Here is a 288,358-nt window from a genome sequence, read left to right as displayed (position 1 = left end):
TTAACAAGGCTGGCGAAAAACATGCATACAAAGCTGACTTATTTACCCCTCAGATATCGGAAATGAAAGTTTAAATGGAGCCCCGATCAATACCTATTTAATTCGTTACGATTGCTGTAAATCTCATGAGTCAGAAGCCTGTTGTCTTTCTCCTTCTCGCTGACTTGTTTCTGCAACCTTTCATTTTCTTTCTTCACACATTCATAATCCCTGTGAAGGTGCTCAATGATCACATCCTTCTTGGAGAGCGATTCTCGTAATTTTTCATTTTCCTTTTGTTTATCTGAAAACAGGAGCAATGCTGTTTGTAATGGGAACCATTTGTTCTTAAACCATCTTACCCAAATACAGCTCTTCAAATTAAGTACTGGGAGAGTAAAAATAGAAAAAAGATTTAATCTGGCTTTTATGATTTTAGTATTCCAATTATCTTGTGCATTTCGGGCAGATAGATCTGTCAGAATCCAGAATACAGATTAAACTTCACCGGAATGAATTGGTCTTTTTAATTCTCTATTAAATAATGAGCCGTGCAAATCTAGTTACTTTGCCTTCTCAAAGCAAATGATGGGGAGAAACTTAGAAGGAACGTAATGTGTGATAAAGCTGAGTTAATAGGAACCGGTATGGCATGTGGGGTTTTGAGAGGCTCTATCCTTCCCTCATCCACGTTTATACTGGGAAATGTCACACGTGCCTTTTGCTGAGGCCTCTAGTCTCTCAGCCTGTAGGACCCTCATCTCTGATAAGGCACAGGCTATAAAAATGGAAATGTATAGTAAAAGCTAAAAATTTACAGTAGGAGCAGTATAGAAAGAGCATGGCCCTGGGAGTCAGAGGACCTGGGTTCTAATCCTGGTTCTGCCACATACTTGCTGTGTGAGTTTGGACAAGTCAGCTTCTCTCAGCCTCAGTTACCTCATGTGCAAAATAGGGATTCTTGGTTTTTTTAATAGTATTTGTTAAGTTCTTACTGTGTGTCAAGCACTGTACTAAATGCTGGGGTAAATACAAGCTAATCAGTATGGACACCGCAGTCTTAATTCCCATTTTACAGGTGAGGTAACTAAGGCAACAGAGAGGTTATGTGGCAGGCCCAAGGTCATACACAGCAGACGAAGGGCGGAGCTGAAATTAGAACCCAGGTCCTGCCAACTCCCAGACGTGTGCTCTATCCACTAGGCACACTGATTCTTGATTCAATACCAGTTCTCCCTCCTACTTAGATTGTCAGCCCTGTGTGGGACTGGGGCTGTGTCTGACCTGAATATCTTGTCTCTATCCCAACGCTTGGTGTAATGCTCAACACAAGGTAAGCGCTTAACAAATGCCACAGTTATTATGAAAGCTCCCTACCTGGATTTCCTCGATTCCCATTTTGAGAGGGCCTTCACCCTTCCTGGGGCTGATCCTTCCAACAAGAAAAATAAACTGCTCCTGGTTGGATGGGCAGGAGCTCTTTCAGACCGGGAGAGAATTCCTCTATCCCCTAGCAAATTCCTATCTCTAGTTAATTGGCCCTCTGAAATCATCATCATCATCAATAGCATTTATTGAGCACTTACTATGTGCAGAGCACTGTACTAAGCGCTTGGGAAGTACAAATTGGCAACATATAGAGACAGTCCCTATCCAACAGTGGGCTCACAGTCTAAAAAAATCCATGCTCACTAGGTCCACTGCTATTATTACTACAGACTTTCAGCTTAACAGTCCACCCACTCCAAAGGTTGGGCAACATAACACTATTTCCTCAAGTTTATATCACTGATTAACAATAATAATAATTGTGGTACTTGTTAGGTACACAGTTCAAGATAGTCCTTGTCTCACTTGGGGCTCACAGTCCAAGTAGGAGAGAGAACAGGTATTTCATCCCCAATTTTAAAGATGAGAAAACTGAAGCCCAGAGAGCAAGGCGACTTGCCCGAGATCACAGGCTGGGAAGCAGCATGGCCTAGTGGAAAGATCTCAGACCTGGGAGTAAGAAGGATCTGGGTTCTAATCCAGGCCCAGGTGGGACACAGACTGTGTGCTGCCTGATAAGCTTGCATCTACCCCAATGCTTGACACATAGTAAGCGCTTAACCAATACCATTAAAAAAAAATTATGGGTTTGTACTGGATCTTTGCTGGCGCCTTGGACTGACTTAACAATTGCCCCAACAGTGGTGAGACTAGACAGACATGAAATGTAATGATGTCAAGGTGAGGCAACAAATTAACCTATTAATGTGAACAAGACTAAAAATCTTCCAGTTTAGGGAAAATCTCAGTGGTCTGGCGTACCACTCTTTCATAGATATATCCTCCCCTGTGGAATATATCTATCTGGGGGCTCAGCCTTAATTTAGCTAGGAGTGGGTGGCGCAAAGGATCAGGAAGCAAATCCAGTTTAGGAAGGTATATACAGGCAAGTTTTCTAAAAAAAAACCACTTGCTAGCACATTTGCACTTTCTGACTTCAAATAAACAACCTAGGGAGTTTGAGACTTTCTGACCTGAGATTTCAAACTGCTCCTTCAAAACAAAACTTCATTTTACCTCGAGATCCTTTTGCAAGCATTACATTGAGGGCTTGGTTCTGCTTCCTCAGGAAATGAATTTCAGAAGTCAGGGAATTATGTTGCTCAGAGCCATGGATAAAAATGTTTGCAGATCCTATAAATATATACATAACTGTGATTTATGAATCATCTCTAGGTCAGTAAAGATTAAACTTTCTAGACAAGAACAATTTGAACAATGCAGGAAAACATGTTATGAAAGATATTTATCCTCTATGTTCTCTGAAGGTTATCATCACTGCAGAGTGAAGAGCAAGTCAGGTAAACCTCAACCAGACTAATGATACAAGCTCTACCATTTTTTTGTGCTGACACTGCTGAGTTGTCTGAGGTAGCTAGGAAGGTTTAAGTGGCTACATGGCCATCCACACAGCTACAATCTTGCCGGACAAACTCCAATTATTGGGGCACTTGGAATACTATTGATTGGATATTCTGTCCCCCTGATTATCACTTACTAAACTCCAGTCAAGCTTGCTTGCTTAAGATGGTCTGCACACTAAGTCAACCTCGGCACTGACTGAATCGCATATATTAAGTTAGGTTTGGCCAGCTTCCTATATGGGTGAATACATTGCTAAACAGCATCTTCTACCTGGGCCTAATGCAATGTCAGTCTAACCTGGAGGTTCGTTTCAGTTTCCAAAGTGCCCTAAGTTTCCTATGGGTTAGAACACAAGACAGTAGTGTGGCTGTCAATGTCAGCAGCTCAAATAAGCTCCACTGGATCTCTAATTAGTACGAAAATGGTTTACTGTAAACTCATTCACTAGGGACAGGAACCACTGTGTTTTCAGAATAACGCTTCTACACAGCTAAGTGTTCAGTTAGATACCTCCTCTCTAAATACTCCCATCCTTCCAAATCCTACATGAAGCAGACCTTTTCAATCCACACTGGACACCACCTGAGCTAATCTGCCAACTATTTTCAGCCTGGCCTAAATAATCAATGGCATTTTTTGAGCATTTAGTATGTGCAGAGCAATGTACTAAACACTTGGGAGACTACAACAGAATTAGCAGATTCCCTGGCCGAAATGAATTTAACACCTATGTATTAAGAGCCCAAATATGTGAATTAACTGAGATTTCAGAATCTAAGATGATGCCAAGGGGCTAGGCTTGGAGCTTTCTTCCTTTCCTCCCATCCCACCCATCAAATATACTGCCTGCCCTCCAGGTCAAGAGGCAGTGGCTAAGGGTTTTTGACTATACTTAGAATTACTTGACTGTAACTCAGTCAGTGTGCCTTTCAGAGGCAGAACCTAGTCTCAAATGTAAAAGGATGAATTTCTAGCGACATCTAATCCTGAAGGCAGTATCAAAGCTGAGTCATTAATTTAAATTAAAAATGCACTGACATTTCTAGTGCATTATATTCTTGATGGATGTGTTATTTTTAAACCCACATTAGTGATTTCTTTGGTGTGAAAGGTGTATGTGGCACAAAGGACTGTCTTTAGGTGTGTGCACTATGGAAAGGACTGTCAGTTGTGCCTCAGTCTTCTCAGGCTCACTCACACTCTGATAAAATCTCCCAATCAGTCGAGTCTTTCTTGAATACAAATTACAGTCTGCATAATGTGAGCTAGACAAACTCACATTCATAAACTCTGTCGCCACCATTTTAAGTCTAGCTGGGGAGGATTATCCTACAGCCATATTTTAAGCTCACTGGTAAGCATGCAAATGCTCTCACTAAAAGAGGAATCACTGGGTAACACAAAGAAAACAAAAAAATTCCAGTGAGAATCCAAGAAGGCTGAAACAGTCATCTCCAGGGAACTTTTGCCTATTATACCAAAGAGCTTCATACAATTCAATCTGACCCATAGCTACAGCTATATAACTGACATTCAAGGTCAGGGAATTTTCATAGACATCAAACACCTCTTTGGTTCAACCCTTCCCCCAAACTTCATCACTAATGGTGATAAATCAAATGAAGGAAAATGAACATAAGCAGTGAAAGACTATACCAACAAGTATTTACTACTCTGCCTTTACAAAGCTAGAACTGATCTTCAACAATGCTCTCTGTGGAGCCTGAGACCCACTGAACATTGATTCCCGATGTGGGAATATCCACATTTACTTCTTACTCTTTCCTGCACAGCCAAACTCTACAAAGAGAACAGAATGTGTTTGCACCGGTGTAAATACTTCATGAATGCCTTTTGTAAACCTTCCCGGCAAGGTACACTATTCTCAAAAGGAGCTGTCTATTCAGTCGAAGCTTGTGGCCATTTAATAGAAAGGAGAAAAAAAACCCATTAATTGGAGCATAAGGGATGATGTAAAGCGTAATGAATCTAATTTTGGTAAGACTGAAAATGAATGAGGGGATCATACATGTACTTATTTTTCAGGATTGATATGACTAATGGCACAAATTAATCACCCAAAGGGGAAAATGTAGAAAGGAAAAACAGAATTTTGCACAAAGAGGGAGAGTATGTGCTGGAAATGTACAGTTCTCTGAACAACTCTAAGGCAGCTTGGGTGAAGATCTTCTTTATCTTCATTGAAAATTTTGAAAAGAAGTCTATTGAGATCATTCTTTCTGCCTTAAATGTATAATCCCAATTTGTACTGGGAGCTAGAATCAGCCTTAAAATATGCATCTGATCAAGCAGTGGTACTTATTGATTACTGGGTGTAGAGCACTGTACCAAGAGCTTGAGAGAGTATAAAACAATAGAATTAGCAGTTACGTTGCCTGCCGATATGTTGCTAATACACTGCAAACCTCAATCTACTGATATGAAGATAACTAAAGAATGGCTTAGGTTTATTTTTTCCAACAGAATCCATCTGGTTCAATGGAGCTTCATATACCAAAATTGAGGGCCAGCTACCTCTAAACTTTCTGTTCTCAAGCAACTTTGTCCAGTGACTGAAACAAACAGGAAAGAGAAATTCAAAATACTACATATGGTGGGACACCTTCATTGTCTCTGTAAAAACGTTCTTCCTTTCTTACCTGTCTCCAGCTCAGTTCCTTGCCGTTCAAGCTGCTTCCGTAGTCTATCATTTGTTTTAATGGATTCTTCTAAACGTTTTCGCAAAGTTCGAACTTCTTGCAGATGCTCCATTAGTAAGTCTAAAAGCAGGAGAGACATTTTTTATTTAAAGACTGAGTCCCCAAACAAATTGAATAATTTATGGACTACGCATCAAGTGCTACAAGAACTTGAAAATCCAAACAATATCCCTATAATTTTAGACAATCAGCCACTGGCGTTCAGACTGTTTATGTCCGATAAGTCGAGTGCTTAGTTTGACGTATTTACATTGACTCACTTCTCTAATGGTAGTCTTTATTCTGGTGCATTCTACTTCCAAGGTACTTAAAAGCATATGGAAAATTATATCGACACATTTTTAACGCAAATTTTAACAGTTTCCTTCTACCCACATATCAAATATTAATTCTAATTCTTCCTTATAGCCAGAGAAGAGAATACATTTAAAGCTGCAAATGCTAGATATCAGTTGATCATAGAGGGTTACTATTGATCTAGTAATTTTCAAAGGTAGGAAGCAAGTGTGTTCGCTCTATAAGTATCATTTTAGAGTGACTTTTCAAAGCATGGGGATCCAGAAGCACAGCTAATGAATTCAATATATCAATTAGGATACATTAAGAATGTCCTCCTAATGTTTGTTTTAAAGCATTGTACTAATATTAAGACCTAGTTTTAATTCCTCCAAAATTACTTTCATTTAAGAGCAGCGCAATGCTACACATTTTTCCTAATTAAATACTGATTTTGCTACGTTTCTGAATGTTCAAGAAATGACTTAATTCCCGGACCTTCAACCCATCTTCATTTTAACAATTCTACTATAAGGGGTAGTTTGGCTCAAAATAGAAGGGTGAGGTTTGCATGACATATAAGAACCTCGGCCTGCAATCAAGGACAGCTCTCAGTACCATACCTTTGTTTTCTTGCTTTGCTGCTCTATAATTTTCTTTCCATCTGCTCTGCAGTTCAGCCTGAGTCGGGAACTTATCAGCACTCATCACCGTTACCCTATTTGCCGATTTATCCTTGTCATACATCACTGGTTTTGCGGGTGATAGATTTTTAGTAGATGTTATGTGCAATTTCAGATGTTAACCTGACTCTTCCCCTAGGAGTTATCATCACCACTTGCTTTAGCTTAGGGGAAAGATCCTGGTTGAATTAGACACCACTTATTAATTATGCAACCTTAAAAAGACTCGAAGAAATCCTACACCAGCCTTTATACGGTGAGGAAAAAACTTTCTTGCTTTAATAATCTTCTGACAAATGTGAACCTTCCCTCCATAACTTGCTTCTGTAATCTATAAACTGAAATGCTGATGGTGTAATTTAAAATGAAGATGCAACATTGATGCCATTTACATATAATCATCAGCTTGGAAATACGGTTTGGAAAACTGTCAATAGTAAACACACATTTTATTTGGACACGTCAGTGGCAAAACATTTTAATCATTCTGACTGAAATAAATGTTTTAGGGACTGCTAAGCCAGCACAAAATGGTTTCCCCCTTGATAGCATGGGCTAAGTTTTAACATCCACTTGGCAGGTGAGGACAAGGACAACTAAAGGATTTATTTGTAGTTAAAAGATGTTCAAGAACAAAGAACTAGGAAGAGGTCTCCATCTTTCCATAGTGAGCACCTACCAGATGAGAAAGCAAGTTACAACGTGGGTAATTTCCACCACTGCTTCAAGAGAGAAAAAAGATCTGGCATGACCTAGGTATTTAGGAAAATAAATGGAATGGGTTCTCCATAGGCCCCAGTTGAATTTCTGGTCCTCCAGAAATTGAGGAGAGCCCCCTTGCCTGCTTTAAACATGGTTTCCAGAATCTTGCTCTTTCATCTTAACTAGGGGCACTGATTTTTAAGAATTCATTTCAGCTATTAGCATGACTTTCACCGAACAAAGTTACCTTGAGAAAAATTGCTGGCCAGAACTGAAAGCTTTTCCATCTCCACACCACCTGGCTTGTGTTCTGGTGATCCGACGGACGACTTTTCTGATATCTCGCAATCCGAGGGCATTGGTGACTGATCTGGGCGCACTGAAGCAGTGTTCTCAGCCCTTGTTGGTTAAAAATATAAAAATAAGCATTAGAAAATCAAGAACTCTCCTTCAGGAAAATTACAATGTAGTTATTTCCCCAAAGTCACAATCAAATAAAAAAATTCTAGGCAGCATTCTATATTGGAATGATAGGTAATTCATTTTTTAAATACCATACAATATTGTTAGTTCCTCCTCCCTGCTCCCCAAAGAATAAATCACACTTTACATTTGCGTTGGAATCTGGACAGCATTCAATATCTGAAACATAGCCAAGCTGTAGGTTGTTCTGAAAACTGTATCGTTACTATCAATTCATCTTTCAGTATTGATGAACATCTCAGGAAAAAGCCTCATGAGAACTGAGTCACACTCTCATGGATATGATGCTTACAAGTTCCTCACTTCTAAAGAAAATGTGCATTCCAAACCATAATCCTCTACAGGCAGCATGATCAAATAAGGACAAAAGTCTTTTTTTAAGGAATTTGTTATTGCTATTATTATTAATAATAATAGTAAAAATAATAATAATAATGGCATTTGTTAAGTGCTTACTATGTTTCAGAAACTGTACAAAGCACTGGGATAGAAACAAGCTGATCATGTTGGACACAGCTCCTGCCCCACGTGGGGCTCACAGTCTTAATCCCCATTTTGCAGATGAGGGAACTGAAGCACAGAGAAGAGAAGAGATTGCTCAAGGTCACACAACAGACATGTAGTAGAGCCAGGATTAGAACCCAAGTCCTTCTGACTCCAGGCCCATGCTCTATTCACTAGGCCACAGAACCTCTATTTAAAAGGCTAGAGGACCTAATCAAGGTTAGTTCACATTAAACATGGAGGAAAAGGCTGGAAGGCTCAAAGTATGAAATGAATGTCTAGTTTTGCTTCATCTTTCCAAAAGGACAGGGCAGGAGGAATTTCACAACATAGAAATGGAACTGGAATAGATGGGATAAATTATGTAGTAATCAAAGCCACAATCTCCTCATAAAAATACCGAGGAAATAATTTGGGGATTCAGAATTAAAAAAAAAAAAAATCATTAGTTTAAATCTGCCAAACGGGCAATCTGAATAAATGCATAATTGGCCAAAAATTACCCATCATATTCTTGTAAGGCGATGCCAGAAGTGATGGGAGGCCCCAGATTCCATTACTGAAATTTCAGTTTTACTCCTAACCTCTCTGTTAGAAAAGCAGCATGGTCTAGGGGAAAGAGCATGTGCCCGGGAGTCAGAGGACCTGGGTTCTAATCACAGTTTTACCAATTGCCTGCAGGTGATCTTGGGCAAATCACTTAACTTCTCTGTTCCTCAGTTTCCTCAACTGTAAAATGGGGATTAAATAACTGTCCTCCCTCCTTCTTAGACTGTGAGCCCCATGCAGGACAGGGACTGTGTCCAACCTGATTAACTTGTATCTACCCTAATGCTTAGAAGAGTTTTTAATCAGTAAATGGTATTTACTTAGCACTTGCTCTGTGCTGAGCCCTGGACTAAGTGCTTGGGAATGCCGACACATTCGTCAGAGTAAACGCTTAACAAATACCATTAAAAAAAAAAAAGTTCCCAAACTTGTACTTGTAAGTTTCTACTTTGTCTAATGTGAAGAATGGATTTTATCAACCAATAGTATTTATTGTTATTTATAATAATAATAACAATAATTGTGGTATTTGTGAAGCGCTTACTAAGTGCCAAGCACTGTACTAAGAGCTGGGGTAGATACAAGCAGCAAAGCAGTTACAAGCAGCTGCTTGAGAAGCAATCAATCGTATTTATTGAGCGCTTACTGTGTGCAGAGCACTTACTAAGCGCTTGGGAAGTACAAGTTGGCAACATATAGAGACAGTCCCTACCCAACAGTGGGCTCACAGTCAGCGTGGCTTAGTGGTAAGAGCCCTCTGCCACTTGTCTGCTGTGTGACTTTGGGCAAGTCACTTCACTTCTCTGTGCCTCAGTTCCCTCATCTTGGGGATGAAGCCTGTGAGCCCCACATGGGACAATCTGATAACTTTGTACCTACCCCAGCGCTTAGAACAGTGCTTGGCACATAGTAAGCACTTAACAAGTGCTATTATTATTATTATTATTGTAAGCAAATCGGGTTGGACACAGTCCCTGTCCCATGTGGGGCTCACAGACTCAATCCCCATTTTACAGATGCGGTAACTGAGGCACAGAGAAATAAGGTGACCCTATGTGCAGAGCACTGTACTAAGTGCTTACATAATGATTGATAGTGGTGGCTCACAGAGAGGTGAAAAACAAGGAGTCAATCTTTTTCTAGCAATGAGATTCCTAGGGAAACATTCCTTACCCCTGTGTTAATTCACTTTGTTTGTTGACTTGCGTGCCAGATGATTCTCCTGAAAAATAAAAATGTCATTTAGAAAAGAAAAATGCTTTACCTTCAAAGCATACTGGTTCCCTAATCGTCTCCAATGCATATATTTTAGGGTGAGCTAAACTATTTAAAGATCTGGGACCTTATTCAGAGTGCCCTTGTCTAAGAGGAGTTGATGGAAAGAGTTACCAAGAATACAAAATAAGCACTAAAGGAGACCTGAGTCTCCTAGATTTGTGCTTTCCTTATAGGGGCTGATGACACTGCTAAACCTATAAAGCAGAAAGAAATGTAGCTGTAGGAACAGTTTGAGAGTTTATGATACCACTGGCTTCAACCTGAGAGGCAGAAAATCTAAATTCAGAATATGGTTGATAAATGATTTGGGTTCCTTTAACATTTCCTGCTTTGTTTGTCATTTTTAATTCCACACATCTGACTCGATCTCAAGGACTTACTGGCTTTTCATTTCAAATACTGCTGAACTCCTGCAAAAACTGCAGACTGTCAAAACATAGGGAAGTAAGACTAATTCTACCATAGCCACATTCACACAGTTCTTAAACAGTGAATCCTAACAAAGCATCACATATAGTAGACTCTGTCTGATCGGATTATCATGTACCTAACCCAGTTTACAGTTCTTGGCACAGAGTAAGCACCTAAACACCATTATTAATAGGGACTGCCAAACTGGAACCTATGATGTTGATCAAAACGATTGGGCCTGGTCCTTATGAAGGTGGCCCTAGTGCCTTAATTGGGTTCCTCTCCTTTACCCTCCACCGGCCCCAAATCACCTCAATCTACCCTTGGAAGAAAACAGCGGAACCCTTCTCTCCAACATCCTAATCTGAGAGGAGGAGAGAGTTTTTGAAAGAGCATAAAGAAGGGGAAGTTTGGCCTGTGTTCTGTCCTCTAGGCCACGCTGCTTATCATTATGGACAACTCGTCCTTGAGGAAGACATGGGTTGAAAGGAGTGTCCTTCCTCCTAAGTGGTGACTGATAGACTCTCCCAGCACACAATAAACACAACTGTTTGAGAAACAAAAATTCTGCTCCTCACTCCATCCTGAGAAGAAGATGCAGGGAGAGGATGTTTTCTGGGGAAGGAGTGAGAAGATGAAAAATGAGCGGAGCCAATTGGCACCCAGTAAGTGCTCAGTAAGTGTCATAATTATTACTATTTTTGTAGATACTAATTTGCTCTCATTGGTTTGGCCTCGATATTCCTCTGCCCTGATGGTAAACCACAGCAAAGTCAAAGGGAGATAAAGAAAAATAGTTTTATCAACACCAAGGCACATACAGGAAGGTGGCACGACAAGAAAAATCTGATCATTTGAATGGCTGATTGTTTAAAATGGACTTCAGTTTAAACCTGAAATCCTCATTATTGAGCTAAAGGCACAAAGCCTCTCAGGAGCACGCAATTGGCTTAATTTGGTTATTATTCACTCTTGGCTGGTTCAAAAGTCACAACCAGAGTTTCTCCCAGAAGCAAATGTATTTGCCCCAGAACAGGTTCACCTCCCACAGTTCCTGATATAAGACCCTTTGAAGAGCCTGTAATAATTTCACGGGAATTCTTTCTTATTCAGCTTTCCTACGGCCACCCGTGTTCCTTAAAACAAAATGACAAACTGCTCCTTGGTGTTTACAAGAGTAAATTCCCCAACCCTTATGCTGAAATCCTGGCAGAAACTGCTTGCAACAGGAGGCTGGGACCCATCAGTCGGACTGCCCGGAAGGGTCACAATGCAGAACCAGCAAGGATTTGCTCAAGCACTCAGGCTTTTGCTCTTCAGCCATTCGGCCTCCGCTATCTGTTTCTAAAAGCTGCTCTTGAATAATGATGATCTGATTCCCTTAGCTTCCTTTGGAGTGAATTGCATTTTCCACTTTTGTAAAATAAAACAAAATTCCAGGCTTACCCTCTGTGCTATACCAACAGGGTTTAGGTCTCTAAGAGCCTCTGTCAGCTTAGGGACAGAACCTCCACAGACTTGGCTTGGGGAAGATGCAGGTCCAGGACATTGCATACACAAAGGAAGCAGAGCAGAAATGCAGAGGTGTGAGAGGAAGGGAAGACAGTGCAGTAGGGCCAGAAGCGAGACAACTGACTGGGCCACAGGCACTTTCTCCTCAGGCTCACACAGCTCCTGTGAAAGGCAGAAGAGAATCCCCCGAGGCACCTCCAAACAGAACTTAGAAGAACCACCCCTGAGGGCAGAGTTACTCTACTTCTAAAATGAAAACGGCTTCACTTTTAAACCCCGCTCTGACCAAACGGGTATTTGGAGCCACGCCTCGGAGAAGACTGCGGCTCTGTGAAAGAATGTGACGCCCTCCACTACAGGCAGACATCTTTCAAAACAGGAATGAGATGGATTCCTGTTTGGGTTGTGCCGCACTTGAAAGACCCAGTTTGCAAGAACCTTCACCAACAGCCAGGAAATGTTATTGCTTTTTCCTCACTTTTCTGTGGAGAAAATGGAATCCAAAAGGATTTGGTGTCCTCGTGGCAGCTAGGAAATGAATGCTGCCCTGATCACCTGAATATCTATCACCTCACAGGAGTTACCATTCAAAGGTTCAGGAAAAACTCGAGTCCCTCGCACCCTTGCCCTCAAAGGAACACTCAAGCCTGTGAGCCCTGCCGGAACTGAAATAGCAGTTAGGGCTGCTTGTCTCGAAGCTCTGTGGAAGAACAGAAAGGCCCAAAAGACAAAGCCATAGCGAGCGGCTGCTGGGGGAAGCTAATGCGCTTCGAGCAGTCAAATGCAGTCTGCCATAAAACAGATGTGGCCTGCCCTCTGGTTGAAAAACTACATTGAGTCCCGTTGTGAGCTACAGCCAGGCAGAAAAGAGGGGAAAAAGCAATTGTCAATACATCCTTCCCATTTCCCAGGGAATGAGTCCCTGCTCCTCGGAAAATCCTGAATGAAATTTTCATTCATTTTATATGGAAAACAATGTAAATATTGCCACTTACCATTGAGAAACATCTTTTCCAATTTCTCGAGCAGTTGAACACTTCGATTCAGCTGCTCCCAGATGCCGTCAGCAACATGGTAATCGACATCGCTGGCCTGCAGCAGCTCCTCCAAAGCTTTAATCAGGGCGGTCATATGTTGGCGGCAACTGACACAGATGCTGAGGCTGTCTTTAATCTGCTGGCGCTGAGAAGAGAGCTCCCTGGCTTGCGACTGAACTAATGAATCGTATCTGATAAAGGGAAGCGAGGGGAAAGAAAAACGTTGTTCCATCTGAAAAAGGAATTTGGGGGCCTAAACACCAATTGGAACCAGAACAAAGTCCACGTCTTAAGGCCCTGAAAAGCTGGGTGCAGGTGTTTACGTACATAAACACACCAAACCCATTCTGGGCTTAGACAAAGTGGCTTTTCGCCACCCCAAAATACAGGCACCACCCCTCCTATTCCGCAGTCTAATTCACTCTGGAAAACAAGATTAGCAGCTCCTACAGGGAATGGCCCTCCTGAACACCAGTCCCAGGGACTGCCACCCTGAAGGTCAGGGTGTATGCCAAGATATTAGAGTGAGATGGATGGAAACTGGCAAATTTAAAACAGCAGTACCCTAGGAAGGTGGTGATACATAGTGGACTGCCGTGTTTCATATCCCATCGGTTTGAGCCATTGTGGCATATTCATTCAATCGTATTTATTGAGCACTTACTGTGTGCAGAGCACTGTACTAAACGCTGGGGAGAATACCGTATAACAATAAACAGACACATTCCCTGCCCAAGACAAATTTACAGTCTAGAGGATGAGCTAACAGACTCCTTCAATTTCACAAATTACATTGCTACAAATGCCCAGGAATGCTCTATATACCATCCTTCAAGACATCAATGGCGGAGAAACTCACTTGTGGTAGTGAGTGTGACTGAAAAGGCCAATGTGGGATCTCCGAGGCCCAAAAAATTACAAATAGTGTTGCCATTGGCATCTATACAACCTGAATCGCTTTCCCATTTGAACAGCACCACGGTCTCAGAAACAATGCAAATGTTTCTGAAGATGAGAAAGATGGGGAGACTTAAAATTTATCTAACATCACAACCACAATGTTCTGCATGATGGCACATGATGCTCTTATGGATATCTTGCTTTTAATTTGTCTGGGTAGTCAGATAAATTTCACTTGCGCCTCTGACAACAGTCGAGTGATTTGGATGCCTCATAAGAGTGACAAATAAAAGTTATGATCTCGAATTCATTCATTCAATTGTATTTACTGAGAGCTTACTGTGTGCAAAGCACTGTACTAAGCGCTTTGGAGAGTACACTATAAGAAAAAACACATTCCCTGCCCACAACGAGCTTACAGTTTAGAGGGATGAATCCTTTCTTTCTTCATTTATTACATACAACACGATGGTATGGATCCATACCCACGAAACATATGCTCATGCCCTAAAAATCTCGTCTCCAGGCAGAAGGATATTTTTCTATGATGACCTTGAAGGTTAGAGATACAGAAACCATCGACACTCTGCCCTTGCCTGCCACTTGAAATTCACAGAAATGCTACAGCAAATAACTGAGCCTGGAGTAAACAAACTGCTTTCCAAAGGAGATGCAATTCCGTGTGAGTAAGGCATATACCCTTTGTCACCAAAATGGGACTTTCAAGAGCTGCAAAACTTCAACAGCCCCCAATAAAAGTGGAAGGAATAGGAGTCATTGTTTATTCTGACTCTGTGAGGCTAAACAGAGAAAGCAATTCTCACCTTGAAGGGGACATCTCCCGAAGTTTGGTCTGCAAGGAACACAGTTCACCCAGCAGGGTCATCTTTGCCGCTTGCTCCTTTTCCAACGCGGTTTCTCGGTCCTCTAGCTGTTGCTTCAGGTTTTCTACTATTATTTCACCAGACACTTCTGAATCAGGTAGATTGGGGATTTCTGTCCACTTTTCATAAGGAGGCTGATGGAACCTAGGAGATATTTTCATTTCTTTCTCCTCGGTGCGGTCCCTTGGTGTGTCTTGCCCTCTTGGGGCCTCCTCGCTCCCTCCCGAAACGGTGTCAACGGTCTCCCGGCACTGAGACTGCTTTGCAAGTTGCAACTGAAACACAACCTTCTGGTACTTTTCAAGTTCACTCTTCAACCCCTTAATTCTCTGTTGCAAATAGTCTAGGTCATCCATGTTTTCAACACCTTCAGAGATGGCTGTACCATTTACACTTCCTTTGAGGGAAAACAGACTCTTGGAACTTGTGTAAGACACAGTTGAAGCTTCATCTGGAAAGTCCTCTGTATGGCAGTCTTTGCTTGGTGGCATGATGTCTGACTCATTACCCTGATGAGGTCTGGATTCTGAAAAGCAGAAGCGTCCAGGTGAATAGTGCTTGCACTAACCCTTGGGGCAGGGCTAAATCTACACATCCCAAACTGATGAGGATCTAATTCTTCAAGACTTCCATAGAGAAGCAGTATAGTCTAGATGAGAGATGGCAAGCCTGGGAGGTAGGAGACCTGGGTTCTTATCCCAGCTCTGTCACTTGCCTGCTGTGTGACACTGGGCAAGTCACTCAACTTCTCTGTGCCTCAGTTTCCTCACTGCAAAATAGGGATTCAATGCCTGTTCTCCCTCCAACTTAGACTGTAAGCCTCATGTGGCTTATCTTGTATCTATCCCAAAGGTTAGATCAGTGGTTGGCATAGCAAGCTTTAAACATATACCACAATTATTATTAAGGAGCTTCCCATTTAGCATCCCATTCTGATGTCACACAACCCTTGCTCTGGAAATTCTTCCTTTGATCCTACATCTCTCAGGCTATATCTAAGCCCATTTCCCATCTTCCCGTTCTCACCCATGAAAGGTTCAGCTGGGTAAAAGTACATAATAAGTGCTTTCTGTGTGCCAAGCACAATGCTAAGCACTGGGGTAAACAAGAGATAATCAAATTAGGCTGGGTCTGTTTCAGGACTTCCTAAATCCCCAGTGATGGAGTTCTACTTATTGCCATCACACATTTCCAAGTCTTTAGCACTTCATCAAACATCTCCAATAGTCCTAACCCTCAACCTTCCACAAAGCTAATAAATTTAAACTAAAGCAGTGTGGTCAACTGGATAGAGCACAGGCCTGGTACGGGACTGGAGTTCTAATCCTGGCTCTGCCACTTGTCTGCTGTGTGACCTTGGGCAAGTTGCTGAACTTCTCTGTGCCCCCGTTACTTCATCTGTGAAATGGGGATTAAGACTGTGAGCCCCATGGGGGACTGGGGCCAACCCAATTACCTCATATCTACCCCAGTGCTTAGTACAGTGCCTGGCACATAGTAAGTGCTTAAATACCATTAAAAAAAAAAAGTTCCTAGGGAGGTAAGAAACTAAGACATTGTGCTCAAATGGTCTGTGGCACAGGCCCTTACCTACTTAATCTTTCTCGAATAGTAGTCCCCAAGTGTTCCTGGCCAAAAATACAGCATTTTCACCAGCTTTATGGGATGATTATTTAGGCCTAAGCAACAAGGAAAATAGTCATAGTGATCCTAAGCCCACATTATGAAATAGAAGGAGTAGTAGTAAAGAAGATATTTACTGAGTACCCACTAGGTGCAATGCATTGTACTAAGCACTTGGGAAATCCCAACAGAAGTGTTGGGTAATGAGGAGAAGCAGCATGGCCCAGTGGCTAGAGCAAGGGCCTGGGAGTTGAACGGACACGGCTTCTAATCCCGGCTCCGCCACTTGTCTGCTGGGTGGCCTTGGACAAATCACTTCACTTCTCTGAGTCTCCGTTCCCTCATCTGTACTGTGAGCCCCATGTAGTAACAATAATAATAATAATAATTATTATGGCATTTGTTAAGCACTTACTATGTGCCAAGCACTGTTCTAAGTGCTGGGGTAGATACAAGGTAATCAGGTTGTCCCACGAGGGGCTCACAGTCTTAATCCCCATTTTACAGATGAGGTAACTGAGACACAGAGAAGTTAAATGACTTGCCCAAAGTCACACAGCTAAGTGGCAGAGCCAGGATTAGAACCCACAACCTCTGACTCCCAAACCCGTGCTCTTTCCGCTGAGCCATGCTGCTTTCCTAGTACAGGGACTGTGTCCAACCTGATGATCTTGTACCTCCCCCAGTGCTTAGTATAGTGCCTGGCACATAGTAAGTGCTTAACAAATGCCATAAAAAAAAGTATGAGATACACTTCCTGACTACAAGGGGCTTCCCTTCCCCACAGCACCTGTATATATGTTTGTACATATTTATTACTCTATTTATTTATTTATTTTACTTGTACATATCTATTCTATTTATTTTACTTTGTTAGTATGTTTGGTTTTGTTCTCTGTCTCCCCCTTTTAGACTGTGAGCCCACTGTTGGGTAGGGACTGTCTCTATATGTTGCCAACTTGTACTTCCCAAGCGCTTAGTACAGTGCTCTGCACACAGTAAGCGCTCAATAAATAAGATTGATGATGATGATGATTACATGGGGGACAGTCAGCAAAATATTTACAGATGTGATCATCACACTACATAAACTGACTGTATAATCCAGCATTCCTTTATAAATACGTGACAAGGGAGGGCATGAATAAACGTCAGTCGGGTGAATAAACCCAAACATACTGTTAAGGTCTGAATGTGTGGTTTTGACTGTACATGCCACCGTCTATATAGAAAATACCAACCCACCCAATACAGTAAGCACAAACTTAGTATTCTATATGCGAGTGAGTAAAAACCGTTAAACCGTCTTGAAAATAACAATAAAGGGAACAGGGCCACATACTACATGCTATCAATATCATTTATATTCTGAGGAATGCTTCCCTCCTATTTCAACCAAGTGCCTTCCAACAATGCAGATAAGAGGTCTGTTATCATTCTTTGGCTTCCTCCTCGCAGTCCATAACTCTACAGAAGCACATAATAATGAACATATTTAATTTACCGAATTGATCGGAGGCACTGAATAAGTTTTCAGCATAGGAAAGAAGGCACACAACTCATTATTTTTATAGGGAGCCAGGCTCACAAATCCTGGTGACCCGCCTGAAAATGCACTTGTTTTACAGACTAACTTGGGATTCTTGGGGACAATTACTTCTTACTAATTGAAGTAAAGCCTAGTTATGAGCTGTAAATAATGGCTGAAAAGGAGAATTATCCTCAAAAGTCTCAGCTACGTTTATAGTGTTGTCTTGTTGCTAGGTGATTGGAGGCACCTGCTGCCTCATTAACATTCCCTGCCAGCCGACTACCTTGTCTATTTTTCAGATCCTTATCCAGTTCGCTTTCATCCTTGCCACAGGTATCACCTCCAGGCCCCTTCAACTCCAGCTGGCCCTCCTGGCAGTCTGGCTTCAACCATGGCCCAGCTAGAGGAAGCCACAAAAATAAAAAAATAAAAAAATAATTATTATATATATATACACAAAAAAAATAAAGTCACAAACCTGAAACTTACCCAAGCACCAGGAAAGAACGCAAGATACCATGGGGAAAATGAAAACACTAGGGATAATGCAAGGGGCAATTTATGAGACAAAATTAATCTACAGAACTATGAGAAGCAGCCTGGTTTATGAGAAGCAGCCTGGCTCAGTGGAAAGAGCCCGGGCTTTGGAGTCAGAGGTCATGGGTTCAAATCCCAGCTCTGCCAATTGTCAGCTGTGTGATCTTGGGCAAGTCACTGAACTTCTCTGTGCCTGTTACATCATCTGTAAAATGGGGATTAAAAACTGTGAGCCCCCCGTGGGACAACCTGATCACCTTGTACCCTCTCCAGCGCTTAGAACAGTGCTTTGCACATAGTAAGCGCTTAATAAATGCTATCAAAAAAACCCTGCCATGTCAAAACAGTAGAAGCGTAAGTATATGGTGGCTTGTCTAAAATGGTTGAAGTGCCCATTTTAAAAGAACCAGATAAGAGTGAGAAAAGGCTTCGGCTAGATTTGAGAGCAGCAGCTGCTTTATCCTAGGAGAGAAATCTTCCTCGTGGATTCCCAGGGGAGTAAAGCTTCACAACCCAAGTTTGCTTTGAGATATTACGAGACTTGGAAGAGTATCCCTGGAGTCACAGAGGGTCATATCAGGGCACACCTAGTGCGAGGTACCTCCAGCACCAGGGCACCCCCACTCCACCATCCTGGTGACTCCAGGATTCCCGTCTGTGCTGGCCAGCCTGGCAGCCCCGACTGAATTCAGACACGGCCTGTGTCACCCATGGCCAAGTGACTACAGCAAGGGCCTGAAAGTCAGAAGGATCAGGATTCTAATCTCACTTCCGTTACTTGTCTGCTGTGTGACCTTGGGTGATTCACTTCATTTCTCTGTGCCTCAGTTACCTCCTCTGTAAAATGGGGATTAAGACTGTGAGCCCAATGTGGGACAAGAGACTGTGTCCAACCTGATTAAACTGTATCTACTCAAGCACACAGTACAGTACCTGACACATGGTAAATACTTAACGAACACCACAATTATTATTATTACCTCAAAACTACCCAAAGCTGGCAAGCCCCGGACCGGAAAGCCCCAGAGCAGAAGGGTCTTCTGGCTCAGTCCCACAGAAGGGTACTTGCTCAGATGACATATCACCTCACAAATACCCGCAAATGAAAACAGTAGCTTAATCCCTTGAACAATGCACCCAATTTAGAAGTGAACTTTCTCCAATTCTCAAAAACAAGACTGACATTTGAAATAGTCTGAACAATTTATTTGCCGAGTTTGCCAAGTAGGTTCTGAATTGTTATTTGTATTTTGTTTTCTTTTACCATTTAAGAGAAGTCTGTCCTGCATTGGACCCTCTTGCAGTTTTTCAATCATCGCTTCAGTGGCAGATAACTCTGGGCGAAGTTGTTTGTTTCGGGTTTTATATTCCTTCAGATCTCCATGTGGCTCACCTATCTGGTTCCGCAGATAAGGTGCTGTCTCCTGGGTAGCTGAGGTTAAGTTTACACTTCCTAATGATCTAGATGGTTTTAATGGAACGGGTAAACGGGATTTCTTATCACTCTGAAAAATACACATAATAAAGTTTTATATTCCTTTCCTTCCATAGCTTGGAAAATAGAATCAAAAGATCTGAGGCACTAGGAGAAACAAAAACCCAGCCCCCTCCCCACCCCACGCTTCTCAGTTTTCATAATTATCCACCAATAAATGCTTTCCTAAACTCAGGTTATAAAGCAACAAAAAGTAGATTTACAGGCATAATGCCAAAGGCTATTTAGATTTAGAAAACTGTTATTGGCTGCCTGCTATTTGCCTTAAAACAGTACATACACAGATCAACCTCAATAATTATTGAGCCAAAAATGAACAGTAAACAGTGGATATTCAAACAACTTTGTCTACCCACTAACTGCTTTGCCGAAGGTTTTATAAAAATAGTCAGCTAACAGAATACCCTTTCTGATAGCTTCCCTTTTCAGTCCCTCGGGCTATGACTTTTTCAGTCCGGAAGAGATGGAGCAGAGCCCATACACCCATAAACCCAATCAAGACAGTGCAGGATAGGTGCTGTTGTTCCCATAAACCCAGTCAATCAACCAATTGTATTTCCTGAGCACTGACTGTGTGCAGAGCATGGTACTAAGTGCTTAGGACAGTACAATACAACAGAGTTGATAGAAACGATCGTGGCACTCTAGGAGCTTTCAGTTTAGTGGGAGAGACAGATGTGAAAATAAATTATAGATAGGGGAAGCTGCAGAGTATAACGATATGGACCTAAGTGCTGTGGACATGAGGATAGGGTGAGTACCAAAGTGCCTAGGGGCTCTGGATCGCCCCTTAGTCCTGCTCTTTTTCTGAGTATAAAGGAATAAGACACTTCTCCCTCCCCAGTGGATCAGAGGAAATTTACGTTCCTAATCAGGGCTCCTGACCCGGACTTCATAGGGTTTTGTCACCAAGACTAGGCTGTTTTTACTCACGAAAGTAATGATTTGGAGTTCAGAAAATAAGCTTAATTCTCCAATCTGATATATTGATACATTTGAATTTTCAAACAGAAAAAAAAAACTGGAAAGCAGGCATCCTTATGGCACCAACTACAGGGTAGAGATTTCTTTGAGGGATTTCCTGCTTTTTAGTCTTTCATAGGCCTTTGAAAACCAAGCAAATGGTAATGATGGTTACTGTTAAGCACTTACTATGTGTCAAGCACTGTTCTAAGCTGCTGGGGTAGGCGCTGGACACAGTCCCTGTCCCACATTGGACTCACAGTCTAAGGTGGTAATGATTCAAGCAATTCTGATGTTACCGCATTTTTAAGGACTAAAACATCAGGAGTGGCAGTGTCCCAATAAAGGTGATGGGAAAAAGAGAATGGCAAAGTGGAAAGAGCATGGGCCTGAAAGTAAGAGGACCTGGGTTCTAACCCTTACTCCGCCACTTGCCTCCAGTGTGATCCTGGGCAAGTCTCTTAACTTCTCTGCACATTAAATGGGAATTAAGACTGAGCCTTACTTGGGACATGGACTGCATCCAACCTGATCTGTTGGATCTACCCCAGCACTTAGTACAGTGCCTCAAAGATATGTTCTTAACAGATGCTATTTACAAAAAAGAAAAAAAAAGAAAAGGTGTCTCGTTGACTAAAATCAACATAGAGAATTGAACACAGTGCTCCAAATTGCAGGGTGCGGTTCATTACTTGGGGTTAACACTACATTCAGTTTTAAATGCAGCTTGGTGGCAGTCTTCAAAAGAAAAGAAAAATCTTAATGGGGTGAGGAAAGGGACATATTTACCAACAACAGAGGGTAGATTAGAAAAAATAATCCCTTTTTAAGAATATTTTATCCACAGGGCGAATACACAAACACCACACAAAGAGAAATCCACTGACTTACTTTTTGTGCTGTGGTTGAAAGAGTTTTTTTCTGGTGCTCTGACACCCTAGATAGAGCTTCTTGGTCAAGCTCTGCATTTGATTCAGAACATTTTCTGGCTTCCTCGGAAATATCTGTTTTTCCTCCATATCCGAATCCATGACCCCCAAGGTCCACAGTTTGTACAGCTGCATCTTTCAGGCCCATCTTCGACAGCTTCATTTCCTCATTCATCGATGCCACCGCACCTAAATAAAATCCTCCCTTTCCATCCAAAGTTGACTGCAGTTCTACAGGTTCCTTTAGGAATGTACCAACCTGCTTAAGATGCCTAAGTTCATCTCTCAGTTGAACCACTGATTGCTTGAGATTCTTTTCATTCTTTTCTTCTGAATCTTCTCCAGAAACATTCTGCTGGCTCACAGCCCAAGGACCCAAGAGCAGTTCACGTAATGCTTTCATAAGTTCTGGTCTGTTTGACCCCCAAGGGAAGAAAAATTGTGAGCTCACTTCTTAACAGCACATTTTATACGACAAACCTGTCCAGAACCTTAACCTACTGGATTCTTACACTCAAAGGTTTGCCAAGAAATAAAACTGTAAAATTAAGGGATCATAATAAAGTTAAAAACAGTAAAACTCAGCAATATCATCCCTACTTTCAATATGGAACTATTTGGTCTCATTAATTTTTTTGAAATATTGAAAGAATATTTCTGGAATCATAAAGAAAGGCTGCTAAACTGTACCCTCTTTCCTCTCTCCAGGGCTTAAAACTAAATTAAAATAATATTTAATATTATCCAATTCTAGAGTTATGGCTCTGGTTTGTTATAATCATAGTAGACTTGGGAGATTTTCTCTACCTCCATTTCCTTATCTGGAAAATTAACCCCACAAACAATTCATTTTTACACATATAGATTGCTTCCTGTTTAACAGCTACCACAACAACAACAACAAAAAATCATTTTTATCGGTAATATTTCCTCTCGAAAAGAGATAATCCCTACCAGCACTCTTAATGGGAAGGGATTTACAGTTAAATCTCTGTGATACCCACCACTGAGTCACGGCTACTGCCTATTAAAAGATGTTTCAGAAACTGCTAGAGATTTTAGTATCATTGATTCATCTCTCTCAAAGTGAGACGTCTCTCAGTGGGGAACTCAGAAGCAATACTTTGAGAGAAACTTTTTTCCCTATATAGGATTTTTGTGAGTTTTTTTTAAATCATTACTACTGATAGTATGCAGCCTAATTACTTAATTGCACGATATATTGAAATGGCTCTGAAGGAGCCGTGCCAATCTCTCAGGCAAATTAGACAGTGCTATTATCAAAATTCACTTCACCAAAATGACTTTTTTCTCCTTCTTACAGAAATACTGTCAAATGTGATCTGCAGTTTGCTTGCATACCTAGATTCAAGTACTGGGTTTTCATTTTCACTTAGCAGAGATGAGTATAGGTTCATCGGCTCGCCTTCATGTGGGCTCTGCTCCTTTTGGATAACTGGTTCTCCAGCTACTTCCTGCATTACACGAGCACTCTTTTGATTTTGATTCTTCTCCTTTCTGTTGTTGCAAATTCCATCAAAGTAGTCCACTGTAGCCTGGAGAGGAAAATTATTTCATAGAAATGGAGCCGAGCGGGCATGAAACAAAGAGATGTGGGTTCTAGGCCCTCATTGTATGATCCCTACGATCCCCACCCTTCCCTGGGTCTCAATTTGTTCATTTGTAGAATGGACCTACAGTAGCTGCCCAACAATGCTGGGAAAAATCATTCTCTGCACATTTCAAAGTCTTCAGAATAAAGAGGCTCCACAAATGCACAGTACTTTACTTAGACTTCCGTTAGTTTTTGTAATATATCCTAGCTTACCAGATTTATAAAGTGTGCCCCACTCACTATTTAATAACACAAAGAATAATTAGCATAACATTGCTTTGCTTAATTTGGAAGGTGGTTCATTTATAATTTGTTGAAGATGTTGTTTATGACGCTACCTTCCTGGAGTACTTATCATATACTCTGGTCTAGTTAAGGACTGCATCAGACACACCATAACTTGAGTAGAAAATTAACATTCCTGTTAGGAAGTTGGAAAATTTCCCATACTAGTCTATAAATAAATTGTTCTACTTCATTACTTCTGGTGAAAAAACTTACAGATTAATCCGTGCAAGGGCGTAAAGACATTTTAAGTTATTAAGATTTCTGAAATGATGCACAAGCTCCATTACATTCACAGAATGACTACAGAGCAGCATGGCAGAATGGGCAGAGCACAGGCCCAGGAGTCAGAAGGACCTGGGTTCTAATCTCATCTCTGCCACTTGTCTGCTGTGTGGCCTTGAGCAAGTCACCTCAATTCTCTGTGCCTCAGTTACCTCATCTGTAAAATGGGGATTAAGACTGTGAGACCTGTGTTGGGACTTGGACTGTGTCCAACTTGATTGTCTTGCATCTATCCCAGCACTTAGAACAGTGCCTGGCACATAGTAAGCACTTAATAAATACCATAAGAAGATGGATTTTTATTACGTACCATTTGCTTCAATGCAGATCAATCAATCATATTTATTGAGAGTTTACCGCGGGCAGAGCACTATACTAAGCCCTTGGGAGAGTACAATCTAACAGACACATTCCCAGCCCACAGTGAGCTTACAGTTTAGAGGGGGAGACACATTGATATAGATAAATAAATTGCAGATATGTACAGAAGTGCTATGGGGCTAAGGGGGATTAGTGAGTAAAGGAAGCAAATCAGGGTGATGCAGAAGGAAGTGGGAGTAAAGAAAATGAGGGCTTAGTCAGGGAAGGTCTGTTGGAGGAGATGTGCCTTCAATAAGGCTTTGAAGGTGGGGAGACTGATTGTCAGATACGAATAGGGAGAGCATTTCAGGCCAGAAGCAGGATGTGGACGAGAGGTCGGTGGCGAAATAGACCAGATCGTGGTACAGTGAGTAGGTTGGCTTTAGAGGAGTGAAGTGTGCAGGCTGGTTTGTAGTAGGAGAGCAGCAAGGTGAGGTAGGAGAAGCAAGGTGATTGAGTGCTTTAAAGCCGACGGTAGGAGTTTCTGTTTGATCTTAAATCTACCTAAAAAGGTATCTTCAAACCAGTAAGAATATTTGGGATGTGGCTTTGAAGGGACTCCAAAATGTTAATGGTCTAGTCCTTTCATTCTTTTAATGATAAAATGTCTCGATTTGCACAAAACCTGAAACGTCAAAGCTGAGGAATCTGGGGGAGCGGGAAAAGGAAGGAAAAAATATACCATGTTGATAACAAGTGTACACAATAAGTCACAAGGTAAATAAAGCGGCCTAGGAAACTGACAAAATGTCGGCATGAAATGTAGAGCTCTCCACTGGCCGACACAAAGGCGGGACTCCCGACAGTACAGGAGGTACTGCATTCAGTGCCACAGGTCTTTGCAGTCCGTAGCACGGAGTGAAGACTGATGTCCCAGTAATGCCAGCAGTACACACTCCTCTTCTGTGCCCAGAAACCTCAGCTAAAGGTCAGGGAACAAGCAGGAAAGGGAGGACTTGAAAAAAGGGGCTTCATCAATGCTGGGAGGTATTTATGATACTTAGTGAGCCCTTATTGACTGGATCCAGGGGTCCAGCTGGCCTGCCCTCCCGCCCTACGAGGCCAAGGGGCTTGCCAAAGTGGCTCTATCACCCCGCTGGGGGCAGGGAGTCGTGTGGAACAGACTTGGGCTCTGGCTGCCCTGAGCCAGGGGCTACATCCTCTTGTCATGTGGGCAGAAGAGCTGGCTGGGGCCTGGGAATTGGAGCTGGGGCTTCCAGGTGAGGCATCCCTGTGTGACCCCTCCTCTGCCCGTAGCCCAGAGTGGCTGTTGGGGGCCCCACAGGATGATAACCACCGACTGAAGCCCTCCCTGACCAATCCTCATTTCCCCTAATCCCTCTCCCTGCTGTATCACCGAGACACAAGGATTTTTACCCTGTAGAGCGCTTGATATTCACTGCGCCCTCAGCTCCATAGCACAAATTTTTTTTAATGTTCACCTTCCCCCCTATCGACTGTGAGCGTCTTGTGGACAGGAAACAGGTCTACCACATCTGCTGTATTGTACTCAATAATTCCATTCATTGATTGACTGATTGTCTGCAGACCACTATATTAAATGAACAGGAGAGTACAATACAGAAGAGTACTATTCTGAGCACCGCTGCTGGAGGGCCAGTGCTGCAGTCCAGGGAACAGTCAGGTATTTGAAATGTGCCTCTCCAGCCTGAGCCTGGGCCTAGCTGGTTTGTATATAAGCTCCCCCATTCCTCTTCTCCCACTCCCTTCTGTGTCGCCTGACTTGCTCCTTTTGTTCTTTCTCCCTCCCAGCCCCACAGCACTTATGTACACATCTCTAATTTATTTATTTACATTAATGTCAGTCTCCCCCACCCTAGACCGTAAGCTCATTGTGGGCAGGGAATGTGTCTGTCTATTGTTGTACTGTACTCTCCTAAGCGCTAAGTACAGTGCTCTGTACACAGTAAGCACTCAATAAATACTACTGAAAAAATGAATGAATACCAGTGGCCTCCAATGTCCTCCAAGCACTGGGAATTTTTCTCTTGTCCTCTGGGCTGCCTTTACAGCCCTTAATCAATTAATGGTATTTTTAATGGTATTTATTAAACGCTACTTAATGGTATTTTTTAAGGTATTTGTTAAATGCTTACTATGTGACAGGCACTGTACTAAGCACAGGGGTAGATACTAGCTAATCATGTTGGACACAGTCCCTGTTCCACATGGGGCTCAGTATTAATCCCAGTTTTACAGATGAGGTAACAGGCATGGAGAAGTTAAGTGACCTGCCCAAGGTCACAAAACAGACAAGTCATGGATCTGGGATTAGAACCCAGGTCCTTCTGACCCCCAGCCTTGCTCTCTATCCACTAGGTTATGCTGCTTCTTTGTCCAAAGCACTGTTCTGAGTCCTTGAGAGAGTACAACATAACTGATTTGGTAGACACAATCCCTGTTCACAAGGAATTTACAGTCTCCAGGGGGAAAAGCAGGACTGAAACACAACACGCCTCCCAACACCCCTCTGCCCAATTTATGCTTCCCCAAGCCCTGAGCATGGAGCTCTACACACAAGGAACAGTTTACTAAAGTAATCTGCACACAGAAACCCTCAATAAATACCAATGATTGACTGAGAAAAACTTCAGGGCAAGCAGAACCTGGGGGTAGGGAAGGATTATTAAAATGCTGATGCATAACAAAGCACAAAAACATGGAGGAGTTTTGGGATGGATGGCTTCAATTCATAGTTTATGGCCTTTGTACCATAATTTATTAATTTTACAGTAATTTATTAAAATTATTCCTGATTTTACACCATGTTTTGGTCTTGCTAGAGTTAAGCTTAATTTTGGTTCATTTTAAATGTTCCTTGACCTGCAATCAATGTGTGTGTGTGTGTGTGTGTGTGTGTGTGTGTGTGTGTGTACACAAACATACAGACATATGTTTTTCACTGAAAGTCACCTCGAGAAAGTCATACGCTCCTACCTCAGTCGCCCTTCCTGTATGCTGCTCCCTCAGGAAATCATTCTTCTCCCCATCACCTTCCGCTGCCATAACGGCCTCATCTTCTTTATTATGCAGACACTATACAGAGTTAAGAGGGTGGGAAAAAGTAACTTGAATAAACCGAGGGGCAGAAAATAGGAATCATCTTTGAAAATGAAGATGAGAAATGAAGCGAGATATGTCTATATATATATATATATATAGACATATATATACACACACACACACACGCACATACACATCCATCATAAGTCAATGAACATTTAAAACGAACCAAAATTAAGCTAAACTCTAGCAAGACCGATACATGGTCTAAAATCAGAAATAATTTATTCCTGTACAAAGGCCCTAAACTATGAATTGAAGCCATGTGACCCCAAACTCCTTCTACATGTTTTGTGCTTTTTTATGCAGCGGATTTTTTCCCCTTCACTGAATGCATGCTAACTCAATCAATTCATTGATGGCATTTACTAAGCTTACTTTATGCAGAGCCTATATTAAAGTGCTTGGGAGAGTACAATATAACAGAAGTGGTAGAAACAACCCTTGCCTTCAAGAAGCTTACAATCTAATGGGGAAGATGGATATTAAAAGAAATTCCAGATAGGGGAAGCACGAGAATATAGGAATATGTGCGTAAGTGTTTTGGGGGCTGGGGGTGCTAAAGGGATACAGATAGACCCACATGCACAGATGGTGCAGAAGGAAGAATAGGGTGGAGAGATGAGAAGTTCGTCAGAAAAGGCTGCTAAGAGAAGATATGATTTTAGTAGGACTCTGAAGATGGGGAGAGTGGTACTCTGTCAGATGAGGGGGAGAGAGTTTGAGGCAGAAGGGAGGACTGTGAGCAAGGTGAGAGAGACCGAAAAACATCAAATAGGCTGGTGTTAGAAGAGCGAAGTATGTGGGCTGGAGATGAGTGGGAGATGAGAGGTCAGGTAGGTGGAAGAGAGGTGACCAAGTGCCACAAAGACGACAGTGAGAAGTTTTTGTTTAACGTGGAGGTGGATGAGCAAACATTGGAGATTTCTGAAGAGTGGGAGGCTTGAGCAGAAGGAATTTTTATAAAAATGATACGGGTAGCAGAGTGAAGTGTAGACTGGAGGAAGGAGAAGCCAGAGACAGGGAAGCCAAGGAGGAGGCTGATGCAGTTGAGGTGGGGAAACTGAGAGACATCTCACTTTGAGAGAGATGAATCAATGGTACTAAAATCTCTAGCAGTTTCTGAAATATATTTTAATAGGCAATAGCCATGACAGTGGTGGGTATCACAGAAATTTAACTGTAAATCCCTTACCATTAGGAGTGCTGGTATGGATTATCTCTTTTCTGGAGGAAATATGACAAAAAAAATGATATTTTTGTAAGTGGGCTGAACTGTAGTGGGAGAGGAGAGGTCAGGTGGGTGTAAGAGAGGTGACCAAGTGCAGTAAAGATGATGGTGAGGAGTTTTTGGTTAACGTAAAGATGGACGAGCAAGCACTGGAGACTTTTGAAGAATGGGAAGATTTGAGCAGAAGGAATTTTTAGAAAAATGATGTGGGTAGCAGAGTGAAGTGCAGATTGGAAGTAGAGACTGGAGACAGGGAAGCCATCGAGGAGGGTGATGCAGGTGAGGTGGGAAAACTGGGTAAAATTCCAGTCAAGGAAATTGAAAACATAAAGCCAAAGGAAATCTGAAGGATGCTCAAGATGGGTGTCACTTCTATTTCTTAAACCAAGAAGGGCAAGGTATTTCCTTGACCGCCTCCCTCCCAGAGGGAATAATCTACCTTGTTATTTGACAGAGTTTTAATCCTTAATAAATATCTCCTGATGCCTAAGGAATGCTTGGAAGCAGTGTTAATGGAGTTGATATCAGTACTAGAAAAATAGCTTAATTTATGAAGTTTCTGCCCCAACTTTACAAGTTTGTTAAAGGGGTTTTTAAAAAGGACTGGGAAAAACTTTTGACACCATTCAGTAATTCATCTGTGTATTAACCCAACTTTGTTCAAAGACTATTAGGTGATCCTAATGAACATTAAACTCTAATAGCTAATTCCACAGGAAATGAACCACAATATCACTCTTCTGTGTATTTAAGTGCTTGCCGTGTGCCAGGCTCTTTATTTTGCACTGGGATAGATACAAGCTCATAGGTTGGACACAGTCCATGTCCCACATGGAGCTCACGGTATTGATCCCCATTTTATAGATGTGATAACGAAGGCATGAAGAAGTCAAAAATCATACGATCCACTAATCTTTGGCCATAAATAAAAAGAATTGATTATGCAGTATCTAGATGCTTGGCGGGGGTGAGAGATCAACTATGCTCCAAAACAAAATGTAGCTCTAATCAGTAGAGTCAACAAGTTTCTATTTTACTTCAACTGTCTCTGCTCGACTGTTTTTACAAGGCTTCCACTCGGCACCCTACTTAAAAATAAGTCTTCCCATTAACTGCCAGCAACAGCTTCCTCCCTATCAACCCCACCACAATGACACAGGTCAAATCCCTGGAATTCCTTTTAATGGGTCATCCTTTCCAAGTTGTCGTTGCAATTTTTAAACACAGATTTTACGTGATGCTACGAACAACAGGGCTATGAATGCCAAATGTAGTTCCCCTCAGCAAATAACCCCAAATTTGAATGTTAGGTTTGAGAGTTCAGAGGAAGACGAGAAAGTAATGCTGTAAAGGAAATAATGTACCATTTCACTATGCTTTTAAAAGGGTAAAAGACCAAACCAAAACCCACCACTTCTGGCTTAATGAACTCTATGGAAAATAGGCTGCTTACTAAAAATATTTCCTATTTTTCCTTAAGTGAACTACTGAAATGCTTGGTTCTTCAAATTGCGTGGAGCCCTATGGACTGAAACGCTCCCTCCCTCAAAGACAGCACATGGCCACAGAGTAGTGGAAACTACCTTTTATTTTCTCCCATTTTGGAACCAAGATATAGACTGCTTATGGATACCAGATCATGGATCCAAAGTCTACATTTATCTAGTTTCTGGCCTGGGCTTGTTTCAAAGCAAATATATATCAGAAGCACCTGAGGGGATCAGAGAAGAAACTGCTCTATGTCCCCTGACACACTTCTTACGAAGGACGTATCTCGTCATCTGTGACACTGCTCACTAATAAACTCCTGGGAGAGCTTTTATTTTCAATGGTCTTCTTTTAAGGGCTGGGTCAGGTTAGGGATTAATGGGAGGAAATGATGGTCTTCAGCACTGCTTTGCCTCCTGGGTCTTCAAATCGTTCATCACGAACCAGTGGAGAGAAACCAAAGAGAAACAAAGTCACCGGCAATAGCACTTAACCCAACTATGACTAATGAGGATGAGCCTTGGAGCCATGGAGGTGTGTCCTAGCCATCCATTCACTATCTGGAAGTGAAGTGAAAGAAAAGGGCTCATGCCATGAAGGTCAGAGTGAAACACTGATGAACCTCATGCAGTTATGGGCTGGGGGAACTCTTGGCTCAAGGGAGCCCTGAAAGATGCAGTATGGTCTTAACGACAAAACAGAAATCAACCAATTCCTTAAAGCTGCATTTACACTGACTTGGCCCGGCTATTTTGCCAGTTCTCCAGCTACCCTGGCAGGGACCGCACCAGTCCCTGGATATTCCATTTGCACACCGTTCACTGGAAATGGATCCAAGAGCTTCCCGACATCTCACATGGATCTGTATCCAGCCCGGAAAGAGTGCTGAGCTTTATTCTAATCGCTTTGGTTTGAGGGTATCAGATAAGCTAGCTCAACCTTGGCACTTCAACGGCAAAGAATCTCCACTTGAAAAGTGAAAATGCTGCTGCAATAGAACTGTTCCATTTAAATGCTTCTGCCCCAATCCCTAGTGTAGCTGCAGCTTTAGCGTTATGGAAACCAAAGTTCAAAAAACGCTTGTCATCTTCAACTCACATATGCTTGTAAGAGTCAAGATTATTCTTCCTACCTGGTTTTGGTTGACGGCTTTGGGTGTTTCTGTTTCCTGAGGAGCCAAGCTGGAGAGCTCCAAAAGGGACTTCTTCAGATTTTGGTTATCTGCATGCAGGTCCTTCACTAGGAGCACAAGTTCAATGACCTAAGTTGCAAAGGAAACAAAAAAGAATAAGAGATACAGGTTTCCCCTTTATAGGCAGAAAAGAGAAAAGTCTTTATTTGAGCGCTCAGTATTGGAAGAACCAACCATTCGAGCACAGTCACTAAAAAACACTTTGCCCTAGTGATGGGTTTTTCACCACGTTATTACAGAAATTGTCCAGACAATTCTGCAATTCTCTGATTTATTTGGTCTCATCTTTACCCTCCAAGTAGCAAATGAAACTACTCCCAAAGGAAAAGCTTCTGAAATCTCCCCAGAGAATGAGTTGTATCTTTCATGACCTTTCCACTCCATATTAGCATTAAGCAGAGAAGGCTGAACCAACCAAAGGACAGCAGAAACACGATGCCCTGTACAATGACCCTGCTTTCCTAATGCTCAGGGCTCTCCAGGCGCAATCAATAGATTCAACTGTAAAGCTAGTGGAGTATGTCTCCATTCCTGGAAGTGGACTGGAATCCAGGAGCTTTTCCCTGCTCTACCTGGCAGCAGATAGGCCTTAGATGAGACCCTGCCCGTTGAAAATACTTTTATTTTGAGGGGAAGGTGAAATAAATCTGGAACATGAATCCAGATGTAGCTTGCAGGGCCAAAAAACAGGAGATAAAAAGATAGCCAATACCAGGCTAACCACAAAAGGGTGAGTAAGCAGAGAGGTGCAATTTTAACCCATTTACCAGATGGCAAAACAGTGTCCTAAACCAATTTCCAGAGGAAGTCAGTTTTAGAATTAGAATGTTCTAACTCCTAACTTGCAATTGTAGGTCTCAAAGTCCTTTAACAAAGAATGAATCCCACCAAGCTTCTCCACTATTAAGTAGTTCAACACTATCGTCAACAATCCGAGACTTGGACTATGGCAAGCCTCTAGCCTCTCCCCAGTCAATGGAAAACCTTAGGCTCCCTGGACATCAGGCCCAGCTTCAGACCAGGGCTTTCTGAGGCTATTTCTACAGGCTACAAGTCAATTGCTTGGCCAAATACCTAGAAAATAAGAAAACAGGTCAATACCCTCTTTTTAAGTTCCTCGAGGGACAAATGTTCTGTTTGAAAACGATCGTGCTCTCCAAGGCAAATACTGAGATAAGATGTCTGGTCACCACAAAATGAAAATGTTTCTTCTGTCAAAGAAAGAAAACCTATGTCAGAAATATCACTCTGCATGAGAACTCCAAATCCAAAACATCTGAAAATTCAAAAATAAATCTAGATTTTTCTTGAGCGTCGGCTACCAAAGGGAAGTTTCCTAGAGTTAAATATGCTGCATGTTAACTTGGAGAAATTTTCCATTTCCTTTGATCCTGACATCATGATGATGATCATGATATGACATTCTTCTTGGGCTTTCTCAGTTACTCATTCTGAATTATAATTTGCACATTAAGTGTTATGTTTAGAAATAATTTGTTCATGAACAGTAAGGAATGAATCATTTTGTCGGTTTAGCCAGGGGTAAAAAGAAAATGAACTCTGAAGCCCGAGAAGAAATCAAGCTCCTCGAATGCATTTGTTTTGGGCCTTTCATGTTTCCAGCCAACATCAGTGAATGTCTCCCCAAGTAAAGGAACTGGAATATGTGCCCAAACCTCTTCCGTGTGTTTCAGCCTCAGTTTCTTTCTACACAGATGCCACTGTGTGAGAAACTACTCACAGACAGCCAGTCCCATTGTGAGAGTAGGTGGCTGAAGATGGGGATAGTTGAAGCATAATTCAAACACTTAGTACAGTGCACACAGTAAGTGCTCAATAAATATGATTGAATCAATGAATAATTCTCAGGGTCAACTCTGCACCTGCTTTCCCATATGAAGAATTTTCTAAAATGCCCTGACCCTAGAAATTTAAAAAGCCAGGATGCCTCTATTATGTTTCTTTTAAAGCTCTGGAAGACCAATCTCACGGATCCTTCTTCTACTGTTGCTCTGTCTGTCATGGTCCCCAGAGCCTATCAGTTTCCCTAGCATACTGGTTGTTTATCAAAGCACATTGAAGAAATTACATTCCTCAGCCAGTGAAGTGATCCCTTGGCCGTGAGATTATATAAAACCAGGGATCCTTGACTTATGCAGAAAACAGTAAATTCTGTAGATATGAACGGTAGGCGGTTTGAAATCATCACTGCAGCAGAATCACCACAGAATTACTAAAATTTGCTGCAGGGGAAAAAAAAAAAGCAATCCCTCTATCTGTACACCCTGTATACTGACATCAGGCAGGCTCAATTTCCAAATCAAAAGCCAATGGGGGTACAAGAAATGTGAACATTAATCAAATCTGCCTAGATATTACCTGGCCTGAGTTTCCTGAACATCTCACAGTTTATTAAAAGCAGTATCCCCCCTGTGAGAGGGAGAACAGACGGAAAGACCCTACTTCTCCCCACATATTTAGGGCACCATACCTTCTCTCCTTCCAATTTCCCTAATTTGCTCTTCCAAAACCTTCCGTAAATTCCGATAAGCCAGGACATCATCTTCCAGTTGTTTTCGAAGGGCAAAAATGTTGCTTAGCTCAGCTTGGAGGCTGTTAATACTTTACAAAAGCAAGACACCAGAAATTAAAAAAAAAATCATTTTGTTACCTACTTATACTGACCCAGGATGGAAAATGAGAAGTACAGTAAGAGAGATAGCAAGAACGTAACCTTCTTTTTAAACACTGGAAATCATTTTCCTTTGTGCCTTAGCACCTTATCTGGCAGCAAAGCTTCTCTAAAGAATGTATTCCTCTGAAGCAATTGCTGCTCTTCCTTCAGATGCTTCTCTCATCTCTATCTGCAGAGTTACACACATAAATCAACATATATCGAGATGAAAATAAACCATTATGTCTAATCTTCTCTGCTCCCTGCTTTGAGAACTGTTCATTGTGAGGTAGTCTTGCCTGGAAGGGAAGAGGCTTCAATTGCAACTTTTCTCTGGTTCCATTTCAAGACAATCATAATGATCAATTTAAAAGACTGATAGAAAATCGTACAATCGTGTCACAGCACAGACCTCGCACGGTTGCAGTTGTACTGCAAAGAAATTTATCCAAAAGGTTGTTTTAGCTAAACTCCTGCTATTAAGGGCTTCTTGGTTCTCTTTACCTCTTTATGACAGGGTGAAAAGTGGGCTGCTGTTAGTGCACCTGCCACTCCTGTGCCTATTGATGATAATCTTCCCTCAAAGATCTCTTCAAAATGCAAAGGGTTACTAAAGATTTAACCAAGAATCAACACCCCAAAAAATGCTAAGCAAAGACTCCTAGTCTCTTTCCCTCTGCAGGCAGTGTCACTTTCCAAGCAAATGCACTGAGCTGATGATTTGGGGGAAGGAGCTCATCAAGCCCTGGAAGTGTAGCGTTTTCCTGAAGTGGTCTTCAATTTCTTTGGTAAAAGGCCTCTACTGAAAAACTGTCTTTCTTTTCTTCAGATCCAGTTTTCTGGGAATGATGATTGCAAGACCTGAGATATTTCTCCCCTCCTTGCTCCCACTACACCCACCTCTTTTATAAAGCTCAGGTTAGTGGTACGAAAAGCTGAAGTGGGGACTGCCTTGGTACATGGATAGTGTTGATCAACAGCAAAATATGCATGCTTCAATGAGAAAGACGCACTGGCTGAATATTAAGTTTCTCTTGTCTGTCCAGTGGCCAGTTAACATCATAAATGTTTTCATTTATGGTCTAAGAAATAACCCCAACATGTAACTTCAAACACCCTTTCTCTTTCCATTAAACAGCAGATAGAGCTCGAAGAGATAGAAGCAAGTACAACAGCTATCACAGTCTCCTATAGAGTCACTTGGATCTCCGATTCCAATCCAGTTCACCCTTGGAGACGCTGTAAGATTAAAACTCAATTCTCGCATTTCCTCAAACTTCCCCAAGGTTTCTTAATCCATGATGTGATAACCCCATAGCATTCAGAACCTCTCAAATCACCGCAATGCCAAAATGTATGTAGGAAACAAAGTTAATAAAGGGCCACGTACTTAGACAAAAACCTTAATTTCTGTTCAATTATCTGAATATTTCCATTTGTCCTAAAGATTTTAAAATTGTATTAGTAAATAAGATATAACATTGATATAAAACACAATTGAGGAAAGAAAAATAGCTCCTCAATGTGGGGAGGTGGGGGGGAGGAGAGACCCTTCATTTCTCTTTAACTGAAAATTGCAGCAAAACTTTCTTCTCAAAATGCAGGGATTCTCAGTGAAATCCAAGTAAATCAGATTTCTAAATCAAGGGGTAATTGCTGAAGCACGTCCATCATTGTCTCGTGTCATTCCTCTAAGAACGCCGGCATGGATTTGCTTTCATTATCGATGCAGGAAACACTCCCTGCATTCTGTAAGTAGTACTTTGGTGACTGAGATTTTGCAAAGACGAAATAACACATACCTGTCTGAGTCTTTCAGAGCTTTCACTAGGCTGGAATAAATGTGTTTTTCTTTTCTTAAAGCGTGAATCAGCTCTTCATACTCAGATTCCTTATTTTCCTGGGAACAGAAAGAAACAGTGGATATTGGGAGACAATATCTAAAAGAATGGGTGTCAGGTTTATCTGTATACGCACCCAGACAAACACTAAAGAATGTGTCTATTTAAAACATATCTATTGAGGGGATCAAATATGGTTTTCTTTGACTCACGAGACAGTCAGAGACTACCACCTGCAGGAGTGGAGAGGAATGGATGGCTGTCACTAAACATAGGCTTGAAACTGGAAAGCTATTCATCCAACATATAAACAGCTGTTATTATAGAAGACTAACAGTTCTGTTATTTGCCTGTCACGAAACATTCACCTGCCTGAACAGTTCATCATTTTTACAACAGAACAAAACGTGCTTTTGTTCAACCCCCTCACTCTCTAAGATGTGGAAATTAACAGTCCAACAGAAATGACATGGCAAGCTAGTAATTTTTTTTTTGGGGGGGGGGGGGGTCTTATGCTGAAATTTAGGTTGCTCAAGAAAAATGCCCTGAAAATACTCCCCCTAGTTTGGGTACAAAAGTTGATGTCTTCCAAAAACAGTATACTGTTTTAGGAAATGCGGCTCCAGTTATAGTTTAGAAGCTGATTATATAATTAAATAAGGGCACATTCTCTGCCAATTTTGAGTTCAGAATGCCAAACTAGCATCTCAGTCACGAAAAGTGAGTTACCCTATTAGAAATGTCATAGTCTTATGTAAATCATACTAAATAGGATTTATTTCCCGATTGACATTCAGAGCTCTTAAGCCCTAGGTCACTAACTCAATGTTATAACTCAACTGCATCACTGGATGCCAAACAAAGCAAGTTAAGTACGTTCTGATTCTGCCTTCTAGGAGGCTATACTCTAAATCTTGGGCACCATGAAGATACGCACGCTAACAAAGAGGGCAAATAAACGGATAAGCTCATTGTGGGCAGAAAACATATCTACCAATGCTGTTGTATTGTACTCCCCCAAGCACTTCCTACAATGCTCTGCACACAGTTATGTACTCTATATATACCACAGATTGACTGATAAGCAAATACACCCTTACCTTATATACTAACTCTAGAAAGTCATTTTCTCTGTTACACCAAATGCAAAATGGGAATTAAAAATCCTGACTCCCTACACTAGTCTCTGATGCTACGAAAGTTACCTATACACACATATATATTCATAAACACATATATACATACACACATACATATATATGCATATAATAATAATAATGGTATTTGTTAAGCGCTTACTATGTGCCAAGAACTGTTCTAAGCCCTGGGATAAATACAAGGTTATCAGGTTTTCCTACATGGGGCTCAAGTCTTAATCCCCATTTTACAGGTGAGGTAACTGAGGCACAGAGAAGTTAAGGCACAGCTGACAAGTGGCAGAGCAAAGATTAGAACCCACGACCTCTAACTCCCAAGTCTGTACTCTACACATATGTACATACACATATATATGCACATATAAATACACACACACGCACACACATATATATGCTATACCCATACACACACATACATATATATATTTTAAATCTGAATATATTTAGAGCTCTTCTGCCAGAGATACTGAGACAGGTCATTCCATTCTACTTTTTATCTCAATACATATGAATTTATCTGTTTATTCAACTGTGTCCATCAGTTATCTCTGTTCTCTTATTCTTTTGCTATATTCTTTAATCCATCTTTTTCTCATTAGATTGTAAACTTGATGGCAAGAAATGTGCCTTTTATATCTTTCCCAAGTTCCCCAACGACATACTTCAACACTGCACATAGCTGGGGCTCAATAAATACTACTGATAGTGAAGACAGCGAGCTTAGCTCTCTGCTCAAATAGCAGCAAAGATGTCTAGGAACCAACTGGACCACAAAAATTCCTTTGGCTCCACCATGTTAATTCCCTATTCTCATCCCCTTAATTCACCTGCATCCCCCCTCCCACCATTCCCTAGGCCACTAACCCACCACGATTTGGGAGCAAAATCACCACAAGATCACTCTCCTCCTCTATAACTGTCAGATCACAGCTCTCACCATTTTCAAAGTCCACCTAAAATCACATCTTCAACAACCCGGTTCTGCCACTTGTCTGCTGTGTGACCTTGGGCAAGTCACTTAACTTCTCTGTGCTTCAGTTACCTCATTGTAAAATGGTGATTAAGACTGTAAACCCCATGTAGGACATGGACTGTGTCCAACCTGATTAGCTTGAGCGCTTAGGACAATGTCTGGCACACAGAAAGTGCTTAGGACAGTGCTTCGCACATAGTAGGCGCTTAACAAATGCCATCATTATTATAGAAAGCACTTAATACATTCCATTAGAAAAAAAGAGAGAAAGAAACCCCTCAGGTCATATCTCACCAACGAAAACTTTAGCATTTCAGCACTAACTATTCCCTTGTGTAGTTACAACCACCGATACGACTTCTGACATACCAACTTCAATCAATGGTACTTGATTTAAGGGCTCAATAAACGCCCTTGATTGAAACTTCAATACTCGCCTATTTTTCAGCACAAACTCATAAACATATTCATTTCTCCCTCATATCCGTAAATTATTTCAGTGTCTATTTCCTGCTAGATAAAGTCCTTGTGGGCAGGGAAAATGCCTATTAGCTCTATTGTATTCTCAAACGTTTAATTAAACAAGAGTATTTATTAAGCACTTTCTCTGTCCAGGGCAAGGTACTGCGCCCTTGAGAGAGTACAATAGTGACCTGTGGATCACAATAGATTAAATAAGAAATGTGAGGAGCAGCATTGCCTAGTGGAAAGAGCACAAGCCTTGGAGTCAGAGGACCTGGGTTCTAATCCCAGTTCTGCCACATGCCTGCTAGGGGACCCTGGGCAAGTCATTTTGCTTCTCTGTGTCTCAGTTCCCTCATCTGTAAAATGGGGATTAAATACCTGTTCTCCTTCTTACTAAGATTGTGAGCCCTGTGTGGGACAGGGTCCGTTTCTGATCTAATTTTCCTGTATCATCCCCAGCACTTAAAACAGTGCTTGATGCAAAGTAAGTGTTTAACCAATACCACGATTATTACTACTATTACACGCACTTGTGAGGTATTCAAAGTTGACCTAAGTAGCATATGCTTGATATAGTGCCATGTCTGTTCAAATTTTAAGATATGTTGTGTGTTACACTGACATAGGATGGAGTCAAACTCCTGCTGGTCCAGTGGTCTCAGGGAGAGTAAGCCATGGGTACCAGATACAAAGTGAGGCATATGTACACTGATGAAGAAAGGAGCCAAATCAATCAATCAATGTCATTTATTGTGTGCAGAGCACTGCACTAAGCACTTGGGAGAGTACACTTTCAAAGCACTATTCGGGTTGCATCTCCTCTAGGAGGCCTTCCCTGATTAAGCTCACTTTTCCTTTCTTCTGTGTCTTCTATACTTGGATCTGCGATCTTTGGGTAACTGATAATAGCTCCACCCTCATCCTCACAGCATTTAGGTACATATCTTTAAATTATATATTATAAATTATTTATCTCAATGTTTGTCTCCCCCACTAGACTGTAAGCTCCTTTGTGGGTGGGAATGTTTCTAACTCATGTCATACTGTACTCTCCCAAGTGCTTAGCATGGTGCTCTGCACATACTAAGCACTCAATACGTACCACTGATGATGACGATACAGTATAACAGTTGGTGGACAACGTTCCCCGCCCACAAGGAGCTTACATTCTAGAGGGCCTGAGAGACAAGCGCTTCGTACAGTGCTCTGCACACAGTAAGCGCTCAATATGACTGAATAAATGAATGAATTGGCCACTTGGGGCCCGGGTGCCTTGACGTCGACTTTAACAATTTGATGTACTTTAGGAGTTGGTGAGAGGCGACGGGATGGGTTGCAGGAAGGTATGTGTGTGTGCCAGTAGGATCTTTTACGTTTTATCTGAGTCAGAGGCGGTACCGCTTGTCTGCCTGAGTCACAAACTGTGAGCTCCTAGAAGGCAGGGGATTGGGTCTGCTTGTTTGCTTGGAGCAGCGGTAAGGCAGAGAGGTTGGAGTCTCTCATGGAGGCAGCCTTGGGAATCACTAAAGACTGTGAGGCGACCCAACCTCTCCTTTAAGAGGAAAACACCAGAAAGCCCCGGTGGGGGAAGCGGGTAGGGAGGGAGGTCCGCCAAGACCAACGCTAAACCCGGCCCTTTTAGCAAACTGTTTGGGAGGCCGTGTTGGACCTTGCAGTGCAGTACAAGCTAAAGTTGAACTGGCTATACCGGGCTACTTGGAGATCTTCTCTCTTCCTCCAGAAGGACTCAACCCAAGCCACTCCCCTCAGTACCCCACAGTAAGAAGGTGCTCATGAGCTAATGACCCCTGTGCGCCTGGGGCAGGGGAATGGATTTCCCCTCTTCACCCCTGTCCCCTGCCAGATCTCTCCAGCACTTCCCAACCTGAAACGACTTTCCTCAGCAAGATCTTTAGAAGAGCTAAGGGGCCCTCTGAGATTTCTCAGTCCTGCAAAGCACCTCTGCTCCTGCCACTGAAAGCGACCCACTGACCAAGACCAAGAGTCGCCTCTACCACCAGCCTGAACTGTGGCCACTCTTGGCACTGGCCGGGATGGGGTGAACCTCTGAGGCAGCCGTTGCTGCAGCCTGCCGGCCCAAACCTTGAGGCCCGGGCCCTCTCGGCTCCCAGTGGACAGCCTGGAAAAGGTGGTCCTTTTCCAGGCCTCAGGTTATGCTCCCAACTAGGCCTTGGCAGCCCAAACCTCACATGGCAGAAACCCTGCTTTATGCCGGCACATCCAAATCCCGCTGGGCCCCAAATCCCTGATAATCCTTCACTTTCTAAGCATCCTTAATCCTGTTTCCACTGTCCCTTCTCCCTCAACCTCCCCATCATCCCTCCCTTCCCAAATGTTAACTCTTTCTCTATTTTCCCCACAAAAAAGCAGTCTGGCTCTGGTGACTTTACGGAATTCTCTCCTTTCCTTTGAAGTTGGGAGGGAGTTGGGGGAGGTGAAGGTTGGAGGAAGGCAGAAGAGGATGGAGTTTGGAGTGGAGGGGAGGGGAGGAGGGAAAGTACAGAGATGAAGAGGTTGAAAAGAAGTAGAGAAGCCCTGGTAAAAGTTTATGACAAGGGAGCAAAGCAAGCAGATGCAGCCTTTCACTGATCTCCCCAAGGCCACTTCTAAAGCCAATAGGAAGTGATGGTCTGGGGATGTTTAACTGAAGTCACGCTTGTGATGGTGGGGCAAAGGCCAGCTTGGTCACCCAGATGGTTCAATGATCCCAGCCCAGGGTGGTTCTGTCCCTTCATCCTGAACGAGGCCACATCTCGATGATGGTACCATGCCCCCTTCCCATCTGAGCACTGTCCATCTCCCAGAAGGGTCTAGGGGCCACAGCTTCCTAATTTTGACCAGCTGGGAGAAAAGAATCCAGGCTCTAAGGGTCAACCTTGCCTCTGCTGTAGAAAGCGACGTGGAAACTTGTTCAGTCCAACCTCTGGGACTAGTTCATGGTGACTTCACTCCCTGCCCGTTCCTGACTCGGAACCAGTGATATCAGTCTGGGCTGATACTCTCCTGGCCAATGAAGCCTCACAATATTTGTTATCCACAGGAGCTGCCCACCCCTTGCCCCTATCTTCTAGGGTAGATTCTCCACAAACAGCTGCAAGTCCTGGGGAAGGTCACCAATCAATGGTAATTGTTGAGCACTTGTGTGCAGAGCACTATGCTAAGCACTTAGTCAGTCGAGCATGAGAGAAACTTGAACTGCACCAGGGCAGGCACACACCTTCTTTCCACCCAGCACTTATATGCATATCTTTAAATTACACATATTAAATTATTTATATTAATGTCAGTCTCCCCCCTCTAGACTGTAAGCTTGTTATGGGTACAGAACATGTCCGCCAACTCTGTTGTAGTGTACTTTCCCAAGCGCTAGTATAGTGCTCTGCACACAGTAAGTGCTCAAAAATAATAACAATAATGTTGGTACTTGTTCAGTGCTTACTATGTGCCGGGCACTGTTCTAAGCACTGGGGTAGATACAAGGGAATCAGGTTGTCCCACGTGGGGCTCACAGTCTTCATCCCCATTTTACAGATGAGGTTACTGAGGCCCAGAGAAGTTAAGTGACTTGCCCAAGGTCACACAGCTGGCAAGTGGCAGAGCCGGGATTCGAACCCATGACGTCTGACTCCCAAGCCCGGGCTCTTTCCACTAAGCTATGCTGTTCTCTTATTGCTCTCAATAAATATGATTGAATGCTCTGCACACAGTAAACGTTCAATAAATACCACTAATGATGATGATGCGCCTTTGAAATACACTTGCTTATGAGATCATAACCTGTAGAATCAGTTTCTACCCTACATATAATTCACACGTCAAGGTGTTTGAACAACAGTAATCAAAAATGGATTTTCATCAGAAGCCTCACCTCAAACCTCAATAAATGAACCACACAATCCAGCTGTTCACGTGTCACTAACATGAACTTCAAAAGCTAGACTGAGTCAGTGCAATGGGCTTACCACAGTTTCCAGAGACAGAGTATAGGAATAAAGGGAAATGTCAACCGGGTCACTTCCCAGGAGTCAAGGCAATTTGGCAATGAAGCACAAGCCATGTTACTGTCAATGCAGTCCTGCAACAGCTGCATCAATTCCTAATCTTAGGATAAATCAACTGCAATTCTATGAACCACATCAATAATGTCACTACACTGACTATAATTCTTTCACTGCAGAAAATTAAATATCACAATTTTGCACACCTCGTGTTATTGAATTTCCTGGTCACCAAGAATTAACTCTAACAGTTCTAGGGGAATTTCAGTCAAGGCAAACAATAAAGCAACATTCACAAAGTGACCCAAATTCTGGGAGGATTGTGAGTTGCTCCACATTTCCCAGATGCAGAATCAGGAATAGTTGGAAGTTTATTACCCTTAGAAACAACATTTGTTAAACACTTACTTTGGGCCAGGCACTGTATTAAGCACTGGGGTAGATATGAGCTAATCAGGTTGGACACAGTCCATGTTCCACAAGAGGCTGACAATCTTAATCCTCGTTTAAAAATAAGGTAACTGAGGCCCAGAAAAGTTAAATGACTTGCCCATGATCACACTGCTGATAAGTGGAGGAGTCGGAATTAGAACCCAGGCCCTTCTGACTTACAGGCGCATGCTCTATCCACTAAGCCACGCTGCCTCAAACCCTGAAAACTAAACTGTAAGAAGGGTGGTGGCATTATGATTGAGTGAGTTCAGAACTGAAATTTTTAGGTTCCACGCCTATACTATGAATGCCAATCACATGAAATGACATTAAATATAATATACATGGGATCGATTTATGAACTAACCCATTATGACCAAGCAGAGGGTTTAGCATTCTGAACACATGCCAAAGTGAGACCAGCATAATCCAAAAGTGAACTGCTGACCTTATTCTACAACTTTCTCTTGGTGATATTCCTTCCCATCTATCGAGCAGCCACCATCTCACTGAGAAATTGAAAAACTTATTGGAAGAACTTGCTAATGAACATTTAGGATTACACGTATCTGGGAACTTGAGCCTCAGGCACATAGGCAATATCTGGATTCTTTAAAACAGCAACTATTACTAAATAACAGCCCAGGTTTAAAGTTATTAATCAATACAAAGGATAGAAAAATTACTTTGTTGGCATTTTGGGACACTTAATTAACAGTATGAATGCATTCAAACACTTCCTTGAATCAAAGTGCCTGTGAAATAAATATTTTTTGCACAAGAACATCAGTGGTACATACTGAATGCTTACTCTGTGCAAAGCACTGTCCTGAGCACTTGGGAGAGTACAGCAGAGTTAGTGGACATGTTCCCTGCCCATAGTGAGCTGATAGCCAAAGCCAAAAGTAAAACTGTTGCCAAGCTCACCTCTGAATGTGGGTCTTTGGCTGCTGACTGTTGAGAAGTACATTTTTCGGTTATTAAGCCTTGATTCCTCAACTCAAGATCCTCTTTAGCTTTCAGAAGATGGTTCAGCCTATTCAAAAGCTGCTGATGTTCGGCGTCTTTTTCTTTCACTATGCCATCGAGTCTCTAAAAAAAAAAAAAAGAGTACAGTGATAATCAGTCACTCAGTCAATTGTATTTATTGAATACTTAATATGTGCAGAGTACTGTAGTCAGGGCTTGGGAGAGCACAATGTAACAATAAACGAACACATTCCCTGCCCACAATGAGCTTACAGTCTTGGGGCAGGGGATCGGGGGGCGGGGGGGAAGCAGACACTAATATAAACAAATAAATTACAGATATCATCACCATCAATCGTATTTATTGAGCACTTACTGTGTGCAAAGCACCGTACTAAGCGCTTGGGAAGTACAAATTGGCAACATATAGAGACAGTCCCTACCCAACAGTGGGCTCACAGTCTAAAAGATATGTACATAAGTTCCGTGGGGCTTGGTAAATATGAAGATATTTACCAAAAAACACCTGACAAATGTCTTCGGCAGAACAGCTTTTAAATTTTAATATGAAATGAGAAGCAATATGGCCTAGTGGAAAGAGCACGGGCCTGGGAGTAAGAAGGACTTAGGTTCTAATCCTGGCTCTGCCGCTTGTCTCTTGTGTGACTTTGGGCAAGGCACTTAATTTCTCTGTGCATCAGTTACCTCATCTGTAAAATGGGAATGAGGCTGTGGGCACCATGTGGGACGGGGACTGTGTCCAACCTGATTCGCTGGTATCTACCCCAGCGCTACCCCAGTGCTTGAAACATAGCAAGCGCTTAAGACATATCAGTATTATTATCATTATTATTATTATTATTTTAATACCACACAACCTGTCTGAACAACTCCATTCTGCCAAACTCTAGGTACTGCCGTGTGGCCGAAAAGCCGGACAGAGGTCAGAGCAGGGACGGTCACTGTAAACTTTCCTTACACAGTACAGTTCTAACAGTGTGGTTCTAACATTTCTCAGAATCCCATTCCAAGTCAGAGTTGCCTTCAAATAAGATTCAGATCTCTGATTTACTCTCGGAATGGTACGAGTCCAAATCTCTCTCCAGGGAGACTTCTACTTTGGATTTGAATCCAAAAGATCTTTTTTCAATATTACAACGTTCTTGAATTCTGTGGAGAGGAGTTTCGCTTTGACAGGGCATATCTAAGGTTGCATGTACCCCCTTTAAGGTTTTCACAACAGGAAACCTTGCTCACCCCCAGCACTCTTCTGTTTCTCCCACAATCGCTACTCAGTGAAACAGACCTTAAAAATAAGAAGGTATGCAAATGGATTCTGGAAACACTCTCTAGCTCTTTGACTGAGAGAAATTACAGCACATACATATTCCAAAAAAAATGTATTTTTACTACAAATCATGCAAAACGCAGTGACTAAATAAAGTACAAAAGAAAAGCAAATAATAGTACCTGAAGTAATAGATCTTTTTGACTGACACTGTCTGTTAGGTGTTTGATAGCTAGTTCTTGGCTGTGCAATTTCTGATTACTTTCACTCAGAAGAATATTGTAATGATGCTCCACTGCTTTCTCTTTCTCAATCATTTCACCATGCAATTTTTCGACTTGATTTCTAAGGTCCTACAAAAAAAAAAAAGAAGAAATGGGATGAGCATCACTAAAATGTCTAAATGACATTCTGTCATTAGTTTAACTTTTCAGAGCTTGAAATGACTCCTCTCACTGAGTGGTCTAAATCATCTATTTAGCAAATGCGGTCCTTTTTGTCACTTAAAAGATCAAGGGGCAACTCTCAGAAAAAGAGTGGCAATACTTTCCTGGGAATCCAGAGTGAAGATTTTGTTTAAATATGTTTAGTCCATGAAAAGTTATTCTGAATAGCTTCCTGGATTATAATTCTTTATCATGTACAAACCCTGCACAAGTTTGCTTGGATCAAGTACATTTTGGTAAGATAATTTTTTGGCCAAAAATACTTTTAACCGAAACCAATATATTAGCTAGAACAACTCAATATAATAATAACAGTGAGTGTGATATTTGTTTAAACCCTTACTATGCACCAACACTGTACTATGCACTGGGGCAGATACAAGTCCCTCATGGAGCACATAGACAAGTAGGAGGGAGAACAGGTATTAAGTCCCCATTTTGCAGCTGAGGGAACTGAGGCATAGAGAGGTTAAGAGCCTTACCCCAAATCACACAGCAGGTACATGGCAGAGACAAGATTAGAACTCAGATCCTCAGACTCAGAGGTCTAAGCTCTTTCCCCTAGGCCATGCAGCTTCTCTAAAATCAGCAGGGCAGTTAAGGAAATAGGCTTAAGGTTGTGAGAGACACAACTTTCTGTACCAAACAACATAAAGTTAAGCATCTTCTCTAAGTTTCCCAGCAGAACAACATCCTGCACCCTTAGGTCTTAAATCTCCAGTCCAGTGCTCAGAACACTGAACCAGTTGGCTACTAAGTTCCCCTTTTATTTTTCCAAAGAACAGATCTACACAAACCGAAGACCAACCACCATCACCACCCACCATCTGGCTGCCTTGATAAATATGTTTGCCCCTTAGTCTGGAAACAGAGCTAGTTTTCCAAGTTTCCTATTTCCCCACTAGATGTGCATACTGTTTCACTTATGTAACATATCCAAATTTATTTACATTAATGTCTGTCTCACCCTCTAGCCTGTAAGTTTGTTGTGGGCAGGGAATGTGTCTGTGACATTGTTGTGTCATACTCTTCCAAGACCTTAGTACAGTGCCCGGCATGCAGTAAGCACTCAATAAATACAACTGACTGACTGATCAAGTAAACTCACTTTCTGTTCAACTTGGTTGATCCAGGTTTCATCAATCAATCAATGGCATTTACTGAGCATTGTACTAGGCACTGTAGACATGATCCCTGCCCACTAGGAGTTTCATGTCACAGTGCCCTGGACCACTAGAGAGAACAACATCCTTCTCTCCAGCCCAACAAAGGCTACTTAGAAAGATGTTCATCACATCAGGGGCTCCCACAGCTTTTCAAGAAACTTTATGCATCAATCTATAGCATTTATTGAGCACTTACTATGAACAGAGCACTGTACTATGCGCTTGGGAGCATACAATATAATGGAGTTGGTAGACACACTCCCTCTCCATTCCCTACATGTTGAACTTCAAACCTTTGTTTGAACATAGAGAACTTGATAGCACACAAACCTTTTACTATCCAGACTTCACATTAAGAAAGGCAACAAGAAGAAATCACTCTTTCCCATGGACTAAAATCAAGAGCACTTCATAAACAACTGTACTCTGGTTGCATAACTTTCCTGGCCATTAATTAGACTGAGCACACCTACACTGAGAAGCTGGAAATTCTGAAAATTCCCTAATGACCAAAATCACAAACTCACTTCACTACAACCAAAAATTACATTAGAGTAGGCACTGCTTTGACTGAAAATCAAAATACAGAACATCTCTTCGAAAGAAACTTTTAACAAAACCATTAGATAGCCAAGTTTAATTTTGATCAATCAATCAAAGGCATCTATTGAGAGCTTACTATAAGCAGAGCACTGTAGTAAGCACTTGGGAGAGTACGATACAAACAGTGAACCCCAGCAACCTATGTAATTTTCAGTATTTTTTAAAAAGTGTCAAACATGTCAAAAAGTGACCTCTCAAAGAACATTTTCGAAAACTGCTTCCTTCTATTTTGTCATGGGTGGTTTGACTGCAGATTGATTTGAAAAAGATGCTAAGACTCAAAACACTAAAGGTTCAAATCTCAGCCTTGACATTGACCCTTAGCAGGCTGTGGCAGGGAGAGGGTGATCAGTTTATCTAGAAAACAGGGACTCTTCTAATGCATTTATTTGTATCTCTACAGAAAACGCTAAGAATGTAAAATATTTTATTATGTAATGTACGTAGCTCCTTATGTCTGCAGTAAAATTGGACTGCCAGCTTTGTAAAAGCATCCCATTTTTACCTTTCAATTAAATGAAAAGCTTACATGTTAAATTGAATGTTTTCTGTTCACGATATCAAATTATAAATTCTGAAATAATTTTCTGAATTCCTTACTTTATGCAAACTTACAATTAGGCCCTTTTTCACATGAATAGTTCAACTTCTATTGTGTGGGCATTCAATTCTAATTTGTTTCCTTCTCTTTTTAAATTTCAGTTTAACTACCTGGTTTAAAGAACCTCTTATCCATTTTGGTCTTACAATGCCATAATATGTTATTACAGCTTTCTCATTAACCACCACAGTGTTCACAGAGCACTGATTTCCAGAGGGCTGCAAATCCGACGTTTCCCTCTCTGGTTATCAGTCCAGGAAAAACATTTTCAGGCTCAGACCAGATGAAGGGAGCTACAGCTCCACTGAATTTAAATCTGCCAGGCTGAAAACACAGGTATTTGGATCTGCATCCCCTGGGCACAGGGTATTCACCCCACGGCACTTATGTACATATCCATAATTTATTTATTTACATTAATATCTGTCTCCCCTTCTAGACTGTAAGCGCCTTTTGGGCAGGGAAGATTCCTACCGACTCCAATACAGTACATATAGTGCTCTGCCTACAGTAAGCGCTCAATAAATACCATTAATTGATTGACTGGATCCCAATATCCAGTCAGATGTTATCCTTTCTTTTAAGGGTGGTTTTTTCGTTTGTGCTTTCTGTAACGGTGTGTCGACTTCTCCTGTGTCTGGGACCTGCCCTCTTGAAGAAGGCAGGGGTAATAATAATAATAATGTTATTTGTTAAGCACTTACAATGTGCCAAGCATTGTTCTAAGAGCTGGGGCACATACAAAGTGCTCACGTTGTCCCACGTGGAGCTCACAGTCAATCCCCATTTTACAGATGAGAAAACTGAGGCACAGAAGTTAAGTGGCTTGCCCAAGGTCACACAGCAGACAAGTGGCGGAGCCAGGATTAGAACCCATGTCCTCTGACTCCCAAGCCCGCGCTCTTCCCAATAAGCTGTGCTGCTTCTCGTAGGATAGGGGAAGGTTTGGCATCAAGAAGAAAAATTAAAACTCATTTTTGAGCTTGAGCCCTTCCCCACAAATCTCTCCGGGCGTAGGGCACCACAAAGTCGAGAGAATTCAGAACGAGCTTAATGGAAAGACATTTAAGTGGGTGGGAATGCAGCGAGAGATGTCTCCGAAAAGGAGGAAGGCTGCCATGGAAACGTTCATACTATACTCCTTTCCTTTCCGCTTCCCCATTCCACAGGTGGAGTTATAATAAGCAACTCGTGTAAGAGGAAGGCACGCACCCTTCAGCCCTCACTTGGACAGAGGAAACAGAACTTCAAATTGCTAACCTGAAGTCAATTCTAAATACTGTCTAAGAGGTTGCCTGGTAGATTTTTTTTTAAGATTCTTGCTTTTCTAATGGAATGTTTTGTTTTGTTGTCTGTCTTCCCCTTCTAGACTGTGAGCCCGTTGTTGGGTAGGGACCGTCTCTATATGTTGCCGATTTGTACTTCCCAAGCTTAGTACAGTGCTCTGCACACAGTAAGCGCTCAATAAATACAAATGAATGAATGAATGAATCCCTGCTAATTCCAAGAAGGAAACATTCTTGGAAAAAAGGAATTTTGTAGACCCTGTTGGAGCCTTACTAAGTGGGTGAACGGGAGGGGCCTGCCCGTAGCCATAGTAAGTTAAGCATCGCTCTCCTTGCATCTTCATTTAAATCAATAAGACATGAATGTCTGTAAAATGAGCCATATTGAAAAGTTAGGATATGCCAGCTTTCATCTCAAGCAATTTTCCACAATTAGTGGATATTAAACTTGAAAATCCATTTACGACTAACTGGGGTAGTAAATAGCAAAATAAAATAGAGCAATCTGGCAAGAAAAAGAGTCTGAGAAGAGGCTCGACTGAAGTCCACAAAAATCACACAGAACAGTTGGTTATCAAATCTTTTAGCACCAGAATTGGGGGACAACCCAGGTTTGAAGTTCTGGAAAAACAACAGGAAATATATCTTAACCCAGGAAATGGGTTAAGAATGTACTGATCAACAACAGAGAGGTGCAAGTAGATAATACCAAAGGGGAAGTGTTTGGATCAATTGAGAAGTGGGTTAAGGGCTAAGATGAGGAACTGTTTACAGATATCAAAGAATGTTCTGATAGATTCCTAGATAACAGGACCATATTGAGAAACGGTTGGGAAAATTAGGGCAGCCATCGCACTATTCTTCCAAGTATCCTGTGGTGTCTGTCAGTGATGGAATATCAATCAATGGCACTTATTGAGTGCTTACTCTGGGCAGAGTACTGGACTAACAGCTGGGAGAACATAATACAATGTGGGCTTTTTTAAAATCAATCAATCAATCGTATTTATTGAGCACCTACTGTGTGCAGAACACTGTACTAAGTGCTTGGGAAGTCTAAGTTGGCAACATATAGAGATGGTCCCTACCCAACAGTGGGCTCACAGTCTAGAAGGGGGAGACAGAGAACAAAACCAAACATATTAACAAAATAAATAGAATAGATATATACAAGTAAAATAAATCAATAGAGTAATAAATATGTACAATCATATATACATATATACAGGTGCTGTGGGGAAGGGAAGGAGGCAAGATGGGGGGAATGGAGAGGGGGACAAGGGGGAGAGGAAGGAGGGGGTAATAATGGTATTTATTGTTTACTATGTGTCAAGCACTGTTCTAAGCATTGGGGTGGCTAAAAGATAATCAAGTTGGACACGGTCCCTGTCCCCAATAGGGCTCACAATCTTAATCCCCATTTTACAGATGAGGTAAGTAACCTGAGGCAAAGAGAAGCGAAGTGACTTGCTCTAAATCCAACAGCTGACAAGTGGCAGAGCTGGGATTAGAACCCAGGCCCTCTGGTTCCCAGGCCCAAGCTCTTTCCACTGGGCCATGCTTCTTCTCTACTTGAAGCTCTATGAGCTCGTAGGCCTGACCTGAAAAAAACATTTCTTATGACTTTATGACAGATTAAAATTCCTCCACTCACTGGAAATTTTCTTCTCAGGTTAATAAATTCTGGATGAATTATGGCCCCAAAGGGGAAGTTTGGTTTATTAATCTACACCACAGCCAGAATAGAAGCTGCTAAACAATACAGAATTAAAGAGAGAATATTTAATCTTCAAGTTTGATATTTACAAAAGAAATGAGATTCTGTACTCTAGGTTTTTGTTTTTTTTCCCTCCAACATCAAATTTGTTCATTTTTATTTCTGGCCAGCTGCAGGATAAGAGGTACGTCATCAAATCTGAAGCTTACCAGGTTTCACTGACAGGAACTAGGTTAATCTTCTCAGGCTTCGCTGAGAGACTATTCCTTTTAATGTATACAAATAATTTCACCCAGTAATTTGAATAAGGAACTGAAGAAAAACTCATTGATATTATTAGAAGATCTGTGGTTTTAACCCCTTTTAGTACAGCAGCCTGGTCTAGTGGATAGAGCACATATCTGGGAGTCAAAAGGACCTGGGTTCTATTCTAGTCCTGGCTCAGCCACTTGTCTGCTGTGTGACCTCAGGCAAATCACTTCACTTCTCTGGGCCTAAATTCCTTCATCTGTAAAATGGGGATTAAGATCGAGAGCTCCATGTAACACAAGGACTGTGTCCATCCTGATTAGCCTGTATCTACTCCAGCACTTTAAGCACTTACTATAATAATGACGGCATTTATTAAGCGCTTACTATGTGCAAAGCACTGTTCTAAGCGCTGGGGAGGTTACAAGGTGATCAGGTTGTCCCACGGGGGGTTCACAGTCTTAATCCCCATTTTACAGATGAGGTAACTGAGGCACAGAGAAGTGAAGTGACCTGCCCAAAGTCACCCAGCTGACAAGTGGCGGAGCCGGGATTTGAACCCACGACCTCTGACTCCAAAGCCCGTGCTCTTTCCACCGAGCCACGCTGCTTCTCACGCTACTATGTGCTGGGCACTGTTCAAATACCATAAAAAGGAAAAAATAACACTGAAGTCCAAAGAGGAACAGTGGCTTATGTGAAAATATTCAGTGGCTACATGATATAAGCCAGAGAGATGTCTTCCTTTTTCTGCTAAAACAAAAATCAAAAAAGATTGTACCATCTCAGATTGGGCCTGGATGAGGGAGAATTAATCAATGGTATTTACCGAGTGCTTACTATGTGCTGAGCGCTGTTCCAAACACTTGGGAAAGTACAATATAGTAGAGTTTGCCGACCCATTCCCTGCCCACAGAGAGCTTCCAGTCCAAAGGAAGCAAGGCAGAGGGGGAAACCGTTAGTGCCCGAGGGGGGAGAAGGTTTGAATTGGTTGCCATAGGCTGGAGATGGGGCAGCCACAGCTTGTCTGCCCCGACCAGGGCCCCAGGCGAGTGTGGCGTTGGCCAGCAGCATGGCATAGAAGCAGCATGGCATAGTGGATTGGCACAGGGCTGGGAGTCAGAAGGTCATCTGCTGTAATCCTGATTCCTCCATTTGTCTGCTGTGTGAGCCTGGGCAGGTCGCTTCTCTTCTCTGTGTTTCGGTTACCTCATCTATAAAATGGGGATCGAGACTGTGAGCCACACGTGGGATAGGTACTGTGTCCAATCTGTTTTGCTTGTATCCACCTCAGTGCTTAGTACAGGACCTGGACTATAGTAAGTGCTTAACAAATACCATAATTATTATTATTGCCCAGCAGCATCAGGGGCAGGATGATTTCTCTTCTACCCCCTCAATCAATCAATCAATCGTATTTATTGAGCGCTTACTGTGTGCAGAGCACTGTACTAAGCACTTGGGAAGTACAAGTTGGCAACATATAGAGACAGTCCCTACCCAACAGTGGGCTCGCAGTCTAGAAGGGGGAGACAGAGAACAAAACCAAACATATTAACAAAATAAAATAGAATAGATATGTACAAGTAAAATAGAGTAATAAATATGTACAAACATATATCCATATATACAGGTGCTGTGGGGAAGGGAAGGAGGTAAGATGGGGGGGGATGGAGAGGGGGGCGAGGGGGAGAGGAAGGAAGGGGCTCAGTCTGGGAAGGCCTCCTGGAGGAGGTGAGCTCTCAGTAGGGCCTTGAAGGGAGGAAGAGAGCTAGCTTGGCGGATGGGCAGAGGGAGGGATGGGAAAACCCTCGAGGTATGGGGAGGGTCATACCTTCCTGGTACCCCAGAGACCCTGAAAATGCACTCATATATCTACAGCTGAATTACCATCCCGCCTCTTTTCAAAGTCCATGAGATGTTTTGAAATCAAAAAGAAAAAAGGTGTTATTGATTAGCTTAGTTCAAAGATCAATCAGCTTGCAAAGAAGCAGACACGGTGTTTTAAGGACAGAGGTTCATGATGCTCCTACAGAAGAAATGTACTGCTCTGTTGACCAGTGACCAGATTAACCAGATGGTCTCCCCCTTCTAGACTGTGAGCCCACTGTTGGGTAGGGACCGTCTCTATATGTTGCCAACTTGGACTTCCCAAGCGCTTAGTACAGTGCTCTGCACACAGTAAGCGCTCAATAAATACGACTGATTGATTGATTAACCATAGCAACCTTCATTTACTACTCTATTGGGTCAATTAAAGTACAATACGATGGCTTGTTACTTGGAGTCCTAGGTGAGAACTTAATACACTTTAATAATAAAAAAGCAAAACCCAGACCAAAAACTAGAAGCTGGGATAAGACCTTTAAGAGCTAGAACATCCAGGACACCTACCAAAACATAAATTCCTATGAAAAATTACTGAAAACATACTCTACTCAAATGATACTGCAGGCTATACCTTTAATATCAATCAGTCAGTCAATCAATGGTGTTTACTGAACACAACTTTGTGCAGAGCAGTGTACCAAGCGCTTGGGAGAGTACAAAACAACAACAGTTAGTAGGCACATTCCCTGCCCACACGAGCGTACAGTCCAGAGGACTAAAATCTACAGTCACCAACAATAGTTCTAATATTGTCACAAATTCATTTCTAAATATCCATTCATCAGCTTGAAGGTGAAAAATTGGGCAGAAGACCCTCAAATCCATCTAACCTAAAATTAAAACTGCACGTCAAGAACACTAAATTTCCCAGTTGGGTGAGGGCATACTTTTTATCAGAGAACTGGTTTTTGGTTCGGGAATTTTGTCTTCTAAAGTGAAATACCCCACCATCAAAGGACATGGTTATAATGCAAGCTGAAGAAGAATCCCATAACGGATGAGGATGTTAAGACAACCAAGGGAATGGCAGCTGAACTTAGTACTTCTCTGTAGTGGAGTATATGTTATTTAAAAGGAGAAGATAAATACTATGACTGGCTCCTACACAAGACTAGAATACTGACGGCTGTAATTAAAGATAAGGTATTGGAGAAATCAGATTATCTCCACCCCACCCCGCCCCATCTCAGTGGAATTGATATGAATTGTCCTTGCTCTCCTGGTCGAAGCATCTGATCAAGGAAGCAAGTGCAGTCCATCAATCAATCGTATTTATTGAGCGCTTACTGTGTGCAGAGCACTGTACTAAGCGCTTGGGAAGTACAAGTTGGCAACATATAGAGACGGTCCCTACCCAACAGTGGGCTCGCAGTCTAGAATGGGGAGACAGAGAACAAAACCAAACATATTAACAAAATAAAATAAATAGAATAGATATGTACAAGTAAAATAAATAGAGTAATATTAGACTCCATATTATTAGAAATTATTAGAAATATTCTCCAGGAAAGGATGCCTAACTTTTAAGAGTTCGATTCTTCTACTTCTGTCTTTAAGGCTGCTTACTGAATGATAATGGCAGTGATCACTGTGATATTTGTTAAGTGCTTCCTATGTGCCAAACACCGCGCCAAACACGTTGGGGTGGATACAAGATCATCAGGTCCCACTTGGGGCTCACACTCTAAATAGGAAGGAGAACAGGTATTTGGGTAGGGACTGTCTCTATATGTTGCCAACTTGTACTTCCCAAGCGCTTAGTAAAGTGCTCTGCACACAGTAAGCGCTCAATAAATACGATTGATGATGATGATGGATGCCCAATTTTGCAGATAAGGGGACTGAGGCACTGAGAAGTTAAGTGACTAGCCCAAGATGACACAGCAGACCGATGAGGGAGCCGGGATTAGAACCCAGGCCCTCTGACTCTCAGGGCCGCGCCCTTCCCAGTAAGCCCCTGCTTCTGTCAGTCACAGCAATCAGTATCACTGCAAAGTCCTCCTGGCTTTCTCTCAATAGCCTGCTGACAAGCTGTTCTATTCTAACTCTTTGCGTGCTCTATGTTTTCTGGGGTTGTCACCCCAAGAGTTCACTTACTGCCCTAGTGACTTTGGCCCAGCTACATTTACACCAGTTTAAGTCTCTGAGGGGGGCTGAGGTTGTGTGATTTGAGGCTGCTCATCATCATCAATCGCATTTATTGAGCGCTTACTGTGGGCAGAGCACTGTACTAGGCGCTTGGGAAGTACAAGTTGGCAACATATAGAGACAGTCCCGACCCAACAGTGGGCTCACAGTCTAAAAGGGGGAGACAGAGGACAAAACCCAACTTACTAACAAAATAAAATAAATAGAATAGATATAAAATAAATAGAATAGATCCATCCCATCCAGAGAATGTTGTGACGTTTAAATAACGACCTTGAAATAGGCCTGAAAAATGGTTATTAGAAAGAACCGGCCAGTTGGCTTGTGGTGATGGCGCGCCCTCTGGTGGCCTATACAGATATTACAACAGATATTCCAGCTATTACAACTTCTCTCAGAATTATTTGCAAAAGGGCATCATCATCATCAATCATCAATCGCATTTATTGAGCGCTTACTGTGTGCAGAGCACTGTACTAAGCGCTTGGGAAGTCCAAATTGGCAACATATAGAGACAGTCCCTACTCAACAGTGGGCTCACAGTCTAAAAGGGGGAGACAAAACCAAACATACTAACAAAATAAAATAAATAGAATAGATATGTACAAGTAAAATAAACAAATAGAGTAATAAATATGTACATACATATATACAGGTGCTGTGGGGAAGGGAAGGAGGTGGGATGGGGAGGGGGACTAGGGGGAGAGGAAGGAAGGGGCTTAGTCTGGGAAGGCCTCCTGGAGGAGGTGAGCTCTCAGTAGGGCCTTGAAGGGAGGAAGAGCTAGCTTGGCGGATGGGCAGAGGGAGGCCATTCCAGGCCCGGGGGAGGACGTGGGCCGGGGGTCGATGGCGGGACAGGCGAGAACGACACACGGTGAGGAGATTAGCGGCGGAGGAGCGGAGGGTGCGGGCTGGGCTGGAGAAGGAGAGAAGGGAGGTGAGGTAGGAGGGGGCGAGGTGATGGAGAGTCTTGAAGCCCAGGGTGAGGAGTTTCTGCCTGTGAGGAGGCAGAAGGGCATCATTTCAAGTGGAAAGCTGGCTCCACCTTTTCAGGCCCTTGGCCAAAGAAGGTCTACCAAAGATACCGAGAAGACATCCTGCGTTAGAGCTTCACTCCCCTGGGAGTTTTGAAGCTTAGTACTGAGGTGGCTCCACCCCACAACTTTAGGTAACTTTAGACTGAAGGCTCATCACGAGCAGGGAATGTTAACCGTTTAATGTTGAATGGTACTTTCCCAAGCACTTAGTAATAATAATAATAATGATGATGGCATTTATTAAGCGCTTACTATGTGCAAAGCACTGTTCTAAGCACTGGGGAGTTTACAAGGTGATCAGATTGTCCCATGTGGGGCTCACGGGCCTAATCCCCATTTTCCAGATGAGGTGACTGAGGCATGGAGAAGTGAAGTGACTTGCCCAAAGGCACACAGCTGACAATTGCCAGAGGCAGGATTTGAACCCATGACCTTTGACTCCAAAGCCCGCGCTCTTTCCACTGAGCCACGCTGCTTAGTACAGTGCTCTGCACAAAGTGCTCAATTAAGTACGACTGAATCAATACTATATTGCACTCTCCCACAGTGCTCTGCACACAGTCAGCACTCCATAAGTATATTAATTGATTTAAGCCAATAAGAACCAATACAGTTTCCTGATTACTTCCTAGGGTTGGGAAGGGTGGCATCACGGACAGCAACACAGAAAGACTCTAACAGCTACTTCAAGTTTAAATTAAAAACTGTCTTCAGACAGTATGGACAAAGATGTCACTGAAAGGTCTTCCCCGCTATTTTATCCAGAAACTGCAGCTGGTGAGTAGGTGGCTCCAGGTAATTAAAGTGCCTAGTTAAAAGTGAAAGAAGTGGAAGATGTGCAACTCTAAAGACCTGGGTTTTGCAGTCTTTCCAGAATTGCACGTGAAGTGAAAACTGTGCCTGAATGCTAAGGCAACATCACCCAACAGCACTTACGAACAAATCTGTAATTTATTTATTTATATTACATTATTATTATATTATTATTATTATATTACATTAGTCTGTCTCCTCCTCTAGAACTGAAAGCTTGTTGTGGACAGGGAATGAGTCTTTTATATTGGTACACTGTACTCTCCCAGGTGCTTAATATAGTGCTCTGTTCGCAGTAAGCGCCCCCACTTCCCACCCCACAGCACTTATGCATACATCCACAATTTATTTATTTATACTAATTTCTGTCTCATCAGCATCAATCGTATTTATTGAGCGCTTACTGTGTGCAGAGCACTGTACAAAGCGCTTGGGAAGTACAAGTTTGCAACATATAGAGACAGTCCTTACCCAACAGTGGGCTCACAGTCTCCCCTACTCTACACTGTAAGCTAATTGTGGGCACGGAGTGTGTGTTTATTGTTGATTATACTCTCCCAAGTGTTTAATACAGTGTTCTGCACACAGTAAGTGCTCAATAAATAAGGCTGAATGAATATGACTGACGTTCGCTTAATGTCCCTGAACTCCAAAAGACTGAAATTCCAAGATTCATCCCTCGCAACTTGATTTTAGTGCAAAATTTAAGAAAGCCTATGCTATCCCAGGCACTGCAGAACTCATAGGTGACATGAATTTCAAGCAAGACATAAATGCTGACCTATACTGCTAGAATCCCTGAGTCAAAAGGAAGGAGACAAAAAGCGCCTTAATTACACCTCCTGCCAAGTTACCGTATGTTACCATGCAAGATATGGGGGCTGGAAATCACTAGGCATATCTGGATGCCCTGAAAACTTCATTAAGGCTCTAAGACTGCTTCATGATGGCATAGCTGGGCGGGACAGAGCCAGAGATGCCCAGTCCAAGCTGTTCCCCAATGCCAATGGAGTAAAGTGGAGATGTGCGGTGATCCCAGCCCTTTCAACTTGTTCTATGCAGCCATGCTGCAGGATATACCAGGAAACCTGGATGCAATTGCTAGAAAATACTATGGTACCTCTCAGAAACCCTTCTAAGTCACCGGAGAAGAGAAGCAGCGTGGCCTACTGGATAAAGCCTGGTCCTAGGAGTCAGAAGGGTTTGGTAATCCCAGCTCCGCCATTTATCTATGTGGCTTTTGACAAGTCACTTCACTTCTCTGTGCTTCAGTTCCCTCATCTGTAAAATGGGAATTAAGACTGTGAGCCCCAAGTGGGACACGGACTGTATCTTCCCCAGTGCTTAGTACAGTGCCTGACACAAAGTGAGCACTTAACAAATACCATAAAAAGGGACAGATCATCATCCAAAGTCCTAAGCACAGTCATTCAACGATTACTGCATGCAAATGACTATGCCTTAGAGAGGCACACACACCCAAGAAGAGATGTAGCTTAAACCGATCTACCAAATCACGCAGGAGGCATGGGCTGACGTAAATCCAAAGAAACCGAGGCAATGTATAAGCCTGACACACACTCAAACCAAAACATAAAGTGGCAACACAGAGAAAAATGCTGTCAGGATTCTGTTACTTATGCAGCACACTGGCTAACACCACAAAGAAGTGAAAATTGAATCAAGAAGGCTGGAACAAACTACCCAAGTGTAGTGACAGCACAGCATCTGACTCCAAATGAAATGTAAAGGTCAACAGTGCTGTCGTGTTGTCCAGCCTACCAATACAACTGTGAAGCTCAGACCACAACGCAGGTGCCGCATCTGACTCCTTAAGCAGTTCCTTCAGTGTCATTGCCGGGCCAGAGTCATATCAAACGGCAAAGCAAGTTCCTGGACAACCAAGCTCTGGAAGGTACTCAGCCTCCCAGCCTCGAAGTTATGCTCACCTTAACCAAAGCTATGAGGGTAGAACACCTAGAGAGAATGAGCAACTACAGGACGGCCAGACACCCGCTGTAGGGAGAGATGAAATTGGGAAATGGAAAGCGAGGATGGCAGAGGAAACTTTCAAAGGACGCAGAAAAACAAAGCTTCAGACAATGCTGCATCCCCACTGAAAGCTGAGACTCAGTTGCTGAGGGTAGACCAACACAGCATCCTGCTATCAAGAAAGGAGTGTCTCTTTTCAAGCAAAATCTTCCAATGGAAACCAGAGACAGGGATACAGAAGAAAAAAAAGTGACAGGCACTGCAGAAATTAGGCATAACAAAATAAACAAGAGATAGTCATTTTGTGTGCACAATGGGGCTGGGGCAGTAGGCCTTGTATTGGCTTTTTCACCACACACAAATACACGTGCACATGGGTGTGTACGTCTGGGTGCTTCCAAACGAGAAGTCACACCTTGATGTCTACCAGGAGCTAGCACTTTAAAGTGCAGCCTACTAAGTATGGACTATCCTAATATGTTTGTTATCTATGTAGGATTTTTTAATAGTGCACACGGGTGCTACATGGAAGACACTGTGAAATTACTCAAACAGGGCTGTAAAACTGTCTGTGCAATCACTAAAATTTAACTGCCCAAACCAGATGATTTGACAGAGCAATTTTTGGTTATCTATGTTGCACCACTTTTCTGTCTTTATTCTCCCTCCTGAGGACACGTCTTGCAGAGTATTAAAATTGCCAGGAGAGAAGAAGTCTCTGATTCTGAAACCAGTTGAAAATTTAAGAATCAGAGACTTCTGAAGCCAGTTGGAAATGTAAGAGAAACCACCAGGCCCTTGCAGTAACTACTTCATAAGCACTAGAAAAAGCAGAGAAAAAGTGATAATAACATTAATGGTTTTGTCTCCTCTGCTCTTCTGCAGTTGCGCCTCATCCAGTTCCTTCTCCATTTTCTCTCTTTCCTGGCGCAAATCACTCAGTTCTTCATCAAGCCATTTCATCCTCCTGACCAGCTTACGGTTCTCGGTATCTTTCGTCAGGTTGTCCGATTGTAGCTCTGCTAAAACAGTTTCTTTTTCCATCAAAGTGACCTGATAATCTTCGGCCCCCTAGAAGAGACAGACACATTAGGACTTATAAGGAAACTTAGAGAAGCAGTGTGGCCTTGTGGATAGAGCACAAGCCTGAGGGTCAGGAGGACCTGGGCTCTAACCTCGCTCTGCCACTTGCCTACTGGGTGACCCTGGGCAAGTCACTCAACTTTTCTGGGCCTCATCTACCTCATCTGTAAAATAAGGATTACAACCATGAGCCCCATACGGGACAGGGACTCTGCCCAACCTGATTTGCTTTTATCCCCCCAGCACTTAGCACAATGCCTGGCACACAATGCTTAACAAATACCACAATTATTATTATTATTATTATTATTATTATTGTCTGCTATGTGACCTTGGATGAATCACTTCACTTCTCTGGGCCTGTTACTTGATCTGTAAAATGGGGATTAAGATTGTGAGTCCCACGTGGGACATGGACTGTGTCTAACCTGATTAGCTCAAACCCGATTAGCCTGTATCTACCCCAGCGCTTAGAACAGATGCGCTTAAACTATGACACAAAAAAACAAAAAGCTGAGAAGCCCTCCATCCCCTTACCATTTGGCAACAGATCTAAAAAAGCAAAACAGAGAGTTTGGGAACCTAAAGGGAATATTTCAAAGCCGGTCATCTGAGGGCTGAGATTAGAGGGTGCCAGTGAGGCCATTTGACTTCTACTTCTAGCAGAAGTCCAAAGGATCAAACCCAAATTGGCTCAGGAGAAAGTTGTCGGCATCAGACGGTAACGGAGTGGCCTCAATGGAATGAGCTGGGAACAGTTTCGGCCGAAAGGACAGAGCACCGGACTACAATAGCGCCTTTCTTGGAGTGACACTTGAGACTGCTCCCGGAGATGGGTCACGGTGAAAAACGACTGGCAAGCCAGCCTCGTCAGGGGGACAGACCTTAGACTGCATTTCTATTACGCTGCTGTTTTTCATTGGAACAAGATCGACTTACCGTAGCTGGAAGTCAATAAAGGAAGTTCTGCTGCTTCAGGGGCACAAAAAGATCTCAGTAACTGGCCCATATTGGAACACTTTTTATTTAGAGTGAGCTCCTGAACAGCAAGGTCTTGCAATGACGTGGAGCTGCCAAGCATGGAGGCAATGGGGATCAGAGCTCAGCTGTGATGGTGCGGGTACCTGGTCTGGATAACTGATTAAGAAAATGCCTGAGACTCTCTTTTCTGGAGAGCTTAGGCCTGGAGCATGCTCCAAGGCTGCCACAGAAAAAGATACAGAGATTTCCTGCAAGCCAAACTCAAGCCACGCTGTGGGCAGGGAATGTGTCTGTTATTATATTGTGCTCTCCCAAGCGCTTAGTGCAGTGCTTTGCGTACAGTAAGCGCTAAATGAATGATACTGGCACTTGGGTACTTGAGGCACGAGACAGGCCCTCCTGCTCTTTGGGCTTTTGAAGAAGGAGGCACTGCCGCTACCAAGGAAAAATGTGGTAGGCAAAAGGTAGCTTTAAGGACCAAACAATGACCAGTGCTAACCTGCAAGTGCACAGTGTGGACTGGCCACCCGCCTCACACTTAAGCCTCTACATACACACTCACCGTACAAGCCGAAATTGACAGGACTATCTGTTTTCAGCAGGACCTTTCACTGTCATATAGAGGTGGGGAATTTACCCCCTCTAAATCCTAACTTTTCTAAGGCATGGTAGCCATTTTCTTATAATTTAAGAGCAAAGGACCACACGCTTGGCACTGTCTCAGAAGCAGCGTGGCTCAGTGAAAAGAGCACGGGCTGCGAAGTCAGAGGTCATGGGTTCAAATTCCAGCTCCGCCAATTGTCAGCTGTGTGACTTTGGGCAAGTCACTTAACTTCTCTGTGCCTCAGTTATCTCATCTGTAAAATGGGGATTAAGTCTTGTGAGCCCCCCATGGGACAACTTGATCACCTTGGAACCTCCCCAGCGCTTAGAACAGTGCTTTGCACATAGTAAGCGCTTAATAAATGTTGTCATTATTATAATCATAGTAAAATACTTTCCTCCTTTCTTGAAGTCCCATTTTTTTTTGTTTTGTTTTATTTTATGCTGTCGAGTTGTTTCCAACCCATAGCAACTCCATGGATACATCTCTCCTAGAACGCCCCTCCTCCATCTGCGTGTATCCAAAGAGTTTTCTTGGTAAAAATATGGAAGTGGTTTACCAATGCCTCCTTCCACGTAGTAAACCTGAATCTCTGCCCTTGACTTTCTCCCATACTGCTGCTGCCCAGCATAAGTGAGTTTTGACTTGTAGCAGATTGCCTTTCACTTGCTAGCCACTGCCCAAACTAGGAATGGAATAAATATGCCTCTGTTTGACTCTCCCTCCCACAGCTGAGACTGGTAGAATCCTGGAAACTCTCCAGGTGCAATCCTGAAAGGGTAGAAGTCCCCACAGGCTATCCCAATGAAGACAGAGGGAGAAAGAGAGAGAGAGGGAGGGAGGGAGTGTGTGTATGTGTGTGTTGGGGGGGCGGTGGCAGGGGGGCAAGACCTGCGTTCTTATCCTGCCTCCGCCACTTTTCTGCTGTGTGACCAAGGAGAACTCACTTAACTCATTTACCTCCTCTGTAAAATGGTGATTAAGACTGTGAGACCCATGTGGGAAATGGACCAGAAAGGCTGGTCACCAGGGTTAGCCCATAGGCTGGGCACCCCAAAGGAAGAAGGAAGGCTGGGAGGTGGTGAAGAGAGGGCACTTAGGCAAGAGGGAGAGGAAGAGGCAAGGTAGAGTAGGAGCTGCAGCTATTAAGGATAAAGGTAAGAACAATTCTCTACCCCTTTGTAGTCCAAACCTCCTAAGCCCCCACCAACATCCTCCATTCCTCCTCTCTCCCTTCCCCCCATCCCATCCTTGACCAAGGTAGCCCTGCCAGAACAGCCCTCAAGGTCCACGGTCCAGACTTCAGCTTGGCTCTGCCAGCAGCAGTTGTGCAGGAAAAGGGAGGGAGCTTTCCAGGGACTTTCCAGGGGCTGCAAGAATGGCAACAGCTCCAGGAAAGGGAGACGGAGGTGGGGAGGAGGGAGCAAAACCTTGCCCTCCAGGCCTAAGGCTGAAACAGATGGCAACAGTCCCCACCCAACCCACCCAATGCAACATCCACTTTTTTTCTTTCCTCCACATGATCCCCCAGCAAGGAAAAAAATTGCAACACTAATGAAAACTTCCATTAAAGCTAATTTACCACATTTCCCCTATATTTCAATCAGTCAATAAATCACATTTATGAGTGCATACTGTATGCAGAGCAGTGTACTAAGAGCTTGGGAGACAATAACAATATAACAGAGTTGGTACATGTTAACGTTTCCAACCAGGGAAAAAAATGAATCATTCTGATTATGAACCTAGCAATGTCTTAAATAGATTTAATGTCTACTTGAAATATATCTTTACCCTGTGGGGGTTGGAGAGATTATTTGGCAAATTGTTCTGGTAGACAAATATACATTCATTTCTAATTATTCATAACAGGAACATACTGAGCAGGAGATAGTTTTTGTTGGGTTTTTTCTCAATTTACCTTGAATTTCAGGAGCTGTGCTTTATGGGCAGCTTCTCTTTGTTTAGCTAAGGAAGAAATCAGGTCTTCGATTTCAGATGAAAGTTCTTCAGTCTTTTGGAAAAATAAAAAGGAATTCTGAGAATATAATTACTTTCTTGCCCCCAAAATCTTCTCATATTGAATAATCCCTTGGGATTGTACTGAGTGGGAGTATAAGTAATCCGATTTGGCACATTTTCATAGAAGTACCACAAATCTGAGAATTACTAGGGTGCTGGGACTATGCTTTCTTTCAGAGTCCACCATATCTTTTTCTACCCCAAGGGTGTCAGAGGTAGGGAGAGGCACCCTTAAAACCAGAGGACACATGCAATAAGGATGAAAAAGAGAGCTAATTCCCAATCACAAGGAAAAATCAAACACCATCATCTCAGATTCCAAGGATAAGCAACCAATCAATCGTATTTACTGAATGCTTACTGTGTGCACTGTAGTAAGCGCTTGGAAGAATACAATATAACAGCTGGTAGACCCATTCCTGGTCCACAATGAGCTCACAGTCTAGAGAGGGGGACATTGATATAAATAAATTACAGGTGTGGACCTAAGTGCTGTGGGGCTGAAGGTAGGGTGAATATAGGGAGCACATCAGAGTGACACAGACAGGAGAGCGATAAGAGGAAATGGGGGCTTAGTCAGTCCTCTTGGAGGAGATGTGTCTTCAATAATGTTTTGAAGGTGGAGAGAGTAATTGTTTGTTGGAAATGAAGAAGGAGGTTGTTCCAGGCCAGAGGGAGGATGTGGGTGAGAGGTCGGAAGAGAGACAGATGAGCTCCATGTACAGTGAGTAGGATGGCCTTAGAGGAGCGAAGTGTGTGGGCTGCGTTGTAATAGCAGAGCAGGGAGGTAAGGTAGGAGGGGGTAAAGTGATTGAGTGCTTTAAAATCGATGGTAAGGAGTTTCTGTTTGGTGCAGAGGTGGATAGGCAACCACTGGAGATTCCTGAGGAGTGGGGAAACATGGACTGACTGTTTTTGTAGAAAAATGATCTCGGCAGCAGAATAAAGTATGAACTGAAGTGGGGACAGACAGGAGGCAGGGAGGGCAGCAAGGAGGCCGATACTGTAATCAAGGTGGATTAGAATAAGTGCTTGGATTAATGTAGTAGTAGTTTGGATGGAGAGGAAAGGGCGGATTTGAGCACTGTTGTGAAGGTTGAACAGACAGGATTTGGTGATAGATTGAATATATACGTTGAATGAGAGAGAAGAGTCTAGGATAACGACAAGGTTATGGGCTTGAGAGACAGGAAGGATGGTGGTGCTGTCTATAGTGATGGGAAAATCATAGGGAGGACAGGGTTGGGTGGGAAGATAAGAAGTTCTGTTTTGGATATGTTAAGTTTGAGGTGTCAGATAGGAGATCTATGAGACAACAGTGTCAGTGAAACTGAGGTTGGATAATGTTTCCAGGAGGGAATGGTCAGCAGTGTCAAATGGCATGCTGTTTCTTATTAACTTTCTCAGAATGAAATTGCAACCAACATCCTCTCTATCCCTATGGTCACAGAATGACTGATGTGGGATCTCCCGCCATGAATGACAGACAAGTCTTGGTCCAGTCATAAAGACCAAGTACCTGGGTGAAGGAATTGATTCTGGTGCTCTCAGGTTTGCACCAGACCACTAGCCTTCCATGACCTGGACTGATTATGCTACCATTGCGGTAGCAGGTGACCAAGGATGCCAGGTGGACGCAACAATTCAATGTTCAAAACATATCTGCTGCCCAAGTTGCTACCTGCAGCCCAGTGTCACTGCTCTACCAGAGAACCAGCTGGGGGTTTAACGAGTTTGACAGCTTCGGCCTCCCTGCCCTACCTCCACTTACTCTACATCAACCGGGAATCCATTCTCTTATCTAGTGAGGCCTGTCACCATTCACTTTTCCACACACTTCGCTCCTCTAATGCTAACTTTCTCACAGTACCTCGATCTCATCTCTCTCACTGCCAAGCCCTTGCCCATGTCCTCCTTCTGGCCTGAAACACCTTTTCTCCTCAATTCCAATGGACAATGACTCTCCCCCCCTCAAAGCCTTACTGAAGGCACATCTCCTCCAAGAGGCCTTCCCTGACTCAGTCCCCCTTCCCTCTTCTCCCACTCCCTTCTGCTGCACCCTGACTTGCTCCCTTTATTCATCCCCCATCCCAGTTCCACAGCACTTGTGTAAATATCTGCAATTTATTTATTTACATCAATGTCTGTCTCCCCCTTTAGACTGTAAGCTCATTGTGAACAGGGAATCTGTCTGTTTACTGTTATATTGTAGTCTTTCAAGCACTTAGAACAGTGCTTTGCGATCAGTAAGTGATCAATACATATGATTAAATGAATAAATGAATGAATCCACTGACAATGCTGATGGAAGTACTCCCTATCAAGCCTCTACCTCAAACACTTCGACCACATCAGTCAGTCAACTGTATTTGAGTGCTTACTGTGTCAGAGCACAATACTAAGAGCTTGGATATGATTCTCTGCATACTGCTCTGGAAAATTAGAGCTAGGGTGAAGCCGTATGAATTCACATTCATCAGCCTAGATACATTCAAAGTAATGGAGTATCGCAAAACATACCTCTTTCTCTTTTGCTTTTAGTGCTATAGTTAGACCTTGAATCGTTTTATCCCTTTTCAACCCGTTTTTCTTTTCAAGAGCAATTTCACATTCTTTCTCTTGCAGATCCTCTTGAAGAGACTAAATTAGATTAGAAGAAAGATTCACTAAGTCGACAAGTTCTACCCAAAATGCACTGTAAATATATATCTTTAAGAACACACTCAAATGCAGTTTTCCTATCTTATTCATGTCAAGCTATGATTAATGTTTCCAAGGAAAGCGGAACGTAAGGAGGCAGCTCCAAGTTACCGCATTACTGCTGGCGGTGAAAGGAATATGGGGAAGGAAAAGTACAGCTGAAAAGGCAGCTATCCCCAGGAGAAGATCTCAAATACCTCTTTGAATCTGAATACATTCACATGAGAGCACTCTCTGGTGAACACCAAGGTTATTTGAGGAAAATGTAAACTATTAACTTTATCCCTGAATGTCTGCAAAGAATTTAACTCGATCAAGTTTGAACAACGGTATTTTTACGCAGAGAATAAAAGTACAGAGAATGGTGCTATAAATCTCATATTAATTAAACTATGATTTAAACATACCTGCATTCTCTTTTCAAAGCAATTTCTCTCATTTCTAAATTCCGTTTTAACAGCCTAAGAGAACAAAATAATTGTTAATTCCAAAAGAAAATGCACTAAAAACATTTCCCCCATAAGCACTCACATTAAGCATTATCAATTAGCATGAGAGCTTCATTTACTTAATTTACAACTCTTCATTTGGATCTCATTAAAACAAAAGTCCCTCCAAATCAAGTTTGGGATGCTAAAAATGATACAGGAAAGCAGTGCGTTGTCACCAGGAACAAAGCATGACAGGAAATGATCAATGAGTCTTGGTTATACAACCCAAAAGGCAGTAAATGAAAGGGAACTGGAATCATGACTCGGAGAGTTGGGGAATGGAAAGAGCGAAGATGGAGGATAGAAAGGACAGTCCAGGAAAGGAACTTAAAAATAGATAACCTAGGATGATATTCAGTTCATTTACAATCCTACTGCAAATCTAGACTGTAAGCTCGTCACGGGCAGGGACTGTGTCTACCAACTCTGTTATACTGTTATAATGTAGTCTCCCAAGTGCTTAGTATAGTGCTCTGCAACACACAATAAGAATGATTGATTGATCTGAATAAGCAATTTACCATTTTGGTCAGGTTAAAGTTATTATCCCAGCCATAGAACTCCACACAGAGAGAGTAACCTGAAAATGTCCCTGTTTCACAGTTCAAAATGCATCAAGACTCAAATAGGTGATAGCCAAAGGGCTCCTCCAAAACTCCAAAATCAATCAATGGTATTTAGAGAAGCAATATGGCCTAATGGATAGAGCATGGATTTGAGACTCAAAAGGACCCAGGTTCTAATCCCAGGTCTGTCACCTGTCTGTGCTGTAAACTGGACAAATTCACTTAAATTATCTGTGTTTCAGTTACCTCCTCTATAAAATGGGGACTGAGACTGTGATCCCGATGCGAGAGAGGGACTGTGTCCAACCAGATTAACTTGTATCTGCCCCAGAGCTTAGTAGTGTTGGACATAGCACTTAAATACCATAAATATATATAAATATATTTACTGAGTGCTTACTATGTGCAGTGCACTAAAGTAAATGCTTGAGTACAATCCAACAGAATTAACAGACACATTCCCTGACCAAAATGATCTTACAAAATGACTGTTTTTATTAAACACTTTTCTAGCGCTTTTTGGGGATGCTTGAAAATAACTGAAACTTGATCATACTAATAGTAAGGATGAGATGGATAATGGACCAAATATTCATTCTATGAGCAAATGACGCAACCTAGGTAAATAAGGTAAATTTATTTATTTAAAAAGCTCTTTTTAATACACTGGCTTCCGAAAGTGTCCCATAGCTTCCCGTGGGTTTTAATTCTGGTTTATCCACTTGTCTACTGTGTGACCTGGGGCAAATCACTTCACTTCTCTATACCTCAATTACCTCATCTCTAAAATGGGGAATTAAGACTGTGAGCCCCGTGCGAGACAGGGATTGTGTCCAACCTGATTTGCACGTAACTACCCCGGAGCTTAACAAATACTGTAATTATTATTATTACCACTATTACAATGCAGAGGCAAAATGCAGAGGCAAAACCCATCCAAGAAACCACTCCCGAATTCAGTTCTCTTGGCACCCCATCACTTCACCTCTAGCTCACAATCCTTCTCTTGCTTCAGAGCAGCAGTGAGTTCTCGGAGTTTTTCAGAGGACAAGCTCCCATCAGGAGATTCCATTCGAGACTTTTCCTCTTGGAGGTGCTGAATTAAAGCTTCTTTACTCTTCAAAGACAGTGTCAGCTCTTCTATCAGTCTAAAAAGCACAAGATTGAGAAAATTAATCTGAAAGTATTCACTGAACCCTCTGTGGCAACAAAAGCAAGGAAATGCCACATCTTTTCAAAAAAGGAGATGCTGATAAATCAGCATAAATGGAACCTAGTGATGATGACGAAGGTATTTGTGAACCACTTACTAAGTCAAGCAAAGTCTTAAGCGCTGGGGTAGAAGCTAATCAGGTTGGACACAGTCCCTGTGCCCTGTGGGGCTCATAGTCTTCATCCCCATTTTACTGATGAAGTAACTGAGACACAGAGAAGTTAAGTGACTTGCCCAAGGTCACACAGCAGCAGACAAGTGGCAGAGCTGGGATTAGAACCCAGGTCCTTCTGACTCCTAGGCCTACACTCAAGCCCCTAGGCTACGCTGATTCATCATCATCATCATCATCAATCGTATTTATTGAGTGCTTACTATGTGCAGAGCACTGTACTAAGCGCTTGGGAAGTACAAATTGGCAACATATAGAGACAGTCCCTACCCAACAGTGGGCTCACAGTCTAAAAGCTGCTTCCATATGGTTTTCATCCTGAAGTTTTCAGGATGACCCACGCTATTCCCAGCAATCACAGAAGGACGGAAGCACAAAATCCTACTTACATGTTGACATAACATCAAACTGGAAGGACACCTTTGGATTTAATTCTTTAGCGTTTGGCCCCAATCTTGAACTATTTGGAGTGCAAAATGACAGTGCTAGCATTTCAGCTGGCAGCTAACTCTCAAATCAAGTGTCCCTAATAAAACAAACCTTAACGCTTTCGTTTTCTCCCTTGGGATGACCGAGACCATTTAACTCTCTGGGGCCAAGATCTTGTTCAGTACCGTTTATCGACTTTAGAGGCCACCTGCAAATTTACTGCACTTTATAGATGATAGCAGAACCCAAGCTGATCCTACCCAATTGTAGCAGTCTAAAGTTCATCCTTAAATGGCTCCAGATGGCACATTAGGGCCTTCAAACCCATGGTAATAGTTTGATAGAACAGCCTAACCATTCTTTCTGAACTGCAATAAAATCAACTTGCTAAGCAATTCAATAGATGTCCGATACGCAAGGTTCACTGCCAATAAGCAGGTGAGTCATTCCGGACCCCATCAAATGGAGGGAAATTGGCAATTATTCAAAGGATGATCAACTGAACAATTAATGGTATTTACTGAGCGCTTATGGCATGTAGGGCACTCATATCACTAACCCACAACCCTGGATAATCTCCACAAGTACATTTCCTAAGATCCTGTTCTCGAGCTACGGAGCTCTGTTGGTGGAATTCCAGATATCTGTCTGACCTCATTCTTACCTGCTTCAATCTGTCCCTCTCCCCTGCCCAACAATAGTTGTTCTTCTTTATTCACTCCCAAACCCACTGTCCCCCACCAGCTGTTCCAGACAGACACCTCCTCAAATCTTCTGCCCCTCCACCCCCGCAATCTCTTACCCCTAATGACCTGACCACATAATTCATCAACAGAATTGAAACCATCAGTCATGATCTCCCTAAATTCTCCCCTGCTCCTCTCCAATCCCCCCTCCTCCTCTGCCCTCTTTTGACTCTCCTTGTATTTCCTGCAGTATCTCGAGATCTCTTGCCTCCTCTCAAAATCTACCCCCTCCACCTGTGCTTCTGACCCCATCCCTTCACACCGTATTAAAACTCGACCCCTCCCTTCTTCCCTCTTTGACGGCTATCTTCAACCGTTCACTTCATTTATTCATTCAGTCATATTTATTAAGCACTTACTGTTAGCAGAGCACTGTACTAAGTGCTGGGGAGAGCACCGTAAACAGACATTCCCTGCCCACAACAAACTTACAGTCCAGATGGGGAGACAGAGATTAATATGAATAAATTACACTTTCAAATAGCATCCACCCCACTGCTTTTCTAATATGCTTACATACCCCATACCCTAAAAAAAAAAAAAACCAACTCCCTTGAACCCATGGCTCCCTTCTTCCATTCCTATCCAAACTTCTTGAGAGAGTTATTTACCCCCTACCCACCGTGGTCTCCACTTCCTCTCCTCCAATTCTCTCCTTGATACTCTCCATTTGGTTTCCACCCCTTCACTCCATAGAAACAGCCATCTCTAAAGTAACCATTGACTTTCTTCTCAGAGAATCTGACGGCCTCTACTTTCTCCTAATCATCCCAGACATCTGAACTGCCTTCGACATTGTAGACCACCTCCTTCTCCTTGAAACTTGATCCAAGTTTGGTTTCAATGACACTGTCCTCTCTTGGTTCTCCTCTTATCCCTCCGACCACTCCTTCTCAGTCTCTTTTGTAGGCTCCTCCACTGCTTCCCACCCTCTGACAGTAGGGGTTCCGCAAGGCTCAGTACTGGGTCTCTTTCTATTCTCCATCGACACCCACTCCCTTGGAGAACTCTTTAGCTCCTATGGCTTCAACTACCATCTCCATGTGGATTATTCCAAAACCTACATTTCCAGCCCCAACCTCCCTCCTTCTCTGCAGTTTCACATTTCCTCCTGCTGAGACCTCCAACATAACATGCCCAAAACAGAACTCCTTATCTACCCACCCAAACCCTGCCCTCCCCACAGTCTTTCCTATTGCTGTAGACAATACCACTATCCTCCCTATCGCACAAGCCCATAACCTTGGTGTTGTTCTCAACTCATCTCCCATTCAACTTGTATATTCAATCTGTCACCAAATCCTGTCGGTTCTACCTTCGCAACATTGCTATAATCCGCCCTTTCCTTTCCATCCAAATGGCAATCATACTGATTCAAGTATTTATCCTATCCTTCCTTGACAACTGCCCCTGCCTCCTCACTGACCTTCCTCCCTCCTGTCTCTCTCCTCTTCAGTCTATACTTCACTCTGCTGGAAGGATCATTTTTCCTCAAAAAAGTTCAGTCCACGTCCCCCACTCCTCAAGAACTTCCAGAGATCACCCACTCACCTCTGCAGCAAACAGAAATTCCTTACCTTTGGCTTAAAAGCACCCATTCAGCTTGCCTCAACCTATCAATCAATCAATCATATTTACTGAGGCCTTACTGTGTGCTGAGCACTGTACTAATGGCTTGGGAAAGTACAAAGTACAATAAGGCTGGTAGACATGTTCCCTGCCCACAAGTCTACAGTCCTACCTCACCTCACTTATCTCTTACCACAACCCAGCCCATACACTTCACTCCTCTACCACCACTTACTCACGGTGCCCTGATCTCGTCTATCTGGACGCCAGCCCCTTTCCCACATCCTACCCATGGTCTGAAACTCCTTCCCACTCCATATACACCAGACCACCACTCTCCACACCTTCAAAGCCTTATTAAGGTCACACCTCATCCAAGAGGCCTTCTCCAATTAAATCCTTCCCTCTGCTCCCTCTCCTTTCTGTGTCATCTACGAACTTGGATCTGGGACCTTTGGGCATTTGATATTCACCCCACCCTCAAACCCAAAGCACTTATGTACATATTTGTAAATTATATAATGTAAGTCATTAATTTATATTGTGTCCCTCTAGACTGCAAATTCATTGTACTGTACTCTCCCAAGTGCTTAGTACAGTGCTCTGCACATTGCAAGTGCCCAATAAATACCAGTGATGATGATAATTGGTGATGCAATACAATACACTTGGCAAACATGCTTCCTGCCCACAAGGAGCTAACAGAATAAAGGATAATCCAGTTGATGGTTACCCTAAGTGCTCGCTACTTCTCTCCCTACTGATGCCCAGATTTGGGGCATTTCTTGGGTCGTTATCTACTCCTCCAGTGGGTGGGAAAGGAAAAAAAAGAAGGGGAAGAAATATGAAATCAGTCTCTTTTAGACGCTCTAGCAAAAGGTTTAATGAGAGGAGGGTGAGATGAATGTTCAAAATGAAAATTCAGGATTATATCCGATTTATTTTATCCAGGCTTTTACTGTATTCCATTTTCTTGGATAACATAGTTGGATTAGGTTCTGCTTTAAGTACTGTGACAAGAAGAAACAGATTATCCTTGGAAAAGAAATCTCTCCAAGATAAAGGTGCTCTTTAGCACACTGAAACTGCATTTAGAAAGCAGGAGGAGAATAAAAATTCTGCCTTTAAGGGCAGGACGCAGGACCAGATGGCCTTCTTCAACTTTAAGCCATCCAGTTATTCGTCTTGCTTCTTAGGCCCCTCAAATATTAACTCGAATATGAGAAGATTCTCAAAGAATGGTGGTAAGGCAGGACTGATCACCGCACAAGGAGCCTACAGGAAACAGAATACATGTGATGTCTTCCTTCTGGAGCCCTCCTGGAAGGTTTATATGGGTCTGTCTCTAGGAAAGGCAAGTGCTCAGAGATTTTAATCTGGTGATACAGAGGGCATCAAGGAAGGGTTGGAGAGAAGACAGTGAAAAATGGGTGAAGAGCTAGGAGAATTGTGTGCACGTGTGGGGAGGGTGTTGATTTGGATTTCTAAGGTCAAGAGAATTGTCTTAAGCAAAAGATTTTTAAAAACTACCTTTAGAGTCTGGGCATTAACCAGAGAAGCAGTGGAGTTTTTTTTTTTCCTTTTTAAACTGCATTACACTAACAGACTGCATGATGAAAGGCAACATGCTTCACTGGCCCTCTAACAGGAAACTGGCTTCTGAGTTTTAATTCCAGAGTTTGCTACCAATTGACCGTGGACTCCTGGGTAAGGACTCTCTGAACATTTGTGAAGCCAAGGTAATATTGTCATCCTCTTCACAAGCACATAATGAGGAAAAGGAAAATGACTATGGGGCATTTTTCTCTTAAAATACTCTACGGAAAATAAAAAGAATGCCAAGTTCTTAGGCACTGCTACTGATTTACTGTAATGAATTTTTAAAATCAAATTATGAGAATCATTTTTTGAACGAGATAAAGGTCAGACCTGTCTTTTTCTTCCAGGGCTGGGACTATGTCCAGATCTCTCTGATGAGGATTTTTCGCAAATGAAAGCTTCTCTTCCACACTCATTCTCAGAACCTTCTCCTTCTCTGCAATCGCAAATGCCTTTTCCGCTTCAGCTTGGGCAGCTTTAACGTCCTAGAGTAAAATTAAATGCATATGATGCAATTTTTCAATACAATTGGGAACATTTTGAAAGGAAATTGGATTAAAATATAAATATTTATGAGTTTCTCTAGCACATTTCCCCTCTCAGAATTGTCCTGTACATGGTAAGAATTGGTAATAAATACATTTGCCAGCTATATTTTCCTATAACTCTTGTATCCAGAACTATAATAAACATTTTCGAACAAAAAGTCTCAATTAATTCTCAAAAAGACCTTTCTTTTGCCGAGGAAAAAAAAAACCCGTCGATATTTACAGCTTCAATGAGTACATGAAAGGTGTTGCCCATAACCCTCAAAACCATCAAAAATCCAGAAACAAATTTATTTCTTTCCCTCCTCACCCCTAAATGCATTAGGTAATAACAATGGAATTTTAAACAATGCTACATCTTCGCAATGATTTAGATCATGATAAATCATACACAGTCCCAGAGGTCTTAGGGAAGCTAGTAGAAAAATAGCCCAAATCTCCCTTGAAGGAAAAAAAATCAAAGATTGGGCCATTAATAGGAAAAAAAAAATCATGTGCTAATCAAAGTAACTTGGAAGTGACTTTAATATTGCCTGCCTCTAACAGAGGTCTGCAAGGAATGCCGTTCATAACCAGGAACCCATACAAGAGAGACACACGGAGATCAGTAAAAGTGCCGGGGTTATTATCCACAATATATCACTCGCTTTTCTCCCCAAAGGGAGCTTCATATCACAAACCCTGAGTCACGGATGCCCGACCAAATTGTACTAAGATGTTTACTTCTGGCTATGAATGAAATTAATCTGAACTCCCAAAATTCCTAAATTGATTAACCCATGCTTCGATGCTGTTATTTGGAATTATTTTTTCCTTACCACTTACTGAGAAAAAAAATTCCCTTGGCTGTGTAGACCATTCATTCATTCAATCGTATTTATTGAGCGCTGACTGTGTGCAGAGCACTGTACTAAGCGCTTGGGAAGTACAAGTTGGCAACATATAGAGACAGTCCCTACCCAACAACGGGCTCACAGTCTAGAAGGGGGAGACAGACAACAAAACAAAACATGTGGACAGGTGTCAAGTAAGGGACAGGAATGAATTACCAACCCAGGGGAGACCCAGCTTGAAACAAAGGAAAATACAGAAAACTATAGACAATATTGTACGTGGTAAGAATTGGTAATAAATACATTTGCCAGCTATATTATCCTATAACTCTTGTACCCAGAAGTGTAATAAACATTTTTGAACAAAAAGTCTCAGTTAATTCTCAAAAAGACCTTTCTTTTGCCGAGGAAAACAAATTGCCTATATAGACAATATAGACAACAGCAGGCATTGCTGAAGCTTCACTACTCTATGAAGTTTTTACACTTGCCTCTTCCAAAAGACGTATTCTTCCTGTCAGAAGGTCTTCTACCTGCTGCAACTTTTTCCGAGCCTCTTCTTTCACACACTGAATTTCTGAGCCGCCACTTTCGGTCAAGCTCTCCACTGCTTTGCTGCAAAGAGACAGTAAAGGCACCAAACATTAAGAGGCGATACTATGATTATGATCATAATTAACACTTATGAACTACAGAATATCTACTGAGTCACAAAATGCCTGTCACAAATATCAAAGGGGCTGCAGAGCAGCACAGAGTTAATAAAAAATAACAGAAACAAGGACAATTGGGCCAAAAGCAAAGAAAATAAATCTGGAGAGATTAAGGGAGTGTTTAACGCTATCTCTTCTGCCAACTGTTGCCTAGAAAATACTTGGTATGGCACAATGCACAATTAATCCATCTGAGTGCTATCTAGCATGGAAAGAATGAAGTCTCCTGATTACAAGCAAATACTGGGTTTCAATCAGCAGGTTTTACAGCTATGAGTCACTCTATACATAAAACGCCAAAGTTTTTTGTTTCTATACCAGTGGGAATAAGCTCTCGGTTCGAGGAATTAGGCCTAAAATCTATGCCCCTGTGACATGAAGCTACCCATCCTGTTGTTTCTTTAATGAGAAAATGATGATCTTGAATATGAATAACTGAGAGGCATGTTCCCTGGACATTTCTTATCTGATCAAAAAGAGTGGTCTCAGGTCTTTGGCAGAGTTACACTCCCTGGACAGAAAATTAACAAAAGGAAGCGCTCAAACCAAAGCCTAATAAATAAGACTTAATATCAGAATCCTTCTCTCCGCCTGACCTACAAACCCTTAGAGGGTAAGATTATTTAGAGCAGGGATTGCATCTTTTATTTCTTTTGTAAACCCCATGTGGAACCTGATGATCTTATATCTAATCCAGACCTTCACACAGTTCTTGGCACAAAGTAGATGCTTAACAAATACCAGACTTATTCTTATCATCATTATTTTGTACATTTTTTTTTACATTCCCCAAGGGCCTGACACAATGCTCTGGCACACTGAGACACTCAATAAATACTATTTATACTAATACTACCTTCCATGCCCTCATTGCTGAAAGCATTTAGAACAGTGCTCAATAAATACCAATGATTAACTGAATTTTCTTGACCTTCTTCTGTAAAGACTGCCCTTCACTTGCTCTTTCCATCCTGAACATTTCTCATCAACTCTTTCCAAGCTAATTAAACTTTTTTTAAGGCCCAAACTTCTGGGAGTCAGAAGGTCATGGGTTCTAATCCCAGCTCTGCCACTTTCCGCTGCACAAGCTGGGGAAAGTCACTTCACTTCTCTGGCCTCAGTTACCTCATCCAGAAAATGGGAATTAAGACTGTGAGCCCCATGTGGGACAGGGACTGTGTCCAACCTGATTAGGTTGTATCTATCCCTGTGCTTAGAACATTGCTTGACACATAGTAAGCACTTAACAAATACCATCATTATTATTATTATTTATCCTCACCTCCATGGCTTAAGGACCAAGCTGCTCTCATTCATTCAACGGCACTTTTTGGTAGTTGCTGTTTGCTTTCCTGACATTTATAAAGTGCTTACTATGTGCTGAGCACTGTTCTAAGCACTGGGGTAAATACAAGCTAATCAGGTTGGACACAGTCCGTGTCCCACCTGGGGCTCAGTCTTAATCCCCATTTTACAAATGAGGTAACTGAGGCACAGAGAAGTGAAGTTGACTTGTCCAAGGTCACACAGCAGACTAGTGGAGGAAACTAGTTTCTGCTATATTTTGATAGTTTACAAATTACGACCGACAGAGCAGAAAACGCAGGCTTCAATTGTACTACGTCATTCATATTCAGGCTTCTTAATGCCAAGATGTGAAGCGGTCAATATTATAGCCGACATCAGGCTATAATATTGTTCAAGTTGTTCAATATTGAAACAAGTTGTTTCTCTGAAACAAGTTGTGCTTGTTTCAGAGGAGAGTAGTGTCATGGGCCCCACTCTTCCACAACAACTGACCAGGTTCAAAATAACCTACTTGAGGAGAGACGTGGCGCAATCAATCAGTCAATCAATGGTACTTATTGAGCACGTACTGCATGTAGAGCACCGGACTAAGCACTTGGAAGAGTACAATACAATAAAGTTGGCAGACGTGTTCCCTGCCCTCAAGGAGCTTACAGCCTAGATGGGGGGATGGAGAAATGCTTACAGCGTCAACCACAAGGTGCTAAACAAATACAATTTTTGGAAGCACTTACTCTCATCAAAGCTCATCACCAGAAATTCCATATGTTCTCTGTTCTTTCCTACAGTGTTATGGCCTAGGTCCAATTTGAGTAATTGTGCTTTCCTAGTCCAAGTCCCACCAGCCTTAGTTAGACCGGATAGTCTTTACTTTCCATTCTCTTCTGGGTGCCACTATGCTCTACTGGTTGCCATATTTTCCTCTTGAGGAGGCTACACTGCAAAAGTAAATGAAGCTTTTACTTTCTCTTTCTCTCTCTCTCTCTCTCTCCCCCGACTCCCGCCCTTTTTTGCTCACTCTTCCTCTCTCTCTCACACACGCTCCAAGGGTCTCCTGCTGCATAAAAGGCATTACATAAACATAAGTGTTCATTCTACAGCCTGGCCAAGCCTCCACTATCTAAGCCCCCAAAAAACTGCTTGGATTTTCGGGGTGGGGGTTGTCAAGCTTTTTTTGTTTGCTTTTAATAAACTCAGGAAGCGGCACTTACGAGGCTTTGATGAGGAGATGCTCCCTCTTCTGTAACTCACGTTTCAGGCTTTCCAGCTCCACCTTTAGCTCAATGTTCTTCATGGCAAGATTAGAAAAGAAAAGATACAATGTAGAAACACAATGAGGTGCACAAAACTCAATTGCAGAGAAATGCCTCAAGTACATATTGACTATGCATTGTCTGTAATACACAGCGGGTAGCTGCAAAACCTAATTAGCCTCAGGGTAGATTGGAAAGGGAATTTATTAAAGAGTCTGGTTTCCTCTACAGAAAGCCCTGCACTGCTCAAGTCTCAAAATAATCATGTAAATTTCCCAAGCTTCTAAAACTAAAGCATTCAAATACCACCATATAAATAAATGTCAAACAAGTGAGGTTGATTTAAAAATTGCTTGCCCTTTGCCAACCAAATTAAAGGCAATCCTGCAGTTTGTTTTTACCATTCCAAAGCAATTACTTCTGGTTGTTTACATTCCCGCATACAGTTGTCACAGCCATGGGAACATGTTTAATAAAAAAAAAAAAAAAAACAAACCAAAAAACATCTGGATAAATAGGAGACTCTGGCCTCTTGGCCTGTCAATCTTAAAAATCACATATATAACAAACACATTCAACCCAAAGAAAGAGCAGCACAACGTGATTTGTCTGTATGGAATAGCCAGAGCCTTTCTACTCATTTTTCTTCCTACTGCGAATGACCCGGCTATCAGGTTGTGGTAACAACCTGAAGGAAAAAAGAAATGAAGGATCCTTTGGGACAAATGAACATGCTCACAAAGGAGGGTAAAAGGAACTGACAGCCTAATCTCCAATCCCTTCCCCTGAAAGGTTCTGAAGCCACTGCCCTAGTTTCTGGATGCACTGTAGATGGTGAGCAGCTCATGGAACATTATCGCTCTCTTGACACCTGATCAGCAAGAAGACAACTTAAGTAATCAGTAAATCAATCACTGGCATTTATTGAACACTTACTGTCTAGAGCATTTGGGAGAGTACAAGAGAGCAATCAATCATCCAATGGTGTTTATTGAGCACCTACTGTGTACACAGCATGGTACTAAATCCTTGGGAAAGTACAATGTAACAGAGTTGATGGACATAATCCCTGCTCCAAAAGAGTAAGAGTCTTTGGGGCAAAGACAGATGTTAAAATCAACTACGGATAGGGGAAATAGCAGAGTGTAAGGATATATATGTAGATGCTGAGGATGGAATAGATATCAAGTGCTCAAGGGATGCAGATCTGAGTGTGTAAGTGGTGTAGGGGATAAAATGACTTAGGAAGGCCTTTTGGAGGAGATGTGATTTTAGGATGGTTTTGAAGGTGGGGAGAGTGGTGGTCTGTTGGATAAGAATGGGAAGGGAGTTCCAAATCAGGGGAAAGAAGTGGGTAGGAGGTCAGCAGTGCGATAGATGAGATCAAAGCACAGACAGTAGATTGGCATTACAGGAGCAAAGTGTGGGGGTTGGTTTGTAGTATGAGATCAGTGAGGTAAGATAGAGGGAGAGAGCTGATTGAGTGCCTTTAAGCCAATGGTATGGGATTCTTGTTTGCTGCGGAGGTAGAGAGGAGAGAAATAGGCTGAACTTCTTTTTCTAAGAAAAATGATCCAGACTGCAGAGTGAAATAGGGGCTCGAGAGGGGATTGACAGGAGGCAGGGAGGACAGCGAAGTAGCTGATGCAGTAATCAAGGCAGATAGGATAAGAGCCTGGATCAGCATGATAGCTGTTGGATATATGTTGCCAACTTGTACTTCCCAAGCACTTAGTACAGTGCTCTGCACACAGTAAGCGCTCAATAAATACGATTGACTGATTGATTGAAGAGTTAAGGAATTCTAGAGGAACCGTGAAGGTATGTCCAACTTAGTTAACTTGTATCTACCCCAACACTTAGACCTGTGTTTGACACATAAGGGCAGGGAACATGTCTCCTCATTCTGCTGTATTGTGCACATAGTACAGTGCTCTGCACATAGTAAGCACTCCTATGTGTATATGGGATGCTATACGTTACTCTACAACTGTGAGATGGTGGTAACAACTAGTATCATTACTCCCTGTACTATTACTCTATTCTTACCATATAATGCTGTATTATTAGTGTATTAAATGCTTGATAGGTACCAAATACCAATCTAACAATAGTAATAATTGTGGTATTTTAGTGCTTACTATGTGCAAAGGCCACACTAAGCACTGGGGTAGCTACGATATAAGTACAAGGGACATGGTATCTGTCCCACATGGAGCTTAGAGTGTAAGAAGGAGGAAGAACAAGTATTGCTTCTCCATTTTACAGATGACGAAACCGAGGCACAGAGAATGTAAGTGACTTACCCAAGGTTACACAGTAGGCAAGTGGTGGAGCCAGGATTAGAACTCAGGACTGTGCTTTTTCCACCAGGCCACACTGCTTTTCAGTGTCTTATTTCTGAGCAGTGAACTAATAATAATAATGATGGCATTTATTAAGCACTTCCTATGTGCAAAGCACTGTTCTAAACACTGGGGAGGTTACAAGGTGATCAGGTTGTCCCACGTGGAGCTCAGTCTTAATCCCCATTTTACAGATGAGGTAACAGGCACAGAGAAGTTAAGTGACTTGCCCAAAGTCACACAGCTGGCAACTGGTAGAGCCGGAATTCGAACCCATGACCTCTGACTCCAAAGCCCGTGCTCTTTCCACTGAGCCACGCTGCTTCCATACAAGATAATCAGATGAGCATTTTTAGCAAAGAAGAAAGTTTTGAATCAACTAAGCTTCGGCCTTTATAGCTAGGAGGGTATAGTTTTGTACCCCACTGAGGACTTTGGAATGAGGGGAAAGCAGATAAAGGGGGCATAAGGAAAGAAAGTGGGGCGAAGAAGCAAAGGAAGAAAGGGATAGGTGGAGGAAGCAAGATAAGAGACCTTGAGGGTGGATACAAAGTGGGATTTAGAGTGGAGGAGATCAGGAAGAGGTGAGGGTTGTTCGAGATTGAGGATTATTAGATAGTGAGCTTCTCTCTGAAAGTGGGATTGCCAAGGGGTCAGTGGGGTGTCAGTGAGGTTTTGAGAAATGGAAGTAGCAGATCTTCTGGAGAGTGATAATCCATAAAAGATTGGTAGTCTGGAAGAGAGACTGGTATCAGAGTTGTAGGACAATCAGTCAGTCAGTGGTATTTGTTGAGTGCTCACTGTATGCAGAGCACTGTTTTTTGATGCTTGGAAGAGTTCCATACAACAGAGTTGGTAGATGCATGCCTTGCATACAAGGAGTTAACTGTCTAGAGGGAACAAATCAGCAGTTGGATGAGGGTCACCTAGGAACTTTAGAATCAGAGGCAGGAAGGGGACAGAGGGAGCTGAGGCTTGATTTGAATTTGATGTCTCACAGATGTGCAAAAAACCCAGAACTCAGACAGAGAAATTTAGGGCAGAAAAAAGATATTTAACATATTTGTGAGGGATAAGTAAATTATTAGTTAATTCAGCAAATAACTGAGAATGACCGTCAAGGTAATTAATTTCCACTTTTACAGAAGTCAGAGATGAATTAGGTCCAGGAATTTCAAGAAGCATCTTCACAACGTCCGCAGAATATAATAATAATAATAATGGCATTTATTAAGCGCTTACTATGTGCAAAGCACTGTTCTAAGCGCTGGGAATACGCCATTTCCTCTCTGTCCAAACTGCCGCCGCACTGGTCCAAACACTTGTCATATCCCATTTCAACTGACTACTGCATCAGCCCTTTTGCTGAGTTCCTTGCGTCCAGCCTCTCCCCTCTCCAGTTCATATTTTACTCTTATTCCTCTATGACTCTCTTTTGTTCATTTTTCCTCAGCATCTTGCAGTGATTGCCCGTTTGTCAAAGCATCAAGCAGAAACTCTTGAGTCCAGTGGCATTAAGGCACTCAGGTGCCTCTACCCCTGCTTACCTTTGTTCCTCCCCCATTACAGCCCAGCCCACACAGTTTGTGCTTTTAAAGTGAGCCCGCTGTCGGGTAGGGACCGTCTCTATATGTTGCCAACTTGTACTTCCCAAGCACTTAGTACAGTGCTCTGCACACAGTAAGCGCTCAATAAATACGATTGAATGAATGAATGATTAACAAATACCATTGAAAAAAGCGTAACCAATAGGATTTGGTAACACATTGAATATGCAGGCTGAATGAGAGAGATGAGTCGAGGATAATGCTACAGGTGTGAGAGAGGGGGAGGATGGCGATGTTCACAGTCAAGGGAAAGTGTGGGGGAGGACAGGGTTTGGGTGGGAAGGTGAGGAGTTCTGTTTTAGACATGTTAAGTTTGCGGTGCTAGATGACCTGAAGGTAGGACTCTGGCAGAGTCTTCAGTTTATGTCTCCACTCGCCCTTATTAGACTGAAAACTCTTTGAGGGCAGGGAGGATGTTTTTCCCTTCTTGTGTATGTCCTCCAAGTGTCCAACCCAGTGTTTTGCCCACAGCAGGTGTTTAATGAATATTGTTGAAGCTGGAACTGATACACATTTTTTAATTCTATCCATTTCCTTAAAATATTGAGCCCATTTCTCCCAGTGCCTGAGCTTATTAGGATATTAGGTACACTGGAGGGTCATTACCATAGCATAGCAGATAGTGCTGTGAACACAGTAAGCGCTCAATAAATACGATTGAATGAATAGAGCACGGGCCTGCGAGTCAGAAGGTCATGGGTTCTAATCCCGGGTCTGCCATTCATCTGCTGTGTGACCTTGGGGAAGTCATTTCACTTCTCTGGGCCTTCTCTTTGGGCAAGGGATGTCACAATGTTTATTGTTGTATTGTACTTTCCCAAGCGCTTAGTACAGTGCTCTGCACACAGTAAGCACTTAGTATGACTGAATGAATCATTTAGCCCATATATTCAGCCCGTCACCAGAGTTGTTGCTTCTACCTTGGCAACAGGAGCAACTATCTGTCTTTCCCTCTCCATCCAAACTGTTCACCTGTTGATCCTGCATCAGTCTCCCCACTCTGGTCCATTCTTCATTCTGTCTGGATTATCTTTCTTAAGAAATGTTTATTTCGTGTCTCTCCCCACTTCTGAAAAGTCTCCAATGGCTGGCCAGCCATCTCCACAAAAAACAGAATGTTTTATGTCTGAAGCCTGATGTTTTGATGTTTGACTCCCCAATTCTAGACTGTAAGCCGGGATTGTCTCTCTTTTTCTGAACTGTACTTTCCAAGCACTTAGTACAGTGCTCTGAACATAGTAAGCGCTCAATATATACAACTGAATGAATGAATGAACAGAAACCCCTTATCACTGGCTTTAAGGCATTCAATCAGTTTTCCTCATCCTAACCTGACCTTGTTAATCTCAGTACCTTGATCTCATCAGTCTTACCACCTCCCTTTTATATCTGACAGACCACCACCAAAGCACTACCTAAATCCTATCTCCCCAAAGAGACCTTCCTTGTTAACTCTTCATTTCCCCACTCTATGTGCTCTCCCTTCCACGTCCTCTCTGCACTTGGACCTGTACTCCTTAAGCACTTTGACACTCATTCTACTCCCACCCCATGGCACATCCAGTGCTTAGAACAGTGCTCGGCACATAGTAAGCGCCTGACAAATACCATCATTATTATTCTGAACATAAGAGAAGCACTGTGGCTTGGTGGCAAGAGCACAGGCTGTGTGATCTTGGGTAAGCCACATAACGCCTCTGTGCCTCAGTTACTTAATCTGGAAAATGTGGATTAAGACTGCGAGCCTCACATGGGACAATCTGATTACCTTGTATCTACCCCAGCGTTTAGAACAGTGCTTTGGCACATAGTAAACGCTTAACAAATACCATAGTTATTTAACATTATTATTTATACCCTTATCCTCTAGACTATGAGCTCACTGTGGACAAGCAATGTGTCTGTTTATTGTTATATTGTACTCTTCTAAGCACTTAATACAGTGCTTTGCACACAGTAAGCACTCAATAAATAGGACTGAATGAGTGAATACTCTGGTGCTTCCTTATCTATAATTTATTTTAATGTCGGCCTCCCCCATTTGACTGTCAACTCCTGGAGGGCAGGAATTCAGTTCATTCATTCATTCAATCGTATTTACCAACTCTACTGTACCCTCTCAAGGAGTGTGGCCTAATGGGTAGAGCACAGGCCTGAGAGTCAGAAGAACCTCAGTTTTAATCCCAGTTCTGCCACTTGCCTGTTGTGTGACTTTGGGCAAGTCATTTCCCTTCTCTGTGCCTCGGTTCCCACATCTGTAAAATGGGGATTAAGACTGTGAGCCTCACATGGGAAAGGGATTATGTCCAACCTCATTCACTTGTGTCCACTCCAGCACTGGTACAGTGCCTGGCACGTAGTAAAACTTAACAAATACCATGATTATTATTATGATTACGACTACAGTACTCTGCCCACAGTAAGCCCTTAATAAATACCACTGATTGATAAATGCATTGATCAGAAATGGGCAACTGTGGCTGGAGCCGCTCTCTGACTTTTGAGGCGTGCCAAGGTCCACGGGCCAAATCCACCCTCCCAACCTCTGTCAGAAGAACTGGGGGGCAGGGGTGGGGACAGAAGAAGGAAGGGAGGGAGGGAAAGAGGAGTGGGGCAAAGAGAATGCCCAAGGGCAAACACCATCACCTGCTGTCCCTCCTACCTTCCTCCAAACCAGTGTGGGACTATGTGACTATTTACAATGCTTAATAATAATAATAATGGCATTTATTAAGTACTTTGTGAAAAGCACTGTTCTAAGCGCTGGGGAGGTTACAAGGTGACCAGGTTGTCCCACGGGGGGCTCACAGTCTTAATCCCCATTTTACAGATGAGGGAACTGAGGCCCAGAGAAGTTAAATGACGTGCCCAAAGTCACACAGCTGACAATTGGCAGGGCCAGGATTTGAACCCATGACCTCTGAGTCCAAAGCCCGGGCTCTTTCCACTGAGCCACGCTGCTTCTCTAAGATCCCTTTCTAGACTGTGAGCCCGTTGTTGGGTAGGGACCATCTCTATGTTGCCAACTTGTACTTCCCAGGCGCTTAGTACAGTACTCTGCACACAGTAAGCGCTCAATAAATACGACTGAATGAATGAATCACACTCAAGAAGGCGCTGCGAATGGGGAAGCAGTGGGGGCTAGTGGATAGACTATGAGCCAGGGGAGTCAGGAGGACCTGGGTTCTAATCCTAACTCCGCTTGCCTGCTGTGTGACCTTGGGCAAGTCACTTCTCTGTGCTTCAGTTACCTCATCTGTAAAATGCAGGTTGAGACTGGGAGCCCTACGTGGGACAGGGACTGTACCAAACCCAATTATCTCGTATCTACCAAGTGCGTAGTACAGTGCCTGGCATATAGTAAGCGCTTAACAAATATCACAATTATGATTATTCATTCATTCAATCGTATTTACTTCCCAAGCGCTTAGTACAGTGCTCTGCACACAGTAAGCGCTCAATAAATGTGATTGAATGAATGAATGAATTTACTGAGCGCTTACTATGTGCAGAGCACTGTACTACGCACTTGGGAAGTACAAGTTGGCAACATATAGAGACGGTCCCTACCCAACAGTGGGCTCACAGTCTATTGTATTTATTATTATCCTCTAGACTGGAAGCTCTCTGTGGACAGGGAACCTGTCTGCCTACTTCATCATCAATCGTATTTATTGGGCGCTTACTATGTGCAGAGCACTACTTCATTGTATTATACCCTCCCAAGCATTCAGTATAGTGGTCTGCACATAGTCAGTGCTCAATAAATAAGATTGATGCTGATGATGATAAGGATGATGATTTGCAGCTGGCTCAGATAGCCATAAATCACTCTGATGGCCCACATTACATCGCTTGGGGGTCAGACTGGGCTTGCCTCTGTCCTAAATTATTTCCGAGCAGCCTGAGGATTTCTTATTCCTCCAAAATCCCCTAATTTTCTTCCAAGGAATAAACCTGGACCCTGTTGAAATTGGCCTCTACTTAGGCCCAACGACATTCTCATCTGTAAAGGCATCGCACCCACTGTCTCCCCAGATCCCTCTGTGAAATGGCATTGAAAAGGCAAAGATGTTTTTCGTTCTTCAAGAAGTTTTAGCCTCCTGCATCTTTTCTCCTCAATATTCATCAACTTATTTCCCCTTTTTCAAAAGTGTTTACAGATCTTCCCTCCTGAAGAGAGAATGAGGAATAATCCCCAGGCCCAAAACGAATCTGACTGAAGAACAGGACAATGCTCCCAAACAGTGTTTGGTATTCATTCTTGCAGATTTCGAATTGAAAATGTGCTCTTGGGCAGAGGCCTCCGGGTCAAACTTCAGACAAGAGCAAATTTCTATGACAGATTGAAGCACATGAGGAACAAAGAAGAGTTATATAATGGAAAAACTGACACAGCAGTCCTCAAAAAAATCTAAGAAATAATTACCCGGAGAGAGATAATTTAGGCAGAGATTGTGGATCCAAAGACATTTCTGTGATTTATCCCTCTACTAATTTGTTTTATTTCACAGTGTACTAAAAAGGAATTTTGTTAATTAAAATTAATCTCTAACACTTCTATTTAATATCAAGGGCCATTCTAATCTCTATAACAACCCATAATCAATTGAAATATAAAAGTAGCTGCACTGATTTGTGCTATTTCAGAGCCAAATATTAATCAAAGACAGCATTTCTCTGGCTGAAATAATTCTGAGGAAAGATACAATAATGATCAGCTGTGATATAAGCTTGTTGTGGGCAGGGAAAATGTCTACCAACTCTGCTACACTGCACTTTCCCAAGAACTTACTACAGTGCACAGTGCACACTCCATAAACACCATTGATTGACTGATTTTTAAATACCCACAATTTTATAGATGTCTTCAGTGGGACCATCAAACTTCTGCTGCATCCGTTCTTCAAGGAAATAAATACGGAGCTTGAGGTTGAAGTTTTCTTTCTTCAGGTCGGTGATTTGCTGGAACAGAAGGATATTTGCTTTCTTAGGTGGGAAATAAGAGTGCTATTTATCAACGCCTGTTTAGCATCAACAGGTATCGAGAGTACAACTCTAATATCCAATATCCAATTGCTTAAAGGGTATTTGGTAAATTCAGAACAAAGTTACACTTGTTCTATGTGGTTCAGTTCAGTTGGACATACATATGCACAGATCCACACAGAGCTATCTTTTGTTTTCACAGATGATGCTTTTATGGTAAGATCATCTCCAAGCTTGCAGCTGTGGACCAAACCCTCTGACTGGCACTCGAGTTAACAAATGGCAACTGCATCTGCACTTTGCTAAGGACACTTCCACCTCTCAGCTCCAAAGCGTCTCTGTTTGAAAGCAGATTTCTAATTTGACCACACTCGGAAAAGCTGAAAATATCATTGTTTAATCTGTCAAACACCGAGGACAAAAACTGTCAGTCGTAGGATCTGCTTTTGCCTCTCCTTTCAGCTTTGGCAGGACCAAAAACATCCAACTTTTTGTTGTCTCCACATCTTTAACACTTTAGCACAGGAAGAAAAGGCATGAAAGTCACCCATACTCCAGCCAGTTTCACATGGTTCCTTGGAAACTCCCTTCTTGACCACCTCCCCCAGCAGAAGCCGAGAGACACATTGGCAAGTCTTTTTTTAAAAATGGTATTTGATAAGCGCCTACTATGTGTCAGCTACTGTACTAAGCGCTGGGGTAGATACAAGCTGACAAGCTTGTACACAGTCCACATCCCACACGGGGCTCACAGTCAACCTCCATTTTACAGATGAGTTACCTGAGGCCCAGAGAGGTAAAGTGACTTGCCCAAAGTCACACAGCAGGCAAGTGACAGCAGAGATAGCATTACAACACAGGTCCTTCTGATTCCCAAACCTGTGCTCTATTCCATTTATTTTATTTTGTTAATATGTTTTGTTGTCTGTCTCCCCCTTCTAGACTGTGAGCCTGTTGCTGGGTAGGGACCGTCTCTATAGGTTGCCAACTTGTACTTCCCAAGCACTTAGTACAGTGTTCTGCACACAGTAAGCACTCAGTAAATACGACTGAATGAATGAATATCCACTAGCCCACACTGCTTCTCATTCTTTGCTCAGAAAAGCTTTCCTTACTTTTAAAGAAACGGCAATGTCACCACTTAATAATAATAATAATGGCACTTGTTAAGTGCTTACTATGTGCAAGGCACTGTCCTAAGCGCTGAGGAGGATACAAGCTGATCAGGTTGTCCCACGTGGGGCTCACAGTCTTAATCCCCATTTTACAGATGACGCGAGGCACAGAGAAGCTAAGTGACTTACCCAAGTCACACAGCTGACAAGCAGCGGAGCCGGAATTAGAACCCATGATCTCTGACTCCCAAGCTCGGGCTCTTTCCACCGAGCCACACTCCTTCCTCATTACTTGACTGACTGAATAATTTTACAATCTTTTTGCAAAAGGAATTGGGTGGAGACAGAAGCATGCTCACGGCCCAAAGGCATATCGCTTCCAGGGTCTGGAAGCTTGGGAAGACAAGGATCCCGAGCCGCTGACCTCGCTGCTTACAACTTTAATGAACAGATCCATTATCTCCTACGGTTTAGAATGGACAGAATGAATCGGAGCACAAAGAAGACATTACAGAGGCAGCGGCCCAAGTCCTCAGGTAACTGACTAATTTTTGAAAGGAAAAGGAGGTCAAGTGGAAGATCAAATCTAATCCAGCAACGGAGAACTGAGCCACCAAGAGGAGCAGTGTGGCTCAGTGGATAGAGCGTGGCCTGGGAGTAAGAAGGACCTGGATTCTAAACCCAGCTCTGCCACTTGACTGCTGTGGGACCTTGGGTAAATCACTTCATTTCCCTAGTGGAAAGACCACAGGCTAGGGAGTCAGAGGTCATGGGTTCTAATCCCAGCTCTGCCACTTATCAGCTGTGTGACTTTGAGCAAGTCACTTCACTTCTCTGGACCTCAGTTACCCCATCTGTGAAATGGGGATTAAGACTGTGAGCCCCATGTGGGACAACCTGATTACCTTGTATCTCCCCCAGGGCTTAGAACAGTGCTTGGCACATAAGTGCTTACAAATACCAAAATTATTATTATTATTATAATGGGGATTAATGTTGTGAGCCCCATGTGGACATGGACTGTGTCCAACTTGACTAGCTTGTATAGTACAGTGCCTGGCACATAGTAAGCACTTATATACAATTTTAAAAAACCAAACACAAAACAATGAAGCGATAAAAGTAAGGGAAATTAGGCTTTCTTTAAACTGAAGTTCTGATCTCTGGAGCATTACTCACACGGCGAAAGCACTGTTTGACTTCATAGTAAATCTAAGATGGTGATGTTTAGTCTGTTTCCTCATAAAAGTAAGGGAAACCAGGCTTTCTTTAAACTGAAGCTGCTTGATCCCCGAGGCATAACTCACAGGGTGACAAACACCATTTGACTACACTGAAAATCTAAGATGGAGATGCCTAGTCGTTTCCTCAACAAGCTCGAATCTGTAGGCACACCTCTATGCCACAGGGCTTTTGATGCCTGTCATAGTATTTATTTTATTTTGTTAGTATGTTTGGTTTTGTTCTCTGTCTCCCCCTTTTAGACTGTGAGCCCACTGTTGGGTAGGGACTGTCTCTATATGTTGCCAATTTGTACTTCCCAAGCGCTTAGTACAGTGCTCTGCACATAGTAAGCGCTCAATAAATACGATTGATGATGATGATAATACTGAGGCTGATTTGTTTACAGTTCTGTTAGAAAGACATGAAGTTCCTGTTCAGTTCCTTCCAAAGACTTCACTTGCAAATGGAGTTGTACTTCTACATTTCTCTTCTAGTACTTGTACATATCTATTCTATTTATTTTATTTTGTTAGTATGTTTGGTTTTGTTCTCTGTCTCCCCCTTCTAGACTGTGAGCCCGTTGTTGGGTAGGGACTGTCTCTATGTGTTGCCGACTTATACTTCCCAAGCGCTTAGTACAGTGCTCTGCACACAGTAAGCGCTCAATAAATATGATTGATTGATTGATTCTAGACTGTAAGCTCGTCCTCTAGACCATAAATTCACTGAGGGGAGGGATGGTAGGTTAGACTGTTATACTGCAGTCTTCCAAGAGCTGAGTACAGTGTTCTGCCCATGGTAAGCGCTCAATAAATATAATTGACTGTCAATGATCTTCTTCCTGTACACTGCTCTATTGCTTCTTGTTCCATTTCAAAGTTTTCAGAGTATTTAACGATCAACATTGGATGTTGGGAAGAGGGAGAGAACCTTTTCTATACCAAGCGTATTTCTAAACTAAGCTCTGGGCTCTATAAGATTTTAAGGGGTCTCCCTTCAAAGCCCTACTGAGAGCTCACCTTCTCCAGGAGGCCTTCCCAGACTGAGCCCCCTCCTTCCTCTCCCCTCTTCCTCCTCCCCATCCCTCTGGCCTTACCTCCTTCCCCTCCCCACAGCACCTGTATATATGTATGTTTGTACATATTTATTATTCTATTTATTTATTTATTTTATTTATACATATTTATTCTATTTATTTTATTTTGTTAATATGTTTTGTTTCATTGTCTGTCTCCCCCTTCTAGACTGTGAGCCCGCTGTTGGGTAGGGACCGTCTCTATACGTTGCCAACTTGTACTTCCCAAGCGCTTAGTGCAGTGCTCTGCACACAGTAAGCGCTCAATAAATACGATTGAATGAATGAATAACACCTTCGGCTTAAATGCTCTGCCTAACAAGAACAGCACACCGCCAAAGTGATGGCTTCGTTCAATCAAATGTATTTTCAACTTTTGAAAAAAGTCAAAGCATTCAAATAAAAGTATTCCCCTACCAGATGATAGCTGAAAAAAGACACCCTGGTCTGTTCCCTAGCTACCACTAAAATATTTATGTAGGTTTGGCCTAGAATGCCCCTATTGTGCATTGTGTTAAAAGTCTTAGCAGCATTTAAAAAGACCATTTGGCCTATTTGAAGTTATGGAAGTAAAGGGTTCCCACAGTTTGCAGCTCCTGCTGCAGGAAAGATTGGAAATGGTAATAAGTGAAATGTGAGATACACAAGAGAAAATGCAAATGTGTTTCAGTTCATTCTGAAATGCCAGGCAAGCAAAATGACCACGGAGGGAGAGCTGGAAATACTGACACCAGCTTTTTCATATTAACTGACAGCCTCACTCTCAACCTCCAGTGATTCCTTTCAAATAAAATAAAAAGACCAAATAAATCTGAATTATAAAAGACGTGGAGTAAGCGGATTAAAATAAGCCGACACAGCCCGCTACAGTAAGTTTGGGAACCCAATCCAAAAAGGAGAGGCAAAGTCAGAGTAGAACTTCTTCAAGCAAGCTAACTTGGGCCACGTCACTGTCCTTGGATCATCTGGGCTATTTTTAAATGCCAGACGGCTTCTGAAAGGGGAAACCCTGAAACCACATACCGGGTAATTTCATGTAGCGTGCAGAGGTGAAAACATTCCATCTACATGACATTTCTAAAAGTTAATCAATCTCCTTGAACCACATCCACAAACACGGACAATCAGACATGTGCCTTGGTCCCATTAAACCAAAACAAATGAATATCAGGACAACTCTAGCTGATCCCATCAAAGGACTTAACTACACAGCCATACATTCAGCCGCTTCCCAGTCTGTAATTTATTTTAATGTCTGTGTCCCACACTAAATTTTAAGCTCTTTGAGGGTGTGGATCATGTCTAGCAACTCTACTGCACTACACTCTACTAAATACTTAGTACGATGCTCTGCAAAAACTACTGATGGATTGTCTGATCCACAATCTCGTGGCCTAGGAAAAATCCGATGCCAATCATTAATGCCAACCTGATCAAAGGGAATGGGAGTTTTGTGGGTCAGGAATTGGGCCCATATTACCACAACACCTAGTCCAGAATAGAGCGGGGGTTAAAACAATGCTGGGAAGGGTGTGAGGCAAAAGTCAAAATAAAAATATCATCACTGCCCTTGAGACTATCTGCACCAAGTTTATTAGCAGCTTGTTAAGTGCTATTAATTTGTGTGGAAGTAACAAAGAGCTCTTCAAAGAAAAAATGAGATGGAATTTCCCGGTGATAATGATAGACAAGCCTGGATCCTGAGACTGTAAGCTCCTCTTGGACAGGGATCATGTCTACCAATACTAGTGGACTGGACTCTCCCAGGTACAGTACAGTGCTCGGCACAAAGGAAGCACTTAATAAATATTGACTGAGACCTGCAATAACAACCTGAGTGGAACTGTAAAGACCAAATCAATTATTTGTAGTCACTGAGTACCAAGCATTTGTGTGTGGCCCTCAGCTGCTCAGCAGAACTCATTAAGTAGCCCCTCAGGACAAATTATGGTCCAACTTTAGACTACAAGTTTGCTTAGTGTGAAAAACTCACAGAGTGCCCTGTTGGAAAGAGCTTGGGATTGGGGAGTCAGGAAACGTGGGTTCTAAGCCCAGCTCTGCCTCTAATTTGTTGTGTAACCATGGGCAAGCCACTTAACCTCAATTTTCTCTTCTGTAAAATGCTCTCATTACATCTTAGATTGGGTGGCAGGGACTGTCTGATCTCATTCTCTTGTCTCTACCCCAGACTTAGTAAACCTCACTATTTAAAAAAAACCTGTCTTTCAGAACCATTTTGATAAATCTATAAAATGGTTTTGATATTCTATGTAAATTGAAGGTCTTTTTCCAAGCAAGAGGAAATCAATATCATTCCACATATCAGCGAGAAGTCCCTCTTTTAAAGACACTGGTATGAACCTGATTGCCATTTTCTATAAAACACAGGGAAAATGTACTGTGCTCAAACAAAAGTTATCCCTTCCCCATTGATCAGTCAATCAACCACTAGTATTCATTGGGAATCTTACTGTGTGCAGAGCACTTTACTCTGCCCTTAGGTGAAGTGAGTTAGAAGATACAATCCTCCCCCTTGAGAGTTTCCAATCTATCATCAATAATTTTAATTGAGTGATTAATGTGTGCAGAGAACTGTACTAAGCACTTGGGACAGCAGAATATAACAGTGTTGGTAGCTCAGAAGGAGCTTACAGTCTACAGGGGGAAGACATACAAGAAAACAAATTACAGATACGTAGATAAATGTTATGGAGCTGAGGGTGGGAGGAATTAAGGATAGAAATCCAAGTGCAAAAGGGAGGGAGTAGGAGAAATGAGGTCTTTGTTGCGGAGGCCTCCTTGAAAAGATCAGATTTAAAGGCGGGAAGAGTCTGTCAGATATGAAGCAGGAGGGGATGCCAGGTCAGAGGCAGGATGTGGGTGAGAGTGAGATAGATGAGATCAAGGTAGAGTGAGTAGGTTGGTGTTAGAGGAACAAAGTGAGCATGTTGGATTGCAGTTGGGAATCGACAAGGTAAGATAGGAGGAGGCAATGTGATTGAGTGCGTTAAAGTCAATGGTAAGAAGTTTCTGTTTGACGTGGAGGTGGATGGGCAACCACTGGAGAGTCCTGAAGAGTGGGGAAATATGGACTGTTTTTCAGAAAAATGATCTGGGTAGCCGAGTGAAGAATGGACTGGAGTAGAGAGAGACAGGGAGGTAGCAAAGTCAGTAAGAAGGCCGAAGCAGTAATCAAGGTGGGACAGGATAAGTGCTTGGATCAACATCATAGCAGTTTGGAAGGAAAAGGAAGAGCCAATTTTAGTGATGTGAATGTAGAACAGACAGGATTTGATATCATCATCATCATCATCATCAATCATATTTATTGAGCGCTTACTGTGTGCAGAGCACTGTACTAAGTGCTTGGGAAGTACAAGTTGGCAACATATAGAGACAGTCCCTACCCAATAGTGGGCTCACAGTCTAAAAGGGGGAGACAGAGAACAAAACCAAACATACTAACAAAGTAAAATAAATAGAATAGATATGTACAAGTAAAATAAATAAATAAATTAATAGAGTAATAAATATGTACAAACATATATACATATATACAGGTGCTGTGGGGAAGGGAAGGAGGTAAGATGGGGGGATGGAGAGGGGGACGAGGGGGAGAGGAAGGAAGGGGCTCAGTCTGGGAAGGCCTCCTGGAGGAGGTGAGCTCTCAGTAGGGCCTTGAAGGGATATCAGAGTGAACATGGGGGTTGAATGAAAGAGATAAGTCGATAATGTTATGGTGATGGGTCTGAGACCAGGAGGATCATGGTGCTGTCTACAGTGATGGGAAAGCCACTGTACTAAGCACTGGGGTGGACCACAAGCAAATCGGGTTGGACAAAGTCCCCGTCCCACATGGGGCTCCCATTCTCAATCCCCATTTTACAGATGAGGTAACTTAGGCACAGAGAAGTGAAGTGACTTGACAAGGTCACACGGCAGACAAATGGCAGAGCTAGAATTAGAACCCATGACCTTTACACCATGCTGCTGTCACAGCAACTTTTTATTATGAATGAGTGAAACCCTCCCCCCTCTACTCCGGACTTAATTGTAAAACCCTGCTGAATGAACTCTCTTCACGTTTTCCAAAGGAAACTCAAATCATCTCTGGATGGAGATCAGAGGAACGATGGTCCAGCCCAGAAGAAAACTTCGAGTGGCTGAATGGGGGCCATCTAAAACAGACTGGCTATTTCAATCTTAACTATGGGGTTTGAAAATGACATAATAAAAAATATGAACGCCATAAAGCCTAACAGCAGCCCAAGGACCACCTTCATAAAGAAAAACCATAAATTCTAAAAGATATTGGCACAGCAAGCTCTACCCTGCCTACATGTATACTGCCTGGTTCTGGAAAGTTTAGGGCTTTTTAGGGCCATTTTGACTGATGAGAACTTTAGAGCCAATATGAAAAATAAAGATAAAATGAGGAAAAGCATTTAATAGTAAAGCACATTTTAATTATTGACAATATATAGTGACAAATCATACCCATTTGAGGTCCCCAAACCCTGACAACACAGAGATAGTTACACAGTTCAAACTCCAATTGCTCACAGCTCAGGAATTACTCAATTCCATTACAGATCTGACAAGTAATTTCTTCAACTGGTCACTGGTAGTTTGCAGATAACTATTAGAGGTAATGACTATCTAAATTGAATCCAAAAACAGGCAACTCTGTTCCATAAAGACAACCATGGATAAAGAAATATAATTGCAAAATGCTACTCCATTTGTTTCTGCTATTCTCCCTTCGATAAATATCTACTGCCTCGTCTATAACTATGGATTTCATTAAGTTACAAATGTAGATGGGACTAATTCTTCCAGAGATGAATGGAAGAGTGTACAGCAGGTAACTTTTTAATGAGAATGAGAACTGAGATTGGGAAAAGAGCTCAATTTTACTGCTCCCAACAAAAAGCCCCTCCCTTATCAAGTGAGAAAACACTTAAAACGCCTACTCAGAATCACTGGATATTTGATTTCTCCCTCCCTCTTTTCTCTCTCTCATTTTTTTTCTTTTTTGTTTATTTTTTATGGTATTTGTTAAATGTTTACTATGTGCCAAACACTGTACTAATCACTGGGGTAAATACAAGCTTACCAGGCTGGACATAGTCCCTGTCCCACAGTTTAACCCCCACTTTCCAGAGGAGGTAACTGAGGCACAGTAAAGTTATATGATTTACCAAGTTAACACAGCAGACAAGTTGTGGAGCTGGAATTAGCACTGATTCCCAGGCCTGTGGTCCTTCCACTAAACCACACTGCTTCCCAATGTGACTGCCCAATGACGGTCAAGATTCCAGGCTCAACACCCTCAATATGATAATCCCATCACCCTCAAGACAGTGTTACTCAGCTTGGACACCAGCTAGCATTTACGACATTAAAAAAAAATCTCTGACAGCAGAGCAGCAACTGAAATTAAGAATCAGAAGCCCAAAGAAAGGGCCAGTAGTGTACATGATTCAAGTACAGTAGTGTTTTGCACACAGTAAGTGCTCAATAAATACGATTGAATGAATGATTCTGCACCTAAGGAAATGTCTTTGAGCTTGAAGATATTGCTACCATCCCACCAGTGACAGCTTGGGAGCTTGACAAAAACTCTTTGCCAAGGATGCCAAAGAGGCACAGCATCAATCCCATGCACCATCTGCAAAGCTTAGTTTCCAATCCTGGCATTATTTATCTTGAATGACTAAGGATATGCAATGCATCACGCTCCTGACAGAGATTTGCAGGAGATAAAGAGCTTGATTGGTTAAGTACAGAGGAGTAACAGAGGCAGCTCCACTTACGTTCTCATAGTCCCTCATGTTTCGAGCTCTGGTAGGAGACACTGCTTCTTCTGAAGAGGTGGGGAGCCCTAAAGGTGGAAAAATGCACGTGTGAAGAGAATATTCAGGTCATGATTCCCCACTCCATAAGAACCTCCAGTGGTTGCCCGTCCATCTTTGCGACAAAAAGAAATTCCTTACCATTGGCTTTAAGGCACTCAGTCTCCTTGCCCCCTCTTAGTTTACCTCCCTGATTTCCTACTACAACTCAGCCCACATCCTTCACTCTTTTAATGTCAACCTACTCACTGTACCTCGATCTCATCTATCTTGTCGCCCAACCCTCACCCACATCCTGCCTCTGGCCCTCTCTTTTCATATCTGACAGACAATTACACTCTCCACCTTCAGTCTTATTAAAAGCACATTTCCTAAAAGAGTAAGCTCAATGTTAGCAAGGAACGTGCCTGTTACGTTACTTTACTGTACCCTCCCAAGCTCAATATAGGGCTGTGCACACAGTAAGCGTTCAATAAATACAATTGATCTGGAGAGGCCTTCTCTGACTAAAGCATTATTTCCCCTTCTCACACTCCCTTCTGCATTGTCTTTGCACTTGGTTTTTCACCTTTATTCATTCCTCCCTCAGCCCCACAGCACTTATGAACATATCCATAATTTATATATTCATTTATATTGATGTCTGTCTCTAGCATCTAGAATGTAAGCTCATTGTGGGCAGGGGATATGTCTACCAGCTGTTATACTGTGCTCTCCCAAGGGCTTAGTACAGTGCTCTGTACTCAGTAAGCATTAATAATACCACTGATAGACTGAGTGACATTTATGCAGATTGCAGACGATTCCTATTGGGTTCAAGAAAACAGATAAAGCTGAATTGGACAGGACGATTCTCTTTAGCTACAATTTACTAATTTGATTCTAACAATCACTACACCTTCTGTTACTTTTTGTGCTTTAATAATTAGAAGAACGAGCCCAGGCATGTCTTGACAAAACATAAAACAAAGCCACATGTAAAACATTTCATCTACCTTGTATATAGAAAGATATAGGAATGTAGCAGCATTTCTATTTTACATTTTTACTGCAGGTGGGATATTCTTTGAATGTTGTGCCAGCGTTAGTCGCAATTTTTAAAAATTGGTCGAGATTTAACAATGTATAGAAAAAAAACAACTGAGGTGTAGAGGTGTCTTCTATTTTAACAATCATTCGACCTGTGCCTCAGACTCTATTTCACACTTTAAAAAAAACATTTGCACCCACTTTTCTTCCCTAGGCATCATCTGCTCACTCTCCGATGGTTCCCTGTCCTCTAGCTTCAAAAACACTCACGGATCTCCTAGTTTAGATAAAAACCTTCTCTTGACACCACAGCACCCTCCAGTTTGACACCCTAACTCCCTCCTATCATTTCTGTCCGAATTCCTAGAAATGGTTCCTAGAAACTTGCTGCCTTCACTTCCTCTCCTCCAACTCTCTCCTTGGCCCTCTGCAATGGCTTCTACCTCGCTCCACTGAAACTGCCCTCTCCAAAATCACCACTGACTTCCTCCTCACCAAATCTAACGGACCCTACTCTATCCTAATCCTCCTTGAACTCTCATCTCTCTCTGTCACTGTGGAACCACGTCCTTCTCCTGGAAACACTAACTTGGGCTTTTCTAACCTGTCCTCTCCTGATCCTCCTCCTGCCTCTCTGGCCACTACTTCTGGTCTCTTTTGCCATCTCTTCCTCTGCTTTTCCACTCCCTAACTGTGGTGGTCCCTCAAGGCTCAGTTCTGAAATCCCTTCTACTCTCAATCTACAAACACACTCTCTGGGGAGCTCATTCACTCTCACAGCCTCAACTACCACCTCTACGTGAATGACTCTCACAACCCCAACCTACCTCTTCTGCAATCTCACTTCTCCTTCTGACTCTAAGTCATCTTCACAAGTTCAAGGTCAACAAGTCCAAAACTGAAGTCATCTTCACTGCCATATCCACTCCACCTCCTTCGAAATTTCCCATCGCTGCTGACGACATTCCATCACCATCCTCCTCATCCTCTGCCTTGGTGTCATCCTTGACTCCTCTCTCTTCCAATCCCCCTATTCAATCAGGTCACTAAATCCTGATGCTTTTTTCTTCACAGCATATCCAGAATCTGTCCTTTCCTCTCAACCCAAACCCCCAAGCTTCTAGGCCATGCACTTGTCACAGTGACTCAACTACTGCATTAGCCTCCTCACAGATCTCCCCTCCTCCAGTTTGTTCCCTCTGTAGTCCATAATACCCTCTGCTGCCTGGATCACTTTTTTAAAAAACGTCATTCGGGGAACATTATCCCTCTCCTCACAAACTGTAAGCTCATTCTGGGCAAGGGAACCCAACAATTCTGTTACATCATACACTCCTAAGCACTTAGGACAATGCTCTGCACATAGTAAGCGTGCAATAAATACAACTGATCGTTTGATTGAAACCTTCAAAGGCTGCCCATTCCTCTCTACGTATCTTTGGCTTCAAGGCACTCACTCAGCTCTCTTCCCAGCTACTTATTCTTCCCTCCTCTCCCACTATACTCCAGATGGCACACTTCAGTCTTCACAAGCCAATCTATTCCCTATTGACTAATTCCCCAATTCCCAGCTATCTCTGGCTTATTGGCTCCAGATTCCACTCTGGCCGTGACTTACCAGCTCCACCCAGATCCCGACATCCCCCAGTCTCCAGCTCTCCAGTGTTTGTAGTCCAGCGTCAGCTTTCCTTTGTTCTGCTCCCACCCAGTTCCGCTTCTGTGTGGAGTGACTTGGGATTGTTACATCACTCAACCATCACTCAATTCTCAACCTTATTCCCCTTTCAATCCTGGCTCTGTCATGGCACATCCTTCAAAACCCTCTTGCCACGGATCACCACCGCCACTCAAAGCATTGTAAGGAAATTATTTCCACGGAAGGATTTAGAAACACTTATGCATTCGTTTTGATCCCCCATTTAATTCCAAACCTTTGAAAGACAACTAGAGGCAAGGTGCTTCAACGAACACCAAGACAGATGATTATCTGCCTTGTCTTAACTGGGTGATCGGTGATTCCTTTTTCATTCCCATATCAATTCCATTCAATCGTATTTATTAAGCACCTACTGTGTGCAAAGCACTGTACTAAGCACTTGGGAGAGTACAATATTAATTTGTTAAGCGCTATGTGCCGAGCACTGTTCTAAATGCTGGAGTAGATAATCAGGTTGGACCAAGTCCCTGTCCCACATAGGGCTCACAGTCTTAATCCCCATTTTACAGATGAGGTAACAAGCACAGAGAACTGAAGTGACACACCCAAGGTCACACAGCAGATAAGTGGCAAATCAGGGATTAGAACCCATGTCCTCCGACTCTCAAGACCGGGCTCTTCCCACTGGGCCACGACACACAGCAAAGCAAGCCTGCCAAAGCTGCAAAAGAACTTTGTGCCGCAGTCACGGGAAGTTGTGAGAATAGTTTTATGTTGGGGGTCGTTTCCAGTAGGCTTTAAGTGGCCCCGGCACTTGCCAGCTGTAATCTTTCACAGTGAGATGGGTTCACTGCCTCCCTCTACAAAAGATCTGGCCGCTAACAAATATCGTTTAAGAGAAGCAGCGTGGCTCAGTGGAAAGAGCACGGGCTTGGGAGTCAGAGGTCATGGGTGCTAGTCCCAACTCCGCCACTTGTCAGCTGTGTGACTTTGGGCAAGTCACTTAACTTCTCTGGGCCTCAGTTACCTCATCTGTAAAATGGGGATTAAGACTGTGAGCCCTATGGGACAACCTGATTACCTTGCATACCCCCAGCGCTTAGAACAGTGCTCGGCACATAGTAAACACTTACCAAATGCAATTATTATTATTATTACTGAATGACCAACAACTCCTTAGCACTTTAACAATTTCTTGACCTAATGAGTACCTCAATTTCCTATCTACTACCCATCCTGAACATTATCAGTTGGCACACTTAGTTTTTCTTAAGAAACAGGATACATTTGTCATTCTTACCGTGGCTTCCTGGGCAGACATGAGCCTCGTCATCTGGTCTTTCTGGCAAATTGGGAATGAGGATACTAAAAGATGAAACACACAGTAAAACAAAAGAATAAGAACCAGACTTCCATAGAAAAAATTAAGACAGTTTGGCAAACGAAAGATAAATCTACAACATACCGTGCTTGGCAGCAAATCAAGAGCAGGCACCTCTTCCTATGTCACACACAGGGAAAGAACTATAAATTCAGGAACTTCTCTTTTTATGGCATTTGTTAAGCGCTTTCTATGTGCCAGACACTGTACTAAGCTCTGGGGTAGATACAAGATACTCAGGTTGGACACAGTCCCTGTCCCACATAGGGCACTCAGTCTTAATCCCCATTTCACAGATGAGGGAACTGAGGCCCAAAGAAGTGAAGGGCACACAGCAGACAAATGGTGGAGCCAGAACTATAACCCAGATCCTTCTGACTCCAAGGCATGGGTGGTATCTACTAGGCCATGCTGCTTCTCGAGGATGTCTAACCAAAGAAGTAGAAAGAACTGTATTTCCCCAGGAAAGAAATTGTGATGGTATTTTTAAGACCCTTCCTAAAAACAGAATGTCACATTTCTTTTCATTGCTGAAAGTCTCTTCACTTTACTATGTCTAGGATCCCTGAGGCAGATTGGCATCGCCCTTATTTTCTAGGTAAGAGAGCGGTGACTCAGAAAAACAAAATCATTGTTTGCGATGGTCATTCAGAAGAAAGTCGGACCCCCGAGCAAACTTATAGACCTTGTGCTGGGTATGGAGCTTGATTATCAGCCGTCACCATTCTCTGTCAATCTTTCCAAAGCCATGTCAGTCTTTCTGGTTCTGTTTACTCCCAAAACTATCCCCCAATCCCCACCTGGTTGCATAGTGTAAGGAACAGCTCAGTGACAACATGAAGTTCTGTGTGGCCATCGAAAAATTTCTAATTATGTGCAAGGTTCCTGGGAGTAGGCTGCTACACAACTACTTTAATTCCTACTCCTCCTGCTGTCTCCCTTCCCCAGCCCAGATTTCCCATATCTATTACAGCTGTATAGCCTCAAAAAATTTGCCGTGATGAAGTCTGAAACACAGGTAGACTGAACTTTTTCACTTTATTTTATTGTATTTGCTAAGCACTTGCTATGTGCCAGGCACTGTACTAAGCACTGAGGTAGATACAAGGAAATCAGGTTGGACAAAGTCCCTAGAAGGAATTCTTTAAGGAATCCTTATTCCCCATCTCGTTTTGGTACATTGGTTTTTAATTGATTTTATAGAATAGGTCTCCACTACAACTGAGGAGAAGAATGTGAAATTAAGCCCAGAGAAAACTCCATGAAGTGTGCGAAATGGCTTTGTATGCTTCACAGGAAGTACATTCGAACTACTTTCATTTTGCCAGGTTAAATACATTGCTCTCTGGTCCTGGACTCCCTTAAAAAGCCTTCCGCAAAGCACTTCCCCTGCTGCATCTTTCCGGTTTTTCTATCCCTAAAGCTGCTTGGGAATGAACTGAATTCTGACTCCACTCTGCCACCACCTCAAGGAATCATTTGAACTGTGGGTGTTTCCGGGTCAACAGCCTCATATGCGAAGAAACAACTTGCACAAACCTGCACAGAAACTGAGACCTACATATGTGACTGCTTTGTGGCAAAGTGGGTAAAGCAACGGCCTAGGAGTCAGAGGAACTGAGTTCTAAACCCGGCTCCGCCGTGTTTCTAACCTTGGGCAAATCACTTCACTTTCCTGGGCCTCAGTTGCCTCATCTGTAAAATGGGAATTAAGACTGTGAGCCCCATGTGGAACATGGACTGTGTCCAGTTAACCATTCATATTTATTGAATGCTTCTGGTGTGTGGACCATAATACTAAGCACTTGGGAGAGAACAATATAACAATATAATAGAGCCCACAATGAGCTTGCAGTCTAGAGGGGCACGTAGTAAATGCTTAACAAATACAATTCAAAAAAAAAAAGCTGTTGTCAACTTGTCTACTACAAAGAGTTCAGTCTTAATGTCGACGGACCAATATCAACACAAGAAAGATTGCATCTGGCATTAAAATTCTGAGAAGAAATCACCATTTAGCGCATAAGTACCTGTCCTTGTTCTGTCATTCTAGACTGTGAGCCCATTATTGAGTAGGGAACATCTCTATATGTTGCCCACTTGTACTTTCCAAGTGCTTAGCACAGTGCTCTACACACAATAAGCACTCAATAAATACGATTGAATGAATGACTGAATAGATTGATCACCGTACTAAGCACTAGGGTAGGTACAAGCTAATCAGGTTGGACGCAGTCCATAAGCCACAGGAGACTCCTACTCTTCATCCCCATTTACAGATGAGGGAACTGAGGCACAGAGATGCCAAGTGACTTGCCCAAGGTTATACACAGAAGACAAGTAGTGTAGCCAGGATTAAAATGAGTTCCCTCACTCTCCAGACAACATGGTAATACCTATAAACCCCAATCTTTTCCCCCGCCCCCATCATATCAGCCAACTTCTGTTCCTTCCTTATCTAATTTTCCAGATTAGATAACTGAATCATTTCATCATCTCATCTGATCACCTCATGTCATCACCTCATCGTTTTCCAGATGAGATAACTGAGGCCCAGGGAAGTGAAGTGACTCGCCCAAGGTTACACAGCAGAGAGGTGGTGGAGCTGGGATCAGAGAAGCAGCGTGGCTCGGTGGAAAGAGCCCGGGCTTTGGAGTCAGAGGTCATGGGTTCAAATCCCGGCTCCACCAATTGTCAGCTGTGTGACACTGGGCAAGTCACTTCACTTCTCTGGGCCTCAGTTACCTCATCTGTAAAATGGGGATTAAGACTGTGAGCCCCCCTGGGACAACCTGATCACCTCGTAACCTCCCCAGTGCTTACAACAGTGCTTTGCACGTAGTAAGCGCTTAATAAATGCCATCATTATTATTATTATTATTATATATAGAAGCAGCATGGCTCAGTGGGAAGAGCCCGGGCTTTGGAGTCAGAGGTCATGGGTTCGAATCCCGGCTCCGCCACATGTCTGCTGTGTGACCTTGGGCAAGTCACTTCACTTCTCTGAGCCTCAGTTCCCTCATCTGGAAAATGGGGATTGACTGTGAGCCCCACGTGGGACAACCTGATCACCTTTTATCCCCACCGCTTAGAACAGTGCTTTCCACATAGTAAGCGCTTAACAAATGCCATCATTATTATTATTAGAATCCAGGTGTTTCTGATTTCCAGGCCCGTGTTCTAACCACTAAGCCATGCTGCTTCTCACTGATCTTATCTTCTGGCTCCAAGCACACACGCCCAAGCCCGATCCTTCTGCCAAGGACCCCAAGGCCACACTTTAGATAACCACTGGTCTGATCCTGCCTAGTGTCTCCGGAGAGACCTTGGGCAGAGGTATATCTGCCCTATTTATTTCCCTTCTAGACTGTGAGCCCGCTGTTGGGTAGGGACCGTCTCTATACGTTGCCAACTTGGACTTCCCAAGCGCTTAGTACCGTGCTCTGCACACAGTAAGTGCTCAATAAATACGACTGAATGAATGAATGAATGAACCCACCCAACTGAGATTCAGGAGATGCTGCTGCTAAATCCCAGCAGGGACCTATTCTGCTTTCTCAAGCCTGTTACTTTCCATCACTTTGACCAAGGAGGTCTGAATTGGAGAAATGGTGTCTTTTAAGGCCCGGGGCTAAAACGGATCAAAAACCAAGTCAAAAGTTTGGAGCTGAAATTCATGGCTCTACTCACCATCAGTGCTACTTATTGAGCTCTTATTAGGTGCAAAACACTGTAGTAAGTGTTTAGGAGACTACAACACAGAGTTGGCAGGCTCGTTCCCTGCTCATAACAAGCAGCGTGGCCTAGGGGAAAGAACAAGGGCTTAGGAGTCAAAAGACTAATCTAATCTGGGCTCTGCCCACTTAACTGCTGTGTGGCCCTGGGCAAGTCACTTCACTTCTCTGGGCCTCAGTTACTTCATCTGTCAAATGGGGATTAAGACTGCGAGCCCCATGTTGTACATGAACTGTGTCTAACCTGACTAGCTTGTATCAGAACAGTGCCCAGCGCTTAGAACAGTGCTTAGCACATAGTAAGCATTTAACAAATACCATCATTATTATTATTATTCTTATCAACCCCAGCACTTAGTACAGCTGTCAAATGGGGATTAAGACTGCGAGCCCCATGTTGTACATGAACTGTGTCTAACCTGACTAGCTTGCATCAGAACAGTGCCCAGTGCTTAGAACAGTGCTTAGCACATAGTAAGCATTTAATAAATACCATCATCATTATTATTATCAACCCCAGCACCTAGCACATAGAAAGGGCTTAGCAAATACTGTTGAAAAAAGAAAAAAAACCTACTGGAGATGTCACCACAGCAGTTACAGCCATGAAACGGAACAGTAACTGGATCTCCTTAGATCTTCACACTTAGAGGGGACACCCAGTTTAAGACCTTGCCCAAGCGCTCCAATTTATGGACCATTGGGGAAATACCAGAGGATCTCCACTCAAGATACCAACACCCTCATTGCCATTTTCAAGAACAATGATAAAAAGACCCAATTGTGGCTATCCTTGCGGTGTCTAATTACTTTCCACTGCCAGCAAGATCCAAGCCAGAAAACTCCTGGATTGGCTACTAAAGAACATCTATCGACTGGATGCTCCCAGAATTACACTGTGGCTCTACCTGCATGAGCTCAGCGGATAAGATCTTTGCCGCTTGTCACGTGGAGAATCAAGAGTATTTACTGACTGCTTACTACATGCAGAGCACTGTACTATGTGCCCGGGGAAGTACAACATCACTGAATTAGCAGACCCGTTCCCTGCCCATAACACACTCAACAGCTTACAACACAGGCTTACAACATAAGGAGCAGCCCCAGGATCTCTGCCCAGCTTTCACAAACTTTTTCCATCACGTTTGTTATCATCAATGGGTCTGGGTTCTCGAAATTCCTAGGCAAATGCGGCTGCCCTGAAAATTTAATCAGGATTCTGAAACTGCTTCATGACATCACTGAGGCTGGCTGGGCCCAAGCCATTCCCCACTGTCGATGGAGGAAAGCAGGGAATGTCGGGTGGGCTGGATGCCATTCAATTTGTTCTAGGCAGCCAGGCTTAGAGGATACACCAGGAGACCAGGATGCAGGTTTCTGGAATATACTTCCATTCCTCTGGAAAACTCTTCTAACTCAGCAGAACTGGCACATCATTCAAAGTCCTAAAAACAATCATTCCATGACTTACTACATTGCAGAAAACCGAGCCCTATTAGTCTCATGCCCAGCAGCATGATAGACCCCAGGCCTGGGCATCAAGAAGCATCTGGGTTCTAATCGCAGTTCTGCCACATGCCTGCTATGGGACCCTGGGCAAATCCCTTAATGATAATAATAATGGCATTTATTAAGCGCTTACTATGTGCAAAGCACTGTTCTAAGTGCTGGGGAGGTTTACAGGGTGATCAAGTTGTCCCGGGGGGGCTCACAATCTTAATCCCCATTTTACATATGAGGTAACTGAGGAACAGAGAAGTTAAGTGACTTGCCCAAAGTCACACAGCTGACAGTTGGCGGAGCCGGGTTCGAACCCATGAACTCTGACTCCAAAGCCCGTGCTCTTTCCACTGAGCCACGCTGCTTCCATAGTAATGATGGTATTTGTTAAGCTCTTACTATGTGCGAAGCACTAAGTGCTTGGGGGGCTGGGGGGGAGCAAGGTGATCAGGTTGTCCCACGTGGGGCTCACAGTCTTAATCCCCATTTTACAGATGAGGTAACTGAGGCCCAGAGAAGTTAAGTGACTTGCCCAAGGTCACACAGCTGACAAGTGGCGGAGCAAGGATTCAAACCCATGACCTCTGACTCCCAAGCCTGCGCTCTTTCCACTGAGCCACGCTGCTTCTCTGTGCACCTCAGTTCCCTCATCCGTAAAATGGGGATGAAGATTGTGAACCCCACGTGGGTTAGAGGCTTTGTTCAACCTGATTAGCTTGTATCTACCCCGGTGCTTAGTTCAGTGCCTAGCCCATAGTAAGAGCTTAATATATATCATAAAGTTGAGCAAGTGTAAACCACTTCACTGAACTATCCCGCCGGTTATGGGCTGACAATAAGCCTAAAGAAAACCAAAGTGATGGATCATCCTACCTTAGGGAATTTATGCGCACAACCAAAATTTCATACTGGCGACACACATACAGTGCAAAGCTATCGCAGAATTGTTTCCTAGCACATGGACGGAGGTAACACACACACACACACACACACACCCCTCCCCCCCAAAAAAAACCCAAAAATAATCCTGAAGCCCAGCACTCGCTTTGGGAAGTTGTCAGTCTGCTGACAATAGTGAAATTATCAGTCTCCAGATAAAATTTAAGGTTTTCAGACTAAAGTCATGACCCCTACACTCACCACAGACCTTATGAACATCTCTAAACTGTAAGCTCAATGAGGGCAGGGAATGTATGCACCATCTCCATGGTATTGTACTCTCGCTTAGTACAGAAAGTGCTCAGCAAATACCAATGACTGATATTCTGGTACTTAAATTTCCTCCCCTGTCTGTAATTAATTTTAATGTTTGCCTCCCCCAGTAGTCTGAAGGCTCCTTTTTTTCCATGGTATTTGTTAAGCACACTGGTCTAGGCACTGGAGTAGATATAAACTAATCTTTTAGACTGTGAGCCCACTGCTGGGTTGGGACTGTCTCTATATGTTGCCAACTTGTACTTCCCAAGTGCTTAGTACAGTGCTCTGCACACAGCGCTCAATAAATACGATTGATGATGATAAACTAATCAGGTTGGACACAGTCCCCGTCTCACATGAGGCTCACTGTCTTAATCCCCATTTTACACGAGGTAACTGATGCACAGAGAAGAGAAGTGAAGTGTCCAAGGTCCCACAGCAGACAAGTGGTGGAGCCAGGACTAGAACCCAGGTCCTTCCAACTCCCAGGCCAGAGCTCTATCCTCTACACTTCCTGGCTATTTGCTTACTCTACCATACTCTCCCAGGTGCTTAGTACAGAGCTCTGAACCCAAAGAGTGTTCAAAAAATACCACCGAATGACTGATAGCTGAAGTGCTGTCCAATCTTATCGTTGGGACACCTGAACTCCACACAGGTGTCTTCCCCGGCTCTTTGAGCATCTCCATCAGCACCATTTACGGGGCTCAGTCGATATCAAATCGCAAGACCGAGATGGAGCACAACTAATTTTAGCAACACAGCCTCCGAGCACTGAAGCTCCTTAACACAGCTCTCCTGGGGGCACCTGAATGACAGTAACAGCAGGGCTATTCAAAAAGCTGCTGTAAAATAAGCTGAAATTGGGAAACTGAAAGCCAGGAGGAAGCACTCTGAGCATGAGGTACAACAAAGTCTCAAACGACGTTTGCCTCCTCCGGCTGAAAAGTGACAATCTGTTGCTGAGCGCAGACCAGCAAGGGAATGGCTCTTTTCAAGCAAAACTTTTCTAAAGATTGAGTGACAAGACGACAAGAGGGAAACAGCCCCAGGCACTGTGAACGTTAAACATGGTAACACAAGAAGAGACAATTTTTTTTGTATGCATAATGGGGGCCGTGTTGGGTCTTCCCAGCCTGTCTTCTTTGCATAAGGGACAACTCTATGTACTCGGTGTAGAAAGCACTGTACTAAGCGCTTGAGGGAGTATAAGGGAGTTGGGAGACCCAGTCCCTGCCCTCTCAAGGACCCTATAATCTAGCAGGAGAGGCCAACACTACAATAAATTACAGATAGGAGCAAGCTGAAAAAGATGTGTATGGGAGTTTGTGCTTTAGAAACAAGGCATGGAAGACACATACAAGCACACTAGAGGAGGGTGCAACTACTTGGGCGAGGCAGAAGTGCTGGAGTAAGAGCTGGGGGAATATAACCTGGGGAGAAGTGAAATTAACTGGGGAAGGACTCCTGGAGGAGATGCGATTTCAGAAAGGTGAGTCAGACTTGTTTGGCTCACCAGGGACCAAGTCTGATCTGACAATTTTCTCTCTAACACAGTATTTAATACCATGCTTGGAAGACAGTAAGTGCTTAATACTACTATTATTATTACTCACGTCTATCTTGTATTGATCGTTTTCCATCGGCCCTACTGTGTCATTTGACAAGTGAGATCCCACCTTACTTTTACACTGAGCTCCTGAAAGGCCAGGGACCCTGTTGAACTTTTACTCATGTGTCTTTCCTCAGTGCTTAGTACAGTGCTTTCCACACAGCAAGTAGTTAAATACTACTACCATTACTGTGGTCTGACAGGGTTTAAGGAGGAGGCAGTTCCAGGGAGGGGAGAAGGCACGAGCAACAGTAAGCTCACTTGAAAAGGTTGAAGAGGGAAAACGGAGGTGAAGTGGTACAGTGGAAGAGGAGAGTGGATAAGCAGAAAGGTGAGCGGCTTCTCCATCGGTAATTTATTTTCAAGTCCATCTTCCCGACTAGATTGTACACTCTTTGAGGACTAGGATCATGCCTACCAATTCTATCATCCTCACCCAAGTGCTTAGTACAGTACTCTGCACACATTAATCACTCAATATCACTGATAGACAATTATATTTTGAATTACAGAGGCTGCACGGTGTAGTGGAAAGAGTTTGGTTCTGGCCATTGTAGGACGCTGCTTCCAGTCCTGGCTCTGCCCCTTGCCTACCTCATGACTTTGGACCAGTCACTGGACCTTGTCATGCCTCAGTTACCCCATCTTGAACATGGACATAGAGAAGGAGCGTGGCCTAAAGGAAAGAGCACGGGCCTGGAAGCCAGAGGATGTGGGTTCTAATCCCAGCTCCGCCACGTATCAGCTGTGTGTTCCTGAGCAACTCACATAACTTCTCTGTGCCTCAGTTACCTCATCTGTAAAATGGGCACAAAGACTGTAATCTTGGTGTGGGCAGGGAATGTGTTTATTGTAGTATTACACTCTCCCAAGAGCTTAGTAATGTGCTCTGCACACAGTAAGCACTCAATGAATATGATTGAATGAATGTGGGACAGGGACCGTGTCCAACCTGATTACCTTGTATCTACCCCAGAGCTTAGAACAGTGCTAAGAATAATAATAATAATGGCATTTATTAAGCGCTTACTATGTGCAGAGCACTGTTCTAAGCGCTGGGGAATTTACAAGGTGATCAGGTTGTCCCACGTGGGGCTCACAGTCTTCATCCCCATTTTACAGATGAGGGAACTGAGGCCCAGAGAAGTTAAGTGACTTGCCCAAAGTCACACAGCTGACGAGTGATGGAGCCGGGATTTGAACCCATGACCTCTGACTTCAAAGCCCGTGCTTTTTCCACTGAGCCACGCTGCTTCTCTAGAACATAGTAAGCACTTAAAATACCATTATTATTATTATATGTCTTTCCCTACCTCAAAGGGGTGGTATGAGGATTAAAGTGACCATACTCTCCCATTCTCAGTACTCGGTAAGTGCTCACTAGACACTATTGATTGGCCGACTGACGACATCAACAAAAGCGCCATTAAAAATTAGTGAGGTATAACATTATGTTGGCATTACGATTAAGTGTCTAACCTCCTATCCCTCAGCTCCTGCCATTTAGACCATGGACTCGGCAGTGGGGCCTGCATTTCCAGGGTCCTGGAAGGGAAATGCAAAGGCTTTAGAGCAGTGAAAGGGGTTCAGGAATCAACTTGGCACCACCACCTGGGACCACTTAGCTTTTGAAAACCTTTCGAAGTGTGTCCTTACAGTACCCTTATTGGATACAGCACAGGATGGGGAGTCAGAAGGACCACAGTTCTAATTCCACCTCTCCCACTTGCCTGCTGTGTGACCTTGGGCTAGTCACTTCACTTCTTTGGACCTCAGTTCCCTCTGTAAAATGGGGATGAAGACAGTGAGCCCCACATGTGACCATCCTGATTAGCCTGTATCTACCACAGCGCTAAGTACACTGCTTGGCATATAGTAAGTATGATTATGATGTCACTTGTTCTATGATGAACATGAGATGTACTTTCATCAGTTCCCAACCAAAAACATATTGACATTTGTCACCAGGAGTGGACCGAGGTACACGTATTAGTCCCACTCATACAGTAAGTACACACTGGGTTCACCATGTGACGTTTTTAATAAAAATGGGGTGGAGGTCAGCAGAGGGTGGGGGGTGGCTGGAAATATTTCCCGCCATCGTAGAGTCCCTACTGCCAGGAGACACTCTGTCTTCACTGTTTAGTCTTTCATAGTGGTGGGGTGGGTTGGTAGGGCTAAACCTGATGCTGAATGTTTTCCGAGATTCATTCATTCATTCTATCGTATTTATTGAGCGCTTACTGTGTGCACAGCACTGTACTAAGCACTTGGGAAGTACAAGTTGGCAACATATAGAGACGGTCCCTACCCAACAGTGGGCTCACAGTCTAGAAGGGGGAGACAGGAACAAAACATATTAACAAAATAAAATAAATAGAATAGGTACAAGTAAAATAAATAAATAAATAGGGTAATAAATATGTACAAACATATATACAGGTGCTGTGGGGAAGGGGAGGTGGTAAGGAAGGGGGGATGGAGAGGGGGAGGAGGGGGAGAGGAAGGAGGGGGTTCAGTCTGGGAAGGCCTCCTGGAGGAGGTGAACTCTCGGGTCTTGAAGGGAGGAAAAGAGCTAGCTTGGCGGATGGGCAGAGGGAGGGCATTCCAGGCCAGGGGGAGGACGTGGGCTGGGGGTCGACGGCGGGACAGGCAAGAACGAGGCCCAGTGAGGAGGTTAGCGGCAGAGGAGCAAAGGGTGCGGGCTGGGCTGGAGAAGGAGAGAAGGGAGGTGAGGTAGGAGGGGGCAAGGTGATGGACAGCCTTGAAGCCCAGGGTGAGGAGTTTCTGCCTGATGCGCAGATTGATTGGTAGCCACTGGAGATTTTTGAAGAGGGGAGTAACATGCCCAGAGCGTTTCTGGACAAAGACGATCCGGGCAGCAGCATGAGATCTTAGAGCTTCCTTAAAACAGAGACCTGCTGCCCCCAACCAGGGCTCCCGGGGCGGGTGGGGGAGAAAGAGAAGGGGGCTTTACCCACCATTGGTGGAGGGAGGTAGAGCAGGCACTGGATAGGCAGGTCGGCAGCCGTCGGGGAGAATAAGCAGGGCAGGCAGGGGAGCAGGGGATGGGGATCTACAGGCGGGCAGAGGTCTGGGATCAGGGCAGGAGTTGGGGATCTGAGTGGGAGTCGGGAGCAGGGATGGAGCAGATGGGTGGGCAGGGGCGGAGCTGACAGGCAGGCAGGGGGTAGGGATCTGGGCGGGAGTTGGGGGGAGGAATCTGGGATCTGGGAAAGGGTGGGGCAGATGGGGGGCAGGGGGCAGGGTGTTGGGAGCAGAATATGGGTCAGACAAGTTGTCAGGAGTCAGGGCAGGCAGGTAGGCAAGGAGCAGGGGTCGGGACAGATAGCGGGGCAGGGGGTGGGGATCTGGAGGAGTTGGGATCAGGGACGGGGCAGACAGACTGACCCAGACTGTCTAGTCCCCTTCTAGACTGAGCCCGTTGTTGGGTAGGGACCGTCTCTATCTGTTGCCGACTTGTACTTCCCAAGCGCTTAGTACAGTGATCTGCACACAGTAAGCGCTCAATAAATACAACTGAATGAATGAATGACGGCGGGGGGTGGGGGGGCAGAAGTCGGGGCAGATGAGAACAGGGGTCCGGGCGGGAGTCGGGGTCAGGGGGCGGGACAGGAAGGGGTCTGGGATCTGGGCGGGAGTTGGGAGCAGGGATGGGGCAGACAGGGGCAGGGGTCGGGGAAAACAGTCAGGGCAGGGATCTGGGCAGGGCAGATAGAGAAGCTGCGTGGCTCAGTGGAAACAGCCCGGGCTTGGAGTCAGAGGTCATGGGTTCAAATCCAGACTCTGCCGCTTGTTAGCTGTGTGACTTTGGGCAAGTCACTTAACTTCTCTGGGCCTCAGTTCCCTCATCTGTAAAATGGGGATGAAGACTGTGAGCCCCGCGTGGGACAACCTGATCATCTCGTATCTGCCCCCAGCGTTTAGAACAGTGCTTTGCACATAGTAAGCGCTTAACAAATGCCATCATTATTTTTATTATTGTTATTAAAGAGCACGGGCTTGGGAGTCAGAGGACGTGGGTTCTAATCCCACCTCTGCCACGTGTCAGCTGTGTGACTTTGGGCAAGTCACTTCACTTCTCTGGGCCTCAGTGGCCTCATCTGTAAAATGGGGATGAAGACTGTGAGACCCATATGGGATAACCTGATCACCTTGTATCCTCCCCAGCGCTTAGAACAGGGCTTTGCACATAGTAAGTGCTTAACAAATGCCATCATTATTATAGGGGGGCAGGGAGCTGGGCAGATACAGTCCTTTCATTCATTCATTCATATTTATTGAGCGCTTACTGTGTGCAGAGCACTGTACTAAGCGCTTGGGAAGTACAAGTTGGCAACATCTAGAGAAGCAGCGTGGCTCAGTGGAAAGAGCCCAGGCTTTGGAGTCAGAGGTCATGGGTTCAAATCCCGGCTCCGCCACTTGTCAGCTGTGTGATTTTGGGCAAGTCATTTAACTTCTCTGGGCCTCAGTTACCTCCTCTGTAAAATGGGGATGAAGACTGTGAGCCCCCCATGGGACAACCTGATCACCATGTAAGCTCCCCAGTGCTCAGAACAGTGCTTTGCACATAGTAAGCGCTTAACTGCTATTATTATTTTATTATTATCCTTAAAATGGGGATGAAGACTGTGCACCCCCCGTGGGACACCCTGATCACCTTGTAAGCTCCCCAGCACTTAGAACAGTGCTTTGGACACAGTAAGCGCTTAACAAATGCTATTATTATTATTATTATTTTATTATTACCTGTAAAATGGGGATGAAGACTGTGAGCCCCCCGTGGGCCAACCTGATCACCTTGTAAGCTCCCCAGCGCTTAGAACAGTGCTTTGCACATAGTAAGCGCTTAATGAGTGAATAGAATGAGTGAATTGAATGGATGGGTAGGGACCATCTCTATATGTTGCCAACTTGCGCTTCCCAAGCGCTCAGTACAGTGCTCTGCACACAGTAAGTGCTCAGTAAATACGACTGATTGATTGATCTGGGGTAAGTCGCTTCTCAGTACCTCAGCTTTCTCCGCTGTAAAATGGGGCATCCGATTTCCCCTCTCCCTTAGACTGTGAGCCTCATGTGGGACTGGGACTGTCTCTGTTCTGAGTGTCTCATCTCTACCTCAGTGTACAGCACAGCGCTTGGTACATAGTCAGAGCACTTTACAAATACCACAGCTTTCATGCAGAGGACGATTCCGCCCGGGGAAAGGTTGAGGTCTGTACCTCGTGTCCCCGTGTTTTGTTTTGTTGTCCGTCTCCCCCTTCTAGACTGTGAGCCCGTTGTCGGGTAGGGACCGTCTCTAGATGTTGCCGACTTGGACTTCCCAAGCGCTTAGTACAGTGCTTTGCACACAGTACTGGCTCCACGGGCTCTTTGCCGTCTATAAGCCCCCCGGGAAGCACTGGAAGGCCGTCCGGGACACGCTGGAAATGAAGCTCCTGCAGGGTGAGCGACCTACCTGCCTCTCGCTTCCCCACCCCGAGGCGGCACGGCATAATTCACCAGAATCATGGCACTGCAGATAATAATCATGGCATTTATTAGGCGCTTACTATGTGCGAAGCACTGTTCTAAACGCTGGGGGGGATACGAGGTGATCAGGTTGTCCCACGTGGGGCTCGCAGTCTTCATCCCCACTTTACAGATGAGGGAACTGAGGCCCAGAGGAGTGAAGTGAGCCCACTGTTGGGTAGGGACCATCTCTAGATGTTGCCAACTTGGACTTCCCAAGCGCTTAGTACAGTGCTCTGCACACAGTGAGCGCTCAATAAATACAACAGAATGAATGAATGGAGCACAGTGCAACCATAACTATACCCGTCCACATGTTTCGTTTTGTTGTCTGTCTCCCCCTTCTAGACTGGGAGCCCGCTGTTGGGTAGGGACTGTCTCTGTATCATTCAATCGTATTGACTGAGCGCTTACTGTGTGCACAGCACTGTACTAAGCGCTTGGGAAGTACAAGTTGGCAACATACAGAGACAGTCTCTACCCAACAGTGGGCTCACAGTCTAGAAGGGGGAGACAGACAACAAAACAAAACATATTAACAAAATGAAATAGATAGAATAGATATGTACAAGTAAAATAAATAAGCAGAGTAATAAATATGTACAAACATCTATATATATATATATATATATATATATATATATATATATGTATACAGGTGCTGTGGGGAAGGGAAGGAGGTAAGATGGGGGGGATGGAGAGGGAACTGAGGCCCAGAGGAGTGAAGTGAGCCCACTGTTGGGTAGGGACCGTCTCTATGTGTTGCCGACTTGTCAATCAATCAATTGTACTTACTGAGTGCTTACTGTGTGCAGAGCACTGTACTAAGCGCTTGGGAAGTCCAAGTTGGCAACATATAGAGACAGTCCCTACCCAACAGTGGGCTCACAGTCTAGAAGGGGGAGACAGAGAACAAAACCAAACAGACTAACAAAATAAAATAGAATAGATATGTACAAGTAAAAGAAATAGAGTAATAAATATGTACAAACACATACATATATATATATATATATATGCTGTGGGGAAAGCCCCCCTTTTAGACTGTGAGCCCACTGTTGGGCAGGGACTGGCTCTATGTGTTGCCAATTTGTACTTCCCAAGCGCTTAGTCCAGTGCTCTGCACATAGTAAGTGCTCAATAAATACGATTGATTGATTGATTGATTGAAAGGAAGGAGGTAAGACGGGGGGGGGGGACGGAGAGGGCACTGAGGCCCAGAGGAGTGAAGTGAGCCCACCGCTGGACAGGGACCGTCTCCAGATGTTGCCCAGTTGTCCTTCCCAAGCGCTTAGCGCAGTGCTCCGCACACAGTAAGCGCTCAATCAATGCGACTGACTGAATGAATGAATACGAATGAATGAATGAATCTGCCTCCCCTCTTCTTTTAGACTGTGAGCCCACTGTCGGGTAGGGACCGTCTCTATGTGATGCCAACTGGTACTTCCCAAGCGCTCAGTACAGTGCTCTGCACAGAGTAAGCGCTCAATAAATACGATTGATTGATTGATTGACCGTCTCTCCATGTTGCCGACTTGTCCTTCCCCAGCGCTCAGCGCGGCGCTCCGCACACAGTAAGCGCTCAGTCAATACGACTGAATGAATGAATGAATCCGACTGAATGAATGAATGCTGCCCCTCCCTCCCTCCCTCCCTCCTTCTCTCCGTCCGTCCGTCCGTGCCGTACCTGCAGCGGCCGAGCCCCCCGGGCAGGCTCCGATCCTCGCCGGGCCCCGAGTCCATGGGCCGCCGGAGCCGGGATCGGGATCGGGATGGGGCTGGGAATCGGACGGGCGCAATCCCGCCGCTCCGCTGGAATTCAAACCGCAGCCGCCGCCATTTTCCCTCTTTTTTTTTTTTTTTTTTTCTTCCTTCCCCCGCCCCCCGCCCGTCCCTCCCTCCGTCCGTCCGTCCGTCCCTCCCTCCCTCGGGCACGAGGCTGCGCGGGGAGGCCGGGGGCGGGGCGACTGCGCCTGCGCCGTCCCCATAGTAATCCAGGGCCGCCATCTTAACTGAGGGCAGCGCCCGGCCTCTGCCGGAACCAATATTCATTCACTCATTCAATTCACTCATTCAATTCACTCATTCAATTCACTCATTCAATTCACTCATTCAATTCACTCATTCAATTCACTCATTCAATTCACTCATTCAATTCACTCATTCAATTCACTCCACTCACTCTCAATCCACTCACTCTCAATCCACTCACTCTCAATTCACTCACTCTCAATTCACTCACTCACTCTCAATTCACTTACTCAACTCACTCACTCTCAATTCACTCACTCAATTCACTCACTCACTCTCAATTCACTCACTCACTCTCAATTCACTCACTCACTCTCAATTCACTCACTCACTCTCAATTCACTCACTCACTCTCAATTCACTCACTCACTCTCAATTCACTCACTCACTCTCAATTCACTCACTCAACTCACTCACTCTCAATTCACTCACTCTCAATTCACTCACTCACTCTCAATTCACTCACTCACTCTCAATTCACTCACTCACTCTCAATTCACTCACTCACTCTCAATTCACTCACTCACTCTCAATTCACTCACTCACTTCACCGCTAATCTCTTCACCGTACCTCGTTCTCGCCTGTCCCGCCATCGACCCCCGGCCCACGTCCTCCCCCTGGCCTGGAATGCCCTCCCTCTGCCCCTCCGCCAAGCTAGCTCTCTTCCTCCCCTCAAGGCCCTACTGAGAGCTCACCTCCTCCAGGAGGCCTTCCCAGACTGAGCCCCTTCTTTCCTCTCCCCCTCGTCCCCCTCTCCATCCCCCCATCTTACCTCCTTCCCTTCCCCACGGCACGTGTATATATGTATATATGGTTGTACATATTCATTACTCTATTTATTTATTTATCTTACTTGTACATTTCTATCCTATTTATTTTATTTTGTTGGTATGTTTGGTTCTGTTCTCTGTCTCCCCCTTAAATAAATACGATTGATTGAGCGCTTACTGTGTGCGGAGCACTGTACTAAGCGCTTGGGAAGTACAAGTCGACAACATATAGAAACAGTCCCGACCCAACCATTCAATTCACTCATTCCTTCCCTTCCTTCAATCGTATTTACTGAGCACTTACCGTGTGCACAGCACTGTACTAAGAGCTTGGGAAGTACAAGTAGGCAACATGTAGAAGCGGTCCCTACCCAACCATTCAATTCACTCAATTCATTCACTCATTCAATTCACTCCTTCCTTCAATCGTATTTATTGAGCGCTTACTGTGTGCGGAGCACTGTACTAAGTGCTTGGGAAGTACAAGTCTACAACATATAGAAACAGTCCCGACCCAACCATTCAATTCACTCACTCACTTCACTCATTCCTTCTTCCTTTCCTTTCTTCAACCGTATTTGAGCGCTTACTGTGTGTGCAGAGCACTGTACTAAGCGCTTAGGAAGTACAAGTTGGCAACATGTAGAGGCGGTCCCTACCCAACCATTCAATTCACTCGCTGAATTCACTCATTCCTTCCTCCTTCCCTTCCTTCAGTTGTATTTATTGAGCACTCACTATGTGCAGAACACTGTACTAAGCGCTTGGGAAGTACAAGTCGGCAACATAAAGAAACGGTCCCTACCCAACCATTCAATTCACTCACTCAGTTCACTCATTTCTTCTTCCTTTCCTTCCTTCAATCGTATTTGAGCGCTTACTGTGTGCAGAGCACTGTACTAAGCGCTTGGGAAATACAAGTCGGCAACATATAGAGACGGTCCCGACCCAACCATTCAATTCACTCACTCCTTCTTCCTTTTCTTCCTTCAATCGTATTTACTGAGCGCTTACTGTGTGCAGAGCACTGTACTAAGCAGTTGGGAAGTGCAAGTCGGCAACATACAGAGACGGTCCTGACCCAACCATTCAATTCACTCATTCCTTCCTCCTTCCCTTCCTTCAATCATATTTATTGAGCACTTACTGTGTGCAGAGCACTGTACTAAGCTCTTGGGATGTACAAGTTGGCAACATATAGAGACGGTCCCGACCCAACCATTCAATTCACCCCTCATTAAATTCACTAACTCAATTCACTCACTCCTTCTTCCTTTCCTTCAATCATATTTATTGAGCGCTTACTGTGTGCAGAGCACTGTACTAAGAGCTTGGGAAGTACAAGTTGGCAACATATAGAGACAGTCCCTACCCAACCATTCAATTCACTCACTCCTTCTTCCTTTCCTTCCTTCAATTGTATTTGAGCGCTTACTGTGTGCAGAGCACTGTACTAAGCGCTTGGGAAGTACAAGTCGGCAACATATAGAGACCGTCCCAACCGAACCATTCAATTCACTCACTCAATTAACTCAGTCCTTCCTTCAGTCGTATTTATTGAGCGCTTACTGTGTGCAGAGCACTGTACTAAGTACTTGGGAAGTACAAGTTGGCAACATGTAGAGGCGGTCCCTACCCAACCATTCAATTCACTCATTCAATCGTATTTATTGAGCGCTTACTGTGTGCAGAGCACTGTACTAAGTGCTTGGAAAGTACATGTTGACAACATTCATTCATTCAATCATGTTTATTGAGCGCTTACTGTGGGCAGAGCACTGTACTAAGCGCTTGGAAAGTACAAGTTGGCAACAATCAATTGTATTTATTGAGCACTTACTGTGTGCAGAGCACTGTACTAAGCACTTGGGAAGTACAAGTTGGCAACATATAGAGGCAGTCCCTACACAACAGTGGGCTCACAGTCTAAAAGGGGGAGACAGAACAAAACCAAACATACTAACAAAATAGAATAGATATGTACAAGTAAAATAGAGTAATAAATATGTACAAACATATATACATATATACAGGTGCTGTGGAGAAGGGAAGGAGGTAAGATGGGGGGGATGGAGAGGGGGATGAGGGGGAGAGGAAGGAAGGGGCTGAGTGTGGGAAGGCCTCCTGGAGGAGGTGAGCTCTCAGTAGGGCCTTGAAGGGAGGAAGAGAGCTAGCTTGGCGGATGGGCAGAGGGAGGCCATTCCAGGCCAGGGGGAGGACGGGGGCCGGGGGTCGACGGCGGGACAGGCGAGAACGAGGCGAGGCCCGGTGAGGAGATTAGCAGCGGAGGAGCGGAGGGTGCGGGCTGGGCTGGAGAAGGAGAGAAGGGAGGTGAGGTAGGAGGGGGCGAGGGGATGGACAGCCTGGAAGCCCAGGGTGAGGAGTTTCTGCCTGATGCGCAGGTTGATTGGTAGTCACTGGAGATTTTTGAGGAGGGGAGTAACATGCCCAGAGCGATTCTGGACAAAGACAATCCAGGCAGCAGCATGAAGTATGGATTGAAGTGGGGAGAGACACGAGGATGGGAGATCAGAGAGAAGGCTGATGCAGTAGTCCAGGCGGGATAGGATGAGAGCTTGAACGAGCAGGGTAGCGGTCTGGATGGAGAGGAAAGGGCGGACAACATTCATTCAGTCATGTTTATTGAGCACTTACTGTGGGCAGAGCACTGTACTAAGTGCTTGGAAAGTACAAGATAACAACATTCATTCATTCAATCGTATTTATTGAGCGCTTACTGTGTGCAGAGCACTGTACTAAGCGCTTGGAAAGTACAAGTTGACAACATTCATTCAATCGTATTTGACTGCTTACTGTATGCAGAGCACTGTACTAAGCGCTTGGAAAGTACAAGTTGACAACATTCATTCATTCAATCGTATTTATTGAGCACTTACTGTGTGCAGAGCACAGTACTAAGCGCTTGGAAAGTACAAGCTGACAACATTCATTCATTCAATCGTATTTGAGCACTTACTGTGTGTAGAGCACTGTTCTAAGCGCTTGGAAAGTGCATGCTAATCCTCATTCTCACCTGTCCCGCCATCGACCCCCAGCCCACGTCCTCCCCCAGGCCTGGAATGCCCTCCCTCTGCCCATCCGCCAAGCTAGCTCTCTTCCTCCCTTCAAAGCCCTACTGAGAGCTCACCTCCTCCAGGAGGCCTTCCCAGACTGAGCCCCTTCCTTCCTCTCCCCGTCGTCCCCCTCTCCATCCCCCCGTCTTACCTCCTTCCCTTCCCCACAGCACTTGTATATGTTTGTGCATATTTATTACTCTATTTATTTTACTTGTACCTATCTATTCTATGTATTTTATTTTGTTAGTATGTTTGGTTTTGTTCTCTGTCTCCCCCTTTTAGACTGTGAGCCCACTGTTGGGTAGTGACTGTCTCTATATGTTGCCAACTTGTACTTCCCAAGCGCTTAGTACAGTGCTGTGCACATAGTAAGTGCTCAATAAATACGATTGATTGATATAGAGACGGTCCCTACCCAACAACAGGCTCACAGTCTAGGAGTTATTTAACCGGGACATATAATAATAATAATAATAATGGTATTTGTTACGCGCTTACTGTGTGCCAAGCACTGTTCTAAGCACTGAGGGGAGATACAAGTTTATCAGGTTGTCCCAACTGGGGCTCACAATAATGATGATGGCATTTGTTAAGCGCTTACTATGTGCCAAGCACTGTTCTGTGCACCGGAGGAGATACAAGGTAATCAGGTTGTCCCACGTGGGGCTCCCAATCTTCATCGCATTTGACAGATGAGGTAACAGGCACAGAGAAGTGAAGTGACTTGCCCAGGGTCACACAGCTGACAAGTGGCAGGGCCGGAATTAGAACCCACCACCTCTGACTCCCAAGCCCGGGCTCTTTCCACTAAGCCACGCTGCTTCGGTAGGGACATTCCCTTCCCACAGCGAGCTCACATTTATGGAGCGCTTACTATGTGCAAAGCACTGTACTAAGCACCCGAGACACATCCCCTGCCCACAGTGACCTTACAATCTAAGGGCCAGAGCCCAGTTGCACAGCACACGTGTGTTCGCTGGCCAGGACCGACTCCTCCCTTACCTGATGATGATGGCGGCATTTATTAAGCACTTACTATGTGCAAAGCACCATTCTAAGCTCTGCTCATTCCCCCAAACACAAAGTGATGTCCTGGGTTCCAATCCTGCCTCTGCCACTTGTCGTTGTGGGCAGGGAATGTGTCCAGTGTACTCCAAGCGCTCGGTACAGTGTTCTGCACACAGAAAGCCCTCAACGCAATTGAATGAACTTGTCTGCTGAGTGACCTTGGGCAAATCACTTAACTTCTCTGTGCCCCCATTACCCCATCTGTAAAACAGGGATTAAAACAGTGAGCCCACGTCGGACACAGACTGTGTCCAAATTGAGTAGCTAATATTCATTCATTCAGTCATTCAGTCATTCGTATTTATTGAGCGCTTACTGCGTGCAGAGCACTGTACTAAGCACCTGGGAAGTACAAGTTGGCAACATATAGAGACGGTCCCTACCCAACAGTGGGCTCACAGTCTAGAAGGGGGAGACAGAGAACAAAACAAAACATATTAACAAAATAAAATTAGAATAAATATGTACAAATAAAATAGAGTAATACATACAAACATATACACATATATACAGGTGCTGTGGGGAGGGGAAGGAGGTAAGGTGGGGGGATGGGGAGGAGGGGGGGAGAGGGAGCGCTTCCTATGTGCAGAGGACTCTACTAAGTGCTTGGGAGAGCACAACAGAATTTGCAGACACGTTCCCTGCCCATAATGAGTATAATAATAATAATGATAATAATAATGGTATTTGTTAAGCACTTACTATGTGCAAAGCACTGTTCTAAGCTGGGGGGATACAAGGTGATCAGGTTGTCCCACATGGGGCTCACGGTCTTCATCCCCATTTTACAGATGGGAGAACTGAGGCCCAGAGAATTCATTCATTCATTCAATCGTACTTATTGAGCACTTACTGTGTGCAGAGCACTGTACTAAGCGCTTGGGAAGTACAACTTTGCAACGTATAGAGATGGTCCCTATCCAACAGCGGGCTCACAGTCTAGAAGTGAAGTGACTTGCCCAAAGTCACACAGCTGCCGAGTGGCGGAGCCGGGATTCAAACCCATGACCTCTGGACTTCCAAGCCCGTGCTCTTTCCACTGAGCCATGCCGCTTCTCTACAGTTTACAGTCTAGACGGCACGTAGGTGAGAAATTATGGAAGCAGCACATCACTCAACAAGAGATTAAGATGCTTCCTCTTTTCCCTTTCCACCTGAATCCCTTGTTGTCTGACTCTCCATCTCCCCCATCCTACCTCCTTCCCTTCCCCACAGCACCTGTATATATGTATATATGGTTGTGCATATTTATTACTCTATTTATTTTACTTGTACATATCTATCCTATTTATTTTATTTTGTTAGTATGTTTGGTTTTGTTCTCTGTCTCCCCCTTTTAGACTGTGAGCCCACTGTTGGGTAGGGACTGTCTCTATATGTTGCCAATTTGTACTTCCCAAGCGCTTAGTACAGTGCTCTGCACATAGTAAGTGCTCAATAAATACGATTGATGATGATGATTCTCTCACCATAAGAAACATTCATTCATTCAATCGTATTTATTGAACGCTTACTATGTGCAGCGCACTGTACTAAGCTCTTGGAAAGTACAATTCAGCAATAGAGAGTCAATCCCTGCCCGCAACGGGCTTACAGTCTACACCAGTGCTTAGTACAATGCCTGGCACATACTATGCACTTAAGTACCCTAGACTGTAAGGTCATCGTGGGTAGAGTATAATTTACCAGCTCTGTTTTACCATATCAATCGTATTTATTGAGCACTTACTGTGTGCAGAGCACTGTACTATATCATACTCTCCCAAACACTTAGTATGGTGCTCTGCATACAGTAATACTCAATGAATACGACTGATTAAAAAAAAATTAAAAGTCACCAATTCATCTATTCAATCGTATTTATTGAGCGCTTACTGTGTGCAGAGAGACCTCATAGCACCAGACCATAGACCCTAGAGAAGAGGCTCCAAAATATCCACACAGTTTAGATGGTACAAGAACAGGTTCTAAGTAATAATTATTTAACTGATAATCGTGAGGTTGAATGCAATTTGCCAAGCACTTGGGCAGTTACAAGACGATCCGATTAGACATAGCCCTTGTCCCACACTAGGCCCGCAATCTAAGGGTGGGAGAGAACTGGTGTTTAAACAATATTTTACACATGGGGAAACTGAGGAACCGAAGTTAAAGTGACTTGCCCTAGACTACACCGCAGGCAAGCAGAAGAGGAAGGTTTATAACCAGGTCCTCTGTCCACTACGCAAGAGTCATGGATATGCCAAGGACGATGCTAGGAGAACTGGACCTGTTACAGCAGTCAATGCAAAATGGCAGGACAAGATAACCAACAATGAGTTTCCTAGAACTCAGCCAGCTCAATCAATGGTATTTATTGAGCACTTCCTGTGTGCGGAGCACTATACCCGGCACAATTTAACAGAGTTGATAGATCTGTTCCCTACTCACAAAGAGCTTACAGTCTAGAGGACTGTACTGTGGCATTGTTAGCAGTAATATAACCTCCCAGAGCAGTATATCAATCAATCGTATTTATTAAGTGCTTACTGTGTGCAGAGCACTGTACTAAGCGCTTGGGAAGTACAAATTGGCAACATATAGAGACAGTCCCTACCCAACAGTGGGCTCACAGTCTAAAAGGGGGAGACAGAGAACAAAACCAAACATACTAACAAAATAAATAGAATAGATATGTACAAGTAAAATAAATACAGTAATAAATATGTACAAACATATATACAGGTGCTGTGGGGAAGGGAAGGAGGTAAGATGAGGGGGATGGAGAGGGGGACGAGGGGGAGAGGAAGGAAGGGGCTCAGTCTGGGATATGTGCAGAAAATGGGTGGCAGGACAGCCAAAAAGCCATTCTACGGAAAACTGAAAGGAGTCGCGGGCAGGTAGGGTGGCCTCTTGGCAGGTTTTAATAATAATGGCATTTATTAAGGGCTTACTATGTGCAAAGCACTGTATACCAGACTGTCTGGCTTCCAGCTGTTCTGCCCCATGCCTGAAACAGACATGGCACCAGTTGCCTTTACGTGCATTCATTCTTTCAATCGTATTTACTAGGCACTTACTGTGCGCCAAGCAATGTACTAAGCACTTGGGAAAGCACAGTACAATAATAAAGACGTTCCCTGCCCAGTGAGCCTACAGTCTGAAAAGGGAGACAGACAATATACATAAATTAAAAATACGTACATAAGTTAGATTCATTTCATCGGATTTATTGAGCGCTTACTGTGTGCAGAGCACTGTACTAAGCGCTTGGGAAGTCCAAGTTGGCAACATATAGAGACAGTCCCTACCCAACAGCGGGCTCACAGTCTAGACAGGCAACATATTAACAAAATAAAATAGATAGAATAAATATATAGAGAAGCAGCGTGGCTCAGTGGAAAAAGCCCGGGCTTTGGAGTCAGAGGTCGTGGCTTCGAATCCCGGCTCCACCACAAGTCTGCTGTGTGACCTTGGGCAAGTCACTTAACTTCTCTGAGCCTCAGTTACCTCATCTGTAAAAAGGGGGATTAAGACTGTGAGCCCTACGTGGGACAACTTGATCACATTGTATCCCCCCAGCGCTTAGAACAGTGCTTTGCACGTAGTAAGCGCTTAACACATGCCATTATTATTATTATTTATTATTATGCACAAGTAAAATAGAGTAATAAATATGTGCAAACATATATAACATATATATAGGTTTGAGAACAACAACCGCAAATGGAGGCATGAGGAGCTTCCCTCAAAAAGCAGCGTTCGACTTTGGGTGTCCAGTCACCCCATTTCACGGAGGACAGTCTGGTTTTCTGATAGCTGGTTCCCTTTCTGATACAGTTTCAGGGCCAATCAATCAATCGTATTTATTGAGCGCTTACTATGTGCAGAGCACTGTACTAAGCGCTTGGGAAGTACAAATTGGCAACACATAGAGACAGTCCCTACCCAACAGTGGGCTCACAGTCTAAAAGGGGGAGACAGAGAACAGAACCAAACATACCAACAAAATAAAATAAATAGGATAGAAATGTACAAGTAAAATAAATAAATAGAGTAATAAATATGTACAACCATATATACATATATACAGGTGCTGTGGGGAAGGGAAGGAGGTAAGATGGGGGGATGGAGAGGGGGACGAGGGGGAGAGGAAGGAAGGGGCTCAGTCTGGGAAGGCCTCCTGGAGGAGGTAACATGGGTAATTTTCATTTCAGGCACTCAGCTTCCCTCGAGGGCAGCCTCTGGATTTAGGGGGCTTGGGAGAGGCAAACAGGGACCGTGAGCCTCCTGTGGGACAACCTGATCACCTTGTAACCTCCCCAGTGCTTAGAACAGTGGTTTGCACATAGCAAGCGCTTAATAAATATCATCATCATCAATAAATACGATTGAATGGATGAACGAATGGTGGGGGGTGAAAGAAGGGAGCAAATCAGGGCAACGCAGAAGGGAGAGGGAGAAGAGGAAATTAAGGCTTAGTCCGGGAAGGTCTCTTGGAGGGGATGTACCTTCAATAAGGCTTTGAAGCTGGGGTGGAGGGCTACACATGCGTAGGCTCCCCCCATCCCTAGCACCATCTTTGAAAACTAAGAATTTACATCTATGTAGATACACACACACACACACACACACACACACACAACAAAAGTACACACTGAAAGGGGCCTAAAGGTTTTCAAAGTGAATACAGTACCACAGTTTTCCAGCCCTTAACCTACCTCATTACTTTGAAGGGCCCTCTAACTTCCAAGGGAAACACAGCGTATTTTATCTAATTACAGACTAAGATAAGCAATGAAATACAATAAGCCATACTGTGGGATCCAGAGTATACTACTAACTTCCTAGCCACTTCTGGATAGCAAAAAAAAATAATAATAAAACTATGCCTCCCTTTCAGTAATGAATTATTATTATTCATCTAGTACCTACCCCAGCATTTAGAACAGTGCAGGGTCCATAGTAACTGCTTAAAAGTACCTTTTTTATTATTATTATATTTAACGTGTCTGCCAATTCTGTTGTATTGGGCTCTCAAGCATTTACTACAGTGCTGTGCACATGGTTAAGTGCTCAATAAATACAATGGATTTGTTAAGCATTTACTATGTGTCAAGCTCTTTGGTAGATATATGCTAATCAAGTTGTAAAGAGTACCTGTCCCACAATAAGTGCTCAATAAATACAATAGATTTGTTAAGCATTTACTATGTGTCAAGCACTGTGGTAGATATATGCTAATCAAGTTGTAAAGAGTACCTGTCCCACAATAAGTGCTCAATAAATACATTTGTTAAGCATTTACTATGTGTCAAGCACTGTGGTAGATATATGCTAATCAAGTTGTAAAGAGTACCTGTCCCACATGGGGCTCGGGGTTTCAGTAGGAGGAGGGAGAACAGGTACTTAATCCCCATTCTACAAGGGGAAACTGAAGCATAGAGAAATTAAGTGACTTTGCCAAATGCTTGCTGTGTGACCTTGGGCGAGTGGGAATAGACCCCAGGCCTGTGCTCTTTCCACTAGGTTAGAATGAGGATTTTTGTTTCTACTGAGAGGTTTAGATGATTCTTTTCACAGACATAAATGGGCTCCATTCCCCTATCATCCGAAACTCAGCAAAGAATACCATTAAAGGGTGGAAAGCAAGAAGCTTTCTACTTTGGTTCGCCCTTCCCACTGAGTTGCCATGGGGTACGGAGAGCTGGTGACTTGCCAAAATCATTTACTTAATTATATGCTGCTTTGTTGGCCTGCCCTGCACAGGCGTCGGTGTAAATGTTTTGTCCTCAAATCGTACGTGAAGCTTTCATCAAGGCAGACACCCAAAGTGGCTTCTACAGCGGGTAATTGGCCGCTAATGTAATCGAGTCGATATTCAAGGAGTGCCACTGCCATCTTCTGGAATAAATTCTGAAACGATACCTTTACTTTTCATTTCTTGATACTCAAATTGGTTCAGTAAAGGTTGGCGTGGGCCCTTCCCTCTTTTCCTACTGAGACCTCACCTCCTCCAGGAGGCCTTCCCAGACTGAGCCCCCTCCTTCCTCTCCCCATCCCCCCCGCCCTACCTCCTTCCCCTCCCCACAGCACCTGTATATAGTCATTCAATCGTATTTATCGAGCGCTTACGGTACCGTACTAAGCACTTGGGAAGTACAAGTTGGCAACATATAGAGACGGTCCCTACCCAATAGCGGACTTACAGTCTAGAAGGGGGAGACAGACAACAAAACATATTAATGATAATGGCATTTTATTAAGCGCTTACTATGTGCAAAGCACCGTTCTAAGCGCTGGGGAGGTTACAAGGTGATCGGGTTGTCCCTCGGGGGGCTCACAGTTTTAATCCCCATTTTACAGATGAGGGAACTGAGGCCCAGAGAAGTGAAGTGACTTGCCCAAAGTCACACAGCTGACAATTGGCGGAGCGGGGATTTGAACCCATGACCTCTGACTCCAAAGCCCGGGCTCTTTCCGCTGAGCCATGCTGCTTCTCTATTTTATTAACAAAATAAAATAAATAGAATATGTACAGGTAAAATAGAGTAATAAATATGTACAAACATATATACATATATATAGGTGCTGTGGGGAGGAGAAGGAGGTAAGGCACGGGGATGGGGGGAGAAGGGGGAGAGGAAGGAGGGGGTTCAATCTGGGAAGGCCTCTTGGAGGAGGTGAGCTCTCAGTAGGGCTTTGAAGGGAGGAAGAGAGCTAGCTTGGCGGATGGGCAGAGGGAGGACATTCCAGGCCAGGGGGTGGACGGGGGCCGGGGATTGACGGCGGGATAGGCGAGAACGAGGCACGGTGAGGAGGTTAGCGGTAGAGGAGCAGAGGGTGCAGGCTGGGCTGTAGAAGGAGAGTAGGGAGGTGAGGTAGGAGGGGGCGAGGTGATGGACAGCCTTGAAGCCCAGGGTGAGGAGTTTCTGCCTGATGCGCAGATTGATTGGTAGCCACTGGAGATTTTTGAGGAGGGGAGTAACATGCCCAGAGAGTTTCTGGACAAAGACAATCTGGGCAGCAGCATGAAGTATGGATTGAAGTGGGGAGAGATATGAGGATGGGAGATCAGAGAGAAGGCTGATGCAGTAGTCCAGACGGGATAGGATGAGAGCTTGAACGAGCAGGGTAGCGGTTTGGATGGAGAGGAAAGGGTGGATCTTGGCAATGCTGTGGAGCTGAGACTGACAGGTTTTGGTGACGGCTTGGATGTGAGGGGTGAATGTGAGAGCGGAGTCGAGGATGACACCAAGGTTGCGGGCTTGTGAGACGGGAAGGATGGTAGTGCCGTCAACAGTGATGGGAAAGTCAGGGAGAGGGCAGGGTTTGGAAGAGAAGATGAGTTCAGTCTTGGACATATTGAGTTTTAGATGGCGGGCAGACATCCAGATGGAGATGTCTTGAAGGCAGCAGGAGACACGAGCTTGAAGGGAGGGGGAGAGAGCAGGGGCAGAGATGTAGATTTGGATGTCATCAGTGTAGAGATGATAGTTGAAGCCGTGGGAGCAAATGAGTTCACCAAGGGAGTGAGTGTAGATTGAGACCAGAAGGGGACCAAGAACTGACCCTTGAGGAACCCCCACAGTAAGGGGATGGGAGGGGGAGAAGGAGCCCACAAAAGAGAATGAGAAGAACGGCCGGAGAGATAAGAGAAGAACCAGGAGAGGACAGAGTCTGTGAAGCCAAGGTTGGATAGCGTGTTGAGGAGAAGGGGCTGGTCCACAGTGTCGAAGGCAGCTGACAGGTCAAGGAGGATTAGGATAGAGTAGGAGCCGTTGGATTTGGCAAGCAGGAGGTCATTGGTGACCTTTGAGAGGGCAGTTTCCGTGGAATGTAGGGGACGGAAGCCAGATTGGAAGGGGTCAAGAAGAGAGTTGGCATTGAGGAATTCAAGGCAGCGTGTGTAGATGATTCATTCAAGGAGTTTGGAAAGAAATTGTAGGAGGGAGATAGGGCAATAACTAGAAGGGGAGGTGGGGTCAAGAGAGGGTTTTATTTAGGATGGGGGAGACATGGGCATGTTTGAAGACAGAGGGGAAGGAAACCTCAACCATCAAGGTTGAAGATGGAAGTTAAGGAGGGGAGGAGGGACGGAGTGAGAGATTTCATAAGATGAGAGGGAATGGGGTCGGAAGCACATGTTTGTACAGATTACTCTATTTTACTTGTACATATTTACTATTCTATTTTATTTTGTTACTATGTTTTGTTTCCTGTTTCCCCCTTCTAGACTGTGAGCCCGCTGTTGGGTAGGGACCGTCTCTATATGTTGCCAACTTGTACTTCCCAAGGCTTAGTACACCGCTCTGCACACAGTAAGTGCTCAATAAATGATTGAATGAATGAATTGCAAAAAAAAAAAATACAAAGAACATCTGCAACAAAAAAACCACACACCATGGTCCTTTGCATTAGGCAGCCTGGAGCTAGAAAAAAAAGCAAGGCATATGCAAAAAGGGAGAGAGCACTGTTTCCTAATGGAAAGAGCACAGGCCTGGATGTCAGGGGACATGGTTTTTTTTGTTTGTACTTTAAAATTGTATTTGTTAAGGGCTTACTATTTGCCAGGCACTGTACTAAGTGCTGGGGTAGATACAAGCTAATCAGGTTAGACACAGTCCATGACCCACATGGGGCTCACAGTCTTAATCCTCTGACTCTCAGGACCACACTCTTTCCACTAGGCCATGATGCTACGAGAGTTTTCATGCTGCTTCCGCCACATGCCTGTGGTTTGGCCGTGGGATAGTCACTCCACTGTGCCTCAGTTTCCTCATCCATAAAATGGTGATTAAGACTGAGCCCCATGAGGAAGATGGATTATGTCCAACCTGATTAGCCTGTACCTACCCCAGCACTGAATTGGGCATCTTTGTGCAGAAAAGCTCTGGGCATGTTACTCCCCTCCTCAAAAATCTCCAGTGGCTACCAGTCAATCTACGCATCAGGCAAAAACTCCTCACTCTCGGCTTCAAGGCTGTCCATCCCCTCGCCCCCTCCTACCTCACCTCCCTTCTCTCCTTCTCCAGCCCAGCCCGCACCCTCCGCTCCTCCGCCGCTAATCTCCTCACCGTACCTCGCTCTCGCCTGTCCCGCCATCGACCCCCGGCCCACGTCCTCCCCCTGGCCTGGAATGCCCTCCCTCCGCCCATCCGCCAAGCTAGCTCTCTTCCTCCCTTCAAAGCCCTACTGAGAGCTCACCTCCTCCAGGAGGCCTTCCCAGACTGAGCCCCCTCCTTCCTCTCCTCCCTATCCCCCGCCCTACCTCCTTCCCCTCCCCACAGCACCTGTATGCTTGTACATATTTATTCCTCTATTTTACTTGTACAAATTTACTGTTCTATTCATTTTATTTCATTAATATATTTTGTTTTGTTGTCTGTCTCCCGCTTCTAGACTGAGAGCCCATTGTTGGGTAAGGACCGTCCCTACATGTTGCCAACTTGTACTTCCCAAGTGCTTAGTACAGTGCTCTGCACACAGTAAGCGCTCAATAAATACGATTGAATCAATGAATGATTTGGGCTACAGGTGGCCAAACTCACTGTGTGACCTTGTGCAAGTCACTGACCTTTCCATGATTCTATAAGATGGGGATAATGATTAGGACCCCCTCCTCATTTCAGAGGGCTGGTAGAAAGGAGAACAAGTTCAAAAGTAAAAGAGACTATCATTTGTTTGGGGATGATTTGGATAATAATAATGATGGTATGTGTTAAGCATTTACTATGGGCAAAGCACTGTTCTAAGCACTGGGGGGATACAAGGTGAGCAGGTTGTCCCACGTGGGACTCACAGTCTTAATCCCCATTTTACAGATGAGGTAACTGAGGCCCAGAGAAGTTAAGTGGCTTGCCCAAGGTCACACAGCTGACAAATGGCAGGGCATCAAACCCATGACCTCTGACTCCCAAGCTCGTGCTCTTTCCACTGCGCCACACTGGATGTGGTCCTGTCCTATAATTTCTACGGCTTTTGGGGGTTAGAGATCAGATTTTGCTTGTATCAATTCTTTGAGGTCAGAGACCATTTGGTTTAGGTCTACTTTATGACCCCCACATAAAGTCAGAGGCCACATTTAACTCCTTGAGCAGTTCCATCCGTTTCATTTACCAGCTATATTCGACATCAAATGGTAAAGCAGGATCACAAAAATCAAGTCCTCAAAGTCAATCGTATTTATTAATCGGTATTTATTGAGCACTTACTGTGTGCAGAACACTGTATTCTCGGGAGAGAACAATACAGTGTCGGTAGATACCATGCTTAATTCGTTCAATCATATTTATTGAGCGTTTACTGTGTGCGGAGCACTGTACTAAGCACTTGGGAAGTACAAATCAGTCTAGAGGAGACAGATATAAAAGCTCATTATGGTCAGGGAACAGGGAAAGTGTCTGTTAATTCTGTTGTATTGTACTCAGAGAAGCAGCATGGCTTAGTAGAAAGAACACTGGTTTGGGAGTCAGAGGTCATGGGTTCTAATACGGGCTTCGCCACTTAGCTGTGTGACCTTGGGTAAGTCACTTAACTTCTCTGAGTCTCAGTTCCCTCATCTATAAAATGGGAATTAAGACTGAGCCCCACGTGGGGCAACCTGATAGCCTTGTATCTACTCCAGCGCTTAGAACAGTGCTTGGCACATAGTAAGCACTTCACAAATACCATCATTATTATAATTCTTTCAAGTGCTTAATACAGTGCTCTGCACATAGTGAGTGCTCAATATGATTAATATAAATAGTTTATAATGTATTTATTGGCACACTGTGCAGAGCACTGTAGTAAGAACTTCCCCCTTCTAGACTGTGAGCCCGTTGTTGGGTAGGGATTATCTCTATCTGTTGCTGAATTGTACTTTCCAAGCACAGTGCTCTGCATTCAGTAAGCACTCAATAAATATGACTGAATGAATGATCATGGGAGATTATAAGATTTGAGACACATGTTCCCTGCTCACCATGAGCTGTCTCAGATCAATGGAGCACAGCTGTGCTGGAACATGTAAGAAGATGGGCAGCACTGAGATTGTTATTGGAAACAGCTGCTCCATGGTTGGGTGAAACTGGAAAACCCAAAGCAAGGAGAATACGGTAAAGCAAAGCCACAGATTGGGCTAAATCCCAGCTGGAAACTGGGAGGGAATTGCCAGTGTGACCAGTACAGGGCATTACAACCAAGGGTTGCTCTTTTCAAGGAGAAGCTTAGTAAGAATCATGCACCAAGGAGACAAAAGGGAAAACAGCTCTGGGAACTGCAAACAACCAATGTGACAGCATAACAAAGGACAGTCTTTGTGTGTGCTCAATGTGGATGGAATTGTGGTTCCCATAATGGCCTTTTCAGCCACACAGCATAGGTGAACTACACCATCCCTTTCATCTTCTTCGAGCAAGAAGGGTAGAAAGAGTAGAGAAGGAGAGAAATCTAGTGGAAAGAGCCCCAAGAGAACTTGAGTTTTAATTCCAGCTCTGCTGCTTGTCTGCTGTGATCTGGCAAGCCTCTTGACTTCTTTGTTCCTCAGTTTCCTCATCTGCAAAATGGGGATTAAGACTCTGAGCCCTAAATGGGACAGTGACTGTCTCCAACTTATTACCTTGTATCTATCCCAGGGCTTAGTACAGTTCCTGGCATATGGGAAGTGCTTAATACCTTGAAAAAAATTAGATAGATAATAGGTAGTTATGAGCAGAGAAACATTCTGCTAATACTGTTGTACTATACTCTCAAGTGTTTAATGGGAGAAGCAGCGTGGCTCATTGGAAAGAAAGAGCACGGGCTTTGGAGTCAGAGGTCATGGGTTCGAATCCCAGCTCCGCCACGTCTGCTGTGTGACCTTGGGCAAGTCACTTAACTTCTCTGAGCCTCAGTTCCCTCATCTGTAAAATGGGGATTAAGACTGAGCCCCACGTGGGACAACTTGATCACCTTGTATCCCCCCCAGTGCTTAGAACAGTGCTCTGCACATAGTAAGCGCTTAACAAATGCCATCATTATTATCATTATTATTTAATACAGTGTTCAGCACACTTTTGGGTAGGGACTATATATGTTGCCAACTTGTACTTCCCAAGCGCTTAGTACAGTGCTGTGCACACAGTAAGCGCTCAATAAATACGATTGATTGAAATACCGTTGAGAAAAATAGTAGAACCATACTCTGCATACAATAGGAGCCTAGAACAGAGTTCCACACACAATAGGTACTCAGAAGCCAGCGTTGCACTGATCAGGAGCCCAATAAATGCTATTGAGAACGTTAATAATTAGACTTAAGTAAATCTCCACACCAAGACTTCTCCCTGGCATTGGTTTTCATCAAGACAGTCATGACCTTCATAATCAGTGCTTTTAAATCCACTGGACTCAGAAATAGACTGTTAAGTCTGTTGTATTATACTCTCCCAGGTGCTTAATACAATGTCCTGCACATAGCACTCAAATACAATTGATTGCTTAGAACAGTTCTCTGAACACAATAGGTCCTCAACAAACACTATTGATCAATTGACACTGAGCCCCTTATGGGAGGGGACTGAATCCAAGAAGATTGTATGATAACAACCCCAGTGCTTGGTACATAGTATGGATCTAAAAACAACACAGTTATTATTATTGATTGACTCACCTTTCAGCCAACTTTCTGCTGGTTTCAAGCCCCAAGACATCAGAAAGCAGGTGGTTCTGAAGACCAGTTGGAGGTGAAGTGGAAGACACGGTAGAAGGAAGAGAAACTGCAGAACAATCAGCTTGTATCTATTCCCGAACTTGGTACAGTGCCTGGTTCATAGTGCTGAACAAATACCATAAGTTCAATCCCACTCCTGCCAGACGTGACTTTTCAGCTTCACCTGGAGCCTGCCAGAGTCCCCTGGCAAACTGAAATGTGGTGGCAGTAAATGCCAGATGAAGTGAGGCTACATGAAATCTTCTCAGGCTAGGTCTTCATTTAATCTCTTCTTAATTCTCAACATCTCATTTCACAGAAAAGGGAGGCAAAATCAGCTCCTTGAGGACAGGGCTGGTGGCTACTAACTAAATTATACTCTCCCAACTGCCTAGTTCACTGTCCTGCTCAATATATATCACTGATAAATTGAAAGGAACCACCTTTCTCATCACTCCTTACTGTCCCCTTAGCTATTTGTAGTTCCCCACCACCCCAGAGGGAGATTTCTGGAGAAAGACCTGCGATTGGGCAATTGCCCCAGCTCCTTGGCAACAGCTGTGAAGAAAACAATGTGCACCAGTTCCCACTTACCAAATCAGCCCAGCCTCCTCTGCTGATTCACTATCATCAGCACCTGGTGGTTGACCATCATCAATCGTATTTATTGAGCGCTTACTATGTGCAGAGCGACCAATCTCTTGGGAAGGCTTGGACTTGAGCCTTAGGATCTGATTCTGACAATTATGACCGACCCCAACTCCAGAATTCAAACCCAGGCTCTGGCTGCCGTGCTTCTCTGCTAATTAATCAATCAATCATATTTATTGAGCACTAACTGTATGCAGAGCACTGTAGTAAGTGCTTGGGAGAGTACTGTATAACAACATAAGAGTTGGTAGACACATTCCCTGCCCAAAATGAACTTAAAAGTCTAGAGGAACAAGCAAACCCCCTGTCTGTGCAAGACAGAGAAGAGAGGGTGTGTACTAAGTAGCCAGGAGGCAGGTAAGTTACTGGAGGTGAACTTGAATCCTAAGAGCTCTAATTAAGTGAACCAGACTCAGAGAAACATTCTGCTAATACTGTTGTACTATATTCTCAAGTGTTTAATACAGTGTTCAGTGCTCAAATACCATTGAGAAAAATAGATAGTAGAACCATACTCTGCATACAATAGGAGCCTAGAACAGAGCTCCACGCACAATAGGTACTCAGAAGAAAGCACTGCACTGATCAGGAGCCTAATAAATGCTATTGAGGGCGTTAATGATTAGGCTTAAGTAAATCTCCATACCAAGATTTCTCCCTGGCATTGGCTTTCATCAAGACAGCCCAGAACTTTTGACAGCCCAGAATCACCGAGACCTGGAGAGTCTTTGGGGATATGTCAATCAATCAATCAATCAATCGTATTTATTGAGCGCTTACTGTGTGCAGAGCACTGTACTAAGTGCTTGGGAAGTATGGATTGAAGTGGGGAGAGACACGAGGATGGGAGATCAGAGAGAAGGCTGATGCAGTAGTCCAGATGGGATAGGATGAGAGCTTGAACGAGCAGGGTAGCGGTTTGGATGGAGAGGAAAGGGCGGATCTTGGCAATGTTGTGGAGCTGAGACTGGCAGGTTTTGGTGACGGCTTGGATGTGAGGGGTGAATGAGAGAGCGGAGTCGAGGATGACACCAAGGTTGCGGGCTTGTGAGACGGGAAGGATGGTAGTGCCGTTAACAGATAGATGCTCCCTGGGATGCAGTGAATAGCTCCAAGAGCCCCCTGAGCTGTTATGGGGGGCTGTGGGAGTTCAGAGTGAGGATCACAGACACCCCATCTCTTCTATTCCCATCTCTTTAAGGTCCTTACTGTATCTTCTGTCTCCCTCTAGATTGTAAAGTCATAACGGGCGGGGAATGTGTCTGTTTATTGTTGTACTCTCCCAAGCATTTTGTACAGTGCTCTGCACTCAGCAAATATGATTGATTCTTCTACAGTGCTTCTAACCTCTATCCTAATAAACCTTTCCCCATCCCACCTGGAATAACCCTCCCTCCCACATCTAACTCCAGTAGGCAAGAGTCAGTCTTACTGTAGCTCTCTGGAGGCACAGAGTTTTGGCCTGGCAAGGGTATGGCACCCGGTCTTCTTTCTATCTCTCTCTCACACACACACAAATGCTGCCACATGCATGTGCACACACACAATGGAGAAAGCTACTACATACAGCACACACACACACACACACACCAACATACACACATAATGGAAAAAGCTACTGCCCCAAATACTTTCACTTGCACTTGGATTTGTTCCCTTTTTTCACCCCTTTCTCAGCCCCACAGCACTTATGTACATATCTATAATTTTTAAGTTATATTAATGTCTGCCTCCCCCTCTAGACTCTAAGCTCATTGTGGACAGGGAACGTGTCTACCAGCTCTGTTACATTGTACTCTCCCAAGCGCTTAGTATAGTGCTCTGCACACAGTAATTGTTCAATAAATATGATTGAAAATACAATTGATTGATTCCATTTCTTCTTGCAAGGCAGCACATCAAACACAAGATGGGGCCTTCCCTACCCACTCAAGGATTCTGATTTTTCTTCTGGAGTGCAAGTGCAAATGTGGAGTGGAGTTAATTTAATAATAATAATAATGATATTATTGATCATAATAATCAATCAATCGTATTTATTGAGCACTTACTGTGTGCAGGGCACTGTACTAAGCGCTTGGGAAGTACAAGTTGGCAACATATAGGGACAGTCCCTACCCAACAGTGGGCTCACAGTCTAGAAGGGGGAGACAGAGAACAAAACCAAACATATTAACAAAATAAAATAAATAGAATAGATATGTACAAGTAAAATAAATAGAGTAATAAATGTGTACAAACATATATACATATATACAGGTGCTGTGGGGAAGGGAAGGAGGTAAGACGGGGGAGATGGAGAGGGGGATGAGGGGGAATAGTATTATGTGTTAAGCCCTTAATATGTGCCAAATACTGAGCTAAGTGCTGGGTAGATGAAAAGAGTAATCTGGTCAGACAGTGTCAGCCCCACATGGGATTTACAGGGGAGAACGGGTATTGAATCCATCATTTTACAGATGAGGAAACTGTGGAATGGAGAAGTTGAATGAGTTACCCAAGGTTTCACAACAGATCCTCTGACTCTGGGCAAGGGGCTCTTTCCGTTAGGTGTTGAGGAGGTGGAGAAAAGAATGAGTGAAGAAGTGAGGGAAGGGAAAATGGAAGAGGAGAGAGAAAGAAAGAGAAAAGGGTGTGAGCAGCATCTTGGCCTAGTGGATAGAGCACGGGACTGAGAGTCAGAAGGACCTAGGTTCTAATTTTGGCTCTGGTTCTGGCTCTTGTCTGCTGGGAGAACTTGGGCAAGCCATGTCACTTCCCTGGGCCTCAGATACTTCACCTATAAAGTGGGAATGAAGATTGGGAGCCCCACGTGGGACGGGACAGTCCAACTTTATTATCTTGTTGCTACCCCAGGGCTTAGTACAGTGTCTGGCATGTAGTAAACATTTAACAAATATAAAACAAAACAAAACCAGGTACTTAATTTTTGCTGTGCCCCATCCACAGATCCACCTCTGCTGTCTTCTGCTGCTTTCATCAAACAGCAGCAACTACTACCTGATTGACTTGCATCTACCCCAGTTCTGACAGCAGTGATTGACACATAGTAAGCAATTAACAAATACTACGATTATAATAATGATTATAATGAATTATGGCAGTGGCCCAGGGGCCGCTGTTGGCGACGGCTCTGAGTTCGCGAGTGGCATGGGCACTGCACGGGACGACCCTGCGGTGGATGGGTGACTCCAGGCATCCAAGCCCCACCTCATCCCCAGAACCTCCTGGGAGGCCACGGGGAACTCAGCCAAAGGCTCTTTCCCGCCGGGCTCCGGACCCAGGAGTGAGAGGAGCCTCTAACCTGGCTTTGGAGTCTGCCTGAGAAATCACAGTTGGCCGGCAGGGCATGAGAAGCGACCCCAATAATAATATTATTATCACTGAGATATTTGTTAAGCACTTACTGTGTGCCAGGCACGGTTCTGAGAGCTGGGGTGGACACAAGTAAATTAGGTTGGACACAGTGCAGTCCGTCATAGGGCTCACAGTCTTCATCCTCATTTTACAGATGAGGGAACTGAGGCCCAGAGAGGTGGAGTGACTTCCCAAGGTTACACTGCAGACTAGTGACTGAGCCAGGATTAGAATCCCAGTCCTTCTGATTCCCAGGCTAGTGCTCTATCCATTAGGCTTTGCTGATTCCCTAACACGGGGTGGGGGTGGGGTGTCCCCATCTGGCCTCCTTCCAGCTCCCAAGGGTATGGCCAAGCAGAATGGTTTTGCAGTCAATCAATCAATCAATCAATCGTATTAATCAGCTGGTGCCGCTGGCCCTGATCCAGTCCCCCAAGTTCTCCAACTCCATACCATCCCTCTGGCGATGAATGCTGTCCGGGGCTTCTATCTGCTTGGCTCAAATTACCCCGACGTTATTATCTCTATTAACGGAGGTCTTAATTGGCAGTTGTTTTTGCCTTTATCCTTGTCTAACAGAAATCTCATCACTTAAAACTTTGGCAAAACAAGTTTTATTTATCTCCGACGGGGCAGTGTAATCTCCCTACCATGGTGATTAAGGAGAACAGCCCGTTTGGAAAAATGTGCTAGGGAAGTCTCTGGAGCTCTTGGGGGAGGAGGATTGAGAGGATTGAGGGGGTGTGAAGGGGTGGGGGACAATAGGGTGTTGGGACTCCCAGAGTGGTGTGGTTCACACTGACCAATCCACACCCTGGTGTACACAGCCAAGAGCTCGATCTAGGAATGATCCAGATCGATATTACTCTGGCAGAAGACAGGTTGGCTGATACTTTCTACAGCTCACTCAAAGGAGGCCCACCAATGGCTGATACAGCTCTGCTCCAAGACAAATCAGGCAGCCTATCTGACGATGAGAGCAAACGTGCACTAAGTAATAATAATAATGGCATTTATTAAGCGCTTACTATGTGCAAAGCACTGTTCTAAGCGCTGGGGGATACAAGGTAATCAGGTTGTCCTATGGGGGGGGCTCACAAGCTTCATCTCCATTTTACAGATGAGGGAACTGAGGCCTGGAGAAGTGAAGTGACTTGCCCAAAGTCACCCAGCTGACAGTTGGCGGAGCTGGGATTTGAACCCATGACCTCTGACTCCAAAGCCCGGGCTCTTTCCACTGAGCCACGCTGCTTCTCCGTGCACTAAATGCACCAGCTGGCCCGTGTTTCCCAGTTTCGGAACAAAAATGCGTTCGATGGAAGTGAGACATCTCTAGCCTGAAGTATAGTAATGGTGCTATGGAATATATTTCATATTTTTATTCTATTTCTAATTTTCTAGCAGCATGGCTCCGTGGAAAGAGTGGGCTTGGGAGTCCGAGGTCATGGGTTCTAATCCCAGTTCTGCCACTTGTCAGCTGTGTGACTTTGGGCAAGTCACTTAACTTCTCTGTGCCTCAGTTCCCTCATCTGTAAAATGGGGATTAAGACTGTGAGCCCCACGAGGGACAACCTGATCACCTTGTATCCCCCCCAGCGCTTAGAACACTGCTTGGCACACAGTAAGCGCTTAACAAATACCATTATTGTTATTATTATTATTATTATTCGTTAAGCGCTTACTGTCAGGCACTGTAATAATAATAATAATGATGATATATGTTAAGCGCTTTACTATGTGCCAAGCACTGGTCTAAGTACAGGGGTAGATACAAGGTAATACTAAATGCTGGGGCAGGTACAGTCCTCTAGACTGTAAGTTCACTGTGGGCAGGGAATGTGTCTTTATGTTGCCAACTTGTAATTCCCAAGCGCTTAGTACAGTGCTCTGCACACAGTAAGCGCTCAATAAATACGATTGATTGATTGATTGATATTGTGCTCTCCCAAGCTCTAAGTACAGTGCTCTGCACACGGTAAGCGCTCAATAAATATGATTGAATGAACGAATGAATGAATACAAGATAATCAGGTTGGACACTGTCCCTGCCCCACGTAGTGCTAACTGTCTTAATCCCCATTTGATAGATGAGGTAACTGAGGCACAGAGAAGTGAAGCAACTTGCCCAAGGTCACACATCAGGTAAGTGGTGGAGTCGGAATTAGAACCCAGGTCCCTCTGACTCTCGGGCTTATGCTTTATCCACTAGGCCACGTTGCATTTCGTTGTTCACTGTCCCAACTTCAATGCCCTATTAAAATCTCATGAGAAGAAGAAGCATGACCTAAGGGAAAAAGCCTTGGAGCCAGAGGAGCTGGGTTCTAATCCCAGCTCCTACTTACCTGTTGTGTGACCTTGGGCAAGTTACTGAACTCCTCTGTGCCTCAGTTCCCTCATTTGCAAAATGGGGATTCAATACCCGTTTCCCTCCTACTTAGACTGTTAGCCGCATGTGGGACCTGACTATCTTCTGTCTACCCCAGTGCTTGGAATGTAGTAAATGCTTAACAAGCCCCACAATTATTATTATTTCATCTCCTCCAGGAAGCTTTCCCTGACCAATCTCTCACCTCCCCAGTCAGGGAAAGCTTCCTGGAGGAGATGGAGGGGAATATGACAATCTCTCACCTCCCCATCCTATTCTCCCTTCTTTCTATATCACTCATGCACCTGAATCTATACCCTATAGGCGCTTAAGGTACTCAACCTCACCTCCACAGCATTTTTGGACATACCCTTATATTTGGTTGCCTCCCCTACCTATATTTATTTTAACGTTTTTCTCTCCCGCTACAGGGTAGGATCCTTGAGAGTAGGCATTGTGTCTACTTACTCCCCCAAGCCCTTAATACAGTGCTCTGCACACAGTAATCACTCAATAAATATCACTTATTGATTGATTGGCTTCTAATGGCATACTGATTTACTTAAGCCCCAATGAGTCTCACTGCAGAAACTAGGTGACAGATTGTAAACTCCTTGCAGATAAGGATTGTGTCTTTTTCCTCTTTTGCATCCTCCCAAGCTCTTAGTACAGTGCTCTGCACACAGTAAGCACTCAATAAATATCACTTATTGATTGATTGGCTTCCAATGGCATACTGGTTTACTTTAGGCCCCAGTGAGTCTTGCTGCAGAAGCTAGGTGACAGATTGTAAACTCTTTTTCCTCTTTTGTCTTTTTCCTCTTTAGCATTTTCCCAAGTGCTTAGTAAAGAGCTCTGCACAAAGGTGCTCAATAACCATTAATTGATCGACAGCCCAAAGAGGCAACGTGCTCTAGTGGAAAGAAAAAAGTCAAAATCCAGAAGACCTGATTTAAATTCTGCTGCTGGGTGACCTTGAACAACTCACAATCTCCCTGAGCCTCGGTTTCTCATCTGTAAACTGAGGCAATAATAGCCCTCTCCCTCTTCCTCAAGACACAAAATCACTTTCCTCGTGAATCTTACGATCTCATGGGGTAGACTTACTGATGAAAATTCAAATGATTTACCAATGGCATATTGGAGACGGTAACACTTCTCTTCCCCGTAGAAGCGTTCTGAGAGGAAAATGAGATCATTTTGTAAATCAAATCACTAAATAAAATCCAAATAATCAATCAATCAATACATAAATAAATCGACAGTATTTCTGAGCACTCACTGTCTGCAGAGTCCTGTACTAAGCTCTTGGGAGAATGCAATACCACAGTGTTGTTAGACACATTCCCTGTCCCAAAGGAGCTTACAGTCTAGATGGGGAAATAGACATTAAAATAAATTTCAACCATATACATAAAGTGCGCTGGGGCTGAGGATGGGGTAAATAGCAAGTGCTTAAATGGTACAAATCAAAATGCATAGGTGATGCAGAGGGAGAGGGAGCAGAGGAAATGAGGACTTAGTCTGGAAAGGTCTCTTGAAGGAGATGTGCTTTCAACAAGGCTTTGAAGGTGGGAAAAAAGATGGTCTGTCGCATTTGAAGGGGGAGGGAATTCCAAGCCAGAGAAAAGCAGTGTGGTCTAATGGAAAGAGCACAGGCTTGGGAGTCAGAGGACCTGAGTTGCAATTCTGCCTCTGCACATGTCTGCTGTGTGACTTTGGATGAGTCACGTAAATTTGCAGTGCCTCAGTTCCCCTATCTGTAAAATGGGGATTAAATCCTACTCTCTCCTATTAGACTATGAGCTCCATGCGGGGTCGGGACAGTGCTCAATCTGATTAATTTGTATCTGCCCCAGTGCTTGGAAAACTGCTTGGCACACAGAAGGCGCTTCACAAGTACCCTTAGAGGGAGAATGTGGGCAAGGGGTCTCAGACAAGATCAAGGTACAGTGAGTATTATATCATGATTACAGCATTATTACGGTTCTGTATTAAAGTCGTACTGAAACTGAACTCTTTAATCCCTTTCCAGCTTTCACTGCAAACCTTCAGATTTGATTTTTAATTGGGTCAACTAGTATTCTGAGCACCATGATGTTAAATAAGCATGTTTACTTATTGTATAATCTAGAACACTGGCGACTCTGTCGAGCGATGTTCTGATCATTGACATCTTTGTCTCCAGATAGAAGATAATGCCTCAAAATAACAGCTGACATGGCATCGACCCAGGAAGATTTTTGTTTCTACAGCGTAAGCCATACACATCGTATTTATGCAAGTACAGTGTATGCGTGTCTCCCCACAAATGTGTACATGGTGTGCCCTGAGGTTGGACATTCTTCCGCCCTCAAACAGAAATTCCACTCTTAACCTAATTTTTGTTTAGAGGAGAGATCAAGAGAGAATATTAGTTAAGTGGTTTGACTTATAAGAAAGTTAAAATAGTTCTGAAGATTAAGAAAACCGCAAGGGGAACGTTTGATCCAAAACATTCCCTTTAATGCCCAAATGGACTAGGATTATGCCGGAGAATAACACATTTTTACCTGGACATTTCTGTGTGCAGAGTACAATATACCCAGTAAAAGAACTCACTGGGTTTTACCACAAACACAAGCAACCCACTTTTCTGTTTAATATGAATCCGTGACTCTTTTCAAATATAAATATCCACTAACCTCTAATGATGATGATGATGATAATAATAATAATGGCATTTATTAAGTGCTGACTATGTGCAAAGCACTGTTCTAAGCATTGGGGAGGTTACAAGGTGATGAGGTTGTCCCACGGGGGGCTCACAGTCTTCATCCTCATTTTACAGATGAGGTAACTGAGGCACGGAGAAGTTAAGTGACTTGCCCAAAGTCACACAGCTGACAATTGGTGGAGCCAGGATTTGAACCTGTGACCTCTGACTCCAAAGCTCTTTTCACTGAGCCATGCTGCTTCTCTAAAGATGTTTCCCCATCATTATCTTAACTTCACCGTGGCATCCTCCAAAGGATTGGCCTGAAAATTTAAATGAGATTCCTCACGTGTGACTGATATGCAAGCCAGAATATAGCTACACAGTTATACGGTTGGAAAGGGTTCTTTCTACTTGTGTCAAATCTCTAGTTTTGTAAGGAAAATAATAATAATTGTAGTATTTGTTAGGCACTTGCTATGTGCCAGGCACTGCTCTAAGCGCTAGGGTAGAGACAAGATAATCAGGTTGGACCCAATCCCCGTCCCTCATAGGGATCACAGTCTTTATACTCATTTTACAGATGAGGGAACTGAGGCTCAGAGAAGTGAAATGACTTGCACAAGATCACACACCAGACAAGTGGCAAAGGCAGGATTAGAGCCCAGCTTCCAGGTCTGTGATCTAGTCACCAGGCCATGAATGGTTTTCTTCGTAATTGGGAAGTGTGAGCTCGTTGTGGGCAGGGAATGTGTCTACCAACTCTGTTCTCCTGTTCTCTCCCAAGCGCTCTGTACAACGCTCTGCACACAGTTACCGTGCAATAAATACAATTGGTTATGAAGTTGAATCGGTGTTTGAATCAGCACAGTCCCCTCTGGGGTGGCGGTCCCCTCGGAAGGGCAACAGACATCTGAGGCCACGCTCCTTCCCTCCAGAGACAGCCTGAATTAATACCTTTAGCAGGGCAGGCAAGTCACTTACCTTCTCTGGGCCTCAGTTCCCTGATCTATAAAATGGGGTTGAAGACTGTGAACCCCATGTGGGACCGGGATTGTATCCAACCTGATTAGCTTGCATCTACTCCAGAGCCTAGCATAATAATAATAATAATAATGATGGCATTTATTAAGCACTTACTATACCAGTACCAGTAGCGCTGGGGAGGTTACAAGGCGATCAGGTTGTCCCACGTGGGGCTCACAGTCTTCATCCCCATTTTACAGATGAGGTAACTGAGGCACAGAGAAGTGAAGTGACTTGCCCGAAGTCACACAACTGACAACTGGCGGAGCCGGGATTTGAATAGCATAGTGTCAGCATAGTGTCTGACACGTGGTAAGAGCTTAACAGACACCGTTAAAAAAACATCCAAATGGTGCTCTATTGGTTCCCATTGTGCCTATATTGTGGAATGACAAAAACCAACCACTTAATGTATCTGTGCTTCAGTTTATCCATTTGTACGGTGGGAATTGAATACCCGTTCTCCCTCCTACTTAAATGGCAAGACTGATGAGAGGCAGAGCCTGTGTCCACCTATCGTGTATCTATCCCAGTGCTTAATACAGTGTTTGGCACATAGGTGCTCAACAAATACCACCACCATTGTTATCATTCATTATTACTATTAGCATTCCTTCCCTGTGATGCCTGAATCATTTTGTAGCAAAACAGCCTGCCCAGACTTCTGTAGCGTTGTAGAAGGGTGTCCCAGCCTTTGTTACAGCAAAACTGTCCATATCAGGCCCTTAGAAGTGGGCTCACCTGCACCACGTGGATCAGCGTGGTTCAGTGGACAGAGCCCGGGCTTTGGAGCCAAAGGTCATGGGTTCAAATCCCACTCCGCTGTCAGCTGTGTGACTTTGGGCAAGTCACTTAACTTCTCTGTGCCCCAGTTCCCTCATCTGTAAAATGGGGATTAAAACTGTGAGCCCCGTGATCACCTTGTAACCTCTCCAGCGCTTAGAACAGTGCTTTGCCCATAGTAAGTGCTTAACAAATCATCATCAATCGTATTTATTGAGCGCTTACTATGTGCAGAGCACTGTACTAAACGTTTGGGAAGTACAAATTGGCAACATATAGAGACAGTCCCTACCCAACAGTGGGCTCACAGACTAAAATGTGGGCTCACAGTCTAAAAGAAAAGCCATTATTATTATTATTATTATTATTATATCTGCACACAATATCAGTAATGTGGGAGACACGATGATACGAACTTCGAAGAGGCTGAATGACCTTCTGAAACCCTCAGACTGTTTAACTGTAGTTTGAGGATCTAGCCCAAAGAAGCAAAAGATTGTGGTTTGAAATAGGCTTTTTTATGGCATTTGTTAAGCGCTTACTATGTGTAAAGTACTGTTCTAAACACTGAGGAAGATTCGAGTTCATCAGATTGGACACCGGGACTCTAAGTAAGAGGGAGGAGGATTTAATCCCCATTTTAGCGTTGAGGAAACTGAGGCACAGAGAAGTTGAGCACTTGCCCAAAGTCACCCAGCAAGCAATTGGCAGAGCTGGGATTAGAACCCAGCTCCTCTGACCCCCAGACCTGTGCTCTTTTGCACATATTTATTACTCTATTTATTTATTTATTTATTTACTTTACTTGTACATATCTATTCTATTTATTTTATTTTGTCAGTATGTTTGGTTTTGTTCTCTGTCTCCCCCTTTTAGACTGTGAGCCCACTGTTGGGTAGGGACTGTCTCTATATGTTGCCAACTTGGACTTCCCAAGCGCTTAGTACAGTGCTCTGCACATAGTAAGCGCTCAATAAATACGATTGATTGATTGATTGATTGATTGCTCTTTCCACTAGCCCATGCTGCTCAGGTTTTGCCTGTTCAACGCTTCATTCTCTCTGTCGTTTCCTAATTCTTTAACTTTAGTTCTTAGATAGGTATTGTATTCTGTTTTAAAAATAAACGTGTGTGAACTCTGTTTGGTATTCATTCTCTACCACACAAGCAAGGCAGGGATGTAAAACAGCTACAGGGGTTGGGCTAAACCAGTTTCTAATTTCCGCTTTGGGATCAGTTTTCAAGGTGCTGGATGGTGGCAGCACTTTACATAATAAAATACGTAATTTCTCAAGGAAATACTTTCATGCAGTGTACACCTAAATGGATAAAAGCCCGTCTTTCTAATTAATAATAATAATAATGGCATTTATTAAGCGCTTACTATGTGCAAAGCACTGTTCTATTCCTACCTTAGAAAATGCATGAATACCCTCTGCTCCTCAGGAAATGGAAGTTTTCTCTGTACAGTTGCTATGGCACTCCTAATTGATAATACCTCCGAGAAGGGTGATACTATCAATCATACTATCAATCAATCATTCATGTCTATTGATTGCTTACTATGTGAAAAGCATCATTCTAAGCGCTTGGGAGAGGACATTAGAACAGAGTTGCTGGACACGTTCTCTGCCCACAATTAATTTATAGTCTAGAGTGGGATACATATATTCAACATATACATATATGTTGCTGACTTGTACTTCCCAAGTGCTTAGTACAGTGCTCTGCACACAGTAAGCGCTCAATAAATACGATTGAATGAATGAATGAATATTAATAGAAAAAAATTACAGAAATGCAGATAAGTGCTGTGGGGACACACACACACACACACACACACACACACACACACACACACACACACACACACACACACACACACACACACACACACACACACACACACACACACACACACACACACACACCATCCCCCACCCCACCCTTAGCCCTCATTCTCCTCATGCATCCAGTATGATGTTATAAGGCATTTTCTACCCAGGGAACCAGACTAAAGAAATCAGATTAACTTGTCTTTTCCTTGAAAAAAAAATCATGGTATCTGTTAGGTGCTTACTATGTGTTAAGCACTGTTCTAAGTGCTGGGGTAGGTACAAGCTAATCAGATTGGACACATAATCCCTGTCCCACATGGGGCTTGCAGTCTTAATCCCCATTTTACAGATGAGGTAACTGAGGCACAAATAGGTTAAGTGACTGGCTCAAGGTCACACAGCAGACAACTGGCCGAGGCAGGATTAGAACCCAGCTCCCAGGCCTGTGCGCTAACCAAAAGACCAGATTGCTTCTAGAAGCAAGTTAACAGGCTCTAAATAAAAAGTTTCTTGAGCAAAGGAACTCCTTCCTCTAAAGCTCCCCATTGCGCTGCACATACAAGCTCAATAAATAATGCCAAACTAAATAAGCCACTTAATGTCCTGATCTGGAGAATCCAAAGGCTTCACTGTTTCCATAGGCTGACAGGTTCCACCTTGACGTATTTGACTTCTGAAATTCAAACATCAAAAAAGTCAAGAGGCCTTAGGTAGGTACAAATTATATACATTTATTTTTAATCATTTTTAAATAACACTCTTGTATAAATTCTTTCATATATTCAAATCATACACTTTTTAGAAATGCAGTTTGAAGCCTAGTGCAGGAACGGGAGACGCTTTATTTTCAATTGGTAGTATGATTTTAATCTTTTTTAGTGGGCTAAGTACAAGTTTCACGGTTCAGGAGCACACTCCGATTAGGTCAGCCTAAAGAGTAACGGCAGAGAGAGCACTCGGGCCTAACTTACACAGGGCTTCATATCAGCTGACTTGGGTTTTAGCCTGGGCTGAGACTGCAGAGCTGCTGGCTCCATTACCTGATCCATGGAATTACGACCTAGAGTCTGGGATAAAGGCTGCGCCCTCGAGAAAATCTGCAAAATACTTCATCCAACCCGTTGATATTGCGTTGGTCAATATGGTGATCCCCCAGTGACTGGCTGCATATCCTCTTGATTCCTACCACTTAGGGGTCGAAGATGAATTTGGTTGTCACCTCTTTCCCTCTGGCAGAGGGGCATCACTTCATCTCCCTCCTGGCAGGTCACTTCACTGACTCTAGTTATTCCCCATGTCCATTCCAACTTCATCTTGGTTCCCATCTGCCTTTCCTAAAGCACTGAAAGACGGATACCAAAGGGAACTGCCCTCTACTCCCGGCTCCTTCCCTACTATCCAAGGCCATTTGGGGGGTGCTGATAGCTTCTGCCCCATGTCACCTCCTCAAATCCCAGCTCCCGGGCAGGCTGTTCTTGGCGTCTCTGACATATCTTTAAGATGCCTTCTGGAGAGTTTTCTTTAATGTGTGAACATCTTCCTAGCGCACATGGAGCAGGTGGGAGTCAGTGCAGAACTGCAAGCATATTACAAATGACGGTACCGTCACCAGCCAGAGAATAACCCTTCTTGGGCCTGGCTTGCAGGGTGAGTTCAGTCTTCTTCCAGCCACCTCCTCTCCAGGTTCGCCAAATATCCTAACCCTCCGAGCCACCAAGTCGGGTGCTTTCCGAAAGCCGTGGTTTGGGGAATCTACTGTACGCTGTTAAGGCAAGTGAGGGGTTAAATGGCACAGGCACACCTACCCACCCACCCACCCAGCCCAATTAAACATGTAGGGATTAATGTAGTTGGAACCAAATGCTCTACAGGGTTACTGGCACATCTGCTTGTAGAAGTGGTTTCAGTCCTTAGCGAAGAAAACTGTCACTCAGTAGCAGTTAATGCCTGGTCTCTTACCAGATTAGCAAATTAGTCAACTTCATCTCATTTAGCAATATACTTATTTCAAGGAGATTACACAAAAATCCCTCCTCCAGCAGGTTTCTCGATGTTCTACTTGTCCTATAATTCCAAGTTGTGGCACACGGAGAGCCTCCCCTCCTTTGGGTGGCACGTTCGTTTCCTCCAGTTTGCCTGAAAACCGTTCCCACTTTTCGGGTCTCCGACGTCAGGAGGTTTTCTTCCCAGATTTCTGCAGCAGTTGACATTTTCTCAGAAGACCAAACTACTTCCGTAAGTAAAGATAGAAATGCTAAAAAGGGATTCAAAGTTGCATTTCTTAGCTGAGCAAAATTATGTACATGGAAAAAGAAAGGCGGTCGTCATGTCTTTCGACTAACTTTTTTTCCGTTAGGATTCTGTCATTTCTACTAGGAATGATCCTAAATGGGCAGAATGTCTACGTTCCGTCCCTTGAAGTTCCCAGGATCAAGTTCTCCCGTCTAAAAAATTTCTTGTCCTATGATAAGGCTTCATTCTCAATGCTTGGCTAACACCCATTTCTCCCAATTCTGTTTTTGGGGATCATGTCACTACCTAGTCTCTTGTCAGGCCCCAGCACCATAATTAACGGCAACACTGGCTTCAGGATGGTTCAGCATCAAGACCTCACCTGGTCTCCTAAAACACTGAGATCTCGCCCATAAAGATGGACTCCCCCTGCCATCTCTCCCCAGCCTACCCCTCGGCAATCTAGTTCTCTTTCCTTTGGCCACTACAGGCCATTGGGAAGACTCAAAGTTTTTGGCCCCAGATGATCAGCCTGGGCCCTGTCTGAAATGCCTTCCTTGCCTGGAGGCTGAACTGAGCGGCTTCTTACTGTGTGGTCTCAGGGTTTCCTAAGCCCGTTCTTATGCATCCTCCACAGGAGTCATCTGTCTGTGCACAGATCCTGTTGGAGAAGAAGACCGAGAGATGACGAGATGGACGAACACAGACATACTGTAGGCTGCATCTGCGTCCATCTCTTTAGAGTAGGCGGACAAGGACGTAACGGTGACCTGTGAAACAGGATAGCAAGCAAGTTGCAGATACACAGCAGAAGAGGGGGGGCCTTTCTCTCAAAGCATAAAGATTCCATGGGCAGGCAGATGAGGAAAGCCCCGTTGCTTTCTTTTGGAACTAGAACGGCCCCTCTTCCTTGATCATCTGCTTTCGGAAGCATGAGCGCCAAGGGAGATTCCGACCATGCTTCCCTGGAATCTACATAAGGTTAAAACCAGATCCTTGTGGGAGGTGCCTGGGGCCTTATTAAGTGGGTGTGGCACCCCCATTCAATTCTGGAATCATGCTGAAGAGAGGGACAGCCCCATCCCCGCTGCTCTGCTAGACTGAACCCAACTTGTTATCGCCCCGCTGAAGTCAAAGGGTGCAGGGCGCAGATTGTAGAAAGACAGGGTCAGAGTGGGAGAAGCCACTGGACAAAGCACACTCGGCCGCTTCAAACCTTCAGGGACATCTCTCGAGGGATTTGTACCAGAGTCCCAGCTCCAGCAATATCGCCATCTAATTTACAGTACTTTAAGCAATCTTCGTATTTTCTCTTTACAATGCCGCTACCTGCTGTACAAATAAATTCTAGATGATAAAATATGAAATGGGGTGGGGTTTTTTTTGTTTCTCTTTACAAATAGTTACAAACGCTGATCAGTTCTTCTGCATTTTCTATACACACACCGCTTCTTTGGAGGCGGGAGTAGGATGATAACTTACACAGTGACCCTGAAAGGGGGTCTCCGGTTCCCAATTGAGGCCTGCCGCCTTGCTTTCTTTTTCTTCTGCTGCTGAGAGCCTACCCTGTTTTTGATTCACACCGACGAGTGAGGATTCACGAAGGAAAAACTTAGAGGCATTGAAGGATCTTCTTGGAATGTCCCGGCCCCAGCGGCAGGAAAAAAAAGGAGCACTATTGGGATGAAGATGGGTCATTGATTTTTCTCATTTAAATGATTCTTGGTACAGAGAAACGGACACCGCCCTACTCCACTGCTCCACCTCGTCCCCCCGATGTCGATGAAATGTGTACCAGGAGTCCTTCTTCTTCACATGAGCTTTTTTTAACTGGCTCTTGGCTCAGTCTGGCTTCCCCCGGAGGTGAGCTGAAAAGAACGGCAGGTGATTTGGGGGGTCACCGGGGGAGTGCGACCTTGGCCCACCCTGGGGTGGTTTGGTACAAAAATAGATTTTCCATCAAGTCCCTTCCAACCACGAACTCTACAGGGTCTTCGCGGGGGGAACCGGAGGGAGCCGAGGTGAACGCGCTCCCCGTCTCCATCTGAAAATTTCCGACACGCTAAACTCCCAGCCTTTCTCAGCCAGCACTGACCGGTGGGTCGGCCCCGAGTTGCCCCCCCGCCGCCCGCGGCCTGGATCCGGCCGCGGGCTCCACAGGCCAGCGGCCTTGGACGAGTCCGGCTGGCTCTTGGCTTAGGCCTTGTAGTTGTGCATGGGGGTGGTCAACGTCAGCTGTCCGTTGGGGGCCACTTCGTTGCCGTCATCTTCCAACAAGCCGGAGACGTCGGCGTTGGGGATGCTGTCGTGGTAGCTGCTGAAGCTGATGTTGTCCTCCTTCAGTTCGATGGTCCAAAAGGGGGCATTCAGTTTCCGGTTTTGGTACTCCCGGTAGGTGTACACGGCCCCCACAAACCCCATCAGCAGCACCACCACGATGATGATGACCGTCAGGATGATGATGTTAAACTGGGTCCACGAGACGTCGGCTAACGCCGAGGTACTGTTTTCCGAGGAGCCTACGGAAAGTATCGTCTGCGCCGTGGTGGGGGAGAAGGTGCTGTTTGGTACCGTGGTGGGCAGAGGCGGCGGCAGTGTGGCGTTGGAGGCCCAAGGGGTAAGACTCCTGGTGGTTGGCACCTCTGGTGTGACTTCTAAAAACAGAAACCCGGCATGAGCGATTAATACGGACTTGTAAGCTAGTCTCTAGACCGTAGGCTCGCTGTGGACAGGGAATGTGTCTGTTTATTGTTATGCTGGACACTCCCAAGTGCTTAGTACAGTGCTTTGCACACAGCAAGTGCTCAATAAAAATGACTGACTGAATGAATAAATATGCTTTATATGACACACCACCACTCTTCACACATTTAAAGGCTTTGTAAGGTCACACCTCCTCCAAGAGGTCTTCCCTGATTAAGCTCTCTTTTCGCCGACTCCCTCTCTCTTTTGTGTCGTCTGTGAAATTTGGCACTATCCCCTTTGGGCACTTGGTATTCACTCTGCCCTCAGTCCCACATATGTAACTGTAAATTATTTATTTATATTAATGTCTGCCTCCCTCTCTGGAATGCAAGCTTGATGTGGGCAGGGAGCATGTTTAACAGCTCTGTTGTACTGTACTCCGTCAAATGCTTAGTAAAGTGCTCTGCACACAGTAAGTGCTCAAAAAATACCACTGTTTGACTGAAAAGCCCAGTCCCTGCCCTGGGGGAGTTTACAATTTAATATGGCCTTTCCCTATCTTTACAGCTAATGTAACTTTAGAACTTTTTCAAAAATCAGGGATCCCAAATAGGATCAGAAACTAAAAGGGAACAAAGATGACGGTTTTACAGGGATCCCAATAATAGTAATGGTAATTATAATTGCTATCAATATTATTATTATACTTGTTATATGCTTACTATGGGTCAAGAGCTGGGGTAGATACAAGTTAATCAGATTGGACACAGTCTCTGTCTTTCAAGGAGTTCACAGTCTAATAGTTATTCCCAAAGTGAGTCTCGAACGGGCCTTCTGCCTCAACTGTAACCTCCAAGAAAACCCTAGTCGGAGACCGGCTTCCACCCTTCACCTCCCTCGGCAGTTAGCGCCGATTCCTCCCAGTCAACAAGTACATCTCTGGGGTTGTTTGGCTCCCGGAGAGACCGGTAAGCTCCCGTCGCATCCTGGGATCACAGTGCTAAACCCAAGACTGGCTAACTCTTTTTACAGCTTTTTCAATGGGGCGAGTTTTCCAAGAAATCGGGGTAAACCCTCCCGCATCCCTGCACCGAGGCTCACGGGATTTTTGACAACGCAATCGGAACCCGCTTTGAAAAGGAGATGCAGCCTCCCAGATGGGGTGGGGGTGAGGGGCGTTGGGGAGCAGGAGGTCTTTAGGACATTCAGCCTCCCAAACCAATCAATCCATTAATGGTATTTACTGAGTGCTCACTGGGTACAGGGCACCGTACTAAGCGCTTGGGAGACTACACTTCAACAAGAGTTGGTAGACACGTTCCCTGCCCACAGCCTACACTCTAGCAGCTGTTGCTTCCCAAATGGCTCTGGGCTCAGAGGAACTAATTTCCTCTCCATATGCTTTCAGATTTCCAGTGTCCAAAGGAAGCATGTTTTAGCCAAAAAAAGTTTGCCCTTAAAAGGATCATTCCCTCGCTCTTCCGGTAGAGAAACTCATATCCCTTCCTTCCTCTCCCCCTCTTCCCCCTCTCCATCCCCCCCCCCGTCTTACCTCCTTCCCTTCCCCACAGCACCTGTATATATGTATATATGGTTGTACATATTTATTACTCTATTTATTTATTTATTTATTTTACTTGTACATAGCTATCCTATTTATATTATTTTGTTAGTATGTTTGGTTTTGTTCTCTGTCTCCCCCTTTTAGACTGTGAGCCCACTGTTGGGTAGGGACTGTCTCTATATGTTGCCAATTTGTACTTCCCAAGTGCTCTGCACATAGTAAGCGCTCAATAAATACGATTGATGATGATCCAGAGTGGCTAAAGAGGTGGGCACAGGGCCAAAGATAGATTCAGTCAATCAATCGTATTTATTGAGTGCTTACTGTGTGCAGAGCACTGTACTAAGCGCTTGGGAGAGTACAATGTGACAATTTATACACATTTCCTGCCCACAGTGACTCCAGACTGTAACCATCGGATGACGGGACCTCCTCACAAACCGTGTCGGGGAGAGCTCAACGCAGTGAAACCTGAAGCAGCGTGACCTAGTGGAAAGAGCACAGGCCTGAGAGTCGGAGGATCTAGGTTCCAATCCTGACTCTGCCTAATGCTTGCTGTGTGACCTTGGGCAAGTCACTTAACTTCTCTGTGCCTCAGTTCTCCGAGTCTCCCTCCAACCCCATACGGGACAGGGACCGTGTCCAACTTAATTCACTCGTACCTACCCCAGCGCATAGCGCAGTGTTTGACATTTAGTAAGCGCTTAACATAAACCATAAAACAACATCATCAACAACACCACCACCGACAAAACCCAAAATGGTGAAAGGGGAGAGGCAACTCCTGAATTATTAACATGGAAACTAAAATAGGTGAAGGAGAAATGTGAGTGCACCACAGGTGCTTTGCTCGATTCCATGACAGACTCACATTTCCTGAGCCGACATTGGAGCTTCAGAAGGGATTTGGTGGACCACAGAGGAGAGCCAGAGAGTTTTCTTCCCGCAATTAGACATCGGCAGACACCAGTTTTGCAAAAAGAACCCAAGTGGCTCACTCGGCTGTGAGCTGAGCTCAGGAAAGCTTTCAATATGTGAATCAATCAATCACTCATTCAATCAATTGTATTTATTATCAATCATGCTGTGAGCTGAGCTCAGGAAAGCTTTTAGTAAGTGAATAATAATAATAACAAAAATGTTGGTATTTGTTAAGCTCTTACTAAGCGCTGGGGTAGACACAAGGTAATCAGGTTGTCCCACGAGGGGCTCACAGTCTTCATCCCCATTTTACAGATGAGGGAACTGAGGCCCAGAGAAGTGAAGTGACTTGCCCAAAGTCACACAGCTGACAGGTGGCGGAGCCGGGATTTGAACCCACGACCTCTGACTCCAAAGCCCGTGCTGTTTCCACTGAGCCACGCTGCTTCCCCTGAATCAATCACTCAATCAGTCAGAGGTATTTATTATCAATCAATGGTATTTATTGAGAGCATTCGGTGTGCAGAGCACTGTACTAATCACTTGGGAGAGTATAATATAACAGAGATGGTAGACACGTTCACGGCCCGCAACGAGCTTACAGTCTAGAGGGGGAGAGAGGCATTAATATAAATAAATAAATTACTGATATGTATGTAAGTGCTGTGGGGTTGAGGGAGAGGTGGATGAAGGGAACAAATCCAATTGAATTTATTTATTTATTGAGCATTTATTTTGTGCAGAGCACTGTATTAGTGTTTGGGAGAGTACGAACTAAGATTTCCAGCTTTGCTGCCCTCAAAGACTTGATGCTCTATAACTGGGCTGGAATAAAAGGAACCTGAGTCACTTGGGCTGACGTAAGATGGTAGACACGTTCACGGCCCGCAACGAGCTTACAGTCTAAAGGGGGAGAGAGGCATTAATATAAATAAATAAATTACGGATATGTATGTAAGTGCTGCGGGGTTGAGGGAGAGGTGGATAAAGGGAACAAATCCAATTGAATTTATTTATTTATTGAGCATTTATTTTGTGCAGGGCAATGAATTAGTGTTTGGGAGAGTATGAACGAAGATTTCCAGCTTTGCTGCCCTCAAAGATTTGATGCTCTATAACTGGGCTGGAATAAAAGGAACCTGAGTCGCTTGGGCTGCCGTAAGATGGTAGACACGTTCACGGCCCGCAACGAGCTTACAGTCTAGAGGGGGCGAGAGGCATTAATTTAAATAAATAAATTACTGATATGTATGTAAGTGCTGTGGGGTTGAGGGAGAGGTGGATAAAGGGAACAAATCCAATTGAATTTATTTATTGAGCATTTATTTTGTGCAGGGCAATGAATTAGTGTTTGGGAGAGTACGAACGAAGATTTCCAGCTTTGCTGCCCTCAAAGACTTGATGCTCTATAACTGGGCTGGAATAAAAGGAACCTGAGTCGCTTGGGCTGACGTAAGATGGTAGACACGTTCACAGCCCGCAACAAGCTTACAGTCTAAAGGGGGAGAGAGGCATTAATATAAATAAATAAATTACTGATATGTATGTAAGTGCTGTGGGGTTGAAGGAGAGGTGGATGAAGGGAACAAATCCAATTGAATTTATTTATTGAGCATTTATTTTGTGCAGGGCAATGAATTAGTGTTTGGGAGAGTACGAACGAAGATTTCCAGCTTTGCTGCCCTCAAAGACTTGATGCTCTATAACTGGGCTGGAATAAAAGGAACCTGAGTCGCTTGGGCTGCCGTAAGATGGTAGACACGTTCACGGCCCGCAACGAGCTTACAGTCTAAAGGGGGAGAGAGGCATTAATATAAATAAATAAATTACTGATATGTATGTAAGTGCTGTGGGGTTGAGGGAGAGGTGGATAAAGGGAACGAATCCAACTGAATTTATTTATTTATTGAGCATTTATTTTGTGCAGGGCAATGAATTAGTGTTTGGGAGAGTACGAACGAAGATTTCCAGCTTTGCTGCCCTCAAAGATTTGATGCTCTATAACTGGGCTGGAATAAAAGGAACCTGAGTCGCTTGGGCTGCCGTAAGATGGTAGACACGTTCACGGCCCGCAACGAGCTTACAGTCTAAAGGGGGAGAGAGGCATTAATATAAATAAATAAATTACTGATATGTATGTAAGTGCTGCGGGGTTGAGGGAGAGGTGGATAAAGGGAACAAATCCAATTGAATTTATTTATTTATTGAGCATTTATTTTGTGCAGGGCAATGAATTAGTGTTTGGGAGAGTATGAACGAAGATTTCCAGCTTTGCTGCCCTCAAAGATTTGATGCTCTATAACTGGGCTGGAATAAAAGGAACCTGAGTCGCTTGGGCTGCCGTAAGATGGTAGACACGTTCACAGCCCGCAACAAGCTTACAGTCTAAAGGGGGAGAGAGGCATTAATATAAATAAATAAATTACTGATATGTATGTAAGTGCTGTGGGGTTGAGGGAGAGGTGGATGAAGGGAACAAATCCAATTGAATTTATTTATTGAGCATTTATTTTGTGCAGGGCAATGAATTAGTGTTTGGGAGAGCATGAACGAAGATTTCCAGCTTTGCTGCCCTCAAAGACTTGATGCTCTATAACTGGGCTGGAATAAAAGGAACCTGAGTCGCTTGGGCTGACGTGCTCTACGCCACTCCGTACAAGGACCTGCCCTGGTGATGCAATTTAATTTCAGAATTTTAGAAGCGTGACGGTAGACTGCACCACTGGTGTGTGGGCCTTGGGGAGCTGCTTGATTTAGCACTGAGCTTTACTGTGAAGAAAAGAAGAAGCAGCGTGGCCTAGGGGGAAGATCCTGGGCCTGGGAATCAGAGGACTTGAGTTCCAACCACAGCTCCGCCGCTTGTCTGCTGTGTGACTTTGGAGAAGTCGCTTCATTTCTCTGGGCCTCGTTTCTTCATCTACAAAGTGGGGAATTCAATACCTTGTCCTCCTTCCTACATAGGCGGTGAGCCTCTTGCGGGACCTAATTATTAAGCACCCCCCTCTCGACTGTAAGCTCGTGGTGAGCAGGGAACATGGGTAGGGACTGTCTCTATATGTTGCCAACTTGTACTTCCCAAGCGCTTAGAACAGTGCTCTGCACACAGTAAGCGCTCAATAAATACGATTGATGATGATGATGATGCCTGCGAACTCTGTTATACGGGACTTTCCCATACACTTAGTACATGATTGATTGATTGATTGATTGATTGATAGCTACCCCAGAGCTTAGTGCGGTGCAAGCCATAGTAATAATAATAATAATAATAGTAATAATAATGATGATGATGATAATGGCATTTGTTAATCAATCAATCAATCAATCATATTTATTGAGCGCTTACTATGTGCAGAGCACTGTACTAAGCGCTTGGGAAGTACAAATTGGCAACATATAGAGACAGTCCCTACCCAACAGTGGGCTCACAGTCTAAAAGGGGGAGACAGAGAACAAAACCAAACAGACTAACAAAGTAAAATAAATAAATAAATGTTAAGCGCTTACTATGTGCAAAGCACTGTTCTAAGCGCTGGGGGGGACACAAGGTGAGCAGGTTGTCTTCACAGTCGTCACCCCCATTTTACAGATGAGGTAACTGAGGCTCCGAGAAGTTAAGTGACTTGCCGAAGGTCACACAGCAGACAGGTGGCGGAGCCGGGATTCAAACCCATGACCTCTGACTCCAAAGCACGGGCTCTTTCCAGTGAGCCACAGTGTAATGCCTTATTCTTTCTAGAAGAGGAAGAAGGGGCATAAGGCAGTGTGCTCTTTAACCCGGAGAGGATCTCCCTCCCCTACGGGCTGGGCTCAAAAGTCCGGGCCTTACCTTCCTCGGTGCAGTTGTTTCCATCGAGGCCTGGGGTGAAACCTTCCCGGCACTGTTCACAGTGAAACCCCGCCGTGTTGTGGAGGCATTCGATGCACTCGCCGCTCTCGGGCTTGCAGATCTGGGGGTGTCTGACCCCATCCACGTGGCCGTGGCACTCGCACTTCACGCAGATGCTGTCGGAGTTGTAATAGCCGTGGTCACACTTGTTGCAGTTCCTTCCCGTGTAACCCTCCGTGCACCGATCGCATTCGGGCTCCAGCTGTCCGCTTTCTGAAAGAAAACCGCCTTGCTTGAGAAAATGACTTTGAACCTTTCAAAGGAAAGTTGTCACACAGGCATCAAGTCTCACAACCGGGACTGGCTCACCAAATTACAGAGGGGCCACTGAGGCCAGGGGTTCGGAGGGGGTCAGAAACTGCTTCTACCCCAGTTCACATGGGGCTCTGTATTTCTTCTTGAATACTCAAATGCCAATGCCCTGCACTTACACTAGAAATAATATTTTTATGAGTTAATTGGAAACAATTGCCTTCTTTAGCAGCACTCTGGATGCTCATCCATTTCTTTAACCTTGCGAAGCTGATTGCAACCCATAGAGCAGCGTGGCTTAGTGGAAAGAGCACAGGCTTGGGAGTCAGAGGACGTGGGTTCTAATTCCACCTGCGCCACTTGTCTTCTGTGTGACCTTGGGCAAGCCACTTAACTTCTTTGGGCCTCAGCTACCTCATCTGTAAAATGGGGATTAAGACTGTGAGCCCCATGTGGGACAACCTGATTACCTTGTATCTACCCCAGTGGTTAAAACAGTGCTTGGCACACAGTAAGTGCTTAACAAGTACCATAATTATTAGTAATTACTAATACTGAGAAGTTAAGTGACATGTCCAAGGTCTCACACAGCAGACATGTGGTGGAGCTAGGATTGGAACCGAGTTCCTTCTGATTTCCAGGCCCACTCAATCGGGGGAAGGCCACTCAAACTCACCCCTAATAAGACTACGATGAACCTTCCCATTCGGGGCAGACAGAGTCTGCCCAAGCACCCCGGGCTGATGAGGGAACAATGTGCCAATTTGTGAGATCAATGATGTGGCCCAAGGCAGCGGGGAAGCATTGTCTCAGAAAAACCAATCTGTTTCGGAAAGTCGCTGCCTTATGAAATCATGCCTGTCTATCCCTTATGCATGTTTGCTCGGGTGACGGCATCTGGGCTGAGGCGGCAGGTTTATTTACCATTTAATTATTCAAGAAGTTATTAAATGCCCTCATGCGCACAGGGTTGGGGTTTCTGGCAATGAAGAAAAATGTGCACTCCCTCTCCTCTTGGGGTTTACAGCCTAAGACAAGCAGGCACGTAATTGAGGTGCTTTTGCTAAAAGGCAGAAACTGGCAGAGAATACTGGAACGTCACATGAAAGAAAAACATCTTTCTGAGGGTTGATCATGGACTAGTCGAGCTAATGTCTTCCGGCTCCTTTAAAAGCCAACTGAATAGAGCCTAGCTGCAGAGGCAGCTCTGTGATTTCAAAGATTCAGTCTGTTGAAGCATGATTTTTTGATTCTCCCATCACACCAGATCTATTGCTTCAACCCAATTCTGAAAACAAAAACGTCTAATGAAACAAAAAGTTCCCAGTGCAGCAGAGAAAACTCTCATTATCATGCGAATTTAGGGGGAACAAACTGCCCCATGCATTATAATCCTCTAGAATGTAAGCTTGTTGTAGGCTGTAAACATATCTACCAACTCCATTATATGGTACAAGTGCTTAGCACAGTGTTCTGTGCAAAGTAAGCACTCAATAAATATGATGATGATTTTCACTCTAGGCTGTAAGCTCCTTGTGGGCAAGAAATGTGTCCACCGACTCTGTTATACTGTATCATCATCATCATCAATCGTAATTATTGAGCGCTTACTATGTGCACAGCCCTGTACTAAGCACTTGGGAAGTACAAATTGGCAACATATAGAGACAGTCCCTACCCAACAGTGGGCTCACAGTCTAAAAGGGGGAGACAGAAAACAAAACCAAACATACTAACAAAATAAAATAAATAGAATAGATATGTACAAATAAAATAAATAAATAAATAGAGTAATAAATATGATGATGATTTTCACTCTAGGCTGTAAGCTCCTTGTGGGCAAGAAATGTGTCCACTGACTCTGTTATACTGTATCATCATCATCATCAATCGTAATTATTGAGCGCTTACTATGTGCACAGCCCTGTACTAAGCGCTTGGGAAGTACAAATTGGCAACATATAGAGACAGTCCCTACCCAACAGTGGGCTCACAGTCTAAAAGGGGGAGACAGAAAACAAAACCAAACATACTAACAAAATAAAATAAATAGAATAGATATGTACAAATAAAATAAATAAATAAATAGAGTAATAAATATGATGATGATTTTCACTCTAGGCTGTAAGCTCCTTGTGGGCAAGAAATGTGTCCACCAACTCTGTTATACTGTATCATCATCATCATCAATCGTATTTATTGAGCGCTTACTATGTGCAGAGCCCTGTACTAAGCGCTTGGGAAGTACAAATTGGCAACATATAGAGACAGTCCCTACCCAACAGCAGGCTCACAGTCTAAAAGGGGGAGACAGAGAACAAAACCAAACATATTAACAAAATAAAATAAATAGAATAGATATGTACAAGTTAAATAAATAGAGTAATAAATATGTACAAACATAAATACATATATACAGATAAATACAAGTGCTCTGCACACATAAAGTGCTCAATAAATACCATGATGATTATGTTCACTCTAGGCTGTAAGCTCCTTGTGGGCAGGGAATGTGTCCACCAACTCTGTTACATTCTATTCTTCCAAGTGCAAAGTACAGTGCTCAGCACACAGTAAGTGCTCAATTAAATACAACTGATTGATGGACCGATCAAATATAGTCTGGCAGCGATATAGAAGAGGCATTTTCTGAGTGGTGCCTGGTTATGGAATGGTAATCTTGGGGTTGGGAACCAAAATGAAGAAAGCCTGCCAACCTTTCATCTGTTTGCTTTATTTCTGAGATACAAAGCTCAGTTAGTACAGTGCTTTGCACACAGTAAGCACTCAATAATTATAACTGAATGAATGAATGAAGCTCACTGCTACGTTGTCGCTGCTACACTGTGCATTCTAAAAGATCATCATCATCATCAATCGCATTTATTGAGCGCTTACTGTGGGCAGAGCACTGGACTAAGCGCTTGGGAAGTACAAGTTGGCAACATATAGAGACAGTCCCTACCCAACAGTGGGCTTACAGTCTAAAAGATGGCAGGCCCTGGTGCTCCCGTTACACAAGGAGTCCCTAGCAGCCCCTAGGATGCACATATATTGGGGTGGGGAGGCACAGGGGCCCAGAAAAATAGTGGAGGTGAGGAAAGGAAGGGCGTTGTGCTTTCTCTGGAAAATGGAGAGATTGTTGCTGTTTTTGCGGGGGAAAGGCTTGCAACTGAGACAGCTCCAAAAATCACTGTAGAGGGAACGGCATTATTCCAGAAATGTTCTATGCCTCAAAGCTGACCGTCTCCTGGGTTACACCTCTCTGAAAAACCGCTCCTATAAACGTTGCGGTTGCAAAACCCAGAAGCAATGTACAGCAGTGAGTTATTTCTTTGCCATCACCAGACAGTTCAAAACTTTTATCGGATGTATGGGCCCCCAGATAAAGCGAAGTGTTTTATTATAATTTGAGAGCTCATTTGTCATCGCAAGATCAATTTTTATAACAAATTTAACAAATAAATTTCAAAAATGAAGGGAAATCATGTCCCTCAGAGTTCTGTAGCAAATCTGGCCCCCAAAATATCTTATGGCAAGAACAATGAACCAATCAATCAGTGGTATTTATTGAGTGCTTACTGTGTGGAGGGCACTGTACTAAGCACTTGGGAAAACACAACAGAGTTGGTAGACGAAATTCCTGCCTACAGGGACCTTACTGTCTATAGGCGGACACAGACACTCAAATAGATTAGGGATTGGGGAAATGGTAGAATATAAGTATACTGACATAAATATTGAGGGGCTGGAGTGAGTATCCAAGCGATTAAGAGGTACACAGCCAAGTTCATAGTCAATGCAGGGGTGAAATTACACGCTTAGATTTAGTCTGGGAAGCCCTCTCGGAGGAGATGGGGTTTTAGAAGGATTTTGAAGGTGGGGAGCGTGGTGGACTCCATTTGTATGGTTTCTTTCTTCCAAAAGGTTCAAAACACATTATGCCAATTTCAAGGGACAGTCAATCAATCAGTGGTTTTATTGAGAACACTACACTAAGTTCTTGGCAGAATACAGAAAAATACATTTGGGAGACATGATCCCTGCCCATAAGAAATTTATAATCCAGAGAAGTGGACTGACATTAAAACAAATTACAGATAGGGGAAATGCAGAGTAAAAGGATATGTACCCCTAGCTGTGGGGCTTGGGGCTGGGGTGGATATCAAAGTGTTTAATACAATTTAATACAATTGAATTGAATTAAGGGGTATGCACCCAAGAGCATAAGTGAGAGTTTAGGTGAGGCAGAACGGAGTGGGGATGGGGTGGGGAAATGACGGGTTAGTCAGGGCAGGGCTCTTGGAGGAAATGATTTTAGTAGGGCTTTTTGAATAATAACAATAATACTTATTATGGTACTTAAGTGCTTACTATGGGCCAAGCACTATTCTAAGCGCTGGGGTAGATACAAGTTAATCAGGTTAGACACAGTCCCTGTCCCTCATGGGTCTCACAGTCCTAATCCTCATTTTACAAATGAGGCAACTGAGGCCCAGAGAAGTTAGGTGACCTGCCCAAGGTAACACAGCAGACATGTGGTAAAGGCGGAACTAGAACCCAGGCCCTGCTGACTCCCAGGCCCGACTCCCAAGCCACTAAACCACGCTGTTTCATTTCCTTGAAGCTGGGGAGAATGGTGGTCTGTCAGATGCGAGGGGGAAGCAAGTTCCAGGCCTGAGGGAGGATGTGGGCAAAGGGCTGACGTCAACACAGACAAGATTGAGATGCACTAAGTAGGTTGACGTTGGAGGAGCGAAGCGTGCGGGCTGGGTCCGTGAGGTTAGGTAGGAGGGGAGAGCAGATTGACTACTTTAAAGGCAAAGGCAAGAAATTTCTGTTTGATGTGAAGGTGGGTGGGCAACCACTGGAGGTTCTTGAGGAATGGGAAGATGGGCACTATAGAGTTTTTCAAAAAATGATCTGGGCAGCCGAGTGAAGTATGGACTGGTGAGGGGAGAGACAAGAGGCAGCGAAGTCAGTGAGGAGGCTGACACGGTACTCAAGGCAGGATATGCTAAGTGCTCGAGTCATCCGGGTAGCAGTTTGGATTGAGATGAAGGGGTGGATTCTAGAGATGTGAAGGTAAAACAGACAGGATTTGGCAACAGACTGAATATGACTGAAGGATGATGCCCAGGTTAAGGACTTGTGAGACAGGGAGAACAGTGGTGCTGCCCACAGCGAAGGGAAAGACAGGGTTTGGATGGGAAGATGGGGCGTTCTGTGTTGAACACGTTAAGCTTGAGATGTTGGAAGGCTATCCAAGTGGAGATGTCCTGAAGGCAAGGGGAAATGTGAGACTGCAGAGAAGACGGGAGGTCATGGCTGGAGAGAGATCTAGGAATTATCTGCATAAAGATGGCAGTTGAAGCCGTGGGAGTGAATGAGTTCTCCAAAGAAGTGGGCGTAGATGGATAATAGAAGGAGTCCACTTCAGAACTGAGCTTTGAAGTACCTCCAAATGTGAGGGGGTGGGAGGCAGAGGAGGAGCCTGCCCAAGAGCCCGAGAAGGAGCTGTCAGAGACATAGGAGGAGAACCATGAGAGGACGGGATCGGGGAAGCCAGATTAAGATAGTCAATTCTTTACTCTGAAGATTTCTAGGATTCCTCCACCCTCTGGCTTTCACCCCTTTGTTACCACGCACGGGCTGCTCCAGAGTGACTAATACAACATGCAATTCTCTCCGCACGTATCCTAACTTAGAGAGGAGCATTCTCTCTTCCAGACTTTTAGAGGTCCCCTTTACTGCAATGCTGTCTTCAGTGACATACACTGCGGCAGTGCTCTGAAGGGCTACGTGGCCTGAAAGGGTTAATGCTCCTCTCAGAGCACATGGCTTCCTACCAGGGAGTAACTTTAGACCCTGGGACAAGTGGGCTCCTTCGTTTTTCAGGGTTGGGGCCCGAGGAATAGTCCCACCTCCTGAAGCCCTTTTCTTCATCTTAGCTAAGGATCCCTCAGCCCCCTTGGCCTACTCGTAGTCATCTGCTGGTGTTCTTGACGGGTACGCTCAGATCCACGCTGGGACCCTGGCCTTGGTCGATACGAAGGTTCAGAGATCGACAACCGATCAGGTCTTACTTATGTGACAGGTGCCGGTAGATGTCACTTCTGAACACGGGCAGCGGACGCATGAGTGGGGAGCAGTGGCATTCCTGTAGAAAGTGGCTTTACAATCTTCACAATGGACTCCTTCGCTGTCTCCTTCGCAGTTCAGACAAGCCCCTAAGAGAAATGAAGCAAAACACACATTTTATCGAGGATTCATTCGTTCATTCAATTATATTTATTGAACGCTAACTGTGTGCACAGTACTGTACTAAGCACTTGGAAGAATACAAAATTGCAATAAAGGGACACACTGCCTGTCCACAATGAGCTTACAGTCTAGAGCACGAGCTTAAGGTCTAGAGGATCTGAGTGGGGAGGCCTGAGGGGCAGCAAAAATTCATTTATTCATTCAATTGTATTTATTGAGCACTTACTGTGTGCAAAGTACTGCACTAAGCACTTAGGAGAATACAATGTAACAATAAACAGACACATTCCCTGCCCACAATGAACTCAAAGTCTCACAGCAAAAACTAACTCCGGTTCTCAGAAATGGGCAGTAATATTAATAATTTTGGCATTTGTTAAGTGCTGACTCTGTGTATGGTCTTTGGAAGTTCTCTTACCCTCCCTGCATAAATTACTGAGTGTTCACTGAGTGCAGAGCACTGTACTAAGCGCTTGGGAGAGTCCAATACAACAGAATTAACAGACAAGTTCCCTGCCCATAGCAAGTGTCTAGACAAGGTACAGGACATACATTTTTCCCCAGGGATGGATCTCAGAGTCCCAGTAGATGAGAGCAAAATGCCAGCTGCTTTCTCTTTTTGAGGCTTATTAATATTTTGTCCATGGGCCTCGGGCCCTAGAACCATTATGCTGTGCTTCATTCAGTGAAAGCACTTATGTCAAAATGTTCAGAACAGTTTCCAGGACAAACAGAAACTGCTGTTGCTGTTCTTTTGGTTTTAGGTCCTCTTCTTCAGTGAGAGGTTGGTAAAAAACAAAAAAAAATTATGCATTCGCATATAAAACAGGGCACAGCCAATCTTTCAAAACTGAAAAATATACGGTGGCACCGTATGCAATACCAATTAAAGAGTGTGCAGGCTTCACAGGTTTTTAAAAACTGATTTTAAAATAAGATGCGATTTGAATGTCTTCACGTCCCATATGCAAGAACATATTACATGTCACTCATGATGTAAGGCTACCCTTCGTTCCATCCCGTGTGCTAGCATGTTGAACAGTGATAGGTCACGGGGCTGCAAATCAGAGGTCACTGACCACTTGCGGCAAAATCAACTGCTGCTCAGCGTTCCAAGTTTCAAGGAGGGCAATGTGAGAGAAGATGAAGGTTAATTACACCTTAATGAAACTCTTGCTCTCTCTGCTTGGGAGCAATTAAGGCAATCTGGTGGGGAAATCATCCGGCATCATGATAATTACCCCCTCAATTATTTTAAGGATACTAAATGCCACAGTAGGCTCCAGGAGAAAAACACAAGGAAAAACTCACACAGATCTGGCCTGCAAGGAGTTTTCAATCTGAAGTAGAGGCAAGACCACTCGTAGAAAACCCTGACTCTCAAGAAGTACTGAGAGTGTACATAACTCGGAAACAACATCAGAAGTAGTTCAAAAGGTCAATAGCCCATCTAGGGCTAACTCAATTCATACGTTTAATCGTATTTATTGAGCGTTTATGGTGTGCAGAGCACTGTACTAAGTGCTTGGGAGAGTACAATATAACAATTAACAGACACATTCCCTGCCCACAATGAGCTCACAGTCTCTCCTCATATCCTCATGTATCCACATATCTCATAACAACCGACATGAATGGAACAATATCAATGATCAGTGGTATTTATCGAGTGTTTATTGTGTGCGGAGACCAGGGGTAGATGCTTGGGAGAGTACAATGCGATACAGTTAGTAGATCCAATATCTGCCGACAGGGAGTTTGCAAGCTAAAGATGTTCTTCTTCAGTCTCCTGTGGCCGCAAGTGGCCTGGGATCTCCTCCCTGGGCGTGGACAGGATCTCAGGTCTAAGGCAAGGCCTCTCCCAAGCACTTAGGTGCACTGCACAAAGTACTCAATAAAAACCACTGATTAATTGATTAAGGATGCTGTGATGGATGTGGCAACAGTCTCCCCCTCTATACTGCTCTCCCCAGCTGGACTGTAAGCTCACTATGGGCAGAGAGGTGTCTGCTAATTCTCCCAAGTGCTCAGTAAAGTTCTCTGCACACAATAAGCACTCAATAAATACCCCTGATTGATTGACTGATCAGGCCCCACTCTGCAGTCTCCAGTTCTTTAAGCTGGAAAAGATGTGGGAGCCAACATGGCACTAGGGAGGGGGTAAGAAGGGAGACAGCACTGGGCTTCTCAACCATGGGCCAGAAGCAGGCTTTAGCACCACATGGGAGTTCCGACGTGGGTCCACCATCTGCTGGGACTGGACTACACTTCACCGAGGCAATCAGTCTTCATTTGACTACCTATCGTATGTTTATAGTCCTTTTCCTACTCTTCTTCACCATTTGGCCATACAGTAGTGGAGTCTACAGAGCAAGCAGAGAAAACTCACCCTCTGCTAAATGACAATCGCGCCAAGCAATTAAAGAATCGATAGAGAAAGGTTAAATTTGATCTAATCCCGAATCCCCAATGAATAAGCCACGTGCCTTTTCTTACAGAGTCTTTCTTCACTGCTGGGGCAGAAATTCTGCTGTACCCAGTATTTCCTTCGATCAGATACTCAGGTTGGCTCATTTGCTGGTGCTTAATCATCTGGAGGTCAAATTGGCTATCAGTGATTAACTGGCTGTTAATTAACAGACCAGTGATCCATCCAGACTAGCATTCTACAGCGGCTGTGGGATGTCATGCGAAGGTTGCCCTCTTAGGCATCATCGTCATCATCAACAATGATATTCACTGAGCGCTTACATATGAAGAGCACTGTACTAAGCGGTTGGGAGAGTTCAATACAGCGGAGTTGGCCGACACATTCCCCGCCCCCAGTGAGCTTCCAGTCTAGAGGGGGAGACAGACATTAATATAAATCAATAATCTTATTTATAATTTATAGATAGGTACATAAGTGCTGTGGGGTTGAGGGTGGAATGAATATCAAATGCTCAAAGGTCACAGATCCAAATGCATAGATGACACAGAAGAGAGAGAGGGCTGGGAAAAAGAGGAAAAGTAGAAAGTTTGGAAATCATAATGGATAGGGACGGACCATTTTACTTTCCAAACTTTCCTTTCTGCCTCTCTAGATTTCCCTTTAACATATATAGTACTGTCCAGAGAATTCAAAGACATCTCTGAAAATGACATTCATCTATGAGAGCATGGCAGGCTGAAGGGGCCAGTATGGGATCCACGCTGTGCCCAGAAAAAGGCTGTTCCATATTGGGTCATGCCTAATGCTTGCTGTGCCTGGCACCGTTCTCTCTTTTGCTTCTTATTCCTTTCGAATGCACAAAAGAGAGTAACCCTTTTCTTGTTAGCCATTTGCCACGCCAGACTCCCCTCGGAAAATGGTTCCGTTTTCGGCTGGGATGCAGTATTGTCTGAAGTTCTGTTTTATCGTGTCCTTAGAATGCTTCTTTCCTCTTTGCTTTGAGTTTCCCAGTTACGGCCCTCCAGAGAGCATTTGTTTAGGTATCCTGCCGCGGCTCATTCTTCTCACGTATCCCACCCAGTGGAGCAGCTGTGTTGAAGTGAGGGTGGCTTCGATGCTAGGAGACCGTGTTCCAGAAACTCATTGTTTGTAATCCCTCTTAGCAATCCATTTTCGACCCGTCATCCGTGAATTTATTCAGACCCCTCTTCGAACTTGTTGATATTTTCTTCTTACATAACTTCCTGCGGTAACAAATTCCATATACTTACCATCTGCTGTATGAAGTGTTTCCTTTCGTTTGTTTTGAAATGCCGCTGAAACAGTTCAAAACAATCTTCAATAGGTACCACTCTGTCCTGGTGGTGGGATATTTGGAGAACAGCAACGATGTTCACCCTGCCCTCACCTTCATTATTTCTACAGACTTCAGCCATGCCCCTTCTCAGCCTGAGTCTTCCCAGCCTGGAGTCCTGTGCTCATATGGAAAGTCCTCTGGACCTCTGACCATCTGGGTCGTACTTGTCCAGCTCTGTTCTATCTTCCCTAAAACGGCTGGCGAGCAGGACTGCACGCAGAATTCCAGGGAGCAGGAGAGCAATTTCTTTGATGATGGTTAAACCAACTTTAACGGGGGCTTCAGTTTCTCAAATATAAAATGGGAAAACAATAACAGCCCCTTTGATTAGAAGAAAGATGGTTCTCTGAATGCTAAATGCACTTCCCTACCTCTTCGTTTCTGAAATCTAAGTCACAGTCGCTCTCCTCATCAATAGGGCTGCAGCGGGGCTCTGTTTGCTGCAGGGCCTTGAGCAAGTCAATTCACTTCTCTGTGCCTCATTTACCTCATCTGTAAAATGGGGATGAGACTGTGAGCGCCACATGGGACAGGGACTATGTCCAACCTGATTTGCTTGTATCCACCCCAGTGCTTAGTACAGTGATGGGCACATAGTAAGCACTTAAAAAATACCATGATTATTATATTTTCAGGTAAGAGGGAGCTGCCCTAATGTTCCCCAGACCATTTCCTCTTTATCATTCTCTAAAGTGTGGCCTAGTGGATAGAGCCTGGATTTGGAGGTCAGAAGGACCTGGTTTCTAATCCCAGTTCTGCCCCTTGTCTGCTGTATGACCTTAGGCAACTCACTTCCCTATGCCTCAATTACCTCATCTGAAAAATGGGGATTAAGACTGTGAGATCCATGTGGGGCAGGGACTGTACCCAACCCAATTTGCTTGTATCTACCCCAGCCCTTAGCGCAGTGTCCGGCACATACTAAGTGCTTAACAAATATCATTTTAAAATACTATTATTGTTGCTATTATTATTTTCATTTTACTGAGTAGCTCATTCTTCTACCTCTGACATTCCCTGCTACTACTTAGAGCTCTGCACTGAGAGCACAGGTGGAAAAAGGGAAATTTGGGGGGAAATGGCAGGATGGGCAGTGCTTACGTTGCCTGAGAATTAGAACTTTCCTGAACCACCTCAGGCTTTTCTCCCTGCCAGATTCCGCCAGTTCTGACAAACTTAGCCTCTCTCGTGTGTTATGGAAAGTTTAATGAAGATTCAAAGAAACCTCAAAGGCATCTTAAACTTTCCATGCTTCTTTCTTTCTTTCATTCGACTGGCGAAAATTCCTTTCCAATTCTGCAGGAACTTTAATTTGCAAAGTAGTCTCTCTCCCGACTTTCTGAGCTGGCTCCACGATGCACAATCCAGAAATGGATTTCTTCCTGAAGTCCTAACTCACTTCTGGCCACATAACCGGCTTCCTTCTTCATGACCCCTCCACTGGGACTGTATGCTTGGTTTTCTTTGGTTCTTTTTTTGATGGTATTTGTTAAGCGCTTACTGTGTGCCGGGAATTGTACCAAGCTAATCAGGTTGGACACTGTCCCTATCCTACACGGGGCTCCCGGTCTCAACTGTCACTGTCCAGTGGTGGATCTGGGACTCAAACCCTGTTCTTCTGACTGTCAGATCTGTGCTCTTTCTTCTCGGAGGTTCTCACCGGTCCAGTCAAGCTGCACAAAACTTTCCTGTATTCTCCACTCTTGGATGGTGGCTTCACTCTCGAGGGGCAGAAGAGAGGGTGGAGGCTGCCCTGGTTGTTTCCGCCATCCCCCTTCTTCTCATGGAGCCCTTTTAGACTGTGAGCCCAACTTTTAGACTGTGAGCCCAACGTTGGGTAGGGACTGTCTCTATATGTTGCCAATTTGCACTTCCCAAGCGCTTAGTACAGTGCTCTGCACATAGTAAGCGCTCAATAAATACGATTGATGATGATGATGATGATGGAGCCTGGAGTCCCAGTGATGTGAGGCTCCGGGCCAGTGGCTCCCACCTTCTTCTTCTCCTTTTTTTAAAATAGTATTTGTTAAGCACTTACAGTGCTTAACAATACTGTCAGCTGGGTGACTTTGGGGGTCAGCTGGGTGACTTTGGGCAAGTCACTTCACTTCTCTGGGCCTCAGTTCCCTCATCTGTCAAATGGGGATTCAGTGTGAGCCCCCCGTGGGACAACATCACCTTGTAACCTCCCCAGCGCTTAGAACGGTGCTTTGCACATAGTAAGCACTTAATAAATGCCATTATTATTATTATTATTATTATTATTACAGTGCCAGGCACTATACTAAGCAATGGGATCAGCAGACTGGACACGGTCCATGCTCCACATGGGGCTCCCAGCCTTCATCCCCATTTTACAGATGGGGAAACTGGGCCCAGAGAAGTGACTTACCCAAGGTCACAAGGCAGACAAGTACTGGAGTGGGGATTAGAACTCAGGTTCTTCTGACTCCGAGGCCTGGACTCTATTCACCAACAGCACCCGGACAGCTTCTCTGTAGAGATCTTCGGAGGGTGGGAGCTTCACTCCCGCAGTATTTGGTGGGAGGAAGGGGGCTGCCTCACTGTGGGACTCCTCAGTAACCCCTCCATGTTCAGTTTTAGCTTATCCAACTTCTTTCCTGAAATTTCCCTTTCAAGTACAATAAATAGCTTTGCAGTGTCCTCTCCTTTCTCTCCCTATCGCTCTTTTTCTTGTTTTTTTTTTCTGACTAGTTCTGTCCCATTGGAACACCACCTTCTTTCCCAGGGTCAATCAATCAATCAGTCGTATTTATTGAGCATTTACTGTGTGCAGAGCACTGCACTAAGCGCTTGGGAAGTACAAGTTGGCAATCAATCAATCAATCAATCGTATTTATTGAGCGCTTACTGTGTGCAGAACACTGTACTAAGCGCTTGGGAAGTCCAAGTTGGCAACATCTAGAGACGGTCCCTACCCATAAGGGAGAGGCACGCTACATCCTTCCCTCTGCCAAGCTATGCCTCCTGAACATCCAAATCGAAGAAGCAGGGTGGCTTAGTAGAAAGAACATGGGCCTAAGAGGCAGAGGATCTGAGTTCTAATCCCTGCTCCACCATGTGTCTTCTGTGTGACCTTGGGCAACTCACTTCACTTCTCTGTGCCTCAGTTTCCTCATCTGTAAAATGGGGATTCAATACCTGTTCTTCCTCCTATTTAGACTGTGAGCCCCACGTAAGGAACTAAGTCTGACACTATTATCTTGTATCTACCCCAGCACTTGGCACAGGGTAAGCAATTAACAAATACCACAATTATGATGATGATGATTATCTATTATTAGTAATATGTGGAAATCCTAAAGTAGAGCCTTTCCCCACCCCCCAGACCTGGAAGCGGTCTGCCCTAGTGGAAAGAGCATGGGCTGGAGAGTCAGAGAACCTGAATAATAATAATAATAATAATAATAATGATGATGGCATTTGTTAAGTGCTTACTATGTGCAAAGCACTGTTCTAAGCGCTGGGGAGGATACAAGGTGATCAGATTGTCCCACATGGGGCTTACAGTCTTCATCCCCATTTTACAGATGAGGTAACTGAAGCACAGAGAAGTTAAGTGACTTGCCCAAAGTCACACTGCTGACAATTGGCAGAGGCGGGATACTAATCCCAGCTCCACCACTTGCTTGCTGTGTGACCTTGGGTAAGTCACTTCACTTTTCTGTGCCTCAGTTCCTTCATCTGCAAAATGGACAGTCAATATCCGTTCTCTTTCCTACTTACTCCGTGAGCTTCATGTGGGCCCTATCTTGTATCTACCCCAGAGCTCAGTACAGTAAGCGCTTGACAAATACCACAATTATTATAATTATTATGCTGACCCTGAAGTGGACTGTGTGCATTTATACCACTGCTTTAGCAGCACATCATCAATGACATTTATTGAGCGCTTACTATGTGCAAAGCACTGAACTCACCACTTGGAAGAGTACCACACAACGGTGTGGCAGACATGTTCCCTGCGCACAGTGAGCTTTCAGTCTAGAGGACAGTGTGCCATCAGTATTTGCAGTCAGTATTTGTGATCACCGCAGCACAATTTATCAACAAAGACAGCCACATAACCTCCTCCTAGGACTGGAACCAGTTTTCCTCGGGAGCGATTCGATACCAAGAAAATGACAAAATAGAGGACTGGAAATGTTCTTCTGAGATCCTCTAAGTCTATTTCAGCCGAACTGCGTTGTAATCGTCTTCAAAACAAGGCTATCCTCCGTCTTCGTACAGATCTCCCGCTGACTTCCGCCTGCACTGCATAACCCTAGCTGTCACTCAATTCTTTCTTAACTAACCTCTAAATCTTCTAGTTGTGACCTGCCAAAATCCCAGCAGTGAGCCTGTGAGTCGGTGAGAAGCAGCGTGGCTCAGAGGGAAAAGCCCGGGCTTTGGAGTCAGAGGTCAGGGGTTCAAATCCCAGCTCCACCAATTGTCAGCTGCGTGACTCTGGGCAAGTCACTTCACTTCTCTGTGCCTCAGTTCCCCCATCTGTAAAATGGGGATTAAGACTGTGAGCCCCCCGGGGGACAACCTGAGCACCTTGTAACCTCCCCAGCGCTTAGAACAGTGCTTTGCACATAGTAAGCGCTTAATAAACGCCATTATCTCAGGGGAAAGAACATCGCCAGTCTCCCCAAATTCTGCTCTCACTTATTATGGGCTGTTCCTTCCTGCATTAACAATTTTTAAATGCAGGGACCCCTTTAATATGTCTCTTGCACAGGAAAAACCCCCTGAACTAAATCATAAGCATGGACACCGAGCCACCAGAGGGTGCTGGCTCCATTGCACTGATTTTGAAATTGACAAAGAAAAGAGCGATTTTACCTAAAGCAAGAAAAGCGAGGCCAAATCCAAGACCCTTCAGACCACACTCCAATCGCATTACCTCCCAGAAAAAAAAAAAATCCAATCTCCACTTACTAAGCGTCCGAAAAATAATTATGGCATTTATTAAGCGCTTACTATGTGCAAAGCACTGTTCTAAGCACTGGCGAGGTTACCGGGTGATCAGGTTGTCCCATGTGGGGCTCACAGTCTTAATCCCCATTTTACAGATGAGGGAACTGAGGCCCAGAGAAGTGACTTGCCCAAAGTCACCCAGCTGACAAATGGTGGAGCCGAGATTTGAACCCATGATCTCTGACTCCAAAGCCCGGGCTTTTTCCACTGAGCCACGCTGCTTCCAGGGGGCTCAGGGGTTCACCTGATCAATCAATCAATCAGTGGTATGTATTCATTCATTCATTCATCCAATTAATTCCATCATATTTTTTCATTTCATTCATTCATTCAATCGTATTTATTGAGCGCTTAAAAAGATTACTGCTTCAAAAATGTAAACATGAGAAGAAATCTGAATTATGTTCCTGTAATGCTGATGTTACTAACAACAATAATAATCTTCATCATAATAAAAGCAGGGGTGGGCAGTTAGTCGGAGCTTAATAATAATAATGGTAATAATGGCATTTATTAAGCGCTTACTATGTGCAAAGCACTGTTCTAAGCACTGGAGAGGTTACAAGGTGATAAGGTTGTCCCCCGGGGGGGCTCACAGTCTTCATCCCCATTTGACAGATGAGGTAACTGAGGCCCAGAGAAGTGAAGTGACTTGCCCAAAGTCACACAGCTGACAAGTGGCGGAGCCAGGATTTGAACCCATGACCTCTGACTTCAAAGCCCGGGCTCTTTCCACTGGGCCACGTTGCTTTTCTTCTGTCTCCCCCTTTTAGACTGTGAGCCCACTGTTGGGTAGGGACTGTCTCTATATGTTGCCAACTTGTACTTCCCTAGCGCTTAGTACAGTGCTCTGCACACAGTAAGCGCTCAATAAATACGATTGATGGATTGATTGATTGATTAATGAATACCATAGTGTTACTGTGGTATTTGTTAAATGTCTGCCGTGTTGTTAAGTACGAGGCAGGCGGAGCAAATGAGATACAGAACCTGTCCCATATGGGGCTCACATCTCATTTACCGTCAAATATCCCAGGAAGCAAAGACTGGGACTTTGCCAGAGAGCCCCCGTGAAACAGAGCTTCCGCGGAAATCATGACCCTCTCATAATTTTGCCAGCTTTAGCTGCTGGAGAAAATGGAGAAAGTTCACTCCTCTCAAGAAGACTCTTGAGCCATCAGTAACCTACACCAACCTGGATACACAGGCCTGTTCCGCCTTGGCTACCGAAGGAAGTACCAATTTTCTCTTGGGTTTGTTGCCGTTATTTCCCTTGCTCGGGCTGTCAGTCATCAGACCATTCTTAAAGAGTGGCCTAGTGGAAAGAGCATGGGACTGGGAATCAGAGGTCCTGGGTTCCAGTCCCATGTACCTTCTGTGTGCCCCTGTGCAAGTCACTTCACCTCTCTGTGCCTCAGTTCCCTCATCTGTAACATGAGGATTCAATACCCGCTCTCCCTCCTACTAAGACTGTGAGCTCCAGGGGTTCACCTGATCAATCAATCAGTGGTATTTATTTATTCATTCATTCATTCATTCAATTAATTCCATCATATTTTTTCATTTCATTCATTCATTCAATCGTATTTATTGAGCGCTTGCTGTGTGCAGAGACTGTACTAAGTGCTTGGGAAGTACAAGTTGGCAACATGTAGAGATGGTCCCTACCCAACAGCGGGCTCACAGTCTAGAAAGGGGAGACAGACAACAAAACAAAACATATTAACAAGATAAAATGAATAAATATGTACAAATAAAATAAATAGAGTAATAAATACGTGCAAACATATATACATATATACAGGTGCTGTGGGGAGGGGAAGGAGGTAAGGTGGGGGGATGGGGAGAGGAAGGAAGGGGCTCAGTCTGGGAAGGGCTCCTGGAGGAGGTGAGCTCTCAGTAGGGCCTTGAAGGGAGGAAGACAGCTAGCTTGGCGGATGGGCAGAGGGAGGGCATTCCAGGCCCGGGGGATGACGTAGGCCGGGGGTCGACGGCGGGACAGGCGAGAACGAGGTACGGTGAGGAGATTAGCGGCGGAGGAGCGGAGGGTGCGGACTGGGCTGGAGAAGGAGAGAATCGAGGTGAAGTAGGAGCGGGCGAGGTGATGGACAGACTTGAAGCCCAGGGTGAGGAGTTTCTGCCTGATGCACAGGTTGATTGGTAGCCACTGGAGACTTTTGAGGAGGGGAGTAACATGCCCAGAGCGTTTCTGCACAAAGATGATCCAGGCAGCAGCGTGAAGTATGGATTGAAGTGGGGAGAGACAGAAGGATGGAAGAGCAGAGAGGAGGCTGATGCAGTAATCCAGTCGGGATAGGATGAGAGCTTGAACGAGCAGGGTAGCGGTTTGGATGGAGAGGAAAGGGAGGATCTTGGAGATGTTGCGGAGGTGAGACCAGCAGGATTTGGTGACGGTTTGGATGTGAGGGGTGAACGAGAGAGAGGAGTCAAGGATGACACCAAGCTTGCGGGCTTGTGAGACGACAAGGATGGTAGTGCCGCCAACACTGATGGGAAAGTCAGGGAGAGGGCAGGGTTTGGGAGGGACGACAAGGAGTTCAGTCTTGGACATGTTGAGTTTTAGGTGGCGGGCAGACATCCAGATAGAGATGTCCTGAAGGCCAGAGGAGATGCGAGCCTGGAGGGAGGGAGAGAGAGCAGGGGCAGAGATGTAGATTTGGGTGTCATCAGCGTAGGGATGACAGTTGAAGCCATGGGAGCGAATGAGTTCACCAAGGGAGTGAATGTAGATAGAGAACAGAAGGGGACCAAGAACTGACCCTTGAGGAACCCCTACAGTAAGGGGATGGGAAGGGGAGAAGAAGCCTGCAAAACAGACTGAAAATGAGCGGCTGGAGAGATAAGAGGAGAACCAGGAGAGGACAGAGTCTGTGAAGCCAAGGTTGGATAGCATGTTGAGGAGAAGGGGGTGGTCCACAGTGTCGAAGGCAGCTGAGAGGTCGAGGAGGATTAGGACAGAGTAGGAGCCGTTGGATTTGGCAAGCAGGAGGTCACTGGTGACCTTTGAGAGGGCAGTTTCCGTGGAATGTAGGGGACGGAAGCCAGATTGGAGGGGGTCGAGGAGAGAGGAATTCGAGGCAGCGCGTGTAGACGATTTGTTCAAGGATTTTGGAAAGGAATGGTAGGAGGGATATGGGGTGATAACTAGAAGGTGAGGTGGGGTCAAGAGAGGGTTTTTTTAGGATGGGAGCGACATGGACATGTTTGAAGGCAGAGGGGAAGGAACCAGTGGAAGGTTAGTGGTTGAAGATGGGAGTTAGGGAGGGGAGAGGGGACGGAGCACTTACTGTGTGCAGAGCACTCTACTGAGTGCTTGGAAGAGTACAATATAACAATAAAAAGACACATTTCCTGTCCACAACGAGCTTACAGTCTAGAGGACCAGCAGGAGAAGGAGGTAGCACTGTAACTCCCAGAGAAACCCGGCTTCTGATCACCTGCTTCCAGAAATCCACTTGACTGTCGAGGTTGTGGGTGTTCTGGGTGACCAGATCGGGCCTTGCCCCCTCCATGGAAGTCCCCCATGTCTCTAGAGAAGCAGCATGCCATAGTGGATAAATCACGGGCCTGGGACCTGGGTTCTAATCCTGCCTCTGCCATCTGTCTGCTGTGGGACCTTGGATATGACACTTCACTTCTCTGTGCCTCTGTTCCCTCACGTGTAAAATGGGGATTAAGACTATGAGCCCCATGTGGGATGGGGACTGTGTCCAACCTAATCTGCTTGTATCCACCCCAGCATTTAGTACAGTATCTGGAATGTAGTACATGCTTAACAAATACCACAATTATTATTATTATTATTCAAGGCTGGGTATTCCCAAACAGATGCCTGGGATGATGTCAGCGTAACAATGACAGGACTGAGAGGTCTCAGCACAGATATTGCTTGTTCTCCCTTTTCAGAATGGAAGCTTCAGGAGGGCAGCTAAACTTCTTAGTACAGTCTAGTGTGGGAGACTCTTCCATTCTTTGAATTAACTACATTAAAAGGGATCCTTGAACTTTCTGTTTTGCTTTGGAAATAGGGGCAAGAGATTATAATTGTGATGTCTGTTAAATGTTTACTCTGGGCCAAGCACCGTACTAAGCGCTTGGGTGGACACAAGATCATCAGGTTGGACACTGTCTCTGTCCCACACGGAGCTCACCGTCAAAGTAAGAGGGTGAATGGCGTGGCTCAGGGGAAAGAGCCTGGGCTTTGGAGTCAGATGTCATGGGCTCAAATCCCAGCCCTGCCAATTGTCAGCTGGGTGACTTTGGGCAAGTCACTTCACTTCTCTGGGCCTCACTTACCTCATCTGTAAAATGGGGATTCAGACTGTGAGGCCCCTGTGGGAACAACCTGATCACCTTATCTATTTGTATTAATGTCTGTCTTCCCCTCTAGACCATAAGCTCGTTGTTGGGTAGGGACCGTCTCTATATGTTGCCAACTTATACTTCCCAAGCGCTTAGTACAGTGCTCTGCACACAGTAAGCGCTCAATAAATACGACTGAATGAATGACTCCCCACAGCACATATGTATCTATCTGTATATATCTGTAATTGATTGTCCTATCTATTTGTATTAATGTCTGTCTCCCCCTCTAGACCGTGAGCTCGTTGTTGGGTAGGGACCGTCTCTATATGTTGCCAACTTGTACTTCCCAAGCGCTTAGTACAGTGCTCCGCACACAGTAAGCGCTCAATAAATACGATTGAATGAATGAATGAATTAGCGAAGGTTGCGAAGGTCTTGGAGGGTCTTGAATGAAATGAATGGGTGAATGGAAAACACAGAAATGAGACGGAGGTGAGACACCTGCTAAAGCCCTGGATTTGAGCAGTATTTTACCTGTGATGGCATCACAACTGGCAGAGCGATTACTGCACTGGCAGGGCACGCAGCCACTCGGATGGAGTCCGTAATACCCATCTTGACACTGGTTACACTTGACACCTTGCACGCCCACTTTACACTGACATTTCCCAGAGCTGCAAAGAAAAACAAAGAATTGAAAGATAAATAAATGCTCTCAAAATACTTAGTCCAGAAACACCCCGCAGGCAATCTTGGCTAAGAAATCGCATCTTCCGGGAGTGTTTGGGAGGGAGCTTCAGGTCTGGTCCGGGGCCAGAAAAAGTCACATTTAAGTGGCCTGAGACAGACCCCAATCCTTTGTGACCAATTGGACCCCCTGAGTTTCAAGGAGAGCAACAGGAATCACTGTCGAACACCTCCCCCTCTGGACTGTAAACTCGCTATGGGCAGGGAATGTGTCTGTTTATTGTTATATTGTACTCTCCCAAGCACTTGGTACAGTGCTCTGCACACAGTAAGCGCTCAATAAATTCGACTGACTGACTGACATTTACGGGAGCATCTCCTTGCATTCTTGCAGGTCTCCCAACTGACCTGCTATGACATATGACTTACCTACCTCACCCTTGAAGAATCCAGGGTGGAAGCACCAACCTTTGTTCCATGAGGACAGGAGGAACGAAGGCAAACCCTTTTTGTGGAACACCAATTAATCAACCATGGTACTTATGGAACACTATAGTATGCAGAGCACTGAACTAAGCCTTGGGAGAGGACAATACAATAGAGTTTGGCGACATGATCCCTGCCCACAAGAGAAGCAGTGCGGCTTAGTAGAAAGAGAGCGGGTTTAAAAGTCAGAGAACCTGGGTTCTAATCCAGGCTCTGCTGAGTGCTTGCTGTGTGACCTTGGACAAGTCACTTCACTTCTCTGTGCCTCAGTTCTCCTGTTCTCTCTCCCTCCTGCTTGGACTCTGTCTTGCAAGACAGGGACCGTGTCCAACCTAGTTAACTTGCATCAACCCCAGTGTTTAGAACAGTGTTTGACACATAGTAAGCACTTAATTCCATTTTTTTTAAGGAGCTTATCATGCAGAGAGATTCCAGCCTCGTCAGTTTGTCTGGGCATAGATATTGTTTGTTCTCCCTTTTCAGAATGGAAGCTTTGGGAGGACAGGGGCAACTTCTTAGTACAGCCTAGTGTGGGAGACTCTCCCATTCTTTGAATTAACTACATTAAAAGGGATCCGTGAACTTTCTGCTATGCTTTGGAAATAGGGGCAAGAGATTAGGGAAGGTTGTGAAGATCTTGAAAACTTGTCATGCAATCTCCAGGCTAGAGTGCCTAAAACCTTTCAGAATCACCTAAAAGGCAAAGGCCCATAACCCAACCTTTTCCAAATGATCATCTCTGGCAGAAATCAGGCTTCACCAACCAGAGAGACTGGTTGGATTAATAAAAATCCCACTAATATTGCGTCCTGCTTCCTCCTACAGCAATATTAAACCTTTACTACTTCCTGTACACCTTCTCCCATGGTACAATTAGGAGGCTTACTCTGCATTTGGGAGCTCCTAAACTCGGGTATGGGCTTCTGCGGAGTGGAACCAAAGCAACTTTCCTCTCTGTCACTTCTGCTGACGACAAAGGAACCACAGGATGATTTCCCAGATCTGAGTGCTGAGAGCTAGGACCAGGGCTCTGGATAATCAATCAGTGGCATTATTGAGCACTTATTATTATTATTAGTACAGAGAGCTGTACTGAGCGCTTGGGAGAGTACTCTACAACAGTCTGCCATCCAACGTCTGCCTCTCTGCGTGTGGACTGCTAACTGATCCACTTAGCACAGTGAGGCCATTCCAGGCAGACTACAGCTAGGGTAGACTCACATTTTACATGGTTTATGCTCCCTGCCCTTCCCCTCTGCCACTAGGAATGGAAGCAGAGTGGGCAGACCCACAAGAAACCCAGGATGGAAAGGGAAGGAATTGTTACACATTCTTAAATTTGATGCCTCACAAAGCAGGGCCAGCGCCCGGCTTTAAGTGACATCCCTCTAAACATCCTGATGCAGGGATAGGGAGTCGAGGGGAAGTCACAAGGGTAAGAATCCTTATCCTCTTTGATCAATCAATAAATGGTATTTATTGAGCACTTATTCTGTGCAGAGCACTGTACTCGGCGCTTGGGAGAGTATGATACCACACTTCACTGTAGGCAGGGAATGTGTCTGTTTGTCGCTGTATTGTACTTTCACAAGTGCATAGTATACTGCTTTACACATAGGAAGCACTCAATAAATATGACTGAATTAACAGACATGTTCCCATAACGAGCTTGGAGTCACTTGTTGCCCCACCCTCACAAGGCCTCTAGATTCAATTCACTGCTTGGGGGAAATCAGGTTCCTGTGTCCACAGGAATTTTGTCTCCACAGCTACCTCTCTGGAAAATGACTTGAAGGGGAAAGAAGAAGGGCGATCAGGGAGGAAGGCCGGCATTCCAGAGTGGGACTAGATTCTCGTCTCCAGATACGTATTGCTGTTTCTCTCGACGCTCTGCTCCCAAGTAATCTGCTTCCTCACTGAGTTGTTCTTTCAAGAGCAGGATCCAAACCCCCCGAGTCGGGCATTTCCTTAGGTTCCCGTCACACCCGGAGTCAGCAACCCCACCCCTGCCTCTTGTTCAGCGCCCGGGTATCTTGAGGCCTCCCCACCAGAAGCAGGAACTCCTGCCTTCGTGAGAAGCTGCGGCCGGGCTCTGCTCCGGTCCTCCCTCGGAAAACTTTGGAAACCGGATGAAGGCAAACCCAGGAGGAACATGCCAATCTCTTGACATCCAATTGGCGTGTAATTAAAATCTGTTCTGATCGTGGTACGTTGGTTAAAGCTCATTCCAAAATACAGAAATGTACATCTTTTTACATTTTGGGGGCAAAACCTAGGGAAAACCCCTGGAACCAGGTCTCTGGCCCAAAGGACTAAACAAATGAAATCTGAACTTCAAGTTTATTTAATGGTCTGGGGGAACTAGTCATTTTAGACTCCAGAGAAGGGCTACTGTCAATCAATCAATCAATCGTATTTATTGAGTACTGTCCAGAACTAGAGGGAAATCTCAGCTACAATCAGGGGAGATTAACTATTCCGTGTTGAGCAGAATGCACTGGCCCTAACCTGCCAGCTGCAGGAAAACCTTTACAGATGATGATGCCAACATGCACTGCTCCTCTGGAACAGGAATTTGAGCAGCCTATGCACAGGACTGTGAGTGCAGGGAATGTGTCCTTTTGTTGCAGTACTTTACTCTCCCGAGCTCTTAGTACAGTGCTTTGCATCCAGTGCTTAGAACAGTGCTTGGCACATAGTAAGCACTTAACAAAAGCCGTTGTTATTATTATTATTATACAGTACGTGCTCAATAAATATGATTGAATGAAAGGAGATAAACTGAGGCAAGCAGCACAAAAGAGTCTTGCTCCCCAAAACTGAACCTATGACGAATTAAGACGCCAAATCTTATACAAAATATTTTATTGCCTACCTATCTTGATGGGTGACTTAGAAGTAAGATCCAGAGTGGCAAGAGTAAATTCCATTACTACTGTGGAGCAAACCTGGGTTTGGGCCGCGGGAACTGATCAGACTTCGATTTCACTTTCAGGGCTGTCGCTAAAGACTGCTGAGCCTGTGGCAGGCTCAAGACTCTTCATCATCATCATCATCAATCGTATTTATTGAGCGCTTACTGTGTGCAGAGCACTGTACTAAGCGCTTGGGAAGTACAAGTACTCTTCTGTTCCCTCTCCTTCCTCCTCCTCCCCCGCATCTACTTCAAAAGGCTCCATGGCCCCATCCCCATTCCCAATCCCCAAACTCTTAGTCTGTGTTTTCCATCTTAACCAACTCCCTGGGACCTCCCAGGGCCCTGCCCTGTGTGATGGGCAAAACTCTCTCTCTCTCCAGCTGCTGCCTTGAAAAAAAATCCACAACAGTAGTAATAACAGTAATTATTAAGAGTTTACTATGTGCCAAACACTATTCTAAGCGCTGGTGTAGATACAAGTTATTCAGGTTGGAAACAGTCCCTGTCCCAGATGGGGGTCACACTCAACTCCATTTTACAAATGAAGAGAAGTTAAGTGACTTGCCCAATGTCACACAGCAGACATGTGGTTTCTGTCACTCTTTATAATCCAGCTGTGCAGGCTGGGCACTGCCCCCTCCCTTGGTTTTTTCCTTGGGGAGATCTGAAATAACAGGAAAGGACGCTCTTGGGGCAGGAGAGTGGTGAGGGGAGAAGGAAAATTTGGTTTTAAACTACACTGGTAGCCTTTTCTCAACATGTTACCCCTGGCCCGTGGCCAAGTCCTGCATGTGTAAGAATTAAATCACTCAGCAAATATAAAGCTTTGCCTGTGGTCACTTCTTTTATAGAATAAAGCCTTCACAACAACCCCTTTCATAGTCTCCCTCTATTAAAGACGGTTGAACACTTTTCGCAGCAAAGGTCAATGATATAAACGCACTGAAACCACAAAAACGTCCCATTAACAGACCAATTGTGCTCATAAAAATCCACAGACTTGAAATAAAAGGCTCTCAGTTTTAGAATCGGGGAGCGAGAACGCCGAACTGAGTCTTGAATGGAAGCCAGATTTTTTAGAATACTGAGACCCAACAACAAAAGATCCAAGATAGAAGCGGTTCATTGGATGTGTTAAAGGTAGTTTTTTAAAAAAAAAATCCATGAAGACTCTCTTCCCTTGCTCCTGCTGCCAGCACTGGCATGACCCAGAGAGTTGGGACACAGAGATGAGATCACGGCCCGGAGAAGGGTTTTTTTTTTTAAGGTATTTGTTTAGCACTTACTATGTGTTAAACACTGTTTTTAAGCATTGGTGTAGACACAAGTGAATTAGGTTGGACACAGTCCCTGACCCAACTGAGGCAAAGAGAAGTAAGGTGACTGCCCAAGGACACACAGCAAGCATTTAGCAGAGCTAGGATTAGAACCTAGATCCTCTGATTCCCAGGTCTGTGCTCTTTCCTCTACGTCATACTGCTTCTGGCCGAGTTGTGGCAAAGAGATGTGACTGGTGTCAGTGATAAGATAAAGGCTTTGATTTCTGCCTTTTTAAAAATAAAAAAATGGTATTTGTTAAGCACTTACTGTTACTATGTTCCAGGCACTGTGAGAGTTGGGGTAGATACAAGCCAGTTAGAGTGGACCCAATCCATGTCCCACATGGGTCTCACCATCTTAATCCCCATTTTACAGAGGCACCGAGAAGTTAAGTGACTTGCCCAATGTCACACAGCAGACAAGCAGCAGAACCAGGATTAAAACTCAGGTCCTCTGACCCGGCTGAACAATTGTGCAAGTACCTTGTAGTTTATAAATGGGTCATAAGCCTTAGCGTCTATAAAGGACAACATGGTTTATTTTTCCTAAACTGAACCAAATAGAATGCTCACCTCTTACTAAAGCAGAGAGTCAACATTAAGATAGAAAATTAGCCATGTCAAGAGGCTAAACAAATATTCCTGTGTTTTAACCCCCCTTTAAAATACCTCTTGTAAACGTTTTCTAAACACGCCTAGGGATGCGCTGTCAACATGAATAAAGGTTTTTCAAAAAGGAACACACGTACATACACACACTTCAGGTCTACCAGTTTTAAGTAAAATTACCTATGCATAAATATATAAAGACAGCACAGAAAAAATGTCCTTTTAGAAGTTCTGTTGGGCTGAGTGTGTGAGTGGAGAAAGTAGTAATTCCCATTACTGTAGATAGCCGACTGCCTCTATGGCTAAGACTGGTAGATGGGAGGGAGGAAGAGGAGGAAAGAAATGGGTCGATTATTAAGGGGGCTGGGAAGGGGGTAGGGAGGAGGTAGTTTAAATTTCTGGGCTCAAATGGTGGGCGGTGAAGAGGAAAAGATGGTTGAAAAGGTAAAAGAGGATGGGGGGAGGGGGCTGGAAGATATTCCTAGAGTTTAAGTAATAATAATAATCCTACATCACCTGTTATGGGTGCAGGGAGAAGGGCCTGGGCTATGTGCCCTTGGGTGGCATGGGGCTCCAGATTCACTGATACCATTACGATTCTTCCAACTATAGAGAAGCAACAGGGTCTAATGGATACAGCACTTGCCTGGGAGTCGGAAGGACTTGGTTTCTAATCCCAGCTCCTCCACTTGACTGCTGAACCTTGGGCAAGTAAATGAACTTCTTTGTGCCTCAGCTACCTCATCTGTAAAATGGGGATTAAGATGGCGAACGCCATGTGGGACAGGGATTGTGTCCAACCTGATTAGCCTTGATCAATCCAAGCACTTTGTACGGTGCCTGGCACAGAGGAAGTGCTTAATAAATACCCCCCCTCACTTAAAAAAAATAAAATGCACTTGACAGATGGCTATTTTTGATTACGAGGATTACCTTTGAAGGGGAGAGGAAAATGGCTGGGGTCCATATGAGAAGAAAATGACGCAGATGGAGTGTCTACTAACTCTGTTGTACTCTCCCAGGTGCTTAGTACAATGCTCTGCACAGAGTAAATGCTCAACAAATACCACTATTATTAACAACAACAATAATGATAATGGTATTTTTTGAGTGCCAGGCACTGTTTTAAGCACTGGGGTGGATAACAAGCAAATTGAGTTGGACACAGTCCCTGTCCCACTTAGGGCTTGCAGTCTCAATCCCCATTTTACAGATGAGGGAACTGAGGCCCAGAGAAGTGAAGTGATTGCCCCAAGGTCACACAGCAGACAAACGGCAGAGCTGGGATTAGAACCCATGACCTTCAGACTCCCAGCCCATGCTCTAGCCACTAGGCCATGCAGCTTCTAATTATTTATTTTACTTGTACATATCTATTCTATTTATTTTATTTTGTTAGTATGTTTGGTTTTGTTCTCTGTCTCCCCCTTTTAGACTGTGAGCCCACTGTTGGGTAGGGACTGTCTCTAGATGTTGCCAACTTGTACTTCCCAAGCGCTTAGTACAGTGCTCTGCACACAGTAAGCGCTCAATAAATACGACTGATGATGATGATGATGAATTGGGTGATGGGGTTAAGACTACTAGGAGCATTGGAGTCCACCAGAAATGAAGATACTGTACATTTAATATAGATCCAGGATAAAAGGTGACTGGACTTGATGTGCTCTCCTTGTACAAACTATCTAGGCCACATGGCTTCTAGTTTGGGGGACTGCCACATGTCTTGGCACAAACTACTGTCCCAGAAGGTATTCTGTCTGAACTCCATCATGTCTGCCAGTTTGCCTCTGGCCAGGCATGGAAAGCACGATTTCAACTTGAATAATGCATTTTTAACTATTTAGGCACTAATTACGCATTGTGAGAAGTAACTACAGGTCATCTCCCTCTTTCCCTTCTCGCTCAGGCTGTTCGCTTATCAGCACCCTTGTCGCAGGGTGGAAGTGAGAGGTACCAACGGAACTGAAATCTTTACTATGTTTTAACAGCTCTTGAAAAAAAACTAGATGGAAGGATTGGGGGACCGGATGACAGTGAGGTCTAGTGGAAAGGAGTCAAGAGATACGGGTTCTAGTCTCACCTCTGCCACTGGCCTGCTGTGTGACATTGGAAAAGTCACTTAACTTAGGACCTTGAGCAGAGCTCTAGACTGTGAACTCATTGTGGGCAGGGCATGTCCGTTATACTGTTCGCTCCCCAGCGCTTAGTATGGTGCTCTGCACATAGTACTGAGCCCCTTCCTTCCTCTCCCCCTCGCCCCCCTCTCCATCCCCCGCATCTTACCTCCTTCCCTTCCCCACAGCACCTGTATATATGTATATATGTTTGTACATATTTTTTACTCTATTTATTTATTTTATTTGTACATATCTATTCTATTTATTTTATTTTGTTAGTATGTTTGGTTTTGTTCTCTGTCTCCCCCTTTTAGACTGTGAGCCCACTGTTGGGTAAGGACTGTCTCTAGATGTTGCCAATTTGTACTTCCCAAGCGCTTAGTACAGTGCTCTGCACATAGTAAGCGCTCAATAAATACGATTGATGATGATGATGATAGTAAACCCTCAATAAATACAATTGACTGACTTCACCTCTCTGAATCTCGGTTCCCTCATCTGTAAAATGGAGAGTGGATACCTACTCCCCCTCCCATCAACACTGTGAATCCTGTGCAGGACAAGGACTGTGTCCAAATAGATTATCTTGTATCTGTCCCAGTACTTGGCACATAGTATGTGCTTAATAAATGCCACAATTATTATCATTACTTCAATTATCCACGCTATCTCCATCCCCTAATTGGGACAATGTATAATTTGATGTTTGTTGAGGGTCGGGTCTCAGATTGCAAACAGTTTCAGTCAGTTAGTCAGTTGTATTCACTGAGTGATTACTGTCTGCAGGGCACTGTACTAAGCACTTGGGAGAGTAAAAAACAATAAACAGACATATTCTCTGCCCACAACGTTTCATAACACAGAAAGGGAACCAGGGGAAAGTAAAAATTATTAGTAAATGAACTGTACACTTCCATATTATTTTCTCTGTGAAGGTCCCACCCCCAAACCCTATTGCTTTGATTGCTCTTTTTTGATTTTTTCAACAATGTCACCATTTGGCAAGTTTGAAATTTTGATCTTCTGCTTTTCGTTTCCCCTCCTGTAGCACAACACAGACTTAAGCAACCATTATGCAATCAGGAAAGCTCCTTTTGTGGAAGGAAGAAGGGTGGCTTTGTCGAAAACATTGGGACATTGTGTTAAAAATTCCTTGCTCTTTTGAGGGAGAGCAGCCCAAAAATCCGTTTCGAGATGACCCATCCGCTGCACTGAAATTCTTGATGAAGGGGCATTTCATAAGGTCAAAGATATTGCTGAATATCTCAGCCTGAAGGGACAGGCAAGAGTAAGTGTGTTTAAAATTTCATTTGGAAATTAAAAATAGAAATTTTTTAGGATAAACTCATGGGAAGAAAGTCTTTTCTGGCTTTATTTCCATGAAGTAAATGTGCTAACTTGGCCATGTGCAGAAGCTGTTTCCTGTCCCATTCATCTTCAGCAGAGATTAGCGGTTTCCCACTACAGGTATATATATGCCCGGGGAGAGTTTCCTCAAACGGTACATCTGCTCCTTTGTCCACTGGGAAGGCTTCATGATGCCTAAGAGTTATTTTAGAAAAGCTAGCATAAGCAGATAAAACATGGAGACCAAGCATTTTCCCAGTTAAAGAGAGCTTGTTTGTCACATTCACATTTTCGGATCAGACAGCTCCATGGCAAGATGTGAGAGTCTGGCTCCAAGGAGTGAGAATTACTAATACATGTAGTGAGAAAGCCGGAACGACCAATTTCAATGTACATAAATTCAACATAGGCATGGGAACTAAGTTTACTGTCTTTACTAGCTCTGCCACGGAGCTTGCTTTGTGTTTGCTTGCTTCTATTATCTGTTTCTGTCATTTTTTAAAAACATATCTCCAGCAAAATCCCCCATCATCCAGTTGTCTCCTCCGATGAAGTGAAACGGCGTCCACATTTTTTCTGATCTGCCTGAAGAATCTTTTCTCTAGGACTCGGGAGCTGAGGTTTGTTAGCTGTCTCCGGCACTAATTGCCCATTTTCCCAGTCCAAAAACCCACTCTGCAAAGCCTTTAATATCCACGTCCGCAAAGCCTTTAATATCCACATCCACAAAGCCAACTGATATGCAAATTTACCTCCGTGTAGGCAGTTTTGTGGATCGTTTCTAATCAGGCGGGTGCAGAGGCCCTAGTGATGATTTTTGAGAAGCTATAGAGGTGGATTAAGAGATCTGAAGATGGGAAATGGGCCAGCCATAGGTGACAGACGGGTAACGTTTTCATACAAATTTCTCCATATTGACCGGGGCAGCTCTGTCAAATCGAGAAACATTCTACAAATCCCTCCCTACAGTCTTTTCCTCAACTCCCTGCCCCTCACTGAGAGGTAAATGTTCCAAAGGTGGACACATGCAAACAGGCCCTGTACCCATAAGATAGTTTGAGGGCTGAGCTCGCCAAGGCAGGCCAGTGATGGAAGAACACCGGCTGTGTGTGCTTGCTTTGGCTCTAGTCGATGATCTCCGTATGCTGCACCTGATTCAGCCTTCATGTCTGGGGGTGAATCCTGCCTGCTTTGCTCTCTGGAACGGAGCAAGATGTGAAAGTTTGTCTCAATGGAAGAAATCGGTAAATTCTCTGCCCCTCTGTCTCTCTTTCGGCCCCTAAGGGAAGACTAAGCAGGGAAGGAGGTAGAAGCGGGTAACTTGCACCTCTATCACCAAACTTTTGTATTAGGCATCCCCGCTGGCTTAATTAGTATTTATTTTTCAACAAACGATTCTAAAACCAGTGGCAGCGTGGTCTCGTGGAAAGACTATGGGTTTGGGAGTTCAGCTCCTGGTCTGCTCTGTGACTTTGGCCAAGTCATTTAGTCACTCTGGGCCTCAGTTTCCTCAACTGTAAAAGGGCATAAGACACCTGCTCTCCCATTCCCTTAGACTACAGGTCTCCCCCTAGACTCTAAGCTCATTATGGACAAGGAATGTGTCTGTTATATTGTATTTTCCCAAGCACTTAGTACAATACTCTGCATATGGTAAACACTCAATAAACACAATTGACTGATTGGATATGAACCCCATGTAGGAGAGGGACTGCATCTGATCTGATTATCCAGTGTCTACCCTAGCGTTTATAATAGTAACCGCTTAATAAATGCCTTAAAAACAGCAATTATTAATATGACTGTTTCTGAGTCTGAGCCTGGCTGAATTGGGTGGTGTATTTTAAGGTGGGAGGAGAGAGAAGGGTGGTTAAGTTTCCTCAGTAATGTTGGCGGAAAGGTTGCTTGACAGTGGTCAGAGTGAGGCAATAAATCAATCGTACTTACTGAGTGCTTACTGTGTGCAAAGCACTGTACTAAACACTTGGGAGAGTACAATGTAACAGAGTTAATAGACATATTCCCCGCCCACACTGAGCACACAGTCTAGGAGGGAAGATAGACATTTATATAAATAATAACAATAGTAATAATAATAATACTGGTATTTGTTAAGCACTTACTATGTGCCAAGCACTGTACTAAGCACTAGGATGGATACAAGCAAATCGGGTTGAACACAGTCCCTGACCCATATGTGGCTCACAGTCTCAATCCCCATTTTACAGATGAGGTAACAGGCAAGAGAAGTGAAGTGACTTGCCCGTGGTCACATAGCAGACGTGTGGCAGAGCAGGGATTAGAATTATGACCTAATTAAGATTAGATTGGGGATTAGAACCCATGACCTTCTGATTCCTAAACTGGTGCTCTAGCCACTATGCTATGTCATTTCTTTTGAGATACGCACATAAGTGCTGTGGGTTTGAGGGAGGGATGAATAAAGGGGCCAAATTGGGGAGTTACAGAAATGAGTGGGAAGAGATGAAATGAGGGTTTAGGCGGGGACGTAGTGTTTGTCCTCCTGCTTCAATCCTTGACATTTATTATCTCATCATCCCTCATCAGCGGAATGGGAACCCCATCCATTCTCTGCTTTTCAAACAAAAGTATTCCATGAAAGAGAAATCCACTCAGGGAGGAGGCAAGAACCCTGCTGATGGGCCCTGGGCCACAGTTTGAAGGCAAAGTCCCCTGGGCAAGGTTGTTAATTTTTATTTTTTAATGGCATTTGTTAAGCACTTACGATGTTCCAGGCACTGTCCTAAGCACTGGGGTAGATACAAGCTAATCAATTGGACACAGTCCCTGCCCCACATGGGACTCACAGTCTTAAGTCTGGTGTTCACAGTTGAACACGTTGGGTTCAGGTCTGTCCTTCGGGTGGGACAGAGAATAAGAGGAATCAGGCCTGTGCCTGAAGGATTTGGGTAGGACATTAATTTAAAAGCTTCCTTGTGGGGTAGAAGGTGAGACACCGTAATTGGTTGCCAAAGGAGGGTGCAGAATTTCTTCCCACGAAGCTTCTCTAGAGGAGGGCAGCTCGAGGCAAGGGGGGTGAACTCGATAGCCTCTGAAGGTTCCTGCAGCCTCATCCTTCTGACTTCAAACCCCGAAGCCACAGCTAGGGCTCCGGTGTGTGTGCATTTAGTCTTTTCACCCATATACGTTGCCAATTTGTACTTCCCAAGCGCTTAGTACAGTGCTCTGCACACAGTAAGCGCTCAATAAATACGATTGATGGATTGATTGATTGATATGAGTCCCTAATGGCTAAATATATATGTAATAACTGTGAGCCCTATGTGGGACAGGAACTGTGTCCAACCTGCTTGTATCTTGTACCTATCCCTGCACTTAGGGCAATGGCTGACAGATAGTAAGTGCTTAACAAATATCATTAAAAAACTTAATAAACTACCTCTGCAGTATGCTCAAGGGGAAATGAGGCACGCTAAGAACATCAAATAGCCTTTCTCTGAACTCCCATCACCCCAGTTCGATCCTTCGTCAGGCACACATTCAGAAATTAACCAACTCCCACATTTTGTGCTCCTCACATCATTTTTCTTGAGAAAAAGAAACTAAATACCTGTATATATGTATATATGCCTGTACATATTTATTACTCTATTTATTTATTTTACTTGTACATATCTATTCTATTTTATTTTGTTAGTATGTTTGGTTTTGTTCTCTGTCTCCCCCTTTTAGACTGTGAGCCCACTGTTGGGTAGGGACTGTCTCTATATGTTGCCATCTTGTACTTCCCAAGCGCTTAGTACAGTGCTCTGCACACAGTAAGCACTCAATAAATACGATTGATTGATTGATTAAATACGGCATACACACACACACACACACACACACACACACAGAGCTATTTTACTTCTCAAAGAACTATGAGACCGAGCAAGGAATAAGTTTGAATTACCAATAACTTCAGCCAATAAAATTACCTTGATGGTAAAACTGCCTTCAATGGTGTTCAATAAGCAGTTTAGAGAGAAAGAGGTCTCAGACATAAAAGATAACAGATTCATTTAAAGCAGGCAATAAAATAGTGTAGATCAGCCCCGGTTCCTTGCATAGTGTTCAACAATACAATTTTTTAACACACTTCTATACAAGACAAATCCATCCCCAAAGAGGCATGGCGAACAGTCCATTAGTTGAGTGATGATGAACAACTACAGACTATATTCAATTGCCCAATAAAAATGGGAATTGCTTTCTTGAAAACATTTTATTTATATGTCTCATCAGCTTGCTGTCTTTGGTGTCAACAGCCAGCCAGGACAACTACTCAAGGGTCTGGTGGGAAAAATCTGTTCTGTGCAAATACCCGCTTAGGGTCAGCCAATAAATAAATAGCATTTATTGAGCACCAGCTGCGTATATGGCAGTATACTAATGGCTTGGGGGAGTAGAACAGAATTACTAGACATGATCCCTGCCCTTGAGGGGCTTGCAAAACTAGTAGGGGGAGACACACTGCAATAAGTAACAGGATGAAGTAACAGAGTATTATTGGGTAGTTCTAGTATTACCTAACCTCGTTGATTTCCTGCCGATTTGCACACTTCACTCCTCAAACACCAACCTACTCACTGTGCTTTGATTTTGTCTATCTTGCCGCTGACCCCTTGTCCATACCCTCCCTCAGGCCTGGGACTCCCTCCCCCTTCATATCTGACAGACCACCACTCTCCCCATCTTCAAAGCCCTACCAAAATAATATCTCCTCCAAGAAGCCTCCCTTGATTAAACCCTTGTTTCCCCACCCTTCTGCATTACATATGCACATGGGTGTGTACCCCTTAAGTGTGTTGATACTCATCCCACCCCCAGCCCCACAGACTTTATCCTACCTGTAATCTACATTCATTCATTTATTCAATCGTATTTATTGAGTGCTGTGTGCAGAGCACTGTACTAAGCGCTTGGGGAGTACAAGTTGGCAACATATACAGACGGTCCCTACCCAACAATGGGCTCACAGTCTAGAAGGGGGAGACAGACAACAAAACAAAACATATTAACAAAATAAAATAAACAGAATAGTAAATACGTACAAGTAAAATAGAGTAATAAATCTGTACAAACATATATACAGGTGCTGTGGGGAGGGGAAGGAGATAGGGCGGGGGGGGGTGGGGAGGGGGAGAGGAAGGAGGGGGCCCAGTCTGGGAAGGCCTCCTGGAGGAGGTGAGCTCTCAGTAGGGCTTTGAAGGGAGGAAGAGGGCTATATGTCTTCCCTTCCAGACTGTAAGCTCCTTGGCATATCTACCAATTCCATTGGATTGTACTCTCTCAAATGCCTGGTAAACTGCGCAGAGAAAGCACTTAATAAATACGACTGATTGAAGGAGAAAAAGGCACCGTGAGTAGGTTAGCATGTGAGGAATGACTAGTGCAAGCTAGGGTGTAGTGGGAGAAGAGCATGGAAGTATAGGAGGAAGAAAGTTGGTTGAGTACCCTTCAAGACCAGAAATTTCTAATGCAGAAAGAATGAATAACTGCTGGAGGTTTTTGAGAAATGGGGAGACATGTCCAGAACTATGTTTTAGAAAGTGATTCAGACAGCCGAGTGAAGCATGGACTGGGGAGGGGAGAGAGAGGAACTAGGGAGGTTTGTGAGGAGGTTGTAGTAATCAAGTCACATATGACAAGTGCTTGGACTAGAGTGCTGCCAGTTTGGATGGAGAGAAAGGGACAGATTCCGGGAATACCAAATGAGAAGAACTGACAGGATTTGGCAACAGGTTGAACATAAGGTGTGAAAGAGAGGGAGGAGTCAAGGAATGGGCTTTGAGAAATGGGAAGGATGGTGATGGGAAAGTAAAGAGGTTGAGAGGATCTGGGAAGGAAAATGGGGAGTTAACTTTGGACTTGAGGTTGTGGTGCCACCAGGGCATCCAGGAGGAAATTTGAGACTGTACAGAAGGTACGGAGGTCAGGGCTAGCAAAGTGAACTGGGTGTCATCCACAAAGAAATGTGAGTTAAAACCATCAGAGCACCGATAAATTGAGGAAAAAAAGTGGGGCTTATAAGGGAAACTTTCAGTTATGGAGTTGGAGGTAGAGAAAGAGTTGAAGAAATAGACTAAGATTTGCCAGAGAGGTAAGGGGAGAATCAGAAGGACTGTGACAGAAAATCTACTTGGGTAGCATTTGCAGGATGATGGAGTGGTACACAGTATAGAAGGCAGCTAAGGGGCCGATGAAGATTAGAAAAGAATACTGTCTGTTAGCTATGGGGAGAAGGAGGTCAATGGTGACCTCGGGGAGAGTGGCTTTAGTACAGTGAGTAAGATGGGAAACAGATTTTAAAGGGTCAAGAGGGGAGGTGAAGGAGTAGTAAAGAGTTAGGACAGGAATGGGGATAGGAAGATGGGGAAAAGTCAGATGGTGCAGTGGGCTCACGGGAGGATTTTTTTTTTTTTTAGTGGTATTTGTTTAGGGCTTCCTATGTATCAGACCCTGTATTAAACACTGAGATAGATACAACCTAATCAGGTTGGACACAGTCCATGTCCCACATGGGACTCATGGTCCCAATGCCTGTATTACATATGAGTAACTGAAGCACAGAGTAGTGAAGTTATTTGCCCAAGGACACAGAGAAGACAAGTGGTGGAGCCAGAATTAGAATCCAGGTCCTTCTGACTTCCCAACACATGCTCTATCCTCTAGGCCATGCTGCTTCTCATAGGACAGGGATGATGGAAAATGTCTGAGGGCAGAAGGGGAGGAGGCCTTTAGAGAGTGAGTGGTAGAAGGCGGCATAGAGGGAGGGGAGAAAGCTGGGCAAACCCATTTAAAGAAGGTGAGAAGGAATGGAGCCGGAGGTGCAGAATGAGGTGGTCGGTTTTGAAAGCAGTTGGGACATCTTCTCTTGAGAGGTGGCTGAGAAGGATGAGAGAATAGGTTTTGGATCTGGTCACAGGGGGAATGCAGGGGGTTTACGGGAGTTTATGCCTGAGGATTTCAATTCTGTTAGCCAAGAAGTTGGCAATATCATGGGTGGGACGGGGAGCCCCAAGAGTTCAGGAGGGAGTTAAAAAAAAAAGGAATTTGTGGATTCCCTGGGGAGTAAGAGAACAAGGGTCAATGGGAACACAGCCATGGACAAGGAGTAAATATAGTTAAAGAAAAAAATATGGAAAATCCAAAGCAGGTGAAATGTCAATAAAAAAGTCAGAGACATACACATTAGTAACATCTTTGAAAATCAATCTGTGCCAGGGAAAAATTTCAGTATGAAACAACTAAAATTTTTTTTTAATATTAACAAATCCAAATGGCAGGTTGGGTTTCCCAACCCTTTCCCACCTGCTATTTCAATCTTTTGACTTTCAATGTAGACAATGTTGGAGACAGAGAATGGTGTCTAACAACTCCGTTGAACTATACTCTCCCCAGCGCTTAGCACAATGCTCTGCACACAGTAAGCACTCAATAAATACCATTGATTGACTAATTATAACAGAATGGATATATGGGTTTTCTGGAAGCAGAGATGGACTTCAACTGGATATTATCATTTTTCATATGCACTCTTTATTTGTCACATTTAGCAACTTCCGCATCTAGTAGTACGTAATTTTCTTGATACGTTCCATTCCATTTATCTACGTACACCCCCCTAAAATCTTTGAAGCAGGGTAAGTACTTTAGAAGCAAATGCAAAGTAGACCACAAGAAGCAGTTTGGTCTAGTGGAAAGAGAATGAAGCTGGGAGTCAGAAGGACCTGGATTCTAATCCCAGCTCTGCCATTTGTCTGCTATGTGACCTTGGGTAAGTCACTTCACGTCCTCTGTGCCTTGCTTACCTCATCTGGAAAATGGGAATTATGATTTTAAGCCCCACGTAGGACTTGGATTGTGTCCAAACTGATTAGCTTTAGCTTGTATCTACCCCAGCACTTAGTACAGTGCCTGGCACATAGTAAGTGCTTAAAAAAATGTTCAATCGTTCTGATTATATTGTCTGACTTGTGCCTGACTCCTCCACAGCAGATTGCAAATATTTTGAGAACTGAAACATCATCTTCTACTTCAAAAAAAGCTTGTGGTTGTGAGAACTGGGTTCTAGTCCTGGCTCTGCTATTTGTCTGCTGTATGTGCCCTTGGCCAAGTCACTTTTCCCCTACCTACCTCACAAGAATGTTGTGCGGACATAGGGAAATTACTGCTGAAAAAAGGCTTTGGAAAGTGCTCTACAGATTCAAGGGGCAGTTGCTTCTGGAAAAACACGGGTTTTCACTAAGCAATTGGGATATGGCAGGACAGATAGAGAATGTTCTTCTTCTACTACAAGTCTGCTCTGGGAAGAAGACAACCCACACGTTGGCACAAGAGGACTCGGGTTGGAAAGAAATGGTCGTGCATCCACCAAAGGCCTTGGTCAAGGAATGATGCTTCTCTGCTTCCGAGGACCAGTCAGACCGAACTGTACATTACTTTGCACTTCTGCAACTTTCCAGTAGCTAATATGGCAAAGTAGCAATGAGCGGAAGGGGTAAAGCATTCTCCTAGTGGCTCTTGTAACGCTAAAATAGGGATTGGTATTGGAAAATATCAAGCTGAGTGGAATCTTAGAACCATTTACCCCCAACCCATCATTTTCCAATGAACCAATGGTTATTATAACATGATTTTCCCATCATAAGAGGCTATTATTACCATTATGATCATTGTTGCATAATGCCAAATACCAGTACTATGATGCCAAGTGTTGTATGAAGCAGTGTAGTCTAGTGTATAGAGCACAGGCCTGGGAGTTGAAAGGACCTGGGTTCTAATCCTGTCTCCATCATTTGTCTGCTGTGTGACCTTGGGCGAGTCACTTAGGATCTTTGTGCCTCAGTTACCTCATCCGTAAAATGGGGATTAAGACTGTGAGCCCATGTGGTACAGGGGCTGTGTCCAACTTCATTAGCTTGTTTCTACCCCAGTTCTTATACAGTGCCTGGCATGTAGTAAGTGCTTAACAAATACCATCACCATTACTATTATTATTATCTGTTCCACAGAGTGCCTAGAACATTCAGTATGCCCTGGCCATAATGACCAACCAGAAACATAACTGCATTCTTAGAAGTCTGTACAGTGATCCTACTGGAGGGTTGGGTCTGCTCCTACACATGGAGGTAATAAAAGAATGAATGGTTCTCTAAACCAGTCCCTTTATACTTCAGGCTTGAAAACAGTTTTGCATCTTCTACAGGAAACAAGGGAAACCTCAAGGTAAAATATTTCTTGAGGCCTGTCTGCTTCTGACATTAACTTGGAGTTATACACCAAACCTAGAAAGAGGGTACAGTAAGGGTCGCTTCATCTCCTTCTTCACCAGCTAGGAAACACATTTCTTGGACTGAAAAAAAGTCACCCTTCATATTGGTTGCAAAGAGTAATACAGATTAGAGTTTGTGGTGGGGTGTGTGTGTGTGTGTGTGTGTGTTGGGTAGTGGGGGGACAAGGCTGCTTTTGTGGGAACAAGAGTCTTCTGTTCTAGTCAGAGCTCATGAGTGTGGGTTTTAAAGGCTCTCAAAAATGCAGATGAATATGACACCAGAAACAAACCATGAATATGCAATTGGGACTTGTGGGAATAATAACAGGCTACTCAAATGGCAGGGTACTTCAACTAGCAAGTCCTAATCGGGGGAAGACTGTAATCTCCTTCCTCCAAATTTAGAGGAATTATTAGTCCTGGTGGTATTTACCGAGTAGCTACTGGGTGTAGAGTATACCATAAGCAAAAGACTCTGCTCCTGCTGTTGAAGAACTGACAATCTAATGGGGAAAACAAACACGCTTAAATTATTCAAATTTCAATTATTAATAGTTGAAGCAGAGGACAAACAAGGACATTACAGGCAGTAGCACACATATGAAAGAACGAAAGTACTAAAAGATTAATTGAATAAATTCATACACAAATTTTGAGGATGGGCATAACTTTTGGGGTAACCTGACATCGTGTGTAGGGAATCAGTCTGGAGAGGCATCTTGGAGGAGTTGGAATTTTAGGAGCCGGGACTAAAACCCAGGTCCTTCTGATTCCCAGGCCTGGGCTCTAACCACTAGGCCACACTGCTTCTCAGCATAATAGTGAGATGCTGAATAAAACATTATGGGGGTGGGAAAAGCAGTGAGCCTAGTGGTTATAGCACAGGCCTGCGAGTCAGAAGGACCTGGGTTCTATTTCTGGCTCCACCACTTGTCGGCCGTGTGACCCTGGGTAAATCACTACCCTTCTCAGGGCCTCAGTTCCCTCATCTGTAAAACGGGGATTAAGACTGGGAGTCCCTCATGGGACATGGACTATGTTCAATCTCATTAGCTTGTATCTACCCCAATGCTTATTACAGTGCCTGGCACAGAATAAGCGCTTGACAAATACCATAATGAATAAATAAACTGGAAGTAGTGGAGCACAATATAGCACTCTGTGCCAGGGCAGAATTTGTTTTGCTACCAGAATCAAGCCAAAAAAAAAAATGAACTGACAATCAAGAAAGGTGGGTCAGGGGCTGAAGCTAGCACCTGTAAAGTGCTCAATCCTACGAATATTGTTTCAACAACACAGCTGATTAATTCAGCTCTCTGTAGAGGTTGACTGGCTGGACATTTGAGTTTATCAGGGAGTAAGCTGAGGAAGACTCTGGCTTTGACAAATGAATTCAATTTACAACCGTAATGAGTTCAGCTCTCCGATGGCCTCCCAACAGATCCTCCTCAAACTTTCTAATCCAATCGTTCCCAACGCAAGTCACGTGGAATCCCAGAGCAAGCAGGGTACTTGGAACCAGCCAAGCAGGGAAAGTCGGGGAGATGACTTCAATGGAGGGGGCTGGGCTGCACAATATGTAGGCAGTAAATGGGGGGAACACAGCCAACTTCACTTCCCAGGGGTTTGCAGCACATATACTGTTGCCGCGTCAGCCGGCACAAGAGCTGGGAGCTCTCAACGCGCACGAATTGGTCTATTTCCACCAAACTGGTCCTTTGAAAGGGTGCTAAATCAAAGTTTAAAAACCGAGACGAGGAGCACAGTTGAAGGACAGAAAATTGGCTTTGAAAGTTTCGCCCCGGACTGGTCACGGCTAGATAAAATGAGTCACGGGGGAGGAGTCTCCATAGAGACCCAGGGCAACAATCGATTCAAAGGAACGCCTTTGATTTGTAGCGAGAGAGTCCATTCACCATGACAGCATGTCAGGTCAATGTTCACTTCTAGATCACGGCTGTGCCCGGGGATGGATTTTTTTTTTCCCCATTCAGTTGTCTGGAGCAGATGTCAGGTTAATGATCGGTAGCCGGGACTTGGGAGGTGGCCACAGAAAGAGAGGATGCTCTCAAACTTGGGGTGTTTAAAGAAGTTTACAAGCTGGTTGCGGTGCACTGGGCATGCCCTGTTTGTCTTTAGCTCTGGCCCTCCCGGCCTTTCCCCTAATCAGATTTTTTCCAGCTGGCTACTGACTTTCCGATCTCCATCTACATTTTGTTCTGCCTTCAGCTCCGGGTATTGTCTGGCATGAGGTGCTTGAAATGTTTTCTTTGACTTAAACCCTAGCTCTCAGGCCCTAAGAATCCTAATGCTTGCAGATTCCCGTGACTAAAAACATCCTCGATATTGGAGCGCAGTCCTACGAATGGCATTTAATTATGGGTGTTGGAAGAGAAGGATTAAGGAAACCAAGGAACTATTTAAAAGCGGGGGAAAGTCATTTAGATACACCCTTGTGCCATTTCCCCCTACACAAAGGGCTAAGTGGATTTCATGAGATTGACGAATGACCTAAAGAAAGCTTTAATCAACTGTCAGTCCAATTACCCATGAACTCTTGTGCAGTGCGATTAAGTAATTTTATTAAGATCTTCCAGGATTAGGCAAGTGCATAAATCAGAGATTATTCAAATAGCAGTCACTTTGTGGTAGCAAGAGGGATTTCAAGAGGACCAGATCTATCCTGTTCCTGGACTCCTTAGCAAAATGCTCTGTGAAAAGTACCAGAAGTCTGGCATGGATTTTGTCATATTTGATAATTGACTAAAAAATTTAAAAAATATTTAGAAGCTTCTTAATCGGTGAAACTTTGCCCTCTGCATTAAATACCTCAAAGGCCACCCTCAGCAGTTTTTCTTATGGTATTTAAGTGCTTATTATTTTCCAGGCACTATACTAAAGCGGTGGGGTAGATACAAGCTAATCAGTTTGGACACAGTCCTTATCCCACATGGGGCTCACAGTCTTAATCCCCATTTTACAGATGAGGTAGCAGAGGCAAGTTAAGAGACAAGTGGCGGAGCTGGGACTAGAACCCAGGTCCTTCTGACTCCCAGTCCATGCTCTATCTACCAGGGCATGCTGCTTCTCAGTGTGGCCTGGTATAACTGTATTTATAAGTATAAGTATACTATAAGTATTATAATACTTATAAGTATAAATATACTTATTTATGCATTCAATTATTTGTTCAGTTATTTCATCATGACGTGTCAGTACAACTGCCTGTCGAAGTGAAATACTGCTTCAAGTGTCTTGCTACTCAGCTGCCCAGCTAGGAGGCATGGTGCTGCCACTGTTCCCAGCCAAGAAAAGATTTCTCAGCCTCAATCCCACCCACTTAAACTACTACCTTGTTCTTTCTCCTGCTCCCACTATTTATAAATGATTTTGTCATGGTCTCCCCCACTAGACTGTAAACTCCTTGAAGGCAGTGAACATGTTTTGCTTCTATGATACTCTCTCCCAAGTGTTTAGTACAGTGCTTTACATGCTCAATAAATCCCACGGATTGATTAAAGTCCTCTCCCCGTCGTCCCCCTCTCCATCCCCCCGTCTTACCTCCTTCCCTTCCCCACAGCACCTGTATATATGTATATATATGTGTATATATACATATATGTATATATGTTTGTACATATTTATTACTCTATTTATTTATTTATTTTACTTGTACAGATCTATTCTATTTATTTTATTTTGTTAGTATGTTTGGTTTTGTTCTCTGTCTCCCCCTTCTAGACTGTGAGCCCACTGTTGGGTAGGGACCATCTCTATATGTTGCCAACTTGTACTTCCCAAGCGCTTAGTACAGTGCTCTGCACACAGTAAGTGCTCAATAAATACGATTGATAGATAAAGGCCATAAGCCAGTAACCACGCAGGATTTACAGATGAAAAAACTGAAGGGGGGTGGTCTCATTATTCCCTTCAAAGCCTTTATTTGGAACAGGCTTCAACTAATGAAGTATGGCATTCCCTGAGACCTGCTTTGAGCAGGCCAGGCTGGAAGAAGAGACACACATTTACACTTTTTTCCTTCTCAGCACTGCTCATTGTCTTTCTAGTCAGTAGCAGTAGAAATGCCCCAACTTCTGTGCTTCAGACATTGGCCTAATTTTGCTTTCCTATACCAGAAGGTCATCCCCACCTGGGCTCATAATCCTGCTAGAGCCAACCATGTTGTAATATCCATCATTTCCCCACCCCCAACATCTCAATTGTTTCAGTTCCTTTATTTCTATTATTAATAATAATAATGATAATTGTGGTATTTGTTAAGCACATACCATGTGCCAGGCACTGTACTAAGAATTGGGGTGGATCCACACAAATAAGTTTGGACACCGTCCCACTCCCACACGGACTCACAGTCTCAATCCCTGTTTTACTGATGAGTTAACTGAGGCCCGGAGAAATGAAGCGACTTTCCCAAGGTCATAGAGCAGACAAGTGGCGGAGCCAGGATTAGGACCTGTGACCTTCCGACCCCAAGGCCTGTGCTTTATCCACTACGCAATGTCTGATCAGACTAGCGAACTCCAGACCTTAGTATGGTGCGTGGCTCATAATAAGCATTAAAAAGTACAAGGAATAAATGTTGATTCTTTAAATTAAATATTACGAATCATATGTATAAATTAATGCCCGTCTCCCCCTCTAGACTATAAGTTTGCCACGGGCCGGAAACATGTCTGCTAACTCTGTTGTATTGTACTCTCCTAAATGCTTACACAGTAAGATGCTTGCACATAGTAAGCACCCAATAAATATCACCGATTGATTGATTTTAGGAGCTGACCTACTCCTCAATCCAGAAAGGCCAGATGGTGTTGTTAGAGTTGGCCTTCAAGGTGAAATACTGCCCCAAGTCTCTCACTGCTTGACAGCCCATCTGGGAAGCGTGGCATTGCTGCAACTCTTCCCAACAGAGAAAGGAAGGGAAAAAAAAACCCACGAAAACTTTCTCAGCCTCAATCCCACCCCTTGAAACAAATGGACATGTGGGTGGCTATGTGTGGAGGTGGTCAGCTGGAAGGGCATAAAGGACCCTTGTGCCACCACCCTCTTGGTCCACGCCACATCCAGCTTCATGATCCAACCTCTATCCACGCAGGATAGCCCGAGCACAAAGCAAGAATAGGCCAAGGAAATGCGAAAGGCCAGTACATCTCTCCTTTGGGGAGACGAATGGGAGGAGATGGAGAGAATCAGGTCTGTGGGTTGCACGTTTCTCTCAGAGAGAAAAGTTGGTCAACCTAGTGAGAACTAGCCCATGTATCAAGAGACGTTTTATTCTATTTCCGGTCGCATTGCAGTCTTCTTGGGCAGCCTTGAGCAAGATCCTTTGCTTCTCTGTTACCTTCCCTTTGCCCCATCTTGGCACCTACCTATTGCCCAACAGCATGGAATGATGAAATTCTTGAGGCTCATTAGAAAAAAAAAACTTTAAAGTTAAATAAATCATTGCTATCTGAAATACTGGAGTAAGTAGGAAACAAACTACCTCTCACACAGTGTCTGAATATGCCGAAAAGAGAACAGTCCAGTAAGCCACCAGGGACCTCGTCTGACCCCAAAGAGGCTTTGTTCCCCCCTAGCCCATTGCCTGTGTCTGGTTCCAAAGTTTTCTTTTTCTTTCTTTAAAAAAATATTTTAAATCTTTAAAAAGCACACTCATTCTGCAGCCAGAGAGCCTACTCTCTCTCAATCTAGCCACCCAGCTGACCCCAGAGATCTTCTTTCTCATATTACTCCAGACCCATAGTAAGGCAGCTTGACTGCAATTAATAACAATAATAATAATAATGGTATTTGTTAAGTGCTTACTATGTGCCAAGCACTGTTCTAAGCACTGGGGTAGATACAAAGTAATCAGGTTGTCCCATGTGAGGCTCACAGTGTTAATCCCCATTTTACAGATGAGGGAACTGAGGCACAGAGAGCGAATTGACTTGCCCAAGGTCACACAGCAGACAAGTGGCAGATCCGGAATTAGAACCCACGACCTCTGACTCCCAAGCCCGGGCTCTTTCCACTGATCCACGCTGCTTCTAAGTCCCATTCTATTTTGGACTTAGCTCACCTCCTGAAATTCCCTTCTTCTCCCTAATCAGTTTTCCTAAACTGACTGGTCCTATTTGCCTGTTCATTCCAGAATTCCTCTCCCCTCCTTCAAAGCTTTATTGAAGGCACATCTCCTACAAGAGTCGTTCCCTGAATAAGTCTTCCCTTCCTCTTCTCCCCCTCCCTTCTGTCTCACCTTGACTTGCTCCCTTAGCTCTTCCTGCCTCATAGCCCCATGGTACTTATGTACATATTTATATTAATTTATATAATAAATATATACATCTAGTCCCCCTTCTAGACTGCAAGCTCACTGTGGGCAGGGGATGTGTCTGTTTATTGTTGTACTGTATTCTCCCAAGCACTTAGTACAGGGCTCTGCATGCAGTAAGTGTTCAATAAATACGATCGAATGAATGAATTCCTGCAACTCAGGTCTGCAGTGTTGTATCTTTGGTTCCACTGTCACATCAATTTAAAAGCTACTTCTTGGCAATAAAAGGTTTGAATCTAGTGCATAGAGCAGCAGAGATTTAACTGTTAGGTGACCTGATTTGGGGGTAATTAAACAATGGCATGGGGCAGGGCCAGGAAATGTGGCTGAAAGAACAGAAAAGTCGGAAGCTGAGAAAGGGGAATAAAGAGAGAAGCTGAACAGAGCCTGGTCACCTTTAACTAGGATCAAAGGAACAGGATCCCAGGATCAAGGCCCCTTCCTCTCATCTTCTCCTTCTTCCCACCCCATGTAAGGAGGAGGATGTACAGGCTTGCCTTTACCTCCCGTGGGACCTCTCCTGTAGGCTGATTGTACATTATTATACCAGCCAACCTTTATTTCTAAAAGTCCAGTCTTGAACTCTATAGAATAATGATAATAATAATGATGGCATTTATTAAGCGCTTACTATGGGCAAAGCACTGTTCTAAGCGCTGGGGAGGTTACAAGGTGATGAGGTAGTCCCACGTGGGGCTCACAGTCTTAATCCCCATTTTACAGATGAGGTAACTGAGGCCCAGAGAAGTGAAGTGACTTGCCCAAAGTCACACAGCTGACAAGTGGGAGAGCTGGGATTTGAACCCATGACCTCTGACTCCAAAGCCCGTGCTCTTTCCACTGAGCCACGCTGCTTACTATATCTGACAGATCACTCCTCTCCCCATCTTCAAAGCTCTTTGGAAATTCCATCTCCTCCAGGAGGCCTTCCATGATTAACTTCAGATCTCCCCTCTATCCCCCAACTGCCATTTCAGCCCTTCCAAACCCCACACAGGCATGGAAGCACTCACTCTGTATACTCTATTACTTCTTCCTATCTGGAATTGATTCTATTTTTTGCCTCCCCCACTACACTGCAAGCTCCTTAGGAGGGATCACAACTCCTAAATCTATTATACTATGCAAAAAAGCAAGTGCTCTGCCTTAGTATGTGCTCAAAAAATACTGATTACTAGAACTTTTGGGCCCCATTTATGCATAGAAAACCTAAAAGAGGAGTTAGGAAAGACACAAATATCAGGACTTTCCCACTTAAACCAGATCCCTAGTCACCTTATTTCAGGTTCATATGGCCTGGGCTCTGTTAACTCTAAGTACATATCATTAAAATTTTATTTTTTTTTTAAAGAAATTACTTGGGAAAGACCAGCCTCAACTCTAAGTACATATCATTAAAATTTTTTTTAAAAAAAGAAATTACTTGGGAAAGACCAGCCTCACCCAGTTGAATTTTACTGACCTAAAGAAGAAATCCTGTTTATGGGTAGGTATCAGAAAGCTCCAAACCAAACAATCCAAATAGTATTTATTGCATACCTATGTGCAGACCACTCTACTAAGTGCTTGGGTGACTACAATAGTGATACTAGACTCAACCCCTGCCTAAAGGATCTTACAATCTAGCAGAGGAGGCAGACACATAAAATACAATGTAGACAGGAAGAAGGAAAAATGGACGAGTAGATGAGTGAGTGTTTAAGTAACGGGGCACGTATGACAATATGTAAAGAACTACCTATGAATTTTGGTAAACAAGGGTGCTGTGGTTGATGCAGAAATGCTGAGGTGGCAAGTAGGGAGTTAGAGCCTGGGGAGAAGAGAAAATTAACCAGGGGAGCATTCCCGAAGGAGATGAGATTTCAGAAGGGCTTTGAAGGTGGGAAGAGCTATGGTACGGCAGATTTGAAGGGAAAGGGAGTCCAGGCACGGGGGAAGGCATGGGCAAGGGGAGAGCCACACAAAGTAGGTTAGTTCCACATCACATACACAAACAACACTGTTGGAATGGAGCACCTCCTTTATGCCAGAATTCCCAAAAGCACAGCCCTGGAAATTTGAGGTTCTTCCACAGCTTATGAGGGGTCAGATGCTGCTGTGACTAAAAGAGAGGAAACCAAGGTTGGTAAGACTGTGAGCCCACTGTTGGGTGGGGACTGTCTCTATATGTTGCCAACTTGTACTTCCCAAGCGCTTAGTACAGTGCTCTGCACACAGTAAGCGCTCAATAAATACGATTGATGATGATTGATGATGATAAGGAAGTGGGGCTGAAGGAGAATACTTATGGTGTTAAATGTGTGCTATGTGTCTAGGGCTGGGGTAGACACGAGTTAATCTGGTTGGACAGATTCCCTGTCCTACACTCCCTGTCCCTGGCTCAGAGTCTAAATAGGAGGAAGAACAGGCATCGAATCCCCATTTTTCAGAGGAGGAAACTGAGGCACAGAGAAGATAAGCGACTTGCCCAAGGTCACACAGCAGGCAACTGACAGTACTGGGATTAGAAGTCAGGTCCTCTGACGCCCAGGCCTGTGCTCCTTCCACTAGGGCATGCAGCTTAGTAGAAATAAGGAACAGAACCTGCAGGGACTATTCTGTTTGTAAAAGACCCTAAGAGGGGGGTTATTTGTGGAAAAACAGAGGGGAAAATGTGATTAGAGGCCTTCCCCAACTAGGCCCTTATTTCCTCTTCTCCCCACTCCCTTTTGTATCACTCTTGCACTTGAATTTGCACCCTTCATTCACCCCTTCCTCAGCCCCACAGTACTTATGTACATATCCATAATTTATTTATATTCAAGTCTGTCTCCCCCTCTAGACTGCACGCTCGTTGTGGGCAGGGGATAATAATAATAATAATAATAATAATAATAATGGCATTTGTTAAGCATTTACTGTGTGCAAAGCACTGTTCTAAGTGCTGGGGAGGATACAAGGTGATCAGGTTATCCCATGTGGGGCTCACAGTCTTAATCCCCATTTTACAGATGAGGTAACTGAGGCCCAGATAAATTAAGTGACTTGCCCAAGGTCACACAGCTAAGTGGCGGAGCTGGGGTTTGAACCCATGACCTCCGACTCCTAAGCCTGTACTCTTTCCATTGAGCCACGCTGCCACCGACTGTTATTTTGCACTCTCCCAAGGGCTTAGTACAGTGCTCAATAAATATAATTGATTGATTGATTGCAAAGGCCTGGAGACACAGGAAAGGTACAGAAAGGATGTTAACAGTGGAGGAGGGGAAAGCAGAGCTAAGTGAAAAAAAAAAACCAAACAAAAGGTATTTTAAAGGCATAGTCGGAGGAGAGGCCTGGAGACAGAATGACTCAGGGGTAAAGCAACATGCTGGAAACTCATGTACCGACTCCGCCGCCGATTCGGTGGAATCATCTGGCATCATTTCCAGTTCCACCTCTCGTTATCAGGCCTTTCCCAAAGCTCCTGCTTGAAAAGGCGCACCCTGTTCCCGATGGCCACAGGCTAATCTTCCTGCTGCTGCGGTTGTTTCCCAGGGAGTCCTCAGCTGCGTTATGTACTTGTACTTCCCAAGCGCTTAGTACAGTGCTCTGCACATAGTAAGCACTCAATAAATACGATTGATTGATTGATTATGTCACCTAAAGCTGCATCTTGCCCCACCTTCTGCCCTGCCTGCTTACGCTCCCCACTTCGGCTCACTACACATCAACTGCCTGGGTGTCCTGCAATCGCTCATTCCCCGCCCGCAACTCTTCCCCCAAATATCCAGGATGCAATGGACATTGCCCCCTCTAGACTGTAACCTCATCATCATCATCATCCTCATCAATCGTATTTATTGAGCGCTTACTGTGTGCAGAGCACTGTACTAAGCGCTTGGGAAGTACAAGTTGGCAACATCTAGAGATGGTCCCTACCCAACAGTGGGCTCACAGTCTAAAAGGGGGAGACAGAGAACAAAACCAAACATACTAACAAAAAATAAATAGAATAGATATGTACCAGTATAATAAATAAATAGAGTAATAAATATGTACAAACATATATACATATATACAGGTGCTGTGGGGAAGGGAAGGAGGTAAGATGGAAGGAGGTACCCTCATTTTGGGCAGGGAGCATGTCTAGCAACCCTGTTATACTGTACTTTCCCAAGCACTTCATACAGTGCTCCGCACACCGTAAGCACTCAAATACGACTGATTGATTGATTGATTGATTGATTGCTTCCATTCTGGTACACAGACTTTGTTCCAAGACCTCATTGTTTGTTGTCTTTGTAGGGAGGTCTCCAATAGTATGGGGATTGCGCTCTTGAAGAACCACATGTTAAGGAAAAGACATATTTTGGTATCCACTGATTCATCAGCAGCAGCAGCAGCAGCATTTGAGCACTTGATGTGTGCAGAGCACTGTACTAAGCACTTGGGAGCGTATAATTTAAACAGGGTTTGTAGATACGTTCCCTGCCCAAAACGAGCTCACAGTTTAGAGGGGATTAATTAATTATTTATTTATATTAATGTCAGTCTCCCCCCTCCAGACTGGGAGCTCATTGTGGGCAGGGAATGTCTCTGTTTATTGCTATATTTTACTCTCCCGGGTGTTTAGTTCAGTGTTTTGCACACTGTAAGTGCTCAATAAACACGACTGAATAAATGAATGAAAGCTTGAAAGGTATTTGGCACCTTTGTAGTCTTTCCCAGTGCTTAGCAGGGTGCTCTGCACATATCACGTGCCTAATAAATATTACTACAAGTAGGTAGGAGGCTTAAAGACACATCAATCAATCAATCATATTTATTGAGCGCTTACTGTGTGCAGAGCACTGTACTAAGCACTTGGGAAGTACAAGTTGGCAACATATAGAGACAGTCCCTACCCAACAGTGGGCTCACAGTCTAAAAGGGGGAGACAGAGAACAAAACCAAACATACTACCAAAATAAAATAAATAGAATAGATATGTACAAGTAAAATAAATAAATAAATAGAGTAATAAATATGTACAAACATATATACAGGTGCTGTGGGGAAGGGAAGGAGGTAAGTTGGGGGGGATGTAAAGGGGGACGACAGGGAAAGGAAGGAAGGGGCTCAGTCTGGGAAGGCCTCGCTCGTTGTGGGTGCGGAACATGACTGCTAACTCTGTTGTACTGCATTCTCCCAGCACTTAGTACAGTGCTCTGCACACAGTAAGTGCTCAATAAACACAACTAATTCATACAAATTCTTCTATTACCGCTATATCCAACACTAACAGAATGCATTTCACCCTGGCCACAAACAGTAATGAACTGAACACTGTCAAGTTGCCAAAACACAGTTTCACACAGGAAAGGGGAGGCTTAGAAGCATTGCATCATCACACCTTGACAAACCTCTCATACACTTCTTGCTCCATCAAATCTATTTGCGCCAGCCTGGAGGCTATGTTAGGCCCAAACAGATTCACGCTGTGGGAAGAATGTTCCCTAATTCTTCCATCGTGTTCTGTTCAAATTGTGTAACAAAAACACGTGCTGTAGCAAACCTGGGTGTAGGTTGAAACTAGGTAAAGCACATAGAAATTGACCAATTGACTCAGTTTGAGATAGGTCTGGGTCTTGCCACCATAAACATGGTTCTTCGGGGGATATAAAATTCCTCACTGGCACAACTTTCAGACCCCCACTCGACAGGCTGATCTTCTGGTTTAAATCAATCAGTGGTATTTATTGAGCATCTACCATATGCAGAACACTGTACTAAGCACTAGGGAGAGCACAGCATAACAAAGTAGACATTCCCTGACCACAAGGATCTTACAGTCAAGATGGGGAGACACTAAAATAATCAATCATATTGATTTAGCGCTTAATAATGTGTGCAAAGCGCTGTACTAAGCACTGGGGAGAGTAGTACAGTATAACAGAGTAGGTAGGTACGTTTTCTGCCCACAATGAGTTTATAGTCTAGAGGGATAATAAATTAAATTATGGATAAATAAACCTCTACATATAGATATGTACATAGGTGCTCTGGGGCTGGGGTCGGGAGTGAGTATCAGGTGCTGACGGTACACTTTCAAGTGCAGAGGGGAAATGAGGGTTTAGTAGGGGAAGGCCTCTTGCTGACAGTGGGATTTTAATGAGGATTTGAAGGTGGGGAGAGGGGTGGTCTTGCTGCATAGGGAGGGAGAAGGGAGTTCCAGGCAAGAGGGAAGACATGGGTGAGGGGTCGGGGGTGAGATAGACAGGTTTCGGTTTTTCACTTTTGCATCAAAGACCTGCGAACAGCATTCAGCTCTGACTGTTGCTAGATAAAAATCTCCAAGTGCTTCCCACATACAAGGCAAAAACGTCAAAATTCTGACTCAGAGAAAGCGTATCCAGAGCCGAAGTAAAGCATCAAGGGGAACATTCCCTGACCCTCCTGCTGCATGAATCCTCTCGGTAGTAGGATTGCTGAGACAGCCAGAAGCTTTCCAAAAACAGGCTGATTCTCTCAGCTATGTTCGGAGAGGCAGTCTAAAAGCTGTACGGGGGGCACAACCTCAGAAATGGCAGTGCGGCTTTGAAGCGCCATGTCCCATCCTAGAAGTATGACTCAGAAATCATGACAGGAAGCAAGCAACCTAGCAAGAGCTTATGGAGAAGCAGAATAACAGGAGATCCTGGCTCTGCCACCTGTCTGCTGTGTGACCTATGGCAAGTCACTTAACTTCTCTGTTCCCTCATCCGTAAAATGAGGATTAAGACTGTGAGCTCCATGTGGGACATGGACTGTTTCTAACCTCATGATCATTCATTCATTCGATCATATTTATTGAGTGCTTACTGTATGCAGAGCACTGTACTAAGTGCTTGGAAGAGAAACAATACACAGATAGGTTCCCTGCCCACAACAAGCTTACAGTCTAGAGGACAAGCTTACAGTCTAGTTTACCCCAGCGCTTAGTACAGAGCCTGACGCATAGTAAGTCCTAAACATATACTATAAAAAAGTCTAGGTACTCTTCCATAAACTAGCATATTCTATAGCGATCCAATGGGCTTTAGTCTTCAACTGAGAGTCTTCTTAGGTCACGGCGTTTGTACAGAACCCAGAGCTCATTGCGCTTCAATCTCCCTCAGGGTGCATTAACCAGCTGAGTACTAAAAAAAGGTATCTTTCTTCAGCCAATGTAGCCATTCTGGCCTGGGTGGCATAGAGCCAACCTCTTTGACATAACTACATGCCAATCCAGCCCGGTCCCATCTACCCCTCAGATACCCAATGGACCCAATCTCTACCCAAAGGCTCTCACGTCTGAGAAGAGCAGGTGAGTTGAGCGGACAGGCAAGGCTCAAATGGTTAATTACAACTGAAGGGTGAGGAAAATGGAAGCCGAGCTATAGACAACTGGGATAAACACAAACTCTTGAATATCCGCGGGCCCGCTAACTGAAAGGCTGATTATACGTCCCAGGGGAGCTGTGTCCCCACTGTCGCTCATCGCGTTCCCCAGGGACGATCCAGCTGGTTGCAGAAGTACCAACCCTCCCAACAAGGCTGGAGATCGGCACCCTGTACTCAGCCAGGCTCGTTCGAGGAGCCTCCATGCAGTGCAGGCTTGTTCTGATGAGAATGGCCCTGCGCTTTTGCTTCAATGTTCTACCTGCTTCTGTAAGCTCTCTCAAGGCACAAAGAGTACATTTTTTTAAAAAAAAAAAGAAAAGAAGTTTGCTCTCAGGTGTCCTGCTGCCTTAATCCCCACCCCACGCCTGGGTTGTTCAGTTGGGGGCCGTGAAGACATCTCCCAAGAGTGAAAGAGCAGCTGTCGGAAAAACCTTAAACATACAGCTCCTTCTATGCCAATCCCCCTCCCCTGCCATGTAGGCTTGGTGAGGTGCCGTCAGGTAGTGGGAGGACGACAACACAGATAAGAAAGCTAGGACAGAGGTGTCCCACTCATGGCTGAAGGAGAATGAAACTGAACATCCCCCCCCAAAACCACATTCCCAACAAAAGAAATCCCAGGAGCACGGCTAACAACAAAAATGCCACAGCAGGGCAAAGAGAGGGAAAAAAAGGAAGATGACAAAGAAGCAACTGTTCCAGGGATATTGCCCTTTCAAAAGAGAAGCAGCATGAGCTCACCTCCTCCAGGAGGCCTTCCCAGACTGAGTCCCTTCCTTCCTCTCCCCCTCGTCCCCCTCTCCATCCCCCTCATCTTACCTCCTTCCCTTCCCCACAGCACCTGTGTATATGTATATATGTTTGTACATATTTATTACTCTATTTATTTATTTTACTTGTACATATCTATTCTATTTATTTTATTTTGTTAGTATGCTTGGTTTTGTTCTCTGTCTCCCCCTTTTAGACTGTGAGCCCACTGTTGGGTAGGGACTGTCTCTATATTTTGCCAACTTGTACTTCCCAAGCGCTTAGTACAGTGCTCTGTACACAGTAAGCGCTCAATAAATACGATTGATGGATTGATTGATTGATATTGGATAGAGCATGGGCCCGGGAATCAGAAGGTCACGGGTTTTAATCCCAGCTCCGCCACTTGTCTGCCATGTGACCGTGGGCAAGTCACTTCACTTCTCTGTGCCTCAGTTACCTCATCTGTAAAATGGGGATTGAGACTGCGAGCCCCACGGGGGACAGGGACTGTGTCAAACCCAATTGGCTTGTATCCACCCCAGTGCTTAGTACAAAGCCTCGCACATAGTAAGCGCTTAATACCATAATTAGAAAAGAGACCATCTGACGTAGAGAGTGATCGAGACAGGGCACATGAGAGCGCGTATCCTGAGCCTTTCTCCCGCTCTCCCTAGCTCCACCTGTTAGGTGGTGTAAGGCGTGGGGCCCTGTGAGAGAAGCAGAAAGATAAACGACAGGGCGAGTGCCATGCTTAACTCTGCTTTCCCTCTAACCATCTGCTCGTTGGCCCACATTGGTTGCGGGGTCCCTTCTCTGTAGGCGTGTGTCAGTGTCAGCCAAAGAAAAATACAGTCCCTCTATCTCACTATCCTCCCTTGGCCACATGGTTCCCCAGTTGGACAGCCAGGCCCATTCCTGGGGCCCCGCTCTCAATCTTCCCACAGGAAAAGCCACCCGTCTCTTCCTGGTGGGTCATTGGGAGGAAGGATCCAGGCACTTGACCACTCTAAGATGAATCGGGCGAACACTGAAAGTTAGGCGGGAAGAACCAAATCATCCTGTTTGGAACCTGTTGCTCACATCCTCCCTCTGGCCTGGAACTCCCTTCCCCTCCATAAACACTAGATCAGCCTTCCTGAGGTCGCATCTCTTCCGAAAGGCCTTCCCCAATTAAGGCCACATTTCCTCGACTCCCTCTCCCTTACGCATCACCTATGCACTTGGATTTTTACTCTTTGCGCACTTCATATTCATTCCATCCTCATTTTAGACTGTGAGCCCACTGTTGGGTAGGAATGTCTCTATATGTTGCCGATTTGTACTTCCCAAGCGCTTAGTACAGTGCTCTGCACATAGTAAGCGCTCAATAAATACGATTGATGATGATGATGATCCCCACGGCACTTATGTACATATTTTGTAATTCATTTCTTCATATTAATGTCTGATTCCCCCTCTGCCCTGTAAATTCCTGAGGGCAAGGAACAAGTCTACCAACCCTGTTGAATTGTTGTACTGTATGTATTGTATTGCGCACACAGTAAGTGCTCAATAAATACCACTGATTGACTGAATGCTGAACTACATTTAAATGAGGGTTCCAAAGGAAAATAGGAATTAGTACTGGGTTATCCTCCCCCTATGCTAGCCCAGAGAATAGAGAGTGCATTTTCAAGTGAATCGGGCCTAGAGAGAACTTTTTTTTATTTTTTAAATGTCATTTCTTAAGCACTTACTATGTGCCAGGTACTGTACATATCTATTCTATTTATTTTATTTTGTTAATATGTTTGGTTTTGTTCTCTGTCTCCCTCTTCTAGACTGTGAGCCTACTGTTGGGTAGGGACTGTCTTTATATGTTGCCAACTTGTACTTCCCAAGTGCTTAGTACAGTGCTCTGCACACAGTACGCGCTCAATAAATACGATTGATTGATTGATTGATTACTGTACTAAGCACTGGGGTAGATACATACTAATCAGGTTGGACCCAGTTCATGTCCCACATGGGGGTCACACTCTAAATTCCCATTTTACAGATGAGTGAACTGAGGACCAGAGAAGTGAAGTGGCCTTGCTCAAGGTCAAACAGCAGACAAGACGCAGAGGCAGGATTAGAACCCAGGGCCTTCTGGCTCCCAGGCCCGTGCTTCTAGAGAAGCTAGGCGTGGCCCAGTGGAGAGAGCCCGGGCTTGGGAGTCAGAGGTCATGGGTTCTAATCAATCAATCAATCAATCGTATTTATTGAGCACTTACTATGTGCAGAGCACTGTACTAAGCGCTTGGGAAGTACAAATTGGCAACATATAGAGACAGTCCCTACCCAACAGTGGGCTCACAGTCTAAAAGGGGGAGACAGAGGACAAAACCAAACATACTAACAAAATAAAATAAATAGAATAGATATGTACAAATAAAATAAATAAATAAATAAATAGAGTAATAAATATGTACAAACATATATCCATATATACAGGTGCTGTGGGGAAGGGAAGGAGGTAAGATGGGGGGCATGGAGAGGGGGACGAGGGGGAGAGGAAGGAAGGGGCTCAGTCTGGGAAGGCCTCCTGGAGGAGGTATCCCGGCTCTGCCACTTGTCAGCCATGTGACCTTGGGCAAGTCATTTCGCTTCTCTGTGCCTCAGTTCCCTCATCTGTAAAATGGAGATTAAGATTGTGAGCCCCACGTGGGACAACCTGATTACCTATCTACACAACCTCTATATGTTGCCAGTTTGTACTTCCCAAGCGCTTAGTACAGTGCTCTGCACATAGTAAGCGCTCAATAAATACGATTGATGATGATTACCTTGTATCTTCCCCAGCACTTAGTACAGTGATTGGCACATAGTAAGCACTTAAACACCAACATTATTATCATTGTTACGATCCAGTAGGCCGCACTGCTTCCCAACTGGGAAGCTCTTGCTCCCACTGGGAGGGAAACTTGGGAATGGTCCATCTTGAAGCGGATTTCTTTCAGACGGCGCTTGAAGCAGGGCTTGCGGGAGAAGCGTGGATTTAGCCCGCTTGGCGTCCGGGTCCTCGGGCTTACCTGCTGCAGAGGGAGCTGACGGCTCCTTGGGTGCTGCAGTTGCAAGGCAGGCAGTGCCCCTGGGGCTCGTCCCGGTAAAACTCCTCCTCACAGGTTTCGCAGTGCAGCCCCGTGTAGCCCTGGTGACACGTGCACTGTCCTGTGGTTTGGTTACACTGAGTCACATTCAGGCTTCCGACCAGGCTGCAGTTGCACACGAACTCTGCGGAGGAAAAAAAAAAAGGTTGAGGGGTTGTGCTTCAATTGCCTCAGCTGTAAAATGGGATTTAAGACTATGAGCCCCTCGCGGGGCCTGGACTGTATCCGACCTGATTTACTTCATCGTCATCATAATAATAATAATGTTGGTATTTGTTAAGCGCTTACTATGTGCAAGGCACTGTTCTAAGCGCTGGGGTAGATACAAGGCAATCAGGTTGTCCCACTAGGGGCCCACAGCCTTCCTTCCTCTCCCCCTCGTCCCCCCTCTTCATCCCCCCCATCTTACCTCCTTCCCTTCCCCACAGCACCTGTATATATGTATATATGTTTGTACATATTTTTTTTACTCTATTTATTTATTTATTTTATTTGTACATATCTATTCTATTTATTTTATTTTGTTAGTATGTTTGGTTTTGTTCTCTGTCTCCCCCTTTTAGACTGTGAGCCCACTGTTGGGTAGGGACTGTCTCTATATGTTGCCAATTTGTACTTCCCAAGCGCTTAGTACAGTGCTCTGCACATAGTAAGCGCTCAATAAATACGATTGATGATGATGATGATGATCCCCATTTCACAGATGAGGGAACCGAGGCCCAGAGAAGTGAAGTGACTTGCCCAAAGTCACACAGCTGACAAGTGGCGGAGCCGGGATTTGAACCCATGACCTCTGACTCCAAAGCCCGGGCTCTTGCCACTGAGCCACGCTGCTTCCCATCATCATCATCATCCATCGTATTTATTGAGCGCTTACTGTGTGCAGAGCACTGTACTAAGCGCTTGGGAAGTACAAGTTGGTAACATATAGAGACAGTCCCTACCCAGCAGTGGGCTCACAGTCTAAAAGGGGGAGACCGAGAACAAAACCAAACATACTAACAAAATAAAATAAATAGAATAGATATGTACAAGTAAAATAAATAAATAGAGTAATAAATATGTACACTTGTATCTGTATCTGTCAGAAGGCCCTGGGTTCTAATCCTACCTCTGCCTCTTGTCTGCTGTTTGTCCTTGAGCAAGGCCACTTCACTTCTCTGGTCCTCAGTTCACTCATCTGTAAAATGGGGATGTAGAGCGTGACCCCCATGGGGGACGTGAACTGGGTCCAACCTGATTAGTGTGTATCTACCCCAGTGCTTAGTACAGTAATCAATCAATCAATCAATCGTATTTATTGAGTGCTTACTGTGTGCAGAGCACTGTACTAAGCACTTGGGAAGTACAAGTTGGCAACATATAGAGACAGTCCCTACCCAGCAGTGGGCTCACAGTCTAGAAGGGGGAGACAGTATATGTAAATAAATATGTACAGTTGTAATAAATATGTTTACTTGTATCTACCCCAGTGCTGCAGATGGTGTCCGGCACATAATTAGTGCTTAAATAGCATTAAAATAAAAACTGTCATTCAAAAGCAAAGATCTGATGCTTCAGTGTAACTGTTAGCACCTTTCCGTGCGGCTGTTTCACTAATCACAGAGAGTATTAACTCTGCCCCTGGACTCTCTTCTCCAACAATATCATCAGTGTCTTTGGGGCAGAACAGTGTATCAGATTCCGAAGGGAACTATGAAAAATAAAACAGGGCCTCTGCCATCCAGGAGTTTACAATCGGCTCACTGTGGGGAGGAAATGCGCCTACCAACTCCGTTGCTACTCTGCCCACAGTAAGCGCTCAGAAAATACCACTGATTTGACCGATCCATCTCGGTCTCTCTGGTTATCGCTCTACGTGGTCTATTTCCTTGGAAAGAAAGGCTCCTAAGGGTAGAACCAGGATTAATCTACAAATTGCGGACGGCACTCGGTACGGTTAAGTGGCTGAGCACCCATTAAATCTTAAACAACCTCATTGTAGAGCTGCAGAAGCCTTCGGCACAGGGAGGAGAACGACAGTGACGCTCAGTAAGTTAGTGCCAGAGCAGGGACCAGACCCCTTGAAGCTCCTGAAGGTCCCATTCGTGGTCTTTGTTGCTTCTTTAATACTTTGTGAATGGACACAAATATGCACGTACACAGACATTGGCACAAATGTGTCTAGTCACATGAGTGCAACACTACAGCCAGGGATGTGCACATGTGCCTCATATATCAATCGGCGCTTATTGAGCGCTTACTGTGCGCAGAGCACTGTACTAAGCGCTTGGGAGAGTACAAGTATGGGAGTCCCCTTGGGAGATCTGCGTCTTGAACTCAGGGAACCGAGGCACACGCACCTGAAGACTCTCAAGTACTGGCCCTGGGGGCAGATTCCTTTAGGATCTGGAGTAATAATATTGATAATATCCCCTTGCCATATTCATTCAGGGCTTCACATTTTTTTTTTTAATGGCATATGTGCACACATACCCTCTAGACTGTAAGCTTGTTATGGGCAGGTAATGTGTCTGCTAATTGTGTTGTATTGTACTCTTCCAAGTGCTTAATATAGTGCTCTATATGCTTAATACGTTCGATTGATCTGCATATCCCTGCGTGTCTATTCACGTGGCTTAGTGGAAAGAGCACGGGCTTGGAAATCAGAGATGGTGGGTTCTAATCCCAGCTCCGCCACTTGTCAGCTGCGTGACTTTGGGCAAGTCATTTAACTGCTCTGTGCCTCAGTCACCTCATCTGTAAAATGGGGATTAAGACGGTGAGCCCCACGTGGGAGAATCTGATTCCCTTGTATCTACCCCAGTGCTTAGAACAGTGCTTGGCACATAGTAAGCGCTTAAAATACAATCATGATCATCATCTATTCACCCCCAATACAATGTGGCACCTCGTCTAAAGCAAAACTTCGGGCCCACAGCACGGGGAGGCTTCCGCAAAACTCAGGCTGTGAGCAGCTGTTGAAGCGGTATGAGAAGCAGCATTGTGGAGTGGATAGAGCATGGATCTGGGAGTGAGGAAGTCATGGGTTCTAATCCTGGCTCTGCCACTTGTCTGCTGTGTGGCCTCGGGCAAGTCACTTCACTTGTCTCTGCCTCAGTTACCTCACCTGTCAAATGGGGATTGAGACCGTGACACCCACATGGCCAGAGACTGTGTCCAACCCAGTTTGCTTGTAACCACCCCAGTACTTAGTACAGTGCTTGGCATATAATAAGCACTTAAATACCACTATTATTATTCGTATGATTAGCACTCACTGTGGCTGCCTCTGGGCCTTTCAGACTCTGAGCTGTGAAAAGCCCAGAACTCTGTCCCCCTGGCCATACTACCCTAATTGCTCTTTTTGTTGTTACGTTGTGTATTTATCCTTGTCTCAGTCTTGCATTGTTTTAGTGTCTTCATTGCTTCATTTTTCCTTATGTGTTTGCCCCTAACACCACTTTATTCTTGATCATGAACCCCTTCATTAGGTGGCAAGCTCCTTGAGAGCAGGGATCGGGTCTACCAACTGCATCGTCCTCTCCCAAATGCTTAATACAGTGTTCTGCACCCCGCAAATTCTCAGCAAATACAAATGATTAAAGATCAGTGTCCAATTCTTAACTGTGTATTCTCAGTGCTTAGCACAGTGCTTTGCAAACAGTAGGTGCGGAATCAAAACCAATGCAATGACACCTACCCGACATGACTGCAACAAAACACCACTGGTACTTATGCCCAGCACTTTGAGGAACCTGGGGTTTCCCTAAACAAATCGCAGTTTCACGATTCTGCTTCCTCCTTCCCTCACCCGAGGAAAGCAGGTTTGGTGTGAGGTGCCATGGAAAGCTTTGGCTCTCCACTGGAGCCAGCCAAATCCTACTTAAACTGCATTATTCCAGACGGTATTCCAGACCACGTCCAACCCGATTTGCTTGTATCTACCCCAGCACTTAGCAGGCACTTAAACTCCATTAAAAAAAAAACCACAGGTCGGCAATCAGTGGTTGCAAGCTTAATGGGTACAGAGAAAACCATCTTCCATGAGGCATAAGTAATAAGTTGGGGTGGCATTTCACTAATGAATCTTTAACGGCATATACCGGCAGAAGCTGGTGGGGGAAGAAAGCTAAAGGCCAGGAATCGGGGAGGGGTCTAATTCCTGTTTCCCTCTCTTATCCATGAGTAACAGCTTTTCATTTGGAGGGTGGGAGGGGGCTTGGGAGGAGCAAGTAGAGTTAATAGTCCAGGAAAGCAAATTCAGCCCTGTTCCAAAACTCTCAGTTCTCACTGGAGATCTGGGATACTTTCCCAGTTGCTCAGTACAGTGCTCAGGCACACAGTAAGTGCTCAGTAAATACCACCGATGATAAGAAAGGCTGGGAGCCCAAGCGAAAGAGTCGGGGGTGAGAATAACATCTTTCCTCCACTAATGGAAATCTGCTGGCTGCCTTGGGTTGGTGGTGTTTGTGTTCCACCTCCAAAGAGGAAGTCAGAGGTAGCAGTGAAGCTACGTTTAGCACACAAACCCAACGCATGCTCTGAAATGCACACACAAACACCGAAAGGCAAAAATCCAGGGACAGAGTAGTACCTGAACACAAAGAAACAACAGAATTACTCACGATAGACAATCGGTTATTTTTAAATGTAGGTTTTGTCTGAAACTGCAAAATTTTCTTTTTAATGGTGCAAAGAAAAATCCGAGGCCAAGAACCTAACGCTCAATGTTCCCACTGATTCAATGACTCAAGACAACCTCCCATTTACACCTGTCTTAGAAGAATGCAAATGTGCATCGACTGAGATTTTGCTGCATTTTCAAGATCAAGATGAAATTGTGAATATTTAATATTTAAGATCTATTAGATAATTAGCAGAAATATCTATTGCAAGCTAGTTCTTGGGTTCACACTGAACTAATGTTTTACACCATATAAGGCTGGTAAACACCATCTAAATACATTTGATTTTGAAATAAAAACTTCTTTTCCGTACAACCGAACAGTCAGACCATACATTTCTTTTATTGAAAGTGCTGGTTTTCCTGATTTTCTTTCCAACTTGAAAGCGCCTGCTTTTATCCTTTTAGTAAAAGTCAACGTTAGGGTTCAGACAGTTATTACTTCAAATGTTTCAAGTGGTATGTACAGTGCAGAACACTGGATTAGTCTTTGTGAGAATTACAGAGAAGGTTGAACACACAGTCCTTGCCCTCCAGAAGTTTACAGTCTAATGAGAAGGATAGGAATGAGTATATCCAAAGGTAACAAAGAACACATAAAATACAAACTATAGAAACATTTAAAAAGGATTGAGACGAACTCAAAAGAAACAATCCCACCTATGTAAAAAGGGAATTAGAGTGACTGGAATATCTGGTGCTGGGAGAGGGCTTCAATCTGGGAAAGCTTCATGGAGGAGGGGGACCGTGGGGGTGTTCCTAATGCAAATTCAACCTGGACACTCAGGGCCATCCAAACATTTGCAGAAGTATTTACTCAGCAACATCCTGTAGCAGTTTACCATAAAACCCTACAGACATTTCTGAAATGTTAAGACTGTTCACACTGCGAGAAGCAGTGTGGCCTTGTCCATAAAGCATGGGCCTAGGAATCAGAAGGTCCTAAATTCTAACACCAGTTCTTCCACTTGTCTGCTGTGAGACTTTGGGCAGGTCACTTAGCTTCTCTGTGCCTTAGTTACCTCATCTGTAAAATGGGATAAGAGGGTGAGCCCCATGTGGGACAAGGACCACGTCCAACCCGATTAGCTTGTATCTACCCCAACACTTAGTAAGCACTTAAACTCCATTAAAAAAAAAAACACGATCAGTGGTTGCAAGCTTAATGGGAGGAGAGAAAACCATCCTCTACTAAACATAAGTAATATGTTGGGGTGGCATTTCACTAATGAATCCTTACCGGCATATAATTATAATGTGGAAAAAAATGCTGCCTTTGATCACTCTCTTCCAAATAACTGGGGAAGGTAGCTATAATCTGTAATCACATCTCCTCCAGAGGCCTTCCCCTACCAAACCCTCATCTCCCCTACTCCCTTCTCCCTTCTGTGTCACTTTTGCACTTGGATCTGTACCCTTTAAGCACTTGTTCATTCAACCGTATTTACTGAGCGCTTACTATGTGCAGAGCACTGTACTAAGCGCTTCACTGTACTAAGTGCTTATGATTCACCCCACCCTAATTCCCACAGCACTTACGGACATATCCTTAATTTATTTTAATAGCTGTCTCTCCCTCTAGACTGCAATCTCCATGTGAACAGGGATATTATGTACCCTTCGAAGTGCTTAGTACTGTGCTCTGCATAGTAGGCACTCATTAAATATCAATCACTGACTGATCGATTGTAGCTACACAGCGCTGCCTTTAAAATAAGGTTTCTTCCTGCCCTAAGATAATCAAGATTCAAAGTTCAATTTGCCAAACCAGGACAAATCATACCAGGGTTCCCGACTCCTGGAGTCCTGAACTCTCATTCAGTTGCCCACTGATATTTCTCGAGATCTTGCGGAGGCAACCCACTATACGAATTCTGGCCCATAACACCATAAGGCATCAGTGAAAATTGGTTCCTAATTCTCAGGGGGTTCCCAATCTGCTGTGGTCAGTGGATTGCTGGCAGAGTGGTGAAGACCTCCCCACCCCCTGTGCCAGAACTCAACCTTCTCCCAGGGGGAGGAAGTATGAATGCCAAAATAACTGCTGGCATTGAGCCCTTGAAGTGGTTTTCATTCAACCGTCCGCGTCTGCTGGTCTCCCCCGTTGAATGGTCAGGTCCTCGAGGGTAGAGGTCAGGTCACTCTGGCTTCTCTGTTCCCAAGCACATAATACGGGGCTCTGTAAACAGTAGGAGCTCAATCAATACCACTGTTGAGGATTTCAAGGCTGAGCTACTGAACTTGTGGGAGGCTGCAAGGCCAATCAGAGGGCCCGTGTCACTCTCCGGGCTGTGCCCTAGCTATCAATTAAGCGATCATATTTATTGAGCACTTACTGTGTGCGGAGCACTGTAGTTATCACTTGAGAGAGTACGATAGAACAATGTAACAGACACACTCCCTGCCCAAAACAAACTTAGAGACTATCCATCAGTCTTTCTTCCACAATTTGGATGACTATTACCAAATCAATCCATAGCATTTGTTGAGCATTTATTGTGTAGAGAGCACATAACTAAGCGCTTGAAACGCTTGGCCAGGAAATCCTGTTTGAAACAGCGGGTCAGGATGCCGTCTCTATAAACCTGCACATTTTCAGATCCTTATCTCTCTTGGAGGGTGTGTGGCTTGTAGTTTTGCAATAAACAAACAGATTTGCTGGCCTGGAAAACTGCCAACGGTAATTTCATGGTTACTCCTTTCCCCAGCCAGGGTAGAACAGAATCCAGAGTCAGGATGAGAACCCATGGCCTTTGACTCCCAAGCCTGTGCCCTTTCCACTAAGCCATGCTACCTACTCTATCCCATCTTGACTACTACATGTGCCTCCGTGCTGAACTCCTAGCCTCCTGTTTCTCCTCACTCCAGTTCATACTTCACATTGCTGCCTGGATAATTTTTCAACAAAAATGTTCAGTCCATGTTTCCCTACTCCTCAAGAACCTCCACTGCCTGCCCATCCACCTCCGCATGAAATAAAAACTCTTTACCATTGGCTTAAAAGCACTCAAGCAGCTCATCCCATTCTACCATACTCTACTACAGCCCAGGCTGCACACTCCACTCCTCTAGCACCAGTTTAAACACTGTGCCCCAATCTCATCTATTTCACCACCAACCCCTTTCCCACAACCTCCCCATAGCCTGGAACTCTCTCCCCCCATCCATATATGCCAGATCACCACTTTCTCCACCTTCAAAGCATTATCAAGGTCACGTCTCCTCCAAGAGGCCTTCCCCGATTAAATCCTCTTTGTCCCAGCTCACTCTCTCTTCTGTATTGTCTAGGCACTTGGATCTGTGTCCTTTGGACATTTGATATTTGCCCACCCCAATCCCACAGCACTTAGGCACATATCTTGAAATCATAACTCTATTCTGATGGCATTGACACCTGTCTAATTGTTCTGTTTCATTATCTGTCTCCCCCTTCTAGACTGTGAGCCTGCTGTTGGGTAGGGACCATCTCTACATTTTGCTGATTTGTACTTTCCAAGCACTTAGTACAGTGCTCTGCACACAATAAGCGCTCAATAAATACGATTGAATGAATGAATGTATTATAAATTACTTATTCATTCATATTAATGCCAGTCTCCCTTTCTAGACTGTAAGCTCGTTATGGGCAGGAAACATGACTGCTAATTCCGTTTATATCGTACTCTCCCAAGCACTTTGTACAGTGCTCTGCACATAATAAATGCTCAATAAATACCATTGATTTATTGATGTTGGACCTGGAGGAATTCCCAAGGGTAACTGGCATAGGGGCCGGGGTGGGGGTGACTGGAAATATTCTCCAAAACAGGGAATGACCACACAAGATCCTCTCAGAGGGGACTGCAGCCTTCCCTACCCCAGCTAGGCCCGGAATACTTAGAGAGCCACCAAGGTGAGTGCTGGCTCAGGGCTAGGCAGATAGACTGAGGCATGCTCGCCGTCTGGCAATTCTGTGCCGTTTAGTCAGCCATGAACAGAATCGAGCTCCAAATGATTGCCTTCCCCTTCGTAGTGTTTGTGCTCAAACAGCTTGATATTTATGGAGTGCGGACTGTGTGCCAAACACTGCATGTGCCTGGGAAAAGTACATTGGAGTTCATAGACATGATCCCTGCTCACAAGGAGATTGCCAAAAGGCTGATTCATTCATTCAGTAGTATTTATTGAGCACTTACTGTGTGCAGAGAACTGCACTAAGTGTTTGGGAAGTACACGTTGGCAACATATAGAGACGGTCCCTACCCAACAACGGGCTCACAGTCTAGAAGGGGGAGACAGACAACAAAACAAAACATGTGGACAAGTGTCAAGTCATCAGAATAAATAGAAATAAAGCTAGATGCACATCATTATCACAATAAATAGAATAGTAAATATGTACAAGTAAAATAAATAGAGTAATAAATCTGTGCAAACATATATGCAGGTACTGTGGGGAGAGGAGGGAGGTAGGGTGGGGGGATGGGGAGGAGGAGAGGAAAAAGGGGGCTCAGTCTGGGAAGGCCTCCTGGAGGAGGTGGGCTCTCAGAAGGGCTTTGAAGGGAGGAATGTGTGGAGGGAGAGCATTCCAGGCCAGGGGGAGGACGTGGGCTTGGGGGTCGACGGCGGGACAGGCGAGAACGAGGTACAGTGAGGAGGTTAGCGGCAGAGGAGTGGAGGGTGCGGGCTGGGCTGGAGAAGGAGAGAAGGGAGGTGAGGTAGGAGGGGGCGAGGGGATGGACAGCCTTGAAGCCCAGGGTGAAGAGTTTCTGCCTGATGTTTAGGTTGATTGGTAGTCACTAGAGATTTTTGAGGAGGGGAGTAACATGCCCAGAGCATTTCTGCACAAAGATGACCCGGTCAGCAGTGTGAAGTATAGACTGAAGTGGGGAGATACAGGAGGATGGGAGAGCAGAGAGGAGGCTGATGCAGAAGTCCAGTCAGGATAGGATGAGAGATTGAACCAGCAAGGTAGTGGTTGAAGCATGGAGTTGTTCCCTTAACTCTCCTAAAAACCTCATGGCAGAATGAACTAGAAAGCTAGAACTAGATCTCCCAGCTTTGGGGTTTCTAATCTCTGCCATGCCATGTCTGACACTTTCCAACCATTAAGATCTACAGAAGGAGGTTTGCCAGAGTGTATCTTTTCCCCCAAAAGAGTTTTTCCTCCATTAACAGGAACACTTATTTAAGGAGCTGTAAACCTCTCGAAGCTGGACTGCGCTTCGACTTTAACAGAACGAGGCCAGGAGAGGTCTTTCGGCCCAGAGCCTTTCATTGCAGCTTTTCAAATACGTTCTGTGAATGCAGGATTATAGCTGGAAATGTAGCGCGATCAAGCTATTTAGTCACCTGGGACTTGATAATAAGGCATCATATCAAGTTTGTCTGTGTTTCTCATTTTGACACGGGAAGAGCCATTAAAAAGGAGCCGTGAAGAGAAAGAGGTGATGATGTATGACTTTACTCTGAGCGGCTCTTATTGCAGCCGAGGCAGATCACCATCGATCGTGTCCCGCTGCCTGGGTCCCTCCGGCTAGGCCGGGGAGCCATCTAGCCCGAAGCTCGGGAACGGGAGCTTCTCCGGCAGCCGGACGGCACAGCTGGAGGAGTCCTCAAATTACACAAGCCAGGAAAGAGACCTGGTGAAAAGTGCCTGCTGAGAAACAGCGTGGTCTGATGGCTACAGCATAGTCCTGGGAGTCAGAGGAACTAGGTTCTAATTCTGGCTTCACCACGTACCTGCTGTGTGACATAGGGCCAGTCACTTAACTTCTCTGTGCTTCAGTCACTTCATCTGCAAAATGGGGATTAAGACTGTGAGCCCCATGTGGGACAGGGATTTTGTCCCACCCGATTTGCCCCAGCACTTAGTACAGTGCCTGGCACATAGTAAGTGCTTAACAAATACCTCAATTATTATCATTATTGAGACACATGGATTGATAAACTGCCTCACTTTGATGGCGCTGGGGAGCTGACGCTGTGTCAGGATAAGACAAAAAAGGAACCAACTGGAAACCTAGAGGAGCAGCATGGCCTAGTGGATAGAGCACAGGCTTGGGAGTCAGGTCATGGGCTCTAATCCCAGCTCTGCCACTTGTCTACACTGTGACCCTGGGCAAGTCACTTCATCTCTCTACGCCTCAGTGACCTCATCTGTAAAATGGGGATTGAGACTGTGAGCCTCACATGGGACAGGGATTATGTCCAACCTGACTTGTCTGCATCCACCCTAGCGCTTAGTACAGTGCCTGGCACACAGTAAGTGTTTAACAAATACCACAATTGTTCTTTTATTATTAGTTTTAGTACACTGCATGGCAACCAAGTGGGGGCTCAAATAAATGCCACTATTATAGCACAACCCTGGGAAACCTGGGATGTATGCCTTCAGTCTGTGTCTAAAAAACCCTCACCCCCAACCAAGGACTCTTCTGAAAAAGCCTTGCTTTTTTGACTCTGCCACTTGTTATTTTTTGCAGTCCACCTTATACCATTGTTTCCACTGATCTACCTAGATTGTGAGTCCCCAGGTGGGATGTGGTCTGGGTCTGCTCTGTTAGATTTGCATCTACCCCAGGGCTTGGTATTTAGTAACCACTTGCTACCGTAACTCACTGAAATGACCAAAGGAAGCCAGACAGACATATGTCCACTGCCTGACAACGTTCCTTATTTACAACCCTCCATAGGGTTCTTGTTGACTCAGCTCAAACCAGCATATTCCCAAACTGCAAGGGCAGAACAGCTGGAAGAACTCAGAGCACCATATATCATGGAGTAGAGTGACCTGGGCATGAAATGGTCTTTGACCCCATTTCCAAGCAGAACCAGATGTCATGCCTATTAAAGCCCCCTTCCAAGAGAGACAGCGCTGAGGTGGATGTGATCGCCCAGAGGAAGCTGGAAGAAGCCCCGGCAGGAAAGGAGAGAAGGAGCCGCTTCACACGGGAGAGTCTTACCCACCAAAGCTGTATGAAGAGTCCAAGATAGCTGGATGGCATGGCACTGCCGGGCAACTTCCAAGGACTGGGGAAGGGACGAAGCGGACACTTGAAAGCTAATCATCAGCCGGCCTGAAATGCCGAGATGCTCACTGGATCTGCCCGATAAGCGTAGCCGCCCTTCCCGCTCATCTTTCAGCACCCTCTCCATCTTGGGGAAATGCCAGGAAGGAACAAATAGATGGAGAAGTGAAGGCTTCGATCAGAGAGTCTTACCCACCAAAGCTGGATGAAGAGTCCAAGCTGGCTGGATGGCATGGCACTGCCGGGCAACTTCCAAGGACTGGGGAAGGGATGAAGCGGACACTTGAAAGCTAATCGTCAGCCGGCCTGAAATGCCGAGATGCTCACTGGATCTGCCCGATAAGCGTAGCCGCCCTTCCCCCTCATCTTTCAGCACCCTCTCCATCTTAGGGAAATGCCAGGAAGGAACAAATAGATGGAGAAGTGAAGGCTTCAATCAGCTCTCCCGGCCCTACTTGGCCTCACTCACTTCCCACTAAAACCCAGCCTCCACACTTCAACTCCTCTAAAGCCAGCCTACTTGCTGTGCCTCGATTTCATCCGTCTTGCTACCGACCCCTTGATGATGATGGTGACAGTATTTGTCCAGTGCTTGCTATGTGTCAAACACTGTTCTTAGTGCTGGGGTAGGTGGAAGCTGGTCAGGTTGGACTCCGTCCCTGTCCCACATGGGCTCACAGTCTTAATCCCCACTTTACAGATGAGGGAACTGAGGTACAGAGAAGTGAAGTGACTTTCTCCAAGTCACACAGCAGACAAGCAGGCAGACCTGGAATTAGAACCCAGGTCTAGGCTCTATCCACTAGGCCCTATACCCCTTCCCTCCACCCCTGCTTCCCTATACCTCTTGCCCAAGCCCTTCCTCCCTCCTGCCTGGAGATCTCTCTCCTTTCACATCAATCAATCATATTTATTGAGCACTTTCTGCATGCAGAGAACTGAACTAAGCACTTCAAAGAGTGCACATTCGAGCCCACAACGAGCTTACAGTCTAGAGGAATGAACTGACACATCCTACAGCCCACTACCTTTTTCATCCTTAAAGCCCTTCTAAAACCACATCTCCTCCGAGAAGCTTTCCATGATTAACCCTTTGTTTCCCCACCATGTTGGCCCTGCCATCTGTCTCATCTATACCTTTGGATCTGCACCCCCTGAGCCCTATGTTCCATACCCAGAAGCACGTGTATACATAGTCTCAAACTGCAGCTGCTTCCCCTATCTGGATGGTATTTCAATGTCTGCTTCCCCCACTAGACTGTGAGCTCCGTGAGAGCACGGTAACGTGTCTACCATCTCTGTGGCATTGTACTCTCCCAAGCATTTAGTATGATGCTCTGCAAACAGAGGGGCTCAGTGAATATCACAGAAGGAACGTGAAGACAAGTATCTCCATTCATTCATTCAATCATATTTACTGAGCGCTTACTGTGTGCAGAGCACTGTACTAAACGCTTGGGAAGTACAAGCACGGAGGCCCCACCCGGCGGCTATGCTGGCTGTCTGGCCGCAGCGAGAGAGGTTGAATGGGCAGTCTGGTTTTCTTTACCTAAGTGCTGATGCCTGTCAGCAAAGGCTCCTGAACCCAAATGCAGAGCCTCGGTTTCTCCCCTGGGTCATCATCATCATCATCATCATCAATCGTATTTATTGAGCGCTTACTGTGTGCACAGCACTGTACTAAGCGCTTGGGAAGTACAAATTAGCAACATATAGAGACGGTCCCTACCCAACAGTGGGCTCACAGTCTAAAAGGGGGAGACAAAACCAAACATACTAACAAAATAAAATAAATAGAATGGATATGTACAAGTAAAATAAATAAATAAATAAATAGAGTAATATTTATTTATCAGCAGCAAGACGGTGATCTACCTTGCCAGGCCCTCTGTGAAGGAACATCTTTGAGATCATCAGGTTCAGTAAGCTGTGTTGTTTGCTGTTTGAGGCTGTGAGGGAGCTTGGGCCACTGGGGTTCCATAATAAAAATAATAATTATAATTATAATATGGTACTTCTGAAGCACTTACTATGTGCCAAGCACTGCTCTAAAGGCTGGAATAGAAACAAGTTAATCAGGTTGGACAGAGTCCCTGTCCCAAATGGGACTCACACTCTTAATCCCCACTTTACAGATGAGGGAACTGAGGCAGAGAAGTGAAGTGACTTGCCCAAAGTCACACAATAGACAAGTGGCAGATATGGGATAAATGCCCTACCCATTAAGCCATGCTGCATGACTGAAATGACGCCTAGCAGTCCAAGTGATTCGGTGTGGTCTACTGGCCAAAGCACGGACATGGGAGTCAAAGGGCCTGGGTTCTAATCCAGCCTCCACCACTTGTCTGCTGCTGCGTGACCTCGGGCAAGTCACTTCACTTCTCTGTGCCTCAGATACCTCATCTGCAATATCGGCTTAGTACAGTGTCCTGCCCACAGTAAGATCTCATTAAATACGACTGATTGATTGATTGACTGTAAAATGGGGATTAAGACTGTGAGCCCCATGTGGGACATGGGCTGTGTTCATCCTGAACAGCTCGTATCTACCTCAGAGCTTAATACAGTGTCTGGCACCTAGCACGTGCTTTAACAAATACCATAATAATAAAAAAATAAAATAAATAATTAAAAAAACTCCCTATAACTATAACCCCAGATGCCCAGCTCGTATCTACCTCAGAGCTTAATACAGTGTCTGGCACCTAGCACGTGCTTTAACAAATACCATAATAATTAAAAAAAACTCACTATAACTATAACCCCAGATGCCCAGCTTTGTCCCAGGAAGTAGCTCAGTGACCCCACCAGATCTGAACCTCTGCTCAAAAGGACACTACTCTAGCCTGAAGCAGAGTGGCTTAGTGGAAAGAGCCTGGGCTGGGCAGTCAGAGGACCTGGGTTCTAATCTCAGCTCTACCACTTTGCCTGCTGTGGGACCTCGGGAAAGTCACTTCACTCCTCTGCGCCTCAGTTTCCTCATCTGTAAATGGAGATGCAATACCTGTTTTCACTCCTAGACTAACAGTCCCATGTGGGTTGGAGTAACAGTCCCATGTGGGACAGAGACTGGGTCAATTCTGGCAGTCAAACTTGCTCCTCCGCTTAGTAAGTATTTGGCATATAAGTGCTTAACAGATACCATTATCATCGTCGTCCAACCCAAAAGCAGTTGCTTGAGTGATGGAATCATGGGAGAATCTGGGTTAAAAGAGCAGTCAGGGGTCAAAATGAAGGAAAAAACCCTTCCATTCCCTTTACACACAATACCAATACTGTGAAAGCATTGCAAGGAAGCCAAATCCCAAATTGCTCTCTTAGAACAATGACGTCCTGTTCCATTATGGTCTTAAACCTTGCCACAGGGGAAAAGTGGGGGGCTAGTCAGACACTTCAACGAATAGGGTGGCCAAAATGGGGTATGACGGAAGTGGGGCAGGCTTTTCCGAGCCTAACGGGAAGGGCCTTGAAAATATCCTGCAATTAAGTCGGGGAAAACGGGATTAATCTTCCATCTGATATTGCATTCAGGTTTCAGACGTTCTAGGATTCAAATGCTATTTAAAGACACCAATGGAAGCTTTCCTCTTCCCCATGCTCTAGGACTTAGCCCACCCCTGCACAACATCTTAATTGTTTAAGGACAAGCTAAAGCCAAGCAAGAAGGTGGGGAGGGGTGAAAAGAGGAAAATGCTCAGGATTACCCACCCCTTCTTACAAAATGGAATTGTTTTCTATTTCCTTTCCAGAACTACACCATAAAGAAGCCCGCTTTGTTTCAAACAAAGATCAGGGTAACGTATGAAAAGTTCTGCAGCTCTGAATCCCAAATTCCAAAAAGAACTTCCTTTTCTTGCAATCTTAGGAGAGAAACTGCAAAAATAACACACTCTCCTGGTTTTCAGACAGAACGGTGACTAGAGCCCCAAAGTGAGAGAGGAGAGAGAGAAAAAGAGAGAGAGAGAACATGATATTAAACTCTCACTTCTTTCTCCACATCAAAAGATGAAAAGGTCTGTATGACATTACTTTGGCTGCTGGCCAGACTTCCTATAAGCATAGAGGGTTTCTTTCAAAATGAACAGTTTATTAGGCCCATATTTCATCCTTGTATGTTTACAGTATGGCTCTCCTGGAAAAGCTTCATTTTAGGGAGAAAGGAATGATCAACAAGGAGCTTTGTATCTTTATAAGGGTCTTGCTCTGGAATAACACTGACACTCAAATTACACTTCACATTGATGAACTTCCAGGGTAGCGCTACAAATCATAGAAAAGTCGAGAGATGCGAGGTCCGAGTGAATGAGTTCTTTGAGGAAAGTCAGGCAGTCCAAAACTCTGAAAATTGATAAGTTGCTACTTTTCATTTATTTTTTTTTAAAGCCAGCCTAATCACCCATCACCTAAACACTAAGTACCAAGACAGTTTTTCCCTTGTTGCACAGTGAAGTAGTGAAAATAAGGAGACTGATGTATGCTTTTCACCACCAGTGACATAGCCACCCTGTGCTCTAAGCTCACCGCCAACCTGTACCCTTCTTTCACCTCGCTCTCTGCTCATACTGACCCTTGAGCTGCTCTTACTGACCCCCAAGGAAAAATCATCCAGATTTTAGGTTTCTCACCATCAGAGCACTTCTACAGACACGCTCAATCGATCCTATCTGTTCCGCGCCTAGCATGTGCAGAGCACTGTACTACACGCTTCACAATCAATTCTCCGCCTTTACCACATGCCTATTGTGCCCAGTGCGCAATACTAAGAAATTGTGAGAGCACAATGGAGTTAGTAGACACGATCCCAGCCCTTGAGGACTTTGCAATCTAGCAGAGACAGACGCTAAAAGAAATTACAGATAAGAGGAAGTAATAGAGTGTAAAGAGAGGAACATAAGTGCTGTGGAGGAGTGTGAAAGCTTGAGTATGTAAGTGGTGTGGGAATTGTGAGGTTGTATAAGAGAGGGAATATAAAGTGGGGAGATTAAAGGTCAATCAGGGAAGGCCTCCTGGAGGAGATGTGATTTCAGAAGGGCTTTGAAGATGTTAGCTGGGAAGCCAGGGAGAGTTTCAGGCTGATCTGAGCAAGAGATTGGCAGCAAGAAACACGAAAACACCAGCTTTCTCACTGCGCTCGGATCAGGTCTCTCTCGCCACCGACCCCTTTCCCACTTCCTCTCCTTAGCCTGGAACTCCTTCCCCCTCCATATATGCCAGACCACCACTCTCCCCACCTTCAGAGCAGGATTAAAGTCACATCTCCTCCAAGAGGCCTTCCCCAATTAAGCCCTCTCTTCTCCCTTCTATTTATGCACGTGGATCTATGACCTTTGGGCATTTGATAGTCACCCTGCCCTCAACCCCACAGGATTTCTGTACACATATTTAAATTATATATTATAAATTATTCACTTAAATCAACGTCTGTCTCCCGATCTGGACTGTAAACTCATTTGGGCGGGGAATGTGTCTACCGACTCTATTGCATTGTACTCTCCCAAGAGTTCAGTACGGTGCTCTATACATAGTAAGCATTTAATAAACACCATTGGTGATGATGAAAATGAGAGAGTGCCTAGGTTAATGTGGGAGGATTGAAGAGAGGGAGCTAGGGTGCGGTGGGAGAAAGAGTGAATAATTAGGAGGAAGAGAGCTGACTGAACGCCTTAAAACCAACGATCAGGAGCTTCTGATGTGAAGAGGAATGGGCAACCACTGGAGACCTTAGAAGGGTGGGGAGACAACAATGATAAAAATGATAATGATAATAATAATATTTGTTAAGCACTTACTATGTGTTAAACACTATACTAGACACTGGGGGACACACAAGATAATCAGGTCAGACCCAGTCTCTGTCCCACATGGGGCTCATAGTCTAAGGGGGAGGGTGAACAGGTACCGAGTTCCCATTTTACAGGTGAGGAAACTGAGATGCAAGGAAGTGAAGTGACTTGCCCGAGGTCACATAGCGGGCGAGTGGCAGAGTGGGAATTAGAACCCAGGTCCTGTAACTCCTGGGCCTGGGATCTTTCCACTAGACCATCCTGCTTCCCCAGAGCAGCATTTGAGAAAACATAATAGTGGCAGCAGAGTGAAGCATGGACTGGAGAAGGGAAAAACTGGAAGCAGAGAGATCAGCACGGAGAAAGATGCGGCAGTTGAGCTAAAATATGACGTGAGAAGGAGCACGACCTAGTGGATAGAGCTTTGGTCTGGGAGTCAAGGGACCTGGGTTCTAATCCTAGCCCTGCCACTTGTCTGCTGCATGACCTTGGTCAAGTCACTTCACTTCTCTGTGCCTCAATTATTATTTTATTCATTCAATCATATTTATTGAGTGCTTACTGTGTGCAGAGCACTGTATTAAGCACTTGGGAAAGTTCAATATAAAAGTAAACAAAGTCCCTGCCCACAGTGAGCTTGCAGTCTACAGTCAATTACTTCATCTACAAAGCGAAGACTGTTAGCTCCACATGAAACATGGACTTTATCCAACCTGAATAGCTGGTATCTACTCCAGTGCTTAGTACATAGTAAAGTGCTTAAACACCTTTTAAAAAGTGCCTGGTGCAGAATGGAGGCTCTTTGGAAGGAAAATGAGTAGATTCTAGATACCCATTTATAACCTGTGTGATTATAAGAACCAATCATAGCTCCTGAGCACTTACTATGTACAAAACACTGTTCTACGCTCTTGGAAGAGTACCACATCACAGAGTTGGTGGACATGTTCCCTGTCCACAACAAGATTATTGCTGAAAATGGGTGCTGGTGTTAAATTATGTTAGTTTAAAAGAACAAGGTAACAGGTTTGCTCAGGCCCACCACACCTTACTTTCCTTTGGCCATCCTCCCGCCACCCTGCTCAACCTCGGTCAGTGGGATGTTCCAAGAGGACTGGCTTCTAGCTCAGTGGGGTGAAAAGCTCTCCCATCCTGCCCTCAAGGGCTGAGAAGTAGTGGGGTTTGAAGCTGCCGGTCAACAGGGCTGCTTTGCTGAAAGTCTCCCCACCTCTAGTCTCTAGTTTAGACTTCATTCTGCTGTTCAGATCATCTTCCTACAACACTGTTCTGCACAGGTCTCTCCTCTCCTCGACTGGCTACCTATTTATCATCCCATCAAACTCCTGACCATTGGCTTCAAGGCATTTCATCTGTCAGTCAATCATATTTATTGAGCACTTACTGTGTGCAGAGCACTGTACTAAGTGCTTAGAAGAGTATGATATAACAATAAACGGACACATTCCCTGCCCACAACGAGCACATAGTCTAGAGAGTCAGCTATCTCCCTCCTGCCTATCCACTCTCTTCTCTGTCTACACCCCATCTCAAATTCTCAGTTCCTCTCCCAAGTTCACTGTTTTCACAGTGCCCTGTTCTCAATTATTCCCCACCACGACCCCTGGCTCATGCCCTTCATGCCTAGAGCTCCCTCCTTCAAGTTCCCCAGGCTGAGTTACAATGCTAAATACCACAATCATTATTATCTCATCTCAATACCCAGCTGAAATCCCACCCTCTTTCTCCAATTCATTTTTCTCCTCTCCAGATCACATCCTTCTATCATCTCTGCACATTTCCACCACAACTGCATTCATTGCACTCTTGAACCTACTTTACATATTCTATGGTGTGTGCACTTCTTCCTCATATTTGTAAATCATTTTGTCTCAGCCTTCCCTGATGCACTGTAACTTCCTCATGAACAGGGCTCCCATCATCTTCTATTGACCTTTCCCAAACGCTTAGTAAAGTGTTCAGCACAGAATAGATGCTCAATAAATATCATGAAAATATCGTGATTACAAGTACTACTGGCTCACTGAGTCTGTCTCTCATGGCCATACTAGATCCCACAGTTAAATTCCCCATTTTGATGGGGACTCATATTTTTTACTTTACCATGAGATGCAAACACAGGCTCAACTTTCTCCAAGTCAACTTATATTTCCCTATGCCCTTCAGGATAGCACCCCATAAAACTTGGTTAATCAACACAGTATTTTCTCCCAACATATACAGCTCTACCAAATGGGAAACAAAGATCAATAATTCATCCCCCAATTTGAAATTCATGTGTGTATTTTTTTAGGAAACTATTCTTTGGGCATTTAATTTGCATTCAACTTAATTTATGGGCTCTTTCATCAAAATCCTGCCACCAAGAAGACTTGCAATATTGGAAAGAAAGAGAAAAGCAAGTCAAGCTTCCGGATTTTTCTCCGCGTATTCTAAAGCCTGAGATTTTCCAGAAAGGTAACGAAAGCCATCTGCAAGAGATTCTATTTGTGTTAGCCCGGAATTGGGAGGACTCTATAAAATTCCCTGATCATTTCTAAATGAATAATGGCAGATAATTAATTTTGTTTGGAGCAAGTAACGGTCAGAAAACTAGAACTCTTACAAGCTTAAGAAGTGGCCAGAAGCACTCGACTAGGCAGGCTGCTTCAGTTTCCCAGGTTGTAATTTCACACACAGATTCTTATGGAATTGTGGAAGATTTAAATAGAGGACAATGATGGACCAGCTTCTGATGTGCTGTCAAAGCTAAGAAGAGACCAATCTTTCCTCCTGTTGGGCTAAAGACAGAGAACTAGGACTTTAGTGGTCTGCCCATGCAAATCGCTTGAAAACATGAACAAAGTGGTCCCAGTGGAGCAACAAATGTCAGGAGGCAGCGGCGTAGCCTAGTGGAAAGGGCACGGGACTGGTATTCAGTCGTATTTATTGAGCACTTACCACATACAGAGCACTGTACTAAGCACTTGGGGGAGTACAATATAACAGAGTTGGTGGACATGTCCCTTGCCCACAATGAGCTTACATCCTAGAGGGAGTCAGAAGACCCTGATTCTAGGCCCAACTTCGCCACTTGTCTGGCTACTGACCTTGAGCAAGTCACTTATCATCATCAATCGTATTTATTGAGCGCTTACTATGTGCAGAGCACTGTACTAAGCGTTTGGGAAGTACAAATTGGCAACATATAGAGACGGTCCCTACCCAACAGTGGGCTCACAGTCTAAATCTTCTCTGGGATTTTTTCTTCAACTATAAAATGATGATAAGATACTATTCTCCCTTCCTCTGAAGCCACGAGCTTCATGTGGGACAGGGGCTGGGTCCAATTTAATGGCCTATTTAGAAGCCAGGTCTTAGCACAGTTCTTGGAACATAGTAAGCTCTTAATAAATAGCATCATGATTAGTATGCTGGAATCATCCAACTGGACAATGTAGGATTTCAGCCAGGATAGTCTTTTAGACTGTGAGCCCACTGTTGGGTACGGACTGTCTCTATATGTTGCCAATTTGTACTTCCCAAGCGCTTAGTACAGTGTTCTGCACATAGTAAGCACTCAATAAATACGATTGATGATGATAGGCACATAGCATGGCCTAGCAGTGGCAGAAAGGAAGGGGTCAGGAGGCCTGGGCTTTAATTTTGGCTCTGCCACTCACTCGTTATGTAATGTTGGGCAAGTTACTTCACTTGCTGGAAACTCTCCATCGGCGAGGCAGGGCAAACATCACCCCTCTTCCTTGTCTTATGGGGCTGAAGATGGCACTATGCACGGAGAGTTAAAATATTCTTATTTCCCGCCTGGATCAAGGCCCATTAATCCACTAGGAAGCAGCCAATCGATGGGAAATCCAGAATATAAATGATCTCATTCTGGGAAATCCTTATCAAGGCACCAGCAGGGTGGACAGAAGGGGCAGAGGTGAGATGAAGGGACGGGGCAAATCGGAAAGGCCCACAGAAGGGAGAGAGATGGATGAGGCAAGTGGCTAGGGATTTTAAAAGGACAAGGTTTAAAAGAAGTGAGAAGAGAGATATTACCAGGAGCTATAAGGCAACTAGGGGTGATGCTTCCTCTATCTTAAATTTAATTTAATGTTGTGCCTCTCCAAACTAGGTCCTTGAGGCCAGGGATCGTATCTATCACCTCTGCTCTATCATACTCTCCCAAAAAACCTAGAACAGTGCTCTGCACACAGTAAGCACGTGATAAATACCACTGATTGATGGGATCAAAAATAAATCTGGTCTAGAAAATAAGAGGGACTCCAATAGCCCATGGGAAGCAGTGTGGCCTCGTGGACAGAGCATGGGCCTGGGAGGGAGAAGGACCCGGGTTCTAATCCTGGCACCGCTACTTGTCCTTTGTGTGACCTTGGGCAAATCACTTCATTTCTCTGTGCCTTAGTTAACTCATCTGTAAAATGGGGATTAAGACTCTGAGCACCATGGGGAACAAGTACTGCATCCAAATTGAGTACCTTGTATCTACCCCAGTGCTTAGAACAGTGCCTAGCACATAAATGCTTAACAAATACCATTTTTTTTTTTAAAAAAAGGTCAAGTGTTGGGTTTATTAGCATTATTTTGTACCTTTCTCTTTGTGAGTGCATTCACTTTCACAAAGAGGAACAACAACTAGTTGAGGTGAAGCTGCTGAGGAGGCCTGATGGTTTGATGAGCATTTTCTAGATGAGGATTCCTCTTCATGGGATCGTACTTATTGAGCGCTTCCTGTGTGCCGAGCACTGTACTAAGTGCTTGACTTCTTGTACCTGTCTGTACCTCTTATACCTCTCCCCTTGGCATCAGGAGCGTCACACAAATACCCAACCATAAGGGGATGGCAGATCGGCCTATTGGAATGAGCATGGACCCGGGAGAAAGAGAACCTAGGTTCTAATCCCGGCTCTACCACTTCTCTCTGTGTGACCTTGGGCAGGTCACTTCACTTCTCCTCAGTTACCTGACCTGTAAAATGGAGGTTAAGACTGTGAGCCCCATGTGGGACATGGGCTGTGTTCAACCTGATTAGCTTGTACCTACCCCATTGCTTAGTATAATGCTTGGTACATAGTAAGCGCTTAACAAGTACCACAAAAACAAATAAAGGACAGGATCCCGTTCCCGGCTATCCATTTTGTGCATCAGCTATTTGAAAGCCAGCTGCCCTATTCTCTGGAAGACCATCTGCTGCTGTCCTCTCTGCAAATCTTCGCAAGCCAAACTCCAGTTTAGCACTGCCAGGTTATCCAGCTTACCCTGGTTCCCTTAGATGCAGCCCATTCAAACACAGGAACAGTTGCCAAATCACCCCAAGGAGTTTTACCGCAAAGAAGATATCAGAAATTCTTTTTTGGAACCTCTCCGTCTGTCCGTGGTGGTGCACAAGGAGGCCTGTTCTTATATTTGGATTTGTGGCGCCTCTCCATTCAGAAATTTGAAATGGCGAATGAATAATTCAAGTGACTTCATCATTGTGACAGACAAGGAGGGCAAAACAAACGAGTCATACTGAATGGCAACGAGATGACCTAAGGCCACATTCCATGCCACGTGAAAGTGACTTAAAAACACGGAGCCTGCTGATTAATGGACCAGTCATTAGTGGGCAAATACAGATCATTTGTAGCCCGGGCTAAGCGACTGTAGTTCCATTAAGGGACATTTATACAAGTAAAATCTCTTTTGATGGAACCAAGTGCAACCGAAATAGAAGGAATGAAGGAAGAAATCTCTGAGCAGTTTAGATTCTTACCTCAGAGGGTGGAATGCTTACCACAAAGATGACAGAATCAGAAAGACAAAAAAAAAAAACCCTACATTACCCCAAAGGTGGAAAATTGTGTGGAGAAACCTAAACATCAATCCTAATATTGCTGCAACCAAATGGTTTCTTGGCAGATAATTTGGCGGATTATTTCAAGCTACTTCTTAGGCTTCAAGCCAAGGCTTTTTTGATCATGTCCCGACTCACCTGCTTGAGAAGAATGTCCTCATTTCTAGAGACTATTAAAACCATTTCTAAGATGTGCAGGGGAACAAGGCTCCCAGCTGTGCTTTGCTGCTACAAAGATGGATGTTATAAACCACTTTGATGATGTACAAGATAAGGCCACATCCATCTCTTAGCAGACAGGACCAGGATGTAATTGCTTTCATTTGGTCAGCATTAGCCTCATGTTCAATTACACTAAAAGAAATATGGTACTCAGAGAATCCAACGGGAGACAAAGTCTTCCACCACAATGTTTCGGTGAGCCTTAAAGAAGCAATACTAATGATGATCATTGTGATTCTTGATTGGCGGGACAGGAAGCTAAATGTCCTTCAAAGCCCAAGTCACCTGAAATGAGAGAAGCAGCGTGGCTCAGTGGGAAAGAGCCCGGGCTTTGGAGTCAGAGGTCATGGGTTCAAATCCCGGCTCCACCACTTGTCAGCTGTGTGACTTTGGGCAAGTCACTTAACTTCTCTGGGCCTCAGTTCCCTCATCTGTAAAATGGGGATGAAGACTGTGAGCCCCACGTGGGACAACCTCATCACCTTGTATCCTCCCAGCGCTTAGAACAGTGCTTTGCACATAGTAAGCGCTTAATAAATGCCATTAAAAAAAAAAAAAAAATGACTTTGGCCCTGTATAGAGAACACAAGCAAAACGGCTCATTGGCAGACATTTTGCAGACGTGCTCACTGCATCTCTAGAAAAGTAGGGTCTATCAGTGGTCCCATTGGGCAGATGGAAAAGCTAAGGCCCTGAATGATTAAGTTACTCAGTACAGAGGGTGTTAGAAGAACTCAAGAATAGAAATCTAGGTGTTCATTCTGGAGAGTTCACACTGCAGCTCTAACAGGAAAGGAAGTCAGAAAAGTCCTTCCTAGTCAATCTATCTCTCCAATCTAGCTTCCGACAGTCAGTTCCTTGTGGGCAGAGATACTGCTTACCAACTCTATTGCACTGTACTTTACAACGAGTTTGGTACAACGCTCTGCACACAGTAAGTGTTAAATAAATACCATTGATTAATCTCAGAAAAGTGTGCACTGATGCCTACGCCTGACATTCTCATTTTTACATTGCTGTGTGATTCGAAGGGTACCGGGCTTCCAGATTTTTGAGTCTCTGCCCTGCTAGTGACTTGTGGTATTAATCTGCCAAGCCTCCTCTCTAGACCTCACTTTCCCTTTTTGTTGGCCACAGTGGCTATCACCTAGAGGTATCAATTTGCTGCTTTGAAATCCCAAGGTTCAAAGCTCTCCACAAATTCAAAGCAATTTTAAACACAACAAAGTTAGTCACCCCTCAGGTATCTGGATGATTTTCAGACTTCTCACTAATCTTGATTAGTGTTTGATCACATTCCGCCTTTTTAGATGGAGATCTCAAAACGTGAAGACTCAATCACTGGCATGCACACACCCATTACGGGTTTGCCCAAGATGGAAGGTGGGCCAAACCCACTGAAACATGCAACAATATGGAGTGTCATGTAATAAATAATAATATTAATAAGGATCTTCTAGGCACTTACTACTTGCCAAGCACTGGGGTAGATACAAATAAATCAGGTCAGACACAAGTCCCTTTCCCATATGGGGCACATAGTCTAAGTAGGAGGGAGGCAAAATATTGAATCCCCATCTAACAACTAAGGAAACCGAGGTCCAGAGAATTCAAGTGACTTGCTCAAGGTCACACAGAGGGCAAGTGGCAAAGCCGGGATGAGAACCCAGGTCCCTCGGACTCTCAGGGTAGTGCCCTTTCCACTAGGCCATACTGCTCCTGTCCAGCTGAGACAAGGAGTGGCAAGAGAATAAAGCATGGGCTGTTCATCCCACTCCTTTCCCAGTCCAGATCTAGATCATACAAGGAGTGAGGAAGCTGGGACAGGGAAGTGAGATTGAGGAGCAGTCTCCTTGCTTTACAACCTGACCCTGAATTCCCACTTCCCCTTAGCTGTTCTGCATCCACGCCACTCCCTAGCCGAGTGCAATCTTAGTGAGGCAAGGGATGGCCATGGGGAGGAGGACAAGGTAGCATAATCAATCGATCGATAATATTTACTCAATGCTTCCCTTGTGAAGTACACTGGACGAAGTCTTTGGGAGAACACAGCAGTTAGTTACACATGATCCCGTTCCTCATTTGCCCAACAGATACAGGCTTATACACCCAATAGTGGGAGCCCTTCTAAAGTCTGGGGACCCTCTCTTTGCAGGAGGAAAATCCTATTTCTCTCCCTTCTCCCATTACCCCAACCATCAGAAATTCTTCCTTTTCCCAAAGATGCGCTGTAACGCCTAGATCTTTCAATGTGTCTACTGCTGCTCATTTTTTTTATGGCATTTGCTAAGTTCTTACTATGTTCCAGGCACTGTTCTAAGTTCCGGGGTAGCTACAAGTTAATCAATTAGGATGCAGTCCTTCTTCCACTGGGGTCTCATAGTCTTAAGCCCCATTTTACAGATGAGTTATCTGAGGTACAGAGAAGTGAAGAGACCTGCCCAGAGTCACACAACAAACAAGTGGAGGGGACGGGATTAAAACCCATATTCTTCTGATTCCCAGGCCGATGCCCTGTCTTTTACGTCAGGCTGCTTCTCCACAGAGCCAGAGAAAAACCACAGTGGACAAATGCAGAGGCTTCCCTGCTGACACATGCTTCTGCTGGACCAAAATCTCAGACCATCCTTAGCCCATCCTCAGGTCAAACAGTTTAGACCCTCACTTCCAGGCAAAAGTGTACACATGTGCGTCTGTCCCGCTCTGCCAGATTTCCAAGAGGGGAGCAGCTTTCAGTCGAGACAATCTCAGCTTGGTTAGGGGGAAAAGGCAGTTCTTTGTTGGCTCATCCTTCTGCCCAGAGGGCTCTGGGTTCAGATCCTAACTAGCAGCATGGTGCGGGCTGGGCATTCATCTGGCCACCTGATATGGAAGTCTGAATAATGGTCTGATTTAGATCTACTTGTTGGAAGACAAAACACATGTGAAGCACGCCGGGGGCGAACCCAATTTGAGAAACAAAATATGATACGAATAATAATTATGGTACTTGTTAATAATAATAATGGTGGAATTTGTTAAGTGCTCACTACGTGCCAGGCACAGTACTAAGCAAATCGGGTTGAACACGTCCCAGTCCCATGTCTCAATCTCAATCCCCAGTCTCAATCCCCATTTTACACATCAATCAATCAATCGTATTTATTGAGTGCTTACTGTGTGCAGAGCACTGTACTAAGCGCTTGGGAAGTACAAGTTGGCAACATACAGAGACAGTCCCTACCCAACAGTGGGCTCACAGTCTAGAAGGGGGAGACAGAGAACAAAACCAAACATATTAACAAGAGGTAACTGAGGCACAGAAGAGTGAAATGACTTGCCCCAGGTCACACAGCAGACATGTGGCAGAGCCGGGATTAGAACCCAGGTCCTCTGACGCCCAGACCCGTGCTTTATCCACTAAGAGGCTGATAATAATAATAATATTATTAATATTAATAATTATAATATAATATAATATAATATAATAATAATAATAATGATGGCATTTGTTTGTAATGAAGCACTGTTCTAAGCGCTGGAATTGAGATGACTTTGTCCCTCAGACTCACGGATCTGAAATCTCCTGCTGTTACATGGCTTAGTGGAAAGAGCATGGGCTTTGGAGTCAGAGGTCATGGGTTCAAATCCCTGCTCTGCCAATTGTCAGCTGTATGACTTTGGGCAAGTCACTTAACTTCTCTGGGCCTCAGTTACCTCATCTGTAAAATGGGGATTAAGACTGTGAGCCCCAAGTGGGACAACCTGATCACCTTGTAACCTCCCCAGTGCTTAGGACAGTGCTTTGCACATAGTAAGCACTAAATAAACACCATTATTATTATTATTACTCGAATAGGTTAATCTCTTCGCGGGCCAGGAAAGATTTGCACCTGCTGATGAGTTTGGACTTCCCCAAACCAATCTGTTTGGATCTTGCTTACCATGAGACACTCACGAGATGTCACAGCACACCTGGTACGCTTCTGGGTACAGGACCAACTGATTTGGATTCTTGTAAATTTGGAGGTGTTAAATTTGAATGATGACAGGCTGATGACCAGGAAGAAAGACACTAAAACAACCACGTATAGGGAGATCTTCCTTCCCAGGGCAAAAATTAACTAAGGCAACCACACAGATCATACCTTGGGGCTTTAGACAAAAGCCCCACATGAAAAGCCTCTTTGGACTAAGGAGAACAAGGAAAGCTAAAGCTTAGCTCTCTCCAAACCTTGGAAATCAGGAGAAATGGGAAGACAGGCCAGGTGGGAAAAAAAAAAAGCAAACTGGACCCAAAGCAAGCAGGTCCCCCAACCTAGTTGAAATGGGAAAACTCGGAGAAACTTCATCAGTCGGCCTTTTTATTGGTATTCGTTAAGTGCTTACCATGCGCCAGGCACTGTAAGCAGCAGTGGGGTAGATATAAGCTAATCAGGATGGACACAGTCCCTGCCCCACATGGGGCTCAAAGTCTTAATACCTATTTTACAGATGACATAACTGAGACACAGAGGTACCCAAGGTCACCACCACAGCAGGGAGATAGTGGAGCTATCCCCCTCGTCCCCCTCTCCATCCCCCCCCATCTTACCTCTTTCCCTTCCCCACAGCACCTGTATATATGTATATATGTTTGTACATATTTATTACTCTATTTATTTATTTTACTTGTACATATCTATTCTATTTATTTTGTTAGTATGTTTGGTTTTGTTCTCTGTCTCCCCCTTTTAGACTGTGAGCCCACTATTGGGTAGGGACTGTCTCTAGATGTTGCCAACTTGTACTTCCCAAGCACTTAGTACAGTGCTCTGCACACAGTAAGCGCTCAATAAATACGATTGATGATGATGATGAGGAGGATTAGAGCCCAGTTCTGGCTCCCAGGGCCATGCTCTTCCCACTAAGCTATGATGCTTCTAGCAGAGCGAGGCTTAAGAGATTTATGGATTCCTGGGTGAATTTGTCCAATCAATCGAGTGCTGACTATGTGCAGAGCACTGCACTAAGTGCTTTATGCCCAATGCCAAATTATCCCTTCCAGATCTACTCTGAGCTTGACAAACAGCTGGCCTTCAGGCCTTTCCATGCCCAGAATCCCAATAGCCAATTAGCCTTCAAAAAACCCCAACTCTTCTTGCCTTTACTTTTTTCTTCCCTTCCTCTGAAAAACAAAAGTCACTTCGTTTGGCCCAAACATAAGAACTACAGCAGATGCTCTGAAAATGACTTGCAGAAAAGAATAGTTGGATCTTTGTATTCTTAATTCACAGCCTGGAGAAACCAAGTTTCTTCTAAGTTGGTTCTTTCCCTTCATGCCTACTGAGGTGGAAGGCCCCGGGCTCGTATACAGAAAGGATTCCTTTGGATTTACAAATATTTAATGCTACTCACTAGAAAATTCCTATTAGATGGAAGCCAAAAAACCCTAACGCGCGATCTAGTAGGACCCACCCATTGGACGATCAATGATAAATTCCTATATTTATTTAGCGCTCTTCAAATGAGGAGTTCAAGGCTCCTAGCCCTTTTCTTGACAATACTTTCAGACATCCTGAAAGATGGGTTCAAAGCAGGATTCTCCCTATTTGGCGGTTGGGAAACAGAGTTCAAAGAAGTTAAGTAACTGAAATCTTAAAAATCTCTCTGTCAGCCAGAGGGAGAGCCAGGAGCAGAATTTATGACTTCCAATGTCCAGTAAGGTGACAGTACAAATATCTTAAACTTAATTAGCACTTCTGAGTGCTTTCACATTAATTGGCTCTTTTTGTCCTTGACGTCCCCGTGAGATATCATTTACCCCATTTTACCAACGATGAAACTGAGGCACTGGAAAATTCCTTGTAATAATAATGATGGCATTTGTTAAGCGCTTACTATGTGCGAGGTGCTGTACTTGGCAACTCAACAAGACAGTGGTAGGGCAGGGACTTCACAGGAAACAGCATGGCCTAGTGAATACAGCATGGATCTGGGAGTTGGAAGGACAAGGGTTCTAATCCTGGCTCCACCACTTGTCTGCTGTGTGACACTGGGAAAGTCACTTCACTTCTCTGGGCCTCAGTTCCCTCATCTGTAAAAAATGGGGATTAAGACAGAATATATATAAGACATGGTCTTTGTCAGACCTGCATAGTTTCATTCATTCATTCAATCGTATTTATTGAGTGCTTACTGTGTGCAGAGCACTCTACTAAGCGCTTGGGAAGTACAAGTCGGCAACATATAGAGACGGTCCCTACCCAACAATGGGCTCAAAGTCTAGAAGGGGGAGACAGACAACAAAACAAAACATGTAGACGGGTGTCAAAATCGTCAGAACAAATAGAATTAAAGCTATATGCACATCATTAACAACCTACATAGAATAGTAAATATGTACAAGTAAAATAGAGTAATAAATCTGTACAAATATATATACAGGTGTATCTACACCAGCACTTGGTATAGTACTTGGCACATAGTTAGCACTTAATAAATACAATAAAAACCATAAGATTTTAGAAAGGATCGACCAAAGAAGGTTCTTAAGTCCTCTTTTCTGGGTGAGCAGAGCTCTGCGTGGAGATGGGCTCTTTCCAGGGAGACCGACAAGAAACCAAAGGCACAGAAATAGAAAAGGAATTAATGTACAGCATTAACCTCACCCTTTCATTAAGAGCAGAGAAGAAATGTGTGTCATTCTGCCACATCTGTAACTACCCACTTTTTGCAGAGGACTCACAAATCTATCTCCCTAGCCCTCACCCCACTCTTTCTGTGCAATATCACATTTTCTGCTCAGTCCACGACATGTCTCTCTGGATCTTCTGCTGGCACCTCCTTCTCAATATGTCCAAAACACACCTCCTCATCTTCTCTCCTCCATACGCCTTCCCGTCACAGTCAATACACTATGCTTCTGATCTCTCAAGCCTTAATAACCTTAGCATCACCCTTGAGGAGCAGCATGCCTAGTGGTAAGAGCACAAGCCTGTGAGTCAGAGGAACTTGGTTCTAATCCCAACTCCACCACTTAACTGCTTTGTGACCTTGGGGAAGTCATGTAACTTCTCTACGTCTCAGTTCCCTCATCTGCAAAATGGGGGTTTGACACCTGCTGTCCCTCCAACTTGGACTGTGACCCCTATGTGGGAACTGATTATCTTGGATCTACCCTGGCACTTAGTGCAGGGCTTGGCACACAGTACGCCCTTAACAAATACCACAATTATTATTATCATTGACTACTACTTTTTTTTCATCCTCCGCATTCAGCCTGTGACAAATCCTGTTGGATATGCTTCCATAACATTTCCAGAACCCCCCCACCCCCACCCTTCCTTGCCATCAGAATGGCCACTATGCTGGCCCAGGCACTGTTTATATTGTGGCTTGACTTCTGCATCAGCCTCCTTTCTCTCTCCTTTCCAGACTCTACTTCATTCTTTTGTCTTGATCATTTCTCTAAAACATATCACTCTGCACACATCTCTCCAATCCTCAAATTTGTCATTCATCTCTGCATTAAGCAGAAACCCTTGACCATTCGTTTTAAAACCCTCAATGGCTTTTTCCCTCCTCCTTAGCCACTCTTTTTCCCCTACTCTTCATTCCCCTCAAGCTAACTGACTCTGCCTCATTCTCACCTCCTTCCCCCACTGATTTCTTGCTCATGGACTTCCTTCCTCCTGGGACTCCCTCCCCCTTCCATCAGACGGACCTCTCCCCCCCTTCAAAGCCCCCAGGAAAACACACGGGCAGGTAAACTGTCCTTCCAAGTGCTTAGTACAGAGCTCTGCACATAGTAACCGCTCAATAAACACGCTGATTGAATGAGGCTTTCCCCAATTATTTCTAATCCCCCAACTATATATCCCCCAACTGTTATTTTTGAACCATGGAAACACTGAAAGTAGTCACCGCCTCCCATAGTCCTCAGTTACATAGTCTATTACCTCCTCCTCTCTGCCAGTTGTTAATCATTAAACGGTTTGAACAGAGGAATGGGAAGGAAGAGTGAGAAGTAATACTCAACTAATGACATAAATAGAATTAGAACCCAGGTTTTCTAGCTGTTCATTCCAATGGCCCATGCCATTTGCTCAGCACCCCACCTCAAAGGAGCACAGTGAAAATTTATGACAGCAAACTAGTCCCAACTCCTCTGATGCTGTTACAGGATCAGAGACATGGTGTTGGAAGGCAGTGAAAGGTTTCCTGGGGGCCAGACCAAACATCCCAGGCATTTAACTATAGCAGCGATTTTAAAAAGTGAAAAACTTCAGTCTCTTTAGTAGCCTGTGGCACTCACTCACACACTTCATCATTGGGAAGTTCTTTCTTCATTACAGCAGCATGAGGAGCAGCAACCAGCCTGGGAGTCGGAAGGACCTGGGTTCTAGTCCCAGCTCTGCCACTTGTCTGCTGTTTGACCTTGGGCAAGTAGCTTCACTTCTCTGTACCTCAGTTACCTCATCTGTAAAATGGGGATTATGACTGTGAACCCCATGTGGGACATGGACTGTGTCCAACCTGATTAACTTGTATCTACCCCAATGCTTAGACCAATTCCTGGTACATTCATCCATTCATCACCTTCTAGACTATGAGCCGATTGTTGGGTAGGGACCGTCTCTATATGTTTCCTACTTGTGCTTCCTAATCGCTTAGTACAGTGCTCTGCACACAGTAAGTGCTCAATAAATATGATTGAATGAATGAATTCAAAGATTTTTAAATGCCAATTAAAAACAATAGCATGTAAAGAAGGTACCGACCCTCTGGCCTGAGCGGCTGTGTTTTAATTACAATGTGTAACAGTGGATTGTGTCTTTTGGCTCTGGTTTTCAACTTTGTGCAGTCTGTCTGCCTAAAAGGTCAGTTCTACATAGAGAGCGGGGGAATGGATACAGGCGATGGGATCCGAATGTGCATTTAATTAATGTAATTAAACTGATTGGCTTCCTACAGAAATAAACAAACAAAATAATGCCGTGCGTTGAAGAATGCCTCCAGTGCTGGAAGCTTCACTGCGATGACAGATTTGGCTTTGGAGTTGCTAAGACTAGCAGAACGCAACAATCACCACTCCATCAGGTTCAAGAACAGAGCAAAAAAAAAAAAAAAAGTTTAGAAGTCACTCACGCTGAAACTGCAACCACTGAGCAGTGTTAAAAAAGAGCTGTTTTGTATAATGTTTAGTACCTAATATTTGACCAATAAATACGATTTAATGAATGAATGAATGGCCTTCAAAACATGCAACCTCATGTTTTCCCTCACTACACAACACGAAGCAACATTTTTCCCTCCACAAGTAAAGTCCTTTATTTTGTCCCTCTGACTAGGCACTTTGCTAGAACCGCGTATTCAAAAAGATGCTTGCAATATGGTGGTGCATTACTTTTTTCACCAACCCCATTTTAAGGCGAAAGTTGGGGAGGCTGAGTGCTGGCTCAACGATGCATTGAATACAGGTGCAGCCAAGTTCACAACTCCCGGTCTTGGAATTTGCCTAATTCCTTGATCCTGAGAGGTTGTACGGCTTAACTATTTTACCCAACAGGAATCGGAAGCACGGGGTGAATTATACCACAATATGGGCATTAAACAAAGTCAAGCATCTTCTTCTAGACTGTGAGCTTGTTGTGGGCAGGCATTGTGTCTGCAATGTGTCAGAAGGTCGTGGGTTCTAATCCTAGCTCTGCCACTAGTCTGCTGTGTGATCTTGGGCAAGTGACTTCACTTCTCTGGGCCTCGCCTCATCTGTAAAATGGGGATTAAGCCTGTGAGCCTTCTAGACTTGTGAGCCCACTGTTGGGTAGGGACCGTCTCTATATGTTGCCAGCTTGTACTTCCCAAGCGCTTAGTACAGTGCTCTGCACACAGTAAGCGCTCAATAAATATGATTGAATGAAATAAATACGATTGAATGTGGGACAAGGACTGTGTCCAACCTGATAAAAGAGAAGCAGCATGGCTCAGTGGAAAAAGCATGGGCTTTGGAGTCAGAGGTCATGGGTTCAAGTCCTGGCTCCACCAACTGTTAGTTGCGTGACTTTGGGCAAGTCCCTTAACTTCTCTGTGCCTCAGTTACCTCATCTGTAAAATGGGGATTAAGACTGTGAGACCCTTGTGGGACAACCTGATCACCTTGTAACCTCCCCAGCGCTTAGAACAGTGCTTTGCACATAGTAAGCGCTTAATAAATGCCGCTATTATTATTATGGCATTTGTTAAGCACTTACTATGTGGCAGGCACTGTACTAAGCACTGGGGTGGATACAAGCAAATCAGGTTGGATACAGTCTCTGTCCCACATGGGGCTGACAGTCTCAATCCCCATTTTCCCGATGAGGGAACTGAGGCCCAGAGAAGTGAAGTGACTTGCCCAAGGTCACAGCAGATAAGTGGCAGGGCCGGGATTAGAACTCACGACCTTCTGACACCCAGGCCTGTGCTCTATCCACTACACCATGCTGCTTCTCAGGACGTATTTACAGTGCTTAGTACAGCACATAATTAGCACTTAAACACCATATTAAAAAAGCTGGAAATGTTGAGGAAAAATGGACAGGATTTGAATATCGGATTGAAAAGGAGAGAGGAGGTAAGCAGAATACCACCAATGAAGATCAAAGCAGTGGGCATACTGCTAACTCCATAAAAGCATCATAATTGTCACAGTCCAAACAGCTCACCAGTGATATGTTGCTATTTATAGTGAAAGAATATTACCCGATTATGTGGGTTGTAAGGCTTTGAAGCAGACCTCTGAGGAAGATTCTACGGCCTTCCTTTTGGCGAGGTTTCAGAAACAGCCTGACTCAGATATTTGAGATGAATCAAGTGGGGTCTTGTTGGCAGGGAGGAGCCATGGTGAGGTGACTCTAAACAGGGAATGTTCAATAAATCTTGCTCGGTCTAAAAGGTGGCATATGTGAGTTGGATGCGGGATTTCCAAATCAATCTTAGTTATGCCACTTTTGGGGAACAGATCGAATGGAGGTAGCTACCAGTTAATGCTTTAGATTTCTTCCTGAGCATCTCCTGTTTCAGCCAAGCAGTAGCTGCCGTAAGAAATGCTGTAGGCTCCTGAGTCAATCAGTCAATAGCATTTATCGGGTGCTTACTGTGTGCAGAGCGCTGTACTAAGCACTCAGCGCTTAGAATAGCATTTGGCACATAGGAAGCGCTTAACAAATACCATCATCATCAGCAGTTCAAAGAGTACATTACAACAGAATTAGCAGACCCATTCCCTGCCCATAACAAGTTTGCAGTCTAAACAGCATCACGGAAAACCAATCGGAATGAAGGCAGCCAAAGACCCAAAGTTGGTATGAACAAAGCGGAGCTCAGGGTGTTTTCTCTCAGGAAACAGAGTTTGGAAGATTCATTTTGAATGAAGAGGCTTGGGGAGATTCTAGAGAAGCTGAAGAAGAGAAAAAGGAGTGACAGTGAATAGGGAAAAGAGAAGGAAAGACCCTCTACCTCCCCTGAGGTTTCGTGGAGAAAGCAAGCTTGGGGCTTAGAAGCACAAAGTGGCACACTCCAGGGAGGAGCAGGAGACTGGCTATTCCACTTCTGAAAATGTATTTTTATCACAGCCAGATGGTGTGCTCATGGCCTTGAAAAGCTAGACTTCTGTTATTATAACAAAATGAAATCACAAGCATCAAAGAACTATTAGTGCCTATTACCCTAAAGGGAGGGAAATTACGGAAAGTCAAAAACCCCACTGAAATAGTTCCATAAAAGTGCTATCATATTAACACTTTAGGGCCTTAATAAAAGCAGGGCTAAATTTGAATACCATTAGTAACAATGATCTTCCCAAGTACACCACCTGCATTTGCATGTTACATCGGATTTTGAGAAGGCTGTCCACCCTTCCCCAGTACAGACTTCTCAATCAATCAATCACACGTATTGAGCGCTTACTGCGGGCAAAACACTGTACAATTCAACAGAATTGGTCGACATGCTCCCCGCCCACAGTGAGATGCCAGGCAACAGCTGTGGGACATCACAATGCTTGCCCAGGATCTCTGCGAGGCAGTGAAGAAAAGGCGATGTGGCCTAAAGATCAGCCCCATGTCTGAGGTGTGCCCAGTGCCTCCCCCATTAGAAGTCCTAAGGAAAACTGAAAAGAAATCCTGTTTACACAATGAGCTACTGTAACGGCATCCCTCACCACAAATACCATGCCAAACATTGGGAAGATAATAATAATAATGATAACAATAATAAGAAGAATGGTGGTATTTGTTAAGCACTATGTGCCAGACACCGTACTAAGTGGTGGAGTGGATACAAGCAAATGGGGTTGGATACAGTCCCTGTCCAACATGGGGCCCAAAATTTTAATCCCCATTTTACGGATGAGGAAATGGGGGCACAGACAAGTTAAGTGATTTGCCCAAGGTTTCACAGCCACAAGCAGGGGAGCCAAGATGATAACTCCGGTCCTCTGACTCCCAAGCATGAGCTCTTCCCACTTGGCCAGACTGCTTCTCAGTATGATGTTGAAATGCTGAATAAAACATTACGGGGATGGGAGAAGCAGTGTGGCCTAATGGTTAAGCACGGGCCCGGGAGTCAGAAGGTCCTGAATTCTAATTCCAGCTCTGCCACATGTCTGCTGTGTGACCTTGGGCAAGTCACTTCACTTCTCCAGGTCTCAGTTATCACATTTGTCAGACGGGGATTACTGCTGAGCGCCCGACATGGGACATGGACTGTGCTCAACCCAATTTGCTTGCATCTACCCCAGTGCTTAGAACGGTGCCTGGCACCCTTTATGCACTTAAATATGATTTTTTTAAAGTGGGGGTGGGGGGGAGTTAATAATTAACTGATGAATCAATTAATAGTATCTAAAATAAGGACACATGATCCTGCCCAAAAGAAACTTTTGGGTGGAGGAGGAGGGAGGGCAGAGAAGCAGATACTCAAGGCTTTAGACTATTATTTTCACTCTGGCAATCTGAAAAGATTAGCAACTAGCTAATTAAAATGTTCGCAACTTGCGTTCACCAGTGTTGTTCCGAGCTCTGATGCTCCAGAAAAACCACACTGAATGCAGGGAGGAAGCCAAGACTTCAAAATTTGTTTCCTCTTCTGCAGCCTTAACCCTCCTTGGGTGGTCCTTTCTCCCCTCCAGTTGGAACCAACGCTACTGCCCTTTCCCCTACTTAAGCACTTCCTTGCCATCCTGCCCTTAAGCCCATGTGGTACCTTGAGGGGAGCACCCAATCTCCTAATTGGTCAAGTAATCCCCTAAATTTGCCAGTCTTTGCTATGAGGTTGCCCTTTTTAGTTGAACAGGATTGCCAATGTCAAGGGCCAATCGATCAATGGTCTTTACTGGGTGATCACTGTGTGAAGAGCACTGTACTAACCACTTGAGAGACTACACATCCCCTCTCCATAGGAAGCGTAGCCTCGTGGATAGAGCACGGGCCCGGGAATCAGAAGGACCTGGGTTCTAATTCCAGCTCCGCCACTTGCCTGCTGTGTAACCTTGGGCAGGTCACTGAACGTCTCCGTGCTTTAGTTACCTCATCTGTACAATGGGGATTAAGACTGTGAGCCCTAAGTGGGGCAGGGATGTGTTCAATCTGATTATCTTGTATTTATCCCAGTGCTTAGAAAATTGCCTGGCATATAGTAAGCACTTAACAAATACCATAATTATTCTTTCCCTCTAGACTGTGAACTCAATGAGGACATGGAATGTGTCTGTTTATTGTTATACTGTACCCTCCCCACCACTTAGAACAGTGCTCTGCACCCAGTAAGCGCTCAATACATATGATTGAATCAATGAATGCACTACTTTATTGAGCACTTACTGTGTGCAGAGCACTGTACTAAGCACTTGGAAAGTACAATTCAACAACAGATAGAGACAATCCCTACCCAACAACAGGTTCTTCTGTTTGTTTGTTACCCTATGCTCTCCAACACCCTGCTGTCCCATTTGTCTTTTTAAATGAGCTGTAAAGACCACAGTGGGTGAAGCAACGTATTGAGCCTAGGAGCCAAGGAAGCCTACGCTCAAACCTGGCTGACGTTTTCTGTGTGGTGTGGGTTAAGTCACTTGACCTCTCTGGGATTCCAGTTCCTCCTCCGAAGAACGGGGACAGAGAGTTAACTCATGCGCAAAGGAAAAGAAGGGAAAATGCTATGTGGGTGCTTGTCTTTTGTCTCAGAAGGAAAACTTCTTGGGGACCATAACCACGTCTACATTTTTAGGTATACATCTGGGAGAGGTAATAGCTCTTTCTGGTTACCAATTCCTTGAAACGAAAAAAAAAAACTCAATATTTTCCCTAACCCTGTCATTATTCCAATATGAGCACCCCCATCTCTACTCCACCTACCCCACCCATCGTCTATAAATCACCCAGAGAAGCTGCGTGGCTCAGTGGAAAGAGCACGGGCTTTGGAATCAGAGGTCATGGGTTTGAATCCTGGCTCTGCCAACTGTCAGCTGTGTGACTTTGGGCAAGTCAATTAACTTCTCTGTGCCTGTGACCTCATCTGTAAAATGGGGATTAAGACTGTGAGCCCCCTGTGGGACAACCTGATCACCTTGTAACCTCCCCAGTGCTTAGAACAGTGCTTTGCACATAGTAAGCGCTTAACAAATGCCATTATTATTATTATTATTATTATTATTATTATTATTACTTTGGTACCTAACTGTTTATAAAGCAGTGTGACCTAGTGGAAAGAGCACGGGCTTGGGAGTCAGAGGATCTGGATTCTATTCCCAACTCTGCTAATTACCTGCTGTGTGACCTTGGGCAAAGTCACTTAACTTCTCTGTGCCCCTGTTCCCTCATCTGCAGAGTGGGGATTCAATACTTATTTTTTTTGTAGTATTTGTTAATAACCTGTTCTCCCTCCTACTTAGACTGTGAGCCCCATGTGGGACGATAATCTCTCCCTCTACACTGTACAAGCTCATTGTGGGCAGGGAATGCGTCTGTTTATGCATTCATTCACTCAATCGTATTTATTGAGCGCTTACTGGGTGCAGAGCACTGTACTAAGCGCAGCACTCTCCCCAGTGCTTAGTACGGCACTCAGTATGTGCTCAATAAATACAATTGACTAACTACAGTGCTTCATCATCAATCGTATTTATTGAGCGCTTACTGCGTGCAGAGCACTGTACTAAGCGCTTGGGAAGTAGCTTGGCACACAATAAGTTCTTTAACAAATACCACCTGTATTGTTATTTCACTCACATGGTTTTTCCTAGTCTCACAGTCTTAACCATTGTGCTGAATAGCCACCAACCTGTTGGCCTACCTTTCCCGTCACTTTAAGTCCCTCTTAGCCAAGATCATTTTATATTTCATTTTAGATGCAAAGTGAGAATGAGGCCATGGATTTTAGGGATTTGGAGACGGGAGGCTCCAGAGAGTTGCCAGGCCAGAAAGCCCCAATTTGGGGGTCTTTTCAGAACCGACTGGAAACTCTCAGCTCTTGTCAAAGACCTGGGAACAGCAAGGCAGAAGTCTAGCTCAAACAGCTGTGGGGCAATCCTTAGACTGTGAGCCCACTGTTGGGTAGGGACTGTCTCTATATGTTGCCAATTTGTACTTCCCAAGCGCTTAGTACAGTGCTCTGCACATAGTAAGCGCTCAATAAATACGACTGATGATTATTCCCCACAACAGGGGTAATGGTAGCTACTGAAAACCTGCTTTCGACTGTCCATGGTACTAAGGGCTGGGGTGAATATAAGATAAGCAAAATTCTCTTTTTCAAAGAATAACTGTAGAATTCATTTCACGGTAAAGTAGGATTTTTTTTAAGTTTCAAGGGCTGGAATTTAAAATATCAGTTGTGCTGAATGAGCAACCACAAAAATGTGCTGGGTTTTTTGTTGTAATTAACTGGACAATATAAACCTAATAATATTGTCATGGTTTAAAAAAAACTTCCATTTTTTTTTACTTTTATGTAGCTGGTCTTTTTTACTGAATTTGTAACATTTATCAAAGCAATTATTATGACGTAAATTGCCCCTTTGATGAATTAAAAAAATTGTATCAATCAATGGTATTTATTAAGTGCTTACTGTGTGCAGGGCACCCTATTAAGCTACTGGGAGAGTACAGTGCAACAAAACTTGTAGACCCATTCTGTGCCCACAATAAGCCACAGTCTATAAGCTCAAAGGGGGCTCACAAAAAGGGAGGAGGAGGGTACTTATAGGGAAATAGAGTATAGACAAGGCACAGACAACAGGAGCACTTAAAATATAATCCCACATCTACTGTCTACCACACTCAGGGAGTAGTTTACTCAGCCAGTGCATTCTGCGATCGGCACCTAGTGCACTGAGCTTAGTACAGTATCTCAGTAGTTAGTAAAGTTTATTTATTTTACTTGTACATATCTATTCTATTTATTTTATTTTGTTAGTATGTTTGGTTTTGTTCTCTGTCTTCCCCTTTTAGACTGTGAGCCCACTGTTGGGTAGGGACTGTCTCTATATGTTGCCAATTTGTACTTCCCAAGCGCTTAGTACAGTGCTCTGCACATAGTAAGCGCTCAATAAATACGACTGATGATGACGATAGTACAGTGCCGGACATGTATTAAGTGCTTAACAAATACCATTATTATTTTTCCTGAGGGGATTTCAGATCAGAGGCTGCTCACACACCCACTGATGATGAGACCCATTCACCCACCTCTTGATTCCCCTTTAAAATCCTTCCTGCTTTTATTCCCCAACTTTGGCCACTTCACTCACTTCATTTGCACTCTTTTTATACACACCGTTCCATCCACGTCTCTCCACTCAAGTACCTCCAGTGGAGGCATCGAAAAGAAACTCCTTCCCATCGGCTTTAAAGCACTCAATCCTACCATACCTCAAACGTTTCCCAATACGACCAAGTCCACACACTTTGCTCCTCTAATGCCAATTTATTCAGCGTACCTTGATCTCGTCTATCTCACTGCCAACCCCTTGACCACATCATTCCTCTGGACTGGAACTCCTTCCTCATTCATAACTACCTCACCAACTTTCCCAATCTCCCCACCTTCAAAGGCTTGTTAAAATCACATCTCCTCCAAGACGCCTTCCTCAGCTATACCCTGTTTCCCCTCTTCATTCTCCCTTCTGCATCACATATGCATTTATTACTCTATTCATTTATTTATTTATTTTACTTGTACATATCTATCCTATTAATTTTATTTTGTTAGTATGTTTGGTTTTGTTCTCTGTCTCCCCCTTTTAGACTGTGAGCCTACTGTTGGGTAGGGACTGTCTCTATATGTTGCCAATTTGTACTTCCCAAGCGCTTAGTACAGTGCTTTGCACATAGTAAGCGCTCAATAAATACGATTGATGATGATGATGATATGCACTTGGACCTCTCCCCTTTAAAGATTTCAACTCTCAGCCTCACAGCACTTAAGGACATATCCATAATTTACTCCTTTATATTAAGCTCTAGACTATAGAAGTGTGAGCCTCATGTGGGACAACTTGATTACATTGTATCTACCCCAGGGCTTAGAACAGTGCTTTAGTAAGTGCTTACCAAACACGATAACAATAATAATAATAATAATAATGATAATAATAATAATAATAATAACTGTATTCATTCATTCATTCAATTGTATTTATTGAGCGCTTACTGTGTGCAGAGCACTGTACTAAGCGCTTGGGAAGTACAAGTTGGCAACATATAGAGACGGTCCCTACCCAACATCATCATCATCAATCGTATTTATTGAGCGCTTACTGTGTGCAGAGCACTGTACTAAGCGCTTGGGAAGTACAAGTTGGCAACATATAGAGACGGTCCCTACCCAACATCATCATCATCAATCGTATTTGTTGAGCGCTTACTGTGTGCAGAGCACTGTACTAAGCTCTTGGGAAGTACAAGTTGGCAACATATAGAGACGGTCCCTACCCAACAGTGGGCTCACAGTCTAGAAGGGGGAGACAGAGAAGAAAACAAAACATACTAACAAAATAAAATAAGTAGAATAAATATGTACAAATAAAATAAATAAATAATAAAAATTAAAAATAAAATAAATAATAAAATAAATAGAGTAATAAATCTGTACAAACATATATACATATACACAGGTGCTGTGGGGAGGGGAAGGAGGTACGGCGGGGGGGATGGGGAGAGGCCACTCATCAGCTGTGTGACTTTGGGCAAGTCACTCCACTTCTCTGTGCCTCAGTGACCCCCATCTGGTGCTTAGTACAGTGCTCGGCACACAGTAAGCGCTCAATAAATACGATTGAATGAATGAATGAATGGATGAGAGTGAGCCCCACTTGGGACAGCCCGATCACCTGGTACCCTCCCAGCGCTTAGAACAGTGCTTGGCACACAGTAAGCGCTTAACAAATACCATCGCTTTGATTATTCATTCATTCATTCATTCAATCGTATTCATTGAGCGCTTACTGTGTGCAGAGCTCACAGTACTCTCCCAAGCACTTAGTACACAGCACTCATTAAATACCACTGATTGATTGACTGGTTCTGTGTGCAGGACACTGTAATAAGCACCTGGGAAACTACACCAGAACTTGCCCTTGACAAGTTGCAATCTAATTCATCTGCAAAGAGCTCTCTAATGACCTTGTCCCCAGGGGCGTCCCCTTCTCCTTCCCACTTAAATCCACAAGCATCCAGGGAGGACTTCAGTCTCCGACTACAGTGCTCTGCACACAGTAAGTGCTCAATAAATACAATTGATTCAACCTCTGGAAACTATTCTGATCACTGATTGTTTGTGTGTGAGGTTGCAGGAGATTGCCATCTAAAAGGGGCAGCTGAAGATGCAAAGAGGAAAAAAAGACCATCAGCATCCAAGACTGTTGTCGACAAGAGAATCCTCTTTTTTCAGATGGAAATTGGGAGTCAGACGTTATGGGTTCTAATCCTGGCTTCGCCACTTATGGGCTCTGTGACTTTGGGCAACTTCTCTGTGCCCCAGTCACCTCATCTGTAAAACGGGGATTAAGATTGTTTGTACATATTTATTACTCTATTTATTTATTTATTTTACTTGTACATATCTATTCTATTTATTTTATTTGGTTAGTATGTTTGGTTTTGTTCTCTGTCTCCCCCTTTTAGACTGTGAGCCCACTGTTGGGTAGGGACTGTCTCTATATGTTGCCAATTTGTACTTCCCAAGCGCTTAGTACAGTGCTCTGCACATAGTAAGCGCTCAATAAATACGATTGATGATGATGATGATGAGCCCCACGTGGGGCAACCTGATCACCTTGTATCCCCCCAGCGCTTAGAACAGTGCTTTGCACACAGTAAGTACTTATCAAATACCATCATTATTATTATTATCTCTAGAAGAGCAAGTGCAGACAAACTCGTTTTGCATTTGTTTTGGTATCTAGAATCAGTTTAGAATTACTCAGTAGTAAATCTTAGGCCAAGGTAAGACCATGAATCATATATTTGCAAGGTACCAACTTAGCTGATGCTACAACAGTTCACGCAGGTTGATTTCTGGAACCTATAGCAATCAATCAATGGTATGTATTGAGCACTTGCTAGGTGTACAGCACTGTACTAAGCACTTGGGAGAGTACAATATGACAATTAGCAGACACATCCCCTGCCCGTAATGAGCCTACAATCTAGAAGAAGGCGTCATATACCAGCAAGTATGGTACTCAGTCTCTGGATATTATAATAATAGCAATGATAATAATAATAATTGTGGCATTTGTTAAGCACTTACTATGTGCCAGGCACTATACTAAGTGCTGGGGTGTACACACATACACACACACTCATACACACACACAGATACATAGGTATACATATGTGTGTGTGTATATATATATATATATATATACACACACAGATACATAGGTATATGTGTGCGTGTATATATATATATATATATATATATATATATATATATATATATATATATATTTATTTATTTATTTATTTATTTAAGGGCAGATATATACTGTTTGCCCTTGATCATCATTCCACAAAAGGGAGGAACTGGCTCATCTGACTCATAGCGGGGACCCGATTCTTTACCTCTGGAAACCAGTCCTTTGTATTAGGCTGCGAGCAAAGGAAAGTGAAATTGGACAGCTAGTCGGGGAGACCTCTGAGAAACACAACAATCTCCGGTTATCACTCTTTTTTAGCACTTTTTCCTATAGCCAATTCTATGCCACAATTGTAATTTCCAGGCCAATGATATTACTCGCACTCTCAAACTTCGAGGTAAACGCAGAGTTGACCTTGACTTAAGCTCCTGTCTCCTCTTTGTGAAGTATTTTCATTGACTAGACAGAGTAATTAAAGCCCCTTTCAGTGACATCTATTTAATACGGATGATAGCAAATCTGTTAGCACTGGGTGCCTTTAAACTGAATATAGGATGTAAAAGATGATACTTCGAAAAAGACTGCTGAATTAAAACATGCTCACACAAAAATTTCTAATGGCATGTCTTTCATCTAAAGAACACATTTGTGTTGCAATTAGATCACGTCCCTATACATCTTGAGTTAAGCAATCGGATTTGTTGAGCAATAATATTATATGATTATTATTATTATTAAAGGGATTCAAGTAAAATCAATGACATTTATTGAGTGCTTATTGTGTGCAGGGCACTGTACTAAGCACTTGGAAGAGCACAGAATTGGCAGACTCCTTAAGGGATAGAGGAAGGGAAAGACATTAACATAAATCAATTACGGATATGAACGCAAGTGCACAAATCCTCTAAAATGCAAGCTCCTGGTGGGCAGGGAGGATGTCTGTCAGCTGTGTTGCGCTGTCCTCTCCCAAGCACTTAGCCCAGGGCTCCAGGAAATGTAAGCGCTCAATAAATACCGTTGAATAACTGACTGATTTAGCAGTACCACCTCTGGTGCAGCATGCATAGCAAAGCAACACGGCGAAGTGGCTAGAGCCCGGGAGTCAGAATGTCATGGGTTCTAATACCACCATCATCATCATCAATCGTATTTATTGAGCGCTTACTGTGTGCAGAGCACTGTACTAAGCGCTCGGGAAGTACAAATTGGCAACATATAGAGACAGTCCCTACCCAACAGTGGGCTCACAGTCTAAAAGGGGGAGACAGAGGACAAAACCAAACATACTAACAAAATAAATAGAATAGATATGTACAAGTAAAATAAATAGATAAATAAATAGAGTAATAAATACCAGCTCTGCCACATGTCTACCGTGTGACCTTAGGCAAGTCACTTCACTTCTCTGACTCTCGGTTATCTCATCTGTGAAACGGGGATTAAGACTGTGAGCCCTACACGGGACAGTGACTGTGTCTAACTCGGTTTGTTTGTATCCACCCCAGCATTTACTACAGTGCCCAGCACACAGTAGGTGCTTAAGAAATACTGCATTTATTATTATTATTATCATTATTATTAATAATAAGAAGATCCAAATAAAATCAATGGCACTTATTGAGTGATTATTGTGTGCAGGGCACTCTACCAAGCAGTTGGGAGAATACAGTGCAATAGAGTTGGTGGATGAGATTGTTGCCCACAGATGAGGGAAACCAAAGAAAGGGAAAGAGATGTAGTCTATCACCTCTGAGAGAAAAAAATGAAAAAAAAATGATCATCTGCAAGAGTGAAGGGAGGGTGAAAGACAGCACAGCACCATATAACATTGGTTTGGTCAGACCTGCATAGCAACGAGAAGCAGCATGGCTCAGTGGAAACAGCACAGGCTTTGGAGTCAGAGGTCACGGGTTCGAATCCCGGCTCCACCACATGCCTGCTGTGTGACTTTCGGCAAGTCACTTAACTTCTCTGTGCCTCAGTTACCTCATCTGTAAAATGGGGATGAAGACTGTGAACCCCACGTGGGCCAACCTGATCATCTTGTATCCCCCCAGCGCTTGGAACAGTGCTTCGCACATAGTAAGCGCTTAACAAATGCCATTATTATTATTATTACTATTATCTGTAAAATGGAGATTAAGACTGTAAGCCCCACGTGGGACAACTTGATCCCATCGTATTCCCCCCCAGCGCTTAGAATAATAATAATAATAATAATGGCATTTGTTAAGCGCTTACTATGTGCAGAGCACTGTTCTAAGCGCTGGGAGGGATACAAGGTGATTAAGTCGTCCCATGTAGGGCTCACAGTCTTATCCCCATTTTCCAGATGAGGTAACTGAGGCTCAGAGAAGCGAAGTGACTTGCCTAAGGTCACACAGCAGACATGTGGTGGAGCAGGGATTCGAACCCATGACCTCTGACTCCAAAGCCCGGGCTCTTTTCCACTGAGCCACGCTGCTTCTCTTAGAACAGTGCTTTGCACATAGTAAGCGCTAAAAAAAACCCTTTCTCCCAGTTAACAAAAGAGAATTTGCAAGCATGGGTTATCAGCTAATAATTGTCCTGCCTTTTATAGCTGAATTTCTGCTAAGTCTACTTGTTCTAGTCTTTATTCAGTTTAGTCCTCAAATGAAAAGGCAACTGTGCTGCAGGCCTGGGCCCTGAATTCAACGCAAAAGAAACTGTGTCTAGTGAGGGAATGACAGGGCTATTTTTTTTTTTTTTTATTGTTACTTATTAAGGGCTTACTATGTGCCAGGCACTGTACTAAGCACTGGGGTAGATACAAGGTAACCGGGTTGGACACAGTACCTGTTCCACATGGGGGCTCACAATCTAAGTCAGAGGGAGAACAGGCACTGGACCCCCATTTTACAGATGAGGCAACTGAGGAACGGAGAAGTTAAGTGACACACCCCAGGTCAAACAGCAGGCAAATGACCGAATTGGAATTATCAATCAATTAATAGCATTTATTGAGCACTTACCATGTGTAAGTGTAACCTCTCCCCCTCATCCCCCTCTCCATCCCCCTCATCTTACCTCCTTCCCTTCCCCACAGCACCTGTATATATGTATATATGTTTGTACAGATTTATTACTCTATTTATTTATTTATTTTACTTGTACATATCTATTCTATTTATTTTATTTTGTTAGTATGCTTGATTTTGTTCTCTGTCTCCCCCTTCTAGACTGTGAGCCCACTGTTGGGTAGGGACTGTCTCTATATGTTGCCAACTTGTACTTCCCAAGCGCTTAGTACAGTGCTCTGCACACAGTAAGCGCTCAATAAATAAGATTGATTGATTGATTGATGTGTAGAGAGCACCATACTAAGAGCTTGGCAGAGTACAATATAACAAAGTTGGTAGACATGCTCCCTGCCCACAACGAGCTTAAAGTCTAAATCAGAATCTAGGTCTCTTTATATTATATAGAGCTTAGTACAGTGCTTGGCACATGAAATGCATAGTAAGTACCAAAATAATAATAATAATACTATTATCATGCCAGGTAGGACAAGTGCCTGGACCAATCTGGTGGGCATTTGGACTGAGAGGAAGGGGTGTGTCCTTGACTGCCAGCGTGGCTCAGTGGAAAGAGCCCGGGCTTTGGAGTCAGAGGTCATGGGTTCAAATCCCGGCTCCGCCGCTTGTCAGCTGTGTGACTTTGGGCGAGTCACTTGACTTCTCTGGGCCTCAGTTCCCTCATCTGTAAAATGGGGATGAAGACCGTGAGCCCCACGTGAGACAACCTGATCACCTTGTATCTACCCCAGCGCTTAGAACAGTGCTTGGCACATAGTAAGTGCTTAACAAATACCAACATTATTATTATTATTATCATTATTATCATTATTAAAAAGGAGTAATTCACCAAAGTCATAGTGCCACTGGAATTCCCTACTCTAACCTTTATTGTAACGAACAGGGAGAAAATGACAACTTAAAAGAGAAAAACATGGATCTCCAAAGGCAAGGGCCCTATACCCTACAGAAAGTATTCTCAGCGTGGCTCAGGGGAAAGAGCCCGGGCTTGGGAGTCAGAGGTCATGGGTTCAAATCCCGCCTCCGCCACTTGTCAGCTGTGTGACTTTGGGCAAGTCACTTGACTTCTCTAGGCCTAAGTTACCCCATCTGTAAAATGGGGATTAAGACTGTGAGCCCTGCATGGGACAACCTGATCACCTTGTATCCTGAACAGTGCTTTGCACAAAATAAGCGCTTAACAAATACCAAAATCATTATTATTATTATATGGCATGCCCTAAAGGAAATACAGGATCCTTCTGCACTATGGAACGGGCCAAAACAACTCTGATTTGGAAACTGGACCTTCAAATTAACTTTCAGGGAAGATCAGAGCCAAAAGACCACAGGGTTTGGGTTCTTTTTAAAGTTCCGGGAGAGTGCACATTTGGATCCTAACAGCCCACGGTAATGGTACAAAATACCTGCCCATATTTCCATTAGTTCTTCCTCATTGTTTAAGTGGCCATAACTTCAAATGGAAGATTCTTCTGTTTTCTAAGTTCATTCACCCCTTTCCCCTCCCTGTCCACCAAATCATCTCTTGTCATTACCCTGCATCTGGAGTCTAGGAATGAGTCTTGGGGAGAAGGTGAGAGTCAAACACCTCATAAAACTACCAGGTTTCTGGTCTTGTTCCTGCAGGGCTCATTGCTCAAAGCCACCTGGCCGTAGAATGAGGTCACCAATCTGCCAGCAAAACTACAGGGAGGAAGGAAATTAGCCGCATTTAAGGAATACGAGAAGCAGCATGGCCTAGAGGATGTCAAAAGGACCCGAGTTCTAAACCCCACTCCACCCCTTCTCTGCTATGTGACCCTGAGCAAGTCACTTCACTTCTCTAGGCCTCAGTTCCTTCATCTGTAAAATGAGGATTAGGACTGTGATCCCCTTGTGGGACATGGACTGTGTCTGAACTGATTAGCTTGTATCGACCCCAGCGCTTAGTACGGTGCCTGGAGCACCGTAAGCGCTTAACAAATACCGCCTCCAATTTTTTTTTTTTTGAATGGTAAGGGGAAAACCAGCAAGCTGCTTCAAATTCTTGAATCACCTTTAAATCAAGAGAAGTCTCAACCATGTCACTGAGGTGGGAGGAATCGATTTTATGGCGCTTCCTAGGGAGTAACTGAGGCACGGAAAGGTGACTATCTGGGTTACAGGTAAGCCATGCAGAACATGGAAAATGTTCCACCATCGCTTACTGGAACAGCCCAGATTGTCCAAGTAGCCGGCGGGAACTGCCCCGCTAATCGGTGAACACGTGGACCCTGAAACAAGAGGACAGCAGGGACCCTGAAAAGCAGCCTTTGGAAATAAATGTTTACTTATTCAGTTACTGTCTCCTGCCGCTCTTGTTGTACCGCACAGCGGACTCCAACCAAGTGCCAGGAGCACAAGACCTCAAATAATAATAATGATGGCATTTATTAAGCGCTTACAATGTGCAAAGCACTGTTCTAAGTGCTGGAAATCTGCTCTTAAGATGTTGGGCACAGATGCAGCATGGCCTAGTGGACAGAGAAAAGGCCTTGGAGTCAGAATGTGCTGGGTCCTAATCCTCAGTTGTCTGCTGTGTGACCTTGGGCAAGTCACTTGGCTACTCACTTGACTACTCTGGGCCTCAGTTACCTTCCCAGTAGAGAAGCAGCGTGGCTTTGCAGAAAGAGCCCGGGCTTTGGAGTCGGAGGCCATGGGTTCAAACCCCAGCTCTGCCAATTGTCAGCTGTGTGACTTTGGGCAAGTCACTTAACTTCTCTGTGCCTCAGTTACCTCATCTGTAAAATGGGGATTAAGACTGTGAGCCCCCCGAGGGACAAGCTGATCACCTTGTAACCTCCCCAGCGCTTAGAACAGTGCTTTGCACTTAGTAAGAGCTTAATAAATGCCATTATTATTATTATTATTACAAGAGGGATTAAGACTGTGAACCCCATGTGGGACAGGGAATGTATCCAACCGATTATCTTGTAATAATAATGGCATTTATTAAGCACTTACTATATGCAAAGCACTGTTCTAAGCGCTGGGGAGGTTACAAGGTGATCAGGTTGTCCCACCTGGGGCTCACAGTCTTAATCCCCATTTTACAGATGAGGGAACTGAGGCCCAGAGAAGTTAAGTGACTTGCCCAAAGTCACACAGCTGACAAGTGGTGGAGCCGGGATTTGAACCCATGACCTCTGACTCCAAAGCTCGTGCTCTTTCCACTGAGCCATGCTGCTTCCCAGCACTTAGAACCTGTCCCAGCACTTAGAACAGTGCCTGGCACATAGTAAGCGCTTAACAAATACCACTATTATTATTATTATTATCATCATCCTTATTAGTATTAGTAGTAGCAGTAATAGTCTAGTTCTGGAGCAGCCCCAAGTCACCGCTCTTCCAGAGAAGATCCTAGACCTGGGTGACCTTGGGCAAATCATTTCTCTGCGCTTCAGTTCCCTCACCTGTAAAATCAATCAATCAATCAATCATATTTATTGAGCGCTTACTGTGGGCAGAGCACTGTACTAAGCGCTTGGGAAGTACAAGTTGGCAACATAATGGGGGTAAAATGGGGGTTAAGACTGGAAGTCCTACGTGGGAAAGGGACTGTGTCGAATCCGACTATCTTGTATCTACCCCAGCACTTAGTACAGTGCCTGGCATAAAGTAAGTGCTTAACAAATACCACAATTATTATTATTCTTCCACATAGATGCCACCTTTTCCTTCAGAGCGCAGGAAAGGGGATTTTAGGGGGAAGATGAAGATGGACTTCAAAGACTTCACAGGCCTGAGAGCCACCACTCGGGGCCTTTTCAGTCCTGACTGGAAGCTCTCTGCTTCCGTCAGGAAGCCGGGAAGAGCGGGTGTGTGAGTCCAACTCACGTGGTGATGGAAGCCATTGCTGCAAATCAATCAATCAATCAATCATATTTATTGAGCGCTTACTATGTGCAGAGCACTGTACTAAGCGCTTGGGAAGTACAAATTGGCAACATATGGAGACAGTCCCTACCCAACATTGGGCTCACAGTCTAAAAGGGCAAATAATCCCACGGAGTGGAGAGCCTAAAAGGCCAGGACAGCTCCGTGGCTCATCCGCAGGGGCAGAAGGAGCGGAGCTTCTCCAACATGTCTGTCGATCGGCGCCAGTTGCAAGATGCTTTTTTTAGGGCTAGGATTCTACAATCTTCAGGCCTTTCGAAATCCTGTTGGCTTGCAAATTGCTGCATGCCGATAAATCCTGTCTGGGCACGTGGATGGCTGGCTAGGTTGGCAGGTGGTAATCTTTCCACCAGGCTAGGAAGAATAGCCTCGGCCTCAGGGAGAACTTCTGTGCGTCCCAACCAAGGGGGAGCCACAATTTGGTGACTTTGCTCAAGCTGTCACGGTTCTAGTTTCTTCCTGAGATGAGCAGCGGAGAAGCAGCATGGCTCGGTGGAAAGAGCACGGGCTTTGGAGTCAGGGGTTCAAATCCCGGCTCCACCAATTGTCAGCTGTGTGATTTTGGGCACGTCACTTAACTTCTCTGTGCCTCAGTTACCTCACCTGTAAAATGGGGATTAAGACTGTGAGCCCCCCATGGGACAACCTCATCACCTTGTAACCTCCCAGCACTTAGAACAGTGCTTTATACACAGTAAGCACTTAATAAATGCCATTATTATTATTATTATTATTATTATTATTATTATTAGCTGAGCTGGATGGGGTAAGGCTTACTCAGCTGGAAGTAAACTTTCAGGATCAGCACAAGTCCGAACACCCAGGTTCTCTCAGTCCTACCATTGACTGATAGCACTGGCACTGCCCACTGGCCTGCTGAGTGACCTTGGGCAAGTCACTTAACCTCCCTGTAAAATGAGGATTACCTACCCATTCTCCCTCCCTCAAGACTGTGAACCCATAGTGAACAGGGACAGGGTCTAATAGGATTAACTTGCATCTACCCCAATGTTTAGCATTTAATAAGCACTTAAACGCTATCATCTTCATTGATGGGGCAAAGCAGGAATAGTAGTAGTAATAGTAATTATTAAGCACTTACTGGGTGGGGAGCACTGTACTGTGTGCTTATTTGCCTTTCTTTCCCTTTGAGGATTCACAATTAGTAGGAGTAATAGTAGTTGTATTGCTCTAGACTATAAGCTTGTTGGGGCATTCATTCATTCATTCGATTGTATTTATTGAACGCTTACTGTGTGCAAAGCACTGTACTAACAAGAGTACAATATAACAACACAGTCCTGCCCACAACAAGCTCACAGTCTAGAGGGGGAGACAGACATTACTATAAATAAATAAATAGAAAAGTGAATAAATAAACTATGGATATTTAAAGATACATGCATATGTGCAGTGGGGATGGGAGGGAAGAGGAATGAAGGAGCAAGTAAAAGCGTCGCAGAAGGGAATTGGAGAAGAGGAGAGGAGGGCTTAATCAGGGAAGATTTCTTGGAGGAAATGTGCCTTCAACAAGGTTTTGAAGTGGGGGAGAGCAATTATCTGTCTGATATGAAGAGGGAGGGCATTTCAGGCTAGAGGAAGGATGTGGGCAAGAGGTTGGCAGTGAGATAGATGAGATCGCGGTACAGTGAGAAGGTTAGCATTAAAGGGAAAAATTGTGCAAGCTGGGTTGTTGTAGGAGAGTAGCGAGGTGAGATAGGAGGGGGCAAGGTGATGAAGTTTTTAAAGCCAGTGGAGAGGAGTTTTTGTTTGAGGGCAGGGAATGTGTCTGTTATATTCTTATATTGTACTCTCCCAAGCACTTAGTGCAATGCTCTGCACACAGTAAGAGCTCAATAAATACAACTGACTGACTGACCAGTAGTAGTAGTAATACTATTTATTAAATGCTTACCGTGTACCGAGCACTGTATTAAGTGCTGGGAAAGAGTACTGAGGTAAGACATTTGTTACAGATTATACATTGTATTTATTGAGTGCTTACTGCATGCAGAGCACTGTTTAGGAGAGTACAAGACGACACATTCCCTGCCCACAATGAGAGGCTTCTCTCTAATTTGTTCATATGACCTTATCAGATCATGACAGCAAACATTTGTAAAGCCACGAGCAGCAGCGCATCGGTGTTGTTTGTCTCATAAAAAGGTTCCGGTTTTCAACCTAAGCATTAAAAGAAACCATCACCACAGACCCTCCGGATCCCGGGCCTACGACTCTCAACCTGAAAAGGGAGAGTGCCGTGCCTTTCATTTTTAAGGGGTAGCAAAACTCCGCCAACTTCTCTGGCACAATCTAGGGGTTGCGCCTTCACCCGGACTCTCAGAAAGAACTGGGCAACGTCAACGGCCGGAGCTTCGGCAGGGAGGGGCTGGTGGAATGGGGGAGGGCATCTCCAGCCCTTCAAATGTGGCCCAGATCGGGTTGGGATGGGCTCCCTCGGGCTGCCAAATACAACAGTAACGGCAACCGCCTTGAACAAGAACCGGAGGGGGGAAAAAAATATCTATTTTCAGAATGCAGAGCTAGGACTCTCGGGAACCCTGTGAAGCAGGCATTGTCCGACTCCGGAGGCTCCGTACTCTCCGGGGATGGATGTTTTACAGGTATCAGGGGGTTCGATTTCCAAAAACTTCGGTGGTGGCGAAGGGCGGGTCGACAGGCAAAAGTAATCAAAAAAGTTCACCATTTCATGCTTCCGACATGTAAGTTTCAGAAGGAAAAACGTTAAAAAGAAGGCCCATGCTGTGTTCTGTGTGGGACGTTGCACCCAGCAATTAAAGCTTGTTTTAGTAAAGGCCACAGTGGAAACCCAAGTCGGTTCAAAGGCAATGTACTCTGCAAAGGCATCTATGAAGCCGCCACAAAACAAAACCTTTTGAAACCCAGATGGGGTGTGAGCGGCATAGGTGGAAAATGACGTTGCGGGTGGAAGTGGGGCTTGGGGATTTTGAAGAAAGGCTCTCCTGTGCAGAGAGGATCGGGGAAGCTAGAGTCCAACTGACCGAGGTCAAAATAATATTTACCGGTTCTTTCCCTCCTCCACCAAGGAGAGGATTTCTGACGGTGTCTTATAATTAAAATGATGTATCTTTAACTGGTACACTGGCTCATGGTACTACGCTTTAAGAAGCAATATCACTTGGAATTAAATGGGAGATACCCCATTCTAGAAGGCACACAAAAACGTCTCAGTCAGAAGCGATTAATTTGTACCCTAATCCCCGCCAGCTCTCGGTTCGCCTACCACCAGACCACAAGAAGGATGTGGATAATGCGCCGCCGGCCAGCATCACTAAAACTGAAGTTGTGAATCAATCCTGCAGACAACAAGCCATCCGGCACTAGAAATCTCACAGCCAAGAGCATCTTTGGCCATCTGATGAACACTCCCACCAGGGTGACCCAGTTTTGAAATCATCCTTGGCACTATAAGTAGGATTTATTGACATGGATCATTAAGTGATAATGAAATGCAAAAGTAGAAATTAGATATCGTTCTATTACTCTTTTTAAAAGACCTCTATAATAATAATTGTGGCATTTGTTAAGCACTTACTATGTGCCACCCACAGTACTAAGCGCTGGGATGGGTACAAACAAATGGGGTTGATCACAGTCCCTACCCACATGAGGCTCACAGTCTCAACCCCCATTTTACAGATGAGGGAACTGAGGCAAAAAGAAGTGACTTTCCCAAGGTCATATAGCAGAAAAGTGGCAGAGTCTGGATTAGAACCCAGGTCCTTCTGACTCTTGGGCCCATCTTCTATCCACAAGGCCATGTTGCTTCTCTATGTGTCTACCAACTGGCATACTGTACTCTCCCATGCTCTTATACAGTGCTCTGCACACAGTAAGTGCTCAATAAATATGATCGATTGGGCAAGTCACTCAACTGCTTTGTGCCTCACTTTCCTCATCAGCAAAAATGGGCATCAGATTACCTTTTCTTCCTCCCCAAAGACTGTGAGCCCCAAGTGGTTCAGGGACTGTGTCTGATCTGATTAGAATGTACCTTCCCCAGGGCAAACCACAATGCTTGACCCCTAATAAATGCTTAATACAATTATTATTTACTATTACTCAGGTTTCAAAAAAATATCTAGGACTTGTTCCAAAGAACTTGAAGTATACTACGAAGACAAACCAACCTCTCACAGACTGTGAAAGAGTGTTAATTACACTAAAGCCTGAAAAATACGCGTATGGTATAAAGCATCTAACCAACATCACATGATACTAAAAAAAGACCAAAGTCATCTTGGTTGAAGTGTGAGTTTATATGGGACACAGTCATGGAAGGCCACAAGATAAGAGCACGACTTGTGTACTCGTTTTTCGGAGGAGGTCAAGTCATTTACTCATGTTACCTCATTAATCCTCAGAGCAACACCGGACAGAAAGGAGCAAGCATTAATCTCTCCATTTTACAGATGTGTTCCTCAAGGCAAGCAATTCGCCTATGGTCACCCAGTGAATCCCTGGAGAAGTCAGGATGGAGTCCAGATCTGCCATTCCCTTGGCTAACTAAACTATAATGCCTCGCAGTTGCGGAAGACCTTAAGCAGCAAGCTAATTTTAAAACCGAAACCAGTTGGACTGGATAGACTTAAAAGGCAGTATGTCAACAATAGACCATAATAATGCCCAGGAGTTGTTAAGAGTTCTGAAAACTAAGCATTATAACTATTCATAGACCAATCCTACATCAAAGGAGAGAAGGCCAACGTTATTAGCCCTGTTCTACAAAGGGAAGTCAAGACACAGACGGGTAAGGGGCCTAACCCAAGGTCACACAAAGAGTCTCTGGCAGAGGATATCCAACTCTGTCCTTTAATCTGTACTTTTTAAAAAAGTAACACACCATTAGCATTTCAGGCGTACATATTTATTCACTCCCCTCCCGTGAGACCTTCACAGTACATGAAAGGTCTCAAAGAGGCCTTAAAGAGGGCATCTAGTCAAAGCAACCTGACTTCAGGCAGACAGGGCTACATGGAAGTCGCTTGAGATGAGATGACTTTCGGGATAGGACAGGAAACCTTCAAGCCAAATAAGGCGAGTAGGTCTGAGGGAACCTCTCCCTTCCCTCCAGTTTCATGGCAGAGTGGGCTACTTATGACAGGGTGAAGGAAGTGGTAGTAGCAGTAATGTTCAATTGCATTTATGGAGTACTTACCGCGTGCAAAGTACCGCATTAAGCACTTGGCAGATCACAATCTAACAATGAACAGACGCATTCCCTGCCCATAGTGTTTCCTAAGCATTTGCTGTGTGCAAAACACTGCTAAAGCACTAAGAATCCACTAACGACCCTGGCCCTCGGGGGCTCCCAGATTAAGAGGTCATCCTAAAGGAAGGTCCTAGAGGACAGAGTTGGCACACGCTGATGTGTAGTGGCTTCCATGTAGTTTGGTCTCAGTATCTACTTTCTAGTTTCGCTGCCGCCTTTGCCTGCATGTGCCCTGCTCGGATGCCCCTGCTGTTTTCTGGCTCCAATCTGTCGTGTTGGGCAGAGGACAACTGAAAGTGGCCAGTTCTCCTACGGCCCGGAAGGTGTTCTTGAAGAACCCCACGGCATGAACGGAGACATACACAGTCCGCCCTTTAAGTCTGACACTACACAGTTGAGGGCAGGGAATGTGCCTGTTTATTGTTGCACTGTACTCTCCCGAGTGCTTAATACAGTGCTCTGCACACAGTAAGTGCTCAATAACTATGATAATGAATAAAAGCACCCAACCATTTCTCCCAACACATTCACATTTTTCCCCCAAAAGGCCTGCACTGTAAGAGGAAAACTGACTCCGGAACACCTTCAAAGGGGTTGGTGCCCCCCCCCCCCACCTCCACCCCAAATTAAATGTTCAAAGAGAACTCCACTTAAGATCACCTTCAACTGAAACATTGCCCCTTTGAAATCTAAGAGACGCATTTAGCCAACGACTGAGGAAGTTCGCAAACCCAGTTTGCTAGAGGCTTTCAAATGACAAGAAATGGCAGCGTTTTCCCATCCCATTCTCCAGCTCAGGTGGCAAACCCCTGCCCTCTTCATTTCCTCTGTGAGAAGAAGAAACTGTTTCTACTCCCTCCTTTTATAAATTGATCTCCTTCCTCAAAGCTGCATCGTCTCCCTGGCAAAGGGATCAGACGGAGCAGCTGTTATACTTCCAATATAAAAGCAGTCCTATCTGATCCAATAGCGAAACAGAGGGATAAATTGAAACCAAACTTGCCAGTGTTCTGGATCTATCAGGAAGAAGCTGTCAGAGGGATATAATTGCTGGGGATTCATATGGTGCCAAAATCTCCAATTTCATTACAGTTTTCTCCATCAACTGGCCTGAGATATCACAGACAATTTGCTGAGAACACAGGATTTTCAACAGGAGCCTGAGCTGAATTCTCCAGTCGGAACAAATAATGAAAGGGAAGCTCTCCCTCAACAGCTGGTTCCAAGTTCACAACTGTCAATGATTCTTGTGCGTACCAGACGCAGATGGCTTACTAGACCCCCTGCTCCAGGTGGTGAAAGTGGATTTGGATTAGCCAGTGCCCTTAGGAACAGCCTGCCAACCTCAGCAATGCCTACCTGCCAATCCCATGTCAACAAATCAGGGTTTTCAAGACGGTGGATTCTGTTTGGCGGCTGGTGAAATGACAGTTGAATCTTATCATTAATATAGCAGGGCACTCCCTGGACAATGCCATGTAAGGAAAGGTTGTTTCTCAGACCTTTCTTACAGACTTGGGATCATCAAGGATTCAGGTGCTTGGTTTGTAGGCACTCTATTAAGCACATGCAGTGTGCAGTGCACTGTACACCAGGAACCAGGAACAGGTATGATGACACTGATTCAGATAAATGCCACTGATTTCCTCCTACATGCCGTCTCTTCTCCCCTTCCTCTCCACCCAAACAGCAACTTTGCTGAGACAAGCTCTGGTCGCCCCACGACAAGATTATTCTGTCAGCCTCCACGCTGGTCTCCCTGCCTCCAATCTAGACTACAGGATCATCTTCACTCGGGACACGTTTTTCCACTCCTCAAAATCCTCCACTGGATTCCTGCATCCTGCCACATCAAGACCAAAACATCTCACAATCCAGGATTCTCCAACAACTCATCCCACCCTACTCAAGGACTCTCTTCACCCACCATTCCCCAACTGATTCTCTTCATTCTTCCCAAGATAACATGCTAACAACCTCACACTCAACTCCCTGCTCCTTCATCCCTTCACACACAAGTTCCATTGACCTGGAGCACTCTCTCTTCCCAAATCAAATCATAGATCTCTTCTTATTCAAAGCCTTATTAAACTCCAGCATGGTGGCCCTTACCCAATCAATTCCCAGCCTCCTAAAACTGTAAAAACCCATCAGCTATTTTTACCACTTTTGTACCTATTTCTACCCAATCTCAGCACTTTTGCATCCATTTTTTTCAATTGTGCATGAAATTATTTTCAAATAGTCTATGTATAGATATTTTATGTTTATCTGTGCATCCATCCTTCTCCCCAACCTATGATAATATGAACTCCTTGTGTGCAGAACACATTTCATTTCTTTGTTTTGTACTTCCAAAGCACTTAGTAGAGTGTACATTGTACCCTGTGGGCACTCAATAAAGAATAAGAAGAAGAAGAAGACGACGACAACGGACGACGACGACGACGACAACGGACGACGACTACTACTACTACAACACCTTGACCCAAGGCAGTTCTGAATCTAGTGATGGGGAGGAAAGTCACTGTGCTTCTTTGGAAAAAAGGGAAGGGGAGGAAAAAGGTAAAAGGTTAAATATTGGCCTTGTGATGATGAAGAAATGTGGAACTCTGCTCCAAGAAGCCTTAAGAAGCACTCACGCCTTTTCGTACTCATTCTTGTGACACTCACAAGAACTACATCAGAGCAGGGGTTATTATCCCTTATTGTTAGGTAAACTAAAACATCAGGAGAAGTAAGGATCTTCCAAAGAGAATAAATGACTTTCTCTCAGATCACAAAACATCCCAACTAGAAGCTAATCCATCATAACCACAGTTGCACCCATTTTTCTTTCTCATTTCTACTAATATCATTTACCAAGTACCCATTCTGAGCTGGGTCCTGCATGGGTCTTGGAAAGAACATAAGAATATTCATTCATTCATTCAATCGTATTTACTGAGAGTTTACTGTGTGTAAAGCACTGTACTAAGTGCTTGGGAGAGTACAATATAACAAGAAACAGAGACATTCCCTGCCCACAATGAGCTGACAATCTAGAGTAGCACTGTTAAATGCTTGGCCTCACATGCCAAGTGAAAGCTCCTAGTGGGCAGGGCATATGTTTACCAACTCCTATACTGTACTCTCCCAAGTGCTTAGTACAGCGCTCTGCACACAGTAATTGCTGAATAAATACCACTGATTGAGGGAGGGGGCACATAAGGCCTGGGGGAAGCTACGGACCCCCACCTGGCCTTCCCAACACCCCACTGAAGAAAAAAGCAGAGTCCTCCAGGCCGTTACCAAACCAATGCCAGAATTTCAGATCATGGGTCCAACTCAGGGTTTTCCCACAGTGGGTGACTGTCCTGGAAAATAAAGGGGTATCTCTCTAACTGTGGGAGTCCTTCAAGGCTCAGTTCTGGCTCCCCTTCTATTCTCCATCTACACCCACTCCCTTGGAGAATTCACTTGCTCCCACAGCTTCAACTATCACCTCTATGCGGATGATTCCCAAACCTACATCTCCAACCCTGGTCTATCTGTCTCTGCAATCTTGTATTATCTCCTATCCTCAGGACATCTTTACTTGGATGTCCCGCCAACACCTCAAACTTAACATGTCCAAAAAAGAACTCATCTGCCCACCCAAACCCTGTCCTCCCCCTGACTTTCCCATCACTGCTGACGGCACTGCCATCCTCCCTGTCTCACAAGCCCATAATCCTGGCATTATCCGACTCATCCCTCTCATTCAACCCACATATTCAATCTGTCACCAAATCCTGTCGGTTCAACCTTCACTACATCGCTAAAATCTGCCCTCTCCTCTCCATCCAAACTGCTACTATGCTGATCCAAGTGCTTATTCTATCCTGCCTTTATCACTGCCTTCTTGCCTCCTGTCTCTCCCCACACCAGTCCACAATTCCCTCCACTGCCCAGCTCATTTTTCTAAAAATAACATTCAGTCTCAGTTTCCTCCCTCAACAAATACTTCCAGTGGTTGCCCATCCACCTACACATCAAACAGAAACTCCTCCCCATTGGCTCTAAAACCATCACCTTAAGCCCTCCTATCTTATCTCGCTGATTTCCTTCTACAAACCAGCAGACTCACTTCGCTTCTCTAACACCAACATACTCACTGTACCTCACCGTCATCTATCTAGCCACCAACTGCTCGCCCACTCCTGCTTCTGATCTGAAATGTCCTCCCCCTCCATATATGCCAGACCACCACTCTCCCCAACTTAAAATCTTTATTAAAAGCACATCTCCTCCATAAGGCTTTCCCCAACTAAGCCCTCAGGTCCCCTATTCCCCCTCTCTTCTTAAACACTCTAACTTGGGTTTATCCCTTTTATTCACCCCACCTCGGACCCATAGCACTTATGTGCATATCGATAATTTATTTTAATGTCTATTTCCCCTTTTAGACAGTAAGTTTCTTGTGGGCGGGGAACATGTCCTCCAAATCACTTGTTCTCTCCCAAGTGCTTAGTATAGTGCTCCGCAAGCACTCATTAAATACAATTGATCAAGATGTAAGAATTACAAAATTGCATCAGAGATCTCCATTCCAGAATGTGAAGGCTGTATATCCTAGTGGAAAGAGCATGAGATGGAGTCAAGAGTCCTGGGTTCTAATTCCAGCTCCACCACTAGCTAGCAGTGTGACCTTGAGCAGTCACTTCACCACTCTGTGTGTCTATTTCTTCATCTATAAAATGGAGATCAAATAGCTGGTCTCCCTGCCTCAGACGGGGATTCATTTATTCAATCGTATTTGTTAAGCGTTTACTGTGTGCAGAGCACTGTACTAAGTGTTTGGGAAAGTACAATACAGCAATAAAGAGTGGCAATCCCTGCCCACAACGAGTTCACAGTCTAGATGGGCGGGTGGGGGGGGGATGGGAGTGGAGAGAAGAGAGTGACAGACTTCAGTACAAATAAACAGACATCAATATAAATAAGTAAAATTACAGATATACGCATAAGTGCTTCGGTGGGATGAAAGGGGAGAGAAGTAAAGGGAGCAAGTCGGGATGACGCAGAAGGGAAAGGGAGGTGAGGAAAAGTGGGGCTTAGTTTGGGAAGACCGCTTCAGTAAGGCTTTGAAGGGGGGGAAAGTAATTGTTTGGCAGATTGGAGGAGGGAGGGCATTCCAGGCCAGAGGTAGAACATTGGCCAGGGGTCGTTCATGAGATAGGAGAGATGGAGGCACAGTGAGAAGGTACGCACCAGAGAAGCGAAGTGTGAGGGCTGGGTTGTAGAAGGAGAGAAGCGAGGTGAGGCAGGAGGGGGCAAACTGATGGAGTGCTTTAAAACCAATGGTGAGGAGTTTTTGTTGATAAGGAGGTGGATAGGCAACCACTGGAGATTTCTGAGGAGCGGGGAGACATATCCTGAACGTTTCTGTAGAAAGATGATCTGGGCAGTGGAGTGAAGTATGGACTGCAGTGGGGAGAGGCAGGAGGTTGGGAGGTCAGCAAGGAGGCTGTTGCAGTAAACCAGGCGAGATAGGATGAGTGATCATATTAACGTGGTAGCAGTTTGGATGGAGAGGAAAGGGTGGATTTTATCAATGTTGTGAAGGTGGGACTGACAGGATTTGGTGATGGACCTAACACGTGGGTTGAATGAGAGACAGGAGCCCAAGTTACGGGCTTGTGAGATGAGAAGGACGGTAGTGCTGTCTAAAGTGATGGGAAAGTCTGGAAGAGGAGAGGGTTTGGGTGGGAAGATAAGAAGCTCTGTTTTGGACATGTTAAGTTTGAGGTGACGGGAGGACATCCAAGTAGAGATGTCTTGAAGGGACTTAGAACAAGTCTAAATTCATAATGTGGCAGTCACCGACTCTTTACGTGGGACCCAAGGAAAGTGACTGATCTGCCTCTTGGCCTGGATTCTCCTTTGTAATATGGGGAATGAATATGAAGTCATGGTGATGGATAGACAGCTAAAATGATGGTAAGAGCACTTGGCTGCCCTAGAAATATCAATTTATGCAGCCAGTCACATTCCTGACACCAACAGAGTGAGAGGATCAAAGGCAAAAGAGAAACTAAAGACTGAGAAATCGAACAGTAAACTGGTGAATTAAGGTCAAAATGGTGATTTTTTCATTCCAATTGCCGCTTAGGAGCCTGATTGAGAAAGCCTCAACTGACGGTCCCCCAAAAAACAGGTGACCGAAGTGGCAAAACACAAGCCAGAAGGAAAGGTCTTTGGGATGAGAAGCAGCGTGGCTCAGTGGAAAGAGCCCGGGCTCTGGAGTCAGAGATCATGGGTTCAAATCCCAGCTCTGCCAATTGCCAGCTGTGTGACTTTGGGCAAGTCACTTCACTTCTCTGGGCCTCAGTTACCTCATCTGGAAAATGGGGATTAAGACTGTGAGCCCCCTGTGGGACGTCCTGATCACCTTGTAACCTCCCCAGTGCTTAGAACAGTGCTTTGCACATAGTAAGCGCTTAATAAATGCCATCATCATTATTATTATTATGAGAGTGGTAGAGGGGAGACAGTAAGCAGGATTTTGGCTAGTCGATTCAAAGCAACATAATATCATCATCACCATCATCATCATCAATCGTATTTATTGAGCGCTTACTATGTGCAGAGCACTGTACTAAGCACTTGGGAAGTACAAATTGGCAACATATAGAGACAGTCCCTACCCAACAGTGGGCTCACAGTCTAAAAGGGGGAGACAGAGAACAAAACCAAACATACTAACAAAATAAAATAAATAGAATAGATATGTACAAGTAAAATAAATAGAGTAATAAATATGTACAAACATATATACATATATACAGGTGCTGTGGGGAAGGGAAGGAGGTAAGATGGGGGGATGGAGAGGGGGACGAGGGGGAGAGGAAGGAAGGGGCTCAGTCTGGGAAGGCCTCCTGGAGGAGGTGAGCTCTCAGTAGGGCCTTGAAGGGAAATAAACTGTTGACAGAAACAAACAAAAAAAGGAGTAATCTTTCATTTCCAAAACTGGCCATTTTCCCTGAACTTTCCCTTCCAATTCCCTTCCAATTCCTTCAGCCGATCAATCACTAAACACCTTTCTCGCTTTTCAGAGCCTCCAGCTCTGAGAAGTGACTTAAATCAATCAATAGCATTTGAGCGCTGACTGACCGAAGGGCTTTGGGGCATCTGATATTTGCCCCGCCCCCAACCCCACAGCACTTTTGTACCTACCTTTAAATTATATATTATAAATAATTTATTTATATTGATGGCTGCTTCCCCATCTAGACTATGCTCACTGTGGGCGGGGAATATGTCAGCCACCTTTGTTGCACTGTACTCTCCCAAAAGCTTAGTAAAGTGCTCTGCACAGAGTAAGAGCTCATAAATACCACTGATTGATTGAATAGAAGAGTACAATAGAAACAGCAGACTTGATCCCTGCCTACAAGGAGCTTACCCTGGACAGGAGAGTACATCATACTACACCATCCAATGTAGTGGGGAGACAAACACTAAAATAGCACGGAAGAGAAGCAGTGTGGCTTAGTGGATAGAGTTACAGTTTAGAGGATGAGCTTATATCAATCAATCAATCCATCAATCGTATTTATTGAGCGCTTACTGTGTGCAGAGCACTGTACTAAGCGCTTGGGAAGTACAAGCTGGCAACATATAGAGACGGTCCCTACCCAACAGTGGGCTCACAGTCTAGAAGGGGGAGACAGAGAACAAAACCAAACATACTAACAAAATAAAATAAGTAGAATAGATAGGTACAAGTAAAATAAATAGAGTAATAAATATGTACAAACATATATACAGGTGCTGTGGGGAAGGGAAGGAGGTAAGATGCGGGGGATGCCATCAAGCCATGCAGAAAAAACCTGTTCTTCTTGAGATTTTGAGTCCCATACGGGTTAGGGACTCTGGTCTGGCCTAATTTTCTCAAATTCCCCCACTGCTTAGTACAGTGCCAGACATATGGCAAGTGTTTGACAAAATACCACCATTATCATGCTTATTATGCATGTGCCTTATGGGCCAGAAGATGTCACTTCTTCATTCTGTAATTCTCAAGCATTTGGTACATTGCACTGCACCAAGTTCCCAATAAATGCTACCGCTCGTCCAGTTATTTTTTTTTAATTAGTATTTCAATACCGTTCGGGTTTTTCATGGTATTTGCTAAGTGTTTACAGAAGGAGCGTGCCTCAGTGGAAAGAGTATGGGCTTGGGAGTCAGAGGTTGTGGGTTCTAATCCCGGCTCTGCCACTTGTCAGCTGTGTGACTTTGGGCAAGTCACTTCACTTCTCTGTGCCTCAGTTGCCTCATCTGTAAAATAGGGATTAAGACAGTGAACCCCACGTGGGACAACCTGAGCACCTTGTATCACCCCCAGCACTTAGAACAGTGCTTCACACATAGAAAGCACTTAACAATACCATCATTATTATTATTATTATTATTATTATTGCTATGTTCCAAGCGCTGTAGTAAGTGTTGGGGTAGATACAAGCTCATCAGGTTGGACACGGTCCCTGTCCTGTTAAGACTGATTAAGCTTACAGTCTTAATCCCCCTTTTTCTGATGACATAACTGAGGCCCAGAGAAGTTAAATACTGACTTGCCAATGGTCACACAGGAGACAAGTGATGGAGTTGGGATTATAGCCCTGGTCTTTTTGACTCCCAAGGTTAAGAGCATCTGAATTAGTTCATTCGTGTGAGAGAAATCACTGTGGCTTTAAGAGCCCAAAGAACACAGCAGAGCTGCCTGAACTATTATCTTCATCTTACAGATGAATACCTGACAAGTCACATTTTGTTCACCCCAGAAGGTAATGGTCAAGGGGTTCAGAAGGTGTGAGACAGTTGAGTCACCAATTCAGATGTTCAGAAAAGCAAAATTTTTCAGGCTATTCCCAACTTTGTCATCTGAGTGACCAGAATCTAGTCACCTCATCACTGTGCCATGATTTCTTCATCAGCAGGACGGAACTATTTAGATCCTTCTCTTCCCTGCTTCTCCACTGTTCCAGTAAATTAGTAAGCAACATCTGTAATATGCTTCATCATTGAAACTGAAAGCAACAAATACACATTCCTAATGATCAAGAGAAGGGTTAAGAGGATTTGGGGCGAGATTCCTTCTGAACAGTTTACAGGGCACCAAGTTGTCCAGAGAATTTCCCAGAGCCAGCTTTCGGGGATGGTGGCATTTTTTGCTCCAGTTTGCCCAGCCAAGGATTCCCAGGAGTCCTGGGTGATTCTCCCAAAGATAAAAATGGGTAGGTGCCTGGAAAAGAGGGCTGCACCACAGATTATTATTACTATCATTATGGTATTTGTTAAGTGTTTTCTAAGAGTCGAATACTGTTCCTAGCACTGGGGTAGATACCAGTTAATTGGGCCGAATACAGCTGCCGTCCCACATAGGGCTCACACTCCGAGTAGGACGGAGGATAGGTGTTGAATCCCCATTTTACAGATGGGGAAACTGAGGCCCAGAGAAGTTGAGTGACATGAGAAAGGTCACACAGCAACTGGCGGGGCAGGGTTAAGGACCCAGGCCCTCTGACTCCCAGGCTCACTGTCCTTTCCACTAGGCCACGCTGCTCCTCAGATCATGACAGGACCTACTAGAACCACCACTGGGAACTGCTGTTTATGGAATCGTGCACAAAAAATGTTGCTGCTTTCAGCTCCTGTCCACTAACTCCCACCCCTTTTCTAAGTTCAAAATCCACGAGCCATTATAATCAGCAAGGCAGTTTCCTACTTCCCTCACTTCCTCATGACGACGTGTTTAAACAACCATCGGCCTTACCTCCCAGATCTTCAGAGCCATGATACAGTTTTTATTTCTGAAAAATAGATAGTATTTTATTAAAATAACCACAGACAAGCTTCGGGGGACTCAAGAAAAAGGAGGCCGTTCCAGCATAAGTAACTGGCACATGAATCCTTAGGGTAAACAGTATGTCTGAAGAGAGAGAGTGGGGTCTAGCAGAAAATGCACAGGACCAGGAGTTGGGAGAACCTGGTTCTAGTCCCGGCTTCTCCTGTGTGACCTTGGGCAACCCACTTTGCCTCTCTGTGCTCCACTTTCCTCATCTATTGTATGGTGATAAAATACCTGCTCTCCCTACCTTTTAGATAGTGAGCTTCATGTGAGGCAAGGAACTGTGTCCTGCCTATCTTGTATCTACTCTTGTGCTTGGCATATAGTAAGCACTTAATACCAATAATAATAATACTAATAGTAATAATGATAGTGGTATAAACAACAAGGATTCAGTGCCAGATTCAAAACCCTGTTCTCTAATCCCCTCTCAGAGATGGATTCCTTTACCATAACCCAGGTCACAGCTAAATAACTTCAGGCGCCTTTCGTTGCACTTTCTGAGCAGGGATAATGAGCCCCAAAGAATCCTCCGACTGGAAACGAGCCTCAGGAGGTCATTTAGTTCATCATCCATAGGCCTTCCAAGAGAATCACACCTAATCCAAAGGGAACCAACGCACACGGCTTTCCATCTATGACTTCATTCCACCCTATGAGACTCCAACGACCTGCCCTGGCTTGTCTATTTGCCCTGTAATCCTTAGTTTTCTGTCTAAGGAAGATCGGGTCTGCACAGACACCTTAAGGGTCCCAAGTCACTCCAAGACCTTCCTCCTCTTTGCTAGAGCGTGCCCTGCAGAATAATCGTTGTCTTCTAGCATCTCAGTCTTCCGCCTCACCCTTCTCAATTGCACAAACCCCAGATTCAATCATCAGTCAAGTTGTTTCCCATTCACTTGGGCAAGGGAGGGAAGTGTCTGCTGGCTGGGCAATTAGTTTCAGTTGTAGATCAGTGTCCTTGTAAACAAAGGAGCCTTAATTGCTGAGCGAGAATTCCCAGCTGCAGAATTTCAGGAAAAAAAAGACATTCCCAATGATTTAAAAATGCAACCATAAACCCAAATCCAACTCTCCAAGGCCCCAGATCCCCTAGGACACAGAAATCCAAGCATCTCTCAAGATGGTACGTACGCCAATCTTGCACATCAAACTCGCCTTCTCCCACCGGATCAGGATCTATCAAAGGAATGCCAATGTCACCCGACCGGGAAGCGAACCGTTGGGTAATCCCTGGCATTCTGCTTCTGGCAAAGAGCAATACCTGATGACATCACTTTCGGCTGGTCTAAGGCCCAGGCTGTCAACCCAACCAAAAGTCAGCTCGGCCGGCCCAGGTTAGAGACAGGCCTATACACGTTCCAGGGTGAATTAACCCAGAGAAAAAAGTAGTTGAAAGGAAGGAGAATGGCCATTGGACTAGGAGAGGCACTACGAAAACGTGCATTTCTACAGAGTACCACTTGAAGCTCCTATTCTACCACCTTTATTGTATTGTCCTCTCCCAAGAGTTTAGCAGAGTGCTCTGCTCACAGTAAATGCTCAATAAATGCCACTGATTAACCGAAGCAGTGGAAAACTGGGTTGAAGAGTCCAGAGCAGCTACTCCTGGTTCCGGATGGTCGGATACTCTTTGGGCTAACCGCTCTTCCGTTTAAATTGATTTGAGATTCTGAGAAATCCGGGTAGGGCTTGGGGAATATTTACGGGAAGGACTCCAGTGCGGTTTCTGCATTCTCCCTTGGCATTCAAACAACTGCACACTTCTACCACTGAAATAGGCCCGGGCTATTTAAAAATCCTTGCAAGAAGGATGGGGCCAGCATATGCACTTTTATAAACTTAAGCTGCCTGCACATCCTTCATTTTACCATTGGTACAAACATTCCAAAGTAGTGCTCCATCACTGGATTTGATGTTTTTCAATGTTTAGATGAAAACAACCTCCATTACTTCCCTGGATTTTTTTTTTCCTTGGTTCTTCCTCAGACTAAAGTAGCACTAAGAAATAAAGGAGAGTTTGAGTCCCCATCGGTTTGTCCAGACTAGATACACACCCAAATTTAGGGGCAGCCTGGCCTATTGATACCATTTGTACCTTGGCGAACTGATCGATCGATCACTGAGGAGCAGCGTGGCCTCGTGGAGAGAGCACGGGCGTGGAAGTCACAAAGATCCGGATTCTAATCCTGACTGTGCCACCTGTCCCCTGTGTGGTCTTGAGCAAGTCACTTTACTTCTCTGGGCCTCAGTTACCTCATCTGTAAAATGGTGACTAAGACTGTGAGCCCCATGTGGGACACGGGCTGTGTCCAACCTGATTACCTTATATCTACCCCAGCGCCTAGGAATTTACTCAGACGAGTAAATTCAATAGAGTTGGTAGGCATGAACCCTGCCTATGAGGAGTTTACCATGCGGTAAAACCATCTATAACCGCAAATTACAGCCCAGTGTGGGTACCGCACCTAACTCTGTGCCAATAACCACGGCCCAAAAAACTTGAGAGAATGATTGAGGGTATCTCTGCCACTGCAAGAATCACAGACTGAAATTATTCTATCCACCAAGCTTGCCTGTTTAAAGCCTGCCCTGAATTGGGCCTAAAAAGAAAGGCAGGCCTTCGGCATCTTATTAAGGCTTCTCCAAGCAGCACGAAGAGCTTCTTTCTCCCTAAGGATTAGTGGGAAACTGCTTTTATTCCGAGGCCTTTCCGGCATCAGCCACATCCAAACGCGAAGGAAAAAAAAAATGTGGATCCCTGGTAAATTTCATCCCTATTTATCCAAACACATCCAACCAGGTGAATATGTGGTTAGGGAAGGACAGGATCTCTTTTAGCCTATTTTATAAGTGCATTCAACCTAGATAATGTAATTTCCCAGAAATCAACACTCCCTTCCCCAAAAGGCCTGCCCAAAACACATTTGTTTTTTTAGTGTGTGGATTCAGTTTCTTTTGTCTTGAGTGTTCTACATTGTTTTCGGTAACACAGTTCTCTCTCGTATGGAGTCTTCACCTGTCATACACACGTGTGATATTTAGGGGATCTAACAAAGAAAAAGAATGCCGGGGATAATTGCTGCTATCCTTGGAGCCCTCAGTCACATCTTTTCCCCCTGGACAGGGAGGTGCTCTCTTTGTGCTTTCCACAGATGACATAGCAAATGGAATCAAAATGTGCGAACAGAGACCAAAAGTTTGCTCTCATTTCTGTTTGTCTGACAAAGCACGCAAGCTGAGACCACGAGTAAATGGCATGCCTTGTCCATGCCAGTTCTTAGGCAATAAGTGAATGACGGAGAAAGGACAAAGGCTATTTCCTGGGTCATGGGATGAAACCTACACCCCTTTCTCAGAGCTCAGTCTCAACTGCTATCTCCAAAAATCGGTCCTTCCCTGAGCTAATGCCCAAACCGTGAGCTAAATAAAAGAGATCGGGGATATGAACACGGAAGGGCAGGTGTACGAGTTCACTGTCCAACACGCTCTCCGGTTTGGAGTGGGATCAGGGTGAAGGAGGGGGATCATTTAATCAATCAACCGCATTTGCTGGGCACTGACTGCGTGCGGTGCACTGTACGAAGCGCTTGGGAGGGTACGCCCGAACAATACGACAGACACGCTCCTTGCTCACAACGAGCTTACAGTCTAGAAGGGATGCGGGGGGGGTGAAAGGCCCCTGTCTCTTCCAGGCTCTGAGTCGGCTGAAAAGAGGCAGGAAGGGGGTGAAGGCCTGTATCAGTCCATCGTATTTATCGAGCTGGGGACCCCCCGATCTGCTCGAATCCAGTCCGATGCTTAACAAGTACCATCATCGCTATTATTATTGAGCTTTGACTGTCTGCAGAACAATAAACAGATACCTTCCCTGCCCGCAGGAAGCTTGCAGGGGATTCATTCATTCATTCGTATTTATTGAGCGCTTACTGTGTGCAGAGCACTGTACTAAGCGCTTGGGAAGTCCAAGTTGGCAACATATAGAGACGGTCCCTACCCAACAGCGGGCTCACAGTCTAGTAGACAGAGAACAAAACAAAACATAACAAAATAGAATAAATATGTACAAATAAAATAGGGTAATAAATACGTACAAACATAGATACAGGTGATGTGGGGAGGGGAAGGAGGGAGGGGAAGGAGTGGGCTCAGTCTGGGAAGGCCTACTGGAGGAGGTGAGCTCTCAGTAGGGCTCTGAAGGGAGGAAGAGGTTGGGTGTTCGTGGCTGATGTCTGGCAGCCTGGTTCTTGTCGATGGAGACCCTTGATGGGGGGTAAGGAGGGAGGGCGGCGGGGGGGAGGAAGGAGGGGGCTCAGTCTGGGAAGGCCTCCTGGAGGAGGTGAGCTCTCAGTAGGGCTTTGAAGGGAGGAAGAGGTTGGGTGTTCGGGGCTGATGTCTGGCAGCCTGGTTCTTGTCGATGAAGAGCCCTGATGGGGGGTAAGGAGGGGAGGGCAAGGAGGAGGGCGGCGGGGGAGAGGAAGGAGGGGGCTCAGTCTGGGAAGGCCTCCTGGAGGAGGTGAGCTGTCAGTGGGGCTCTGAAGGGAGGAAGAGGTTGGGTGTTCGAGGGTTCTTGTCGATGAAGAACCCTGATGGGGGGTAAGGAGGGGAGGGCAAGGAGGAGGGCGGCGGGGGAGAGGAAGGAGGGGGCTCAGTCTGGGAAGGCCTCCTGGAGGAGGTGAGCTGTCAGTAGGGCTCTGAAGGGAGGAAGAGGTTGGGTGTTCGAGGGTTCTTGTCGATGAAGACCCTTGATGGGGGGTAAGGAGGGGAAGGCAAGGAGGGAGGGCGGCGGGGGAGAGGAAGGAAGGGGCTCAATCTGGGAAGGCCTCCTGGAGGAGGTGAGCTCTCAGTAGGGCTCTGAAGGGAGGAGGAGGTTGGGTGTTCGAGGGTTCTTGTCGATGAAGAACCTTGATGGGGGGTAAGGAGGGGAGGGCAAGGAGGAGGGCGGCGGGGGAGAGGAAGGAGGGGGCTCAGTCTGGGAAGGCCTCCTGGAGGAGGTGAGCTGTCAGCAGGGCTCTGAAGGGAGGAAGAGGTTGGGTGTTCGAGGGTTCTTGTCGATGAAGACCCTTGATGGGGGGTAAGGAGGGGAGGGCAAGGAGGAGGGCGGCGGGGGAGAGGAAGGAGGGGGCTCAGTCTGGGAAGGCCTCCTGGAGGAGGTGAGCTGTCAGTGGGGCTCTGAAGGGAGGAAGAGGTTGGGTGTTCGAGGGTTCTTGTCGATGAAGACCCTTGATGGGGGGTAAGGAGGGGAGGGCAAGGAGGGAGGGCGGCGGGGGCTCAGTCTGGGAAGGCCTCCTGGAGGAGGTGAGCTGTCAGTAGGGCTCTGAAGGGAGGAAGAGGTTGGGTGTTCGAGGGTTCTTGTCGATGAAGACCCTTGATGGGGGGTAAGGAGGGGAGGGCAAGGAGGAGGGCGGCGGGGGAGAGGAAGGAGGGGGCTCAGTCTGGGAAGGCCTCCTGGAGGAGGTGAGCTGTCAGTGGGGCTCTGAAGGGAGGAAGAGGTTGGGTGTTCGAGGGTTCTTGTCGATGAAGACCCTTGATGGGGGGTAAGGAGGGGAGGGCAAGGAGGAGGGCGGCGGGGGAGAGGAAGGAGGGGGCTCAGTCTGGGAAGGCCTCCTGGAGGAGGTGAGCTGTCAGCAGGGCTCTGAAGGGAGGAAGAGGTTGGGTGTTCGAGGGTTCTTGTCGATGAAGACCCTTGATGGGGGGTAAGGAGGGGAGGGCAAGGAGGAGGGCGGCGGGGGAGAGGAAGGAGGGGGCTCAGTCTGGGAAGGCCTCCTGGAGGAGGTGAGCTCTCAGCAGGGCTTTGAAGGGAGGAAGAGGTTGGGTGTTCGAGGGTTCTTGTCGATGAAGAACCTTGATGGGGGGTAAGGAGGGGGGGGCAAGGAGGAGGGCGGCGGGGGAGAGGAAGGAGGGGGCTCAGTCTGGGAAGGCCTCCTGGAGGAGGTGAGCTGTCAGCAGGGCTCTGAAGGGAGGAAGAGGTTGGGTGTTCGAGGGTTCTTGTCGATGAAGACCCTTGATGGGGGGTAAGGAGGGGAGGGCAAGGAGGAGGGCGGCGGGGGAGAGGAAGGAGGGGGCTCAGTCTGGGAAGGCCTCCTGGAGGAGGTGAGCTCTCAGCAGGGCTTTGAAGGGAGGAAGAGGTTGGGTGTTCGAGGGTTCTTGTCGATGAAGAACCTTGATGGGGGGTAAGGAGGGGAGGGCAAGGAGGAGGGCGGCGGGGGAGAGGAAGGAGGGGGCTCAGTCTGGGAAGGCCTCCTGGAGGAGGTGAGCTCTCAGTAGGGCTTTGAAGGGAGGAAGAGGTTGGGTGTTCGGGGCTGACAACCGGGAACCCGGTTCTTGTCGATGAAGAACCTTGATGGGGGGGGTAAGGAGGGGAGGGCAAGGAGGGAGGGCGGCGGGGGCTCAGTCTGGGAAGGCCTCCTGGAGGAGGTGAGCTGTCAGTAGGGCTCTGAAGGGAGGAAGAGGTTGGGTGTTCGAGGGTTCTTGTCGATGAAGACCCTTGATGGGGGGTAAGGAGGGGAGGGCAAGGAGGAGGGCGGCGGGGAAGAGGAAGGAGGGGGCTCAGTCTGGGAAGGCTTCCTGGAGGAGGTGAGCTGTCAGCAGGGCTCTGAAGGGAGGAAGAGGTTGGGTGTTCGAGGGTTCTTGTCGATGAAGACCCTTGATGGGGGGTAAGGAGGGGAGGGCAAGGAGGGAGGGCGGCGGGGGCTCAGTCTGGGAAGGCCTCCTGGAGGAGGTGAGCTGTCAGTAGGGCTCTGAAGGGAGGAAGAGGTTGGGTGTTCGAGGGTTCTTGTCGATGAAGACCCTTGATGGGGGGTAAGGAGGGGAGGGCAAGGAGGGAGGGCGGCGGGGGCTCAGTCTGGGAAGGCCTCCTGGAGGAGGTGAGCTGTCAGTAGGGCTCTGAAGGGAGGAAGAGGTTGGGTGTTCGAGGGTTCTTGTCGATGAAGACCCTTGATGGGGGGTAAGGAGGGGAGGGCTGCCGCTGCAGGGGCCCGGCTCACCTTGGGGAGCGGGGCTGGCCGGCTGGGCGGCATCCTCCTCGGCACCCTCCTCCTCCTCCTCCTCCTCCTCCTCCTCCTCCTCGGCGGCGGCGGACGGGGAGGGCGGGCCGGTCCCGCCGGCGGCGGCGGGGGTGACGACGGCGGTGGCGACGACGGTGGTGGTGGCGGTGGTGACGACGACGGTGGTGGTCATGGTGACGGTGGTGGTCATGGTGACGGTGGGCGGCGCGGCTGGCGGCGGGCCGGTCGGGGGCTCGGCGGCGGCGGCCCCCCCCCCCTGGCCCGGCGGGGCCGCGGCGGGCGTCCTCCGGCTCGCCCGGCACCTGCTCCGCCCGCCCGGCTGACACGGCGGCCGCCACGAAGCACAGGAGGGCGATGGCCCCCCAGCTCCGACGGCTCTTCATGGCGCGCGGGGCTCCCCGTCCATCCGCCCGTCCATCCGGCCGCCCATTCATTCACCCGCCCCTGCTGCTGCTCCTCCTCCTCCTCCTCGGGGAGACGACGACGACGACGGCGGCATGCCCTCCTCTCCCTTCCCCTCCCTCCCTCCGTCTGACAGGCGAGCGGGCGGGCGGCCGGCCCCCTCCCTCCGGCCCCGCCCCCTTTCCGTGATCGACGGCCGCCCCGACCAATCGCCAGGCGGGGAGGTCACGCCTCCCGCCCCCTCGGGGCGCCGCCGGCCAATCAGCGGGGAGGGCGGGGACCGGGCGGTGGGGGGGGGGGGGGGCTCGGAGGCCGAGGCCGAGCCCCAACGGCCGGGGCCGCCGACGGGCTGCGAACAAAGGATGCAGCCCCCCAACCTCCAACTTCCCAACCTCCCAACTTCCCAACCTCCAACTTCCCAACCTCCCAACTTCCCAACTTCCCAACCCCTCCTCACCATCGTCCCCTCCCTTTCCCTTCCCCGGCTGCCAAACAATGGGCGAGGGGGGCACCGGGCGCCCTCGTCCCCCTCTCCATCCCCCCCTCCCCCCATCTTACCTCCTTCCCTTCCCCACAGCACCTGTATATATGTTTGTACATATTTATTACTCTATTATTTATTTTACTTGTACCTATCTATTCTATTTATTTTATTTTGTTAGTATGGTTTTGTTCTCTGTCTCCCCCTTTTAGACTGTGAGCCCAATGTTGGGTAGGGACCGTCTCCATGTGTTGCCAATTTGTACTTCCCAAGCGCTTAGTACAGTGCTCTGCACATAGTAAGCGCTCAATAAATATGATTGATTCATTGATTGATTTCCCACGGGGCCAAGCCTCGCCCCCTCCCACCGCCACCGAACAAGTCGGGGGCAACTGGAAGGACCAATGCTCCAAAAACACTTCTGCGGTGGCCGGCAACCGTGCCCGGTTGGCCATGCGACATTCAATCATTCAATCGTACTCCCCCTCGTCCCCCTCTCCATCCCCCCCGTCTTACCTCCTTCCCTTCCCCACAGCACCTGTATATATGTATATATGTTTGTACATATTTATTACTCTATTTATTTTACTTGTACATATCTATTCTATCTATTTTATTTTGTTAGTATGTTTGGTTTTGTTCTCTGTCTCCCCCTTTTAGACTGTGAGCCCACTGTTGGGTAGGGACCGTCTCTATATGTTGCCAACTTGCACTTCCCAAGCGCTTAGTACAGTGCTCTGCACACAGTAAGCGCTCAATAAATATGATTGATTGATGGAGCACTTAAGCCCTTCAAGCCCTTCAAGGCCCTACTGAGAGCTCACCTCCTCCAGGAGGCCTTCCCAATCAATCAATCAATCAATCGTATCTATTCTATTATTTATTTTATTTTGTTCGTATGTTTGGTTTTGTTCTCTGTCTCCCCCTTTTAGACTGTGAGCCCACTGTTGGGTAGGGACTGTCTCTATATGTTGCCAACTTGGGCTTCCCAAGCGCATAGTACAGTGCTGTGCACACAGTAAGCACTCAATAAATACGATTGACTGATTGATTGATTAATGGAGTGCTTAAGCCCTTCAAGGCCCTACTGAGAGCTCACCTCCTCCAGGAGGCCTTCCCAATCAATCAAACAATCAATCAATCGTATTTATTGAGCGCTTACTGTGTGCAGAGCACTGGACTACGCGCTTGGGAAGTACAAGTTGGCAACATATGGAGACGGTCCCTACCCAACAGTGGGCTCACAGTCTAGAAGGGGGAGACAACAAAACCAAACATATTCCCAGACTGAGCCCCCTCCTTCCTCTTCCCCTCGTCCCCCTCTCCATCCCCCCCATCTTACCTCCTTCCCTCCCCCACAGCACCTGTATATATGTTTGTACATATTTATTACTCTATTTATTTATTTACTTATCTTACTTGTACATATCTATTCTATTTATTTTATTTTGTTAGTATGTTTGGTTTTGTGCTCTGTCTCCCCCTTCTAGAC

General features: G+C 44.6%; 2 protein-coding genes and 1 non-coding gene across 5 annotated transcripts in view; all 3 read right to left on the bottom strand.

Annotated features, from left to right (window-relative positions):
* CDK5RAP2 (CDK5 regulatory subunit associated protein 2) overlaps positions 1–115,680 on the bottom strand; it is a 135,010-nt gene extending 19,330 nt beyond the window's left edge. For 2 of the 3 annotated variants that reach the window (XM_038744556.1, XM_038744557.1), the window contains exons 1-30: positions 115,585–115,680; positions 100,242–100,306; positions 96,217–96,284; positions 86,852–86,962; positions 78,004–78,080; positions 75,263–75,386; positions 73,721–73,875; positions 68,648–68,810; positions 67,013–67,066; positions 66,426–66,545; positions 63,805–63,897; positions 60,068–60,286; positions 45,450–45,620; positions 43,938–44,102; positions 35,926–36,023; positions 33,941–34,071; positions 32,551–32,660; positions 31,390–31,518; positions 27,413–27,511; positions 23,272–23,465; positions 21,872–22,322; positions 19,787–20,027; positions 18,269–18,385; positions 14,772–15,357; positions 13,006–13,238; positions 9,983–10,031; positions 7,521–7,672; positions 5,553–5,672; positions 2,545–2,661; positions 94–283 (exon numbers count right to left, since the gene is read on the bottom strand). In XM_038744556.1, the coding sequence (XP_038600484.1) occupies positions 94–283; positions 2,545–2,661; positions 5,553–5,672; positions 7,521–7,672; positions 9,983–10,031; positions 13,006–13,238; positions 14,772–15,357; positions 18,269–18,385; positions 19,787–20,027; positions 21,872–22,322; positions 23,272–23,465; positions 27,413–27,511; positions 31,390–31,518; positions 32,551–32,660; positions 33,941–34,071; positions 35,926–36,023; positions 43,938–44,102; positions 45,450–45,620; positions 60,068–60,286; positions 63,805–63,897; positions 66,426–66,545; positions 67,013–67,066; positions 68,648–68,810; positions 73,721–73,875; positions 75,263–75,386; positions 78,004–78,080; positions 86,852–86,962; positions 96,217–96,284; positions 100,242–100,306; positions 115,585–115,640 (4,658 nt within the window). In that variant the 5' untranslated portion in view covers positions 115,641–115,680. Of the gene's footprint in view, positions 1–93; positions 284–2,544; positions 2,662–5,552; positions 5,673–7,520; positions 7,673–9,982; positions 10,032–13,005; positions 13,239–14,771; positions 15,358–18,268; positions 18,386–19,786; positions 20,028–21,871; positions 22,323–23,271; positions 23,466–27,412; positions 27,512–31,389; positions 31,519–32,550; positions 32,661–33,940; positions 34,072–35,925; positions 36,024–43,937; positions 44,103–45,449; positions 45,621–60,067; positions 60,287–63,804; positions 63,898–66,425; positions 66,546–67,012; positions 67,067–68,647; positions 68,811–73,720; positions 73,876–75,262; positions 75,387–78,003; positions 78,081–86,851; positions 86,963–96,216; positions 96,285–97,250; positions 97,317–100,241; positions 100,307–115,584 lie in introns of those variants that run through there. The other variant, XM_038744558.1, reaches the window with a different exon arrangement.
* Positions 62,527–62,664, bottom strand: LOC119928017. The gene has a single exon (XR_005450978.1). It is a non-coding gene; the product is annotated as a small nucleolar RNA SNORA7 (small nucleolar RNA).
* A 34,601-nt stretch (positions 115,681–150,281) lies between the features above and the next one.
* On the bottom strand, positions 150,282–287,321 carry MEGF9 (multiple EGF like domains 9). Its single transcript, XM_038745688.1, has 8 exons — positions 287,235–287,321; positions 286,615–286,734; positions 285,963–286,302; positions 213,407–213,608; positions 177,650–177,789; positions 163,841–163,984; positions 157,443–157,715; positions 150,282–151,097 (listed from the first exon to the last, which is right to left on the bottom strand). The coding sequence occupies exons 1-8, from the start codon at positions 287,319–287,321 to the stop codon at positions 150,640–150,642; spliced, it is 1,764 nt and encodes a 587-aa protein (XP_038601616.1). The 3' UTR covers positions 150,282–150,639.
* Between the last annotated feature and the right edge of the window lie 1,037 nt (positions 287,322–288,358).

Source organism: Tachyglossus aculeatus, chromosome 4, assembly GCF_015852505.1.
Source record: "Tachyglossus aculeatus isolate mTacAcu1 chromosome 4, mTacAcu1.pri, whole genome shotgun sequence".
NCBI classification, from domain to species: domain Eukaryota; kingdom Metazoa; phylum Chordata; class Mammalia; order Monotremata; family Tachyglossidae; genus Tachyglossus; species Tachyglossus aculeatus.
This window is presented reverse-complemented; position numbering and strand designations above follow the sequence as displayed.

Bases quoted from the DNA above. Each gene is read 5' to 3' on its own strand.
- MEGF9 (XM_038745688.1), bottom strand. From the start codon at position 287,321: ATGGCCAACCGGGCACGGTTGCCGGCCACCGCAGAAGTGTTTTTGGAG. The intron at 286,735-287,234 runs GTGGGAGGGGGC...CTTTGTTCGCAG, and splicing joins CCCCGACTTGTTCGGTGGCG to CCCGTCGGCGGCCCCGGCCG. The intron at 163,985-177,649 runs GTAAAATACTGC...CATTTCTCTTAG, and splicing joins CAGTTGTGATGCCATCACAG to GGGCTTGTCTGAACTGCGAA.